The sequence below is a fragment of the Triturus cristatus genome, chromosome 1_1, assembly GCF_964204655.1.
Source record: "Triturus cristatus chromosome 1_1, aTriCri1.1, whole genome shotgun sequence".
NCBI lineage: Eukaryota > Metazoa > Chordata > Amphibia > Caudata > Salamandridae > Triturus > Triturus cristatus.
The window spans coordinates 1,252,367,037-1,252,655,394 of record NC_140579.1 but is presented as its reverse complement, the minus strand read 5'-3'; positions in this window follow the sequence as shown (position 1 = coordinate 1,252,655,394).

Below are 288,358 nucleotides of genomic sequence, written 5' to 3'. Positions count from 1 at the left end.
CATTTTCTGGTGAAAACAACACAATGGATTCATATGGAACGAAATACAAATTACTGGTAAGTACGCTTAGAATTACTTTTCAGGGTCAGTGCTTTGCTAAAAGATGCAGCCCTGGGTTCTCTCCTGATAACAGGTGAGTAAATCGGAATTCGTAGTTCGGTTGATTTTAGAGAAATATTTGTACGTTTCAAAAATAGACACTTAGATATTTCTCTGGTGAAAACCACACAATGGATTCCTATGGAAGGAAAAACAAGTTACTGGTAAGTACGCTTAGAATTACTTTTTAGGGTCAGTGCTGGGCTAAAAGATGCAGCACTGGGTTCTCTCCTGATTACAGGTGAGTAAATCGGAATTCGTAGTTCGGCTGATTTTAGAGGAATATTTGTACGTTTCAAAATTGGACACTTAGAACATTTTCTGCTGAAAACCACACATTGGATTCCTATGGAAGGCAATACAAGTTACTGATAAGAATGCTTAGAATTATTTTTCAGAGTCAGTGCTGGGCTGAAAGATGCAGCCCTGGGTTCTCTCCTGATAACAGGTGAGTAAATCGGAATTCGTAGTTCGGCTGATTTTAGAGGAATATTTGTACATTTCAAAAAGTGGACACTTAGATATTTTCTGGCGAAAACTACACAATGGATTCCTATGGAAGGAAATACAAGTTACTGGTAAGTACGCTTAGAATTACTTTTCAGGGTCAGTGCTGGGCTAAAAGATGCAGCCCTGGGTTCTCTCCTGATAAGAGGTGAGTAAATCGGAATTCGTAGTTCGGCTGATTTTAGAGGAATACTTGTACATTTCAAAAAGTGGCCACTTAGATATTTTCTGGCGAAAACCACACAATGGATTCCTATGGAAGGAAATACAAGTTACTGGTAAGTACGCTTAGAATTACTTTTCAGTGTCATTGCTGGGCTAAAAGATGCAACACTGGGTTCTCACCTGATTACCGGTGAGTAAATCGGAATTCGCAGTTCGGCTGATTTTAGAGGATTATTTGTACGTTTCAAAATTGGACACTTAGAAACTTTTCTGCTGAAAACCACACAGTGGATTCCTATGGAAGGAAATACAAGTTACTTTTAAGTATGCTTAGAATTACTTTTCAGGGTCAGTGCTGAGCTAAAAGATGCAGCACTGGGTTCCCTCCTGATTACAGGTGAGTAAATCGGAATTCGTAGTTTGGCTGATTTTAGAGGCATATTTGTACGTTTCAAAATTGGACACTTAGAAACTTTTCTGCTGAAAACCACACAGTGGATTCCTATGGAAAGAAATACAAGTTACTGGTAAGTATGCTTAGAATTACTTTTCAGGGTCAGTGCTGTGCTAAAAGATGCAGCACTGGGTTCTCTCCTGATTACAGGTGAGTAAATCGGAATTCGTAGTTCGGCTGATTTTAGAGGACTATTTGTATGTTTCAAAATTGGACACTTAGAAACTTTTCTGCTGAAAACCACACAATGGATTCCTATGGAAGAAAATACAAGTTACTGGTAAGTACGCTTAGAATTAATTTTCATGGTCAGTGCTGGGCTAAAAGATGCAGCACCATGTTCTCTCCTGATTACAGGTGAGTAAATCGGAATTCGTAGTTCGGCTGATTTTAGAGGAATATTTCTACGTTTCAAAATTGGACACTTAGAACATTTTCTGGTGAAAACCACACAGTGGATTCCTATGGAAGGAAATACAAGTTACTGGTAAGTACGCTTAGAATTACATTTCAGGGTCAGTGCTGGGCCAAAAGATGCAGCACCGTGTTCTCTCCTGATTACAGGTAAGTAAATCGGAATTCGTAGTTGGGCTGATTTTAGAGGACTATTTGTATGTTTCAAAATTGGACACTTAGAACATTTTCTGGTGAAAACAACACAATGGATTCCTATGGAACGAAATACAAATTACTGGTAAGTACGCTTAGAATTACTTTTCAGGGTCAGTGCTTTGCTAAAAGATGCAGCCCTGGGTTCTCTCCTGATAACAGGTGAGTAAATCGGAATTCGTAGTTCGGTTGATTTTAGAGAAATATTTGTACGTTTCAAAAATGGACACTTAGATATTTCTCTGGTGAAAACCACACAATGGATTCCTATGGAAGGAAATACAAGTTACTGGTAAGTACGCTTAGAATTACTTTTCAGGGTCAGTGCTGGGCTAAAAGATGCAGCACTGGGTTCTCTCCTGATTACAGGTGAGTAAATCGGAATTTGTAGTTCGGCTGATTTTAGAGGAATATTTGTACGTTTCAAAATTGGACACTTAGAACATTTTCTGCTGAAAACCACACATTGGATTCCTATGGAAGGAAATACAAGTTACTGATAAGAATGCTTAGAATTATTTTTCAGAGTCAGTGCTGGGCTGAAAGATGCAGCCCTGGGTTCTCTCCTGATAACAGGTGAGTAAATCGGAATTCGTAGTTCGGCTGATTTTAGAGGAATATTTGTACATTTCAAAAAGTGGACACTTAGATATTTTCTGGCGAAAACTACACAATGGATTCCTATGGAAGGAAATACAAGTTACTGGTAAGTACGCTTAGAATTACTTTTCAGGGTCAGTGCTGGGCTAAAAGATGCAGCCCTGGGTTCTCTCCTGATAAGAGGTGAGTAAATCGGAAATCGTAGTTCGGCTGATTTTAGAGGAATACTTGTACATTTCAAAAAGTGGACACTTAGAAATTTTCTGGCGAAAACCACACAATGGATTCCTATGGAAGGAAATACAAGTTACTGGTAAGTACGCTTAGAATTACTTTTCAGTGTCATTGCTGGGCTAAAAGATGCAACACTGGGTTCTCTCCTGATTACCGGTGAGTAAATCGGAATTCGCAGTTCGGCTGATTTTAGAGGATTATTTGTACGTTTCAAAATTGGACACTTAGAAACTTTCTGCTGAAAACCACACAGTGGATTCCTATGGAAGGAAATACAAGTTACTTTTAATTATGCGTAGAATTACTTTTCAGGGTCAGTGCTGAGCTAAAAGATGCAGCACTGGGTTCCCTCCTGATTACAGGTGAGTAAATCGGAATTCATAGTTCGGCTGATTTTAGAGGAATATTTGTACGTTTCAAAATTGGACACTTAGAAACTTTTCTGCTGAAAACCACACAGTGGATTCCTATGGAAAGAAATACAAGTTACTGGTAAGTACGCTTAGAATTACTTTTCAGGGTCAGTGCTGTGCTAAAAGATGCAGCACTGGGTTCTCTCCTGATTACAGGTGAGTAAATCGGAATTCGTAGTTCGGCTGATTTGAGAGGACTATTTGTACGTTTCAAAATTGGACACTTAGAAACTTTTCTGCTGAAAACCGCTCAATGGATTCCTATGGAAGAAAATACAAGTTACTGGTAAGTACGCTTAGAATTAATTTTCATGGTCAGTGCTAGGCTAAAAGATGCAGCACCGTGTTCTCTCCTGATTACAGGTGAGTAAATCGGAATTCGTAGTTCGGCTGATTTTAGAGGAATATTTCTACGTTTCAAAATTGGACACGTAGAACATTTTCTGGTGAAAACCACACAGTGGATTCCTATGGAAGGAAATACAAGTTACTGGTAAGTACGCTTAGAATTACATTTCAGGGTCAGTGCTGGGCTAAAAGATGCAGCACCGTGTTCTCTCCTGATTACAGGTAAGTAAATAGGAACTCGTAGTTCGGCTGATTTTAGAGGACTATTTGTACGTTTCAAAATTGGACACTTAGAACATTTTCTGGTGAAAACCACACAATGGATTCCTATGGAACGAAATACAAATTACTGGTAAGTACGCTTAGAATTACTTTTCAGGGTCAGTGCTTTGCTAAAAGATGCAGCCCTGGGTTCTCTCCTGATAACAGGTGAGTAAATCGGAATTCGTAGTTCGGTTGATTTTAGAGAAATATTTGTACGTTTCAAAAATGGACACTTAGATATTTCTCTGGTGAAAACCACACAATGGATTCCTATGGAAGGAAATACAAGTTACTGGTAAGTACGCTTAGAATTACTTTTCAGGGTCAGTGCTGGGCTAAAAGATGCAGCACTGGGTTCTCTCCTGATTACAGGTGAGTAAATCGGAATTCGTAGTTCGGCTGATTTCAGAGGAATATTTGTACGTTTCAAAATTGGACACTTAGAACATTTTCTGGTGAAAACCACACAGTGGATTCCTATAAAAGGAAATTCAAGTTACTGGTAAGTACGCTTAGAATTACTTTTCAGGGTCAGTGCTGGGCTAAAAGATGCAACACTGGGTTCTCTCCTGATTACAGGTGAGTAATAGGAATTCGTAGTTCGGCTGATTTTAGAGGAATATTTGTACGTTTCAAAATTGGACACAGAAACTTTTCTGCTGAAAACCACACATTGGATTCCTATGGAAGGAAATACAAGTTACTGATAAGAATGCTTAGAATTATTTTTCAGAGTCAGTGCTGGGCTGAAAGATGCAGCCCTGGGTTCTCTCCTGATAACAGGTGAGTAAATCGGAATTCGTAGTTCGGCTGATTTTAGAGGAATATTTGTACGTTTCAAAATTGGAAACAGAAACTTTTCTGCTGAAAACCACACATTGGATTCCTATGGAAGGAAATACAAGTTACTGATAAGAATGCTTAGAATTATTTTTTAGAGTCAGTGCTGGGCTGAAAGATGCAGCCCTGGGTTCTCTCCTGATAACAGGTGAGTAAATCGGAATTCGTAGTTCGGCTGATTTTAGAGGAATATTTGTACATTTCAAAAAGTGGACACTTAGATATTTTCTGGCGAAAACCACACAATGGATTCCTATGGAAGGAAATACAAGTTACTGGTAAGTACGCTTAGAATTACTTTTCAGTGTCAGTGCTGGGCTAAAAGATGCAACACTGGGTTCTCTCCTTATTACCGGTGAGTAAATCGGAATTCGCAGTTCGGCTGATTTTAGAGGATTATTTGTATGTTTCAAAATTGGACACTTAGAACATTTTCTGGTGAAAACCACACAGTGGATTCCTATGGAAGGAAATACAAGTTACTGGTAAGTACGCTTAGAATTACTTTTCAGGGTCAGTGCTGGGCTAAAAGATGCAACACTGGGTTCTCTCCTGATTACAGGTGAGTAAATCGGAATTCGTAGTTCGGCTGATTTTAGAGGAATATTTGTACGTTTCAAAATTGGACACAGAAATTTTCTGCTGAAAACCACACATTGTATTCCTATGGAAGGAAATACAAGTTATTGATAAGTACGCTTAGAATTATTTTTCAGAGTCAGTGCTGGGCTGAAAGATGCAGCCCTGGGTTCTCTCCTGATAACAGGTGAGTAAATCCGAATTCGTAGTTCAGCTGATTTTAGAGGAATATTTGTACCTTTCAAAATTGGACACTTAGAACATTTTCTGGTGAAAACCACACAATGGATTACTGTGGAAGGAAATACAAGTTACTGGTAAGTATGCTTAGAATTACTTTTCAGGGTCAGTGCTGGGCTAAAAGATGCAGCACTGGGTTCTCTCCTGATAACAGGTGAGTAAATCGGAACTCGTAGTTCGGTTGATTTTAGAGGAATATTTGTACGTTTCAAAAATTGACACAGATATTTTTCTGGTGAAAACCACACAATGGATTCCTATGGAAGGAAATACAAGTTACTGGTAAGTACGCTTAGAATTACTTTTCAGGATTAGTGCTGGGCTAAAAGATGCAGCCCTTGGTTCTCTCCTGATAACAGGTGAGCAAATCGAAATTCGGAGTTCGGCTGATTTTAGAGGAATATTTGTACATTTCAAAAAGTGGACACTTAGATATTTTTCTGGTGAAAACCACAATGGATTCCTATGGAAGGAAATACAAGTTACTGGTAAGTACGCTTAGAATTACATTTCAGGGTCAGTGCTGGGCTAAAAGATGCAACACTGGGTTCTCTCCTGATTATCGGTGAGTAAATCGGAATTCGTAGTTCGGCTGATTTTAGAGGATTATTTGTACGTTTCAAAATTGGACACTTAGAAACTTTTCTGCTGAAAACCACACAGTGGATTCCTAAGGAAGGAAATACAAGTTACTGGTAAGTACGCTTAGAATTACTTTTCAGGGTCAGTGCTGGGCTAAAAGATGCAACACTGGGTTCTCTCCTGATTACAGGTGAGTAATCGGAATTCGTAGTTCGGCTGATTTTAGAGGAATATTTGTACGTTTTAAAAATGGACACTTAGATATTTTTCTCGTGAAAACCACACAATGGATTCCTATGGAAGGAAATACAAGTTACTGGGAAGTACGCTTAGAATTACTTTTCAGGGTCAGTGCTGGGCTAAAAGATGCAGCCCTGGGTTCTCTCCTGATAACAGGTGAGTAAATCGAAATTCGTAGTTCGGCTGATTTTAGAGGAATATTTGTACATTTCAAAAAGTGGACACTTAGATATTTTCTGGCGAAAACCACACAATGGATTCCTATGGAAGGAAATACAAGTTACTGGTAAGTATGCTTAGAATTACTTTTCAGTGTCAGTGCTGGGCTAAAAGATGCAACACTGGGTTCTCTCCTGATTACCGGTGAGTATATCGGAATTCGCTGTTCGGCTGATTTTAGAGGATTATTTGTACGTTTCAAAATTGGACACTTAGAAACTTTTCTGCTGAAAACCACACAGTGGATTCCTATGGAAGGAAATACAAGTTACTGGTAAGTACGCTTAGAATTACTTTTCAGGGTCAGTGCTGGGCTAAAAGTTGCAGCACTGGGTTCTCTCCTGATTACAGGTGAGTAAATCGGAATTCGTAGTTCGGCTGATTTTAGAGAAATATTTGTACGTTTCAAAATTGGACACTTAGAACATTTTCTGGTGAAAACCACACAGTGGATTCCTATGGAAGGAAATACAAGTTACTGGTAAGTACGCTTAGAATGACTTTTCAGGGTCAGTGCTGGGCTAAAAGATGCAACACTGGGTTCTCTCCTGATTACAGGTGAGTAAATCGGAATTCGTAGTTCGGCTGATTTTAGAGGAATATTTGTACGTTTCAAAATTGGACACTTAGAACATTTTCTGGTGAAAACCACACAGTGGATTCCTATGGAAGGAAATACAAGTTACTGGTAAGTACGCTTAGAATGACTTTTCAGGTTCAGTGCTGGGCTAAAAGATGCAACACTGGGTTCTCTCCTGATTACCGGTGAGTAAATCGGAATTCGCTGTTCGGCTGATTTTAGAGGATTATTTGTACGTTTCAAAATTGGACACTTAGAAACTTTTCTGCTGAAAACCACACAGTGGATTCCTATGGAAGGAAATACAAGTTACTGGTAAGTACGCTTAGAATTACTTTTCAGGGTCAGTGCTGGGCTAAAAGTTGCAGCACTGGGTTCTCTCCTGATTACAGGTGAGTAAATCGGAATTCGTAGTTCGGCTGATTTTAGAGGAATATTTGTACGTTTCAAAATTGGACACTTAGAACATTTTCTGGTGAAAACCACACAATGGATTCCTATGGAAAGAAATACAAGTTACTTTTAAGTACGCTAAAAATTACTTTTCAGGGTCAGTACTTTGTTAAAAGATGCAGCCCTGGGTTCTCTCCTGATAACAAGTGAGTAAATCGGAATTCGTAGTTCAGTTGATTTTAGAGGAATATTTGTATGTTTCAAAAATGGACACTTGAATATTTTTCTGGTGAAAACCACACAATGGATTCCTATGGAAGGAAATACAAGTTACTGGTAAGTACGCTTAGAATTACTTTTCAGGGTCAGTGCTGGGCTAAAAGATGCAACACTGGGTTCTCTCCTGATAACCAGTGAGTAAATCGGAATTCGCAGTTCGGCTGATTTTAGAGGATTATTTGTACGTTTCAAAATTGGACACTTAGAAACTTTTCTGCTGAAAACCACACAGTGGATTCCTATGGAAGGAAATACAAGTTACTTTTAAGTATGCTTAGAATTACTTTTCAGGGTCAGTGCTGAGCTAAAAGATGCAGCACTGGGTTCCCTCCTGATTACAGGTGAGTAAATCGGAATTCGTAGTTCGGCTGATTTTAGAGGAATATTTCTACATTTCAAAATTGGACACTTAGAACATTTTCTGGTGAAAACCACACAATGGATTCCTATGGAAGGAAATACAAGTTACTGGTAAGTACGCTTAGAATTACATTTCAGGGTCAGTGCTGGGCTAAAAGATGCAGCACAGTGTTCTCTCCTGATTACAGGTAAGTAAATCGGAATTCGAAGTTCGGCTGATTTTAGAGGACTATTTGTACGTTTCAAAATTAAACACTTAAAACATTTTCTGGTGAAAACCACACAATGGATTCCTATGGAAAGAAATACAAGTTACTGGTATGTACGCTTAGAATTACTTTTCAGGGTTAGTGCTTTGTTAAAAGATGCAGCCCTGGGTTCTCTCCTGATAACAGTTTAGTAAATCAGAATTCGTAGTTTGGTTGATTTTAGAGGAATATTGGTACGTTTCAAAAATGGACACTTAGATATTTTTCTGGTGAAAACGACACAATGGATTCCTTTGCAAGGAAATACAAGTTACTGGTAAGTACGCTTAGAATTACTTTTCAGGGTCAGTGCTGGGCTAAAAGATGCAGCCCTGGGTTCTCTCCTAATAACAGGTGAGTTAATCGGAATTCGTAGTTTGGCTGATTTTAGAGGAATATTTGTACGTTTCAAAGTTGGACACAGAACATTTTCTGGTGAAAACCACACAGTGGATTCCTATGGAAGGAAATACAAGTTACTGGTAAGTACGCTTAGAATTACTTTTCAGGGTCAGTGCTGGGCTAAAAGATGCAGCCCTGGGTTCTCTCCTGATTACAGGTGAGTAAATCGGAATTCGTAGTTCGGCTGATTTTAGAGGAATATTTGTACGTTTCAAAATTGGACACTTAGAAACTTTTCTGATGAAAACCAAAAAGTGGATTCCTATGGAAGGAAATACAAGTCACTGGTAAGTACGCTTAGAATTACTTTTCAGGGTCAGTGCTGGGCTAAAAGATGCAGCACTGGGTTCTCTCCTGATTACAGGTGAGTAAATCGGAATTCGTAGTTCGGCTGATTTAAGAGGAATATTTGTACGTTTCAAAATTGGACACAGAAAATTTTCTGAAGAAAACCACACAGTGGATTCCTATGAAAGGAAATACAAGTTACTGGTAAGTACGCTTAGAATTATTTTTCAGGGTCAGTGCTGGGCTAAAAGATGCAGCACTGGGTTCTCTCCTGATTACAGGTGAGTAAATCGGAATTCGTAGTTCGGCTGATTTTAGAGGAATATTTGTACGTTTCAAAAATGGACACTTAGATATTTCTCTGGTGAAAACCACACAATGGATTCCTATGGAAGGAAATACAAGTTACTGGTAAGTACGCTTAGAATTACTTTTCAGGGTCAGTGCTGGGCTAAAAGATGCAGCACTGGGTTCTCTCCTGATTACAGGTGAGTAAATCGGAATTCGTAGTTCGGCTGATTTCAGAGGAATATTTGTACGTTTCAAAATTGGACACTTAGAACATTTTCTGGTGAAAACCACACAGTGGATTCCTATGGAAGGAAATACAAGTTACTGGTAAGTACGCTTAGAATGACTTTTCAGGTTCAGTGCTGGGCTAAAAGATGCAACACTGGGTTCTCTCCTGATTACCGGTGAGTAAATCGGAATTCGCTGTTCGGCTGATTTTAGAGGATTATTTGTACGTTTCAAAATTGGACACTTAGAAACTTTTCTGCTGAAAACCACACAGTGGATTCCTATGGAAGGAAATACAAGTTACTGGTAAGTACGCTTAGAATTACTTTTCAGGGTCAGTGCTGGGCTAAAAGTTGCAGCACTGGGTTCTCTCCTGATTACAGGTGAGTAAATCGGAATTCGTAGTTCGGCTGATTTTAGAGGAATATTTGTACGTTTCAAAATTCGACACTTAGAACATTTTCTGGTGAAAACCACACAATGGATTCCTATGGAAAGAAATACAAGTTACTTTTAAGTACGTTAAAAATTACTTTTCAGGGTCAGTACTTTGTTAAAAGATGCAGCCCTGGGTTCTCTCCTGATAACAAGTGAGTAAATCGGAATTCGTAGTTCGGTTGATTTTAGAGGAATATTTGTATGTTTCAAAAATGGACACTTGAATATTTTTCTGGTGAAAACCACACAATGGATTCCTATGGAAGGAAATACAAGTTACTGGTAAGTACGCTTAGAATTACTTTTCAGGGTCAGTGCTGGGCTAAAAGATGCAACACTGGGTTCTCTCCTGATAACCAGTGAGTAAATCGGAATTCGCAGTTCGGCTGATTTTAGAGGATTATTTGTACGTTTCAAAATTGGACACTTAGAAACTTTTCTGCTGAAAACCACACAGTGGATTTCTATGGAAGGAAATACAAGTTACTTTTAAGTATGCTTAGAATTACATTTCAGGGTCAGTGCTGAGCTAAAAGATGCAGCACTGGGTTCCCTCCTGATTACAGGTGAGTAAATCGGAATTCGTAGTTCGGCTGATTTTAGAGGAATATTTGTACGTTTCAAAATTGGACACTTAGAAACTTTTCTGCTGAAAACCACACAGTGGATTCTTATGGAAAGAAATACAAGTTACTGGTAAGTACGCTTAGAATTATTTTTCAGGGTCAGTGCTGTGCTAAAAGATGCAGCACTGGGTTCTCTCCTGATTACAGGTAAGTAAATCAGAATTCGTAGTTCGGCTGATTTTAGAGGACTATTTGTACGTTTCAAAATTGGACACTTAGAAACTTTTCTGCTGAAAACCACACAATGGATTCCTATGGAAGAAAATACAAGTTACTGGTAAGTACGCTTAGAATTAATTTTCATGGTCAGTGCTGGGCTAAAAGATGCAGCACCGTGTTCTCTCCTGATTACAGGTGAGTAAATCGGAATTCGTAGTTCGGCTGATTTTAGAGGAATATTTCTACATTTCAAAATTGGACACTTAGAACATTTTCTGGTGAAAACCACACAATGGATTCCTATGGAAGGAAATACAAGTTACTGGTAAGTACGCTTAGAATTACTTTTCAGGGTCAGTGCTGGGCTAAAAGATGCAGCCCTGGGTTCTCTCCTGATAAGAGGTGAGTAAATCGGAATTCGTAGTTCGGCTGATTTTAGAGGAATACTTGTACATTTCAAAAAGTGGCCACTTAGATATTTTCTGGCGAAAACCACACAATGGATTCCTATGGAAGGAAATACAAGTTACTGGTAAGTACGCTTAGAATTACTTTTCAGTGTCATTGCTGGGCTAAAAGATGCAACACTGGGTTCTCACCTGATTACCGGTGAGTAAATCGGAATTCGCAGTTCGGCTGATTTTAGAGGATTATTTGTACGTTTCAAAATTGGACACTTAGAAACTTTTCTGCTGAAAACCACACAGTGGATTCCTATGGAAGGAAATACAAGTTACTTTTAAGTATGCTTAGAATTACTTTTCAGGGTCAGTGCTGAGCTAAAAGATGCAGCACTGGGTTCCCTCCTGATTACAGGTGAGTAAATCGGAATTCGTAGTTTGGCTGATTTTAGAGGAATATTTGTACGTTTCAAAATTGGACACTTAGAAACTTTTCTGCTGAAAACCACACAGTGGATTCCTATGGAAAGAAATACAAGTTACTGGTAAGTATGCTTAGAATTACTTTTCAGGGTCAGTGCTGTGCTAAAAGATGCAGCACTGGGTTCTCTCCTGATTACAGGTGAGTAAATCGGAATTCGTAGTTCGGCTGATTTTAGAGGACTATTTGTATGTTTCAAAATTGGACACTTAGAAACTTTTCTGCTGAAAACCACACAATGGATTCCTATGGAAGAAAATACAAGTTACTGGTAAGTACGCTTAGAATTAATTTTCATGGTCAGTGCTGGGCTAAAAGATGCAGCACCATGTTCTCTCCTGATTACAGGTGAGTAAATCGGAATTCGTAGTTCGGCTAATTTTAGAGGAATATTTCTACGTTTCAAAATTGGACACTTAGAACATTTTCTGGTGAAAACCACACAGTGGATTCCTATGGAAGGAAATACAAGTTACTGGTAAGTACGCTTAGAATTACATTTCAGGGTCAGTGCTGGGCCAAAAGATGCAGCACCGTGTTCTCTCCTGATTACAGGTAAGTAAATCGGAATTCGTAGTTGGGCTGATTTTAGAGGACTATTTGTATGTTTCAAAATTGGACACTTAGAACATTTTCTGGTGAAAACAACACAATGGATTCCTATGGAACGAAATACAAATTACTGGTAAGTACGCTTAGAATTACTTTTCAGGGTCAGTGCTTTGCTAAAAGATGCAGCCCTGGGTTCTCTCCTGATAACAGGTGAGTAAATCGGAATTCGTAGTTCGGTTGATTTTAGAGAAATATTTGTACGTTTCAAAAATGGACACTTAGATATTTCTCTGGTGAAAACCACACAATGGATTCCTATGGAAGGAAATACAAGTTACTGGTAAGTACGCTTAGAATTACTTTTCAGGGTCAGTGCTGGGCTAAAAGATGCAGCACTGGGTTCTCTCCTGATTACAGGTGAGTAAATCGGAATTTGTAGTTCGGCTGATTTTAGAGGAATATTTGTACGTTTCAAAATTGGACACTTAGAACATTTTCTGCTGAAAACCACACATTGGATTCCTATGGAAGGAAATACAAGTTACTGATAAGAATGCTTAGAATTATTTTTCAGAGTCAGTGCTGGGCTGAAAGATGCAGCCCTGGGTTCTCTCCTGATAACAGGTGAGTAAATCGGAATTCGTAGTTCGGCTGATTTTAGAGGAATACTTGTACATTTCAAAAAGTGGAAACTTAGAAATTTTCTGGCGAAAACCACACAATGGATTCCTATGGAAGGAAATACAAGTTACTGGTAAGTACGCTCAGAATTACTTTTCAGTGTCATTGCTGGGCTAAAAGATGCAACACTGGGTTCTCTCCTGATTACCGGTGAGTAAATCGGAATTCGCAGTTCGGCTGATTTTAGAGGATTATTTGTACGTTTCAAAATTGGACACTTAGAAACTTTCTGCTGAAAACCACACAGTGGATTCCTATGGAAGGAAATACAAGTTACTTTTAAGTATGCGTAGAATTACTTTTCAGGGTCAGTGCTGAGCTAAAAGATGCAGCACTGGGTTCCCTCCTGATTACAGGTGAGTAAATCGGAATTCGTAGTTCGGCTGATTTTAGAGGAATATTTGTACGTTTCAAAATTGGACATTTAGAAACTTTTCTGCTGAAAACCACACAGTGGATTCCTATGGAAAGAAATACAAGTTACTGGTAAGTACGCTTAGAATTACTTTTCAGGGTCAGTGCTGTGCTAAAAGATGCAGCACTGGGTTCTCTCCTGATTACAGGTGAGTAAATCGGAATTCGTAGTTCGGCTGATTTGAGAGGACTATTTGTACGTTTCAAAATTGGACACTTAGAAACTTTTCTGCTGAAAACCGCTCAATGGATTCCTATGGAAGAAAATACAAGTTACTGGTAAGTACGCTTAGAATTAATTTTCATGGTCAGTGCTAGGCTAAAAGATGCAGCACCGTGTTCTCTCCTGATTACAGGTGAGTAAATCGGAATTCGTAGTTTGGCTGATTTTAGAGGAATATTTCTACGTTTCAAAATTGGACACGTAGAACATTTTCTGGGGAAAACCACACAGTGGATTCCTATGGAAGGAAATACAAGTTACTGGTAAGTACGCTTAGAATTACATTTCAGGGTCAGTGCTGGGCTAAAAGATGCAGCACCGTGTTCTCTCCTGATTACAGGTAAGTAAATAGGAACTCGTAGTTCGGCTGATTTTAGAGGACTATTTGTACGTTTCAAAATTGGACACTTAGAACATTTTCTGGTGAAAACCACACAATGGATTCCTATGGAACGAAATACAAATTACTGGTAAGTACGCTTAGAATTACTTTTCAGGGTCAGTGCTTTGCTAAAAGATGCAGCCCTGGGTTCTCTCCTGATAACAGGTGAGTAAATCGGAATTCGTAGTTCGGTTGATTTTAGAGAAATATTTGTACGTTTCAAAAATGGACACTTAGATATTTCTCTGGTGAAAACCACACAATGGATTCCTATGGAAGGAAATACAAGTTACTGGTAAGTACGCTTAGAATTACTTTTCAGGGTCAGTGCTGGGCTAAAAGATGCAGCACTGGGTTCTCTCCTGATTACAGGTGAGTAAATCGGAATTCGTAGTTCGGCTGATTTCAGAGGAATATTTGTACGTTTCAAAATTGGACACTTAGAACATTTTCTGGTGAAAACCACACAGTGGATTCCTATAAAAGGAAATTCAAGTTACTGGTAAGTACGCTTAGAATTACTTTTCAGGGTCAGTGCTGGGCTAAAAGATGCAACACTGGGTTCTCTCCTGATTACAGGTGAGTAATAGGAATTCGTAGTTCGGCTGATTTTAGAGGAATATTTGTACGTTTCAAAATTGGACACAGAAACTTTTCTGCTGAAAACCACACATTGGATTCCTATGGAAGGAAATACAAGTTACTGATAAGAATGCTTAGAATTATTTTTCAGAGTCAGTGCTGGGCTGAAAGATGCAGCCCTGGGTTCTCTCCTGATAACAGGTGAGTAAATCGGAATTCGTAGTTCGGCTGATTTTAGAGGAATATTTGTACGTTTCAAAATTGGAAACAGAAACTTTTCTGCTGAAAACCACACATTGGATTCCTATGGAAGGAAATACAAGTTACTGATAAGAATGCTTAGAATTATTTTTTAGAGTCAGTGCTGGGCTGAAAGATGCAGCCCTGGGTTCTCTCCTGATAACAGGTGAGTAAATCGGAATTCGTAGTTCGGCTGATTTTAGAGGAATATTTGTACATTTCAAAAAGTGGACACTTAGATATTTTCTGGCGAAAACCACACAATGGATTCCTATGGAAGGAAATACAAGTTACTGGTAAGTACGCTTAGAATTACTTTTCAGTGTCAGTGCTGGGCTAAAAGATGCAACACTGGGTTCTCTCCTGATTACCGGTGAGTAAATCGGAATTCGCAGTTCGGCTGATTTTAGAGGATTATTTGTATGTTTCAAAATTGGACACTTAGAACATTTTCTGGTGAAAACCACACAGTGGATTCCTATGGAAGGAAATACAAGTTACTGGTAAGTATGCTTAGAATTACTTTTCAGGGTCAGTGCTGGGCTAAAAGATGCAACACTGGGTTCTCTCCTGATTACAGGTGAGTAAATCGGAATTCGTAGTTCGGCTGATTTTAGAGGAATATTTGTACGTTTCAAAATTGGACACAGAAATTTTCTGCTGAAAACCACACATTGTATTCCTATGGAAGGAAATACAAGTTATTGATAAGTACGCTTAGAATTATTTTTCAGAGTCAGTGCTGGGCTGAAAGATGCAGCCCTGGGTTCTCTCCTGATAACAGGTGAGTAAATCGGAATTCGTAGTTCAGCTGATTTTAGAGGAATATTTGTACCTTTCAAAATTGGACACTTAGAACATTTTCTGGTGAAAACCACACAATGGATTACTGTGGAAGGAAATACAAGTTACTGGTAAGTATGCTTAGAATTACTTTTCAGGGTCAGTGCTGGGCTAAAAGATGCAGCACTGGGTTCTCTCCTGATAACAGGTGAGTAAATCGGAACTCGTAGTTCGGTTGATTTTAGAGGAATATTTGTACGTTTCAAAAATTGACACAGATATTTTTCTGGTGAAAACCACACAATGGATTCCTATGGAAGGAAATACAAGTTACTGGTAAGTACGCTTAGAATTACTTTTCAGGATTAGTGCTGGGCTAAAAGATGCAGCCCTGGGTTCTCTCCTGATAACAGGTGAGCAAATCGAAATTCGGAGTTCGGCTGATTTTAGAGGAATATTTGTACATTTCAAAAAGTGGACACTTAGATATTTTTCTGGTGAAAACCACACAATGGATTCCTATGGAAGGAAATACAAGTTACTGGTAAGTACGCTTAGAATTACATTTCAGGGTCAGTGCTGGGCTAAAAGATGCAACACTGGGTTCTCTCCTGATTATCGGTGAGTAAATCGGAATTCGTAGTTCGGCTGATTTTAGAGGATTATTTGTACGTTTCAAAATTGGACACTTAGAAACTTTTCTGCTGAAAACCACACAGTGGATTCCTAAGGAAGGAAATACAAGTTACTGGTAAGTACGCTTAGAATTACTTTTCAGGGTCAGTGCTGGGCTAAAAGATGCAACACTGGGTTCTCTCCTGATTACAGGTGAGTAATCGGAATTCGTAGTTCGGCTGATTTTAGAGGAATATTTGTACGTTTTAAAAATGGACACTTAGATATTTTTCTCGTGAAAACCACACAATGGATTCCTATGGAAGGAAATACAAGTTACTGGGAAGTACGCTTAGAATTACTTTTCAGGGTCAGTGCTGGGCTAAAAGATGCAGCCCTGGGTTCTCTCCTGATAACAGGTGAGTAAATCGAAATTCGTAGTTCGGCTGATTTTAGAGGAATATTTGTACATTTCAAAAAGTGGACACTTAGATATTTTCTGGCGAAAACCACACAATGGATTCCTATGGAAGGAAATACAAGTTACTGGTAAGTATGCTTAGAATTACTTTTCAGTGTCAGTGCTGGGCTAAAAGATGCAACACTGGGTTCTCTCCTGATTACCGGTGAGTAAATCGGAATTCGCTGTTCGGCTGATTTTAGAGGATTATTTGTACGTTTCAAAATTGGACACTTAGAAACTTTTCTGCTGAAAACCACACAGTGGATTCCTATGGAAGGAAATACAAGTTACTGGTAAGTACGCTTAGAATTACTTTTCAGGGTCAGTGCTGGGCTAAAAGTTGCAGCACTGGGTTCTCTCCTGATTACAGGTGAGTAAATCGGAATTCGTAGTTCGGCTGATTTTAGAGGAATATTTGTACGTTTCAAAATTGGACACTTAGAAACTTTTCTGCTGAAAACCACACAGTGGATTCCTATGGAAGGAAATACAAGTTACTGGTAAGTACGCTTAGAATGACTTTTCAGGGTCAGTGCTGGGCTAAAAGATGCAACACTGGGTTCTCTCCTGATTACAGGTGAGTAAATCGGAATTCGTAGTTCGGCTGATTTTAGAGGAATATTTGTACGTTTCAAAATTGGACACTTAGAACATTTTCTGGTGAAAACCACACAGTGGATTCCTATGGAAGGAAATACAAGTTACTGGTAAGTACGCTTAGAATGACTTTTCAGGTTCAGTGCTGGGCTAAAAGATGCAACACTGGGTTGTCTCCTGATTACCGGTGAGTAAATCGGAATTCGCTGTTCGGCTGATTTTAGAGGAATATTTGTACGTTTCAAAATTGGACACTTAGAACATTTTCTGGTGAAAACCACACAGTGGATTCCTATGGAAGGAAATACAAGTTACTGGTAAGTACGCTTAGAATGACTTTTCAGGGTCAGTGCTGGGCTAAAAGATGCAACACTGGGTTCTCTCCTGATTACAGGTGAGTAAATCGTAATTCGTAGTTCGGCTGATTTTAGAGGAATATTTGTACGTTTCAAAATTGGACACTTAGAACATTTTCTGGTGAAAACCACACAGTGGATTCCTATGGAAGGAAATACAAGTTACTGGTAAGTACGCTTAGAATGACTTTTCAGGTTCAGTGCTGGGCTAAAAGATGCAACACTGGGTTCTCTCCTGATTACCGGTGAGTAAATCGGAATTCGCTGTTCGGCTGATTTTAGAGGATTATTTGTACGTTTCAAAATTGGACACTTAGAAACTTTTCTGCTGAAAACCACACAGTGGATTCCTATGGAAGGAAATACAAGTTACTGGTAAGTACGCTTAGAATTACTTTTCAGGGTCAGTGCTGGGCTAAAAGTTGCAGCACTGGGTTCTCTCCTGATTACAGGTGAGTAAATCGGAATTCGTAGTTCGGCTGATTTTAGAGGAATATTTGTACGTTTCAAAATTGGACACTTAGAACATTTTCTGGTGAAAACCACACAATGGATTCCTATGGAAAGAAATACAAGTTACTTTTAAGTACGCTAAAAATTACTTTTCAGGGTCAGTACTTTGTTAAAAGATGCAGCCCTGGGTTCTCTCCTGATAACAAGTGAGTAAATCGGAATTCGTAGTTCGGTTGATTTTAGAGGAATATTTGTATGTTTCAAAAATGGACACTTGAATATTTTTCTGGTGAAAACCACACAATGGATTCCTATGGAAGGAAATACAAGTTACTGGTAAGTACGCTTAGAATTACATTTCAGGGTCAGTGCTGGGCTAAAAGATGCAACACTGGGTTCTCTCCTGATTATCGGTGAGTAAATCGGAATTCGTAGTTCGGCTGATTTTAGAGGATTATTTGTACGTTTCAAAATTGGACACTTAGAAACTTTTCTGCTGAAAACCACACAGTGGATTCCTAAGGAAGGAAATACAAGTTACTGGTAAGTACGCTTAGAATTACTTTTCAGGGTCAGTGCTGGGCTAAAAGATGCAACACTGGGTTCTCTCCTGATTACAGGTGAGTAATCGGAATTCGTAGTTCGGCTGATTTTAGAGGAATATTTGTACGTTTTAAAAATGGACACTTAGATATTTTTCTCGTGAAAACCACACAATGGATTCCTATGGAAGGAAATACAAGTTACTGGGAAGTACGCTTAGAATTACTTTTCAGGGTCAGTGCTGGGCTAAAAGATGCAGCCCTGGGTTCTCTCCTGATAACAGGTGAGTAAATCGAAATTCGTAGTTCGGCTGATTTTAGAGGAATATTTGTACATTTCAAAAAGTTGACACAGATATTTTCTGGCGAAAACCACACAATGGATTCCTATGGAAGGAAATACAAGTTACTGGTAAGTATGCTTAGAATTACTTTTCAGTGTCAGTGCTGGGCTAAAAGATGCAACACTGGGTTCTCTCCTGATTACCGGTGAGTAAATCGGAATTCGCTGTTCGGCTGATTTTAGAGGATTATTTGTACGTTTCAAAATTGGACACTTAGAAACTTTTCTGCTGAAAACCACACAGTGGATTCCTATGGAAGGAAATACAAGTTACTGGTAAGTACGCTTAGAATTACTTTTCAGGGTCAGTGCTGGGCTAAAAGTTGCAGCACTGGGTTCTCTCCTGATTACAGGTGAGTAAATCGGAATTCGTAGTTCGGCTGATTTTAGAGGAATATTTGTACGTTTCAAAATTGGACACTTAGAACATTTTCTGGTGAAAACCACACAGTGGATTCCTATGGAAGGAAATACAAGTTACTGGTAAGTACGCTTAGAATGACTTTTCAGGGTCAGTGCTGGGCTAAAAGATGCAACACTGGGTTCTCTCCTGATTACAGGTGAGTAAATCGGAATTCGTAGTTCGGCTGATTTTAGAGGAATATTTGTACGTTTCAAAATTGGACACTTAGAACATTTTCTGGTGAAAACCACACAGTGGATTCCTATGGAAGGAAATACAAGTTACTGGTAAGTACGCTTAGAATGACTTTTCAGGTTCAGTGCTGGGCTAAAAGATGCAACACTGGGTTCTCTCCTGATTACCGGTGAGTAAATCGGAATTCGCTGTTCGGCTGATTTTAGAGGAATATTTGTACGTTTCAAAATTGGACACTTAGAACATTTTCTGGTGAAAAATACACAGTGGATTCCTATGGAAGGAAATACAAGTTACTGGTAAGTACGCTTAGAATGACTTTTCAGGGTCAGTGCTGGGCTAAAAGATGCAACACTGGGTTCTCTCCTGATTACAGGTGAGTAAATCGGAATTCGTAGTTCGGCTGATTTTAGAGGAATATTTGTACGTTTCAAAATTGGACACTTAGAACATTTTCTGGTGAAAACCACACAGTGGATTCCTATGGAAGGAAATACAAGTTACTGGTAAGTACGCTTAGAATGACTTTTCAGGTTCAGTGCTGGGCTAAAAGATGCAACACTGGGTTCTCTCCTGATTACCGGTGAGTAAATCGGAATTCGCTGTTCGGCTGATTTTAGAGGATTATTTGTACGTTTCAAAATTGGACACTTAGAAACTTTTCTGCTGAAAACCACACAGTGGATTCCTATGGAAGGAAATACAAGTTACTGGTAAGTACGCTTAGAATTACTTTTCAGGGTCAGTGCTGGGCTAAAAGTTGCAGCACTGGGTTCTCTCCTGATTACAGGTGAGTAAATCGGAATTCGTAGTTCGGCTGATTTTAGAGGAATATTTGTACGTTTCAAAATTGGACACTTAGAACATTTTCTGGTGAAAACCACACAATGGATTCCTATGGAAAGAAATACAAGTTACTTTTAAGTACGCTAAAAATTACTTTTCAGGGTCAGTACTTTGTTAAAAGATGCAGCCCTGGGTTCTCTCCTGATAACAAGTGAGTAAATCGGAATTCGTAGTTCGGTTGATTTTAGAGGAATATTTGTATGTTTCAAAAATGGACACGAATATTTTTCTGGTGAAAACCACACAATGGATTCCTATGGAAGGAAATACAAGTTACTGGTAAGTACGCTTAGAATTACTTTTCAGGGTCAGTGCTGGGCTAAAAGATGCAACACTGGGTTCTCTCCTGATAACCAGTGAGTAAATCGGAATTCGCAGTTCGGCTGATTTTAGAGGATTATTTGTACGTTTCAAAATTGGACACTTAGAAACTTTTCTGCTGAAAACCACACAGTGGATTCCTATGGAAGGAAATACAAGTTACTTTTAAATATGCTTAGAATTACTTTTCAGGGTCAGTGCTGAGCTAAAAGATGCAGCACTGGGTTCCCTCCTGATTACAGGTGAGTAAATCGGAATTCGTAGTTCGGCTGATTTTAGAGGAATATTTCTACATTTCAAAATTGGACACTTAGAACATTTTCTGGTGAAAACCACACAATGGATTCCTATGGAAGGAAATACAAGTTACAGGTAAGTACGCTTAGAATTACATTTCAGGGTCAGTGCTGGGCTAAAAGATGCAGCACTGTGTTCTCTCCTGATTACAGGTGAGTAAATCGGAATTCGTAGTTCGGCTGATTTTAGAGGAATATTTCTACATTTCAAAATTGGACACTTAGAACATTTTCTGGTGAAAACCACACAATGGATTCCTATGGAAGGAAATACAAGTTACTGGTAAGTACGCTTAGAATTACATTTCAGGGTCAGTGCTGGGCTAAAAGATGCAGCACAGTGTTCTCTCCTGATTACAGGTAAGTAAATCGGAATTCGAAGTTCGGCTGATTTTAGAGGACTATTTGTACGTTTCAAAATTAAACACTTAAAACATTTTCTGGTGAAAACCACACAATGGATTCCTATGGAAAGAAATACAAGTTACTGGTATGTACGCTTAGAATTACTTTTCAGGGTTAGTGCTTTGTTAAAAGATGCAGCCCTGGGTTCTCTCCTGATAACAGTTTAGTAAATCAGAATTCGTAGTTCGGTTGATTTTAGAGGAATATTGGTACGTTTCAAAAATGGACACTTAGATATTTTTCTGGTGAAAACGACACAATGGATTCCTTTGCAAGGAAATACAAGTTACTGGTAAGTACGCTTAGAATTACTTTTCAGGGTCAGTGCTGGGCTAAAAGATGCAGCCCTGGGTTCTCTCCTAATAACAGGTGAGTAAATCGGAATTCGTAGTTTGGCTGATTTTAGAGGAATATTTGTACGTTTCAAAGTTGGACACAGAACATTTTCTGGTGAAAACCACACAGTGGATTCCTATGGAAGGAAATACAAGTTACTGGTAAGTACGCTTAGAATTACTTTTCAGGGTCAGTGCTGGGCTAAAAGATGCAGCACTGGGTTCTCTCCTGATTACAGGTGAGTAAATCGGAATTCGTAGTTCGGCTGATTTTAGAGGAATATTTGTACGTTTCAAAATTGGACATTTAGAAACTTTTCTGATGAAAACCAAAAAGTGGATTCCTATGGAAGGAAATACAAGTCACTGGTAAGTACGCTTAGAATTACTTTTCAGGGTCAGTGCTGGGCTAAAAGATGCAGCACTGGGTTCTCTCCTGATTACAGGTGAGTAAATCGGAATTCGTAGTTCGGCTGATTTTAGAGGAATATTTGTACGTTTCAAAAATGGACACTTAGATATTTCTCTGGTGAAAACCACACAATGGATTCCTATGGAAGGAAATACAAGTTACTGGTAAGTACGCTTAGAATTACTTTTCAGGGTCAGTGCTGGGCTAAAAGATGCAGCACTGGGTTCTCTCCTGATTACAGGTGAGTAAATCGGAATTCGTAGTTCGGCTGATTTCAGAGGAATATTTGTACGTTTCAAAATTGGACACTTAGAACATTTTCTGGTGAAAACCACACAGTGGATTCCTATGGAAGGAAATACAAGTTACTGGTAAGTACGCTTAGAATGACTTTTCAGGTTCAGTGCTGGGCTAAAAGATGCAACACTGGGTTCTCTCCTGATTACCGGTGAGTAAATCGGAATTCGCTGTTCGGCTGATTTTAGAGGATTATTTGTACGTTTCAAAATTGGACACTTAGAAACTTTTCTGCTGAAAACCACACAGTGGATTCCTATGGAAGGAAATACAAGTTACTGGTAAGTACGCTTAGAATTACTTTTCAGGGTCAGTGCTGGGCTAAAAGTTGCAGCACTGGGTTCTCTCCTGATTACAGGTGAGTAAATCGGAATTCGTAGTTCGGCTGATTTTAGAGGAATATTTGTACGTTTCAAAAATGGACACTTAGATATTTCTCTGGTGAAAACCACACAATGGATTCCTATGGAAGGAAATACAAGTTACTGGTAAGTACGCTTAGAATTACTTTTCAGGGTCAGTGCTGGGCTAAAAGATGCAGCACTGGGTTCTCTCCTGATTACAGGTGAGTAAATCGGAATTCGTAGTTCGGCTGATTTCAGAGGAATATTTGTACGTTTCAAAATTGGACACTTAGAACATTTTCTGGTGAAAACCACACAGTGGATTCCTATGGAAGGAAATACAAGTTACTGGTAAGTACGCTTAGAATGACTTTTCAGGTTCAGTGCTGGGCTAAAAGATGCAACACTGGGTTCTCTCCTGATTACCGGTGAGTAAATCGGAATTCGCTGTTCGGCTGATTTTAGAGGATTATTTGTACGTTTCAAAATTGGACACTTAGAAACTTTTCTGCTGAAAACCACACAGTGGATTCCTATGGAAGGAAATACAAGTTACTGGTAAGTACGCTTAGAATTACTTTTCAGGGTCAGTGCTGGGCTAAAAGTTGCAGCACTGGGTTCTCTCCTGATTACAGGTGAGTAAATCGGAATTCGTAGTTCGGCTGATTTTAGAGGAATATTTGTACGTTTCAAAATTGGACACTTAGAACATTTTCTGGTGAAAACCACACAATGGATTCCTATGGAAAGAAATACAAGTTACTTTTAAGTACGTTAAAAATTACTTTTCAGGGTCAGTACTTTGTTAAAAGATGCAGCCCTGGGTTCTCTCCTGATAACAAGTGAGTAAATCGGAATTCGTAGTTCGGTTGATTTTAGAGGAATATTTGTATGTTTCAAAAATGGACACTTGAATATTTTTCTGGTGAAAACCACACAATGGATTCCTATGGAAGGAAATACAAGTTACTGGTAAGTACGCTTAGAATTACTTTTCAGGGTCAGTGCTGGGCTAAAAGATGCAACACTGGGTTCCCTCCTGATTACAGGTGAGTAAATCGGAATTCGTAGTTCGGCTGATTTTAGAGGAATATTTCTACATTTCAAAATTGGACACTTAGAACATTTTCTGGTGAAAACCACACAATGGATTCCTATGGAAGGAAATACAAGTTACTGGTAAGTACGCTTAGAATTACATTTCAGGGTCAGTGCTGGGCTAAAAGATGCAGCACTGTGTTCTCTCCTGATTACAGGTGAGTAAATCGGAATTCGTAGTTCGGCTGATTTTAGAGGAATATTTCTACATTTCAAAATTGGACACTTAGAACATTTTCTGGTGAAAACCACACAATGGATTCCTATGGAAGGAAATACAAGTTACTGGTAAGTACGCTTAGAATTACATTTCAGGGTCAGTGCTGGGCTAAAAGATGCAGCACAGTGTTCTCTCCTGATTACAGGTAAGTAAATCGGAATTCGAAGTTCGGCTGATTTTAGAGGACTATTTGTACGTTTCAAAATTAAACACTTAAAACATTTTCTGGTGAAAACCACACAATGGATTCCTATGGAAAGAAATACAAGTTACTGGTATGTACGCTTAGAATTACTTTTCAGGGTTAGTGCTTTGTTAAAAGATGCAGCCCTGGGTTCTCTCCTGATAACAGTTTAGTAAATCAGAATTCGTAGTTCGGTTGATTTTAGAGGAATATTGGTACGTTTCAAAAATGGACACTTAGATATTTTTCTGGTGAAAACGACACAATGGATTCCTTTGCAAGGAAATACAAGTTACTGGTAAGTACGCTTAGAATTACTTTTCAGGGTCAGTGCTGGGCTAAAAGATGCAGCCCTGGGTTCTCTCCTAATAACAGGTGAGTAAATCGGAATTCGTAGTTTGGCTGATTTTAGAGGAATATTTGTACGTTTCAAAGTTGGACACAGAACATTTTCTGGTGAAAACCACACAGTGGATTCCTATGGAAGGAAATACAAGTTACTGGTAAGTACGCTTAGAATTACTTTTCAGGGTCAGTGCTGGGCTAAAAGATGCAGCACTGGGTTCTCTCCTGATTACAGGTGAGTAAATCGGAATTCGTAGTTCGGCTGATTTTAGAGGAATATTTGTACGTTTCAAAATTGGACATTTAGAAACTTTTCTGATGAAAACCAAAAAGTGGATTCCTATGGAAGGAAATACAAGTCACTGGTAAGTACGCTTAGAATTACTTTTCAGGGTCAGTGCTGGGCTAAAAGATGCAGCACTGGGTTCTCTCCTGATTACAGGTGAGTAAATCGGAATTCGTAGTTCGGCTGATTTTAGAGGAATATTTGTACGTTTCAAAAATGGACACTTAGATATTTCTCTGGTGAAAACCACACAATGGATTCCTATGGAAGGAAATACAAGTTACTGGTAAGTACTCTTAGAATTACTTTTCAGGGTCAGTGCTGGGCTAAAAGATGCAGCACTGGGTTCTCTCCTGATTACAGGTGAGTAAATCGGAATTCGTAGTTCGGCTGATTTCAGAGGAATATTTGTACGTTTCAAAATTGGACACTTAGAACATTTTCTGGTGAAAACCACACAGTGGATTCCTATGGAAGGAAATACAAGTTACTGGTAAGTACGCTTAGAATGACTTTTCAGGTTCAGTGCTGGGCTAAAAGATGCAACACTGGGTTCTCTCCTGATTACCGGTGAGTAAATCGGAATTCGCTGTTCGGCTGATTTTAGAGGATTATTTGTACGTTTCAAAATTGGACACTTAGAAACTTTTCTGCTGAAAACCACACAGTGGATTCCTATGGAAGGAAATACAAGTTACTGGTAAGTACGCTTAGAATTACTTTTCAGGGTCAGTGCTGGGCTAAAAGTTGCAGCACTGGGTTCTCTCCTGATTACAGGTGAGTAAATCGGAATTCGTAGTTCGGCTGATTTTAGAGGAATATTTGTACGTTTCAAAAATGGACACTTAGATATTTCTCTGGTGAAAACCACACAATGGATTCCTATGGAAGGAAATACAAGTTACTGGTAAGTACGCTTAGAATTACTTTTCAGGGTCAGTGCTGGGCTAAAAGATGCAGCACTGGGTTCTCTCCTGATTACAGGTGAGTAAATCGGAATTCGTAGTTCGGCTGATTTCAGAGGAATATTTGTACGTTTCAAAATTGGACACTTAGAACATTTTCTGGTGAAAACCACACAGTGGATTCCTATGGAAGGAAATACAAGTTACTGGTAAGTACGCTTAGAATGACTTTTCAGGTTCAGTGCTGGGCTAAAAGATGCAACACTGGGTTCTCTCCTGATTACCGGTGAGTAAATCGGAATTCGCAGTTCGGCTGATTTTAGAGGATTATTTGTACGTTTCAAAATTGGACACTTAGAAACTTTTCTGCTGAAAACCACACAGTGGATTCCTATGGAAGGAAATACAAGTTACTGGTAAGTACGCTTAGAATTACTTTTCAGGGTCAGTGCTGGGCTAAAAGTTGCAGCACTGGGTTCTCTCCTGATTACAGGTGAGTAAATCGGAATTCGTAGTTCGGCTGATTTTAGATGAATATTTGTACGTTTCAAAATTGGACACTTAGAACATTTTCTGGTGAAAACCACACAATGGATTCCTATGGAAAGAAATACAAGTTACTTTTAAGTACGTTAAAAATTACTTTTCAGGGTCAGTACTTTGTTAAAAGATGCAGCCCTGGGTTCTCTCCTGATAACAAGTGAGTAAATCGGAATTCGTAGTTCGGTTGATTTTAGAGGAATATTTGTATGTTTCAAAAATGGACACTTGAATATTTTTCTGGTGAAAACCACACAATGGATTCCTATGGAAGGAAATACAAGTTACTGGTAAGTACGCTTAGAATTACTTTTCAGGGTCAGTGCTGGGCTAAAAGATGCAACACTGGGTTCTCTCCTGATAACCAGTGAGTAAATCGGAATTCGCAGTTCGGCTGATTTTAGAGGATTATTTGTACGTTTCAAAATTGGACACTTAGAAACTTTTCTGCTGAAAACCACACAGTGGATTCCTATGGAAGGAAATACAAGTTACTTTTAAGTATGCTTAGAATTACTTTTCAGGGTCAGTGCTGAGCTAAAAGATGCAGCACTGGGTTCCCTCCTGATTACAGGTGAGTAAATCGGAATTCGTAGTTCGGCTGATTTTAGAGGAATATTTGTACGTTTCAAAATTGGACACTTAGAAACTTTTCTGCTGAAAACCACACAGTGGATTCTTATGGAAAGAAATACAAGTTACTGGTAAGTACGCTTAGAATTATTTTTCAGGGTCAGTGCTGTGCTAAAAGATGCAGCACTGGGTTCTCTCCTGATTACAGGTAAGTAAATCAGAATTCGTAGTTCGGCTAATTTTAGAGGACTATTTGTACGTTTCAAAATTGGACACTTACAAACTTTTCTGCTGAAAACCACACAATGGATTCCTATGGAAGAAAATACAAGTTACTGGTAAGTACGCTTAGAATTAATTTTCATGGTCAGTGCTGGGCTAAAAGATGCAGCACCGTGTTCTCTCCTGATTACAGGTGAGTAAATCGGAATTCGTAGTTCGGCTGATTTTAGAGGAATATTTCTACATTTCAAAATTGGACACTTAGAACATTTTCTGGTGAAAACCACACAATGGATTCCTATGGAAGGAAATACAAGTTACTGGTAAGTACGCTTAGAATTACATTTCAGGGTCAGTGCTGGGCTAAAAGATGCAGCACTGTGTTCTCTCCTGATTACAGGTAAGTAAATCGGAATTCGAAGTTCGGCTGATTTTAGAGGACTATTTGTACGTTTCAAAATTAAACACTTAAAACATTTTCTGGTGAAAACCACACAATGGATTCCTATGGAAAGAAATACAAGTTACTGGTATGTACGCTTAGAATTACTTTTCAGGGTTAGTGCTTTGTTAAAAGATGCAGCCCTGGGTTCTCTCCTGATAACAGTTTAGTAAATCAGAATTCGTAGTTCGGTTGATTTTAGAGGAATATTGGTACGTTTCAAAAATGGACACTTAGATATTTTTCTGGTGAAAACGACACAATGGATTCCTTTGCAAGGAAATACAAGTTACTGGTAAGTACGCTTAGAATTACTTTTCAGGGTCAGTGCTGGGCTAAAAGATGCAGCCCTGGGTTCTCTCCTAATAACAGGTGAGTAAATCGGAATTCGTAGTTTGGCTGATTTTAGAGGAATATTTGTACGTTTCAAAGTTGGACACAGAACATTTTCTGGTGAAAACCACACAGTGGATTCCTATGGAAGGAAATACAAGTTACTGGTAAGTACGCTTAGAATTACTTTTCAGGGTCAGTGCTGGGCTAAAAGATGCAGCACTGGGTTCTCTCCTGATTACAGGTGAGTAAATCGGAATTCGTAGTTCGGCTGATTTTAGAGGAATATTTGTACGTTTCAAAATTGGACACTTAGAAACTTTTCTGATGAAAACCAAAAAGTGGATTCCTATGGAAGGAAATACAAGTCACTGGTAAGTACGCTTAGAATTACTTTTCAGGGTCAGTGCTGGGCTAAAAGATGCAGCACTGGGTTCTCTCCTGATTACAGGTGAGTAAATCGGAATTCGTAGTTCGGCTGATTTAAGAGGAATATTTGTACGTTTCAAAATTGGACACAGAAAATTTTCTGAAGAAAACCACACAGTGGATTCCTATGAAAGGAAATACAAGTTACTGGTAAGTACGCTTAGAATTATTTTTCAGGGTCAGTGCTGGGCTAAAAGATGCAGCACTGGGTTCTCTCCTGATTACAGGTGAGTAAATCGGAATTCGTAGTTCGGCTGATTTTAGAGGAATATTTGTACGTTTCAAAAATGGACACTTAGATATTTCTCTGGTGAAAACCACACAATGGATTCCTATGGAAGGAAATACAAGTTACTGGTAAGTACGCTTAGAATTACTTTTCAGGGTCAGTGCTGGGCTAAAAGATGCAGCACTGGGTTCTCTCCTGATTACAGGTGAGTAAATCGGAATTCGTAGTTCGGCTGATTTCAGAGGAATATTTGTACGTTTCAAAATTGGACACTTAGAACATTTTCTGGTGAAAACCACACAGTGGATTCCTATAAAAGGAAATTCAAGTTACTGGTAAGTACGCTTAGAATTACTTTTCAGGGTCAGTGCTGGGCTAAAAGATGCAACACTGGGTTCTCTCCTGATTACAGGTGAGTAATCGGAATTCGTAGTTCGGCTGATTTTAGAGGAATATTTGTACGTTTCAAAATTGGAAACAGAAACTTTTCTGCTGAAAACCACACATTGGATTCCTATGGAAGGAAATACAAGTTACTGATAAGAATGCTTAGAATTATTTTTCAGAGTCAGTGCTGGGCTGAAAGATGCAGCCCTGGGTTCTCTCCTGATAACAGGTGAGTAAATCGGAATTCGTAGTTCGGCTGATTTTAGAGGAATATTTGTACGTTTCAAAATTGGAAACAGAAACTTTTCTGCTGAAAACCACACATTGGATTCCTATGGAAGGAAATACAAGTTACTGATAAGAATGCTTAGAATTATTTTTTAGAGTCAGTGCTGGGCTGAAAGATGCAGCCCTGGGTTCTCTCCTGATAACAGGTGAGTAAATCGGAATTCGTAGTTCGGCTGATTTTAGAGGAATATTTGTACATTTCAAAAAGTGGACACTTAGATATTTTCTGGCGAAAACCACACAATGGATTCCTATGGAAGGAAATACAAGTTACTGGTAAGTACGCTTAGAATTACTTTTCAGTGTCAGTGCTGGGCTAAAAGATGCAACACTGGGTTCTCTCCTGATTACCGGTGAGTAAATCGGAATTCGCAGTTCGGCTGATTTTAGAGGATTATTTGTACGTTTCAAAATTGGACACAGAAATTTTCTGCTGAAAACCACACATTGTATTCCTATGGAAGGAAATACAAGTTATTGATAAGTACGCTTAGAATTATTTTTCAGAGTCAGTGCTGGGCTGAAAGATGCAGCCCTGGGTTCTCTCCTGATAACAGGTGAGTAAATCGGAATTCGTAGTTCAGCTGATTTTAGAGGAATATTTGTACCTTTCAAAATTGGACACTTAGAACATTTTCTGGTGAAAACCACACAATGGATTACTGTGGAAGGAAATACAAGTTACTGGTAAGTATGCTTAGAATTACTTTTCAGGGTCAGTGCTGGGCTAAAAGATGCAGCACTGGGTTCTCTCCTGATAACAGGTGAGTAAATCGGAACTCGTAGTTCGGTTGATTTTAGAGGAATATTTGTACGTTTCAAAAATTGACACAGATATTTTTCTGGTGAAAACCACACAATGGATTCCTATGGAAGGAAATACAAGTTACTGGTAAGTACGCTTAGAATTACTTTTCAGGATTAGTGCTGGGCTAAAAGATGCAGCCCTGGGTTCTCTCCTGATAACAGGTGAGCAAATCGAAATTCGGAGTTCGGCTGATTTTAGAGGAATATTTGTACATTTCAAAAAGTGGACACTTAGATATTTTTCTGGTGAAAACCACACAATGGATTCCTATGGAAGGAAATACAAGTTACTGGTAAGTACGCTTAGAATTACATTTCAGGGTCAGTGCTGGGCTAAAAGATGCAACACTGGGTTCTCTCCTGATTATCGGTGAGTAAATCGGAATTCGTAGTTCGGCTGATTTTAGAGGATTATTTGTACGTTTCAAAATTGGACACTTAGAAACTTTTCTGCTGAAAACCACACAGTGGATTCCTAAGGAAGGAAATACAAGTTACTGGTAAGTACGCTTAGAATTACTTTTCAGGGTCAGTGCTGGGCTAAAAGATGCAACACTGGGTTCTCTCCTGATTACAGGTGAGTAATCGGAATTCGTAGTTCGGCTGATTTTAGAGGAATATTTGTACGTTTTAAAAATGGACACTTAGATATTTTTCTCGTGAAAACCACACAATGGATTCCTATGGAAGGAAATACAAGTTACTGGGAAGTACGCTTAGAATTACTTTTCAGGGTCAGTGCTGGGCTAAAAGATGCAGCCCTGGGTTCTCTCCTGATAACAGGTGAGTAAATCGAAATTCGTAGTTCGGCTGATTTTAGTGGAATATTTGTACATTTCAAAAAGTGGACACTTAGATATTTTCTGGCGAAAACCACACAATGGATTCCTATGGAAGGAAATACAAGTTACTGGTAAGTATGCTTAGAATTACTTTTCAGTGTCAGTGCTGGGCTAAAAGATGCAACACTGGGTTCTCTCCTGATTACAGGTGAGTAAATCAGAATTCGTAGTTCGGCTGATTTTAGAGGATTATTTGTACGTTTCAAAATTGGACACAGAAATTTTCTGCTGAAAACCACACATTGTATTCCTATGGAAGGAAATACAAGTTATTGATAAGTACGCTTAGAATTATTTTTCAGAGTCAGTGCTGGGCTGAAAGATGCAGCCCTGGGTTCTCTCCTGATAACAGGTGAGTAAATCGGAATTCGTAGTTCAGCTGATTTTAGAGGAATATTTGTACCTTTCAAAATTGGACACTTAGAAACTTTTCTGCTGAAAACCACACAGTGGATTCCTAAGGAAGGAAATACAAGTTACTGGTAAGTACGCTTAGAATTACTTTTCAGGGTCAGTGCTGGGCTAAAAGATGCAACACTGGGTTCTCTCCTGATTACAGGTGAGTAATCGGAATTCGTAGTTCGGCTGATTTTAGAGGAATATTTGTACGTTTTAAAAATGGACACTTAGATATTTTTCTCGTGAAAACCACACAATGGATTCCTATGGAAGGAAATACAAGTTACTGGGAAGTACGCTTAGAATTACTTTTCAGGGTCAGTGCTGGGCTAAAAGATGCAGCCCTGGGTTCTCTCCTGATAACAGGTGAGTAAATCGAAATTCGTAGTTCGGCTGATTTTAGTGGAATATTTGTACATTTCAAAAAGTGGACACTTAGATATTTTCTGGCGAAAACCACACAATGGATTCCTATGGAAGGAAATACAAGTTACTGGTAAGTATGCTTAGAATTACTTTTCAGTGTCAGTGCTGGGCTAAAAGATGCAACACTGGGTTCTCTCCTGATTACCGGTGAGTAAATCGGAATTCGCTGTTCGGCTGATTTTAGAGGATTATTTGTACGTTTCAAAATTGGACACTTAGAAACTTTTCTGCTGAAAACCACACAGTGGATTCCTATGGAAGGAAATACAAGTTACTGGTAAGTACGCTTAGAATTACTTTTCAGGGTCAGTGCTGGGCTAAAAGTTGCAGCACTGGGTTCTCTCCTGATTACAGGTGAGTAAATCGGAATTCGTAGTTCGGCTGATTTTAGAGGAATATTTGTACGTTTCAAAATTGGACACTTAGAACATTTTCTGGTGAAAACCACACAGTGGATTCCTATGGAAGGAAATACAAGTTACTGGTAAGTACGCTTAGAATGACTTTTCAGGGTCAGTGCTGGGCTAAAAGATGCAACACTGGGTTCTCTCCTGATTACAGGTGAGTAAATCGGAATTCGTAGTTCGGCTGATTTTAGAGGAATATTTGTACGTTTCAAAATTGGACACTTAGAACATTTTCTGGTGAAAACCACACAGTGGATTCCTATGGAAGGAAATACAAGTTACTGGTAAGTACGCTTAGAATGACTTTTCAGGTTCAGTGCTGGGCTAAAAGATGCAACACTGGGTTCTCTCCTGATTACCGGTGAGTAAATCGGAATTCGCTGTTCGGCTGATTTTAGAGGATTATTTGTACGTTTCAAAATTGGACACTTAGAAACTTTTCTGCTGAAAACCACACAGTGGATTCCTATGGAAGGAAATACAAGTTACTGGTAAGTACGCTTAGAATTACTTTTCAGGGTCAGTGCTGGGCTAAAAGTTGCAGCACTGGGTTCTCTCCTGATTACAGGTGAGTAAATCGGAATTCGTAGTTCGGCTGATTTTAGAGGAATATTTGTACGTTTCAAAATTGGACACTTAGAACATTTTCTGGTGAAAACCACACAATGGATTCCTATGGAAAGAAATACAAGTTACTTTTAAGTACGCTAAAAATTACTTTTCAGGGTCAGTACTTTGTTAAAAGATGCAGCCCTGGGTTCTCTCCTGATAACAAGTGAGTAAATCGGAATTCGTAGTTCGGTTGATTTTAGAGGAATATTTGTATGTTTCAAAAATGGACACTTGAATATTTTTCTGGTGAAAACCACACAATGGATTCCTATGGAAGGAAATACAAGTTACTGGTAAGTACGCTTAGAATTACTTTTCAGGGTCAGTGCTGGGCTAAAAGATGCAACACTGGGTTCTCTCCTGATAACCAGTGAGTAAATCGGAATTCGCAGTTCGGCTGATTTTAGAGGATTATTTGTACGTTTCAAAATTGGACACTTAGAAACTTTTCTGCTGAAAACCACACAGTGGATTCCTATGGAAGGAAATACAAGTTACTTTTAAGTATGCTTAGAATTACTTTTCAGGGTCAGTGCTGAGCTAAAAGATGCAGCACTGGGTTCCCTCCTGATTACAGGTGAGTAAATCGGAATTCGTAGTTCGGCTGATTTTAGAGGAATATTTGTACGTTTCAAAATTGGACACTTAGAAACTTTTCTGCTGAAAACCACACAGTGGATTCTTATGGAAAGAAATACAAGTTACTGGTAAGTACGCTTAGAATTACATTTCAGGGTCAGTGCTGGGCTAAAAGATGCAGCACTGGGTTCTCTCCTGATTACAGGTAAGTAAATCAGAATTCGTAGTTCGGCTGATTTTAGAGGACTATTTGTACGTTTCAAAATTGGACACTTAGAAACTTTTCTGCTGAAAACCACACAATGGATTCCTATGGAAGAAAATACAAGTTACTGGTAAGTACGCTTAGAATTAATTTTCATTTTCAGTGCTGGGCTAAAAGATGCAGCACCGTGTTCTCTCCTGATTACAGGTGAGTAAATCGGAATTCGTAGTTCGGCTGATTTTAGAGGAATATTTCTACATTTCAAAATTGGACACTTAGAACATTTTCTGGTGAAAACCACACAATGGATTCCTATGGAAGGAAATACAAGTTACTGGTAAGTACGCTTAGAATTACATTTCAGGGTCAGTGCTGGGCTAAAAGATGCAGCACTGTGTTCTCTCCTGATTACAGGTAAGTAAATCGGAATTCGAAGTTCGGCTGATTTTAGAGGACTATTTGTACGTTTCAAAATTAAACACTTAAAACATTTTCTGGTGAAAACCACACAATGGATTCCTATGGAAAGAAATACAAGTTACTGGTATGTACGCTTAGAATTACTTTTCAGGGTTAGTGCTTTGTTAAAAGATGCAGCCCTGGGTTCTCTCCTGATAACAGTTGAGTAAATCAGAATTCGTAGTTTGGTTGATTTTAGAGGAATATTGGTACGTTTCAAAAATGGACACTTAGATATTTTTCTGGTGAAAACGACACAATGGATTCCTTTGCAAGGAAATACAAGTTACTGGTAAGTACGCTTAGAATTACTTTTCAGGGTCAGTGCTGGGCTAAAAGATGCAGCCCTGGGTTCTCTCCTAATAACAGGTGAGTAAATCGGAATTCGTAGTTTGGCTGATTTTAGAGGAATATTTGTACGTTTCAAAGTTGGACACAGAACATTTTCTGGTGAAAACCACACAGTGGATTCCTATGGAAGGAAATACAAGTTACTGGTAAGTACGCTTAGAATTACTTTTCAGGGTCAGTGCTGGGCTAAAAGATGCAGCACTGGGTTCTCTCCTGATTACAGGTGAGTAAATCGGAATTCGTAGTTCGGCTGATTTTAGAGGAATATTTGTACGTTTCAAAATTGGACACTTAGAACATTTTCTGGTGAAAACCACACAGTGGATTCTTATGGAAAGAAATACAAGTTACTGGTAAGTACGCTTAGAAATATTTTTCAGGGTCAGTGCTGTGCTAAAAGATGCAGCACTGGGTTCTCTCCTGATTACAGGTAAGTAAATCAGAATTCGTAGTTCGGCTGATTTTAGAGGACTATTTGTACGTTTCAAAATTGGACACTTAGAAACTTTTCTGCTGAAAACCACACAATGGATTCCTATGGAAGAAAATACAAGTTACTGGTAAGTACGCTTAGAATTAATTTTCATGGTCAGTGCTGGGCTAAAAGATGCAGCACCGTGTTCTCTCCTGATTACAGGTGAGTAAATCGGAATTCGTAGTTCGGCTGATTTTAGAGGAATATTTCTACATTTCAAAATTGGACACTTAGAACATTTTCTGGTGAAAACCACACAATGGATTCCTATGGAAGGAAATACAAGTTACTGGTAAGTACGCTTAGAATTACATTTCAGGGTCAGTGCTGGGCTAAAAGATGCAGCACTGTGTTCTCTCCTGATTACAGGTAAGTAAATCGGAATTCGAAGTTCGGCTGATTTTAGAGGACTATTTGTACGTTTCAAAATTAAACACTTAAAACATTTTCTGGTGAAAACCACACAATGGATTCCTATGGAAAGAAATACAAGTTACTGGTATGTACGCTTAGAATTACTTTTCAGGGTTAGTGCTTTGTTAAAAGATGCAGCCCTGGGTTCTCTCCTGATAACAGTTTAGTAAATCAGAATTCGTAGTTCGGTTGATTTTAGAGGAATATTGGTACGTTTCAAAAATGGACACTTAGATATTTTTCTGGTGAAAACGACACAATGGATTCCTTTGCAAGGAAATACAAGTTACTGGTAAGTACGCTTAGAATTACTTTTCAGGGTCAGTGCTGGGCTAAAAGATGCAGCCCTGGGTTCTCTCCTAATAACAGGTGAGTAAATCGGAATTCGTAGTTTGGCTGATTTTAGAGGAATATTTGTACGTTTCAAAGTTGGACACAGAACATTTTCTGGTGAAAACCACACAGTGGATTCCTATGGAAGGAAATACAAGTTACTGGTAAGTACGCTTAGAATTACTTTTCAGGGTCAGTGCTGGGCTAAAAGATGCAGCACTGGGTTCTCTCCTGATTACAGGTGAGTAAATCGGAATTCGTAGTTCGGCTGATTTTAGAGGAATATTTGTACGTTTCAAAATTGGACACTTAGAAACTTTTCTGATGAAAACCAAAAAGTGGATTCCTATGGAAGGAAATACAAGTCACTGGTAAGTACGCTTAGAATTACTTTTCAGGGTCAGTGCTGGGCTAAAAGATGCAGCACTGGGTTCTCTCCTGATTACAGGTGAGTAAATCGGAATTCGTAGTTCGGCTGATTTAAGAGGAATATTTGTACGTTTCAAAATTGGACACAGAAAATTTTCTGAAGAAAACCACACAGTGGATTCCTATGAAAGGAAATACAAGTTACTGGTAAGTACGCTTAGAATTATTTTTCAGGGTCAGTGCTGGGCTAAAAGATGCAGCACTGGGTTCTCTCCTGATTACAGGTGAGTAAATCGGAATTCGTAGTTCGGCTGATTTTAGAGGAATATTTGTACGTTTCAAAAATGGACACTTAGATATTTCTCTGGTGAAAACCACACAATGGATTCCTATGGAAGGAAATACAAGTTACTGGTAAGTACGCTTAGAATTACTTTTCAGGGTCAGTGCTGGGCTAAAAGATGCAGCACTGGGTTCTCTCCTGATTACAGGTGAGTAAATCGGAATTCGTAGTTCGGCTGATTTCAGAGGAATATTTGTACGTTTCAAAATTGGACACTTAGAACATTTTCTGGTGAAAACCACACAGTGGATTCCTATAAAAGGAAATTCAAGTTACTGGTAAGTACGCTTAGAATTACTTTTCAGGGTCAGTGCTGGGCTAAAAGATGCAACACTGGGTTCTCTCCTGATTACAGGTGAGTAATCGGAATTCGTAGTTCGGCTGATTTTAGAGGAATATTTGTACGTTTCAAAATTGGACACAGAAACTTTTCTGCTGAAAACCACACATTGGATTCCTATGGAAGGAAATACAAGTTACTGATAAGAATGCTTAGAATTATTTTTCAGAGTCAGTGCTGGGCTGAAAGATGCAGCCCTGGGTTCTCTCCTGATAACAGGTGAGTAAATCGGAATTCGTAGTTCGGCTGATTTTAGAGGAATATTTGTACGTTTCAAAATTGGAAACAGAAACTTTTCTGCTGAAAACCACACATTGGATTCCTATGGAAGGAAATACAAGTTACTGATAAGAATGCTTAGAATTATTTTTTAGAGTCAGTGCTGGGCTGAAAGATGCAGCCCTGGGTTCTCTCCTGATAACAGGTGAGTAAATCGGAATTCGAAGTTCGGCTGATTTTAGAGGAATATTTGTACATTTCAAAAAGTGGACACTTAGATATTTTCTGGCGAAAACCACACACTGGATTCCTATGGAAGGAAATACAAGTTACTGGTAAGTACGCTTAGAATTACTTTTCAGTGTCAGTGCTGGGCTAAAAGATGCAACACTGGGTTCTCTCCTGATTACCGGTGAGTAAATCGGAATTCGCAGTTCGGCTGATTTTAGAGGATTATTTGTATGTTTCAAAATTGGACACTTAGAACATTTTCTGGTGAAAACCACACAGTGGATTCCTATGGAAGGAAATACAAGTTACTGGTAAGTACGCTTAGAATTACTTTTCAGGGTCAGTGCTGGGCTAAAAGATGCAACACTGGGTTCTCTCCTGATTACAGGTGAGTAAATCAGAATTCGTAGTTCGGCTGATTTTAGAGGAATATTTGCACGTTTCAAAATTGGACACAGAAATTTTCTGCTGAAAACCACACATTGTATTCCTATGGAAGGAAATACAAGTTATTGATAAGTACGCTTAGAATTATTTTTCAGAGTCAGTGCTGGGCTGAAAGATGCAGCCCTGGGTTCTCTCCTGATAACAGGTGAGTAAATCGGAATTCGTAGTTCAGCTGATTTTAGAGGAATATTTGTACATTTCAAAAAGTGGACACTTAGATATTTTTCTGGTGAAAACCACACAATGGATTCCTATGGAAGGAAATACAAGTTACTGGTAAGTACGCTTAGAATTACATTTCAGGGTCAGTGCTGGGCTAAAAGATGCAACACTGGGTTCTCTCCTGATTATCGGTGAGTAAATCGGAATTCGTAGTTCGGCTGATTTTAGAGGATTATTTGTACGTTTCAAAATTGGACACTTAGAAACTTTTCTGCTGAAAACCACACAGTGGATTCCTAAGGAAGGAAATACAAGTTACTGGTAAGTACGCTTAGAATTACTTTTCAGGGTCAGTGCTGGGCTAAAAGATGCAACACTGGGTTCTCTCCTGATTACAGGTGAGTAATCGGAATTCGTAGTTCGGCTGATTTTAGAGGAATATTTGTACGTTTTAAAAATGGACACTTAGATATTTTTCTCGTGAAAACCACACAATGGATTCCTATGGAAGGAAATACAAGTTACTGGGAAGTACGCTTAGAATTACTTTTCAGGGTCAGTGCTGGGCTAAAAGATGCAGCCCTGGGTTCTCTCCTGATAACAGGTGAGTAAATCGAAATTCGTAGTTCGGCTGATTTTAGAGGAATATTTGTACATTTCAAAAAGTGGACACTTAGATATTTTCTGGCGAAAACCACACAATGGATTCCTATGGAAGGAAATACAAGTTACTGGTAAGTATGCTTAGAATTACTTTTCAGGGTCAGTACTTTGTTAAAAGATGCAGCCCTGGGTTCTCTCCTGATAACAAGTGAGTAAATCGGAATTCGTAGTTCGGTTGATTTTAGAGGAATATTTGTATGTTTCAAAAATGTACACTTGAATATTTTTCTGGTGAAAACCACACAATGGATTCCTATGGAAGGAAATACAAGTTACTGGTAAGTACGCTTAGAATTACTTTTCAGGGTCAGTGCTGGGCTAAAAGATGCAACACTGGGTTCTCTCCTGATAACCAGTGAGTAAATCGGAATTCGCAGTTCGGCTGATTTTAGAGGATTATTTGTACGTTTCAAAATTGGACACTTAGAAACTTTTCTGCTGAAAACCACACAGTGGATTCCTATGGAAGGAAATACAAGTTACTTTTAAGTATGCTTAGAATTACTTTTCAGGGTCAGTGCTGAGCTAAAAGATGCAGCACTGGGTTCCCTCCTGATTACAGGTGAGTAAATCGGAATTCGTAGTTCGGCTGATTTTAGAGGAATATTTGTACGTTTCAAAATTGGACACTTAGAAACTTTTCTGCTGAAAACCACACAGTGGATTCTTATGGAAAGAAATACAAGTTACTGGTAAGTACGCTTAGAATTACATTTCAGGGTCAGTGCTGGGCTAAAAGATGCAGCACTGGGTTCTCTCCTGATTACAGGTAAGTAAATCAGAATTCGTAGTTCGGCTGATTTTAGAGGACTATTTGTACGTTTCAAAATTGGACACTTAGAAACTTTTCTGCTGAAAACCACACAATGGATTCCTATGGAAGAAAATACAAGTTACTGGTAAGTACGCTTAGAATTAATTTTCATTTTCAGTGCTGGGCTAAAAGATGCAGCACCTTGTTCTCTCCTGATTACAGGTGAGTAAATCGGAATTCGTAGTTCGGCTGATTTTAGAGGAATATTTCTACATTTCAAAATTGGACACTTAGAACATTTTCTGGTGAAAACCACACAATGGATTCCTATGGAAGGAAATACAAGTTACTGGTAAGTACGCTTAGAATTACATTTCAGGGTCAGTGCTGGGCTAAAAGATGCAGCACTGTGTTCTCTCCTGATTACAGGTAAGTAAATCGGAATTCGAAGTTCGGCTGATTTTAGAGGACTATTTGTACGTTTCAAAATTAAACACTTAAAACATTTTCTGGTGAAAACCACACAATGGATTCCTATGGAAAGAAATACAAGTTACTGGTATGTACGCTTAGAATTACTTTTCAGGGTTAGTGCTTTGTTAAAAGATGCAGCCCTGGGTTCTCTCCTGATAACAGTTGAGTAAATCAGAATTCGTAGTTCGGTTGATTTTAGAGGAATATTGGTATGTTTCAAAAATGGACACTTAGATATTTTTCTGGTGAAAACGACACAATGGATTCCTTTGCAAGGAAATACAAGTTACTGGTAAGTACGCTTAGAATTACTTTTCAGGGTCAGTGCTGGGCTAAAAGATGCAGCCCTGGGTTCTCTCCTAATAACAGGTGAGTAAATCGGAATTCGTAGTTTGGCTGATTTTAGAGGAATATTTGTACGTTTCAAAGTTGGACACAGAACATTTTCTGGTGAAAACCACACAGTGGATTCCTATGGAAGGAAATACAAGTTACTGGTAAGTACGCTTAGAATTACTTTTCAGGGTCAGTGCTGGGCTAAAAGATGCAGCACTGGGTTCTCTCCTGATTACAGGTGAGTAAATCGGAATTCGTAGTTCGGCTGATTTTAGAGGAATATTTGTACGTTTCAAAATTGGACACTTAGAACATTTTCTGGTGAAAACCACACAGTGGATTCTTATGGAAAGAAATACAAGTTACTGGTAAGTACGCTTAGAATTATTTTTCAGGGTCAGTGCTGTGCTAAAAGATGCAGCACTGGGTTCTCTCCTGATTACAGGTAAGTAAATCAGAATTCGTAGTTCGGCTGATTTTAGAGGACTATTTGTACGTTTCAAAATTGGACACTTAGAAACTTTTCTGCTGAAAACCACACAATGGATTCCTATGGAAGAAAATACAAGTTACTGGTAAGTACGCTTAGAATTAATTTTCATGGTCAGTGCTGGGCTAAAAGATGCAGCACCGTGTTCTCTCCTGATTACAGGTGAGTAAATCGGAATTCGTAGTTCGGCTGATTTTAGAGGAATATTTCTACATTTCAAAATTGGACACTTAGAACATTTTCTGGTGAAAACCACACAATGGATTCCTATGGAAGGAAATACAAGTTACTGGTAAGTACGCTTAGAATTACATTTCAGGGTCAGTGCTGGGCTAAAAGATGCAGCACTGTGTTCTCTCCTGATTACAGGTAAGTAAATCGGAATTCGAAGTTCGGCTGATTTTAGAGGACTATTTGTACGTTTCAAAATTAAACACTTAAAACATTTTCTGGTGAAAACCACACAATGGATTCCTATGGAAAGAAATACAAGTTACTGGTATGTACGCTTAGAATTACTTTTCAGGGTTAGTGCTTTGTTAAAAGATGCAGCCCTGGGTTCTCTCCTGATAACAGTTTAGTAAATCAGAATTCGTAGTTCGGTTGATTTTAGAGGAATATTGGTACGTTTCAAAAATGGACACTTAGATATTTTTCTGGTGAAAACGACACAATGGATTCCTTTGCAAGGAAATACAAGTTACTGGTAAGTACGCTTAGAATTACTTTTCAGGGTCAGTGCTGGGCTAAAAGATGCAGCCCTGGGTTCTCTCCTAATAACAGGTGAGTAAATCGGAATTCGTAGTTTGGCTGATTTTAGAGGAATATTTGTACGTTTCAAAGTTGGACACAGAACATTTTCTGGTGAAAACCACACAGTGGATTCCTATGGAAGGAAATACAAGTTACTGGTAAGTACGCTTAGAATTACTTTTCAGGGTCAGTGCTGGGCTAAAAGATGCAGCACTGGGTTCTCTCCTGATTACAGGTGAGTAAATCGGAATTCGTAGTTCGGCTGATTTTAGAGGAATATTTGTACGTTTCAAAATTGGACACTTAGAAACTTTTCTGATGAAAACCAAAAAGTGGATTCCTATGGAAGGAAATACAAGTCACTGGTAAGTACGCTTAGAATTACTTTTCAGGGTCAGTGCTGGGCTAAAAGATGCAGCACTGGGTTCTCTCCTGATTACAGGTGAGTAAATCGGAATTCGTAGTTCGGCTGATTTTAGAGGAATATTTCTACATTTCAAAATTGGACACTTAGAACATTTTCTGGTGAAAACCACACAATGGATTCCTATGGAAGGAAATACAAGTTACTGGTAAGTACGCTTAGAATTACATTTCAGGGTCAGTGCTGGGCTAAAAGATGCAGCACTGTGTTCTCTCCTGATTACAGGTAAGTAAATCGGAATTCGAAGTTCGGCTGATTTTAGAGGACTATTTGTACGTTTCAAAATTAAACACTTAAAACATTTTCTGGTGAAAACCACACAATGGATTCCTATGGAAAGAAATACAAGTTACTGGTATGTACGCTTAGAATTACTTTTCAGGGTTAGTGCTTTGTTAAAAGATGCAGCCCTGGGTTCTCTCCTGATAACAGTTTAGTAAATCAGAATTCGTAGTTCGGTTGATTTTAGAGGAATATTGGTACGTTTCAAAAATGGACACTTAGATATTTTTCTGGTGAAAACGACACAATGGATTCCTTTGCAAGGAAATACAAGTTACTGGTAAGTACGCTTAGAATTACTTTTCAGGGTCAGTGCTGGGCTAAAAGATGCAGCCCTGGGTTCTCTCCTAATAACAGGTGAGTAAATCGGAATTCGTAGTTTGGCTGATTTTAGAGGAATATTTGTACGTTTCAAAGTTGGACACAGAACATTTTCTGGTGAAAACCACACAGTGGATTCCTATGGAAGGAAATACAAGTTACTGGTAAGTACGCTTAGAATTACTTTTCAGGGTCAGTGCTGGGCTAAAAGATGCAGCACTGGGTTCTCTCCTGATTACAGGTGAGTAAATCGGAATTCGTAGTTCGGCTGATTTTAGAGGAATATTTGTACGTTTCAAAATTGGACACTTAGAAACTTTTCTGATGAAAACCAAAAAGTGGATTCCTATGGAAGGAAATACAAGTCACTGGTAAGTACGCTTAGAATTACTTTTCAGGGTCAGTGCTGGGCTAAAAGATGCAGCACTGGGTTCTCTCCTGATTACAGGTGAGTAAATCGGAATTCGTAGTTCGGCTGATTTAAGAGGAATATTTGTACGTTTCAAAATTGGACACAGAAAATTTTCTGAAGAAAACCACACAGTGGATTCCTATGAAAGGAAATACAAGTTACTGGTAAGTACGCTTAGAATTATTTTTCAGGGTCAGTGCTGGGCTAAAAGATGCAGCACTGGGTTCTCTCCTGATTACAGGTGAGTAAATCGGAATTCGTAGTTCGGCTGATTTTAGAGGAATATTTGTACGTTTCAAAAATGGACACTTAGATATTTCTCTGGTGAAAACCACACAATGGATTCCTATGGAAGGAAATACAAGTTACTGGTAAGTACGCTTAGAATTACTTTTCAGGGTCAGTGCTGGGCTAAAAGATGCAGCACTGGGTTCTCTCCTGATTACAGGTGAGTAAATCGGAATTCGTAGTTCGGCTGATTTCAGAGGAATATTTGTACGTTTCAAAATTGGACACTTAGAACATTTTCTGGTGAAAACCACACAGTGGATTCCTATAAAAGGAAATTCAAGTTACTGGTAAGTACGCTTAGAATTACTTTTCAGGGTCAGTGCTGGGCTAAAAGATGCAACACTGGGTTCTCTCCTGATTACAGGTGAGTAATCGGAATTCGTAGTTCGGCTGATTTTAGAGGAATATTTGTACGTTTCAAAATTGGACACAGAAACTTTTCTGCTGAAAACCACACATTGGATTCCTTTGGAAGGAAATACAAGTTACTGATAAGAATGCTTAGAATTATTTTTCAGAGTCAGTGCTGGGCTGAAAGATGCAGCCCTGGGTTCTCTCCTGATAACAGGTGAGTAAATCGGAATTCGTAGTTCGGCTGATTTTAGAGGAATATTTGTACGTTTCAAAATTGGAAACAGAAACTTTTCTGCTGAAAACCACACATTGGATTCCTATGGAAGGAAATACAAGTTACTGATAAGAATGCTTAGAATTATTTTTTAGAGTCAGTGCTGGGCTGAAAGATGCAGCCCTGGGTTCTCTCCTGATAACAGGTGAGTAAATCGGAATTCGTAGTTCGGCTGATTTTAGAGGAATATTTGTACATTTCAAAAAGTGGACACTTAGATATTTTCTGGCGAAAACCACACACTGGATTCCTATGGAAGGAAATACAAGTTACTGGTAAGTACGCTTAGAATTACTTTTCAGTGTCAGTGCTGGGCTAAAAGATGCAACACTGGGTTCTCTCCTGATTACCGGTGAGTAAATCGGAATTCGCAGTTCGGCTGATTTTAGAGGATTATTTGTATGTTTCAAAATTGGACACTTAGAACATTTTCTGGTGAAAACCACACAGTGGATTCCTATGGAAGGAAATACAAGTTACTGGTAAGTACGCTTAGAATTACTTTTCAGGGTCAGTGCTGGGCTAAAAGATGCAACACTGGGTTCTCTCCTGATTACAGGTGAGTAAATCGGAATTCGTAGTTCGGCTGATTTTAGAGGAATATTTGTACGTTTCAAAATTGGACACAGAAATTTTCTGCTGAAAACCACACATTGTATTCCTATGGAAGGAAATACAAGTTATTGATAAGTACGCTTAGAATTATTTTTCAGAGTCAGTGCTGGGCTGAAAGATGCAGCCCTGGGTTCTCTCCTGATAACAGGTGAGTAAATCGGAATTCGTAGTTCAGCTGATTTTAGAGGAATATTTGTACCTTTCAAAATTGGACACTTAGAACATTTTCTGGTGAAAACCACACAATGGATTACTGTGGAAGGAAATACAAGTTACTGGTAAGTATGCTTAGAATTACTTTTCAGGGTCAGTGCTGGGCTAAAAGATGCAGCACTGGGTTCTCTCCTGATAACAGGTGAGTAAATCGGAACTCGTAGTTCGGTTGATTTTAGAGGAATATTTGTACGTTTCAAAAATTGACACAGATATTTTTCTGGTGAAAACCACACAATGGATTCCTATGGAAGGAAATACAAGTTACTGGTAAGTACGCTTAGAATTACTTTTCAGGATTAGTGCTGGGCTAAAAGATGCAGCCCTGGGTTCTCTCCTGATAACAGGTGAGCAAATCGAAATTCGGAGTTCGGCTGATTTTAGAGAAATATTTGTACATTTCAAAAAGTGGACACTTAGATATTTTTCTGGTGAAAACCACACAATGGATTCCTATGGAAGGAAATACAAGTTACTGGTAAGTACGCTTAGAATTACATTTCAGGGTCAGTGCTGGGCTAAAAGATGCAACACTGGGTTCTCTCCTGATTATCGGTGAGTAAATCGGAATTCGTAGTTCGGCTGATTTTAGAGGATTATTTGTACGTTTCAAAATTGGACACTTAGAAACTTTTCTGCTGAAAACCACACAGTGGATTCCTAAGGAGGGAAATACAAGTTACTGGTAAGTACGCTTAGAATTACTTTTCAGGGTCAGTGCTGGGCTAAAAGATGCAACACTGGGTTCTCTCCTGATTACAGGTGAGTAATCGGAATTCGTAGTTCGGCTGATTTTAGAGGAATATTTGTACGTTTTAAAAATGGACACTTAGATATTTTTCTCGTGAAAACCACACAATGGATTCCTATGGAAGGAAATACAAGTTACTGGGAAGTACGCTTAGAATTACTTTTCAGGGTCAGTGCTGGGCTAAAAGATGCAGCCCTGGGTTCTCTCCTGATAACAGGTGAGTAAATCGAAATTCGTAGTTCGGCTGATTTTAGAGGAATATTTGTACATTTCAAAAAGTGGACACTTAGATATTTTCTGGCGAAAACCACACAATGGATTCCTATGGAAGGAAATACAAGTTACTGGTAAGTATGCTTAGAATTACTTTTCAGTGTCAGTGCTGGGCTAAAAGATGCAACACTGGGTTCTCTCCTGATTACCGGTGAGTAAATCGGAATTCGCTGTTCGGCTGATTTTAGAGGATTATTTGTACGTTTCAAAATTGGACACTTAGAAACTTTTCTGCTGAAAACCACACAGTGGATTCCTATGGAAGGAAATACAAGTTACTGGTAAGTACGCTTAGAATTACTTTTCAGGGTCAGTGCTGGGCTAAAAGTTGCAGCACTGGGTTCTCTCCTGATTACAGGTGAGTAAATCGGAATTCGTAGTTCGGCTGATTTTAGAGCAATATTTGTACGTTTCAAAATTGGACACTTAGAACATTTTCTGGTGAAAACCACACAGTGGATTCCTATGGAAGGAAATACAAGTTACTGGTAAGTACGCTTAGAATGACTTTTCAGGGTCAGTGCTGGGCTAAAAGATGCAACACTGGGTTCTCTCCTGATTACAGGTGAGTAAATCGGAATTCGTAGTTCGGCTGATTTTAGAGGAATATTTGTACGTTTCAAAATTGGACACTTAGAACATTTTCTGGTGAAAACCACACAGTGGATTCCTATGGAAGGAAATACAAGTTACTGGTAAGTACGCTTAGAATGACTTTTCAGGTTCAGTGCTGGGCTAAAAGATGCAACACTGGGTTCTCTCCTGATTACCGGTGAGTAAATCGGAATTCGCTGTTCGGCTGATTTTAGAGGATTATTTGTACGTTTCAAAATTGGACACTTAGAAACTTTTCTGCTGAAAACCACACAGTGGATTCCTATGGAAGGAAATACAAGTTACTGGTAAGTACGCTTAGAATTACTTTTCAGGGTCAGTGCTGGGCTAAAAGTTGCAGCACTGGGTTCTCTCCTGATTACAGGTGAGTAAATCGGAATTCGTAGTTCGGCTGATTTTAGAGGAATATTTGTACGTTTCAAAATTGGACACTTAGAACATTTTCTGGTGAAAACCACACAATGGATTCCTATGGAAAGAAATACAAGTTACTTTTAAGTACGCTAAAAATTACTTTTCAGGGTCAGTACTTTGTTAAAAGATGCAGCCCTGGGTTCTCTCCTGATAACAAGTGAGTAAATCGGAATTCGTAGTTCGGTTGATTTTAGAGGAATATTTGTATGTTTCAAAAATGGACACTTGAATATTTTTCTGGTGAAAACCACACAATGGATTCCTATGGAAGGAAATACAAGTTACTGGTAAGTACGCTTAGAATTACTTTTCAGGGTCAGTGCTGGGCTAAAAGATGCAACACTGGGTTCTCTCCTGATAACCAGTGAGTAAATCGGAATTCGCAGTTCGGCTGATTTTAGAGGATTATTTGTACGTTTCAAAATTGGACACTTAGAAACTTTTCTGCTGAAAACCACACAGTGGATTCCTATGGAAGGAAATACAAGTTACTTTTAAGTATGCTTAGAATTACTTTTCAGGGTCAGTGCTGAGCTAAAAGATGCAGCACTGGGTTCCCTCCTGATTACAGGTGAGTAAATCGGAATTCGTAGTTCGGCTGATTTTAGAGGAATATTTGTACGTTTCAAAATTGGACACTTAGAAACTTTTCTGCTGAAAACCACACAGTGGATTCTTATGGAAAGAAATACAAGTTACTGGCAAGTACGCTTAGAATTATTTTTCAGGGTCAGTGCTGTGCTAAAAGATGCAGCACTGGGTTCTCTCCTGATTACAGGTAAGTAAATCAGAATTCGTAGTTCAGCTGATTTTAGAGGACTATTTGTACGTTTCAAAATTGGACACTTAGAAACTTTTCTGCTGAAAACCACACAATGGATTCCTATGGAAGAAAATACAAGTTACTGGTAAGTACGCTTAGAATTAATTTTCATGGTCAGTGCTGGGCTAAAAGATGCAGCACCGTGTTCTCTCCTGATTACAGGTGAGTAAATCGGAATTCGTAGTTCGGCTGATTTTAGAGGAATATTTCTACATTTCAAAATTGGACACTTAGAACATTTTCTGGTGAAAACCACACAATGGATTCCTATGGAAGGAAATACAAGTTACTGGTAAGTACGCTTAGAATTACATTTCAGGGTCAGTGCTGGGCTAAAAGATGCAGCACTGTGTTCTCTCCTGATTACAGGTAAGTAAATCGGAATTCGAAGTTCGGCTGATTTTAGAGGACTATTTGTACGTTTCAAAATTAAACACTTAAAACATTTTCTGGTGAAAACCACACAATGGATTCCTATGGAAAGAAATACAAGTTACTGGTATGTACGCTTAGAATTACTTTTCAGGGTTAGTGCTTTGTTAAAAGATGCAGCCCTGGGTTCTCTCCTGATAACAGTTTAGTAAATCAGAATTCGTAGTTCGGTTGATTTTAGAGGAATATTGGTACGTTTCAAAAATGGACACTTAGATATTTTTCTGGTGAAAACGACACAATGGATTCCTTTGCAAGGAAATACAAGTTACTGGTAAGTACGCTTAGAATTACTTTTCAGGGTCAGTGCTGGGCTAAAAGATGCAGCCCTGGGTTCTCTCCTAATAACAGGTGAGTAAATCGGAATTCGTAGTTTGGCTGATTTTAGAGGAATATTTGTACGTTTCAAAGTTGGACACAGAACATTTTCTGGTGAAAACCACACAGTGGATTCCTATGGAAGGAAATACAAGTTACTGGTAAGTACGCTTAGAATTACTTTTCAGGGTCAGTGCTGGGCTAAAAGATGCAGCACTGGGTTCTCTCCTGATTACAGGTGAGTAAATCGGAATTCGTAGTTCGGCTGATTTTAGAGGAATATTTGTACGTTTCAAAATTGGACACTTAGAAACTTTTCTGATGAAAACCAAAAAGTGGATTCCTATGGAAGGAAATACAAGTCACTGGTAAGTACGCTTAGAATTACTTTTCAGGGTCAGTGCTGGGCTAAAAGATGCAGCACTGGGTTCTCTCCTGATTACAGGTGAGTAAATCGGAATTCGTAGTTCGGCTGATTTAAGAGGAATATTTGTACGTTTCAAAATTGGACACAGAAAATTTTCTGAAGAAAACCACACAGTGGATTCCTATGAAAGGAAATACAAGTTACTGGTAAGTACGCTTAGAATTATTTTTCAGGGTCAGTGCTGGGCTAAAAGATGCAGCACTGGGTTCTCTCCTGATTACAGGTGAGTAAGTCGGAATTCGTAGTTCGGCTGATTTTAGAGGAATATTTGTACGTTTCAAAAATGGACACTTAGATATTTCTCTGGTGAAAACCACACAATGGATTCCTATGGAAGGAAATACAAGTTACTGGTAAGTACGCTTAGAATTACTTTTCAGGGTCAGTGCTGGGCTAAAAGATGCAGCACTGGGTTCTCTCCTGATTACAGGTGAGTAAATCGGAATTCGTAGTTCGGCTGATTTCAGAGGAATATTTGTACGTTTCAAAATTGGACACTTAGAACATTTTCTGGTGAAAACCACACAGTGGATTCCTATAAAAGGAAATTCAAGTTACTGGTAAGTACGCTTAGAATTACTTTTCAGGGTCAGTGCTGGGCTAAAAGATGCAACACTGGGTTCTCTCCTGATTACAGGTGAGTAATCGGAATTCGTAGTTCGGCTGATTTTAGAGGAATATTTGTACGTTTCAAAATTGGAAACAGAAACTTTTCTGCTGAAAACCACACATTGGATTCCTATGGAAGGAAATACAAGTTACTGATAAGAATGCTTAGAATTATTTTTCAGAGTCAGTGCTGGGCTGAAAGATGCAGCCCTGGGTTCTCTCCTGATAACAGGTGAGTAAATCGGAATTCGTAGTTCGGCTGATTTTAGAGGAATATTTGTACGTTTCAAAATTGGAAACAGAAACTTTTCTGCTGAAAACCACACATTGGATTCCTATGGAAGGAAATACAAGTTACTGATAAGAATGCTTAGAATTATTTTTTAGAGTCAGTGCTGGGCTGAAAGATGCAGCCCTGGGTTCTCTCCTGATAACAGGTGAGTAAATCGGAATTCGTAGTTCGGCTGATTTTAGAGGAATATTTGTACATTTCAAAAAGTGGACACTTAGATATTTTCTGGCGAAAACCACACAATGGATTCCTATGGAAGGAAATACAAGTTACTGGTAAGTACGCTTAGAATTACTTTTCAGTGTCAGTGCTGGGCTAAAAGATGCAACACTGGGTTCTCTCCTGATTACCGGTGAGTAAATCGGAATTCGCAGTTCGGCTGATTTTAGAGGATTATTTGTACGTTTCAAAATTGGACACAGAAATTTTCTGCTGAAAACCACACATTGTATTCCTATGGAAGGAAATACAAGTTATTGATAAGTACGCTTAGAATTATTTTTCAGAGTCAGTGCTGGGCTGAAAGATGCAGCCCTGGGTTCTCTCCTGATAACAGGTGAGTAAATCGGAATTCGTAGTTCAGCTGATTTTAGAGGAATATTTGTACCTTTCAAAATTGGACACTTAGAACATTTTCTGGTGAAAACCACACAATGGATTACTGTGGAAGGAAATACAAGTTACTGGTAAGTATGCTTAGAATTACTTTTCAGGGTCAGTGCTGGGCTAAAAGATGCAGCACTGGGTTCTCTCCTGATAACAGGTGAGTAAATCGGAACTCGTAGTTCGGTTGATTTTAGAGGAATATTTGTACGTTTCAAAAATTGACACAGATATTTTTCTGGTGAAAACCACACAATGGATTCCTATGGAAGGAAATACAAGTTACTGGTAAGTACGCTTAGAATTACTTTTCAGGATTAGTGCTGGGCTAAAAGATGCAGCCCTGGGTTCTCTCCTGATAACAGGTGAGCAAATCGAAATTCGGAGTTCGGCTGATTTTAGAGGAATATTTGTACATTTCAAAAAGTGGACACTTAGATATTTTTCTGGTGAAAACCACACAATGGATTCCTATGGAAGGAAATACAAGTTACTGGTAAGTACGCTTAGAATTACATTTCAGGGTCAGTGCTGGGCTAAAAGATGCAACACTGGGTTCTCTCCTGATTATCGGTGAGTAAATCGGAATTCGTAGTTCGGCTGATTTTAGAGGATTATTTGTACGTTTCAAAATTGGACACTTAGAAACTTTTCTGCTGAAAACCACACAGTGGATTCCTAAGGAAGGAAATACAAGTTACTGGTAAGTACGCTTAGAATTACTTTTCAGGGTCAGTGCTGGGCTAAAAGATGCAACACTGGGTTCTCTCCTGATTACAGGTGAGTAATCGGAATTCGTAGTTCGGCTGATTTTAGAGGAATATTTGTACGTTTTAAAAATGGACACTTAGATATTTTTCTCGTGAAAACCACACAATGGATTCCTATGGAAGGAAATACAAGTTACTGGGAAGTACGCTTAGAATTACTTTTCAGGGTCAGTGCTGGGCTAAAAGATGCAGCCCTGGGTTCTCTCCTGATAACAGGTGAGTAAATCGAAATTCGTAGTTCGGCTGATTTTAGTGGAATATTTGTACATTTCAAAAAGTGGACACTTAGATATTTTCTGGCGAAAACCACACAATGGATTCCTATGGAAGGAAATACAAGTTACTGGTAAGTATGCTTAGAATTACTTTTCAGTGTCAGTGCTGGGCTAAAAGATGCAACACTGGGTTCTCTCCTGATTACCGGTGAGTAAATCGGAATTCGCTGTTCGGCTGATTTTAGAGGATTATTTGTACGTTTCAAAATTGGACACTTAGAAACTTTTCTGCTGAAAACCACACAGTGGATTCCTATGGAAGGAAATACAAGTTACTGGTAAGTACGCTTAGAATTACTTTTCAGGGTCAGTGCTGGGCTAAAAGTTGCAGCACTGGGTTCTCTCCTGATTACAGGTGAGTAAATCGGAATTCGTAGTTCGGCTGATTTTAGAGGAATATTTGTACGTTTCAAAATTGGACACTTAGAACATTTTCTGGTGAAAACCACACAGTGGATTCCTATGGAAGGAAATACAAGTTACTGGTAAGTACGCTTAGAATGACTTTTCAGGGTCAGTGCTGGGCTAAAAGATGCAACACTGGGTTCTCTCCTGATTACAGGTGAGTAAATCGGAATTCGTAGTTCGGCTGATTTTAGAGGAATATTTGTACGTTTCAAAATTGGACACTTAGAACATTTTCTGGTGAAAACCACACAGTGGATTCCTATGGAAGGAAATACAAGTTACTGGTAAGTACGCTTAGAATGACTTTTCAGGTTCAGTGCTGGGCTAAAAGATGCAACACTGGGTTCTCTCCTGATTACCGGTGAGTAAATCGGAATTCGCTGTTCGGCTGATTTTAGAGGATTATTTGTACGTTTCAAAATTGGACACTTAGAACATTTTCTGGTGAAAACCACACAATGGATTCCTATGGAAAGAAATACAAGTTACTTTTAAGTACGCTAAAAATTACTTTTCAGGGTCAGTACTTTGTTAAAAGATGCAGCCCTGGGTTCTCTCCTGATAACAAGTGAGTAAATCGGAATTCGTAGTTCGGTTGATTTTAGAGGAATATTTGTATGTTTCAAAAATGGACACTTGAATATTTTTCTGGTGAAAACCACACAATGGATTCCTATGGAAGGAAATACAAGTTACTGGTAAGTACGCTTAGAATTACTTTTCAGGGTCAGTGCTGGGCTAAAAGATGCAACACTGGGTTCTCTCCTGATAACCAGTGAGTAAATCGGAATTCGCAGTTCGGCTGATTTTAGAGGATTATTTGTACGTTTCAAAATTGGACACTTAGAAACTTTTCTGCTGAAAACCACACAGTGGATTCCTATGGAAGGAAATACAAGTTACTTTTAAGTATGCTTAGAATTACTTTTCAGGGTCAGTGCTGAGCTAAAAGATGCAGCACTGGGTTCCCTCCTGATTACAGGTGAGTAAATCGGAATTCGTAGTTCGGCTGATTTTAGAGGAATATTTGTACGTTTCAAAATTGGACACTTAGAAACTTTTCTGCTGAAAACCACACAGTGGATTCTTATGGAAAGAAATACAAGTTACTGGTAAGTACGCTTAGAATTACATTTCAGGGTCAGTGCTGGGCTAAAAGATGCAGCACTGGGTTCTCTCCTGATTACAGGTAAGTAAATCAGAATTCGTAGTTCGGCTGATTTTAGAGGACTATTTGTACGTTTCAAAATTGGACACTTAGAAACTTTTCTGCTGAAAACCACACAATGGATTCCTATGGAAGAAAATACAAGTTACTGGTAAGTACGCTTAGAATTAATTTTCATTTTCAGTGCTGGTCTAAAAGATGCAGCACCGTGTTCTCTCCTGATTACAGGTGAGTAAATCGGAATTCGTAGTTCGGCTGATTTTAGAGGAATATTTCTACATTTCAAAATTGGACACTTAGAACATTTTCTGGTGAAAACCACACAATGGATTCCTATGGAAGGAAATACAAGTTACTGGTAAGTACGCTTAGAATTACATTTCAGGGTCAGTGCTGGGCTAAAAGATGCAGCACTGTGTTCTCTCCTGATTACAGGTAAGTAAATCGGAATTCGAAGTTCGGCTGATTTTAGAGGACTATTTGTACGTTTCAAAATTAAACACTTAAAACATTTTCTGGTGAAAACCACACAATGGATTCCTATGGAAAGAAATACAAGTTACTGGTATGTACGCTTAGAATTACTTTTCAGGGTTAGTGCTTTGTTAAAAGATGCAGCCCTGGGTTCTCTCCTGATAACAGTTGAGTAAATCAGAATTCGTAGTTCGGTTGATTTTAGAGGAATATTGGTACGTTTCAAAAATGGACACTTAGATATTTTTCTGGTGAAAACGACACAATGGATTCCTTTGCAAGGAAATACAAGTTACTGGTAAGTACGCTTAGAATTACTTTTCAGGGTCAGTGCTGGGCTAAAAGATGCAGCCCTGGGTTCTCTCCTAATAACAGGTGAGTAAATCGGAATTCGTAGTTTGGCTGATTTTAGAGGAATATTTGTACGTTTCAAAGTTGGACACAGAACATTTTCTGGTGAAAACCACACAGTGGATTCCTATGGAAGGAAATACAAGTTACTGGTAAGTACGCTTAGAATTACTTTTCAGGGTCAGTGCTGGGCTAAAAGATGCAGCACTGGGTTCTCTCCTGATTACAGGTGAGTAAATCGGAATTCGTAGTTCGGCTGATTTTAGAGGAATATTTGTACGTTTCAAAATTGGACACTTAGAACATTTTCTGGTGAAAACCACACAGTGGATTCTTATGGAAAGAAATACAAGTTACTGGTAAGTACGCTTAGAATTATTTTTCAGGGTCAGTGCTGTGCTAAAAGATGCAGCACTGGGTTCTCTCCTGATTACAGGTAAGTAAATCAGGATTCGTAGTTCGGCTGATTTTAGAGGACTATTTGTACGTTTCAAAATTGGACACTTAGAAACTTTTCTGCTGAAAACCACACAATGGATTCCTATGGAAGAAAATACAAGTTACTGGTAAGTACGCTTAGAATTAATTTTCATGGTCAGTGCTGGGCTAAAAGATGCAGCACCGTGTTCTCTCCTGATTACAGGTGAGTAAATCGGAATTCGTAGTTCGGCTGATTTTAGAGGAATATTTCTACATTTCAAAATTGGACACTTAGAACATTTTCTGGTGAAAACCACACAATGGATTCCTATGGAAGGAAATACAAGTAACTGGTAAGTACGCTTAGAATTACATTTCAGGGTCAGTGCTGGGCTAAAAGATGCAGCACTGTGTTCTCTCCTGATTACAGGTAAGTAAATCGGAATTCGAAGTTCGGCTGATTTTAGAGGACTATTTGTACGTTTCAAAATTAAACACTTAAAACATTTTCTGGTGAAAACCACACAATGGATTCCTATGGAAAGAAATACAAGTTACTGGTATGTACGCTTAGAATTACTTTTCAGGGTTAGTGCTTTGTTAAAAGATGCAGCCCTGGGTTCTCTCCTGATAACAGTTTAGTAAATCAGAATTCGTAGTTCGGTTGATTTTAGAGGAATATTGGTACGTTTCAAAAATGGACACTTAGATATTTTTCTGGTGAAAACGACACAATGGATTCCTTTGCAAGGAAATACAAGTTACTGGTAAGTACGCTTAGAATTACTTTTCAGGGTCAGTGCTGGGCTAAAAGATGCAGCCCTGGGTTCTCTCCTAATAACAGGTGAGTAAATCGGAATTCGTAGTTTGGCTGATTTTAGAGGAATATTTGTACGTTTCAAAGTTGGACACAGAACATTTTCTGGTGAAAACCACACAGTGGATTCCTATGGAAGGAAATACAAGTTACTGGTAAGTACGCTTAGAATTACTTTTCAGGGTCAGTGCTGGGCTAAAAGATGCAGCACTGGGTTCTCTCCTGATTACAGGTGAGTAAATCGGAATTCGTAGTTCGGCTGATTTTAGAGGAATATTTGTACGTTTCAAAATTGGACACTTAGAAACTTTTCTGATGAAAACCAAAAAGTGGATTCCTATGGAAGGAAATACAAGTCACTGGTAAGTACGCTTAGAATTACTTTTCAGGGTCAGTGCTGGGCTAAAAGATGCAGCACTGGGTTCTCTCCTGATTACAGGTGAGTAAATCGGAATTCGTAGTTCGGCTGATTTAAGAGGAATATTTGTACGTTTCAAAATTGGACACAGAAAATTTTCTGAAGAAAACCACACAGTGGATTCCTATGAAAGGAAATACAAGTTACTGGTAAGTACGCTTAGAATTATTTTTCAGGGTCAGTGCTGGGCTAAAAGATGCAGCACTGGGTTCTCTCCTGATTACAGGTGAGTAAATCGGAATTCGTAGTTCGGCTGATTTTAGAGGAATATTTGTACATTTCAAAAATGGACACTTAGATATTTCTCTGGTGAAAACCACACAATGGATTCCTATGGAAGGAAATACAAGTTACTGGTAAGTACGCTTAGAATTACTTTTCAGGGTCAGTGCTGGGCTAAAAGATGCAGCACTGGGTTCTCTCCTGATTACAGGTGAGTAAATCGGAATTCGTAGTTCGGCTGATTTCAGAGGAATATTTGTACGTTTCAAAATTGGACACTTAGAACATTTTCTGGTGAAAACCACACAGTGGATTCCTATAAAAGGAAATTCAAGTTACTGGTAAGTACGCTTAGAATTACTTTTCAGGGTCAGTGCTGGGCTAAAAGATGCAACACTGGGTTCTCTCCTGATTACAGGTGAGTAATCGGAATTCGTAGTTCGGCTGATTTTAGAGGAATATTTGTACGTTTCAAAATTGGACACAGAAACTTTTCTGCTGAAAACCACACATTGGATTCCTATGGAAGGAAATACAAGTTACTGATAAGAATGCTTAGAATTATTTTTCAGAGTCAGTGCTGGGCTGAAAGATGCAGCCCTGGGTTCTCTCCTGATAACAGGTGAGTAAATCGGAATTCGTAGTTCGGCTGATTTTAGAGGAATATTTGTACGTTTCAAAATTGGAAACAGAAACTTTTCTGCTGAAAACCACACATTGGATTCCTATGGAAGGAAATACAAGTTACTGATAAGAATGCTTAGAATTATTTTTTAGAGTCAGTGCTGGGCTGAAAGATGCAGCCCTGGGTTCTCTCCTGATAACAGGTGAGTAAATCGGAATTCGTAGTTCGGCTGATTTTAGAGGAATATTTGTACATTTCAAAAAGTGGACACTTAGATATTTTCTGGCGAAAACCACACACTGGATTCCTATGGAAGGAAATACAAGTTACTGGTAAGTACGCTTAGAATTACTTTTCAGTGTCAGTGCTGGGCTAAAAGATGCAACACTGGGTTCTCTCCTGATTACCGGTGAGTAAATCGGAATTCGCAGTTCGGCTGATTTTAGAGGATTATTTGTATGTTTCAAAATTGGACACTTAGAACATTTTCTGGTGAAAACCACACAGTGGATTCCTATGGAAGGAAATACAAGTTACTGGTAAGTACGCTTAGAATTACTTTTCAGGGTCAGTGCTGGGCTAAAAGATGCAACACTGGGTTCTCTCCTGATTACAGGTGAGTAAATCGGAATTCGTAGTTCGGCTGATTTTAGAGGAATATTTGTACGTTTCAAAATTGGACACAGAAATTTTCTGCTGAAAACCACACATTGTATTCCTATGGAAGGAAATACAAGTTATTGATAAGTACGCTTAGAATTATTTTTCAGAGTCAGTGCTGGGCTGAAAGATGCAGCCCTGGGTTCTCTCCTGATAACAGGTGAGTAAATCGGAATTCGTAGTTCAGCTGATTTTAGAGGAATATTTGTACCTTTCAAAATTGGACACTTAGAACATTTTCTGGTGAAAACCACACAATGGATTACTGTGGAAGGAAATACAAGTTACTGGTAAGTATGCTTAGAATTACTTTTCAGGGTCAGTGCTGGGCTAAAAGATGCAGCACTGGGTTCTCTCCTGATAACAGGTGAGTAAATCGGAACTCGTAGTTCGGTTGATTTTAGAGGAATATTTGTACGTTTCAAAAATTGACACAGATATTTTTCTGGTGAAAACCACACAATGGATTCCTATGGAAGGAAATACAAGTTACTGGTAAGTACGCTTAGAATTACTTTTCAGGATTAGTGCTGGGCTAAAAGATGCAGCCCTGGGTTCTCTCCTGATAACAGGTGAGCAAATCGAAATTCGGAGTTCGGCTGATTTTAGAGAAATATTTGTACATTTCAAAAAGTGGACACTTAGATATTTTTCTGGTGAAAACCACACAATGGATTCCTATGGAAGGAAATACAAGTTACTGGTAAGTACGCTTAGAATTACATTTCAGGGTCAGTGCTGGGCTAAAAGATGCAACACTGGGTTCTCTCCTGATTATCGGTGAGTAAATCGGAATTCGTAGTTCGGCTGATTTTAGAGGATTATTTGTACGTTTCAAAATTGGACACTTAGAAACTTTTCTGCTGAAAACCACACAGTGGATTCCTAAGGAAGGAAATACAAGTTACTGGTAAGTACGCTTAGAATTACTTTTCAGGGTCAGTGCTGGGCTAAAAGATGCAACACTGGGTTCTCTCCTGATTACAGGTGAGTAATCGGAATTCGTAGTTCGGCTGATTTTAGAGGAATATTTGTACGTTTTAAAAATGGACACTTAGATATTTTTCTCGTGAAAACCACACAATGGATTCCTATGGAAGGAAATACAAGTTACTGGGAAGTACGCTTAGAATTACTTTTCAGGGTCAGTGCTGGGCTAAAAGATGCAGCCCTGGGTTCTCTCCTGATAACAGGTGAGTAAATCGAAATTCGTAGTTCGGCTGATTTTAGAGGAATATTTGTACATTTCAAAAAGTGGACACTTAGATATTTTCTGGCGAAAACCACACAATGGATTCCTATGGAAGGAAATACAAGTTACTGGTAAGTATGCTTAGAATTACTTTTCAGGGTCAGTACTTTGTTAAAAGATGCAGCCCTGGGTTCTCTCCTGATAACAAGTGAGTAAATCGGAATTCGTAGTTCGGTTGATTTTAGAGGAATATTTGTATGTTTCAAAAATGGACACTTGAATATTTTTCTGGTGAAAACCACACAATGGATTCCTATGGAAGGAAATACAAGTTACTGGTAAGTACGCTTAGAATTACTTTTCAGGGTCAGTGCTGGGCTAAAAGATGCAACACTGGGTTCTCTCCTGATAACCAGTGAGTAAATCGGAATTCGCAGTTCGGCTGATTTTAGAGGATTATTTGTACGTTTCAAAATTGGACACTTAGAAACTTTTCTGCTGAAAACCACACAGTGGATTCCTATGGAAGGAAATACAAGTTACTTTTAAGTATGCTTAGAATTACTTTTCAGGGTCAGTGCTGAGCTAAAAGATGCAGCACTGGGTTCCCTCCTGATTACAGGTGAGTAAATCGGAATTCGTAGTTCGGCTGATTTTAGAGGAATATTTGTACGTTTCAAAATTGGACACTTAGAAACTTTTCTGCTGAAAACCACACAGTGGATTCTTATGGAAAGAAATACAAGTTACTGGTAAGTACGCTTAGAATTACATTTCAGGGTCAGTGCTGGGCTAAAAGATGCAGCACTGGGTTCTCTCCTGATTACAGGTAAGTAAATCAGAATTCGTAGTTCGGCTGATTTTAGAGGACTATTTGTACGTTTCAAAATTGGACACTTAGAAACTTTTCTGCTGAAAACCACACAATGGATTCCTATGGAAGAAAATACAAGTTACTGGTAAGTACGCTTAGAATTAATTTTCATTTTCAGTGCTGGGCTAAAAGATGCAGCACCGTGTTCTCTCCTGATTACAGGTGAGTAAATCGGAATTCGTAGTTCGGCTGATTTTAGAGGAATATTTCTACATTTCAAAATTGGACACTTAGAACATTTTCTGGTGAAAACCACACAATGGATTCCTATGGAAGGAAATACAAGTTACTGGTAAGTACGCTTAGAATTACATTTCAGGGTCAGTGCTGGGCTAAAAGATGCAGCACTGTGTTCTCTCCTGATTACAGGTAAGTAAATCGGAATTCGAAGTTCGGCTGATTTTAGAGGACTATTTGTACGTTTCAAAATTAAACACTTAAAACATTTTCTGGTGAAAACCACACAATGGATTCCTATGGAAAGAAATACAAGTTACTGGTATGTACGCTTAGAATTACTTTTCAGGGTTAGTGCTTTGTTAAAAGATGCAGCCCTGGGTTCTCTCCTGATAACAGTTTAGTAAATCAGAATTCGTAGTTCGGTTGATTTTAGAGGAATATTGGTACGTTTCAAAAATGGACACTTAGATATTTTTCTGGTGAAAACGACACAATGGATTCCTTTGCAAGGAAATACAAGTTACTGGTAAGTACGCTTAGAATTACTTTTCAGGGTCAGTGCTGGGCTAAAAGATGCAGCCCTGGGTTCTCTCCTAATAACAGGTGAGTAAATCGGAATTCGTAGTTTGGCTGATTTTAGAGGAATATTTGTACGTTTCAAAGTTGGACACAGAACATTTTCTGGTGAAAACCACACAGTGGATTCCTATGGAAGGAAATACAAGTTACTGGTAAGTACGCTTAGAATTACTTTTCAGGGTCAGTGCTGGGCTAAAAGATGCAGCACTGGGTTCTCTCCTGATTACAGGTGAGTAAATCGGAATTCGTAGTTCGGCTGATTTTAGAGGAATATTTGTACGTTTCAAAATTGGACACTTAGAACATTTTCTGGTGAAAACCACACAGTGGATTCTTATGGAAAGAAATACAAGTTACTGGTAAGTACGCTTAGAATTATTTTTCAGGGTCAGTGCTGTGCTAAAAGATGCAGCACTGGGTTCTCTCCTGATTACAGGTAAGTAAATCAGAATTCGTAGTTCGGCTGATTTTAGAGGACTATTTGTACGTTTCAAAATTGGACACTTAGAAACTTTTCTGCTGAAAACCACACAATGGATTCCTATGGAAGAAAATACAAGTTACTGGTAAGTACGCTTAGAATTAATTTTCATGGTCAGTGCTGGGCTAAAAGATGCAGCACCGTGTTCTCTCCTGATTACAGGTGAGTAAATCGGAATTCGTAGTTCGGCTGATTTTAGAGGAATATTTCTACATTTCAAAATTGGACACTTAGAACATTTTCTGGTGAAAACCACACAATGGATTCCTATGGAAGGAAATACAAGTTACTGGTAAGTACGCTTAGAATTACATTTCAGGGTCAGTGCTGGGCTAAAAGATGCAGCACTGTGTTCTCTCCTGATTACAGGTAAGTAAATCGGAATTCGAAGTTCGGCTGATTTTAGAGGACTATTTGTACGTTTCAAAATTAAACACTTAAAACATTTTCTGGTGAAAACCACACAATGGATTCCTATGGAAAGAAATACAAGTTACTGGTATGTACGCTTAGAATTACTTTTCAGGGTTAGTGCTTTGTTAAAAGATGCAGTCCTGGGTTCTCTCCTGATAACAGTTTAGTAAATCAGAATTCGTAGTTCGGTTGATTTTAGAGGAATATTGGTACGTTTCAAAAATGGACACTTAGATATTTTTCTGGTGAAAACGACACAATGGATTCCTTTGCAAGGAAATACAAGTTACTGGTAAGTACGCTTAGAATTACTTTTCAGGGTCAGTGCTGGGCTAAAAGATGCAGCCCTGGGTTCTCTCCTAATAACAGGTGAGTAAATCGGAATTCGTAGTTTGGCTGATTTTAGAGGAATATTTGTACGTTTCAAAGTTGGACACAGAACATTTTCTGGTGAAAACCACACAGTGGATTCCTATGGAAGGAAATACAAGTTACTGGTAAGTACGCTTAGAATTACTTTTCAGGGTCAGTGCTGGGCTAAAAGATGCAGCACTGGGTTCTCTCCTGATTACAGGTGAGTAAATCGGAATTCGTAGTTCGGCTGATTTTAGAGGAATATTTGTACGTTTCAAAATTGGACACTTAGAAACTTTTCTGATGAAAACCAAAAAGTGGATTCCTATGGAAGGAAATACAAGTCACTGGTAAGTACGCTTAGAATTACTTTTCAGGGTCAGTGCTGGGCTAAAAGATGCAGCACTGGGTTCTCTCCTGATTACAGGTGAGTAAATCGGAATTCGTAGTTCGGCTGATTTAAGAGGAATATTTGTACGTTTCAAAATTGGACACAGAAAATTTTCTGAAGAAAACCACACAGTGGATTCCTATGAAAGGAAATACAAGTTACTGGTAAGTACGCTTAGAATTATTTTTCAGGGTCAGTGCTGGGCTAAAAGATGCAGCACTGGGTTCTCTCCTGATTACAGGTGAGTAAATCGGAATTCGTAGTTCGGCTGATTTTAGAGGAATATTTGTACGTTTCAAAAATGGACACTTAGATATTTCTCTGGTGAAAACCACACAATGGATTCCTATGGAAGGAAATACAAGTTACTGGTAAGTACGCTTAGAATTACTTTTCAGGGTCAGTGCTGGGCTAAAAGATGCAGCACTGGGTTCTCTCCTGATTACAGGTGAGTAAATCGGAATTCGTAGTTCAGCTGATTTCAGAGGAATATTTGTACGTTTCAAAATTGGACACTTAGAACATTTTCTGGTGAAAACCACACAGTGGATTCCTATAAAAGGAAATTCAAGTTACTGGTAAGTACGCTTAGAATTACTTTTCAGGGTCAGTGCTGGGCTAAAAGATGCAACACTGGGTTCTCTCCTGATTACAGGTGAGTAATCGGAATTCGTAGTTCGGCTGATTTTAGAGGAATATTTGTACGTTTCAAAATTGGACACAGAAACCTTTCTGCTGAAAACCACACATTGGATTCCTATGGAAGGAAATACAAGTTACTGATAAGAATGCTTAGAATTATTTTTCAGAGTCAGTGCTGGGCTGAAAGATGCAGCCCTGGGTTCTCTCCTGATAACAGGTGAGTAAATCGGAATTCGTAGTTCGGCTGATTTTAGAGGAATATTTGTACGTTTCAAAATTGGAAACAGAAACTTTTCTGCTGAAAACCACACATTGGATTCCTATGGAAGGAAATACAAGTTACTGATAAGAATGCTTAGAATTATTTTTTAGAGTCAGTGCTGGGCTGAAAGATGCAGCCCTGGGTTCTCTCCTGATAACAGGTGAGTAAATCGGAATTCGTAGTTCGGCTGATTTTAGAGGAATATTTGTACATTTCAAAAAGTGGACACTTAGATATTTTCTGGCGAAAACCACACACTGGATTCCTATGGAAGGAAATACAAGTTACTGGTAAGTACGCTTAGAATTACTTTTCAGTGTCAGTGCTGGGCTAAAAGATGCAACACTGGGTTCTCTCCTGATTACCGGTGAGTAAATCGGAATTCGCAGTTCGGCTGATTTTAGAGGATTATTTGTATGTTTCAAAATTGGACACTTAGAACATTTTCTGGTGAAAACCACACAGTGGATTCCTAAGGAAGGAAATACAAGTTACTGGTAAGTACGCTTAGAATTACTTTTCAGGGTCAGTGCTGGGCTAAAAGATGCAACACTGGGTTCTCTCCTGATTACAGGTGAGTAAATCGGAATTCGTAGTTCGGCTGATTTTAGAGGAATATTTGTACGTTTCAAAATTGGACACAGAAATTTTCTGCTGAAAACCACACATTGTATTCCTATGGAAGGAAATACAAGTTATTGATAAGTACGCTTAGAATTATTTTTCAGAGTCAGTGCTGGGCTGAAAGATGCAGCCCTGGGTTCTCTCCTGATAACAGGTGAGTAAATCGGAATTCGTAGTTCAGCTGATTTTAGAGGAATATTTGTACCTTTCAAAATTGGACACTTAGAACATTTTCTGGTGAAAACCACACAATGGATTACTGTGGAAGGAAATACAAGTTACTGGTAAGTATGCTTAGAATTACTTTTCAGGGTCAGTGCTGGGCTAAAAGATGCAGCACTGGGTTCTCTCCTGATAACAGGTGAGTAAATCGGAACTCGTAGTTCGGTTGATTTTAGAGGAATATTTGTACGTTTCAAAAATTGACACAGATATTTTTCTGGTGAAAACCACACAATGGATTCCTATGGAAGGAAATACAAGTTACTGGTAAGTACGCTTAGAATTACTTTTCAGGATTAGTGCTGGGCTAAAAGATGCAGCCCTGGGTTCTCTCCTGATAACAGGTGAGCAAATCGAAATTCGGAGTTCGGCTGATTTTAGAGAAATATTTGTACATTTCAAAAAGTGGACACTTAGATATTTTTCTGGTGAAAACCACACAATGGATTCCTATGGAAGGAAATACAAGTTACTGGTAAGTACGCTTAGAATTACATTTCAGGGTCAGTGCTGGGCTAAAAGATGCAACACTGGGTTCTCTCCTGATTATCGGTGAGTAAATCGGAATTCGTAGTTCGGCTGATTTTAGAGGATTATTTGTACGTTTCAAAATTGGACACTTAGAAACTTTTCTGCTGAAAACCACACAGTGGATTCCTAAGGAAGGAAATACAAGTTACTGGTAAGTACGCTTAGAATTACTTTTCAGGGTCAGTGCTGGGCTAAAAGATGCAACACTGGGTTCTCTCCTGATTACAGGTGAGTAAATCGGAATTCGTAGTTCGGCTGATTTTAGAGGATTATTTGTACGTTTCAAAATTGGACACTTAGAAACTTTTCTGCTGAAAACCACACAGTGGATTCCTAAGGAAGGAAATACAAGTTACTGGTAAGTACGCTTAGAATTACTTTTCAGGGTCAGTGCTGGGCTAAAAGATGCAACACTGGGTTCTCTCCTGATTACAGGTGAGTAATCGGAATTCGTAGTTCGGCTGATTTTAGAGGAATATTTGTACGTTTTAAAAATGGACACTTAGATATTTTTCTCGTGAAAACCACACAATGGATTCCTATGGAAGGAAATACAAGTTACTGGGAAGTACGCTTAGAATTACTTTTCAGGGTCAGTGCTGGGCTAAAAGATGCAGCCCTGGGTTCTCTCCTGATAACAGGTGAGTAAATCGAAATTCGTAGTTCGGCTGATTTTAGAGGAATATTTGTACATTTCAAAAAGTGGACACTTAGATATTTTCTGGCGAAAACCACACAATGGATTCCTATGGAAGGAAATACAAGTTACTGGTAAGTATGCTTAGAATTACTTTTCAGGGTCAGTACTTTGTTAAAAGATGCAGCCCTGGGTTCTCTCCTGATAACAAGTGAGTAAATCGGAATTCGTAGTTCGGTTGATTTTAGAGGAATATTTGTATGTTTCAAAAATGGACACTTGAATATTTTTCTGGTGAAAACCACACAATGGATTCCTATGGAAGGAAATACAAGTTACTGGTAAGTACGCTTAGAATTACTTTTCAGGGTCAGTGCTGGGCTAAAAGATGCAACACTGGGTTCTCTCCTGATAACCAGTGAGTAAATCGGAATTCGCAGTTCGGCTGATTTTAGAGGATTATTTGTACGTTTCAAAATTGGACACTTAGAAACTTTTCTGCTGAAAACCACACAGTGGATTCCTATGGAAGGAAATACAAGTTACTTTTAAGTATGCTTAGAATTACTTTTCAGGGTCAGTGCTGAGCTAAAAGATGCAGCACTGGGTTCCCTCCTGATTACAGGTGAGTAAATCGGAATTCGTAGTTCGGCTGATTTTAGAGGAATATTTGTACGTTTCAAAATTGGACACTTAGAAACTTTTCTGCTGAAAACCACACAGTGGATTCTTATGGAAAGAAATACAAGTTACTGGTAAGTACGCTTAGAATTACATTTCAGGGTCAGTGCTGGGCTAAAAGATGCAGCACTGGGTTCTCTCCTGATTACAGGTAAGTAAATCAGAATTCGTAGTTCGGCTGATTTTAGAGGACTATTTGTACGTTTCAAAATTGGACACTTAGAAACTTTTCTGCTGAAAACCACACAATGGATTCCTATGGAAGAAAATACAAGTTACTGGTAAGTACGCTTAGAATTAATTTTCATTTTCAGTGCTGGGCTAAAAGATGCAGCACCGTGTTCTCTCCTGATTACAGGTGAGTAAATCGGAATTCGTAGTTCGGCTGATTTTAGAGGAATATTTCTACATTTCAAAATTGGACACTTAGAACATTTTCTGGTGAAAACCACACAATGGATTCCTATGGAAGGAAATACAAGTTACTGGTAAGTACGCTTAGAATTACATTTCAGGGTCAGTGCTGGGCTAAAAGATGCAGCACTGTGTTCTCTCCTGATTACAGGTAAGTAAATCGGAATTCGAAGTTCGGCTGATTTTAGAGGACTATTTGTACGTTTCAAAATTAAACACTTAAAACATTTTCTGGTGAAAACCACACAATGGATTCCTATGGAAAGAAATACAAGTTACTGGTATGTACGCTTAGAATTACTTTTCAGGGTTAGTGCTTTGTTAAAAGATGCAGCCCTGGGTTCTCTCCTGATAACAGTTTAGTAAATCAGAATTCGTAGTTCGGTTGATTTTAGAGGAATATTGGTACGTTTCAAAAATGGACACTTAGATATTTTTCTGGTGAAAACGACACAATGGATTCCTTTGCAAGGAAATACAAGTTACTGGTAAGTACGCTTAGAATTACTTTTCAGGGTCAGTGCTGGGCTAAAAGATGCAGCCCTGGGTTCTCTCCTAATAACAGGTGAGTAAATCGGAATTCGTAGTTTGGCTGATTTTAGAGGAATATTTGTACGTTTCAAAGTTGGACACAGAACATTTTCTGGTGAAAACCACACAGTGGATTCCTATGGAAGGAAATACAAGTTACTGGTAAGTACGCTTAGAATTACTTTTCAGGGTCAGTGCTGGGCTAAAAGATGCAGCACTGGGTTCTCTCCTGATTACAGGTGAGTAAATCGGAATTCGTAGTTCGGCTGATTTTAGAGGAATATTTGTACGTTTCAAAATTGGACACTTAGAACATTTTCTGGTGAAAACCACACAGTGGATTCTTATGGAAAGAAATACAAGTTACTGGTAAGTACGCTTAGAATTATTTTTCAGGGTCAGTGCTGTGCTAAAAGATGCAGCACTGGGTTCTCTCCTGATTACAGGTAAGTAAATCAGAATTCGTAGTTCGGCTGATTTTAGAGGACTATTTGTACGTTTCAAAATTGGACACTTAGAAACTTTTCTGCTGAAAACCACACAATGGATTCCTATGGAAGAAAATACAAGTTACTGGTAAGTACGCTTAGAATTAATTTTCATGGTCAGTGCTGGGCTAAAAGATGCAGCACCGTGTTCTCTCCTGATTACAGGTGAGTAAATCGGAATTCGTAGTTCGGCTGATTTTAGAGGAATATTTCTACATTTCAAAATTGGACACTTAGAACATTTTCTGGTGAAAACCACACAATGGATTCCTATGGAAGGAAATACAAGTTACTGGTAAGTACGCTTAGAATTACATTTCAGGGTCAGTGCTGGGCTAAAAGATGCAGCACTGTGTTCTCTCCTGATTACAGGTAAGTAAATCGGAATTCGAAGTTCGGCTGATTTTAGAGGACTATTTGTACGTTTCAAAATTAAACACTTAAAACATTTTCTGGTGAAAACCACACAATGGATTCCTATGGAAAGAAATACAAGTTACTGGTATGTACGCTTAGAATTACTTTTCAGGGTTAGTGCTTTGTTAAAAGATGCAGCCCTGGGTTCTCTCCTGATAACAGTTTAGTAAATCAGAATTCGTAGTTCGGTTGATTTTAGAGGAATATTGGTACGTTTCAAAAATGGACACTTAGATATTTTTCTGGTGAAAACGACACAATGGATTCCTTTGCAAGGAAATACAAGTTACTGGTAAGTACGCTTAGAATTACTTTTCAGGGTCAGTGCTGGGCTAAAAGATGCAGCCCTGGGTTCTCTCCTAATAACAGGTGAGTAAATCGGAATTCGTAGTTTGGCTGATTTTAGAGGAATATTTGTACGTTTCAAAGTTGGACACAGAACATTTTCTGGTGAAAACCACACAGTGGATTCCTATGGAAGGAAATACAAGTTACTGGTAAGTACGCTTAGAATTACTTTTCAGGGTCAGTGCTGGGCTAAAAGATGCAGCACTGGGTTCTCTCCTGATTACAGGTGAGTAAATCGGAATTCGTAGTTCGGCTGATTTTAGAGGAATATTTGTACGTTTCAAAATTGGACACTTAGAAACTTTTCTGATGAAAACCAAAAAGTGGATTCCTATGGAAGGAAATACAAGTCACTGGTAAGTACGCTTAGAATTACTTTTCAGGGTCAGTGCTGGGCTAAAAGATGCAGCACTGGGTTCTCTCCTGATTACAGGTGAGTAAATCGGAATTCGTAGTTCGGCTGATTTAAGAGGAATATTTGTACGTTTCAAAATTGGACACAGAAAATTTTCTGAAGAAAACCACACAGTGGATTCCTATGAAAGGAAATACAAGTTACTGGTAAGTACGCTTAGAATTATTTTTCAGGGTCAGTGCTGGGCTAAAAGATGCAGCACTGGGTTCTCTCCTGATTACAGGTGAGTAAATCGGAATTCGTAGTTCGGCTGATTTTAGAGGAATATTTGTACGTTTCAAAAATGGACACTTAGATATTTCTCTGGTGAAAACCACACAATGGATTCCTATGGAAGGAAATACAAGTTACTGGTAAGTACGCTTAGAATTACTTTTCAGGGTCAGTGCTGGGCTAAAAGATGCAGCACTGGGTTCTCTCCTGATTACAGGTGAGTAAATCGGAATTCGTAGTTCAGCTGATTTCAGAGGAATATTTGTACGTTTCAAAATTGGACACTTAGAACATTTTCTGGTGAAAACCACACAGTGGATTCCTATAAAAGGAAATTCAAGTTACTGGTAAGTACGCTTAGAATTACTTTTCAGGGTCAGTGCTGGGCTAAAAGATGCAACACTGGGTTCTCTCCTGATTACAGGTGAGTAATCGGAATTCGTAGTTCGGCTGATTTTAGAGGAATATTTGTACGTTTCAAAATTGGACACAGAAACCTTTCTGCTGAAAACCACACATTGGATTCCTATGGAAGGAAATACAAGTTACTGATAAGAATGCTTAGAATTATTTTTCAGAGTCAGTGCTGGGCTGAAAGATGCAGCCCTGGGTTCTCTCCTGATAACAGGTGAGTAAATCGGAATTCGTAGTTCGGCTGATTTTAGAGGAATATTTGTACGTTTCAAAATTGGAAACAGAAACTTTTCTGCTGAAAACCACACATTGGATTCCTATGGAAGGAAATACAAGTTACTGATAAGAATGCTTAGAATTATTTTTTAGAGTCAGTGCTGGGCTGAAAGATGCAGCCCTGGGTTCTCTCCTGATAACAGGTGAGTAAATCGGAATTCGTAGTTCGGCTGATTTTAGAGGAATATTTGTACATTTCAAAAAGTGGACACTTAGATATTTTCTGGCGAAAACCACACACTGGATTCCTATGGAAGGAAATACAAGTTACTGGTAAGTACGCTTAGAATTACTTTTCAGTGTCAGTGCTGGGCTAAAAGATGCAACACTGGGTTCTCTCCTGATTACCGGTGAGTAAATCGGAATTCGCAGTTCGGCTGATTTTAGAGGATTATTTGTATGTTTCAAAATTGGACACTTAGAACATTTTCTGGTGAAAACCACACAGTGGATTCCTAAGGAAGGAAATACAAGTTACTGGTAAGTACGCTTAGAATTACTTTTCAGGGTCAGTGCTGGGCTAAAAGATGCAACACTGGGTTCTCTCCTGATTACAGGTGAGTAAATCGGAATTCGTAGTTCGGCTGATTTTAGAGGAATATTTGTACGTTTCAAAATTGGACACAGAAATTTTCTGCTGAAAACCACACATTGTATTCCTATGGAAGGAAATACAAGTTATTGATAAGTACGCTTAGAATTATTTTTCAGAGTCAGTGCTGGGCTGAAAGATGCAGCCCTGGGTTCTCTCCTGATAACAGGTGAGTAAATCGGAATTCGTAGTTCAGCTGATTTTAGAGGAATATTTGTACCTTTCAAAATTGGACACTTAGAACATTTTCTGGTGAAAACCACACAATGGATTACTGTGGAAGGAAATACAAGTTACTGGTAAGTATGCTTAGAATTACTTTTCAGGGTCAGTGCTGGGCTAAAAGATGCAGCACTGGGTTCTCTCCTGATAACAGGTGAGTAAATCGGAACTCGTAGTTCGGTTGATTTTAGAGGAATATTTGTACGTTTCAAAAATTGACACAGATATTTTTCTGGTGAAAACCACACAATGGATTCCTATGGAAGGAAATACAAGTTACTGGTAAGTACGCTTAGAATTACTTTTCAGGATTAGTGCTGGGCTAAAAGATGCAGCCCTGGGTTCTCTCCTGATAACAGGTGAGCAAATCGAAATTCGGAGTTCGGCTGATTTTAGAGAAATATTTGTACATTTCAAAAAGTGGACACTTAGATATTTTTCTGGTGAAAACCACACAATGGATTCCTATGGAAGGAAATACAAGTTACTGGTAAGTATGCTTAGAATTACATTTCAGGGTCAGTGCTGGGCTAAAAGATGCAACACTGGGTTCTCTCCTGATTATCGGTGAGTAAATCGGAATTCGTAGTTCGGCTGATTTTAGAGGATTATTTGTACGTTTCAAAATTGGACACTTAGAAACTTTTCTGCTGAAAACCACACAGTGGATTCCTAAGGAAGGAAATACAAGTTACTGGTAAGTACGCTTAGAATTACTTTTCAGGGTCAGTGCTGGGCTAAAAGATGCAACACTGGGTTCTCTCCTGATTACAGGTGAGTAATCGGAATTCGTAGTTCGGCTGATTTTAGAGGAATATTTGTACGTTTTAAAAATGGACACTTAGATATTTTTCTCGTGAAAACCACACAATGGATTCCTATGGAAGGAAATACAAGTTACTGGGAAGTACGCTTAGAATTACTTTTCAGGGTCAGTGCTGGGCTAAAAGATGCAGCCCTGGGTTCTCTCCTGATAACAGGTGAGTAAATCGAAATTCGTAGTTCGGCTGATTTTAGAGGAATATTTGTACATTTCAAAAAGTGGACACTTAGATATTTTCTGGCGAAAACCACACAATGGATTCCTATGGAAGGAAATACAAGTTACTGGTAAGTATGCTTAGAATTACTTTTCAGGGTCAGTACTTTGTTAAAAGATGCAGCCCTGGGTTCTCTCCTGATAACAAGTGAGTAAATCGGAATTCGTAGTTCGGTTGATTTTAGAGGAATATTTGTATGTTTCAAAAATGGACACTTGAATATTTTTCTGGTGAAAACCACACAATGGATTCCTATGGAAGGAAATACAAGTTACTGGTAAGTACGCTTAGAATTACTTTTCAGGGTCAGTGCTGGGCTAAAAGATGCAACACTGGGTTCTCTCCTGATAACCAGTGAGTAAATCGGAATTCGCAGTTCGGCTGATTTTAGAGGATTATTTGTACGTTTCAAAATTGGACACTTAGAAACTTTTCTGCTGAAAACCACACAGTGGATTCCTATGGAAGGAAATACAAGTTACTTTTAAGTATGCTTAGAATTACTTTTCAGGGTCAGTGCTGAGCTAAAAGATGCAGCACTGGGTTCCCTCCTGATTACAGGTGAGTAAATCGGAATTCGTAGTTCGGCTGATTTTAGAGGAATATTTGTACGTTTCAAAATTGGACACCCAGAAACTTTTCTGCTGAAAACCACACAGTGGATTCTTATGGAAAGAAATACAAGTTACTGGTAAGTACGCTTAGAATTACATTTCAGGGTCAGTGCTGGGCTAAAAGATGCAGCACTGGGTTCTCTCCTGATTACAGGTAAGTAAATCAGAATTCGTAGTTCGGCTGATTTTAGAGGACTATTTGTACGTTTCAAAATTGGACACTTAGAAACTTTTCTGCTGAAAACCACACAATGGATTCCTATGGAAGAAAATACAAGTTACTGGTAAGTACGCTTAGAATTAATTTTCATTTTCAGTGCTGGGCTAAAAGATGCAGCACCGTGTTCTCTCCTGATTACAGGTGAGTAAATCGGAATTCGTAGTTCGGCTGATTTTAGAGGAATATTTCTACATTTCAAAATTGGACACTTAGAACATTTTCTGGTGAAAACCACACAATGGATTCCTATGGAAGGAAATACAAGTTACTGGTAAGTACGCTTAGAATTACATTTCAGGGTCAGTGCTGGGCTAAAAGATGCAGCACTGTGTTCTCTCCTGATTACAGGTAAGTAAATCGGAATTCGAAGTTCGGCTGATTTTAGAGGACTATTTGTACGTTTCAAAATTAAACACTTAAAACATTTTCTGGTGAAAACCACACAATGGATTCCTATGGAAAGAAATACAAGTTACTGGTATGTACGCTTAGAATTACTTTTCAGGGTTAGTGCTTTGTTAAAAGATGCAGCCCTGGGTTCTCTCCTGATAACAGTTTAGTAAATCAGAATTCGTAGTTCGGTTGATTTTAGAGGAATATTGGTACGTTTCAAAAATGGACACTTAGATATTTTTCTGGTGAAAACGACACAATGGATTCCTTTGCAAGGAAATACAAGTTACTGGTAAGTACGCTTAGAATTACTTTTCAGGGTCAGTGCTGGGCTAAAAGATGCAGCCCTGGGTTCTCTCCTAATAACAGGTGAGTAAATCGGAATTCGTAGTTTGGCTGATTTTAGAGGAATATTTGTACGTTTCAAAGTTGGACACAGAACATTTTCTGGTGAAAACCACACAGTGGATTCCTATGGAAGGAAATACAAGTTACTGGTAAGTACGCTTAGAATTACTTTTCAGGGTCAGTGCTGGGCTAAAAGATGCAGCACTGGGTTCTCTCCTGATTACAGGTGAGTAAATCGGAATTCGTAGTTCGGCTGATTTTAGAGGAATATTTGTACGTTTCAAAATTGGACACTTAGAACATTTTCTGGTGAAAACCACACAGTGGATTCTTATGGAAAGAAATACAAGTTACTGGTAAGTACGCTTAGAATTATTTTTCAGGGTCAGTGCTGTGCTAAAAGATGCAGCACTGGGTTCTCTCCTGATTACAGGTAAGTAAATCAGAATTCGTAGTTCGGCTGATTTTAGAGGACTATTTGTACGTTTCAAAATTGGACACTTAGAAACTTTTCTGCTGAAAACCACACAATGGATTCCTATGGAAGAAAATACAAGTTACTGGTAAGTACGCTTAGAATTAATTTTCATGGTCAGTGCTGGGCTAAAAGATGCAGCACCGTGTTCTCTCCTGATTACAGGTGAGTAAATCGGAATTCGTAGTTCGGCTGATTTTAGAGGAATATTTCTACATTTCAAAATTGGACACTTAGAACATTTTCTGGTGAAAACCACACAATGGATTCCTATGGAAGGAAATACAAGTTACTGGTAAGTACGCTTAGAATTACATTTCAGGGTCAGTGCTGGGCTAAAAGATGCAGCACTGTGTTCTCTCCTGATTACAGGTAAGTAAATCGGAATTCGAAGTTCGGCTGATTTTAGAGGACTATTTGTACGTTTCAAAATTAAACACTTAAAACATTTTCTGGTGAAAACCACACAATGGATTCCTATGGAAAGAAATACAAGTTACTGGTATGTACGCTTAGAATTACTTTTCAGGGTTAGTGCTTTGTTAAAAGATGCAGCCCTGGGTTCTCTCCTGATAACAGTTTAGTAAATCAGAATTCGTAGTTCGGTTGATTTTAGAGGAATATTGGTACGTTTCAAAAATGGACACTTAGATATTTTTCTGGTGAAAACGACACAATGGATTCCTTTGCAAGGAAATACAAGTTACTGGTAAGTACGCTTAGAATTACTTTTCAGGGTCAGTGCTGGGCTAAAAGATGCAGCCCTGGGTTCTCTCCTAATAACAGGTGAGTAAATCGGAATTCGTAGTTTGGCTGATTTTAGAGGAATATTTGTACGTTTCAAAGTTGGACACAGAACATTTTCTGGTGAAAACCACACAGTGGATTCCTATGGAAGGAAATACAAGTTACTGGTAAGTACGCTTAGAATTACTTTTCAGGGTCAGTGCTGGGCTAAAAGATGCAGCACTGGGTTCTCTCCTGATTACAGGTGAGTAAATCGGAATTCGTAGTTCGGCTGATTTTAGAGGAATATTTGTACGTTTCAAAATTGGACACTTAGAAACTTTTCTGATGAAAACCAAAAAGTGGATTCCTATGGAAGGAAATACAAGTCACTGGTAAGTACGCTTAGAATTACTTTTCAGGGTCAGTGCTGGGCTAAAAGATGCAGCACTGGGTTCTCTCCTGATTACAGGTGAGTAAATCGGAATTCGTAGTTCGGCTGATTTAAGAGGAATATTTGTACGTTTCAAAATTGGACACAGAAAATTTTCTGAAGAAAACCACACAGTGGATTCCTATGAAAGGAAATACAAGTTACTGGTAAGTACGCTTAGAATTATTTTTCAGGGTCAGTGCTGGGCTAAAAGATGCAGCACTGGGTTCTCTCCTGATTACAGGTGAGTAAATCGGAATTCGTAGTTCGGCTGATTTTAGAGGAATATTTGTACGTTTCAAAAATGGACACTTAGATATTTCTCTGGTGAAAACCACACAATGGATTCCTATGGAAGGAAATACAAGTTACTGGTAAGTACGCTTAGAATTACTTTTCAGGGTCAGTGCTGGGCTAAAAGATGCAGCACTGGGTTCTCTCCTGATTACAGGTGAGTAAATCGGAATTCGTAGTTCAGCTGATTTCAGAGGAATATTTGTACGTTTCAAAATTGGACACTTAGAACATTTTCTGGTGAAAACCACACAGTGGATTCCTATAAAAGGAAATTCAAGTTACTGGTAAGTACGCTTAGAATTACTTTTCAGGGTCAGTGCTGGGCTAAAAGATGCAACACTGGGTTCTCTCCTGATTACAGGTGAGTAATCGGAATTCGTAGTTCGGCTGATTTTAGAGGAATATTTGTACGTTTCAAAATTGGACACAGAAACCTTTCTGCTGAAAACCACACATTGGATTCCTATGGAAGGAAATACAAGTTACTGATAAGAATGCTTAGAATTATTTTTCAGAGTCAGTGCTGGGCTGAAAGATGCAGCCCTGGGTTCTCTCCTGATAACAGGTGAGTAAATCGGAATTCGTAGTTCGGCTGATTTTAGAGGAATATTTGTACGTTTCAAAATTGGAAACAGAAACTTTTCTGCTGAAAACCACACATTGGATTCCTATGGAAGGAAATACAAGTTACTGATAAGAATGCTTAGAATTATTTTTTAGAGTCAGTGCTGGGCTGAAAGATGCAGCCCTGGGTTCTCTCCTGATAACAGGTGAGTAAATCGGAATTCGTAGTTCGGCTGATTTTAGAGGAATATTTGTACATTTCAAAAAGTGGACACTTAGATATTTTCTGGCGAAAACCACACACTGGATTCCTATGGAAGGAAATACAAGTTACTGGTAAGTACGCTTAGAATTACTTTTCAGTGTCAGTGCTGGGCTAAAAGATGCAACACTGGGTTCTCTCCTGATTACCGGTGAGTAAATCGGAATTCGCAGTTCGGCTGATTTTAGAGGATTATTTGTATGTTTCAAAATTGGACACTTAGAACATTTTCTGGTGAAAACCACACAGTGGATTCCTAAGGAAGGAAATACAAGTTACTGGTAAGTACGCTTAGAATTACTTTTCAGGGTCAGTGCTGGGCTAAAAGATGCAACACTGGGTTCTCTCCTGATTACAGGTGAGTAAATCGGAATTCGTAGTTCGGCTGATTTTAGAGGAATATTTGTACGTTTCAAAATTGGACACAGAAATTTTCTGCTGAAAACCACACATTGTATTCCTATGGAAGGAAATACAAGTTATTGATAAGTACGCTTAGAATTATTTTTCAGAGTCAGTGCTGGGCTGAAAGATGCAGCCCTGGGTTCTCTCCTGATAACAGGTGAGTAAATCGGAATTCGTAGTTCAGCTGATTTTAGAGGAATATTTGTACCTTTCAAAATTGGACACTTAGAACATTTTCTGGTGAAAACCACACAATGGATTACTGTGGAAGGAAATACAAGTTACTGGTAAGTATGCTTAGAATTACTTTTCAGGGTCAGTGCTGGGCTAAAAGATGCAGCACTGGGTTCTCTCCTGATAACAGGTGAGTAAATCGGAACTCGTAGTTCGGTTGATTTTAGAGGAATATTTGTACGTTTCAAAAATTGACACAGATATTTTTCTGGTGAAAACCACACAATGGATTCCTATGGAAGGAAATACAAGTTACTGGTAAGTACGCTTAGAATTACTTTTCAGGATTAGTGCTGGGCTAAAAGATGCAGCCCTGGGTTCTCTCCTGATAACAGGTGAGCAAATCGAAATTCGGAGTTCGGCTGATTTTAGAGAAATATTTGTACATTTCAAAAAGTGGACACTTAGATATTTTTCTGGTGAAAACCACACAATGGATTCCTATGGAAGGAAATACAAGTTACTGGTAAGTACGCTTAGAATTACATTTCAGGGTCAGTGCTGGGCTAAAAGATGCAACACTGGGTTCTCTCCTGATTATCGGTGAGTAAATCGGAATTCGTAGTTCGGCTGATTTTAGAGGATTATTTGTACGTTTCAAAATTGGACACTTAGAAACTTTTCTGCTGAAAACCACACAGTGGATTCCTAAGGAAGGAAATACAAGTTACTGGTAAGTACGCTTAGAATTACTTTTCAGGGTCAGTGCTGGGCTAAAAGATGCAACACTGGGTTCTCTCCTGATTACAGGTGAGTAATCGGAATTCGTAGTTCGGCTGATTTTAGAGGAATATTTGTACGTTTTAAAAATGGACACTTAGATATTTTTCTCGTGAAAACCACACAATGGATTCCTATGGAAGGAAATACAAGTTACTGGGAAGTACGCTTAGAATTACTTTTCAGGGTCAGTGCTGGGCTAAAAGATGCAGCCCTGGGTTCTCTCCTGATAACAGGTGAGTAAATCGAAATTCGTAGTTCGGCTGATTTTAGAGGAATATTTGTACATTTCAAAAAGTGGACACTTAGATATTTTCTGGCGAAAACCACACAATGGATTCCTATGGAAGGAAATACAAGTTACTGGTAAGTATGCTTAGAATTACTTTTCAGTGTCAGTGCTGGGCTAAAAGATGCAACACTGGGTTCTCTCCTGATTACCGGTGAGTAAATCGGAATTCGCTGTTCGGCTGATTTTAGAGGATTATTTGTACGTTTCAAAATTGGACACTTAGAAACTTTTCTGCTGAAAACCACACAGTGGATTCCTATGGAAGGAAATACAAGTTACTGGTAAGTACGCTTAGAATTACTTTTCAGGGTCAGTGCTGGGCTAAAAGTTGCAGCACTGGGTTCTCTCCTGATTACAGGTGAGTAAATCGGAATTCGTAGTTCGGCTGATTTTAGAGGAATATTTGTACGTTTCAAAATTGGACACTTAGAACATTTTCTGGTGAAAACCACACAGTGGATTCCTATGGAAGGAAATACAAGTTACTGGTAAGTACGCTTAGAATGACTTTTCAGGGTCAGTGCTGGGCTAAAAGATGCAACACTGGGTTCTCTCCTGATTACAGGTGAGTAAATCGGAATTCGTAGTTCGGCTGATTTTAGAGGAATATTTGTACGTTTCAAAATTGGACACTTAGAACATTTTCTGGTGAAAACCACACAGTGGATTCCTATAGAAGGAAATACAAGTTACTGGTAAGTACGCTTAGAATGACTTTTCAGGTTCAGTGCTGGGCTAAAAGATGCAACACTGGGTTCTCTCCTGATTACCGGTGAGTAAATCGGAATTCGCTGTTCGGCTGATTTTAGAGGATTATTTGTACGTTTCAAAATTGGACACTTAGAAACTTTTCTGCTGAAAACCACACAGTGGATTCCTATGGAAGGAAATACAAGTTACTGGTAAGTACGCTTAGAATTACTTTTCAGGGTCAGTGCTGGGCTAAAAGTTGCAGCACTGGGTTCTCTCCTGATTACAGGTGAGTAAATCGGAATTCGTAGTTCGGCTGATTTTAGAGGAATATTTGTACGTTTCAAAATTGGACACTTAGAACATTTTCTGGTGAAAACCACACAATGGATTCCTATGGAAAGAAATACAAGTTACTTTTAAGTACGCTAAAAATTACTTTTCAGGGTCAGTACTTTGTTAAAAGATGCAGCCCTGGGTTCTCTCCTGATAACAAGTGAGTAAATCGGAATTCGTAGTTCGGTTGATTTTAGAGGAATATTTGTATGTTTCAAAAATGGACACTTGAATATTTTTCTGGTGAAAACCACACAATGGATTCCTATGGAAGGAAATACAAGTTACTGGTAAGTACGCTTAGAATTACTTTTCAGGGTCAGTGCTGGGCTAAAAGATGCAACACTGGGTTCTCTCCTGATAACCAGTGAGTAAATCGGAATTCGCAGTTCGGCTGATTTTAGAGGATTATTTGTATGTTTCAAAATTGGACACTTAGAAACTTTTCTGCTGAAAACCACACAGTGGATTCCTATGGAAGGAAATACAAGTTACTTTTAAGTATGCTTAGAATTACTTTTCAGGGTCAGTGCTGAGCTAAAAGATGCAGCACTGGGTTCCCTCCTGATTACAGGTGAGTAAATCGGAATTCGTAGTTCGGCTGATTTTAGAGGAATATTTGTATGTTTCAAAATTGGACACTTAGAAACTTTTCTGCTGAAAACCACACAGTGGATTCTTATGGAAAGAAATACAAGTTACTGGTAAGTACGCTTAGAATTACATTTCAGGGTCAGTGCTGGGCTAAAAGATGCAGCACTGGGTTCTCTCCTGATTACAGGTAAGTAAATCAGAATTCGTAGTTCGGCTGATTTTAGAGGACTATTTGTACGTTTCAAAATTGGACACTTAGAAACTTTTCTGCTGAAAACCACACAATGGATTCCTATGGAAGAAAATACAAGTTACTGGTAAGTACGCTTAGAATTAATTTTCATGGTCAGTGCTGGGCTAAAAGATGCAGCACCGTGTTCTCTCCTGATTACAGGTGAGTAAATCGGAATTCGTAGTTCGGCTGATTTTAGAGGAATATTTCTACATTTCAAAATTGGACACTTAGAACATTTTCTGGTGAAAACCACACAATGGATTCCTATGGAAGGAAATACAAGTTACTGGTAAGTACGCTTAGAATTACATTTCAGGGTCAGTGCTGGGCTAAAAGATGCAGCACTGTGTTCTCTCCTGATTACAGGTAAGTAAATCGGAATTCGAAGTTCGGCTGATTTTAGAGGACTATTTGTACGTTTCAAAATTAAACACTTAAAACATTTTCTGGTGAAAACCACACAATGGATTCCTATGGAAAGAAATACAAGTTACTGGTATGTACGCTTAGAATTACTTTTCAGGGTTAGTGCTTTGTTAAAAGATGCAGCCCTGGGTTCTCTCCTGATAACAGTTGAGTAAATCAGAATTCGTAGTTCGGTTGATTTTAGAGGAATATTGGTACGTTTCAAAAATGGACACTTAGATATTTTTCTGGTGAAAACGACACAATGGATTCCTTTGCAAGGAAATACAAGTTACTGGTAAGTACGCTTAGAATTACTTTTCAGGGTCAGTGCTGGGCTAAAAGATGCAGCCCTGGGTTCTCTCCTAATAACAGGTGAGTAAATCGGAATTCGTAGTTTGGCTGATTTTAGAGGAATATTTGTACGTTTCAAAGTTGGACACAGAACATTTTCTGGTGAAAACCACACAGTGGATTCCTATGGAAGGAAATACAAGTTACTGGTAAGTACGCTTAGAATTACTTTTCAGGGTCAGTGCTGGGCTAAAAGATGCAGCACTGGGTTCTCTCCTGATTACAGGTGAGTAAATCGGAATTCGTAGTTCGGCTGATTTTAGAGGAATATTTGTACGTTTCAAAATTGGACACTTAGAAACTTTTCTGATAAAAACCAAAAAGTGGATTCCTATGGAAGGAAATACAAGTCACTGGTAAGTACGCTTAGAATTACTTTTCAGGGTCAGTGCTGGGCTAAAAGATGCAGCACTGGGTTCTCTCCTGATTACAGGTGAGTAAATCGGAATTCGTAGTTCGGCTGATTTAAGAGGAATATTTGTACGTTTCAAAATTGGACACAGAAAATTTTCTGAAGAAAACCACACAGTGGATTCCTATGAAAGGAAATACAAGTTACTGGTAAGTACGCTTAGAATTATTTTTCAGGGTCAGTGCTGGGCTAAAAGATGCAGCACTGGGTTCTCTCCTGATTACAGGTGAGTAAATCGGAATTCGTAGTTCGACTGATTTTAGAGGAATATTTGTACGTTTCAAAATTGGACACTTAGAAAATTTTCTGGTGAAAACCACACAATGGATTCCTATGGAAGGAAATACAAGTTACTGGTAAGTACGCTTAGAATTAATTTTCTTGGTCAGTGCTGGGCTAAAAGATGTAGCACCGTGTTCTCTCCTGATTACAGGTGAGTAAATCGGAATTCGTAGTTCGGCTGATTTTAGAGGAATATTTCTACGTTTCAAAATTGGACACGTAGAACATTTTCTGGTGAAAACCACATAGTGGATTCCTATGGAAGGAAATACAAGTTACTGGTAAGTACGCTTAGAATTACATTTCAGGGTCAGTGCTGGGCTAAAAGATGCAGCACCGTGTTCTCTCCTGATTACAGGTAAGTAAATAGGAACTCGTAGTTCGGCTGATTTTAGAGGACTATTTGTACGTTTCAAAATTGGACACTTAGAACATTTTCTGGTGAAAACCACACAATGGATTCCTATGGAACGAAATACAAATTACTGGTAAGTACGCTTAGTATTACTTTTCAGGGTCAGTGCTTTGCTAAAAGATGCAGCCCTGGGTTCTCTCCTGATAACAGGTGAGTAAATCGGAATTCGTAGTTCGGTTGATTTTAGAGAAATATTTGTACGTTTCAAAAATGGACACTTGGATATTTCTCTGGTGAAAACCACACAATGGATTCCTATGGAAGGAAATACAAGTTACTGGTAAGTACGCTTAGAATTACTTTTCAGGGTCAGTGCTGGGCTAAAAGATGCAGCACTGGGTTCTCTCCTGATTACAGGTGAGTAAATCGGAATTCGTAGTTCGGCTGATTTTAGAGGATTATTTGTATGTTTCAAAATTGGACACTTAGAACATTTTCTGGTGAAAACCACACAGTGGATTCCTATGGAAGGAAATACAAGTTACTGGTAAGTATGCTTAGAATTACTTTTCAGGGTCAGTGCTGGGCTAAAAGATGCAACACTGGGTTCTCTCCTGATTACAGGTGAGTAAATCGGAATTCGTAGTTCGGCTGATTTTAGAGGAATATTTGTACGTTTCAAAATTGGACACAGAAATTTTCTGCTGAAAACCACACATTGTATTCCTATGGAAGGAAATACAAGTTATTGATATGTACGCTTAGAATTATTTTTCAGAGTCAGTGCTGGGCTGAAAGTTGCAGCCCTGGGTTCTCTCCTGATAACAGGTGAGTAAATCGGAATTCGTAGTTCAGCTGATTTTAGAGGAATATTTGTACCTTTCAAAATTGGACACTTAGAACATTTTCTGGTGAAAACCACACAATGGATTACTGTGGAAGGAAATACAAGTTACTGGGAAGTATGCTTAGAATTACTTTTCAGGGTCAGTGCTGGGCTAAAAGATGCAGCACTGTGTTCTCTCCTGATAACAGGTGAGTAAATCGGAACTCGTAGTTCGGTTGATTTTAGAGGAATATTTGTACGTTTCAAAAATTTACACAGATATTTTTCTGGTGAAAACCACACAATGGATTCCTATGGAAGGAAATACAAGTTACTGGTAAGTACGCTTAGAATTACATTTCAGGGTCAGTGCTGGGCTAAAAGATGCAACACTGGGTTCTCTCCTGATTATCGGTGAGTAAATCGGAATTCGTAGTTCGGCTGATTTTAGAGGATTATTTGTACGTTTCAAAATTGGACACTTAGAAACTTTTCTGCTGAAAACCACACAGTGGATTCCTAAGGAAGGAAATACAAGTTACTGGTAAGTACGCTTAGAATTACTTTTCAGGGTCAGTGCTGGGCTAAAAGATGCAACACTGGGTTCTCTCCTGATTACAGGTGAGTAATCGGAATTCGTAGTTCGGCTGATTTTAGAGGAATATTTGTACGTTTTAAAAATGGACACTTAGATATTTTTCTCGTGAAAACCACACAATGGATTCCTATGGAAGGAAATACAAGTTACTGGGAAGTACGCTTAGAATTACTTTTCAGGGTCAGTGCTGGGCTAAAAGATGCAGCCCTGGGTTCTCTCCTGATAACAGGTGAGTAAATCGAAATTCGTAGTTCGGCTGATTTTAGAGGAATATTTGTACATTTCAAAAAGTGGACACTTAGATATTTTCTGGCGAAAACCACACAATGGATTCCTATGGAAGGAAATACAAGTTACTGGTAAGTATGCTTAGAATTACTTTTCAGTGTCAGTGCTGGGCTAAAAGATGCAACACTGGGTTCTCTCCTGATTACCGGTGAGTAAATCGGAATTTGCTGTTCGGCTGATTTTAGAGGATTATTTGTACGTTTCAAAATTGGACACTTAGAAACTTTTCTGCTGAAAACCACACAGTGGATTCCTATGGAAGGAAATACAAGTTACTGGTAAGTACGCTTAGAATTACTTTTCAGGGTCAGTGCTGGGCTAAAAGTTGCAGCACTGGGTTCTCTCCTGATTACAGGTGAGTAAATCGGAATTCGTAGTTCGGCTGATTTTAGAGGAATATTTGTACGTTTCAAAATTGGACACTTAGAACATTTTCTGGTGAAAACCACACAGTGGATTCCTATGGAAGGAAATACAAGTTACTGGTAAGTACGCTTAGAATGACTTTTCAGGGTCAGTGCTGGGCTAAAAGATGCAACACTGGGTTCTCTCCTGATTACAGGTGAGTAAATCGGAATTCGTAGTTCGGCTGATTTTAGAGGAATATTTGTACGTTTCAAAATTGGACACTTAGAACATTTTCTGGTGAAAACCACACAGTGGATTCCTATGGAAGGAAATACAAGTTACTGGTAAGTACGCTTAGAATGACTTTTCAGGTTCAGTGCTGGGCTAAAAGATGCAACACTGGGTTCTCTCCTGATTACCGGTGAGTAAATCGGAATTCGCTGTTAGGCTGATTTTAGAGGATTATTTGTACGTTTCAAAATTGGACACTTAGAAACTTTTCTGCTGAAAACCACACAGTGGATTCCTATGGAAGGAAATACAAGTTACTGGTAAGTACGCTTAGAATTACTTTTCAGGGTCAGTGCTGGGCTAAAAGTTGCAGCACTGGGTTCTCTCCTGATTACAGGTGAGTAAATCGGAATTCGTAGTTCGGCTGATTTTAGAGGAATATTTGTACGTTTCAAAATTGGACACTTAGAACATTTTCTGGTGAAAACCACACAGTGGATTCCTATGGAAGGAAATACAAGTTACTGGTAAGTACGCTTAGAATGACTTTTCAGGGTCAGTGCTGGGCTGAAAGATGCAGCACTGGGTTCTCTCCTGATTACAGGTGAGTAAATCGGAATTCGTAGTTTGGCTGATTTTAGAGGAATATTTGTACGTTTCAAAATTGGACACTTAGAACATTTTCTGGTGAAAACCACACAATGGATTCCTATGGAAAGAAATACAAGTTACTTTTAAGTACGCTAAAAATTACTTTTCAGGGTCAGTACTTTGTTAAAAGATGCAGCCCTGGGTTCTCTCCTGATAACAAGTGAGTAAATCGGAATTCGTAGTTCGGTTGATTTTAGAGGAATATTTGTATGTTTCAAAAATGGACACTTGAATATTTTTCTGGTGAAAACCACACAATGGATTCCTATGGAAGGAAATACAAGTTACTGGTAAGTACGCTTAGAATTACTTTTCAGGGTCAGTGCTGGGCTAAAAGATGCAACACTGGGTTCTCTCCTGATAACCAGTGAGTAAATCGGAATTCGCAGTTCGGCTGATTTTAGAGGATTATTTGTACGTTTCAAAATTGGACACTTAGAAACTTTTCTGCTGAAAACCACACAGTGGATTCCTATGGAAGGAAATACAAGTTACTTTTAAGTATGCTTAGAATTACTTTTCAGGGTCAGTGCTGAGCTAAAAGATGCAGCACTGGGTTCCCTCCTGATTACAGGTGAATAAATCGGAATTCGTAGTTCGGCTGATTTTAGAGGAATATTTGTACGTTTCAAAATTGGACACTTAGAAACTTTTCTGCTGAAAACCACACAGTGGATTCTTATGGAAAGAAATACAAGTTACTGGTAAGTACGCTTAGAATTATTTTTCAGGGTCAGTGCTGTGCTAAAAGATGCAGCACTGTGTTCTCTCCTGATTACAGGTAAGTAAATCAGAATTCGTAGTTCGGCTGATTTTAGAGGACTATTTGTACGTTTCAAAATTGGACACTTAGAAACTTTTCTGCTGAAAACCACACAATGGATTCCTATGGAAGAAAATACAAGTTACTGGTAAGTACGCTTAGAATTAATTTTCATGGTCAGTGCTGGGCTAAAAGATGCAGCACCGTGTTCTCTCCTGATTACAGGTGAGTAAATCGGAATTCGTAGTTCGGCTGATTTTAGAGGAATATTTCTACATTTCAAAATTGGACACTTAGAACATTTTCTGGTGAAAACCACACAATGGATTCCTATGGAAGGAAATACAAGTTACTGGTAAGTACGCTTAGAATTACATTTCAGGGTCAGTGCTGGGCTAAAAGATGCAGCACTGTGTTCTCTCCTGATTACAGGTAAGTAAATCGGAATTCGAAGTTCGGCTGATTTTAGAGGACTATTTGTACGTTTCAAAATTAAACACTTAAAACATTTTCTGGTGAAAACCACACAATGGATTCCTATGGAAAGAAATACAAGTTACTGGTATGTACGCTTAGAATTACTTTTCAGGGTCAGTGCTGGGCTAAAAGATGCAGCCCTGGGTTCTCTCCTAATAACAGGTGAGTAAATCGGAATTCGTAGTTTGGCTGATTTTAGAGGAATATTTGTACGTTTCAAAGTTGGACACAGAACATTTTCTGGTGAAAACCACACAGTGGATTCCTATGGAAGGAAATACAAGTTACTGGTAAGTACGCTTAGAATTACTTTTCAGGGTCAGTGCTGGGCTAAAAGATGCAGCACTGGGTTCTCTCCTGATTACAGGTGAGTAAATCGGAATTCGTAGTTCGGCTGATTTTAGAGGAATATTTGTACGTTTCAAAATTGGACACTTAGAAACTTTTCTGATGAAAACCAAAAAGTGGATTCCTATGGAAGGAAATACAAGTCACTGCTAAGTACGCTTAGAATTACTTTTCAGGGTCAGTGCTGGGCTAAAAGATGCAGCACTGGGTTCTCTCCTGATTACAGGTGAGTAAATCGGAATTCGTAGTTCGCTGATTTAAGAGGAATATTTGTACGTTTCAAAATTGGACACAGAAAATTTTCTGAAGAAAACCACACAGTGGATTCCTATGAAAGGAAATACAAGTTACTGGTAAGTACGCTTAGAATTATTTTTCAGGGTCAGTGCTGGGCTAAAAGATGCAGCACTGGGTTCTCTCCTGATTACAGGTGAGTAAATCGGAATTCGTAGTTCGACTGATTTTAGAGGAATATTTGTACGTTTCAAAATTGGACACTTAGAACATTTTCTGGTGAAAACCACACAATGGATTCCTATGGAAGGAAATACAAGTTACTGGTAAGTATGCTTAGAATTAATTTTCATGGTCAGTGCTGGGCTAAAAGATGTAGCACCGTGTTCTCTCCTGATTACAGGTGAGTAAATCGGAATTCGTAGTTCGGCTGATTTTAGAGGAATATTTCTACGTTTCAAAATTGGACACTTAGAACATTTTCTGGTGAAAACCACACAGTGGATTCCTATGGAAGGAAATACAAGTTACTGGTAAGTACGCTTAGAATTACTTTTCAGTATCAGTGCTGGGCTAAAAGATGCAGCACCGTGTTCTCTCCTGATTACAGGTGGGTAAATCGGAATTCGTAGTTCGGCTGATTTGAGAGGAATATTTGTACATTTCAAAATTGGACACTTAGAACATTTTCTGGTAAAAACCACACAATGGATTCCTATGGAAGGAAATACAATTTACTGGTAAGTACGCTTAGAATTACTTTTCAGGGTCAGTGCTGGGCTAAAAGATGCAGCACCGTGTTCTCTCCTGATTACAGGTGAGTAAATCGGAATTCGTAGTTCGGCTGATTTTAGAGGAATATTTGTACGTTTCAAAATTGGACACTTAGAACATTTTCTGGTGAAAACCACACAATGGATTCCTATGGAAAGAAATACAAGTTACTGGTATGTACGCTTAGAATTACTTTTCAGGGTTAGTGCTTTGTTAAAAGATGCAGCCCTGGGTTCTCTCCTGATAACAGTTGAGTAAATCAGAATTCGTAGTTCGGTTGATTTTAGAGGAATATTGGTACGTTTCAAAAATGGACACAGATATTTTTCTGGTGAAAACGACACAATGGATTCCTATGCAAGGAAATACAAGTTACTGGTAAGTATGCATAGAATTACTTTTCAGGGTCAGTGCTGGGCTAAAAGATGCAGCCCTGGGTTCTCTCCTAATAACAGGTGAGTAAATCAGAATTCGTAGTTTGGCTGATTTTAGAGGAATATTTGTACGTTTCAAAGTTGGACACAGAACATTTTCTGGTGAAAACCACACAGTGGATTCCTATTGAAGGAAATACAAGTTACTGGTAAGTACGCTTAGAATTACTTTTCAGGGTCAGTGCTGGGCTAAAAGATGCAGCACTGGGTTCTCTCCTGATTACAGGTGAGTAAATCGGAATTCGTAGTTCGGCTGATTTTAGAGGAATATTTGTACGTTTCAAAATTGGACACTTAGAAACTTTTCTGATGAAAACCAAAAAGTGGATTCCTATGGAAGGAAATACAAGTCACTGGTAAGTACGCTTAGAATTACTTTTCAGGGTCAGTGCTGGGCTAAAAGATGCAGCACTGGGTTCTCTCCTGATTACAGGTGAGTAAATCGGAATTCGTAGTTCGGCTGATTTAAGAGGAATATTTGTACGTTTCAAAATTGGACACAGAACATTTTCTGATGAAAACCACACAGTGGATTCCTATGAAAGGAAATACAAGTTACTGGTAAGTACGCTTAGAATTATTTTTCAGGGTCAGTGCTGGGCTAAAAGATGCAGCACTGGGTTCTCTCCTGATTACAGGTGAGTAAATCGGAATTCGTAGTTCGACTGATTTTAGAGGAATATTTGTACGTTTCAAAATTGGACACTTAGAATATTTTCTGGTGAAAACCACACAATGGATTCCTATGGAAGGAAATACAAGTTACTGGTAAGTACGCTTAGAATTAATTTTCATGGTCAGTGCTGGGCTAAAAGATGTAGCACCGTGTTCTCTCCTGATTACAGGTGAGTAAATCGGAATTCGTAGTTCGGCTGATTTTAGAGGAATATTTCTACGTTTCAAAATTAGACACGTAGAACATTTTCTGGTGAAAACCACACAGTGGATTCCTATGGAAGGAAATACAAGTTACTGGTAAGTACGCTTAGAATTACTTTTCAGTGTCAGTGCTGGGCTACAAGATGCAGCACCTTGTTCTCTCCTGATTACAGGTGAGTAAATCGGAATTCGTAGTTCGGCTGATTTTAGAGGAATATTTGTACATTTCAAAATTGGACACTTAGAACATTTTCTGGTAAAAACCACACAATGGATTCCTATGGAAGGAAATAAAAGTTACTGGTAAGTACGCTTAGAATTACTTTTCAGGGTCAGTGCTGGGCTAAAAGATGCAGCACCGTGTTATCTCCTGATTACAGGTGAGTAAATCAAATTCGTAGTTCGGCTGATTTTAGAGGAATATTTGTACGTTTCAAAATTGGACATTTAGAACATTTTCTGGTGAAAACCACACAATGGATTCATATGGAATGAAATAGAAGTTACTGGTAAGTACGCTTAGAATTACTTTTCAGGGTCAGTGCTGGGCTAAAAGATGCTGCACTGGGTTCTCTCCTGATTACAGGTGAGTACATCGGAATTCGTAGTTCGGCTGATTTTAGAGGAATATTTGTACGTTTCAAAATTGGACACTTAGAACATTATCTAGTGAAAACTACACAGTGGATTCCTATGGAAGGAAATACAAGTTACTGGTAAGTACGCTTAGAATTACTTTTCAGGGTCAGTGCTGGGCTAAAAGATGCAGCACTGGGTTCTCTCCTGATTACAGGTGAGTAAATCGGAATTCGTAGTTCGGCTGATTTCAGAGGAATATTTGTACGTTTCAAAATTGGACACTTAGAACATTTTCTGGTGAAAACCACACAGTGGATTCCTATAAAAGGAAATTCAAGTTACTGGTAAGTACGCTTAGAATTACTTTTCAGGGTCAGTGCTGGGCTAAAAGATGCAACACTGGGTTCTCTCCTGATTACAGGTGAGTAAATCGGAATTCGTAGTTCGGCTGATTTTAGAGGAATATTTGTATGTTTCAAAATTGGACACAGAAATTTTCTGCTGAAAACCACACATTGTATTCCTATGGAAGGAAATACAAGTTATTGATAAGTACGCTTAGAATTAATTTTCATGGTCAGTGCTGGGCTAAAAGATGCAGCCCTGGGTCCTCTCCTGATAACAGGTGAGTAAATCGGAATTCGTAGTTCGGTTGATTTTAGAGGAATATTTGTATGTTTCAAAAATGGACACTTAGATATTTTTCTGGTGAAAACCACACAATGGATTCCTATGGAAGGAAATGCAAGTTACTGGTAAGTACGCTTAGAATTACTTTTCAGGGTCAGTGCTGGGCTAAAAGATGCAACACTGGGTTCTCTCCTGATAACCGGTGAGTAAATCGGAATTCGCAGTTCGGCTGATTTTAGAGGATTATTTGTACGTTTCAAAATTGGACACTTAGAAACTTTTATTCCTATGGAAGGAAATACAAGTTACTTTTAAGTATGCTTAGAATTACTTTTCAGGGTCAGTGCTGAGCTAAAAGATGCAGCACTGGGTTCCCTCCTGATTACAGGTGAGTAAATCGGAATTCGTAGTTCGGCTGATTTTAGAGGAATATTTGTACGTTTCAAAATTGGACACTTAGAAACTTTGCTGCTGAAAACCACACAGTGGATTCCTATGGAAAGAAATACAAGTTACTGGTAAGTATGCTTAGAATTACTTTTCAGGGTCAGTGCTGTGCTAAAAGATGCAGCACTGGGTTCTCTCCTGATTACAGGTGAGTAAATCGGAATTCGTAGTTCGGCTGATTTTAGAGGACTATTTGTATGTTTCAAAATTGGACACTTAGAAACTTTTCTGCTGAAAACCACACAATGGATTCCTATGGAAGAAAATACAAGTTACTGGTAAGTACGCTTCGAATTAATTTTCATGGTCAGTGCTGGGCTAAAAGATGCAGCACCGTGTTCTCTCCTGATTACAGGTGAGTAAATCGGAATTCGTAGTTCGGCTGATTTTAGAGGAATATTTCTACGTTTCAAAATTGGACACTTAGAACATTTTCTGGTGAAAACCACACAGTGGATTCCTATGGAAGGAAATACAAGTTACTGGAAAGTACGCTTAGAATTACATTTCAGGGTCAGTGCTGGGCTAAAAGATGCAGCACTGTGTTCTCTCCTGATTACAGGTAAGTAAATCGGAATTCGTAGTTGGGCTGATTTTAGAGGACTATTTGTACGTTTCAAAATTGGACACTTAGAACATTTTCTGGTGAAAACAACACAATGGATTCCTATGGAACGAAATACAAATTACTGGTAAGTACGCTTAGAATTACTTTTCAGGGTCAGTGCTTTGCTAAAAGATGCAGCCCTGGGTTCTCTCCTGATAACAGGTGAGTAAATCGGAATTCGTAGTTCGGTTGATTTTAGAGAAATATTTGTACGTTTCAAAAATAGACACTTAGATATTTCTCTGGTGAAAACCACACAATGGATTCCTATGGAAGGAAATACAAGTTACTGGTAAGTACGCTTAGAATTACTTTTCAGGGTCAGTGCTGGGCTAAAAGATGCAGCACTGGGTTCTCTCCTGATTACGGGTGAGTAAATCGGAATTCGTAGTTCGGCTGATTTTAGAGGAATATTTGTACGTTTCAAAATTGGACACTTAGAACATTTTCTGCTGAAAACCACACATTGGATTCCTATGGAAGGAAATACAAGTTACTGATAAGAATGCTTAGAATTATTTTTCAGAGTCAGTGCTGGGCTGAAAGATGCAGCCCTGGGTTCTCTCCTGATAACAGGTGAGTAAATCGGAATTCGTAGTTCGGCTGATTTTAGAGGAATATTTGTACATTTCAAAAAGTGGACACTTAGATATTTTCTGGCGAAAACTACACAATGGATTCCTATGGAAGGAAATACAAGTTACTGGTAAGTACGCTTAGAATTACTTTTCAGGGTCAGTGCTGGGCTAAAAGATGCAGCCCTGGGTTCTCTCCTGATAAGAGGTGAGTAAATCGGAATTCGTAGTTCGGCTGATTTTAGAGGAATACTTGTACATTTCAAAAAGTGGACACTTAGATATTTTCTGGCGAAAACCACACAATGGATTCCTATGGAAGGAAATACAAGTTACTGGTAAGTACGCTTAGAATTACTTTTCAGTGTCATTGCTGAGCTAAAAGATGCAGCACTGGGTTCCCTCCTGATTACAGGTGAGTAAATCGGAATTCGTAGTTCTGCTGATTTTAGAGGAATATTTGTACGTTTCAAAATTGGACACTTAGAAACTTTTCTGCTGAAAACCACACAGTGGATTCCTATGGAAAGAAATACAAGTTACTGGTAAGTATGCTTAGAATTACTTTTCAGGGTCAGTGCTGTGCTAAAAGATGCAGCACTGGGTTCTCTCCTGATTACAGGTGAGTAAATCGGAATTCGTAGTTCGGCTGATTTTAGAGGACTATTTGTATGTTTCAAAATTGGACACTTAGAAACTTTTCTGCTGAAAACCACACAATGGATTCCTATGGAAGAAAATACAAGTTACTGGTAAGTACGCTTAGAATTAATTTTCATGGTCAGTGCTGGGCTAAAAGATGCAGCACCGTGTTCTCTCCTGATTACAGGTGAGTAAATCGGAATTCGTAGTTCGGCTGATTTTAGAGGAATATTTCTACGTTTCAAAATTGGACACTTAGAACATTTTCTGGTGAAAACCACACAGTGGATTCCTATGGAAGGAAATACAAGTTACTGGTAAGTACGCTTAGAATTACATTTCAGGGTCAGTGCTGGGCCAAAAGATGCAGCACCGTGTTCTCTCCTGATTACAGGTAAGTAAATCGGAATTCGTAGTTGGGCTGATTTTAGAGGACTATTTGTACGTTTCAAAATTGGACACTTAGAACATTTTCTGGTGAAAACAACACAATGGATTCCTATGGAACGAAATACAACTTATTGGTAAGTACGCTTAGAATTACTTTTCAGGGTCAGTGCTTTGCTAAAAGATGCAGCCCTGGGTTCTCTCCTGATAACAGGTGAGTAAATCGGAATTCGTAGTTCGGTTGATTTTAGAGAAATATTTGTACGTTTCAAAAATGGACACTTAGATATTTCTCTGGTGAAAACCACACAATGGATTCCTATGGAAGGAAATACAAGTTACTGGTAAGTACGCTTAGAATTACTTTTCAGGGTCAGTGCTGGGCTAAAAGATGCAGCACTGGGTTCTCTCCTGATTACAGGTGAGTAAATCGGAATTTGTAGTTCGGCTGATTTTAGAGGAATATTTGTACGTTTCAAAATTGGACACTTAGAACATTTTCTGCTGAAAACCACACATTGGATTCCTATGGAAGGAAATACAAGTTACTGATAAGAATGCTTAGAATTATTTTTCAGAGTCAGTGCTGGGCTGAAAGATGCAGCCCTGGGTTCTCTCCTGATAACAGGTGAGTAAATCGGAATTCGTAGTTCGGCTGATTTTAGAGGAATATTTGTACATTTCAAAAAGTGGACACTTAGATATTTTCTGGCGAAAACTACACAATGGATTCCTATGGAAGGAAATACAAGTTACTGGTAAGTACGCTTAGAATTACTTTTCAGGGTCAGTGCTGGGCTAAAAGATGCAGCCCTGGGTTCTCTCCTGATAAGAGGTGAGTAAATCGGAATTCGTAGTTCGGCTGATTTTAGAGGAATACTTGTACATTTCAAAAAGTGGACACTTAGATATTTTCTGGCGAAAACCACACAATGGATTCCTATGGAAGGAAATACAAGTTACTGGTAAGTACGCTTAGAATTACTTTTCAGTGTCATTGCTGGGCTAAAAGATGCAACACTGGGTTCTCTCCTGATTACCGGTGAGTAAATCGGAATTCGCAGTTCGGCTGATTTTAGAGGATTATTTGTACGTTTCAAAATTGGACACTTAGAAACTTTTCTGCTGAAAACCACACAGTGGATTCCTATGGAAGGAAATACAAGTTACTTTTAAGTATGCTTAGAATTACTTTTCAGGGTCAGTGCTGAGCTAAAAGATGCAGCACTGGGTTCCCTCCTGATTACAGGTGAGTATATCGGAATTCGTAGTTCGGCTGATTTTAGAGGAATATTTGTACGTTTCAAAATTGGACACTTAGAAACTTTTCTGCTGAAAACCACACAGTGGATTCCTATGGAAAGAAATACAAGTTACTGGTAAGTACGCTTAGAATTACTTTTCAGGGTCAGTGCTGTGCTAAAAGATGCAGCACTGGGTTCTCTCCTGATTACAGGTGAGTAAATCGGAATTCGTAGTTCAGCTGATTTGAGAGGACTATTTGTACGTTTCAAAATTGGACACTTAGAAACTTTTCTGCTGAAAACCGCTCAATGGATTCCTATGGAAGAAAATACAAGTTACTGGTAAGTACGCTTAGAATTAATTTTCATGGCCAGTGCTGGGCTAAAAGATGCAGCACCGTGTTCTCTCCTGATTACAGGTGAGTAAATCGGAATTCGTAGTTCGGCTGATTTTAGAGGAATATTTCTACGTTTCAAAATTGGACACGTAGAACATTTTCTGGTGAAAACCACACAGTGGATTCCTATGGAAGGAAATACAAGTTACTGGTAAGTACGCTTAGAATTACATTTCAGGGTCAGTGCTGGGCTAAAAGATGCAGCACCGTGTTCTCTCCTGATTACAGGTGAGTAAATCGGAATTCGTAGTTCGGCTGATTTTAGAAGAATATTTCTACGTTTCAAAATTGGACACTTAGAACATTTTCTGGTGAAAACCACACAATGGATTCCTATGGAACGAAATACAAATTACTGGTAAGTACGCTTAGAATTACTTTTCAGGGTCAGTGCTTTGCTAAAAGATGCAGCCCTGGGTTCTCTCCTGATAACAGGTGAGTAAATCGGAATTCGTAGTTCGGCTGATTTTAGAGGAATACTTGTACATTTCAAAAAGTGGACACTTAGATATTTTCTGGCGAAAACCACACAATGGATTCCTATGGAAGGAAATACAAGTTACTGGTAAGTACGCTTAGAATTACTTTTCAGTGTCATTGCGGGGCTAAAAGATGCAACACTGGGTTCTCTCCTGATTACCGGTGAGTAAATCGGAATTCGCAGTTCGGCTGATTTTAGAGGATTATTTGTACGTTTCAAAATTGGACACTTAGAAACTTTTCTGCTGAAAACCACACAGTGGATTCCTATGGAAGGAAATACAAGTTACTTTTAAGTATGCTTAGAATTACTTTTCAGGGTCAGTGCTGAGCTAAAAGATGCAGCACTGGGTTCCCTCCTGATTACAGGTGAGTATATCGGAATTCGTAGTTCGGCTGATTTTAGAGGAATATTTGTACGTTTCAAAATTGGACACTTAGAAACTTTTCTGCTGAAAACCACACAGTGGATTCCTATGGAAAGAAATACAAGTTACTGGTAAGTACGCTTAGAATTACTTTTCAGGGTCAGTGCTGTGCTAAAAGATGCAGCACTGGGTTCTCTCCTGATTACAGGTGAGTAAATCGGAATTCGTAGTTCGGCTGATTTGAGAGGACTATTTGTACGTTTCAAAATTGGACACTTAGAAACTTTTCTGCTGAAAACCGCTCAATGGATTCCTATGGAAGAAAATACAAGTTACTGGTAAGTACGCTTAGAATTAATTTTCATGGTCAGTGCTGGGCTAAAAGATGCAGCACCGTGTTCTCTCCTGATTACAGGTGAGTAAATTGGAATTCGTAGTTCGGCTGATTTTAGAGGAATATTTCTACGTTTCAAAATTGGACACATAGAACATTTTCTGGTGAAAACCACACAGTGGATTCCTATGGAAGGAAATACAAGTTACTGGTAAGTACGCTTAGAATTACATTTCAGGGTCAGTGCTGGGCTAAAAGATGCAGCACCGTGTTCTCTCCTGATTACAGGTAAGTAAATAGGAACTCGTAGTTTGGCTGATTTTAGAGGACTATTTGTACGTTTCAAAATTGGACACTTAGAACATTTTCTGGTGAAAACCACACAATGGATTCCTGTGGAACGAAATCAAATTACTGGTAAGTACGCTTAGAATTACTTTTCAGGGTCAGTGCTTTGCTAAAAGATGCAGCCCTGGGTTCTCTCCTGATAACAGGTGAGTAAATCGGAATTCGTAGTTCGGTTGATTTTAGAGAAATATTTGTACGTTTCAAAAATGGACACTTAGATATTTCTCTGGTGAAAACCACACAATGGATTCCTATGGAAGGAAATACAAGTTACTGGTAAGTACGCTTAGAATTACTTTTCAGTGTCATTGCTGAGCTAAAAGATGCAGCACTGGGTTCCCTCCTGATTACAGGTGAGTAAATCGGAATTCGTAGTTCGGCTGATTTTAGAGGAATATTTGTACGTTTCAAAATTGGACACTTAGAAACTTTTCTGCTGAAAACCACACAGTGGATTCCTATGGAAAGAAATACAAGTTACTGGTAAGTATGCTTAGAATTACTTTTCAGGGTCAGTGCTGTGCTAAAAGATGCAGCACTGGGTTCTCTCCTGATTACAGGTGAGTAAATCGGAATTCGTAGTTCGGCTGATTTTAGAGGACTATTTGTATGTTTCAAAATTGGACACTTAGAAACTTTTCTGCTGAAAACCACACAATGGATTCCTATGGAAGAAAATACAAGTTACTGGTAAGTACGCTTAGAATTAATTTTCATGGTCAGTGCTGGGCTAAAAGATGCAGCACCGTGTTCTCTCCTGATTACAGGTGAGTAAATCGGAATTCGTAGTTCGGCTGATTTTAGAGGAATATTTCTACGTTTCAAAATTGGACACTTAGAACATTTTCTGGTGAAAACCACACAGTGGATTCCTATGGAAGGAAATACAAGTTACTGGTAAGTACGCTTAGAATTAATTTTCATGGTCAGTGCTGGGCTAAAAGATGTAGCACCGTGTTCTCTCCTGATTACAGGTGAGTAAATCGGAATTCGTAGTTCGGCTGATTTTAGAGGAATATTTCTACGTTTCAAAATTAGACACGTAGAACATTTTCTGGTGAAAACCACACAGTGGATTCCTATGGAAGGAAATACAAGTTACTGGTAAGTACGCTTAGAATTACTTTTCAGTGTCAGTGCTGGGCTACAAGATGCAGCACCTTGTTCTCTCCTGATTACAGGTGAGTAAATCGGAATTCGTAGTTCGGCTGATTTTAGAGGAATATTTGTACATTTCAAAATTGGACACTTAGAACATTTTCTGGTAAAAACCACACAATGGATTCCTATGGAAGGAAATAAAAGTTACTGGTAAGTACGCTTAGAATTACTTTTCAGGGTCAGTGCTGGGCTAAAAGATGCAGCACCGTGTTATCTCCTGATTACAGGTGAGTAAATCAAATTCGTAGTTCGGCTGATTTTAGAGGAATATTTGTACGTTTCAAAATTGGACATTTAGAACATTTTCTGGTGAAAACCACACAATGGATTCATATGAAATGAAATAGAAGTTACTGGTAAGTACGCTTAGAATTACTTTTCAGGGTCAGTGCTGGGCTAAAAGATGCTGCACTGGGTTCTCTCCTGATTACAGGTGAGTACATCGGAATTCGTAGTTCGGCTGATTTTAGAGGAATATTTGTACGTTTCAAAATTGGACACTTAGAACATTATCTAGTGAAAACTACACAGTGGATTCCTATGGAAGGAAATACAAGTTACTGGTAAGTACGCTTAGAATTACTTTTCAGGGTCAGTGCTGGGCTAAAAGATGCAGCACTGGGTTCTCTCCTGATTACAGGTGAGTAAATCGGAATTCGTAGTTTGGCTGATTTCAGAGGAATATTTGTACGTTTCAAAAATGGACACTTAGATATTTTTCTGGTGAAAACCACACAATGGATTCCTATGGAAGGAAATGCAAGTTACTGGTAAGTACGCTTAGAATTACTTTTCAGGGTCAGTGCTGGGCTAAAAGATGCAACACTGGGTTCTCTCCTGATAACCGGTGAGTAAATCGGAATTCGCAGTTCGGCTGATTTTAGAGGATTATTTGTACGTTTCAAAATTGGACACTTAGAAACTTTTATTCCTATGGAAGGAAATACAAGTTACTTTTAAGTATGCTTAGAATTACTTTTCAGGGTCAGTGCTGAGCTAAAAGATGCAGCACTGGGTTCCCTCCTGATTACAGGTGAGTAAATCGGAATTCGTAGTTCGGCTGATTTTAGAGGAATATTTGTACGTTTCAAAATTGGACACTTAGAAACTTTGCTGCTGAAAACCACACAGTGGATTCCTATGGAAAGAAATACAAGTTACTGGTAAGTATGCTTAGAATTACTTTTCAGGGTCAGTGCTGTGCTAAAAGATGCAGCACTGGGTTCTCTCCTGATTACAGGTGAGTAAATCGGAATTCGTAGTTCGGCTGATTTTAGAGGACTATTTGTATGTTTCAAAATTGGACACTTAGAAACTTTTCTGCTGAAAACCACACAATGGATTCCTATGGAAGAAAATACAAGTTACTGGTAAGTACGCTTCGAATTAATTTTCATGGTCAGTGCTGGGCTAAAAGATGCAGCACCGTGTTCTCTCCTGATTACAGGTGAGTAAATCGGAATTCGTAGTTCGGCTGATTTTAGAGGAATATTTCTACGTTTCAAAATTGGACACTTAGAACATTTTCTGGTGAAAACCACACAGTGGATTCCTATGGAAGGAAATACAAGTTACTGGAAAGTACGCTTAGAATTACATTTCAGGGTCAGTGCTGGGCTAAAAGATGCAGCACTGTGTTCTCTCCTGATTACAGGTAAGTAAATCGGAATTCGTAGTTGGGCTGATTTTAGAGGACTATTTGTACGTTTCAAAATTGGACACTTAGAACATTTTCTGGTGAAAACAACACAATGGATTCCTATGGAACGAAATACAAATTACTGGTAAGTACGCTTAGAATTACTTTTCAGGGTCAGTGCTTTGCTAAAAGATGCAGCCCTGGGTTCTCTCCTGATAACAGGTGAGTAAATCGGAATTCGTAGTTCGGTTGATTTTAGAGAAATATTTGTACGTTTCAAAAATAGACACTTAGATATTTCTCTGGTGAAAACCACACAATGGATTCCTATGGAAGGAAATACAAGTTACTGGTAAGTACGCTTAAAATTACTTTTCAGGGTCAGTGCTGGGCTAAAAGATGCAGCACTGGGTTCTCTCCTGATTACGGGTGAGTAAATCGGAATTCGTAGTTCGGCTGATTTTAGAGGAATATTTGTACGTTTCAAAATTGGACACTTAGAACATTTTCTGCTGAAAACCACACATTGGATTCCTATGGAAGGAAATACAAGTTACTGATAAGAATGCTTAGAATTATTTTTCAGAGTCAGTGCTGGGCTGAAAGATGCAGCCCTGGGTTCTCTCCTGATAACAGGTGAGTAAATCGGAATTCGTAGTTCGGCTGATTTTAGAGGAATATTTGTACATTTCAAAAAGTGGACACTTAGATATTTTCTGGCGAAAACTACACAATGGATTCCTATGGAAGGAAATGCAAGTTACTGGTAAGTACGCTTAGAATTACTTTTCAGGGTCAGTGCTGGGCTAAAAGATGCAGCCCTGGGTTCTCTCCTGATAAGAGGTGAGTAAATCGGAATTCGTAGTTCGGCTGATTTTAGAGGAATACTTGTACATTTCAAAAAGTGGACACTTAGATATTTTCTGGCGAAAACCACACAATGGATTCCTATGGAAGGAAATACAAGTTACTGGTAAGTACGCTTAGAATTACTTTTCAGTGTCATTGCTGAGCTAAAAGATGCAGCACTGGGTTCCCTCCTGATTACAGGTGAGTAAATCGGAATTCGTAGTTCGGCTGATTTTAGAGGAATATTTGTACGTTTCAAAATTGGACACTTAGAAACTTTTCTGCTGAAAACCACACAGTGGATTCCTATGGAAAGAAATACAAGTTACTGGTAAGTATGCTTAGAATTACTTTTCAGGGTCAGTGCTGTGCTAAAAGATGCAGCACTGGGTTCTCTCCTGATTACAGGTGAGTAAATCGGAATTCGTAGTTCGGCTGATTTTAGAGGACTATTTGTATGTTTCAAAATTGGACACTTAGAAACTTTTCTGCTGAAAACCACACAATGGATTCCTATGGAAGAAAATACAAGTTACTGGTAAGTACGCTTAGAATTAATTTTCATGGTCAGTGCTGGGCTAAAAGATGCAGCACCGTGTTCTCTCCTGATTACAGGTGAGTAAATCGGAATTCGTAGTTCGGCTGATTTTAGAGGAATATTTCTACGTTTCAAAATTGGACACTTAGAACATTTTCTGGTGAAAACCACACAGTGGATTCCTATGGAAGGAAATACAAGTTACTGGTAAGTACGCTTAGAATTACATTTCAGGGTCAGTGCTGGGCCAAAAGATGCAGCACCGTGTTCTCTCCTGATTACAGGTAAGTAAATCGGAATTCATAGTTGGGCTGATTTTAGAGGACTATTTGTACGTTTCAAAATTGGACACTTAGAACATTTTCTGGTGAAAACAACACAATGGATTCCTATGGAACTAAATACAACTTATTGGTAAGTACGCTTAGAATTACTTTTCAGGGTCAGTGCTTTGCTAAAAGATGCAGCCCTGGGTTCTCTCCTGATAACAGGTGAGTAAATCGGAATTCATAGTTCGGTTGATTTTAGAGAAATATTTGTACGTTTCAAAAATGGACACTTAGATATTTCTCTGGTGAAAACCACACAATGGATTCCTATGGAAGGAAATACAAGTTACTAGTAAGTACGCTTAGAATTACTTTTCAGGGTCAGTGCTGGGCTAAAAGATGCAGCACTGGGTTCTCTCCTGATTACAGGTGAGTAAATCGGAATTTGTAGTTCGGCTGATTTTAGAGGAATATTTGTACGTTTCAAAATTGGACACTTAGAACATTTTCTGCTGAAAACCACACATTGGATTCCTATGGAAGGAAATACAAGTTACTGATAAGAATGCTTAGAATTATTTTTCAGAGTCAGTGCTGGGCTGAAAGATGCAGCCCTGGGTTCTCTCCTGATAACAGGTGAGTAAATCGGAATTCGTAGTTCGGCTGATTTTAGAGGAATATTTGTACATTTCAAAAAGTGGACACTTAGATATTTTCTGGCGAAAACTACACAATGGATTCCTATGGAAGGAAATACAAGTTACTGGTAAGTACGCTTAGAATTACTTTTCAGGGTCAGTGCTGGGCTAAAAGATGCAGCCCTGGGTTCTCTCCTGATAAGAGGTGAGTAAATCGGAATTCGTAGTTCGGCTGATTTTAGAGGAATACTTGTACATTTCAAAAAGTGGACACTTAGATATTTTCTGGCGAAAACCACACAATGGATTCCTATGGAAGGAAATACAAGTTACTGGTAAGTACGCTTAGAATTACTTTTCAGTGTCATTGCTGGGCTAAAAGATGCAACACTGGGTTCTCTCCTGATTACCGGTGAGTAAATCGGAATTCGCAGTTCGGCTGATTTTAGAGGATTATTTGTACGTTTCAAAATTGGACACTTAGAAACTTTTCTGCTGAAAACCACACAGTGGATTCCTATGGAAGGAAATACAAGTTACTTTTAAGTATGCTTAGAATTACTTTTCAGGGTCAGTGCTGAGCTAAAAGATGCAGCACTGGGTTCCCTCCTGATTACAGGTGAGTATATCGGAATTCGTAGTTCGGCTGATTTTAGAGGAATATTTGTACGTTTCAAAATTGGACACTTAGAAACTTTTCTGCTGAAAACCACACAGTGGATTCCTATGGAAAGAAATACAAGTTACTGGTAAGTACGCTTAGAATTACTTTTCAGGGTCAGTGCTGTGCTAAAAGATGCAGCACTGGGTTCTCTCCTGATTACAGGTGAGTAAATCGGAATTCGTAGTTCAGCTGATTTGAGAGGACTATTTGTACGTTTCAAAATTGGACACGTAGAACATTTTCTGGTGAAAACCACACAGTGGATTCCTATGGAAGGAAATACAAGTTACTGGTAAGTACGCTTAGAATTACATTTCAGGGTCAGTGCTGGGCTAAAAGATGCAGCACCGTGTTCTCTCCTGATTACAGGTGAGTAAATCGGAATTCGTAGTTCGGCTGATTTTAGAGGAATATTTCTACTTTTCAAAATTGGACACTTAGAACATTTTCTGGTGAAAACCACACAATGGATTCCTATGGAACGAAATACAAATTACTGGTAAGTACGCTTAGAATTACTTTTCAGGGTCAGTGCTTTGCTAAAAGATGCAGCCCTGGGTTCTCTCCTGATAACAGGTGAGTAAATCGGAATTCGTAGTTCGGTTGATTTTAGAGAAATATTTGTACGTTTCAAAAATGGACACTTAGATATTTCTCTGGTGAAAACCACACAATGGATTCCTATGGAAGGAAATACAAGTTACTGGTAAGTATGCTTAGAATTACTTTTCAGGGTCAGTGCTGGGCTAAAAGATGCAGCACTGGGTTCTCTCCTGATTACAGGTGAGTAAATCGGAATTCGTAGTTCGGCTGATTTCAGAGGAATATTTGTACGTTTCAAAATTGGACACTTAGAACATTTTCTGGTGAAAACCACACAGTGGATTCCTATAAAAGGAAATTCAAGTTACTGGTAAGTACGCTTAGAATTACTTTTCAGGGTCAGTGCTGGGCTAAAAGATGCAACACTGGGTTCTCTCCTGATTACAGGTGAGTAATCGGAATTCATAGTTCGGCTGATTTTAGAGGAATATTTGTACGTTTCAAAATTGGACACAGAAACTTTTCTGCTGAAAACCACACATTGGATTCCTAGGGAAGGAAATACAAGTTACTGATAAGAATGCTTAGAATTATTTTTCAGAGTCAGTGCTGGGCTGAAAGATGCAGCCCTGGGTTCTCTCCTGATAACAGGTGAGTAAATCGGAATTCGTAGTTCGGCTGATTTTAGAGGAATATTTGTACGTTTCAAAATTGGAAACAGAAACTTTTCTGCTGAAGACCACACATTGGATTCCTATGGAAGGAAATACAAGTTACTGATAAGAATGCTTAGAATTATTTTTTAGAGTCAGTGCTGGGCTGAAAGATGCAGCCCTGGGTTCTCTCCTGATAACAGGTGAGTAAATCGGAATTCGTAGTTCGGCTGATTTTAGAGGAATATTTGTACATTTCAAAAAGTGGACACTTAGATATTTTCTGGCGAAAACCACACAATGGATTCCTATGGAAGGAAATACAAGTTACTGGTAAGTACGCTTAGAATTACTTTTCAGTGTCAGTGCTGGGCTAAAAGATGCAACACTGGGTTCTCTCCTGATTACCGGTGAGTAAATCGGAATTCGCAGTTCGGCTGATTTTAGAGGATTATTTGTATGTTTCAAAATTGGACACTTAGAAACTTTTCTGCTGAAAACCACACAGTGGATTCCTATGGAAGGAAATACAAGTTACTGGTAAGTACGCTTAGAATTACTTTTCAGGGTCAGTGCTGGGCTAAAAGATGCAGCACTGGGTTCTCTCCTGATTACAGTTGAGTAAATCGGAATTCGTAGTTCGGCTGATTTTAGAGGAATATTTGTACATTTCAAAATTGGACACTTAGAACATTTTCTGGTGAAAACCACACAGTGGAAGGAAATACAAGTTACTGGTAAGTACGCTTAGAATTACTTTTCAGGGTCAGTGCTGGGCTAAAAGATGCAACACTGGGTTCTCTCCTGATTACAGGTGAGTAAATCGGAATTCGTAGTTCGGCTGATTTTAGAGGAATATTTGTACGTTTCAAAATTGGACACAGAAATTTTCTGCTGAAAACCACACATTGTATTCCTATGGAAGGAAATACAAGTTATTGATAAGTACGCTTAGAATTATTTTTCAGAGTCAGTGCTGGGCTGAAAGATGCAGCCCTGGGTTCTCTCCTGATAACAGGTGAGTAAATCGGAATTCGTAGTTCAGCTGATTTTAGAAGAATATTTGTACCTTTCAAAATTGGACACTTAGAAACTTTTCTGCTGAAAACCACACAATGGATTCCTATGGAAGGAAATACAAGTTACTGGTAAGTATGCTTAGAATTACTTTTCAGGGTCAGTGCTGGGCTAAAAGATGCAGCACTGGGTTCTCTCCTGATTACAGTTGAGTAAATCGGAATTCGTAGTTCGGCTGATTTTAGAGGAATATTTGTACGTTTCAAAATTGGACACTTAGAACATTTTCTGGTGAAAACCACACTATGGATTCCTATGGAAGGAAATACAAGTTACTGGTAAGTACGCTTAGAATTACTTTTCAGGGTCAGTGCTTTGTTAAAAGATGCAGCCCTGGGTCCTCTCCTGATAACAGGTGAGTAAATCGGAATTCGTAGTTCGGTTGATTTTAGAGGAATATTTGTATGTTTCAAAAATGGACACTTAGATATTTTTCTGGTGAAAACCACACAATGGATTCCTATGGAAGGAAATGCAAGTTACTGGTAAGTACGCTTAGAATTACTTTTCAGGGTCAGTGCTGGGCTAAAAGATGCAACATTGGGTTCTCTCCTGATAACCGGTGAGTAAATCGGAATTCGCAGTTCGGCTGATTTTAGAGGATTATTTGTACATTTCAAAAAGTGGACACTTAGATATTTTCTGGCGAAAACTACACAATGGATTCCTATGGAAGGAAATGCAAGTTACTGGTAAGTACGCTTAGAATTACTTTTCAGGGTCAGTGCTGGGCTAAAAGATGCAGCCCTGGGTTCTCTCCTGATAAGAGGTGAGTAAATCGGAATTCGTAGTTCGGCTGATTTTAGAGGAATACTTGTACATTTCAAAAAGTGGACACTTAGATATTTTCTGGCGAAAACCACACAATGGATTCCTATGGAAGGAAATACAAGTTACTGGTAAGTACGCTTAGAATTACTTTTCAGTGTCATTGCTGAGCTAAAAGATGCAGCACTGGGTTCCCTCCTGATTACAGGTGAGTAAATCGGAATTCGTAGTTCGGCTGATTTTAGAGGAATATTTGTACGTTTCAAAATTGGACACTTAGAAACTTTTCTGCTGAAAACCACACAGTGGATTCCTATGGAAAGAAATACAAGTTACTGGTAAGTATGCTTAGAATTACTTTTCAGGGTCAGTGCTGTGCTAAAAGATGCAGCACTGGGTTCTCTCCTGATTACAGGTGAGTAAATCGGAATTCGTAGTTCGGCTGATTTTAGAGGACTATTTGTATGTTTCAAAATTGGACACTTAGAAACTTTTCTGCTGAAAACCACACAATGGATTCCTATGGAAGAAAATACAAGTTACTGGTAAGTACGCTTAGAATTCATTTTCATGGTCAGTGCTGGGCTAAAAGATGCAGCACCGTGTTCTCTCCTGATTACAGGTGAGTAAATCGGAATTCGTAGTTCGGCTGATTTTAGAGGAATATTTCTACGTTTCAAAATTGGACACTTAGAACATTTTCTGGTGAAAACCACACAGTGGATTCCTATGGAAGGAAATACAAGTTACTGGTAAGTACGCTTAGAATTACATTTCAGGGTCAGTGCTGGGCCAAAAGATGCAGCACCGTGTTCTCTCCTGATTACAGGTAAGTAAATCAGAATTCATAGTTGGGCTGATTTTAGAGGACTATTTGTACGTTTCAAAATTGGACACTTAGAACATTTTCTGGTGAAAACAACACAATGGATTCCTATGGAACTAAATACAACTTATTGGTAAGTACGCTTAGAATTACTTTTCAGGGTCAGTGCTTTGCTAAAAGATGCAGCCCTGGGTTCTCTCCTGATAACAGGTGAGTAAATCGGAATTCGTAGTTCGGTTGATTTTAGAGAAATATTTGTACGTTTCAAAAATGGACACTTAGATATTTCTCTGGTGAAAACCACACAATGGATTCCTATGGAAGGAAATACAAGTTACTGGTAAGTACGCTTAGAATTACTTTTCAGGGTCAGTGCTGGGCTAAAAGATGCAGCACTGGGTTCTCTCCTGATTACAGGTGAGTAAATCGGAATTTGTAGTTCGGCTGATTTTAGAGGAATATTTGTACGTTTCAAAATTGGACACTTAGAACATTTTCTGCTGAAAACCACACATTGGATTCCTATGGAAGGAAATACAAGTTACTGATAAGAATGCTTAGAATTATTTTTCAGAGTCAGTGCTGGGCTGAAAGATGCAGCCCTGGGTTCTCTCCTGATAACAGGTGAGTAAATCGGAATTCGTAGTTCGGCTGATTTTAGAGGAATATTTGTACATTTCAAAAAGTGGACACTTAGATATTTTCTGGCGAAAACTACACAATGGATTCCTATGGAAGGAAATACAAGTTACTGGTAAGTACGCTTAGAATTACTTTTCAGGGTCAGTGCTGGGCTAAAAGATGCAGCCCTGGGTTCTCTCCTGATAAGAGGTGAGTAAATCGGAATTCGTAGTTCGGCTGATTTTAGAGGAATACTTGTACATTTCAAAAAGTGGACACTTAGATATTTTCTGGCGAAAACCACACAATGGATTCCTATGGAAGGAAATACAAGTTACTGGTAAGTACGCTTAGAATTACTTTTCAGTGTCATTGCTGGGCTAAAAGATGCAACACTGGGTTCTCTCCTGATTACCGGTGAGTAAATCGGAATTCGCAGTTCGGCTGATTTTAGAGGATTATTTGTACGTTTCAAAATTGGACACTTAGAAACTTTTCTGCTGAAAACCACACAGTGGATTCCTATGGAAGGAAATACAAGTTACTTTTAAGTATGCTTAGAATTACTTTTCAGGGTCAGTGCTGAGCTAAAAGATGCAGCACTGGGTTCCCTCCTGATTACAGGTGAGTATATCGGAATTCGTAGTTCGGCTGATTTTAGAGGAATATTTGTACGTTTCAAAATTGGACACTTAGAAACTTTTCTGCTGAAAACCACACAGTGGATTCCTATGGAAAGAAATACAAGTTACTGGTAAGTACGCTTAGAATTACTTTTCAGGGTCAGTGCTGTGCTAAAAGATGCAGCACTGGGTTCTCTCCTGATTACAGGTGAGTAAATCGGAATTCGTAGTTCAGCTGATTTGAGAGGACTATTTGTACGTTTCAAAATTGGACACTTAGAAACTTTTCTGCTGAAAACCGCTCAATGGATTCCTATGGAAGAAAATACAAGTTACTGGTAAGTACGCTTAGAATTAATTTTCATGGCCAGTGCTGGGCTAAAAGATGCAGCACCGTGTTCTCTCCTGATTACAGGTGAGTAAATCGGAATTCGTAGTTCGGCTGATTTTAGAGGAATATTTCTACGTTTCAAAATTGGACACGTAGAACATTTTCTGGTGAAAACCACACAGTGGATTCCTATGGAAGGAAATACAAGTTACTGGTAAGTACGCTTAGAATTACATTTCAGGGTCAGTGCTGGGCTAAAAGATGCAGCACCGTGTTCTCTCCTGATTACAGGTGAGTAAATCGGAATTCGTAGTTCGGCTGATTTTAGAGGAATATTTCTACTTTTCAAAATTGGACACTTAGAACATTTTCTGGTGAAAACCACACAATGGATTCCTATGGAACGAAATACAAATTACTGGTAAGTACGCTTAGAATTACTTTTCAGGGTCAGTGCTTTGCTAAAAGATGCAGCCCTGGGTTCTCTCCTGATAACAGGTGAGTAAATCGGAATTCGTAGTTCGGTTGATTTTAGAGAAATATTTGTACGTTTCAAAAATGGACACTTAGATATTTCTCTGGTGAAAACCACACAATGGATTCCTATGGAAGGAAATACAAGTTACTGGTAAGTACGCTTAGAATTACTTTTCAGGGTCAGTGCTGGGCTAAAAGATGCAGCACTGGGTTCTCTCCTGATTACAGGTGAGTAAATCGGAATTCGTAGTTCGGCTGATTTCAGAGGAATATTTGTACGTTTCAAAATTGGACACTTAGAACATTTTCTGGTGAAAACCACACAGTGGATTCCTATAAAAGGAAATTCAAGTTACTGGTAAGTACGCTTAGAATTACTTTTCAGGGTCAGTGCTGGGCTAAAAGATGCAACACTGGGTTCTCTCCTGATTACAGGTGAGTAATCGGAATTCATAGTTCGGCTGATTTTAGAGGAATATTTGTACGTTTCAAAATTGGACACAGAAACTTTTCTGCTGAAAACCACACATTGGATTCCTAGGGAAGGAAATACAAGTTACTGATAAGAATGCTTAGAATTATTTTTCAGAGTCAGTGCTGGGCTGAAAGATGCAGCCCTGGGTTCTCTCCTGATAACAGGTGAGTAAATCGGAATTCGTAGTTCGGCTGATTTTAGAGGAATATTTGTACGTTTCAAAATTGGAAACAGAAACTTTTCTGCTGAAGACCACACATTGGATTCCTATGGAAGGAAATACAAGTTACTGATAAGAATGCTTAGAATTATTTTTTAGAGTCAGTGCTGGGCTGAAAGATGCAGCCCTGGGTTCTCTCCTGATAACAGGTGAGTAAATCGGAATTCGTAGTTCGGCTGATTTTAGAGGAATATTTGTACATTTCAAAAAGTGGACACTTAGATATTTTCTGGCGAAAACCACACAATGGATTCCTATGGAAGGAAATACAAGTTACTGGTAAGTACGCTTAGAATTACTTTTCAGTGTCAGTGCTGGGCTAAAAGATGCAACACTGGGTTCTCTCCTGATTACCGGTGAGTAAATCGGAATTCGCAGTTCGGCTGATTTTAGAGGATTATTTGTATGTTTCAAAATTGGACACTTAGAAACTTTTCTGCTGAAAACCACACAGTGGATTCCTATGGAAGGAAATACAAGTTACTGGTAAGTACGCTTAGAATTACTTTTCAGGGTCAGTGCTGGGCTAAAAGATGCAGCACTGGGTTCTCTCCTGATTACAGTTGAGTAAATCGGAATTCGTAGTTCGGCTGATTTTAGAGGAATATTTGTACATTTCAAAATTGGACACTTAGAACATTTTCTGGTGAAAACCACACAGTGGAAGGAAATACAAGTTACTGGTAAGTACGCTTAGAATTACTTTTCAGGGTCAGTGCTGGGCTAAAAGATGCAACACTGGGTTCTCTCCTGATTACAGGTGAGTAAATCGGAATTCGTAGTTCGGCTGATTTTAGAGGAATATTTGTACGTTTCAAAATTGGACACATAAATTTTCTGCTGAAAACCACACATTGTATTCCTATGGAAGGAAATACAAGTTATTGATAAGTACGCTTAGAATTATTTTTCAGAGTCAGTGCTGGGCTGAAAGATGCAGCCCTGGGTTCTCTCCTGATAACAGGTGAGTAAATCGGAATTCGTAGTTCAGCTGATTTTAGAAGAATATTTGTACCTTTCAAAATTGGACACTTAGAAACTTTTCTGCTGAAAACCACACAATGGATTCCTATGGAAGGAAATACAAGTTACTGGTAAGTATGCTTAGAATTACTTTTCAGGGTCAGTGCTGGGCTAAAAGATGCAGCACTGGGTTCTCTCCTGATTACAGTTGAGTAAATCGGAATTCGTAGTTCGGCTGATTTTAGAGGAATATTTGTACGTTTCAAAATTGGACACTTAGAACATTTTCTGGTGAAAACCACACTATGGATTCCTATGGAAGGAAATACAAGTTACTGGTAAGTACGCTTAGAATTACTTTTCAGGGTCAGTGCTTTGTTAAAAGATGCAGCCCTGGGTCCTCTCCTGATAACAGGTGAGTAAATCGGAATTCGTAGTTCGGTTGATTTTAGAGGAATATTTGTATGTTTCAAAAATGGACACTTAGATATTTTTCTGGTGAAAACCACACAATGGATTCCTATGGAAGGAAATGCAAGTTACTGGTAAGTACGCTTAGAATTACTTTTCAGGGTCAGTGCTGGGCTAAAAGATGCAACACTGGGTTCTCTCCTGATAACCGGTGAGTAAATCGGAATTCGCAGTTCGGCTGATTTTAGAGGATTATTTGTACGTTTCAAAATTGGACACTTAGAAACTTTTCTGCTGAAAACCACACAGTGGATTCCTATGGAAGGAAATACAAGTTACTTTTAAGTATGCTTAGAATTACTTTTCAGGGTCAGTGCTGAGCTAAAAGATGCAGCACTGGGTTCCCTCCTGATTACAGGTGAGTAAATCGGAATTCGTAGTTCGGCTGATTTTAGAGGAATATTTGTACGTTTCAAAATTGGACACTTAGAAACTTTGCTGCTGAAAACCACACAGTGGATTCCTATGGAAAGAAATACAAGTTACTGGTAAGTATGCTTAGAATTACTTTTCAGGGTCAGTGCTGTGCTAAAAGATGCAGCACTGGGTTCTCTCCTGATTACAGGTGAGTAAATCGGAATTCGTAGTTCGGCTGATTTTAGAGGACTATTTGTATGTTTCAAAATTGGACACTTAGAAACTTTTCTGCTGAAAACCACACAATGGATTCCTATGGAAGAAAATACAAGTTACTGGTAAGTACGCTTAGAATTAATTTTCATGGTCAGTGCTGGGCTAAAAGATGCAGCACCGTGTTCTCTCCTGATTACAGGTGAGTAAATCGGAATTCGTAGTTCGGCTGATTTTAGAGGAATATTTCTACGTTTCAAAATTGGACACTTAGAACATTTTCTGGTGAAAACCACACAGTGGATTCCTATGGAAGGAAATACAAGTTACTGGTAAGTACGCTTAGAATTACATTTCAGGGTCAGTGCTGGGCTAAAAGATGCAGCACCGTGTTCTCTCCTGATTACAGGTAAGTAAATCGGAATTCGTAGTTGGGCTGATTTTAGAGGACTATTTGTACGTTTCAAAATTGGACACTTAGAACATTTTCTGGTGAAAACAACACAATGGATTCATATGGAACGAAATACAAATTACTGGTAAGTACGCTTAGAATTACTTTTCAGGGTCAGTGCTTTGCTAAAAGATGCAGCCCTGGGTTCTCTCCTGATAACAGGTGAGTAAATCGGAATTCGTAGTTCGGTTGATTTTAGAGAAATATTTGTATGTTTCAAAAATAGACACTTAGATATTTCTCTGGTGAAAACCACACAATGGATTCCTATGGAAGGAAATACAAGTTACTGGTAAGTACGCTTAGAATTACTTTTCAGGGTCAGTGCTGGGCTAAAAGATGCAGCACTGGGTTCTCTCCTGATTACAGGTGAGTAAATCGGAATTCGTAGTTCGGCTGATTTTAGAGGAATATTTGTACGTTTCAAAATTGGACACTTAGATCATTTTCTGCTGAAAACCACACATTGGATTCCTATGGAAGGAAATACAAGTTACTGATAAGAATGCTTAGAATTATTTTTCAGAGTCAGTGCTGGGCTGAAAGATGCAGCCCTGGGTTCTCTCCTGATAACAGGTGAGTAAATCGGAATTCGTAGTTCGGCTGATTTTAGAGGAATATTTGTACATTTCAAAAAGTGGACACTTAGATATTTTCTGGCGAAAACTACACAATGGATTCCTATGGAAGGAAATACAAGTTACTGGTAAGTACGCTTAGAATTACTTTTCAGGGTCAGTGCTGGGCTAAAAGATGCAGCCCTGGGTTCTCTCCTGATAAGAGGTGAGTAAATCGGAATTCGTAGTTCGGCTGATTTTAGAGGAATACTTGTACATTTCAAAAAGTGGACACTTAGATATTTTCTGGCGAAAACCACACAATGGATTCCTATGGAAGGAAATACAAGTTACTGGTAAGTACGCTTAGAATTACTTTTCAGTGTCATTGCTGGGCTAAAAGATGCAACACTGGGTTCTCTCCTGATTACCGGTGAGTAAATCGGAATTCGCAGTTCGGCTGATTTTAGAGGATTATTTGTACGTTTCAAAATTGGACACTTAGATACTTTTCTGCTGAAAACCACACAGTGGATTCCTATGGAAGGAAATACAAGTTACTTTTAAGTATGCTTAGAATTACTTTTCAGGGTCAGTGCTGAGCTAAAAGATGCAGCACTGGGTTCCCTCCTGATTACAGGTGAGTAAATCGGAATTCGTAGTTCGGCTGATTTTAGAGGAATATTTGTACGTTTCAAAATTGGACACTTAGAAACTTTTCTGCTAAAAACCACACAGTGGATTCCTATGGAAAGAAATACAAGTTACTGGTAAGTATGCTTAGAATTACTTTTCAGGGTCAGTGCTGTGCTAAAAGATGCAGCACTGGGTTCTCTCCTGATTACAGGTGAGTAAATCGGAATTCGTAGTTCGGCTGATTTTAGAGGACTATTTGTATGTTTCAAAATTGGACACTTAGAAACTTTTCTGCTGAAAACCACACAATGGATTCCTATGGAAGAAAATACAAGTTACTGGTAAGTACGCTTAGAATTAATTTTCATGGTCAGTGCTGGGCTAAAAGATGCAGCACCGTGTTCTCTCCTGATTACAGGTGAGTAAATCGGAATTCGTTGTTCGGCTGATTTTAGAGGACTATTTGTACGTTTCAAAATTGGACACTTAGAACATTTTCTGGTGAAAACAACACAATGGATTCATATGGAACGAAATACAAATTACTGGTAAGTACACTTAGAATTACTTTTCAGGGTCAGTGCTTTGCTAAAAGATGCAGCCCTGGGTTCTCTCCTGATAACAGGTGAGTAAATCGGAATTCGTAGTTCGGTTGATTTTAGAGAAATATTTGTACGTTTCAAAAATAGACACTTAGATATTTCTCTGGTGAAAACCACACAATGGATTCCTATGGAAGGAAATACAAGTTACTGGTAAGTACGCTTAGAATTACTTTTCAGGGTCAGTGCTGGGCTAAAAGATGCAGCACTGGGTTCTCTCCTGATTACAGGTGAGTAAATCGGAATTCGTAGTTCGGCTGATTTTAGAGGAATATTTGTACGTTTCAAAATTGGACACTTAGAACATTTTCTGCTGAAAACCACACATTGGATTCCTATGGAAGGAAATACAAGTTACTGATAAGAATGCTTAGAATTATTTTTCAGAGTCAGTGCTGGGCTGAAAGATGCAGCCCTGGGTTCTCTCCTGATAACAGGTGAGTAAATCGGAATTCGTAGTTCGGCTGATTTTAGAGGAATATTTGTACATTTCAAAAAGTGGACACTTAGATATTTTCTGGCGAAAACTACACAATGGATTCCTATGGAAGGAAATACAAGTTACTGGTAAGTACGCTTAGAATTACTTTTCAGGGTCAGTGCTGGGCTAAAAGATGCAGCCCTGGGTTCTCTCCTGATAAGAGGTGAGTAAATCGGAATTCGTAGTTCGGCTGATTTTAGAGGAATACTTGTACATTTCAAAAAGTGGACACTTAGATATTTTCTGGCGCAAACCACACAATGGATTCCTATGGAAGGAAATACAAGTTACTGGTAAGTACGCTTAGAATTACTTTTCAGTGTCATTGCTGGGCTAAAAGATGCAACACTGGGTTCTCTCCTGATTACCGGTGAGTAAATCGGAATTCGCAGTTCGGCTGATTTTAGAGGATTATTTGTACGTTTCAAAATTGGACACTTAGAAACTTTTCTGCTGAAAACCACACAGTGGATTCCTATGGAAGGAAATACAAGTTACTTTTAAGTATGCTTAGAATTACTTTTCAGGGTCAGTGCTGAGCTAAAAGATGCAGCACTGGGTTCCCTCCTGATTACAGGTGAGTAAATCGGAATTCGTAGTTTGGCTGATTTTAGAGGAATATTTGTACGTTTCAAAATTGGACACTTAGAAACTTTTCTGCTAAAAACCACACAGTGGATTCCTATGGAAAGAAATACAAGTTACTGGTAAGTATGCTTAGAGTTACTTTTCAGGGTCAGTGCTGTGCTAAAAGATGCAGCATTGGGTTCTCTCCTGATTACAGGTGAGTAAATCGGAATTCGTAGTTCGGCTGATTTTAGAGGAATATTTCTACGTTTCAAAATTGGACACTTAGAACATTTTCTGGTGAAAACCACACAGTGGATTCCTATGGAAGGAAATACAAGTTACTGGTAAGTACGCTTAGAAATAATTTTCATGGTCAGTGCTGGGCTAAAAGATGCAGCACCGTGTTCTCTCCTGATTACAGGTGAGTAAATCGGAATTCGTAGTTCGGCTGATTTTAGAGGAATATTTCTACGTTTCAAAATTGGACACTTAGAACATTTTCTGGTGAAAACCACACAGTGGATTCCTATGGAAGGAAATACAAGTTACTGGTAAGTACGCTTAGAATTACATTTCAGGGTCAGTGCTGGGCCAAAAGATGCAGCACCGTGTTCTCTCCTGATTACAGGTAAGTAAATCGGAATTCGTAGTTGGGCTGATTTTAGAGGACTATTTGTACGTTTCAAAATTGGACACTTAGAACATTTTCTGGTGAAAACAACACAATGGATTCCTATGGAACGAAATACAAATTACTGGTAAGTACGCTTAGAATTACTTTTCAGGGTCAGTGCTTTGCTAAAAGATGCAGCCCTGGGTTCTCTCCTGATAACAGGTGAGTAAATCGGAATTTGTAGTTCGGCTGATTTTAGAGGAATATTTGTACGTTTCAAAATTGGACACTTAGAACATTTTCTGCTGAAAACCACACATTGGATTCCTATGGAAGGAAATACAAGTTACTGATAAGAATGCTTAGAATTATTTTTCAGAGTCAGTGCTGGGCTGAAAGATGCAGCCCTGGGTTCTCTCCTGATAACAGGTGAGTAAATCGGAATTCGTAGTTCGGCTGATTTTAGAGGAATATTTGTACGTTTCAAAATTGGAAACAGAAACTTTTCTGCTGAAAACCACACATTGGATTCCTATGGAAGGAAATACAAGTTACTGATAAGAATGCTTAGAATTATTTTTTAGAGTCAGTGCTGGGCTGAAAGATGCAGCCCTGGGTTCTCTCCTGATAACAGGTGAGTAAATCGGAATTCGTAGTTCGGCTGATTTTAGAGGAATATTTGTACATTTCAAAAAGTGGACACTTAGATATTTTCTGGCGAAAACCACACAATGGATTCCTATGGAAGGAAATACAAGTTACTTTTAAGTATGCTTAGAATTACTTTTCAGGGTCAGTGCTGAGCTAAAAGATGCAGCACTGGGTTCCCTCCTGATTACAGGTGAGTAAATCGGAATTCGTAGTTCGGCTGATTTTAGAGGAATATTTGTACGTTTCAAAATTGGACACTTAGAAACTTTGCTGCTGAAAACCACACAGTGGATTCCTATGGAAAGAAATACAAGTTACTGGTAAGTATGCTTAGAATTACTTTTCAGGGTCAGTGCTGTGCTAAAAGATGCAGCACTGGGTTCTCTCCTGATTACAGGTGAGTAAATCGGAATTCGTAGTTCGGCTGATTTTAGAGGACTATTTGTATGTTTCAAAATTGGACACTTAGAAACTTTTCTGCTGAAAACCACACAATGGATTCCTATGGAAGAAAATACAAGTTACTGGTAAGTACGCTTAGAATTAATTTTCATGGTCAGTGCTGGGCTAAAAGATGCAGCACCGTGTTCTCTCCTGATTACAGGTGAGTAAATCGGAATTCGTAGTTCGGCTGATTTTAGAGGAATATTTCTACGTTTCAAAATTGGACACTTAGAACATTTTCTGGTGAAAACCACACAGTGGATTCCTATGGAAGGAAATACAAGTTACTGGTAAGTACGCTTAGAATTACATTTCAGGGTCAGTGCTGGGCTAAAAGATGCAGCACCGTGTTCTCTCCTGATTACAGGTAAGTAAATCGGAATTCGTAGTTGGGCTGATTTTAGAGGACTATTTGTACGTTTCAAAATTGGACACTTAGAACATTTTCTGGTGAAAACAACACAATGGATTCATATGGAACGAAATACAAATTACTGGTAAGTACGCTTAGAATTACTTTTCAGGGTCAGTGCTTTGCTAAAAGATGCAGCCCTGGGTTCTCTCCTGATAACAGGTGAGTAAATCGGAATTCGTAGTTCGGTTGATTTTAGAGAAATATTTGTATGTTTCAAAAATAGACACTTAGATATTTCTCTGGTGAAAACCACACAATGGATTCCTATGGAAGGAAATACAAGTTACTGGTAAGTACGCTTAGAATTACTTTTCAGGGTCAGTGCTGGGCTAAAAGATGCAGCACTGGGTTCTCTCCTGATTACAGGTGAGTAAATCGGAATTCGTAGTTCGGCTGATTTTAGAGGAATATTTGTACGTTTCAAAATTGGACACTTAGAACATTTTCTGCTGAAAACCACACATTGGATTCCTATGGAAGGAAATACAAGTTACTGATAAGAATGCTTAGAATTATTTTTCAGAGTCAGTGCTGGGCTGAAAGATGCAGCCCTGGGTTCTCTCCTGATAACAGGTGAGTAAATCGGAATTCGTAGTTCGGCTGATTTTAGAGGAATATTTGTACATTTCAAAAAGTGGACACTTAGATATTTTCTGGCGAAAACTACACAATGGATTCCTATGGAAGGAAATACAAGTTACTGGTAAGTACGCTTAGAATTACTTTTCAGGGTCAGTGCTGGGCTAAAAGATGCAGCCCTGGGTTCTCTCCTGATAAGAGGTGAGTAAATCGGAATTCGTAGTTCGGCTGATTTTAGAGGAATACTTGTACATTTCAAAAAGTGGACACTTAGATATTTTCTGGCGAAAACCACACAATGGATTCCTATGGAAGGAAATACAAGTTACTGGTAAGTACGCTTAGAATTACTTTTCAGTGTCATTGCTGGGCTAAAAGATGCAACACTGGGTTCTCTCCTGATTACCGGTGAGTAAATCGGAATTCGCAGTTCGGCTGATTTTAGAGGATTATTTGTACGTTTCAAAATTGGACACTTAGATACTTTTCTGCTGAAAACCACACAGTGGATTCCTATGGAAGGAAATACAAGTTACTTTTAAGTATGCTTAGAATTACTTTTCAGGGTCAGTGCTGAGCTAAAAGATGCAGCACTGGGTTCCCTCCTGATTACAGGTGAGTAAATCGGAATTCGTAGTTCGGCTGATTTTAGAGGAATATTTGTACGTTTCAAAATTGGACACTTAGAAACTTTTCTGCTAAAAACCACACAGTGGATTCCTATGGAAAGAAATACAAGTTACTGGTAAGTATGCTTAGAATTACTTTTCAGGGTCAGTGCTGTGCTAAAAGATGCAGCACTGGGTTCTCTCCTGATTACAGGTGAGTAAATCGGAATTCGTAGTTCGGCTGATTTTAGAGGACTATTTGTATGTTTCAAAATTGGACACTTAGAAACTTTTCTGCTGAAAACCACACAATGGATTCCTATGGAAGAAAATACAAGTTACTGGTAAGTACGCTTAGAATTAATTTTCATGGTCAGTGCTGGGCTAAAAGATGCAGCACCGTGTTCTCTCCTGATTACAGGTGAGTAAATCGGAATTCGTAGTTCGGCTGATTTTAGAGGACTATTTGTACGTTTCAAAATTGGACACTTAGAACATTTTCTGGTGAAAACAACACAATGGATTCATATGGAACGAAATACAAATTACTGGTAAGTACACTTAGAATTACTTTTCAGGGTCAGTGCTTTGCTAAAAGATGCAGCCCTGGGTTCTCTCCTGATAACAGGTGAGTAAATCGGAATTCGTAGTTCGGTTGATTTTAGAGAAATATTTGTACGTTTCAAAAATAGACACTTAGATATTTCTCTGGTGAAAACCACACAATGGATTCCTATGGAAGGAAATACAAGTTACTGGTAAGTACGCTTAGAATTACTTTTCAGGGTCAGTGCTGGGCTAAAAGATGCAGCACTGGGTTCTCTCCTGATTACAGGTGAGTAAATCGGAATTCGTAGTTCGGCTGATTTTAGAGGAATATTTGTACGTTTCAAAATTGGACACTTAGAACATTTTCTGCTGAAAACCACACATTGGATTCCTATGGAAGGAAATACAAGTTACTGATAAGAATGCTTAGAATTATTTTTCAGAGTCAGTGCTGGGCTGAAAGATGCAGCCCTGGGTTCTCTCCTGATAACAGGTGAGTAAATCGGAATTCGTAGTTCGGCTGATTTTAGAGGAATATTTGTACATTTCAAAAAGTGGACACTTAGATATTTTCTGGCGAAAACTACACAATGGATTCCTATGGAAGGAAATACAAGTTACTGGTAAGTACGCTTAGAATTACTTTTCAGGGTCAGTGCTGGGCTAAAAGATGCAGCCCTGGGTTCTCTCCTGATAAGAGGTGAGTAAATCGGAATTCGTAGTTCGGCTGATTTTAGAGGAATACTTGTACATTTCAAAAAGTGGACACTTAGATATTTTCTGGCGAAAACCACACAATGGATTCCTATGGAAGGAAATACAAGTTACTGGTAAGTACGCTTAGAATTACTTTTCAGTGTCATTGCTGGGCTAAAAGATGCAACACTGGGTTCTCTCCTGATTACCGGTGAGTAAATCGGAATTCGCAGTTCGGCTGATTTTAGAGGATTATTTGTACGTTTCAAAATTGGACACTTAGAAACTTTTCTGCTGAAAACCACACAGTGGATTCCTATGGAAGGAAATACAAGTTACTTTTAAGTATGCTTAGAATTACTTTTCAGGGTCAGTGCTGAGCTAAAAGATGCAGCACTGGGTTCCCTCCTGATTACAGGTGAGTAAATCGGAATTCGTAGTTTGGCTGATTTTAGAGGAATATTTGTACGTTTCAAAATTGGACACTTAGAAACTTTTCTGCTAAAAACCACACAGTGGATTCCTATGGAAAGAAATACAAGTTACTGGTAAGTATGCTTAGAGTTACTTTTCAGGGTCAGTGCTGTGCTAAAAGATGCAGCATTGGGTTCTCTCCTGATTACAGGTGAGTAAATCGGAATTCGTAGTTCGGCTGATTTTAGAGGACTATTTGTATGTTTCAAAATTGGACACTTAGAAACTTTTCTGCTGAAAACCACACAATGGATTCCTATGGAAGAAAATACAAGTTACTGGTAAGTACGCTTAGAAATAATTTTCATGGTCAGTGCTGGGCTAAAAGATGCAGCACCGTGTTCTCTCCTGATTACAGGTGAGTAAATCGGAATTCGTAGTTCGGCTGATTTTAGAGGAATATTTCTACGTTTCAAAATTGGACACTTAGAACATTTTCTGGTGAAAACCACACAGTGGATTCCTATGGAAGGAAATACAAGTTACTGGTAAGTACGCTTAGAATTACATTTCAGGGTCAGTGCTGGGCCAAAAGATGCAGCACCGTGTTCTCTCCTGATTACAGGTAAGTAAATCGGAATTCGTAGTTGGGCTGATTTTAGAGGACTATTTGTACGTTTCAAAATTGGACACTTAGAACATTTTCTGGTGAAAACAACACAATGGATTCCTATGGAACGAAATACAAATTACTGGTAAGTACGCTTAGAATTACTTTTCAGGGTCAGTGCTTTGCTAAAAGATGCAGCCCTGGGTTCTCTCCTGATAACAGGTGAGTAAATCGGAATTTGTAGTTCGGCTGATTTTAGAGGAATATTTGTACGTTTCAAAATTGGACACTTAGAACATTTTCTGCTGAAAACCACACATTGGATTCCTATGGAAGGAAATACAAGTTACTGATAAGAATGCTTAGAATTATTTTTCAGAGTCAGTGCTGGGCTGAAAGATGCAGCCCTGGGTTCTCTCCTGATAACAGGTGAGTAAATCGGAATTCGTAGTTCGGCTGATTTTAGAGGAATATTTGTACGTTTCAAAATTGGAAACAGAAACTTTTCTGCTGAAAACCACACATTGGATTCCTATGGAAGGAAATACAAGTTACTGATAAGAATGCTTAGAATTATTTTTTAGAGTCAGTGCTGGGCTGAAAGATGCAGCCCTGGGTTCTCTCCTGATAACAGGTGAGTAAATCGGAATTCGTAGTTCGGCTGATTTTAGAGGAATATTTGTACGTTTCAAAAAGTGGACACTTAGATATTTTCTGGCGAAAACCACACAATGGATTCCTATGGAAGGAAATACAAGTTACTGGTAAGTACGCTTAGAATTACTTTTCAGTGTCAGTGCTGGGCTAAAAGATGCAACACTGGGTTCTCTCCTGATTACCGGTGAGTAAATCGGAATTCGCAGTTCGGCTGATTTTAGAGGATTATTTGTATGTTTCAAAATTGGACACTTAGAAACTTTTCTGCTGAAAACCACACAGTGGATTCCTATGGAAGGAAATACAAGTTACTGGTAAGTACGCTTAGAATTACTTTTCAGGGTCAGTGCTGGGCTAAAAGATGCAGCACTGGGTTCTCTCCTGATTACAGTTGAGTAAATCGGAATTCGTAGTTCGGCTGATTTTAGAGGAATATTTGTACGTTTCAAAATTGGACACTTAGAACATTTTCTGGTGAAAACCACACAGTGGATCCCTATGGAAGGAAATACAAGTTACTGGTAAGTACGCTTAGAATTACTTTTCAGGGTCAGTGCTGGGCTAAAAGATGCAACACTGGGTTCTCTCCTGATTACAGGTGAGTAAATCGGAATTCGTAGTTCGGCTGATTTTAGAGGAATATTTGTACGTTTCAAAATTGGACACAGAAATTTTCTGCTGAAAACCACACATTGTATTCCTATGGAAGGAAATACAAGTTATTGATAAGTACGCTTAGAATTATTTTTCAGAGTCAGTGCTGGGCTGAAAGATGCAGCCCTGGGTTCTCTCCTGATAACAGGTGAGTAAATCGGAATTCGTAGTTCAGCTGATTTTAGAAGAATATTTGTACCTTTCAAAATTGGACACTTAGAAACTTTTCTGCTGAAAACCACACAATGGATTCCTATGGAAGGAAATACAAGTTACTGGTAAGTATGCTTAGAATTACTTTTCAGGGTCAGTGCTGGGCTAAAAGATGCAGCACTGGGTTCTCTCCTGATTACAGTTGAGTAAATCGGAATTCGTAGTTCGGCTGATTTTAGAGGAATATTTTTACGTTTCAAAATTGGACACTTAGAACATTTTCTGGTGAAAACCACACAATGGATTCCTATGGAAGGAAATACAAGTTACTGGTAAGTACGCTTAGAATTACTTTTCAGGGTCAGTGCTTTGTTAAAAGATGCAGCCCTGGGTCCTCTCCTGATAACAGGTGAGTAAATCGGAATTCATAGTTCGGTTGATTTTAGAGGAATATTTGTATGTTTCAAAAATGGACACTTAGATATTTTTCTGGTGAAAACCACACAATGGATTCCTATGGAAGGAAATACAAGTTACTGGTAAGTACGCTTAGAATTACTTTTCAGGGTCAGTGCTGGGCTAAAAGATGCAGCACTGGGTTCTCTCCTGATTACAGGTGAGTAAATCGGAATTCGTAGTTCGGCTGATTTTAGAGGAATATTTGTACGTTTCAAAATTGGACACTTAGAACATTTTCTGCTGAAAACCACACATTGGATTCCTATGGAAGGAAATACAAGTTACTGATAAGAATGCTTAGAATTATTTTTCAGAGTCAGTGCTGGGCTGAAAGATGCAGCCCTGGGTTCTCTCCTGATAACAGGTGAGTAAATCGGAATTCGTAGTTCGGCTGATTTTAGAGGAATATTTGTACATTTCAAAAAGTGGACACTTAGATATTTTCTGGTGAAAACTACACAATGGATTCCTATGGAAGGAAATACAAGTTACTGGTAAGTACGCTTAGAATTACTTTTTAGGGTCAGTGCTGGGCTAAAATGATGCAGCCCTGGGTTCTCTCCTGATAAGAGGTGAGTAAATCGGAATTCATAGTTCAGCTGATTTTAGAGGAATACTTGTACATTTCAAAAAGTGGACACTTAGATATTTTCTGGCGAAAACCACACAATGGATTCCTATGGAAGGAAATACAAGTTACTGGTAAGTACGCTTAGAATTACTTTTCAGTGTCATTGCTGGGCTAAAAGATGCAACACTGGGTTCTCTCCTGATTACCGGTGAGTAAATCGGAATTCGCAGTTCGGCTGATTTTAGAGGATTATTTGTACGTTTCAAAATTGGACACTTAGAAACTTTTCTGCTGAAAACCACACAGTGGATTCCTATGGAAGGAAATACAAGTTACTTTTAAGTATGCTTAGAATTACTTTTCAGGGTCAGTGCTGAGCTAAAAGATGCAGCACTGGGTTCCCTCCTGATTACAGGTGAGTAAATCGGAATTCGTAGTTCGGCTGATTTTAGAGGAATATTTGTACATTTCAAAATTGGACACTTAGAAACTTTTCTGCTAAAAACCACACAGTGGATTCCTATGGAAAGAAATACAAGTTACTGGTAAGTATGCTTAGAATTACTTTTCAGGGTCAGTGCTGTGCTAAAAGATGCAGCACTGGGTTCTCTCCTGATTACAGGTGAGTAAATCGGAATTCGTAGTTCGGCTGATTTTAGAGGACTATTTGTATGTTTCAAAATTGGACACTTAGAAACTTTTCTGCTGAAAACCACACAATGGATTCCTATGGAAGAAAATACAAGTTACTGGTAAGTACGCTTAGAATTAATTTTCATGGTCAGTGCTGGGCTAAAAGATGCAGCACCGTGTTCTCTCCTGATTACAGGTGAGTAAATCGGAATTCGTAGTTCGGCTGATTTTAGAGGAATATTTCTACGTTTCAAAATTGGACACTTAGAACATTTTCTGGTGAAAACCACACAGTGGATTCCTATGGAAGGAAATACAAGTTACTGGTAAGTACGCTTAGAATTACATTTCAGGGTCAGTGCTGGGCCAAAAGATGCAGCACCGTGTTCTCTCCTGATTACAGGTAAGTAAATCGGAATTCGTAGTTGGGCTGATTTTAGAGGACTATTTGTACGTTTCAAAATTGGACACTTAGAACATTTTCTGGTGAAAACAACACAATGGATTCCTATGGAACGAAATACAAATTACTGGTAAGTACGCTTAGAATTACTTTTCAGGGTCAGTGCTTTGCTAAAAGATGCAGCCCTGGGTTCTCTCCTGATAACAGGTGAGTAAATCGGAATTTGTAGTTCGGCTGATTTTAGAGGAATATTTGTACGTTTCAAAATTGGACACTTAGAACATTTTCTGCTGAAAACCACACATTGGATTCCTATGGAAGGAAATACAAGTTACTGATAAGAATGCTTAGAATTATTTTTCAGAGTCAGTGCTGGGCTGAAAGATGCAGCCCTGGGTTCTCTCCTGATAACAGGTGAGTAAATCGGAATTCATAGTTCGGCTGATTTTAGAGGAATATTTGTACGTTTCAAAATTGGAAACAGAAACTTTTCTGCTGAAAACCACACATTGGATTCCTATGGAAGGAAATACAAGTTACTGATAAGAATGCTTAGAATTATTTTTTAGAGTCAGTGCTGGGCTGAAAGATGCAGCCCTGGGTTCTCTCCTGATAACAGGTGAGTAAATCGGAATTCGTAGTTCGGCTGATTTTAGAGGACTATTTGTATGTTTCAAAATTGGACACTTAGAAACTTTTCTGCTGAAAACCACACAATGGATTCCTATGGAAGAAAATACAAGTTACTGGTAAGTACGCTTAGAATTAATTTTCATGGTCAGTGCTGGGCTAAAAGATGCAGCACCGTGTTCTCTCCTGATTACAGGTGAGTAAATCGGAATTCGTAGTTCGGCTGATTTTAGAGGACTATTTGTACGTTTCAAAATTGGACACTTAGAACATTTTCTGGTGAAAACAACACAATGGATTCATATGGAACGAAATACAAATTACTGGTAAGTACACTTAGAATTACTTCTCAGGGTCAGTGCTTTGCTAAAAGATGCAGCCCTGGGTTCTCTCCTGATAACAGGTGAGTAAATCGGAATTCGTAGTTCGGTTGATTTTAGAGAAATATTTGTACGTTTCAAAAATAGACACTTAGATATTTCTCTGGTGAAAACCACACAATGGATTCCTATGGAAGGAAATACAAGTTACTGGTAAGTACGCTTAGAATTACTTTTCAGGGTCAGTGCTGGGCTAAAAGATGCAGCACTGGGTTCTCTCCTGATTACAGGTGAGTAAATCGGAATTCGTAGTTCGGCTGATTTTAGAGGAATATTTGTACGTTTCAAAATTGGACACTTAGAACATTTTCTGCTGAAAACCACACATTGGATTCCTATGGAAGGAAATACAAGTTACTGATAAGAATGCTTAGAATTATTTTTTAGAGTCAGTGCTGGGCTGAAAGATGCAGCCCTGGGTTCTCTCCTGATAACAGGTGAGTAAATCGGAATTCGTAGTTCGGCTGATTTTAGAGGAATATTTGTACATTTCAAAAAGTGGACACTTAGATATTTTCTGGCGAAAACTACACAATGGATTCCTATGGAAGGAAATACAAGTTACTGGTAAGTACGCTTAGAATTACTTTTCAGGGTCAGTGCTGGGCTAAAAGATGCAGCCCTGGGTTCTCTCCTGATAAGAGGTGAGTAAATCGGAATTCGTAGTTCGGCTGATTTTAGAGGAATACTTGTACATTTCAAAAAGTGGACACTTAGATATTTTCTGGCGAAAACCACACAATGGATTCCTATGGAAGGAAATACAAGTTACTGGTAAGTACGCTTAGAATTACTTTTCAGTGTCATTGCTGGGCTAAAAGATGCAACACTGGGTTCTCTCCTGATTACCGGTGAGTAAATCGGAATTCGCAGTTCGGCTGATTTTAGAGGATTATTTGTACGTTTCAAAATTGGACACTTAGAAACTTTTCTGCTGAAAACCACACAGTGGATTCCTATGGAAGGAAATACAAGTTACTTTTAAGTATGCTTAGAATTACTTTTCAGGGTCAGTGCTGAGCTAAAAGATGCAGCACTGGGTTCCCTCCTGATTACAGGTGAGTAAATCGGAATTCGTAGTTCGGCTGATTTTAGAGGAATATTTGTACGTTTCAAAATTGGACACTTAGAAACTTTTCTGCTAAAAACCACACAGTGGATTCCTATGGAAAGAAATACAAGTTACTGGTAAGTATGCTTAGAATTACTTTTCAGGGTCAGTGCTGTGCTAAAAGATGCAGCACTGGGTTCTCTCCTGATTACAGGTGAGTAAATCGGAATTCGTAGTTCGGCTGATTTTAGAGGACTATTTGTATGTTTCAAAATTGGACACTTAGAAACTTTTCTGCTGAAAACCACACAATGGATTCCTATGGAAGAAAATACAAGTTACTGGTAAGTACGCTTAGAAATAATTTTCATGGTCAGTGCTGGGCTAAAAGATGCAGCACCGTGTTCTCTCCTGATTACAGGTGAGTAAATCGGAATTCGTAGTTCGGCTGATTTTAGAGGAATATTTCTACGTTTCAAAATTGGACACTTAGAACATTTTCTGGTGAAAACCACACAGTGGATTCCTATGGAAGGAAATACAAGTTACTGGTAAGTACGCTTAGAATTACATTTCAGGGTCAGTGCTGGGCCAAAAGATGCAGCACCGTGTTCTCTCCTGATTACAGGTAAGTAAATCGGAATTCGTAGTTGGGCTGATTTTAGAGGACTATTTGTACGTTTCAAAATTGGACACTTAGAACATTTTCTGGTGAAAACAACACAATGGATTCCTATGGAACGAAATACAAATTACTGGTAAGTACGCTTAGAATTACTTTTCAGGGTCAGTGCTTTGCTAAAAGATGCAGCCCTGGGTTCTCTCCTGATAACAGGTGAGTAAATTGGAATTTGTAGTTCGGCTGATTTTAGAGGAATATTTGTACGTTTCAAAATTGGACACTTAGAACATTTTCTGCTGAAAACCACACATTGGATTCCTATGGAAGGAAATACAAGTTACTGATAAGAATGCTTAGAATTATTTTTTAGAGTCAGTGCTGGGCTGAAAGATGCAGCCCTGGGTTCTCTCCTGATAACAGGTGAGTAAATCGGAATTCGTAGTTCGGCTGATTTTAGAGGAATATTTGTACATTTCAAAAAGTGGACACTTAGATATTTTCTGGCGAAAACCACACAATGGATTCCTATGGAAGGGAATACAAGTTACTGGTAAGTACGCTTAGAATTACTTTTCAGTGTCAGTGCTGGGCTAAAAGATGCAACACTGGGTTCTCTCCTGATTACCGGTGAGTAAATCGGAATTCGCAGTTCGGCTGATTTTAGAGGATTATTTGTATGTTTCAAAATTGGACACTTAGAAACTTTTCTGCTGAAAACCACACAGTGGATTCCTATGGAAGGAAATACAAGTTACTGGTAAGTACGCTTAGAATTACTTTTCAGGGTCAGTGCTGGGCTAAAAGATGCAGCACTGGGTTCTCTCCTGATTACAGTTGAGTAAATCGGAATTCGTAGTTCGGCTGATTTTAGAGGAATATTTGTACGTTTCAAAATTGGACACTTAGAACATTTTCTGGTGAAAACCACTCAGTGGATTCCTATGGAAGGAAATACAAGTTACTGGTAAGTACGCTTAGAATTACTTTTCAGGGTCAGTGCTGGGCTAAAAGATGCAACACTGGGTTCTCTCCTGATTACAGGTGAGTAAATCGGAATTCGTAGTTCGGCTGATTTTAGAGGAATATTTGTACGTTTCAAAATTGGACACAGAAATTTTCTGCTGAAAACCACACATTGTATTCCTATGGAAGGAAATACAAGTTATTGATAAGTACGCTTAGAATTATTTTTCAGGGTCAGTGCTTTGTTAAAAGATGCAGCCCTGGGTCCTCTCCTGATAACAGGTGAGTAAATCGGAATTCATAGTTCGGTTGATTTTAGAGGAATATTTGTATGTTTCAAAAATGGACACTTAGATATTTTTCTGGTGAAAACCACACAATGGATTCCTATGGAAGGAAATGCAAGTTACTGGTAAGTACGCTTAGAATTACTTTTCAGGGTCAGTGCTGGGCTAAAAGATGCAACACTGGGTTCTCTCCTGATAACCGGTGAGTAAATCGGAATTCGCAGTTCGGCTGATTTTAGAGGATTATTTGTACGTTTCAAAATTGGACACTTAGAAACTTTTCTGCTGAAAACCACACAATGGATTCCTATGGAAGGAAATACAAGTTACTGGTAAGTACGCTTAGAATTACTTTTCAGGGTCAGTGCTTTGTTAAAAGATGCAGCCCTGGGTCCTCTCCTGATAACAGGTGAGTAAATCGGAATTCATAGTTCGGTTGATTTTAGAGGAATATTTGTATGTTTCAAAAATGGACACTTAGATATTTTTCTGGTGAAAACCACACAATGGATTCCTATGGAAGGAAATGCAAGTTACTGGTAAGTACGCTTAGAATTACTTTTCAGGGTCAGTGCTGGGCTAAAAGATGCAACACTGGGTTCTCTCCTGATAACCGGTGAGTAAATCGGAATTCGCAGTTCGGCTGATTTTAGAGGATTATTTGTACGTTTCAAAATTGGACACTTAGAAACTTTTCTGCTGAAAACCACACAGTGGATTCCTATGGAAGGAAATACAAGTTACTTTTAAGTATGCTTAGAATTACTTTTCAGGGTCAGTGCTGAGCTAAAAGATGCAGCACTGGGTTCCCTCCTGATTACAGGTGAGTAAATCGGAATTCGTAGTTCGGCTGATTTTAGAGGAATATTTGTACGTTTCAAAATTGGACACTTAGAAACTTTGCTGCTGAAAACCACACAGTGGATTCCTATGGAAAGAAATACAAGTTACTGGTAAGTATGCTTAGAATTACTTTTCAGGGTCAGTGCTGTGCTAAAAGATGCAGCACTGGGTTCTCTCCTGATTACAGGTGAGTAAATCGGAATTCGTAGTTCGGCTGATTTTAGAGGACTATTTGTATGTTTCAAAATTGGACACTTAGAAACTTTTCTGCTGAAAACCACACAATGGATTCCTATGGAAGAAAATACAAGTTACTGGTAAGTACGCTTAGAATTAATTTTCATGGTCAGTGCTGGGCTAAAAGATGCAGCACCGTGTTCTCTCCTGATTACAGGTGAGTAAATCGGAATTCGTAGTTCGGCTGATTTTAGAGGAATATTTCTACGTTTCAAAATTGGACACTTAGAACATTTTCTGGTGAAAACCACACAGTGGATTCCTATGGAAGGAAATACAAGTTACTGGTAAGTACGCTTAGAATTACATTTCAGGGTCAGTGCTGGGCTAAAAGATGCAGCACCGTGTTCTCTCCTGATTACAGGTAAGTAAATCGGAATTCGTAGTTGGGCTGATTTTAGAGGACTATTTGTACGTTTCAAAATTGGACACTTAGAACATTTTCTGGTGAAAACAACACAATGGATTCATATGGAACGAAATACAAATTACTGGTAAGTACGCTTAGAATTACTTTTCAGGGTCAGTGCTTTGCTAAAAGATGCAGCCCTGGGTTCTCTCCTGATAACAGGTGAGTAAATCGGAATTCGTAGTTCGGTTGATTTTAGAGAAATATTTGTACGTTTCAAAAATAGACACTTAGATATTTCTCTGGTGAAAACCACACAATGGATTCCTATGGAAGGAAATACAAGTTACTGGTAAGTACGCTTAGAATTACTTTTCAGGGTCAGTGCTGGGCTAAAAGATGCAGCACTGGGTTCTCTCCTGATTACAGGTGAGTAAATCGGAATTCGTAGTTCGGCTGATTTTAGAGGAATATTTGTACGTTTCAAAATTGGACACTTAGAACATTTTCTGCTGAAAACCACACATTGGATTCCTATGGAAGGAAATACAAGTTACTGATAAGAATGCTTAGAATTATTTTTCAGAGTCAGTGCTGGGCTGAAAGATGCAGCCCTGGGTTCTCTCCTGATAACAGGTGAGTAAATCGGAATTCGTAGTTCGGCTGATTTTAGAGGAATATTTGTACATTTCAAAAAGTGGACACTTAGATATTTTCTAGCGAAAACTACACAATGGATTCCTATGGAAGGAAATACAAGTTACTGGTAAGTACGCTTAGAATTACTTTTTAGGGTCAGTGCTGGGCTAAAAGATGCAGCCCTGGGTTCTCTCCTGATAAGAGGTGAGTAAATCGGAATTCGTAGTTCGGCTGATTTTAGAGGAATACTTGTACATTTCAAAAAGTGGACACTTAGATATTTTCTGGCGAAAACCACACAATGGATTCCTATGGAAGGAAATACAAGTTACTGGTAAGTACGCTTAGAATTACTTTTCAGTGTCATTGCTGGGCTAAAAGATGCAACACTGGGTTCTCTCCTGATTACCGGTGAGTAAATCGGAATTCGCAGTTCGGCTGATTTTAGAGGATTATTTGTACGTTTCAAAATTGGACACTTAGAAATTTTTCTGGTGAAAACCACACAGTGGATTCCTATGGAAGGAAATACAAGTTACTTTTAAGTATGCTTAGAATTACTTTTCAGGGTCAGTGCTGAGCTAAAAGATGCAGCACTGGGTTCCCTCCTGATTACAGGTGAGTAAATCGGAATTCGTAGTTCGGCTGATTTTAGAGGAATATTTGTACGTTTCAAAATTGGACACTTAGAAACTTTTCTGCTAAAAACCACACAGTGGATTCCTATGGAAAGAAATACAAGTTACTGGTAAGTATGCTTAGAATTACTTTTCAGGGTCAGTGCTGTGCTAAAAGATGCAGCACTGGGTTCTCTCCTGATTACAGGTGAGTAAATCGGAATTCGTAGTTCGGCTGATTTTAGAGGACTATTTGTATGTTTCAAAATTGGACACTTAGAAACTTTTCTGCTGAAAACCACACAATGGATTCCTATGGAAGAAAATACAAGTTACTGGTAAGTACGCTTAGAATTAATTTTCATGGTCAGTGCTGGGCTAAAAGATGCAGCACCGTGTTCTCTCCTGATTACAGGTGAGTAAATCGGAATTCGTAGTTCGGGTGATTTTAGAGGAATATTTCTACGTTTCAAAATTGGACACTTAGAACATTTTCTGGTGAAAACCACACAGTGGATTCCTATGGAAGGAAATACAAGTTACTGGTAAGTACGCTTAGAATTACTTTTCAGGGTCAGTGCTGGGCTAAAAGATGCAACACTGGGTTCTCTCCTGATTACAGGTGAGTAAATCGGAATTCGTAGTTCGGCTGATTTTAGAGGAATATTTGTACGTTTCAAAATTGGACACTTAGAACATTTTCTGGTGAAAACAACACAATGGATTCCTATGGAACGAAATACAAATTACTGGTAAGTACGCTTAGAATTACTTTTCAGGGTCAGTGCTTTGCTAAAAGATGCAGCCCTGGGTTCTCTCCTGATAACAGGTGAGTAAATCGGAATTTGTAGTTCGGCTGATTTTAGAGGAATATTTGTACGTTTCAAAATTGGACACTTAGAACATTTTCTGCTGAAAACCACACATTGGATTCCTATGGAAGGAAATACAAGTTACTGATAAGAATGCTTAGAATTATTTTTCAGAGTCAGTGCTGGGCTGAAAGATGCAGCCCTGGGTTCTCTCCTGATAACAGGTGAGTAAATCGGAATTCGTAGTTCGGCTGATTTTAGAGGAATATTTGTACGTTTCAAAATTGGAAACAGAAACTTTTCTGCTGAAAACCACACATTGGATTCCTATGGAAGGAAATACAAGTTACTGATAAGAATGCTTAGAATTATTTTTTAGAGTCAGTGCTGGGCTGAAAGATGCAGCCCTGGGTTCTCTCCTGATAACAGGTGAGTAAATCGGAATTCGTAGTTCGGCTGATTTTAGAGGAATATTTGTACATTTCAAAAAGTGGACACTTAGATATTTTCTGGCGAAAACCACACAATGGATTCCTATGGAAGGAAATACAAGTTACTGGTAAGTACGCTTAGAATTACTTTTCAGGGTCAGTGCTGGGCTAAAAGATGCAGCACTGGGTTCTCTCCTGATTACAGGTGAGTAAATCGGAATTCGTAGTTCGGCTGATTTTAGAGGAATATTTGTACGTTTCAAAATTGGACACTTAGAACATTTTCTGCTGAAAACCACACATTGGATTCCTATGGAAGGAAATACAAGTTACTGATAAGAATGCTTAGAATTATTTTTCAGAGTCAGTGCTGGGCTGAAAGATGCAGCCCTGGGTTCTCTCCTGATAACAGGTGAGTAAATCGGAATTCGTAGTTCGGCTGATTTTAGAGGAATATTTGTACATTTCAAAAAGTGGACACTTAGATATTTTCTAGCGAAAACTACACAATGGATTCCTATGGAAGGAAATACAAGTTACTGGTAAGTACGCTTAGAATTACTTTTTAGGGTCAGTGCTGGGCTAAAAGATGCAGCCCTGGGTTCTCTCCTGATAAGAGGTGAGTAAATCGGAATTCATAGTTCGGCTGATTTTAGAGGAATACTTGTACATTTCAAAAAGTGGACACTTAGATATTTTCTGGCGAAAACCACACAATGGATTCCTATGGAAGGAAATACAAGTTACTGGTAAGTACGCTTAGAATTACTTTTCAGTGTCATTGCTGGGCTAAAAGATGCAACACTGGGTTCTCTCCTGATTACCGGTGAGTAAATCGGAATTCGCAGTTCGGCTGATTTTAGAGGATTATTTGTACGTTTCAAAATTGGACACTTAGAAACTTTTCTGCTGAAAACCACACAGTGGATTCCTATGGAAGGAAATACAAGTTACTTTTAAGTATGCTTAGAATTACTTTTCAGGGTCAGTGCTGAGCTAAAAGATGCAGCACTGGGTTCCCTCCTGATTACAGGTGAGTAAATCGGAATTCGTAGTTCGGCTGATTTTAGAGGAATATTTGTACGTTTCAAAATTGGACACTTAGAAACTTTTCTGCTAAAAACCACACAGTGGATTCCTATGGAAAGAAATACAAGTTACTGGTAAGTATGCTTAGAATTACTTTTCAGGGTCAGTGCTGTGCTAAAAGATGCAGCACTGGGTTCTCTCCTGATTACAGGTGAGTAAATCGGAATTTGTAGTTCGGCTGATTTTAGAGGACTATTTGTATGTTTCAAAATTGGACACTTAGAAACTTTTCTGCTGAAAACCACACAATGGATTCCTATGGAAGAAAATACAAGTTACTGGTAAGTACGCTTAGAATTAATTTTCATGGTCAGTGCTGGGCTAAAAGATGCAGCACCGTGTTCTCTCCTGATTACAGGTGAGTAAATCGGAATTCGTAGTTCGGGTGATTTTAGAGGAATATTTCTACGTTTCAAAATTGGACACTTAGAACATTTTCTGGTGAAAACCACACAGTGGATTCCTATGGAAGGAAATACAAGTTACTGGTAAGTACGCTTAGAATTACTTTTCAGGGTCAGTGCTGGGCTAAAAGATGCAACACTGGGTTCTCTCCTGATTACAGGTGAGTAAATCGGAATTCGTAGTTCGGCTGATTTTAGAGGAATATTTGTACGTTTCAAAATTGGACACTTAGAACATTTTCTGGTGAAAACAACACAATGGATTCCTATGGAACGAAATACAAATTACTGGTAAGTACGCTTAGAATTACTTTTCAGGGTCAGTGCTTTGCTAAAAGATGCAGCCCTGGGTTCTCTCCTGATAACAGGTGAGTAAATCGGAATTTGTAGTTCGGCTGATTTTAGAGGAATATTTGTACGTTTCAAAATTGGACACTTAGAACATTTTCTGCTGAAAACCACACATTGGATTCCTATGGAAGGAAATACAAGTTACTGATAAGAATGCTTAGAATTATTTTTCAGAGTCAGTGCTGGGCTGAAAGATGCAGCCCTGGGTTCTCTCCTGATAACAGGTGAGTAAATCGGAATTCGTAGTTCGGCTGATTTTAGAGGAATATTTGTACGTTTCAAAATTGGAAACAGAAACTTTTCTGCTGAAAACCACACATTGGATTCCTATGGAAGGAAATACAAGTTACTGATAAGAATGCTTAGAATTATTTTTTAGAGTCAGTGCTGGGCTGAAAGATGCAGCCCTGGGTTCTCTCCTGATAACAGGTGAGTAAATCGGAATTCGTAGTTCGGCTGATTTTAGAGGAATATTTGTACATTTCAAAAAGTGGACACTTAGATATTTTCTGGCGAAAACCACACAATGGATTCCTATGGAAGGAAATACAAGTTACTGGTAAGTACGCTTAGAATTACTTTTCAGTGTCAGTGCTGGGCTAAAAGATGCAACACTAGGTTCTCTCCTGATTACCGGTGAGTAAATCGGAATTCGCAGTTCGGCTGATTTTAGAGGATTATTTGTATGTTTCAAAATTGGACACTTAGAAACTTTTCTGCTGAAAACCACACAGTGGATTCCTATGGAAGGAAATACAAGTTACTGGTAAGTACGCTTAGAATTACTTTTCAGGGTCAGTGCTGGGCTAAAAGATGCAGCACTGGGTTCTCTCCTGATTACAGTTGAGTAAATCGGAGTTCGTAGTTCGGCTGATTTTAGAGGAATATTTGTACGTTTCAAAATTGGACACTTAGAACATTTTCTGGTGAAAACCACACAGTGGATTCCTATGGAAGGAAATACAAGTTACTGGTAAGTACGCTTAGAATTACTTTCCAGGGTCAGTGCTGGGCTAAAAGATGCAACACTGGGTTCTCTCCTGATTACAGGTGAGTAAATCGGAATTCGTAGTTCGGCTGATTTTAGAGGAATATTTGTATGTTTCAAAATTGGACACAGAAATTTTCTGCTGAAAACCACACATTGTATTCCTATGGAAGGAAATACAAGTTATTGATAAGTACGCTTAGAATTATTTTTCAGAGTCAGTGCTGGGCTGAAAGATGCAGCCCTGGGTTCTCTCCTGATAACAGGTGAGTAAATCGGAATTCGTAGTTCAGCTGATTTTAGAAGAATATTTGTACGTTTCAAAATTGGACACTTAGAACATTTTCTGGTGAAAACCACACAATGGATTCCTATGGAAGGAAATACAAGTTACTGGTAAGTACGCTTAGAATTACTTTTCAGGGTCAGTGCTTTGTTAAAAGATGCAGCCCTGGGTCCTCTCCTGATAACAGGTGAGTAAATCGGAATTCATAGTTCGGTTGATTTTAGAGGAATATTTGTATGTTTCAAAAATGGACACTTAGATATTTTTCTGGTGAAAACCACACAATGGATTCCTATGGAAGGAAATGCAAGTTACTGGTAAGTACGCTTAGAATTACTTTTCAGGGTCAGTGCTGGGCTAAAAGATGCAACACTGGGTTCTCTCCTGATAACCGGTGAGTAAATCGGAATTCGCAGTTCGGCTGATTTTAGAGGATTATTTGTACGTTTCAAAATTGGACACTTAGAAACTTTTCTGCTGAAAACCACACAGTGGATTCCTATGGAAGGAAATACAAGTTACTTTTAAGTATGCTTAGAATTACTTTTCAGGGTCAGTGCTGAGCTAAAAGATGCAGCACTGGGTTCCCTCCTGATTACAGGTGAGTAAATCGGAATTCGTAGTTCGGCTGATTTTAGAGGAATATTTGTACGTTTCAAAATTGGACACTTAGAAACTTTGCTGCTGAAAACCACACAGTGGATTCCTATGGAAAGAAATACAAGTTACTGGTAAGTATGCTTAGAATTACTTTTCAGGGTCAGTGCTGTGCTAAAAGATGCAGCACTGGGTTCTCTCCTGATTACAGGTGAGTAAATCGGAATTCGTAGTTCGGCTGATTTTAGAGGACTATTTGTATGTTTCAAAATTGGACACTTAGAAACTTTTCTGCTGAAAACCACACAATGGATTCCTATGGAAGAAAATACAAGTTACTGGTAAGTACGCTTAGAATTAATTTTCATGGTCAGTGCTGGGCTAAAAGATGCAGCACCGTGTTCTCTCCTGATTACAGGTGAGTAAATCGGAATTCGTAGTTCGGCTGATTTTAGAGGAATATTTCTACGTTTCAAAATTGGACACTTAGAACATTTTCTGGTGAAAACCACACAGTGGATTCCTATGGAAGGAAATACAAGTTACTGGTAAGTACGCTTAGAATTACATTTCAGGGTCAGTGCTGGGCTAAAAGATGCAGCACCGTGTTCTCTCCTGATTACAGGTAAGTAAATCGGAATTCGTAGTTGGGCTGATTTTAGAGGACTATTTGTACGTTTCAAAATTGGACACTTAGAACATTTTCTGGTGAAAACAACACAATGGATTCATATGGAACGAAATACAAATTACTGGTAAGTACGCTTAGAATTACTTTTCAGGGTCAGTGCTTTGCTAAAAGATGCAGCCCTGGGTTCTCTCCTGATAACAGGTGAGTAAATCGGAATTCGTAGTTCGGTTGATTTTAGAGAAATATTTGTACGTTTCAAAAATAGACACTTAGATATTTCTCTGGTGAAAACCACACAATGGATTCCTATGGAAGGAAATACAAGTTACTGGTAAGTACGCTTAGAATTACTTTTCAGGGTCAGTGCTGGGCTAAAAGATGCAGCACTGGGTTCTCTCATGATTACAGGTGAGTAAATCGGAATTCGTAGTTCGGCTGATTTTAGAGGAATATTTGTACGTTTCAAAATTGGACACTTAGAACATTTTCTGCTGAAAACCACACATTGGATTCCTATGGAAGGAAATACAAGTTACTGATAAGAATGCTTAGAATTATTTTTCAGAGTCAGTGCTGGGCTGAAAGATGCAGCCCTGGGTTCTCTCCTGATAACAGGTGAGTAAATCGGAATTCGTAGTTCGGCTGATTTTAGAGGAATATTTGTACATTTCAAAAAGTGGACACTTAGATATTTTCTAGCGAAAACTACACAATGGATTCCTATGGAAGGAAATACAAGTTACTGGTAAGTACGCTTAGAATTACTTTTTAGGGTCAGTGCTGGGCTAAAAGATGCAGCCCTGGGTTCTCTCCTGATAAGAGGTGAGTAAATCGGAATTCGTAGTTCGGCTGATTTTAGAGGAATACTTGTACATTTCAAAAAGTGGACACTTAGATATTTTCTGGCGAAAACCACACAATGGATTCCTATGGAAGGAAATACAAGTTACTGGTAAGTACGCTTAGAATTACTTTTCAGTGTCATTGCTGGGCTAAAAGATGCAACACTGGGTTCTCTCCTGATTACCGGTGAGTAAATCGGAATTCGCAGTTCGGCTGATTTTAGAGGATTATTTGTACGTTTCAAAATTGGACACTTAGAAACTTTTCTGCTGAAAACCACACAGTGGATTCCTATGGAAGGAAATACAAGTTACTTTTAAGTATGCTTAGAATTACTTTTCAGGGTCAGTGCTGAGCTAAAAGATGCAGCACTGGGTTCCCTCCTGATTACAGGTGAGTAAATCGGAATTCGTAGTTCGGCTGATTTTAGAGGAATATTTGTACGTTTCAAAATTGGACACTTAGAAACTTTTCTGCTAAAAACCACACAGTGGATTCCTATGGAAAGAAATACAAGTTACTGGTAAGCATGCTTAGAATTACTTTTCAGGGTCAGTGCTGTGCTAAAAGATGCAGCACTGGGTTCTCTCCTGATTACAGGTGAGTAAATCGGAATTCGTAGTTCGGCTGATTTTAGAGGACTATTTGTATGTTTCAAAATTGGACACTTAGAAACTTTTCTGCTGAAAACCACACAATGGATTCCTATGGAAGAAAATACAAGTTACTGGTAAGTACGCTTAGAATTAATTTTCATGGTCAGTGCTGGGCTAAAAGATGCAGCACCGTGTTCTCTCCTGATTACAGGTGAGTAAATCGGAATTCGTAGTTCGGGTGATTTTAGAGGAATATTTCTACGTTTCAAAATTGGACACTTAGAACATTTTCTGGTGAAAACCACACAGTGGATTCCTATGGAAGGAAATACAAGTTACTGGTAAGTACGCTTAGAATTACTTTTCAGGGTCAGTGCTGGGCTAAAAGATGCAACACTGGGTTCTCTCCTGATTACAGGTGAGTAAATCGGAATTCGTAGTTCGGCTGATTTTAGAGGAATATTTGTACGTTTCAAAATTGGACACTTAGAACATTTTCTGGTGAAAACAACACAATGGATTCCTATGGAACGAAATACAAATTACTGGTAAGTACGCTTAGAATTACTTTTCAGGGTCAGTGCTTTGCTAAAAGATGCAGCCCTGGGTTCTCTCCTGATAACAGGTGAGTAAATCGGAATTTGTAGTTCGGCTGATTTTAGAGGAATATTTGTACGTTTCAAAATTGGACACTTAGAACATTTTCTGCTGAAAACCACACATTGGATTCCTATGGAAGGAAATACAAGTTACTGATAAGAATGCTTAGAATTATTTTTCAGAGTCAGTGCTGGGCTGAAAGATGCAGCCCTGGGTTCTCTCCTGATAACAGGTGAGTAAATCGGAATTCGTAGTTCGGCTGATTTTAGAGGAATATTTGTACGTTTCAAAATTGGAAACAGAAACTTTTCTGCTGAAAACCACACATTGGATTCCTATGGAAGGAAATACAAGTTACTGATAAGAATGCTTAGAATTATTTTTTAGAGTCAGTGCTGGGCTGAAAGATGCAGCCCTGGGTTCTCTCCTGATAACAGGTGAGTAAATCGGAATTCGTAGTTCGGCTGATTTTAGAGGAATATTTGTACATTTCAAAAAGTGGACACTTAGATATTTTCTGGCGAAAACCACACAATGGATTCCTATGGAAGGAAATACAAGTTACTGGTAAGTACGCTTAGAATTACTTTTCAGTGTCAGTGCTGGGCTAAAAGATGCAACACTGGGTTCTCTCCTGATTACCGGTGAGTAAATCGGAATTCGCAGTTCGGCTGATTTTAGAGGATTATTTGTATGTTTCAAAATTGGACACTTAGAAACTTTTCTGCTGAAAACCACACAGTGGATTCCTATGGAAGGAAATACAAGTTACTGGTAAGTACGCTTAGAATTACTTTTCAGGGTCAGTGCTGGGCTAAAAGATGCAGCACTGGGTTCTCTCCTGATTACAGTTGAGTAAATCGGAGTTCGTAGTTCGGCTGATTTTAGAGGAATATTTGTACGTTTCAAAATTGGACACTTAGAACATTTTCTGGTGAAAACCACACAGTGGATTCCTATGGAAGGAAATACAAGTTACTGGTAAGTACGCTTAGAATTACTTTTCAGGGTCAGTGCTGGGCTAAAAGATGCAACACTGGGTTCTCTCCTGATTACAGGTGAGTAAATCGGAATTCGTAGTTCGGCTGATTTTAGAGGAATATTTGTATGTTTCAAAATTGGACACAGAAATTTTCTGCTGAAAACCACACATTGTATTCCTATGGAAGGAAATACAAGTTATTGATAAGTACGCTTAGAATTATTTTTCAGAGTCAGTGCTGGGCTGAAAGATGCAGCCCTGGGTTCTCTCCTGATAACAGGTGAGTAAATCGGAATTCGTAGTTCAGCTGATTTTAGAAGAATATTTGTACGTTTCAAAATTGGACACTTAGAACATTTTCTGGTGAAAACCACACAATGGATTCCTATGGAAGGAAATACAAGTTACTGGTAAGTACGCTTAGAATTACTTTTCAGGGTCAGTGCTTTGTTAAAAGATGCAGCCCTGGGTCCTCTCCTGATAACAGGTGAGTAAATCGGAATTCATAGTTCGGTTGATTTTAGAGGAATATTTGTATGTTTCAAAAATGGACACTTAGATATTTTTCTGGTGAAAACCACACAATGGATTCCTATGGAAGGAAATGCAAGTTACTGGTAAGTACGCTTAGAATTACTTTTCAGGGTCAGTGCTGGGCTAAAAGATGCAACACTGGGTTCTCTCCTGATAACCGGTGAGTAAATCGGAATTCGCAGTTCGGCTGATTTTAGAGGATTATTTGTACGTTTCAAAATTGGACACTTAGAAACTTTTCTGCTGAAAACCACACAGTGGATTCCTATGGAAGGAAATACAAGTTACTTTTAAGTATGCTTAGAATTACTTTTCAGGGTCAGTGCTGAGCTAAAAGATGCAGCACTGGGTTCCCTCCTGATTACAGGTGAGTAAATCGGAATTCGTAGTTCGGCTGATTTTAGAGGAATATTTGTACGTTTCAAAATTGGACACTTAGAAACTTTGCTGCTGAAAACCACACAGTGGATTCCTATGGAAAGAAATACAAGTTACTGGTAAGTATGCTTAGAATTACTTTTCAGGGTCAGTGCTGTGCTAAAAGATGCAGCACTGGGTTCTCTCCTGATTACAGGTGAGTAAATTGGAATTCGTAGTTCGGCTGATTTTAGAGGACTATTTGTATGTTTCAAAATTGGACACTTAAAAACTTTTCTGCTGAAAACCACACAATGGATTCCTATGGAAGAAAATACAAGTTACTGGTAAGTACGCTTAGAATTAATTTTCATGGTCAGTGCTGGGCTAAAAGATGCAGCACCGTGTTCTCTCCTGATTACAGGTGAGTAAATCGGAATTCGTAGTTCGGCTGATTTTAGAGGAATATTTCTACGTTTCAAAATTGGACACTTAGAACATTTTCTGGTGAAAACCACACAGTGGATTCCTATGGAAGGAAATACAAGTTACTGGTAAGTACGCTTAAAATTACATTTCAGGGTCAGTGCTGGGCTAAAAGATGCAGCACCGTGTTCTCTCCTGATTACAGGTAAGTAAATCGGAATTCGTAGTTGGGCTGATTTTAGAGGACTATTTGTACGTTTCAAAATTGGACACTTAGAACATTTTCTGGTGAAAACAACACAATGGATTCATATGGAACGAAATACAAATTACTGGTAAGTACGCTTAGAATTACTTTTCAGGGTCAGTGCTTTGCTAAAAGATGCAGCCCTGGGTTCTCTCCTGATAACAGGTGAGTAAATCGGAATTCGTAGTTCGGTTGATTTTAGAGAAATATTTGTACGTTTCAAAAATAGACACTTAGATATTTCTCTGGTGAAAACCACACAATGGATTCCTATGGAAGGAAATACAAGTTACTGGTAAGTACGCTTAGAATTACTTTTCAGGGTCAGTGCTGGGCTAAAAGATGCAGCACTGGGTTCTCTCCTGATTACAGGTGAGTAAATCGGAATTCGTAGTTCGGCTGATTTTAGAGGAATATTTGTACGTTTCAAAATTGGACACTTAGAACATTTTCTGCTGAAAACCACACATTGGATTCCTATGGAAGGAAATACAAGTTACTGATAAGAATGCTTAGAATTATTTTTCAGAGTCAGTGCTGGGCTGAAAGATGCAGCCCTGGGTTCTCTCCTGATAACAGGTGAGTATATCGGAATTCGTAGTTCGGCTGATTTTAGAGGAATATTTGTACATTTCAAAAAGTGGACACTTAGATATTTTCTGGCGAAAACTACACAATGGATTCCTATGGAAGGAAATACAAGTTACTGGTAAGTACGCTTAGAATTACTTTTCAGTGTCAGTGCTGGGCTAAAAGATGCAACACTGGGTTCTCTCCTGATTACCGGTGAGTAAATCGGAATTCGCAGTTCGGCTGATTTTAGAGGATTATTTGTATGTTTCAAAATTGGACACTTAGAAACTTTTCTGCTGAAAACCACACAGTGGATTCCTATGGAAGGAAATACAAGTTACTGGTAAGTACGCTTAGAATTACTTTTCAGGGTCAGTGCTGGGCTAAAAGATGCAGCACTGGGTTCTCTCCTGATTACAGTTGAGTAAATCGGAGTTCGTAGTTCGGCTGATTTTAGAGGAATATTTGTACGTTTCAAAATTGGACACTTAGAACATTTTCTGGTGAAAACCACACAGTGGATTCCTATGGAAGGAAATACAAGTTACTGGTAAGTACGCTTAGAATTACTTTTCAGGGTCAGTGCTGGGCTAAAAGATGCAACACTGGGTTCTCTCCTGATTACAGGTGAGTAAATCGGAATTCGTAGTTCGGCTGATTTTAGAGGAATATTTGTACGTTTCAAAATTGGACACTTAGAACATTTTCTGGTGAAAACCACACAGTGGATTCCTATGGAAGGAAATACAAGTTACTGGTAAGTACGCTTAGAATTACTTTTCAGGGTCAGTGCTGGGCTGAAAGATGCAGCCCTGGGTTCTCTCCTGATAACAGGTGAGTAAATCGGAATTCGTAGTTCAGCTGATTTTAGAAGAATATTTGTACGTTTCAAAATTGGACACTTAGAACATTTTCTGGTGAAAACCACACAATGGATTCCTATGGAAGGAAATACAAGTTACTGGTAAGTATGCTTAGAATTACTTTTCAGGGTCAGTGCTTTGTTAAAAGATGCAGCCCTGGGTCCTCTCCTGATAACAGGTGAGTAAATCGGAATTCATAGTTCGGTTGATTTAAGAGGAATATTTGTATGTTTCAAAAATGGACACTTAGATATTTTTCTGGTGAAAACCACACAATGGATTCCTATGGAAGGAAATGCAAGTTACTGGTAAGTACGCTTAGAATTACTTTTCAGGGTCAGTGCTGGGCTAAAAGATGCAACACTGGGTTCTCTCCTGATAACCGGTGAGTAAATCGGAATTCGCAGTTCGGCTGATTTTAGAGGATTATTTGTACGTTTCAAAATTGGACACTTAGAAACTTTTCTGCTGAAAACCACACAGTGGATTCCTATGGAAGGAAATACAAGTTACTTTTAAGTATGCTTAGAATTACTTTTCAGGGTCAGTGCTGAGCTAAAAGATGCAGCACTGGGTTCCCTCCTGATTACAGGTGAGTAAATCGGAATTCGTAGTTCGGCTGATTTTAGAGGAATATTTGTACGTTTCAAAATTGGACACTTAGAAACTTTGCTGCTGAAAACCACACAGTGGATTCCTATGGAAAGAAATACAAGTTACTGGTAAGTATGCTTAGAATTACTTTTCAGGGTCAGTGCTGTGCTAAAAGATGCAGCACTGGGTTCTCTCCTGATTACAGGTGAGTAAATTGGAATTCGTAGTTAGGCTGATTTTAGAGGACTATTTGTATGTTTCAAAATTGGACACTTAAAAACTTTTCTGCTGAAAACCACACAATGGATTCCTATGGAAGAAAATACAAGTTACTGGTAAGTACGCTTAGAATTAATTTTCATGGTCAGTGCTGGGCTAAAAGATGCAGCACCGTGTTCTCTCCTGATTACAGGTGAGTAAATCGGAATTCGTAGTTCGGCTGATTTTAGAGGAATATTTCTACGTTTCAAAATTGGACACGTAGAACATTTTCTGGTGAAAACCACACAGTGGATTCCTATGGAAGGAAATACAAGTTACTGGTAAGTACGCTTAGAATTACATTTCAGGGTCAGTGCTGGGCTAAAAGATGCAGCACCGTGTTCTCTCCTGATTACAGGTAAGTAAATAGGAACTCGTAGTTCGGCTGATTTTAGAGGACTATTTGTACGTTTCAAAATTGGACACTTAGAACATTTTCTGGTGAAAACCACACAATGGATTCCTATGGAACGAAATACAAATTACTGGTAAGTAAGCTTAGAATTACTTTTCAGGGTCAGTGCTTTGCTAAAAGATGCAGCCCTGGGTTCTCTCCTGATAACAGGTGAGTAAATCGGAATTCGTAGTTCGGTTGATTTTAGAGAAATATTTGTACGTTTCAAAAATGGACACTTAGATATTTCTCTGGTGAAAACCACACAATGGATTCCTATGGAAGGAAATACAAGTTACTGGTAAGTACGCTTAGAATTACTTTTCAGGGTCAGTGCTGGGCTAAAAGATGCAGCACTGGGTTCTCTCCTGATTACAGGTGAGTAAATCGGAATTCGTAGTTCGGCTGATTTCAGAGGAATATTTGTACGTTTCAAAATTGGACACTTAGAACATTTTCTGGTGAAAACCACACAGTGGATTCCTATAAAAGGAAATTCAAGTTACTGGTAAGTACGCTTAGAATTACTTTTCAGGGTCAGTGCTGGGCTAAAAGATGCAACACTGGGTTCTCTCCTGATTACAGGTGAGTAATCGGAATTCGTAGTTCGGCTGATTTTAGAGGAATATTTGTACGTTTCAAAATTGGACACAGAAACTTTTCTGCTGAAAACCACACATTGGATTCCTATGGAAGGAAATACAAGTTACTGATAAGAATGCTTAGAATTATTTTTCAGAGTCAGTGCTGGGCTGAAAGATGCAGCCCTGGGTTCTCTCCTGATAACAGGTGAGTAAATCGGAATTCGCAGTTCGGCTGATTTTAGAGGAATATTTGTACGTTTCAAAATTGGAAACAGAAACTTTTCTGCTGAAAACCACACATTGGATTCCTATGGAAGGAAATACAAGTTACTGATAAGAATGCTTAGAATTATTTTTTAGAGTCAGTGCTGGGCTGAAAGATGCAGCCCTGGGTTCTCTCCTGATAACAGGTGAGTAAATCGGAATTCGTAGTTCGGCTGATTTTAGAGGAATATTTGTACATTTCAAAAAGTGGACACTTAGATATTTTCTGGCGAAAACCACACAATGGATTCCTATGGAAGGAAATACAAGTTACTGGTAAGTACGCTTAGAATTACTTTTCAGTGTCAGTGCTGGGCTAAAAGATGCAACACTGGGTTCTCTCCTGATTACCGGTGAGTAAATCGGAATTCGCAGTTCGGCTGATTTTAGAGGATTATTTGTATGTTTCAAAATTGGACACTTAGAAACTTTTCTGCTGAAAACCACACAGTGGATTCCTATGGAAGGAAATACAAGTTACTGGTAAGTACGCTTAGAATTACTTTTCAGGGTCAGTGCTGGGCTAAAAGATGCCTGCACTGGGTTCTCTCCTGATTACAGTTGAGTAAATCGGAATTCGTAGTTCGGCTGATTTTAGAGGAATATTTGTACGTTTCAAAATTGGACACTTAGAACATTTTCTGGTGAAAACCACACAGTGGATTCCTATGGAAGGAAATACAAGTTACTGGTAAGTACGCTTAGAATTACTTTTCAGGGTCAGTGCTGGGCTAAAAGATGCAACACTGGGTTCACTCCTGATTACAGGTGAGTAAATCGGAATTCGTAGTTCGGCTGATTTTAGAGGAATATTTGTACGTTTCAAAATTGGACACAGAAATTTTCTGCTGAAAACCACACATTGTATTCCTATGGAAGGAAATACAAGTTATTGATAAGTACGCTTAGAATTATTTTTCAGAGTCATTGCTGGGCTGAAAGATGCAGCCCTGGGTTCTCTCCTGATAACAGGTGAGTAAATCGGAATTCGTAGTTCAGCTGATTTTAGAGGAATATTTGTACCTTTCAAAATTGGACACTTAGAAACTTTTCTGCTGAAAACCACACAATGGATTCCTATGGAAGGAAATACAAGTTACTGGTAAGTATGCTTAGAATTACTTTTCAGGGTCAGTGCTGGGCTAAAAGATGCAGCACCGTGTTCGCTCCTGATTACAGGTGAGTAAATCGGAATTCGTAGTTCGGCTGATTTTAGAGGAATATTTCTACGTTTCAAAATTGGACACGTAGAACATTTTCTGGTGAAAACCACACAGTGGATTCCTATGGAAGGAAATACAAGTTACTGGTAAGTACGCTTAGAATTACATTTCAGGGTCAGTGCTGGGCTAAAAGATGCAGCACCGTGTTCTCTCCTGATTACAGGTAAGTAAATAGGAACTCGTAGTTCGGCTGATTTTAGAGGACTATTTGTACGTTTCAAAATTGGACACTTAGAACATTTTCTGGTGAAAACCACACAATGGATTCCTATGGAACGAAATACAAATTACTGGTAAGTACGCTTAGAATTACTTTTCAGTGTCAGTGCTGGGCTAAAAGATGCAACACTGGGTTCTCTCCTGATTACCGGTGAGTAAATCGGAATTCGCAGTTCGGCTGATTTTAGAGGATTATTTGTATGTTTCAAAATTGGACACTTAGAAACTTTTCTGCTGAAAACCACACAGTGGATTCCTATGGAAGGAAATACAAGTTACTGGTAAGTACGCTTAGAATTACTTTTCAGGGTCAGTGCTGGGCTAAAAGATGCAGCACTGGGTTCTCTACCGATTACAGTTGAGTAAATCGGAATTCGTAGTTCGGCTGATTTTAGAGGAATATTTGTACGTTTCAAAATTGGACACTTAGAACATTTTCTGGTGAAAACCACACAGTGGATTCCTATGGAAGGAAATACAAGTTACTGGTAAGTACGCTTAGAATTACTTTTCAGGGTCAGTGCTGGGCTAAAAGATGCAGCACTGGGTTCTCTCCTGATTACAGGTGAGTAAATCGGAATTCGTAGTTCGGCTGATTTTAGAGGAATATTTGTACGTTTCAAAATTGGACACTTAGAACATTTTCTGCTGAAAACCACACATTGGATTCCTATGGAAGGAAATACAAGTTACTGATAAGAATGCTTAGAATTATTTTTCAGAGTCAGTGCTGGGCTGAAAGATGCAGCCCTGGGTTCTCTCCTGATAACAGGTGAGTAAATCGGAATTCGTAGTTCGGCTGATTTTAGAGGAATATTTGTACATTTCAAAAAGTGGACACTTAGATATTTTCTGGCGAAAACTACACAATCGATTCCTATGGAAGGAAATACAAGTTACTGGTAAGTACGCTTAGAATTACTTTTCAGGGTCAGTGCTGGGCTAAAAGATACAGCCTAGGGTTCTCTCCTGATAAGAGGTGAGTAAATCAGAATTCGTAGTTCGGCTGATTTTAGAGGAATACTTGTACATTTCAAAAAGTGGACACTTAGATATTTTCTGGCGAAAACCACACAATGGATTCCTATGGAAGGAAATACAAGTTACTGGTAAGTACGCTTAGAATTACTTTTCAATGTCATTGCTGGGCTAAAAGATGCAACACTGGGTTCTCTCCTGATTACCGGTGAGTAAATCGGAATTCGCAGTTCGGCTGATTTTAGAGGATTATTTGTACGTTTCAAAATTGGACACTTAGAAACTTTTCTGCTGAAAACCACACAGTGGATTCCTATGGAAGGAAATACAAGTTACTTTTAAGTATGCTTAGAATTACTTTTCAGGGTCAGTGCTGAGCTAAAAGATGTAGCACTGGGTTCCCTCCTGATTACAGGTGAGTAAATCGGAATTCGTAGTTCGGCTGATTTTAGAGGAATATTTGTACGTTTCAAAATTGGACACTTAGAAACTTTTCTGCTGAAAACCACACAGTGGATTCCTATGGAAAGAAATACAAGTTACTGGTAAGTATGCTTAGAATTACTTTTCAGGGTCAGTGCTGTGCTAAAAGATGCAGCACTGGGTTCTCTCCTGATTACAGGTGAGTAAATCGGAATTCGTAGTTCGGCTGATTTTAGAGGACTATTTGTATGTTTCAAAATTGGACACTTAGAAACTTTTCTGCTGAAAACCACACAATGGATTCCTATGGAAGAAAATACAAGTTACTGGTAAGTACGCTTAGAATTAATTTTCATGGTCAGTGCTGGGCTAAAAGATGCAGCACCGTGTTCTCTCCTGATTACAGGTGAGTAAATCGGAATTCGTAGTTCAGCTGATTTTAGAGGAATATTTGTACCTTTCAAGATTGGACACTTAGAAACTTTTCTGCTGAAAACCACACAATGGATTCCTATGGAAGGAAATACAAGTTACTGGTAAGTACGCTTAGAATTACTTTTCAGGGTCAGTGCTGGGCTAAAAGATGCAACACTGGGTTCTCTCCTGATTACAGGTGAGTAAATCGGAATTCGTAGTTCGGCTGATTTTAGAGGAATATTTGTATGTTTCAAAATTGGACACAGAAATTTTCTGCTGAAAACCACACATTGTATTCCTATGGAAGGAAATACAAGTTATTGATAAGTACGCTTAGAATTATTTTTCAGAGTCAGTGCTGGGCTGAAAGATGCAGCCCTGGGTTCTCTCCTGATAACAGGTGAGTAAATCGGAATTCGTAGTTCAGCTGATTTTAGAAGAATATTTGTACGTTTCAAAATTGGACACTTAGAACATTTTCTGGTGAAAACCACACAATGGATTCCTATGGAAGGAAATACAAGTTACTGGTAAGTACGCTTAGAATTACTTTTCAGGGTCAGTGCTTTGTTAAAAGATGCAGCCCTGGGTCCTCTCCTGATAACAGGTGAGTAAATCGGAATTCATAGTTCGGTTGATTTTAGAGGAATATTTGTATGTTTCAAAAATGGACACTTAGATATTTTTCTGGTGAAAACCACACAATGGATTCCTATGGAAGGAAATGCAAGTTACTGGTAAGTACGCTTAGAATTACTTTTCAGGGTCAGTGCTGGGCTAAAAGATGCAACACTGGGTTCTCTCCTGATAACCGGTGAGTAAATCGGAATTCGCAGTTCGGCTGATTTTAGAGGATTATTTGTACGTTTCAAAATTGGACACTTAGAAACTTTTCTGCTGAAAACCACACAGTGGATTCCTATGGAAGGAAATACAAGTTACTTTTAAGTATGCTTAGAATTACTTTTCAGGGTCAGTGCTGAGCTAAAAGATGCAGCACTGGGTTCCCTCCTGATTACAGGTGAGTAAATCGGAATTCGTAGTTCGGCTGATTTTAGAGGAATATTTGTACGTTTCAAAATTGGACACTTAGAAACTTTGCTGCTGAAAACCACACAGTGGATTCCTATGGAAAGAAATACAAGTTACTGGTAAGTATGCTTAGAATTACTTTTCAGGGTCAGTGCTGTGCTAAAAGATGCAGCACTGGGTTCTCTCCTGATTACAGGTGAGTAAATTGGAATTCGTAGTTCGGCTGATTTTAGAGGACTATTTGTATGTTTCAAAATTGGACACTTAAAAACTTTTCTGCTGAAAACCACACAATGGATTCCTATGGAAGAAAATACAAGTTACTGGTAAGTACGCTTAGAATTAATTTTCATGGTCAGTGCTGGGCTAAAAGATGCAGCACCGTGTTCTCTCCTGATTACAGGTGAGTAAATCGGAATTCGTAGTTCGGCTGATTTTAGAGGAATATTTCTACGTTTCAAAATTGGACACTTAGAACATTTTCTGGTGAAAACCACACAGTGGATTCCTATGGAAGGAAATACAAGTTACTGGTAAGTACGCTTAAAATTACATTTCAGGGTCAGTGCTGGGCTAAAAGATGCAGCACCGTGTTCTCTCCTGATTACAGGTAAGTAAATCGGAATTCGTAGTTGGGCTGATTTTAGAGGACTATTTGTACGTTTCAAAATTGGACACTTAGAACATTTTCTGGTGAAAACAACACAATGGATTCATATGGAACGAAATACAAATTACTGGTAAGTACGCTTAGAATTACTTTTCAGGGTCAGTGCTTTGCTAAAAGATGCAGCCCTGGGTTCTCTCCTGATAACAGGTGAGTAAATCGGAATTCGTAGTTCGGTTGATTTTAGAGAAATATTTGTACGTTTCAAAAATAGACACTTAGATATTTCTCTGGTGAAAACCACACAATGGATTCCTATGGAAGGAAATACAAGTTACTGGTAAGTACGCTTAGAATTACTTTTCAGGGTCAGTGCTGGGCTAAAAGATGCAGCACTGGGTTCTCTCCTGATTACAGGTGAGTAAATCGGAATTCGTAGTTCGGCTGATTTTAGAGGAATATTTGTACGTTTCAAAATTGGACACTTAGAACATTTTCTGCTGAAAACCACACATTGGATTCCTATGGAAGGAAATACAAGTTACTGATAAGAATGCTTAGAATTATTTTTCAGAGTCAGTGCTGGGCTGAAAGATGCAGCCCTGGGTTCTCTCCTGATAACAGGTGAGTATATCGGAATTCGTAGTTCGGCTGATTTTAGAGGAATATTTGTACATTTCAAAAAGTGGACACTTAGATATTTTCTGGCGAAAACTACACAATGGATTCCTATGGAAGGAAATACAAGTTACTGGTAAGTACGCTTAGAATTACTTTTCAGTGTCAGTGCTGGGCTAAAAGATGCAACACTGGGTTCTCTCCTGATTACCGGTGAGTAAATCGGAATTCGCAGTTCGGCTGATTTTAGAGGATTATTTGTATGTTTCAAAATTGGACACTTAGAAACTTTTCTGCTGAAAACCACACAGTGGATTCCTATGGAAGGAAATACAAGTTACTGGTAAGTACGCTTAGAATTACTTTTCAGGGTCAGTGCTGGGCTAAAAGATGCAGCACTGGGTTCTCTCCTGATTACAGTTGAGTAAATCGGAGTTCGTAGTTCGGCTGATTTTAGAGGAATATTTGTACGTTTCAAAATTGGACACTTAGAACATTTTCTGGTGAAAACCACACAGTGGATTCCTATGGAAGGAAATACAAGTTACTGGTAAGTACGCTTAGAATTACTTTTCAGGGTCAGTGCTGGGCTAAAAGATGCAACACTGGGTTCTCTCCTGATTACAGGTGAGTAAATCGGAATTCGTAGTTCGGCTGATTTTAGAGGAATATTTGTACGTTTCAAAATTGGACACTTAGAACATTTTCTGGTGAAAACCACACAGTGGATTCCTATGGAAGGAAATACAAGTTACTGGTAAGTACGCTTAGAATTACTTTTCAGGGTCAGTGCTGGGCTGAAAGATGCAGCCCTGGGTTCTCTCCTGATAACAGGTGAGTAAATCGGAATTCGTAGTTCAGCTGATTTTAGAAGAATATTTGTACGTTTCAAAATTGGACACTTAGAACATTTTCTGGTGAAAACCACACAATGGATTCCTATGGAAGGAAATACAAGTTACTGGTAAGTATGCTTAGAATTACTTTTCAGGGTCAGTGCTTTGTTAAAAGATGCAGCCCTGGGTCCTCTCCTGATAACAGGTGAGTAAATCGGAATTCATAGTTCGGTTGATTTAAGAGGAATATTTGTATGTTTCAAAAATGGACACTTAGATATTTTTCTGGTGAAAACCACACAATGGATTCCTATGGAAGGAAATGCAAGTTACTGGTAAGTACGCTTAGAATTACTTTTCAGGGTCAGTGCTGGGCTAAAAGATGCAACACTGGGTTCTCTCCTGATAACCGGTGAGTAAATCGGAATTCGCAGTTCGGCTGATTTTAGAGGATTATTTGTACGTTTCAAAATTGGACACTTAGAAACTTTTCTGCTGAAAACCACACAGTGGATTCCTATGGAAGGAAATACAAGTTACTTTTAAGTATGCTTAGAATTACTTTTCAGGGTCAGTGCTGAGCTAAAAGATGCAGCACTGGGTTCCCTCCTGATTACAGGTGAGTAAATCGGAATTCGTAGTTCGGCTGATTTTAGAGGAATATTTGTACGTTTCAAAATTGGACACTTAGAAACTTTGCTGCTGAAAACCACACAGTGGATTCCTATGGAAAGAAATACAAGTTACTGGTAAGTATGCTTAGAATTACTTTTCAGGGTCAGTGCTGTGCTAAAAGATGCAGCACTGGGTTCTCTCCTGATTACAGGTGAGTAAATTGGAATTCGTAGTTAGGCTGATTTTAGAGGACTATTTGTATGTTTCAAAATTGGACACTTAAAAACTTTTCTGCTGAAAACCACACAATGGATTCCTATGGAAGAAAATACAAGTTACTGGTAAGTACGCTTAGAATTAATTTTCATGGTCAGTGCTGGGCTAAAAGATGCAGCACCGTGTTCTCTCCTGATTACAGGTGAGTAAATCGGAATTCGTAGTTCGGCTGATTTTAGAGGAATATTTCTACGTTTCAAAATTGGACACGTAGAACATTTTCTGGTGAAAACCACACAGTGGATTCCTATGGAAGGAAATACAAGTTACTGGTAAGTACGCTTAGAATTACATTTCAGGGTCAGTGCTGGGCTAAAAGATGCAGCACCGTGTTCTCTCCTGATTACAGGTAAGTAAATAGGAACTCGTAGTTCGGCTGATTTTAGAGGACTATTTGTACGTTTCAAAATTGGACACTTAGAACATTTTCTGGTGAAAACCACACAATGGATTCCTATGGAACGAAATACAAATTACTGGTAAGTAAGCTTAGAATTACTTTTCAGGGTCAGTGCTTTGCTAAAAGATGCAGCCCTGGGTTCTCTCCTGATAACAGGTGAGTAAATCGGAATTCGTAGTTCGGTTGATTTTAGAGAAATATTTGTACGTTTCAAAAATGGACACTTAGATATTTCTCTGGTGAAAACCACACAATGGATTCCTATGGAAGGAAATACAAGTTACTGGTAAGTACGCTTAGAATTACTTTTCAGGGTCAGTGCTGGGCTAAAAGATGCAGCACTGGGTTCTCTCCTGATTACAGGTGAGTAAATCGGAATTCGTAGTTCGGCTGATTTCAGAGGAATATTTGTACGTTTCAAAATTGGACACTTAGAACATTTTCTGGTGAAAACCACACAGTGGATTCCTATAAAAGGAAATTCAAGTTACTGGTAAGTACGCTTAGAATTACTTTTCAGGGTCAGTGCTGGGCTAAAAGATGCAACACTGGGTTCTCTCCTGATTACAGGTGAGTAATCGGAATTCGTAGTTCGGCTGATTTTAGAGGAATATTTGTACGTTTCAAAATTGGACACAGAAACTTTTCTGCTGAAAACCACACATTGGATTCCTATGGAAGGAAATACAAGTTACTGATAAGAATGCTTAGAATTATTTTTCAGAGTCAGTGCTGGGCTGAAAGATGCAGCCCTGGGTTCTCTCCTGATAACAGGTGAGTAAATCGGAATTCGCAGTTCGGCTGATTTTAGAGGAATATTTGTACGTTTCAAAATTGGAAACAGAAACTTTTCTGCTGAAAACCACACATTGGATTCCTATGGAAGGAAATACAAGTTACTGATAAGAATGCTTAGAATTATTTTTTAGAGTCAGTGCTGGGCTGAAAGATGCAGCCCTGGGTTCTCTCCTGATAACAGGTGAGTAAATCGGAATTCGTAGTTCGGCTGATTTTAGAGGAATATTTGTACATTTCAAAAAGTGGACACTTAGATATTTTCTGGCGAAAACCACACAATGGATTCCTATGGAAGGAAATACAAGTTACTGGTAAGTACGCTTAGAATTACTTTTCAGTGTCAGTGCTGGGCTAAAAGATGCAACACTGGGTTCTCTCCTGATTACCGGTGAGTAAATCGGAATTCGCAGTTCGGCTGATTTTAGAGGATTATTTGTATGTTTCAAAATTGGACACTTAGAAACTTTTCTGCTGAAAACCACACAGTGGATTCCTATGGAAGGAAATACAAGTTACTGGTAAGTACGCTTAGAATTACTTTTCAGGGTCAGTGCTGGGCTAAAAGATGCCTGCACTGGGTTCTCTCCTGATTACAGTTGAGTAAATCGGAATTCGTAGTTCGGCTGATTTTAGAGGAATATTTGTACGTTTCAAAATTGGACACTTAGAACATTTTCTGGTGAAAACCACACAGTGGATTCCTATGGAAGGAAATACAAGTTACTGGTAAGTACGCTTAGAATTACTTTTCAGGGTCAGTGCTGGGCTAAAAGATGCAACACTGGGTTCACTCCTGATTACAGGTGAGTAAATCGGAATTCGTAGTTCGGCTGATTTTAGAGGAATATTTGTACGTTTCAAAATTGGACACAGAAATTTTCTGCTGAAAACCACACATTGTATTCCTATGGAAGGAAATACAAGTTATTGATAAGTACGCTTAGAATTATTTTTCAGAGTCATTGCTGGGCTGAAAGATGCAGCCCTGGGTTCTCTCCTGATAACAGGTGAGTAAATCGGAATTCGTAGTTCAGCTGATTTTAGAGGAATATTTGTACCTTTCAAAATTGGACACTTAGAAACTTTTCTGCTGAAAACCACACAATGGATTCCTATGGAAGGAAATACAAGTTACTGGTAAGTATGCTTAGAATTACTTTTCAGGGTCAGTGCTGGGCTAAAAGATGCAGCACCGTGTTCGCTCCTGATTACAGGTGAGTAAATCGGAATTCGTAGTTCGGCTGATTTTAGAGGAATATTTCTACGTTTCAAAATTGGACACGTAGAACATTTTCTGGTGAAAACCACACAGTGGATTCCTATGGAAGGAAATACAAGTTACTGGTAAGTACGCTTAGAATTACATTTCAGGGTCAGTGCTGGGCTAAAAGATGCAGCACCGTGTTCTCTCCTGATTACAGGTAAGTAAATAGGAACTCGTAGTTCGGCTGATTTTAGAGGACTATTTGTACGTTTCAAAATTGGACACTTAGAACATTTTCTGGTGAAAACCACACAATGGATTCCTATGGAACGAAATACAAATTACTGGTAAGTACGCTTAGAATTACTTTTCAGTGTCAGTGCTGGGCTAAAAGATGCAACACTGGGTTCTCTCCTGATTACCGGTGAGTAAATCGGAATTCGCAGTTCGGCTGATTTTAGAGGATTATTTGTATGTTTCAAAATTGGACACTTAGAAACTTTTCTGCTGAAAACCACACAGTGGATTCCTATGGAAGGAAATACAAGTTACTGGTAAGTACGCTTAGAATCACTTTTCAGGGTCAGTGCTGGGCTAAAAGATGCAGCACTGGGTTCTCTACCGATTACAGTTGAGTAAATCGGAATTCGTAGTTCGGCTGATTTTAGAGGAATATTTGTACGTTTCAAAATTGGACACTTAGAACATTTTCTGGTGAAAACCACACAGTGGATTCCTATGGAAGGAAATACAAGTTACTGGTAAGTACGCTTAGAATTACTTTTCAGGGTCAGTGCTGGGCTAAAAGATGCAGCACTGGGTTCTCTCCTGATTACAGGTGAGTAAATCGGAATTCGTAGTTCGGCTGATTTTAGAGGAATATTTGTACGTTTCAAAATTGGACACTTAGAACATTTTCTGCTGAAAACCACACATTGGATTCCTATGGAAGGAAATACAAGTTACTGATAAGAATGCTTAGAATTATTTTTCAGAGTCAGTGCTGGGCTGAAAGATGCAGCCCTGGGTTCTCTCCTGATAACAGGTGAGTAAATCGGAATTCGTAGTTCGGCTGATTTTAGAGGAATATTTGTACATTTCAAAAAGTGGACACTTAGATATTTTCTGGCGAAAACTACACAATCGATTCCTATGGAAGGAAATACAAGTTACTGGTAAGTACGCTTAGAATTACTTTTCAGGGTCAGTGCTGGGCTAAAAGATACAGCCCTGGGTTCTCTCCTGATAAGAGGTGAGTAAATCAGAATTCGTAGTTCGGCTGATTTTAGAGGAATACTTGTACATTTCAAAAAGTGGACACTTAGATATTTTCTGGCGAAAACCACACAATGGATTCCTATGGAAGGAAATACAAGTTACTGGTAAGTACGCTTAGAATTACTTTTCAATGTCATTGCTGGGCTAAAAGATGCAACACTGGGTTCTCTCCTGATTACCGGTGAGTAAATCGGAATTCGCAGTTCGGCTGATTTTAGAGGATTATTTGTACGTTTCAAAATTGGACACTTAGAAACTTTTCTGCTGAAAACCACACAGTGGATTCCTATGGAAGGAAATACAAGTTACTTTTAAGTATGCTTAGAATTACTTTTCAGGGTCAGTGCTGAGCTAAAAGATGTAGCACTGGGTTCCCTCCTGATTACAGGTGAGTAAATCGGAATTCGTAGTTCGGCTGATTTTAGAGGAATATTTGTACGTTTCAAAATTGGACACTTAGAAACTTTTCTGCTGAAAACCACACAGTGGATTCCTATGGAAAGAAATACAAGTTACTGGTAAGTATGCTTAGAATTACTTTTCAGGGTCAGTGCTGTGCTAAAAGATGCAGCACTGGGTTCTCTCCTGATTACAGGTGAGTAAATCGGAATTCGTAGTTCGGCTGATTTTAGAGGACTATTTGTATGTTTCAAAATTGGACACTTAGAAACTTTTCTGCTGAAAACCACACAATGGATTCCTATGGAAGAAAATACAAGTTACTGGTAAGTACGCTTAGAATTAATTTTCATGGTCAGTGCTGGGCTAAAAGATGCAGCACCGTGTTCTCTCCTGATTACAGGTGAGTAAATCGGAATTCGTAGTTCAGCTGATTTTAGAGGAATATTTGTACCTTTCAAGATTGGACACTTAGAAACTTTTCTGCTGAAAACCACACAATGGATTCCTATGGAAGGAAATACAAGTTACTGGTAAGTACGCTTAGAATTACTTTTCAGGGTCAGTGCTGGGCTAAAAGATGCAACACTGGGTTCTCTCCTGATTACAGGTGAGTAATCGGAATTCGTAGTTCGGCTGATTTTAGAGGAATATTTGTACGTTTCAAAATTGGACACAGAAACTTTTCTGCTGAAAACCACACATTGGATTCCTATGGAAGGAAATACAAGTTACTGATAAGAATGCTTAGAATTATTTTTCAGAGTCAGTGCTGGGCTGAAAGATGCAGCCCTGGGTTCTCTCCTGATAACAGGTGAGTAAATCGGAATTCGTAGTTTGGCTGATTTTAGAGGAATATTTGTACGTTTCAAAATTGGAAACAGAAACTTTTCTGCTGAAAACCACACATTGGATTCCTATGGAAGGAAATACAAGTTACTGATAAGAATGCTTAGAATAATTTTTTAGAGTCAGTGCTGGGCTGAAAGATGCAGCCCTGGGTTCTCTCCTGATAACAGGTGAGTAAATCGGAATTCGTAGTTCGGCTGATTTTAGAGGAATATTTGTACATTTCAAAAAGTGGACACTTAGATATTTCCTGGCGAAAACCACACAATGGATTCCTATGGAAGGAAATACAAGTTACTGGTAAGTACGCTTAGAATTACTTTTCAGTGTCAGTGCTGGGCTAAAAGATGCAACACTGGGTTCTCTCCTGATTACCGGTGAGTAAATCAGAATTCGCAGTTTGGCTGATTTTAGAGGATTATTTGTACGTTTCAAAATTGGACACTTAGAAACTTTTCTGCTGAAAACCACACAGTGGATTCCTATGGAAGGAAATACAAGTTACTGGTAAGTACGCTTAGAATTACTTTTCAGGGTCAGTGCTGGGCTAAAAGATGCAGCACTGGGTTCTCTCCTGATTACAGGTGAGTAAATCGGAATTCGTAGTTCGGCTGATTTTAGAGGAATATTTCTACGTTTCAAAATTGGACACTTAGAACATTTTCTGGTGAAAACCACACAGTGGATTCCTATGGAAGGAAATACAAGTTACTGGTAAGTACGCTTAGAATTACATTTCAGGGTCAGTGCTGGGCTAAAAGATGCAGCACCGTGTTCTCTCCTGATTACAGGTAAGTAAATCGGAATTCGTAGTTCGGCTGATTTTAGAGGACTATTTCTACGTTTCAAAATTGGACACTTAGAAACTTTTCTGCTGAAAACCACACAGTGGATTCCTATGGAAGGAAATACAAGTTACTGGTAAGTACGCTTAGAATTACTTTTCAGGGTCAGTGCTGGGCTAAAAGATGCAGCACTGGGTTCTCTCCTGATAACAGGTGAGTAAATCGGAATTCGTAGTTCGTTTGATTTTAGAGGAATATTTGTACGTTTCAAAAATGGACACTTAGATATTTTTCTGGTGAAAACCACACAATGGATTCCTAAGAAGGAAATACAAGTTACTGGTAAGTACGCTTAGAATTACTTTTCAGGGTCAGTGCTGGGCTTAAAGATGCAGCCCTGGGTTCTCTCCTGATAACAGGTGAGTAAATCGGAATTCGTAGTTCGGCTGATTTTAGAGGAATATTTGTATATTTCAAAAAGTGGACACTTAGATATTTTCTGGCGAAAACCACACAATGGATTCCTATGGAAGGAAATACAAGTTACTGGTAAGTACGCTTAGAATTACTTTTCAGTGTCAGTGCTGGGCTAAAAGATGCAACACTGGGTTCTCTCCTGATTACCGGTGAGTAAATCGGAATTCGCAGTTCGGCTGATTTTAGAGGATTATTTGTACGTTTCAAAATTGGACACTTAGAAACTTTTCTGCTGAAAACCACACAGTGGATTCCTATGGAAGGAAATACAAGTTACTGGTAAGTACGCTTAGAATTACTTTTCAGGGTCAGTGCTGGGCTAAAAGATGCAGCACTGGGTTCTCTCCTGATTACAGTTGAGTAAATCAGAATTCGTAGTTCGGCTGATTTTAGAGGAATATTTGTACGTTTCAAAATTGGACACTTAGAACCTTTTCTGGTGAAAACCACACAGTGGATTCCTATGGAAGGAAATTCAAGTTACTGGTAAGTACGCTTAGAATTACTTTTCAGGGTCAGTGCTTGGCTAAAAGATGCAACACTGGGTTCTCTCCTGATTACAGGTGAGTAATCGGAATTCGTAGTTCGGCTGATTTTAGAGGAATATTTGTACGTTTCAAAATTGGACACAGAAACTTTTCTGCTGAAAACCACACATTGGATTCCTATGGAAGGAAATACAAATTACTGATAAGTATGCTTAGAATTATTTTTCAGAGTGAGTGCTGGGCTGAAAGATGTAGCCCTGGGTTCTCTCCTGATAACAGGTGAGTAAATCGGAATTCGTAGTTTGGTTGATTTTAGAGGAATATTTGTAAGTTTCAAAAATGGACACTTAGATATTTTTCTGGTGAAAACCACACAATGGATTCCTATGGAAGGAAATACAAGTTACTGGTAAGTACGCTTAGAATTACTTTTCAGGGTCAGTGCTGGGCTAAAAGATGCAGCCCTGGGTTCTCTCCTGATAACAGGTGAGTAAATCGGAATTCGTAGTTCGGCTGATTTTAGAGGAATATTTGTATATTTCAAAAAGTGGACACTTAGATATTTTCTGGCAAAAACCACACAATGGATTCCTATGGAAGGAAATACAAGTTACTGGTAAGTACGCTTAGAATTACTTTTCAGTGTCAGTGCTGGGCTAAAAGATGCAACACTGGGTTCTCTCCTGATTACCGGTGAGTAAATCGGAATTCGCAGTTTGGCTGATTTTAGAGTATTATTTGTACGTTTCAAAATTGGACACTTAGAAACTTTTCTGCTGAAAACCACACAGTGGATTCCTATGGAAGGAAATACAAGTTACTGGTAAGTACGCTTAGAATTACTTTTCAGGGTCAGTGCTGGGCTAAAAGATGCAGCACTGGGTTCTCTCCTGATTACAGTTGAGTAAATCGAAATTCGTAGTTCGGCTGATTTTAGAGGAATATTTGTACGTTTCAAAATTGGACACTTAGAACATTTTCTGGTGAAAACCACACAGTAGATTCCTATGGAAGGAAATATAAGTTACTGGTAAGTATGCTTAGAATTACTTTTCAGGGTCAGTGCTGGGCTAAAAGATGCAACACTGGGTTCTCTCCTGATTACAGGTGAGTAAATCGGAATTCGTAGTTCGGCTGATTTTAGAGGAATATTTGTACGTTTCAAAATTGGACACAGAAATTTTCTGCTGAAAACCACACATTGTATTCCTATGGAAGGAAATACAAGTTATTGATAAGTACGCTTAGAATTATTTTTCAGAGACAGTGCTGGGCTAAAAGATGCAGCCCTGGGTTCTCTCCTGATAACAGGTGAGTAAATCGGAATTCGTAGTTCAGCTGATTTTAGAGGAATATTTGTACCTTTCAAAATTGGACACTTAGAAACTTTTCTGCTTAAAACCACACAATGGATTCCTATGGAAGGAAATACAAGTTACTAGTAAGTATGCTTAGAATTACTTTTCAGGGTCAGTGCTGGGCTAAAAGATGCAGCACTGGGTTCTCTCCTGATTACAGTTGAGTAAATCGGAATTCGTAGTTCGGCTGATTTTAGAGGAATATTTGTACGTTTCAAAATTGGACACTTAGAACATTTTCTGGTGAAAACCACACAATGGATTCCTATGGAAGGAAATACAAGTTACTGGTAAGTACGCTTAGAATTACTTTTCAGGGTCAGTGCTTTGTTAAAAGATGCAGCCCTGGGTTCTCTCCTGATAACAGGTGAGTAAATCGGAATTCGTAGTTCGGTTGATTTTAGAGGAATATTTGTATGTTTCAAAAATGGACACTTAGATATTTTTCTGGTGAAAACCACACAATGGATTCCTATGGAAGGAAATGCAAGTTACTGGTAAGTACGCTTAGAATTACTTTTCAGGGTCAGTGCTGGGCTAAAAGATGCAACACTGGGTTCTCTCCTGATAACTGGTGAGTAAATCGGAATTCGCAGTTCGGCTGATTTTAGAGGATTATTTGTACGTTTCAAAATTGGACACTTGGAAACTTTTCTGCTGAAAACCACACAGTGGATTCCTATGGAAGGAAATACAAGTTACTTTTAAGTATGCTCAGAATTACTTTTCAGGGTCAGTGCTGAGCTAAAAGATGCAGCACTGGGTTCCCTCCTGATTACAGGTGAGTAAATCGGAATTCGTAGTTCGGCTGATTTTAGAGGAATATTTGTACGTTTCAAAATTGGACACTTAGAAACTTTTCTGCTGAAAACCACACAATGGATTCCTATGGAAGAAAATACAAGTTACTGGTAAGTACGCTTAGAATTAATTTTCATGGTCAGTGCTGGGCTAAAAGATGCAGCACTGTGTTCTCTCCTGATTACAGGTGAGTAAATCGGAATTCGTAGTTCGGCTGATTTTAGAGGAATATTTCTACGTTTCAAAATTGGACACTTAGAACATTTTCTGGTGAAAACCACACAGTGGATTCCTATGGAAGGAAATACAAGTTACTGGTAAGTACGCTTAGAATTACATTTCAGGGTCAGTGCTGGGCTAAAAGATGCAGCACCGTGTTCTCTCCTGATTACAGGTAAGTAAATCGGAATTCGTAGTTGGGCTGATTTTAGAGGACTATTTGTACGTTTCAAAATTGGACACTTAGAACATTTTCTGGTGAAAACCACACAATGGATTCCTATGGAACGAAATACAAATTACTGGTAAGTACACTTAGAATTACTTTTCAGGGTCAGTGCTTTGCTAAAAGATGCAGCCCTGGGTTCTCTCCTGAAAACAGGTGAGTAAATCGGAATTCGTAGTTCGGTTGATTTTAGAGAAATATTTGTACGTTTCAAAAATGGACACTTAGATATTTCTCTGGTGAAAACCACACAATGGATTCCTATGGAAGGAAATACAAGTTACTGGTAAGTGCGCTTAGAATTACTTTTCAGGGTCAGTGCTGGGCTAAAAGATGCAGCACTGGGTTCTCTCCTGATTACAGGTGAGTAAATCGGAATTCGTAGTTCGGCTGACTTTAGAGGAATATTTGTACGTTTCAAAATTGGACACTTAGAACATTTTCTGCTGAAAACCACACATTGGATTCCTATGGAAGGAAATACAAGTTACTGATAAGAATGCTTAGAATTATTTTTCAGAGTCAGTGCTGGGCTGAAAGATGCAGCCCTGGGTTCTCTCCTGATAACAGGTGAGTAAACCGGAATTCGTAGTTCGGCTGATTTTACAGGAATATTTGTACATTTCAAAAAGTGGACACTTAGATATTTTCTGGCGAAAACTACACAATGGATTCCTATGGAAGGAAATACAAGTTACTGGTAAGTACGCTTAGAATTACTTTTCAGGGTCAGTGCTGGGCTAAAAGATGCAGCCCTGGGTTCTCTCCTGATAAGAGGTGAGTAAATCGGAATTCGTAGTTCGGCTGATTTTAGAGGAATACTTGTACATTTCAAAAAGTGGACACTTAGATATTTTCTGGCGAAAACCACACAATGGATTCCTATGGAAGGAAATACAAGTTACTGGTAAGTACGCTTAGATTTACTTTTCAGTGTCAGTGCTGGGCTAAAAGATGCAGCACCGTGTTCTCTCCTGATTACAGGTGAGTAAATCGGAATTCGTAGTTCGGCTGATTTTAGAGGAATATTTCTACGTTTCAAAATTGGACACGTAGAACATTTTCTGGTGAAAACCACACAGTGGATTCCTATGGAAGGAAATACAAGTTACTGGTAAGTACGCTTAGAATTACATTTCAGGGTCAGTGCTGGGCTAAAAGATGCAGCACCGTGTTCTCTCCTGATTACAGGTAAGTAAATAGGAACTCGTAGTTCGGCTGATTTTAGAGGACTATTTGTACGTTTCAAAATTGGACACTTAGAACATTTTCTGGTGAAAACCACACAATGGATTCCTATGGAACGAAATACAAATTACTGGTAAGTACGCTTAGAATTACTTTTCAGGGTCAGTGCTTTGCTAAAAGATGCAGCCCTGGGTTCTCTCCTGATAACAGGTGAGTAAATCAGAATTCGTAGTTCGGTTGATTTTAGAGAAATATTTGTACGTTTCAAAAATGGACACTTAGATATTTCTCTGGTGAAAACCACACAATGGATTCCTATGGAAGGAAATACAAGTTACTGGTAAGTACGCTTAGAATTACTTTTCAGGGTCAGTGCTGGGCTAAAAGATGCAGCACTGGGTTCTCTCCTGATTACAGGTGAGTAAATCGGAATTCGTAGTTTGGCTGATTTCAGAGGAATATTTGTACGTTTCAAAATTGGACACTTAGAACATTTTCTGGTGAAAACCACACAGTGGATTCCTATGGAAGGAAATTCAAGTTACTGGTAAGTACGCTTAGAATTACTTTTCAGGGTCAGTGCTGGGCTAAAAGATGTAACACTGGGTTCTCTCCTGATTACAGGTGAGTAATCGGAATTCGTAGTTCGGCTGATTTTAGAGGAATATTTGTACGTTTCAAAATTGGACACAGAAACTTTTCTGCTGAAAACCACACATTGGATTCCTATGGAAGGAAATACAAGTTACTGATAAGAATGCTTAGAATTATTTTTCAGAGTCAGTGCTGGGCTGAAAGATGCAGCCCTGGGTTCTCTCCTGATAACAGGTGAGTAAATCGGAATTCGTAGTTCGGCTGATTTTAGAGGAATATTTGTACGTTTCAAAATTGGAAACAGAAACTTTTCTGCTGAAAACCACACATTGGATTCCTATGGAAGGAAATACAAGTTACTGATAAGAATGCTTAGAATTACTTTTCAGGGTCAGTGCTGGGCTAAAAGATGCAGCCCTGGGTTCTCTCCTGATAAGAGGTGAGTAAATCGGAATTCGTAGTTCGGCTGATTTTAGAGGAATACTTGTACATTTCAAAAAGTGGACACTTAGATATTTTCTGGCGAAAACCACACAATGGATTCCTATGGAAGGAAATACAAGTTACTGGTAAGTACGCTTAGAATTACTTTTCAGGGTCAGTGCTGGGCTAAAAGATGCAACACTGGGTTCTCTCCTGATAACCGGTGAGTAAATCGGAATTCGCAGTTTGGCTGATTTTAGAGGATTATTTGTACGTTTCAAAATTGGACACTTAGAAACTTTTCTGCTGAAAACCACACAGTGGATTCCTATGGAAGGAAATACAAGTTACTTTTAAGTATGCTTAGAATTACTTTTCAGGGTCAGTGCTGAGCTAAAAGGTGCAGCAATGGGTTCTCTCCTGATTACAGGTGAGTAAATCGGAATTCGTAGTTCGGCTGATTTTAGAGAACTATTTGTACGTTTCAAAATTGGACACTTAGAACATTTTCTGGTGAAAACCACACAATGGATTCATAAGGAACGAAATACAAGTTACTGGTAAGTACGCTTAGAATTACTTTTCAGGGTCAGTGCTGGGCTAAAAGATGCTGCACTGGGTTCTCTCCTGATTACAGGTGAGTAAATCGGAATTCGTAGTTCGGCTGATTTTAGAGGACTATTTGTACGTTTCAAAATTGGACACTTAGAAACTTTTCTGCTGAAAACCACACAATGGATTCCTATGGAAGAAAATACAAGTTACTGGTATGTACGCTTAGAATTAATTTTCATGGTCAGTGCTGGGCTAAAAGATGCAGCACCGTGTTCTCTCCTGATTACAGGTGAGTAAATCGGAATTCGTAGTTCGGCTGATTTTAGAGGAATATTTCTACGTTTCAAAATTGGACACTTAGATATTTCTCTGGTGAAAACCACACAATGGATTCCTATGGCAGGAAATACAAGTTACTGGTAAGAACGCTTAGAATTACTTTTCAGGGTCAGTGCTGGGCTAAAAGATGCAGCACTGGGTTCTCTCCTGATTACAGGTGAGTAAATCGGAATTCGTAGTTCGGCTGATTTCAGAGGAATATTTGTACATTTCAAAATTGGACACTTAGAACATTTTCTGGTGAAAACCACACAGTGGATTCCTATGGAAGGAAATACAAATTACTGGTAAGTACGCTTAGAATTACTTTTCAGGGTCAGTGCTTTGCTAAAAGATGCAGCCCTGGGTTCTCTCCTGATAACAGGTGAGTAAATCGGAATTCGTAGTTCGGTTGATTTTAGAGAAATATTTGTACGTTTCAAAAATGGACACTTAGATATTTCTCTGGTGAAAACCACACAATGGATTCCTATGGCAGGAAATATAAGTTACTGGTAAGTACGCTTAGAATTACTTTTCAGGGTCAGTGCTGGGCTAAAAGATGCAGCACTGGGTTCTCTCCTGATTACAGGTGAGTAAATCGGAATTCGTAGTTCGGCTGATTTCAGAGGAATATTTGTACATTTCAAAATTGGACACTTAGAACATTTTCTGGTGAAAACCACATAGTGGATTCCTATGGAAGGAAATTCAAGTTACTGGTAAGTACGCTTAGAATTACTTTTCAGGGTCAGTGCTGGGTTAAAAGATGCAACACTGGGTTCTCTACTGATTACAGGTGAGTAATCGGAATTCGTAGTTCGGCTGATTTTAGAGAAATATTTGTACGTTTCAAAATTGGACACAGAAACTTTTCTGCTGAAAACCACACATTGGATTCCTATGGAAGGAAATACAAGTTACTGATAGGAATGCTTAGAATTATTTTTCAGAGTCAGTGCTGGGCTGAAAGATGCAGCCCTGGGTTCTCTCCTGATAACAGGTGAGTAAATCGGAATTCGTAGTTCGGCTGATTTTAGAGGAATATTTGTACGTTTCAAAATTGGAAACAGAAACTTTTCTGCTGAAAACCACACATTGGATTCCTATGGAAGGAAATACAAGTTACTGATAAGAATGCTTAGAATTATTTTTTAGAGTCAGTGCTGGGCTGAAAGATGCAGCCCTGGGTTCTCTCCTGATAACAGGTGAGTAAATCTAAATTCGTAGTTCGGCTGATTTTAGAGGAATATTTGTACATTTCAAAAAGTGGACACTTAGATATTTTCTGGCGAAAACCACACAATGGATTCCTATGGAAGGAAATACAAATTACTGGTAAGTACGCTTAGAATTACTTTTCAGGGTCAGTGCTGGGCTAAAAGATGCAGCCCTGGGTTCTCTCCTGATAAGAGGTGAGTAAATCGGAATTCGTAGTTCGGCTGATTTTAGAGGAATACTTGTACATTTCAAAAAGTGGACACTTAGATATTTTCTGGCGAAAACCACACAATGGATTCCTATGGAAGGAAATACAAGTTACTGGTAAGTACGCTTAGAATTACTTTTCAGGGTCAGTGCTGTGCTAAAAGATGCAGCACTGGGTTCTCTCCTGATTACAGGTGAGTAAATCATAATTCGTAGTTCGGCTGATTTTAGAGGACTATTTGTACGTTTCAAAATTGGACACTTAGAAACTTTTCTGCTGAAAACCACTCAATGGATTCCTATGGAAGAAAATACAAGTTACTGGTAAGTACGCTTAGAATTAATTTTCATGGTCAGTGCTGGGCTAAAAGATGCAGCACCGTGTTCTCTCCTGATAACAGGTAAGTAAATCGGAATTCGTAGTTGGGCTGATTTTAGAGAAATATTTGTACGTTTCAAAAATGGACACTTAGATATTTCTCTGGTGAAAACCACACAATGGATTCCTATGGAAGGAAATACAAGTTACTGGTAAGTACGCTTAGAATTACTTTTCAGGGTCAGTGCTGGGCTAAAAGATGCAGCACTGGGTTCTCTCCTGATTACAGGTGAGTAAATCGGAATTCGTAGTTCGGCTGATTTCAGAGGAATATTTGTACGTTTCAAAATTGGACACAGAAACTTTTCTGCTGAAAACCACACATTGGATTCCTATGGAAAGAAATACAAGTTACTGATAAGAATGCTTAGAATTATTTTTCAGAGTCAGTGCTGGGCTGAAAGATGCAGCCCTGGGTTCTCTCCTGATAACAGGTGAGTAAATCAGAATTCGTAGTTCGGCTGATTTTAGAGGACTATTTGTACATTTCAATATTGGACACTTAGAACATTTTCTGGTGAAAACCACACAATGGATTCCTATGGAACGAAATACAAATTACTGGTAAGTACGCTTAGAATTACTTTTCAGGGTCAGTGCTTTGCTAAAAGATGCAGCCCTGGGTTCTCTCCTGATAACAGGTGAGTAAATCGGAATTCGTAGTTCGGTTGATTTTAGAGAAATATTTGTACGTTTCAAAAATGGACACTTAGATATTTCTCTGGTGAAAACCACACAATGGATTCCTATGGCAGGAAATACAAGTTACTGGTAAGTACGCTTAGAATTACTTTTCAGGGTCAGTGCTGGGCTAAAAGATGCAGCACTGGGTTCTCTCCTGATTACAGGTGAGTAAATCGGAATTCGTAGTTCGGCTGATTTCAGAGGAATATTTGTACATTTCAAAATTGGACACTTAGAACATTTTCTGGTGAAAACCACACAATGGATTCCTATGGAAGGAAATTCAAGTTACTGGTAAGTACGCTTAGAATTACTTTTCAGGGTCAGTGCTGGGCTAAAAGATGCAACACTGGGTTCTCTACTGATTACAGGTGAGTAATCGGAATTCGTAGTTCGGCTGATTTTAGAGAAATATTTGTACGTTTCAAAATTGGACACAGAAACTTTTCTGCTGAAAACCACACATTGGATTCCAATGGAAGGAAATACAAGTTACTGATAGGAATGCTTAGAATTATTTTTCAGAGTCAGTGCTGGGCTGAAAGATGCAGCCCTGGGTTCTCTCCTGATAACAGGTGAGTAAATCGGAATTCGTAGTTCGGCTGATTTTAGAGGAATATTTGTACGTTTCAAAATTGGAAACAGAAACTTTTCTGCTGAAAACCACACATTGGATTCCTATGGAAGGAAATACAAGTTACTGATAAGAATGCTTAGAATTATTTTTTAGAGTCAGTGCTGGGCTGAAAGATGCAGCCCTGGGTTCTCTCCTGATAACAGGTGAGTAAATCTAAATTCGTAGTTCGGCTGATTTTAGAGGAATATTTGTACATTTCAAAAAGTGGACACTTAGATATTTTCTGGTGAAAACCACACAATGGATTCCTATGGAAGGAAATACAAGTTACTGGTAAGTACGCTTAGAATTACTTTTCAGGGTCAGTGCTGGGCTAAAAGATGCAGCCCTGGGTTCTCTCCTGATAAGAGGTGAGTAAATCGGAATTCGTAGTTCGGCTGATTTTAGAGGAATACTTGTACATTTCAAAAAGTGGACACTTAGATATTTTCTGGCGAAAACCACACAATGGATTCCTATGGCAGGAAATACAAGTTACTGGTAAGTACGCTTAGAATTACTTTTCAGGGTCAGTGCTGGGCTAAAAGATGCAGCACTGGGTTCTCTCCTGATTACAGGTGAGTAAATCGGAATTCGTAGTTCGGCTGATTTCAGAGGAATATTTGTACATTTCAAAATTGGACACTTAGAACATTTTCTGGTGAAAACCACACAATGGATTCCTATGGAAGGAAATTCAAGTTACTGGTAAGTACGCTTAGAATTACTTTTCAGGGTCAGTGCTGGGCTAAAAGATGCAACACTGGGTTCTCTACTGATTACAGGTGAGTAATCGGAATTCGTAGTTCGGCTGATTTTAGAGAAATATTTGTACGTTTCAAAATTGGACACAGAAACTTTTCTGCTGAAAACCACACATTGGATTCCAATGGAAGGAAATACAAGTTACTGATAGGAATGCTTAGAATTATTTTTCAGAGTCAGTGCTGGGCTGAAAGATGCAGCCCTGGGTTCTCTCCTGATAACAGGTGAGTAAATCGGAATTCGTAGTTCGGCTGATTTTAGAGGAATATTTGTACGTTTCAAAATTGGAAACAGAAACTTTTCTGCTGAAAACCACACATTGGATTCCTATGGAAGGAAATACAAGTTACTGATAAGAATGCTTAGAATTATTTTTTAGAGTCAGTGCTGGGCTGAAAGATGCAGCCCTGGGTTCTCTCCTGATAACAGGTGAGTAAATCTAAATTCGTAGTTCGGCTGATTTTAGAGGAATATTTGTACATTTCAAAAAGTGGACACTTAGATATTTTCTGGTGAAAACCACACAATGGATTCCTATGGAAGGAAATACAAGTTACTGGTAAGTACGCTTAGAATTACTTTTCAGGGTCAGTGCTGGGCTAAAAGATGCAGCCCTGGGTTCTCTCCTGATAAGAGGTGAGTAAATCGGAATTCGTAGTTCGGCTGATTTTAGAGGAATACTTGTACATTTCAAAAAGTGGACACTTAGATATTTTCTGGCGAAAACCACACAATGGATTCCTATGGAAGGAAATACAAGTTACTGGTAAGTACGCTTAGAATTACTTTTCAGGGTCAGTGCTGTGCTAAAAGATGCAGCACTGGGTTCTCTCCTGATTACAGGTGAGTAAATCATAATTCGTAGTTCGGCTGATTTTAGAGGACTATTTGTACGTTTCAAAATTGGACACTTAGAAACTTTTCTGCTGAAAACCACTCAATGGATTCCTGTGGAAGAAAATACAAGTTACTGGTAAGTACGCTTAGAATTAATTTTCATGGTCAGTGCTGGGCTAAAAGATGCAGCACCGTGTTCTCTCCTGATAACAGGTGAGTAAATCGGAATTCGTAGTTCGGTTGATTTTAGAGGAATATTTGTATGTTTCAAAAATGGACACTTAGATATTTTTCTGGTGAAAACCACACAATGGATTCCTATGGAAGGAAATGCAAGTTACTGGTAAGTACGCTTAGAATTACTTTTCAGGTTCAGTGCTGGGCTAAAAGATGCAACACTGGGTTCTCTCCTGATAACCGGTGAGTAAATCGGAATTCGCAGTTCGGCTGATTTTAGAGGATTATTTGTACGTTTCAAAATTGGACACTTAGAAACTTTTCTGCTGAAAACCACACTGTGGATTCCTATGGAAGGAAATACAAGTTACTTTTAAGTATGCTTAGAATTACTTTTCAGGGTCAGTGCTGAGCTAAAAGATGCAGCACTGGGTTCCCTCCTGATTACAGGTGAGTAAATCGGAATTCGTAGTTCGGCTGATTTTAGAGGAATATTTGTACGTTTCAAAATTGGTTACTTAGAAACTTTTCTGCTGAAAACCACACAGTGGATTCCTATGGAAAGAAATACAAGTTACTGGTAAGTACGCTTAGAATTACATTTCAGGGTCAGTGCTGTGCTAAAAGATGCAGCACTGGGTTCTCTCCTGATTACAGGTGAGTAAATCGGAATTCGTAGTTCGGCTGATTTTAGAGGACTATTTGTACGTTTCAAAATTGGACACTTAGAAACTTTTCTGCTGAAAACCACACAATGGATTTCTATGGAAGAAAATACAAGTTACTGGTAAGTACGCTTAGAATTAATTTTCATGGTCAGTGCTGGGCTAAAAGATGCATTATTTTAATAAACAAAGGTCCTTGGCATAAGAGGAAATGATACGAATGTTTCAACATAGACTACAATGAGCACTATGGAGGTTCTTCCAATGTCCAGCCGGACAGAGGAATATTTATTCAGGCAAGATAACAGGATGGGCAAAATACAAAGCACAACAAGGATGGCGAACGGCACAGTCCTGTACCGAGCGTTAGAAAAGAAGGTGTAGGGAGTATAGACACAAGAAGGAAAAAGCAGGCAAAAAAGGGAGAGAGAGAGCAAAAGGCGGCTTACATTTACATACTAATACTGTGTAAGCTCAAACCAACAAACAACGCACTCATTTTGTCACAGTGGTTAATTAGTGGTGTTTGTTACAAAGGTCGACGTTTCGATCCCTAGCTCTCAATACTATGGGATCATCATCAGGACTAGAAATTGAACTGTTGCCTGATAGATAGTGTCAAGGAGCCTGGAGAACAGCTCACAGAGGAACTAGTAAGGCTCGGTGGGAGCCGGGGACAACTCGATGGGTGCCTGGGGTACGTTGGAATTCCGCGATGCTGGAAAGAAGGATCTCCGTGTTCGTGTTAAAGGACCGTCGGCGACTGATGAACCAAGCGATCAGAAAGACTGGAGCTTAGGGATACAGCCAGGGCGCAGGGGGCCAGAACCAAGTGTTCAAGGGCCTGCGGTGGACAGTCTAGGCAGCGGAAGGGGCTGCCGGGTAGTGCGGGACCGGAGCTCTCAAGGAGTAGCTGGCGGCCGGAGGGAGCAAGAGTCTGCTTCTCTGTTGGGCGTGATAGCCGTGATTGGCTATCACGCCCAACAGAGAAGCAGACTCTTGCTCCCTCCGGCCGCCAGCTACTCCTTGAGAGCTCCGGTCCCGCACTACCCGGCAGCCCCTTCCGCTGCCTAGACTGTCCACCGCAGGCCCTTGAACACTTGGTTCTGGCCCCCTGCGCCCTGGCTGTATCCCTAAGCTCCAGTCTTTCTGATCGCTTGGTTCATCAGTCGCCGACGGTCCTTTAACACGAACACGGAGATCCTTCTTTCCAGCATCGCGGAATTCCAACGTACCCCAGGCACCCATCGAGTTGTCCCCGGCTCCCACCGAGCCTTACTAGTTCCTCTGTGAGCTGTTCTCCAGGCTCCTTGACACTATCTATCAGGCAACAGTTCAATTTCTAGTCCTGATGATGATCCCATAGTATTGAGAGCTAGGGATCGAAACGTCGACCTTTGTAACAAACACCACTAATTAACCACTGTGACAAAATGAGTGCGTTGTTTGTTGGTTTGAGCTTACACAGTATTAGTATGTAAATGTAAGCCGCCTTTTGCTCTCTCTCTCCCTTTTTTGCCTGCTTTTTCCTTCTTGTGTCTATACTCCCTACACCTTCTTTTCTAACGCTCGGTACAGGACTGTGCCGTTCGCCATCCTTGTTGTGCTTTGTATTTTGCCCATCCTGTTATCTTGCCTGAATAAATATTCCTCTGTCCGGCTGGACATTGGAAGAACCTCCATAGTGCTCATTGTAGTCTATGTTGAAACATTCGTATCATTTCCTCTTATGCCAAGGACCTTTGTTTATTAAAATAAGTTATTACCCGAGGTCCCTAGGCTACCAAAACGGGTTCCCTTGTTCTTTTCTCTGGGCTAAAAGATGCAGCACCGTGTTCTCTCCTGATTACAGGTGAGTAAATCGGAATTCGTAGTTCGGCTGATTTTAGAGGAATATTTCTACGTTTCAAAATTAGACACTTAGAACATTTTCTGGTGAAAACCACACAGTGGATTCCTATGGAAGGAAATACAAGTTACTGGTAAGTACGCTTAGAATTACATTTCAGGGTCAGTGCTGGGCTAAAAGATGCAACACTGGGTTCTCTACTGATTACAGGTGAGTAATCGGAATTCGTAGTTCGGCTGATTTTAGAGAAATATTTGTACGTTTCAAAATTGGACACAGAAACTTTTCTGCTGAAAACCACACATTGGATTCCTATGGAAGGAAATACAAGTTACTGATAGGAATGCTTAGAATTATTTTTCAGAGTCAGTGCTGGGCTGAAAGATGCAGCCCTGGGTTCTCTCCTGATAACAGGTGAGTAAATCGGAATTCGTAGTTCGGCTGATTTTAGAGGAATATTTGTACGTTTCAAAATTAGAAACAGAAACTTTTCTGCTGAAAACCACACATTGGATTCCTATGGAAGGAAATACAAGTTACTGATAAGAATGCTTAGAATTATTTTTTAGAGTCAGTGCTGGGCTGAAAGATGCAGCCCTGGGTTCTCTCCTGATAACAGGTGAGTAAATCTAAATTCGTAGTACGGATGATTTTAGAGGAATATTTGTACATTTCAAAAAGTGGACACTTAGATATTTTCTGGCGAAAACCACACAATGGATTCCTATGGAAGGAAATACAAGTTACTGGTAAGTACGCTTAGAATTACTTTTCAGTGTCAGTGCTGGGCTAAAAGATGCAGCCCTGGGTTCTCTCCTGATAAGAGGTGAGTAAATCGGAATTCGTAGTTCGGCTGATTTTAGAGGAATACTTGTACATTTCAAAAAGTGGACACTTAGATATTTTCTGCGAAAACCACACAATGGATTCCTATGGAAGGAAATACAAGTTACTGGTAAGTACGCTTAGAATTACTTTTCAGTGTCATTGCTGGGCTAAAAGATGCAACACTGGGTTCTCTCCTGATTACCGGTGAGTAAATCGGAATTCGCAGTTCGGCTGATCTTAGAGGATTATTTGTACGTTTCAAAATTGGACACTTAGAAACTTTTCTGCTGAAAACCACACAGTGGATTCCTATGGAAGGAAATACAAGTTACTTTTAAGTATGCTTAGAATTACTTTTCAGGGTCAGTGCTGAGCTAAAAGATGCAGCACTGGGTTCCCTCCTGATTACAGGTGAGTAAATCGGAATTCGTAGTTCGGCTGATTTTAGAGGAATATTTGTACGTTTCAAAATTGGACACTTAGAAACTTTTCTGCTAAAAACCACACAGTGGATTCCTATGGAAAGAAATACAAGTTACTGGTAAGTATGCTTAGAATTACTTTTCAGGGTCAGTGCTGTGCTAAAAGATGCAGCACTGGGTTCTCTCCTGATTACAGGTGAGTAAATCGGAATTCAAAGTTCGGCTGATTTTAGAGGACTATTTGTATGTTTCAAAATTGGACACTTAGAAACTTTTCTGCTGAAAACCACACAATGGATTCCTATGGAAGAAAATACAAGTTACTGGTAAGTACGCTTAGAAATAATTTTCATGGTCAGTGCTGGGCTAAAAGATGCAGCACCGTGTTCTCTCCTGATTACAGGTGAGTAAATCGGAATTCGTAGTTCGGCTGATTTTAGAGGAATATTTCTACGTTTCAAAATTGGACACTTAGAACATTTTCTGGTGAAAACCACACAGTGGATTCCTATGGAAGGAAATACAAGTTACTGGTAAGTACGCTTAGAATTACATTTCAGGGTCAGTGCTGGGCCAAAAGATGCAGCACCGTGTTCTCTCCTGATTACAGGTAAGTAAATCGGAATTCGTAGTTGGGCTGATTTTAGAGGACTATTTGTACGTTTCAAAATTGGACACTTAGAACATTTTCTGGTGAAAACAACACAATGGATTCCTATGGAACGAAATACAAATTACTGGTAAGTACGCTTAGAATTACTTTTCAGGGTCAGTGCTTTGCTAAAAGATGCAGCCCTGGGTTCTCTCCTGATAACAGGTGAGTAAATTGGAATTTGTAGTTCGGCTGATTTTAGAGGAATATTTGTACGTTTCAAAATTGGACACTTAGAACATTTTCTGCTGAAAACCACACATTGGATTCCTATGGAAGGAAATACAAGTTACTGATAAGAATGCTTAGAATTATTTTTCAGAGTCAGTGCTGGGCTGAAAGATGCAGCCCTGGGTTCTCTCCTGATAACAGGTGAGTAAATCGGAATTCGTAGTTCGGCTGATTTTAGAGGAATATTTGTACGTTTCAAAATTGGAAACAGAAACTTTTCTGCTGAAAACCACACATTGGATTCCTATGGAAGGAAATACAAGTTACTGATAAGAATGCTTAGAATTATTTTTTAGAGTCAGTGCTGGGCTGAAAGATGCAGCCCTGGGTTCTCTCCTGATAACAGGTGAGTAAATCGGAATTCGTAGTTCGGCTGATTTTAGAGGAATATTTGTACATTTCAAAAAGTGGACACTTAGATATTTTCTGGCGAAAACCACACAATGGATTCCTATGGAAGGAAATACAAGTTACTGGTAAGTACGCTTAGAATTACTTTTCAGTGTCAGTGCTGGGCTAAAAGATGCAACACTGGGTTCTCTCCTGATTACCGGTGAGTAAATCGGAATTCGCAGTTCGGCTGATTTTAGAGGATTATTTGTATGTTTCAAAATTGGACACTTAGAAACTTTTCTGCTGAAAACCACACAGTGGATTCCTATGGAAGGAAATACAAGTTACTGGTAAGTACGCTTAGAATTACTTTTCAGGGTCAGTGCTGGGCTAAAAGATGCAGCACTGGGTTCTCTCCTGATTACAGTTGAGTAAATCGGAATTCGTAGTTCGGCTGATTTTAGAGGAATATTTGTACGTTTCAAAATTGGACACTTAGAACATTTTCTGGTGAAAACCACTCAGTGGATTCCTATGGAAGGAAATACAAGTTACTGGTAAGTACGCTTAGAATTACTTTTCAGGGTCAGTGCTGGGCTAAAAGATGCAACACTGGGTTCTCTCCTGATTACAGGTGAGTAAATCGGAATTCGTAGTTCGGCTGATTTTAGAGGAATATTTGTACGTTTCAAAATTGGACACAGAAATGTTCTGCTGAAAACCACACATTGTATTCCTATGGAAGGAAATACAAGTTATTGATAAGTACGCTTAGAATTATTTTTCAGAGTCAGTGCTGGGCTGAAAGATGCAGCCCTGGGTTCTCTCCTGATAACAGGTGAGTAAATCGGAATTCGTAGTTCAGCTGATTTTAGAAGAATATTTGTACCTTTCAAAATTGGACACTTAGAAACTTTTCTGCTGAAAACCACACAATGGATTCCTATGGAAGGAAATACAAGTTACTGGTAAGTATGCTTAGAATTACTTTTCAGGGTCAGTGCTGGGCTAAAAGATGCAGCACTGGGTTCTCTCCTGATTACAGTTGAGTAAATCGGAATTCGTAGTTCGGCTGATTTTAGAGGAATATTTTTACGTTTCAAAATTGGACACTTAGAACATTTTCTGGTGAAAACCACACAATGGATTCCTATGGAAGGAAATACAAGTTACTGGTAAGTACGCTTAGAATTACTTTTCAGGGTCAGTGCTTTGTTAAAAGATGCAGCCCTGGGTCCTCTCCTGATAACAGGTGAGTAAATCGGAATTCATAGTTCGGTTGATTTTAGAGGAATATTTGTATGTTTCAAAAATGGACACTTAGATATTTTTCTGGTGAAAACCACACAATGGATTCCTATGGAAGGAAATGCAAGTTACTGGTAAGTACGCTTAGAATTACTTTTCAGGGTCAGTGCTGGGCTAAAAGATGCAACACTGGGTTCTCTCCTGATAACCGGTGAGTAAATCGGAATTCGCAGTTCGGCTGATTTTAGAGGATTATTTGTACGTTTCAAAATTGGACACTTAGAAACTTTTCTGCTGAAAACCACACAGTGGATTCCTATGGAAGGAAATACAAGTTACTTTTAAGTATGCTTAGAATTACTTTTCAGGGTCAGTGCTGAGCTAAAAGATGCAGCACTGGGTTCCCTCCTGATTACAGGTGAGTAAATCGGAATTCGTAGTTCGGCTGATTTTAGAGGAATATTTGTACGTTTCAAAATTGGACACTTAGAAACTTTGCTGCTGAAAACCACACAGTGGATTCCTATGGAAAGAAATACAAGTTACTGGTAAGTATGCTTAGAATTACTTTTCAGGGTCAGTGCTGTGCTAAAAGATGCAGCACTGGGTTCTCTCCTGATTACAGGTGAGTAAATCGGAATTCGTAGTTCGGCTGATTTTAGAGGACTATTTGTATGTTTCAAAATTGGACACTTAGAAACTTTTCTGCTGAAAACCACACAATGGATTCCTATGGAAGAAAATACAAGTTACTGGTAAGTACGCTTAGAATTAATTTTCATGGTCAGTGCTGGGCTAAAAGATGCAGCACCGTGTTCTCTCCTGATTACAGGTGAGTAAATCGGAATTCGTAGTTCGGCTGATTTTAGAGGAATATTTCTACGTTTCAAAATTGGACACTTAGAACATTTTCTGGTGAAAACCACACAGTGGATTCCTATGGAAGGAAATACAAGTTACTGGTAAGTACGCTTAGAATTACATTTCAGGGTCAGTGCTGGGCTAAAAGATGCAGCACCGTGTTCTCTCCTGATTACAGGTAAGTAAATCGGAATTCGTAGTTGGGCTGATTTTAGAGGACTATTTGTACGTTTCAAAATTGGACACTTAGAACATTTTCTGGTGAAAACAACACAATGGATTCCTATGGAACGAAATACAAATTACTGGTAAGTACGCTTAGAATTACTTTTCAGGGTCAGTGCTTTGCTAAAAGATGCAGCCCTGGGTTCTCTCCTGATAACAGGTGAGTAAATTGGAATTTGTAGTTCGGCTGATTTTAGAGGAATATTTGTACGTTTCAAAATTGGACACTTAGAACATTTTCTGCTGAAAACCACACATTGGATTCCTATGGAAGGAAATACAAGTTACTGATAAGAATGCTTAGAATTATTTTTCAGAGTCAGTGCTGGGCTGAAAGATGCAGCCCTGGGTTCTCTCCTGATAACAGGTGAGTAAATCGTAATTCGTAGTTCGGCTGATTTTAGAGGAATATTTGTACGTTTCAAAATTGGAAACAGAAACTTTTCTGCTGAAAACCACACATTGGATTCCTATTGAAGGAAATACAAGTTACTGATAAGAATGCTTAGAATTATTTTTTAGAGTCAGTGCTGGGCTGAAAGATGCAGCCCTGGGTTCTCTCCTGATAACAGGTGAGTAAATCGGAATTCGTAGTTCGGCTGATTTTAGAGGAATATTTGTACATTTCAAAAAGTGGACACTTAGATATTTTCTGGCGAAAACCACACAATGGATTCCTATGGAAGGAAATACAAGTTACTGGTAAGTACGCTTAGAATTACTTTTCAGTGTCAGTGCTGGGCTAAAAGATGCAACACTGGGTTCTCTCCTGATTACCGGTGAGTAAATCGGAATTCGCAGTTCGGCTGATTTTAGAGGATTATTTGTATGTTTCAAAATTGGACACTTAGAAACTTTTCTGCTGAAAACCACACAGTGGATTCCTATGGAAGGAAATACAAGTTACTGGTAAGTACGCTTAGAATTACTTTTCAGGGTCAGTGCTGGGCTAAAAGATGCAGCACTGGGTTCTCTCCTGATTACAGTTGAGTAAATCGGAATTCGTAGTTCGGCTGATTTTAGAGGAATATTTGTACGTTTCAAAATTGGACACTTAGAACATTTTCTGGTGAAAACCACTCAGTGGATTCCTATGGAAGGAAATACAAGTTACTGGTAAGTACGCTTAGAATTACTTTTCAGGGTCAGTGCTGGGCTAAAAGATGCAACACTGGGTTCTCTCCTGATTACAGATGAGTAAATCGGAATTCGTAGTTCGGCTGATTTTAGAGGAATATTTGTACGTTTCAAAATTGGACACAGAAATTTTCTGCTGAAAACCACACATTGTATTCCTATGGAAGGAAATACAAGTTATTGATAAGTACGCTTAGAATTATTTTTCAGAGTCAGTGCTGGGCTGAAAGATGCAGCCCTGGGTTCTCTCCTGATAACAGGTGAGTAAATCGGAATTCGTAGTTCAGCTGATTTTAGAAGAATATTTGTACCTTTCAAAATTGGACACTTAGAAACTTTTCTGCTGAAAACCACACAATGGATTCCTATGGAAGGAAATACAAGTTACTGGTAAGTATGCTTAGAATTACTTTTCAGGGTCAGTGCTGGGCTAAAAGATGCAGCACTGGGTTCTCTCCTGATTACAGTTGAGTAAATCGGAATTCGTAGTTCGGCTGATTTTAGAGGAATATTTTTACGTTTCAAAATTGGACACTTAGAACATTTTCTGGTGAAAACCACACAATGGATTCCTATGGAAGGAAATACAAGTTACTGGTAAGTACGCTTAGAATTACTTTTCAGGGTCAGTGCTTTGTTAAAAGATGCAGCCCTGGGTCCTCTCCTGATAACAGGTGAGTAAATCGGAATTCATAGTTCGGTTGATTTTAGAGGAATATTTGTATGTTTCAAAAATGGACACTTAGATATTTTTCTGGTGAAAACCACACAATGGATTCCTATGGAAGGAAATGCAAGTTACTGGTAAGTTCGCTTAGAATTACTTTTCAGGGTCAGTGCTGGGCTAAAAGATGCAACACTGGGTTCTCTCCTGATAACCGGTGAGTAAATCGGAATTCGCAGTTCGGCTGATTTTAGAGGATTATTTGTACGTTTCAAAATTGGACACTTAGAAACTTTTCTGCTGAAAACCACACAGTGGATTCCTATGGAAGGAAATACAAGTTACTTTTAAGTATGCTTAGAATTACTTTTCAGGGTCAGTGCTGAGCTAAAAGATGCAGCACTGGGTTCCCTCCTGATTACAGGTGAGTAAATCGGAATTCGTAGTTCGGCTGATTTTAGAGGAATATTTGTACGTTTCAAAATTGGACACTTAGAAACTTTGCTGCTGAAAACCACACAGTGGATTCCTATGGAAAGAAATACAAGTTACTGGTAAGTATGCTTAGAATTACTTTTCAGGGTCAGTGCTGTGCTAAAAGATGCAGCACTGGGTTCTCTCCTGATTACAGGTGAGTAAATCGGAATTCGTAGTTCGGCTGATTTTAGAGGACTATTTGTATGTTTCAAAATTGGACACTTAGAAACTTTTCTGCTGAAAACCACACAATGGATTCCTATGGAAGAAAATACAAGTTACTGGTAAGTACGCTTAGAATTAATTTTCATGGTCAGTGCTGGGCTAAAAGATGCAGCACCGTGTTCTCTCCTGATTACAGGTGAGTAAATCGGAATTCGTAGTTCGGCTGATTTTAGAGGAATATTTCTACGTTTCAAAATTGGACACTTAGAACATTTTCTGGTGAAAACCACACAGTGGATTCCTATGGAAGGAAATACAAGTTACTGGTAAGTACGCTTAGAATTACATTTCAGGGTCAGTGCTGGGCTAAAAGATGCAGCACCGTGTTCTCTCCTGATTACAGGTAAGTAAATCGGAATTCGTAGTTGGGCTGATTTTAGAGGACTATTTGTACGTTTCAAAATTGGACACTTAGAACATTTTCTGGTGAAAACAACACAATGGATTCATATGGAACTAAATACAAATTACTGGTAAGTACGCTTAGAATTACTTTTCAGGGTCAGTGCTTTGCTAAAAGATGCAGCCCTGGGTTCTCTCCTGATAACAGGTGAGTAAATCGGAATTCGTAGTTCGGTTGATTTTAGAGAAATATTTGTACGTTTCAAAAATAGACACTTAGATATTTCTCTGGTGAAAACCACACAATGGATTCCTATGGAAGGAAATACAAGTTACTGGTAAGTACGCTTAGAATTACTTTTCAGGGTCAGTGCTGGGCTAAAAGATGCAGCACTGGGTTCTCTCCTGATTACAGGTGAGTAAATCGGAATTCGTAGTTCGGCTGATTTTAGAGGAATATTTGTACGTTTCAAAATTGGACACTTAGAACATTTTCTGCTGAAAACCACACATTGGATTCCTATGGAAGGAAATACAAGTTACTGATAAGAATGCTTAGAATTATTTTTCAGAGTCAGTGCTGGGCTGAAAGATGCAGCCCTGGGTTCTCTCCTGATAACAGGTGAGTAAATCGGAATTCGTAGTTCGGCTGATTTTAGAGGAATATTTGTACATTTCAAAAAGTGGACACTTAGATATTTTCTGGCGAAAACTACACAATGGATTCCTATGGAAGGAAATACAAGTTACTGGTAAGTACGCTTAGAATTACTTTTTAGGGTCAGTGCTGGGCTAAAAGATGCAGCCCTGGGTTCTCTCCTGATAAGAGGTGAGTAAATCGGAATTCGTAGTTCGGCTGATTTTAGAGGAATACTTGTACATTTCAAAAAGTGGACACTTAGATATTTTCTGGCGAAAACCACACAATGGATTCCTATGGAAGGAAATACAAGTTACTGGTAAGTACGCTTAGAATTACTTTTCAGTGTCATTGCTGGGCTAAAAGATGCAACACTGGGTTCTCTCCTGATTACCGGTGAGTAAATCGGAATTCGCAGTTCGGCTGATTTTAGAGGATTATTTGTACGTTTCAAAATTGGACACTTAGAAACTTTTCTGCTGAAAACCACACAGTGGATTCCTATGGAAGGAAATACAAGTTACTTTTAAGTATGCTTAGAATTACTTTTCAGGGTCAGTGCTGAGCTAAAAGATGCAGCACTGGGTTCCCTCCTGATTACAGGTGAGTAAATCGGAATTCGTAGTTCGGCTGATTTTAGAGGAATATTTGTACGTTTCAAAATTGGACACTTAGAAACTTTTCTGCTAAAAACCACACAGTGGATTCCTATGGAAAGAAATACAAGTTACTGGTAAGTATGCTTAGAATTACTTTTCAGGGTCAGTGCTGTGCTAAAAGATGCAGCACTGGGTTCTCTCCTGATTACAGGTGAGTAAATCGGAATTCGTAGTTCGGCTGATTTTAGAGGACTATTTGTATGTTTCAAAATTGGACACTTAGAAACTTTTCTGCTGAAAACCACACAATGGATTCCTATGGAAGAAAATACAAGTTACTGGTAAGTACGCTTAGAATTAATTTTCATGGTCAGTGCTGGGCTAAAAGATGCAGCACCGTGTTCTCTCCTGATTACAGGTGAGTAAATCGGAATTCGTAGTTCGGCTGATTTTAGAGGAATATTTCTACGTTTCAAAATTGGACACTTAGAACATTTTCTGGTGAAAACCACACAGTGGATTCCTATGGAAGGAAATACAAGTTACTGGTAAGTACGCTTAGAATTACTTTTCAGGGTCAGTGCTGGGCTAAAAGATGCAACACTGGGTTCTCTCCTGATTACAGGTGAGTAAATCGGAATTCGTAGTTCGGCTGATTTTAGAGGAATATTTGTACGTTTCAAAATTGGACACTTAGAACATTTTCTGGTGAAAACAACACAATGGATTCCTATGGAACGAAATACAAATTACTGGTAAGTACGCTTAGAATTACTTTTCAGGGTCAGTGCTTTGCTAAAAGATGCAGCCCTGGGTTCTCTCCTGATAACAGGTGAGTAAATCGGAATTTGTAGTTCGGCTGATTTTAGAGGAATATTTGTACGTTTCAAAATTGGACACTTAGAACATTTTCTGCTGAAAACCACACATTGGATTCCTATGGAAGGAAATACAAGTTACTGATAAGAATGCTTAGAATTATTTTTCAGAGTCAGTGCTGGGCTGAAAGATGCAGCCCTGGGTTCTCTCCTGATAACAGGTGAGTAAATCGGAATTCGTAGTTCGGCTGATTTTAGAGGAATATTTGTACGTTTCAAAATTGGAAACAGAAACTTTTCTGCTGAAAACCACACATTGGATTCCTATGGAAGGAAATACAAGTTACTGATAAGAATGCTTAGAATTATTTTTTAGAGTCAGTGCTGGGCTGAAAGATGCAGCCCTGGGTTCTCTCCTGATAACAGGTGAGTAAATCGGAATTCGTAGTTCGGCTGATTTTAGAGGAATATTTGTACATTTCAAAAAGTGGACACTTAGATATTTTCTGGCGAAAACCACACAATGGATTCCTATGGAAGGAAATACAAGTTACTGGTAAGTACGCTTAGAATTACTTTTCAGTGTCAGTGCTGGGCTAAAAGATGCAACACTGGGTTCTCTCCTGATTACCGGTGAGTAAATCGGAATTCGCAGTTCGGCTGATTTTAGAGGATTATTTGTATGTTTCAAAATTGGACACTTAGAAACTTTTCTGCTGAAAACCACACAGTGGATTCCTATGGAAGGAAATACAAGTTACTGGTAAGTACGCTTAGAATTACTTTTCAGGGTCAGTGCTGGGCTAAAAGATGCAGCACTGGGTTCTCTCCTGATTACAGTTGAGTAAATCGGAGTTCGTAGTTCGGCTGATTTTAGAGGAATATTTGTACGTTTCAAAATTGGACACTTAGAACATTTTCTGGTGAAAACCACACAGTGGATTCCTATGGAAGGAAATACAAGTTACTGGTAAGTACGCTTAGAATTACTTTTCAGGGTCAGTGCTGGGCTAAAAGATGCAACACTGGGTTCTCTCCTGATTACAGGTGAGTAAATCGGAATTCATAGTTCGGTTGATTTTAGAGGAATATTTGTATGTTTCAAAATTGGACACTTAGAACATTTTCTGGTGAAAACAACACAATGGATTCCTATGGAACGAAATACAAATTACTGGTAAGTACGCTTAGAATTACTTTTCAGGGTCAGTGCTTTGCTAAAAGATGCAGCCCTGGGTTCTCTCCTGATAACAGGTGAGTAAATTGGAATTTGTAGTTCGGCTGATTTTAGAGGAATATTTGTACGTTTCAAAATTGGACACTTAGAACATTTTCTGCTGAAAACCACACATTGGATTCCTATGGAAGGAAATACAAGTTACTGATAAGAATGCTTAGAATTATTTTTCAGAGTCAGTGCTGGGCTGAAAGATGCAGCCCTGGGTTCTCTCCTGATAACAGGTGAGTAAATCGGAATTCGTAGTTCGGCTGATTAGAGGAATATTTGTACGTTTCAAAATTGGAAACAGAAACTTTTCTGCTGAAAACCACACATTGGATTCCTATGGAAGGAAATACAAGTTACTGATAAGAATGCTTAGAATTATTTTTTAGAGTCAGTGCTGGGCTGAAAGATGCAGCCCTGGGTTCTCTCCTGATAACAGGTGAGTAAATCGGAATTCGTAGTTCGGCTGATTTTAGAGGAATATTTGTACATTTCAAAAAGTGGACACTTAGATATTTTCTGGCGAAAACCACACAATGGATTCCTATGGAAGGAAATACAAGTTACTGGTAAGTACGCTTAGAATTACTTTTCAGTGTCAGTGCTGGGCTAAAAGATGCAACACTGGGTTCTCTCCTGATTACCGGTGAGTAAATCGGAATTCGCAGTTCGGCTGATTTTAGAGGATTATTTGTATGTTTCAAAATTGGACACTTAGAAACTTTTCTGCTGAAAACCACACAGTGGATTCCTATGGAAGGAAATACAAGTTACTGGTAAGTACGCTTAGAATTACTTTTCAGGGTCAGTGCTGGGCTAAAAGATGCAGCACTGGGTTCTCTCCTGATTACAGTTGAGTAAATCGGAATTCGTAGTTCGGCTGATTTTAGAGGAATATTTGTACGTTTCAAAATTGGACACTTAGAACATTTTCTGGTGAAAACCACTCAGTGGATTCCTATGGAAGGAAATACAAGTTACTGGTAAGTACGCTTAGAATTACTTTTCAGGGTCAGTGCTGGGCTAAAAGATGCAACACTGGGTTCTCTCCTGATTACAGGTGAGTAAATCGGAATTCGTAGTTCGGCTGATTTTAGAGGAATATTTGTACGTTTCAAAATTGGACACAGAAATTTTCTGCTGAAAACCACACATTGTATTCCTATGGAAGGAAATACAAGTTATTGATAAGTACGCTTAGAATTATTTTTCAGAGTCAGTGCTGGGCTGAAAGATGCAGCCCTGGGTTCTCTCCTGATAACAGGTGAGTAAATCGGAATTCGTAGTTCAGCTGATTTTAGAAGAATATTTGTACCTTTCAAAATTGGACACTTAGAAACTTTTCTGCTGAAAACCACACAATGGATTCCTATGGAAGGAAATACAAGTTACTGGTAAGTATGCTTAGAATTACTTTTCAGGGTCAGTGCTGGGCTAAAAGATGCAGCACTGGGTTCTCTCCTGATTACAGTTGAGTAAATCGGAATTCGTAGTTCGGCTGATTTTAGAGGAATATTTTTACGTTTCAAAATTGGACACTTAGAACATTTTCTGGTGAAAACCACACAATGGATTCCTATGGAAGGAAATACAAGTTACTGGTAAGTACGCTTAGAATTACTTTTCAGGGTCAGTGCTTTGTTAAAAGATGCAGCCCTGGGTCCTCTCCTGATAACAGGTGAGTAAATCGGAATTCATAGTTCGGTTGATTTTAGAGGAATATTTGTATGTTTCAAAAATGGACACTTAGATATTTTTCTGGTGAAAACCACACAATGGATTCCTATGGAAGGAAATGCAAGTTACTGGTAAGTACGCTTAGAATTACTTTTCAGGGTCAGTGCTGGGCTAAAAGATGCAACACTGGGTTCTCTCCTGATAACCGGTGAGTAAATCGGAATTCGCAGTTCGGCTGATTTTAGAGGATTATTTGTACGTTTCAAAATTGGACACTTAGAAACTTTTCTGCTGAAAACCACACAGTGGATTCCTATGGAAGGAAATACAAGTTACTTTTAAGTATGCTTAGAATTACTTTTCAGGGTCAGTGCTGAGCTAAAAGATGCAGCACTGGGTTCCCTCCTGATTACAGGTGAGTAAATCGGAATTCGTAGTTCGGCTGATTTTAGAGGAATATTTGTACGTTTCAAAATTGGACACTTAGAAACTTTGCTGCTGAAAACCACACAGTGGATTCCTATGGAAAGAAATACAAGTTACTGGTAAGTATGCTTAGAATTACTTTTCAGGGTCAGTGCTGTGCTAAAAGATGCAGCACTTGGTTCTCTCCTGATTACAGGTGAGTAAATTGGAATTCGTAGTTCGGCTGATTTTAGAGGACTATTTGTATGTTTCAAAATTGGACACTTAAAAACTTTTCTGCTGAAAACCACACAATGGATTCCTATGGAAGAAAATACAAGTTACTGGTAAGTACGCTTAGAATTAATATTCATGGTCAGTGCTGGGCTAAAAGATGCAGCACCGTGTTCTCTCCTGATTACAGGTGAGTAAATCGGAATTCGTAGTTCGGCTGATTTTAGAGGAATATTTCTACGTTTCAAAATTGGACACTTAGAACATTTTCTGGTGAAAACCACACAGTGGATTCCTATGGAAGGAAATACAAGTTACTGGTAAGTACGCTTAGAATTACATTTCAGGGTCAGTGCTGGGCTAAAAGATGCAGCACCGTGTTCTCTCCTGATTACAGGTAAGTAAATCGGAATTCGTAGTTGGGCTGATTTTAGAGGACTATTTGTACGTTTCAAAATTGGACACTTAGAACATTTTCTGGTGAAAACAACACAATGGATTCATATGGAACGAAATACAAATTACTGGTAAGTACGCTTAGAATTACTTTTCAGGGTCAGTGCTTTGCTAAAAGATGCAGCCCTGGGTTCTCTCCTGATAACAGGTGAGTAAATTGGAATTTGTAGTTCGGCTGATTTTAGAGGAATATTTGTACGTTTCAAAATTGGACACTTAGAACATTTTCTGCTGAAAACCACACATTGGATTCCTATGGAAGGAAATACAAGTTACTGATAAGAATGCTTAGAATTATTTTTCAGAGTCAGTGCTGGGCTGAAAGATGCAGCCCTGGGTTCTCTCCTGATAACAGGTGAGTAAATCGGAATTCGTAGTTCGGCTGATTTTAGAGGAATATTTGTACGTTTCAAAATTGGAAACAGAAACTTTTCTGCTGAAAACCACACATTGGATTCCTATGGAAGGAAATACAAGTTACTGATAAGAATGCTTAGAATTATTTTTTAGAGTCAGTGCTGGGCTGAAAGATGCAGCCCTGGGTTCTCTCCTGATAACAGGTGAGTAAATCGGAATTCGTAGTTCGGCTGATTTTAGAGGAATATTTGTACATTTCAAAAAGTGGACACTTAGATATTTTCTGGCGAAAACCACACAATGGATTCCTATGGAAGGAAATACAAGTTACTGGTAAGTACGCTTAGAATTACTTTTCAGTGTCAGTGCTGGGCTAAAAGATGCAACACTGGGTTCTCTCCTGATTACCGGTGAGTAAATCGGAATTCGCAGTTCGGCTGATTTTAGAGGATTATTTGTATGTTTCAAAATTGGACACTTAGAAACTTTTCTGCTGAAAACCACACAGTGGATTCCTATGGAAGGAAATACAAGTTACTGGTAAGTACGCTTAGAATTACTTTTCAGGGTCAGTGCTGGGCTAAAAGATGCAGCACTGGGTTCTCTCCTGATTACAGTTGAGTAAATCGGAATTCGTAGTTCGGCTGATTTTAGAGGAATATTTGTACGTTTCAAAATTGGACACTTAGAACATTTTCTGGTGAAAACCACTCAGTGGATTCCTATGGAAGGAAATACAAGTTACTGGTAAGTACGCTTAGAATTACTTTTCAGGGTCAGTGCTGGGCTAAAAGATGCAACACTGGGTTCTCTCCTGATTACAGGTGAGTAAATCGGAATTCGTAGTTCGGCTGATTTTAGAGGAATATTTGTACGTTTCAAAATTGGACACAGAAATTTTCTGCTGAAAACCACACATTGTATTCCTATGGAAGGAAATACAAGTTATTGATAAGTACGCTTAGAATTATTTTTCAGAGTCAGTGCTGGGCTGAAAGATGCAGCCCTGGGTTCTCTCCTGATAACAGGTGAGTAAATCGGAATTCGTAGTTCAGCTGATTTTAGAAGAATATTTGTACCTTTCAAAATTGGACACTTAGAAACTTTTCTGCTGAAAACCACACAATGGATTCCTATGGAAGGAAATACAAGTTACTGGTAAGTATGCTTAGAATTACTTTTCAGGGTCAGTGCTGGGCTAAAAGATGCAGCACTGGGTTCTCTCCTGATTACAGTTGAGTAAATCGGAATTCGTAGTTCGGCTGATTTTAGAGGAATATTTTTACGTTTCAAAATTGGACACTTAGAACATTTTCTGGTGAAAACCACACAATGGATTCCTATGGAAGGAAATACAAGTTACTGGTAAGTACGCTTAGAATTACTTTTCAGGGTCAGTGCTTTGTTAAAAGATGCAGCCCTGGGTCCTCTCCTGATAACAGGTGAGTAAATCGGAATTCATAGTTCGGTTGATTTTAGAGGAATATTTGAATGTTTCAAAAATGGACACTTTGATATTTTTCGGGTGAAAACCACACAATGGATTCCTATGGAAGGAAATGCAAGTTACTGGTAAGTACGCTTAGAATTACTTTTCAGGGTCAGTGCTGGGCTAAAAGATGCAACACTGGGTTCTCTCCTGATAACCGGTGAGTAAATCGGAATTCGCAGTTCGGCTGATTTTAGAGGATTATTTGTACGTTTCAAAATTGGACACTTAGAAACTTTTCTGCTGAAAACCACACAGTGGATTCCTATGGAAGGAAATACAAGTTACTTTTAAGTATGCTTAGAATTACTTTTCAGGGTCAGTGCTGAGCTAAAAGATGCAGCACTGGGTTCCCTCCTGATTACAGGTGAGTAAATCGGAATTCGTAGTTCGGCTGATTTTAGAGGAATATTTGTACGTTTCAAAATTGGACACTTAGAAACTTTGCTGCTGAAAACCACACAGTGGATTCCTATGGAAAGAAATACAAGTTACTGGTAAGTATGCTTAGAATTACTTTTCAGGGTCAGTGCTGTGCTAAAAGATGCAGCACTGGGTTCTCTCCTGATTACAGGTGAGTAAATTGGAATTCGTAGTTCGGCTGATTTTAGAGGACTATTTGTATGTTTCAAAATTGGACACTTAAAAACTTTTCTGCTGAAAACCACACAATGGATTCCTATGGAAGAAAATACAAGTTACTGGTAAGTACGCTTAGAATTAATTTTCATGGTCAGTGCTGGGCTAAAAGATGCAGCACCGTGTTCTCTCCTGATTACAGGTGAGTAAATCGGAATTCGTAGTTCGGCTGATTTTAGAGGAATATTTCTACGTTTCAAAATTGGACACTTAGAACATTTTCTGGTGAAAACCACACAGTGGATTCCTATGGAAGGAAATACAAGTTACTGGTAAGTACGCTTAGAATTACATTTCAGGGTCAGTGCTGGGCTAAAAGATGCAGCACCGTGTTCTCTCCTGATTACAGGTAAGTAAATCGGAATTCGTAGTTGGGCTGATTTTAGAGGACTATTTGTACGTTTCAAAATTGGACACTTAGAACATTTTCTGGTGAAAACAACACAATGGATTCATATGGAACGAAATACAAATTACTGGTAAGTACGCTTAGAATTACTTTTCAGGGTCAGTGCTTTGCTAAAAGATGCAGCCCTGGGTTCTCTCTTGATAACAGGTGAGTAAATCGGAATTCGTAGTTCGGTTGATTTTAGAGAAATATTTGTACGTTTCAAAAATAGACACTTAGATATTTCTCTGGTGAAAACCACACAATGGATTCCTATGGAAGGAAATGCAAGTTACTGGTAAGTACGCTTAGAATTACTTTTCAGGGTCAGTGCTGGGCTAAAAGATGCAGCACTGGGTTCTCTCCTGATTACAGGTGAGTAAATCGGAATTCGTAGTTCGGCTGATTTTAGAGGAATATTTGTACGTTTCAAAATTGGACACTTAGAACATTTTCTGCTGAAAACCACACATTGGATTCCTATGGAAGGAAATACAAGTTACTGATAAGAATGCTTAGAATTATTTTTCAGAGTCAGTGCTGGGCTGAAAGATGCAGCCCTGGGTTCTCTCCTGATAACAGGTGAGTAAATCGGAATTCGTAGTTCGGCTGATTTTAGAGGAATATTTGTACATTTCAAAAAGTGGACACTTAGATATTTTCTGGCGAAAACTACACAATGGATTCCTATGGAAGGAAATACAAGTTACTGGTAAGTACGCTTAGAATTACTTTTTAGGGTCAGTGCTGGGCTAAAAGATGCAGCCCTGGGTTCTCTCCTGATAAGAGGTGAGTAAATCGGAATTCGTAGTTCGGCTGATTTTAGAGGAATACTTGTACATTTCAAAAAGTGGACACTTAGATATTTTCTGGCGAAAACCACACAATGGATTCCTATGGAAGGAAATACAAGTTACTGGTAAGTACGCTTAGAATTACTTTTCAGTGTCATTGCTGGGCTAAAAGATGCAACACTGGGTTCTCTCCTGATTACCGGTGAGTAAATCGGAATTCGCAGTTCGGCTGATTTTAGAGGATTATTTGTACGTTTCAAAATTGGACACTTAGAAACTTTTCTGCTGAAAACCACACAGTGGATTCCTATGGAAGGAAATACAAGTTACTTTTAAGTATGCTTAGAATTACTTTTCAGGGTCAGTGCTGAGCTAAAAGATGCAGCACTGGGTTCCCTCCTGATTACAGGTGAGTAAATCGGAATTCGTAGTTCGGCTGATTTTAGAGGAATATTTGTACGTTTCAAAATTGGACACTTAGAAACTTTTCTGCTAAAAACCACACAGTGGATTCCTATGGAAAGAAATACAAGTTACTGGTAAGTATGCTTAGAATTACTTTTCAGGGTCAGTGCTGTGCTAAAAGATGCAGCACTGGGTTCTCTCCTGATTACAGGTGAGTAAATCGGAATTCGTAGTTCGGCTGATTTTAGAGGAATACTTGTACATTTCAAAAAGTGGACACTTAGATATTTTCTGGCGAAAACCACACAATGGATTCCTATGGAAGGAAATACAAGTTACTGGTAAGTACGCTTAGAATTACTTTTCAGTGTCATTGCTGGGCTAAAAGATGCAACACTGGGTTCTCTCCTGATTACCGGTGAGTAAATCGGAATTCGCAGTTCGGCTGATTTTAGAGGATTATTTGTACGTTTCAAAATTGGACACTTAGAAACTTTTCTGCTGAAAACCACACAGTGGATTCCTATGGAAGGAAATACAAGTTACTTTTAAGTATGCTTAGAATTACTTTTCAGGGTCAGTGCTGAGCTAAAAGATGCAGCACTGGGTTCCCTCCTGATTACAGGTGAGTAAATCGGAATTCGTAGTTCGGCTGATTTTAGAGGAATATTTGTACGTTTCAAAATTGGACACTTAGAAACTTTTCTGCTAAAAACCACACAGTGGATTCCTATGGAAAGAAATACAAGTTACTGGTAAGTATGCTTAGAATTACTTTTCAGGGTCAGTGCTGTGCTAAAAGATGCAGCACTGGGTTCTCTCCTGATTACAGGTGAGTAAATCGGAATTCGTAGTTCGGCTGATTTTAGAGGACTATTTGTATGTTTCAAAATTGGACACTTAGAAACTTTTCTGCTGAAAACCACACAATGGATTCCTATGGAAGAAAATACAAGTTACTGGTAAGTACGCTTAGAATTAATTTTCATGGTCAGTGCTGGGCTAAAAGATGCAGCACCGTGTTCTCTCCTGATTACAGGTGAGTAAATCGGAATTCGTAGTTCGGCTGATTTTAGAGGAATATTTCTACGTTTCAAAATTGGACACTTAGAACATTTTCTGGTGAAAACCACACAGTGGATTCCTATGGAAGGAAATACAAGTTACTGGTAAGTACGCTTAGAATTACTTTTCAGGGTCAGTGCTGGGCTAAAAGATGCAACACTGGGTTCTCTCCTGATTACAGGTGAGTAAATCGGAATTCGTAGTTCGGCTGATTTTAGAGGAATATTTGTACGTTTCAAAATTGGACACTTAGAACATTTTCTGGTGAAAACAACACAATGGATTCCTATGGAACGAAATACAAATTACTGGTAAGTACGCTTAGAATTACTTTTCAGGGTCAGTGCTTTGCTAAAAGATGCAGCCCTGGGTTCTCTCCTGATAACAGGTGAGTAAATCGGAATTTGTAGTTCGGCTGATTTTAGAGGAATATTTGTACGTTTCAAAATTGGACACTTAGAACATTTTCTGCTGAAAACCACACATTGGATTCCTATGGAAGGAAATACAAGTTACTGATAAGAATGCTTAGAATTATTTTTCAGAGTCAGTGCTGGGCTGAAAGATGCAGCCCTGGGTTCTCTCCTGATAACAGGTGAGTAAATCGGAATTCGTAGTTCGGCTGATTTTAGAGGAATATTTGTACGTTTCAAAATTGGAAACAGAAACTTTTCTGCTGAAAACCACACATTGCATTCCTATGGAAGAAAATACAAGTTACTGATAAGAATGCTTAGAATTATTTTTTAGAGTCAGTGCTGGGCTGAAAGATGCAGCCCTGGGTTCTCTCCTGATAACAGGTGAGTATATCGGAATTCGTAGTTCGGCTGATTTTAGAGGAATATTTGTACATTTCAAAAAGTGGACACTTAGATATTTTCTGGCGAAAACCACACAATGGATTCCTATGGAAGGAAATACAAGTTACTGGTAAGTACGCTTAGAATTACTTTTCAGTGTCAGTGCTGGGCTAAAAGATGCAACACTGGGTTCTCTCCTGATTACCGGTGAGTAAATCGGAATTCGCAGTTCGGCTGATTTTAGAGGATTATTTGTATGTTTCAAAATTGGACACTTAGAAACTTTTCTGCTGAAAACCACACAGTGGATTCCTATGGAAGGAAATACAAGTTACTGGTAAGTACGCTTAGAATTACTTTTCAGGGTCAGTGCTGGGCTAAAAGATGCAGCACTGGGTTCTCTCCTGATTACAGTTGAGTAAATCGGAGTTCGTAGTTCGGCTGATTTTAGAGGAATATTTGTACGTTTCAAAATTGGACACTTAGAACATTTTCTGGTGAAAACCACACAGTGGATTCCTATGGAAGGAAATACAAGTTACTGGTAAGTACGCTTAGAATTACTTTTCAGGGTCAGTGCTGGGCTAAAAGATGCAACACTGGGTTCTCTCCTGATTACAGGTGAGTAAATCGGAATTCATAGTTCGGTTGATTTTAGAGGAATATTTGTATGTTTCAAAATTGGACACTTAGAACATTTTCTGGTGAAAACAACACAATGGATTCCTATGGAACGAAATACAAATTACTGGTAAGTACGCTTAGAATTACTTTTCAGGGTCAGTGCTTTGCTAAAAGATGCAGCCCTGGGTTCTCTCCTGATAACAGGTGAGTAAATTGGAATTTGTAGTTCGGCTGATTTTAGAGGAATATTTGTACGTTTCAAAATTGGACACTTAGAACATTTTCTGCTGAAAACCACACATTGGATTCCTATGGAAGGAAATACAAGTTACTGATAAGAATGCTTAGAATTATTTTTCAGAGTCAGTGCTGGGCTGAAAGATGCAGCCCTGGGTTCTCTCCTGATAACAGGTGAGTAAATCGGAATTCGTAGTTCGGCTGATTTTAGAGGAATATTTGTACGTTTCAAAATTGGAAACAGAAACTTTTCTGCTGAAAACCACACATTGGATTCCTATGGAAGGAAATACAAGTTACTGATAAGAATGCTTAGAATTATTTTTTAGAGTCAGTGCTGGGCTGAAAGATGCAGCCCTGGGTTCTCTCCTGATAACAGGTGAGTAAATCGGAATTCGTAGTTCGGCTGATTTTAGAGGAATATTTGTACATTTCAAAAAGTGGACACTTAGATATTTTCTGGCGAAAACCACACAATGGATTCCTATGGAAGGAAATACAAGTTACTGGTAAGTACGCTTAGAATTACTTTTCAGTGTCAGTGCTGGGCTAAAAGATGCAACACTGGGTTCTCTCCTGATTACCGGTGAGTAAATCGGAATTCGCAGTTCGGCTGATTTTAGAGGATTATTTGTATGTTTCAAAATTGGACACTTAGAAACTTTTCTGCTGAAAACCACACAGTGGATTCCTATGGAAGGAAATACAAGTTACTGGTAAGTACGCTTAGAATTACTTTTCAGGGTCAGTGCTGGGCTAAAAGATGCAGCACTGGGTTCTCTCCTGATTACAGTTGAGTAAATCGGAATTCGTAGTTCGGCTGATTTTAGAGGAATATTTGAACGTTTCAAAATTGGACACTTAGAACATTTTCTGGTGAAAACCACTCAGTGGATTCCTATGGAAGGAAATACAAGTTACTGGTAAGTACGCTTAGAATTACTTTTCAGGGTCAGTGCTGGGCTAAAAGATGCAACACTGGGTTCTCTCCTGATTACAGGTGAGTAAATCGGAATTCGTAGTTCGGCTGATTTTAGAGGAATATTTGTACGTTTCAAAATTGGACACAGAAATTTTCTGCTGAAAACCACACATTGTATTCCTATGGAAGGAAATACAAGTTATTGATAAGTACGCTTAGAATTATTTTTCAGAGTCAGTGCTGGGCTGAAAGATGCAGCCCTGGGTTCTCTCCTGATAACAGGTGAGTAAATCGGAATTCGTAGTTCAGCTGATTTTAGAAGAATATTTGTACCTTTCAAAATTGGACACTTAGAAACTTTTCTGCTGAAAACCACACAATGGATTCCTATGGAAGGAAATACAAGTTACTGGTAAGTATGCTTAGAATTACTTTTCAGGGTCAGTGCTGGGCTAAAAGATGCAGCACTGGGTTCTCTCCTGATTACAGTTGAGTAAATCGGAATTCGTAGTTCGGCTGATTTTAGAGGAATATTTTTACGTTTCAAAATTGGACACTTAGAACATTTTCTGGTGAAAACCACACAATGGATTCCTATGGAAGGAAATACAAGTTACTGGTAAGTACGCTTAGAATTACTTTTCAGGGTCAGTGCTTTGTTAAAAGATGCAGCCCTGGGTCCTCTCCTGATAACAGGTGAGTAAATCGGAATTCATAGTTCGGTTGATTTTAGAGGAATATTTGTATGTTTCAAAAATGGACACTTAGATATTTTTCTGGTGAAAACCACACAATGGATTCCTATGGAAGGAAATGCAAGTTACTGGTAAGTACGCTTAGAATTACTTTTCAGGGTCAGTGCTGGGCTAAAAGATGCAACACTGGGTTCTCTCCTGATAACCGGTGAGTAAATCGGAATTCGCAGTTCGGCTGATTTTAGAGGATTATTTGTACGTTTCAAAATTGGACACTTAGAAACTTTTCTGCTGAAAACCACACAGTGGATTCCTATGGAAGGAAATACAAGTTACTTTTAAGTATGCTTAGAATTACTTTTCAGGGTCAGTGCTGAGCTAAGAGATGCAGCACTGGGTTCCCTCCTGATTACAGGTGAGTAAATCGGAATTCGTAGTTCGGCTGATTTTAGAGGAATATTTGTACGTTTCAAAATTGGACACTTAGAAACTTTGCTGCTGAAAACCACACAGTGGATTCCTATGGAAAGAAATACAAGTTACTGGTAAGTATGCTTAGAATTACTTTTCAGGGTCAGTGCTGTGCTAAAAGATGCAGCACTGGGTTCTCTCCTGATTACAGGTGAGTAAATTGGAATTCGTAGTTCGGCTGATTTTAGAGGACTATTTGTATGTTTCAAAATTGGACACTTAAAAACTTTTCTGCTGAAAACCACACAATGGATTCCTATGGAAGAAAATACAAGTTACTGGTAAGTACGCTTAGAATTAATTTTCATGGTCAGTGCTGGGCTAAAAGATGCAGCACCGTGTTCTCTCCTGATTACAGGTGAGTAAATCGGAATTCGTAGTTCGGCTGATTTTAGAGGAATATTTCTACGTTTCAAAATTGGACACTTAGAACATTTTCTGGTGAAAACCACACAGTGGATTCCTATGGAAGGAAATACAAGTTACTGGTAAGTACGCTTAGAATTACATTTCAGGGTCAGTGCTGGGCTAAAAGAGGCAGCACCGTGTTCTCTCCTGATTACAGGTAAGTAAATCGGAATTCGTAGTTGGGCTGATTTTAGAGGACTATTTGTACGTTTCAAAATTGGACACTTAGAACATTTTCTGGTGAAAACAACACAATGGATTCATATGGAACGAAATACAAATTACTGGTAAGTACGCTTAGAATTACTTTTCAGGGTCAGTGCTTTGCTAAAAGATGCAGCCCTGGGTTCTCTCCTGATAACAGGTGAGTAAATCGGAATTCGTAGTTCGGTTGATTTTAGAGAAATATTTGTACGTTTCAAAAATAGACACTTAGATATTTCTCTGGTGAAAACCACACAATGGATTCCTATGGAAGGAAATACAAGTTACTGGTAAGTACGCTTAGAATTACTTTTCAGGGTCAGTGCTGGGCTAAAAGATGCAGCACTGGGTTCTCTCCTGATTACAGGTGAGTAAATCGGAATTCGTAGTTCGGCTGATTTTAGAGGAATATTTGTACGTTTCAAAATTGGACACTTAGAACATTTTCTGCTGAAAACCACACATTGGATTCCTATGGAAGGAAATACAAGTTACTGATAAGAATGCTTAGAATTATTTTTCAGAGTCAGTGCTGGGCTGAAAGATGCAGCCCTGGGTTCTCTCCTGATAACAGGTGAGTATATCGGAATTCGTAGTTCGGCTGATTTTAGAGGAATATTTGTACATTTCAAAAAGTGGACACTTAGATATTTTCTGGCGAAAACTACACAATGGATTCCTATGGAAGGAAATACAAGTTACTGGTAAGTACGCTTAGAATTACTTTTCAGTGTCAGTGCTGGGCTAAAAGATGCAACACTGGGTTCTCTCCTGATTACCGGTGAGTAAATCGGAATTCGCAGTTCGGCTGATTTTAGAGGATTATTTGTATGTTTCAAAATTGGACACTTAGAAACTTTTCTGCTGAAAACCACACAGTGGATTCCTATGGAAGGAAATACAAGTTACTGGTAAGTATGCTTAGAATTACTTTTCAGGGTCAGTGCTGGGCTAAAAGATGCAGCACTGGGTTCTCTCCTGATTACAGTTGAGTAAATCGGAGTTCGTAGTTCGGCTGATTTTAGAGGAATATTTGTACGTTTCAAAATTGAACACTTAGAACATTTTCTGGTGAAAACCACACAGTGGATTCCTATGGAAGGAAATACAAGTTACTGGTAAGTACGCTTAGAATTACTTTTCAGGGTCAGTGCTGGGCTAAAAGATGCAACACTGGGTTCTCTCCTGATTACAGGTGAGTAAATCGGAATTCGTAGTTCGGCTGATTTTAGAGGAATATTTGTATGTTTCAAAATTGGACACAGAAATTTTCTGCTGAAAACCACACATTGTATTCCTATGGAAGGAAATACAAGTTATTGATAAGTACGCTTAGAATTATTTTTCAGAGTCAGTGCTGGGCTGAAAGATGCAGCCCTGGGTTCTCTCCTGATAACAGGTGAGTAAATCGGAATTCGTAGTTCAGCTGATTTTAGAAGAATATTTGTACGTTTCAAAATTGGACACTTAGAACATTTTCTGGTGAAAACCACACAATGGATTCCTATGGAAGGAAATACAAGTTACTGGTAAGTACGCTTAGAATTACTTTTCAGGGTCAGTGCTTTGTTAAAAGATGCAGCCCTGGGTCCTCTCCTGATAACAGGTGAGTAAATCGGAATTCATAGTTCGGTTGATTTTAGAGGAATATTTGTATGTTTCAAAAATGGACACTTAGATATTTTTCTGGTGAAAACCACACAATGGATTCCTATGGAAGGAAATGCAAGTTACTGGTAAGTACGCTTAGAATTACTTTTCAGGGTCAGTGCTGGGCTAAAAGATGCAACACTGGGTTCTCTCCTGATAACCGGTGAGTAAATCGGAATTCGCAGTTCGGCTGATTTTAGAGGATTATTTGTACGTTTCAAAATTGGACACTTAGAAACTTTTCTGCTGAAAACCACACAGTGGATTCCTATGGAAGGAAATACAAGTTACTTTTAAGTATGCTTAGAATTACTTTTCAGGGTCAGTGCTGAGCTAAAAGATGCAGCACTGGGTTCCCTCCTGATTACAGGTGAGTAAATCGGAATTCGTAGTTCGGCTGATTTTAGAGGAATATTTGTACGTTTCAAAATTGGACACTTAGAAACTTTGCTGCTGAAAACCACACAGTGGATTCCTATGGAAAGAAATACAAGTTACTGGTAAGTATGCTTAGAATTACTTTTCAGGGTCAGTGCTGTGCTAAAAGATGCAGCACTGGGTTCTCTCCTGATTACAGGTGAGTAAATTGGAATTCGTAGTTCGGCTGATTTTAGAGGACTATTTGTATGTTTCAAAATTGGACACTTAAAAACTTTTCTGCTGAAAACCACACAATGGATTCCTATGGAAGAAAATACAAGTTACTGGTAAGTACGCTTAGAATTAATTTTCATGGTCAGTGCTGGGCTAAAAGATGCAGCACCGTGTTCTCTCCTGATTACAGGTGAGTAAATCGGAATTCGTAGTTCGGCTGATTTTAGAGGAATATTTCTACGTTTCAAAATTGGACACGTAGAACATTTTCTGGTGAAAACCACACAGTGGATTCCTATGGAAGGAAATACAAGTTACTGGTAAGTACGCTTAGAATTACATTTCAGGGTCAGTGCTGGGCTAAAAGATGCAGCACCGTGTTCTCTCCTGATTACAGGTAAGTAAATAGGAACTCGTAGTTCGGCTGATTTTAGAGGACTATTTGTACGTTTCAAAATTGGACACTTAGAACATTTTCTGGTGAAAACCACACAATGGATTCCTATGGAACGAAATACAAATTACTGGTAAGTAAGCTTAGAATTACTTTTCAGGGTCAGTGCTTTGCTAAAAGATGCAGCCCTGGGTTCTCTCCTGATAACAGGTGAGTAAATCGGAATTCGTAGTTCGGTTGATTTTAGAGAAATATTTGTACGTTTCAAAAATGGACACTTAGATATTTCTCTGGTGAAAACCACACAATGGATTCCTATGGAAGGAAATACAAGTTACTGGTAAGTACGCTTAGAATTACTTTTCAGGGTCAGTGCTGGGCTAAAAGATGCAGCACTGGGTTCTCTCCTGATTACAGGTGAGTAAATCGGAATTCGTAGTTCGGCTGATTTCAGAGGAATATTTGTACGTTTCAAAATTGGACACTTAGAACATTTTCTGGTGAAAACCACACAGTGGATTCCTATAAAAGGAAATTCAAGTTACTGGTAAGTACGCTTAGAATTACTTTTCAGGGTCAGTGCTGGGCTAAAAGATGCAACACTGGGTTCTCTCCTGATTACAGGTGAGTAATCGGAATTCGTAGTTCGGCTGATTTTAGAGGAATATTTGTACGTTTCAAAATTGGACACAGAAACTTTTCTGCTGAAAACCACACATTGGATTCCTATGGAAGGAAATACAAGTTACTGATAAGAATGCTTAGAATTATTTTTCAGAGTCAGTGCTGGGCTGAAAGATGCAGCCCTGGGTTCTCTCCTGATAACAGGTGAGTAAATCGGAATTCGCAGTTCGGCTGATTTTAGAGGAATATTTGTACGTTTCAAAATTGGAAACAGAAACTTTTCTGCTGAAAACCACACATTGGATTCCTATGGAAGGAAATACAAGTTACTGATAAGAATGCTTAGAATTATTTTTTAGAGTCAGTGCTGGGCTGAAAGATGCAGCCCTGGGTTCTCTCCTGATAACAGGTGAGTAAATCGGAATTCGTAGTTCGGCTGATTTTAGAGGAATATTTGTACATTTCAAAAAGTGGACACTTAGATATTTTCTGGCGAAAACCACACAATGGATTCCTATGGAAGGAAATACAAGTTACTGGTAAGTACGCTTAGAATTACTTTTCAGTGTCAGTGCTGGGCTAAAAGATGCAACACTGGGTTCTCTCCTGATTACCGGTGAGTAAATCGGAATTCGCAGTTCGGCTGATTTTAGAGGATTATTTGTATGTTTCAAAATTGGACACTTAGAAACTTTTCTGCTGAAAACCACACAGTGGATTCCTATGGAAGGAAATACAAGTTACTGGTAAGTACGCTTAGAATTACTTTTCAGGGTCAGTGCTGGGCTAAAAGATGCAGCACTGGGTTCTCTCCTGATTACAGTTGAGTAAATCGGAATTCGTAGTTCGGCTGATTTTAGAGGAATATTTGTACGTTTCAAAATTGGACACTTAGAACATTTTCTGGTGAAAACCACACAGTGGATTCCTATGGAAGGAAATACAAGTTACTGGTAAGTACGCTTAGAATTACTTTTCAGGGTCAGTGCTGGGCTAAAAGATGCAACACTGGGTTCTCTCCTGATTACAGGTGAGTAAATCGGAATTCGTAGTTCGGCTGATTTTAGAGGAATATTTGTACGTTTCAAAATTGGACACAGAAATTTTCTGCTGAAAACCACACATTGTATTCCTATGGAAGGAAATACAAGTTATTGATAAGTACGCTTAGAATTATTTTTCAGAGTCAGTGCTGGGCTGAAAGATGCAGCCCTGGGTTCTCTCCTGATAACAGGTGAGTAAATCGGAATTCGTAGTTCAGCTGATTTTAGAGGAATATTTGTACCTTTCAAAATTGGACACTTAGAAACTTTTCTGCTGAAAACCACACAATGGATTCCTATGGAAGGAAATACAAGTTACTGGTAAGTATGCTTAGAATTACTTTTCAGGGTCAGTGCTGGGCTAAAAGATGCAGCACCGTGTTCTCTCCTGATTACAGGTGAGTAAATCGGAATTCGTAGTTCGGCTGATTTTAGAGGAATATTTCTACGTTTCAAAATTGGACACGTAGAACATTTTCTGGTGAAAACCACACAGTGGATTCCTATGGAAGGAAATACAAGTTACTGGTAAGTACGCTTAGAATTACATTTCAGGGTCAGTGCTGGGCTAAAAGATGCAGCACCGTGTTCTCTCCTGATTACAGGTAAGTAAATAGGAACTCGTAGTTCGGCTGATTTTAGAGGACTATTTGTACGTTTCAAAATTGGACACTTAGAACATTTTCTGGTGAAAACCACACAATGGATTCCTATGGAACGAAATACAAATTACTGGTAAGTACGCTTAGAATTACTTTTCAGTGTCAGTGCTGGGCTAAAAGATGCAACACTGGGTTCTCTCCTGATTACCGGTGAGTAAATCGGAATTCGCAGTTCGGCTGATTTTAGAGGATTATTTGTATGTTTCAAAATTGGACACTTAGAAACTTTTCTGCTGAAAACCACACAGTGGATTCCTATGGAAGGAAATACAAGTTACTGGTAAGTACGCTTAGAATTACTTTTCAGGGTCAGTGCTGGGCTAAAAGATGCAGCACTGGGTTCTCTACCGATTACAGTTGAGTAAATCGGAATTCGTAGTTCGGCTGATTTTAGAGGAATATTTGTACGTTTCAAAATTGGACACTTAGAACATTTTCTGGTGAAAACCACACAGTGGATTCCTATGGAAGGAAATACAAGTTACTGGTAAGTACGCTTAGAATTACTTTTCAGGGTCAGTGCTGGGCTAAAAGATGCAACACTGGGTTCTCTCCTGATTACAGGTGAGTAAATCGGAATTCGTAGTACGGCTGATTTTAGAGGAATATTTGTACGTTTCAAAATTGGACACAGAAACTTTTCTGCTGAAAACCACACATTGGATTCCTATGGAAGGAAATACAAGTTACTGATAAGAATGCTTAGAATTATTTTTCAGAGTCAGTGCTGGGCTGAAAGATGCAGCCCTGGGTTCTCTCCTGATAACAGGTGAGTAAATCGGAATTCGTAGTTCGGCTGATTTTAGAGGAATATTTGTACGTTTCAAAATTGGAAACAGAAACTTTTCTGCTGAAAACCACACATTGGATTCCTATGGAAGGAAATACAAGTTACTGATAAGAATGCTTAGAATTATTTTTTAGAGTCAGTGCTGGGCTGAAAGATGCAGCCCTGGGTTCTCTCCTGATAACAGGTGAGTAAATCGGAATTCGTAGTTCGGCTGATTTTAGAGGAATATTTGTACATTTCAAAAAGTGGACACTTAGATATTTTCTGGCGAAAACCACACAATGGATTCCTATGGAAGGAAATACAAGTTACTGGTAAGTACGCTTAGAATTACTTTTCAGTGTCAGTGCTGGGCTAAAAGATGCAACACTGGGTTCTCTCCTGATTACCGGTGAGTAAATCGGAATTCGCAGTTCGGCTGATTTTAGAGGATTATTTGTATGTTTCAAAATTGGACACTTAGAAACTTTTCTGCTGAAAACCACACAGTGGATTCCTATTGAAGGAAATACAAGTTACTGGTAAGTACGCTTAGAATTACTTTTCAGGGTCAGTGCTGGGCTAAAAGATGCAGCACTGGGTTCTCTCCTGATTACAGTTGAGTAAATCGGAATTCGTAGTTCGGCTGATTTTAGAGGAATATTTGTACGTTTCAAAATTGGACACTTAGAACATTTTCTGGTGAAAACCACACAGTGGATTCCTATGGAAGGAAATACAAGTTACTGGTAGGTATGCTTAGAATTACTTTTCAGGGTCAGTGCTGGGCTAAAAGATGCAGCACTGGGTTCTCTCCTGATTACAGTTGAGTAAATCGGAATTCGTAGTTCGGCTGATTTTAGAGGAATGTTTGTACATTTCAAAATTGGACACTTAGAACATTTTCTGGTGAAAACCACACAATGGATTCCTATGGAAGGAAATACAAGTTACTGGTAAGTACGCTTAGAATTACTTTTCAGGGTCAGTGCTTTGTTAAAAGATGCAGCCCTGGGTCCTCTCCTGATAACAGGTGAGTAAATCAGAATTCGTAGTTCGGTTGATTTTAGAGGATTATTTGTACGTTTCAAAATTGGACACTTAGAAACTTTTCTGCTGAAAACCACACAGTGGATTCCTATGGAAGGAAATACAAGTTACTTTTAAGTATGCTTAGAATTACTTTTCAGGGTCAGTGCTGAGCTAAAAGATGCAGCACTGGGTTCCCTCCTGATTACAGGTGAGTAAATCGGAATTCGTAGTTCGGCTGATTTTAGAGGAATATTTGTACGTTTCAAAATTGGACACTTAGAAACTTTGCTGCTGAAAACCACACAGTGGATTCCTATGGAAAGAAATACAAGTTACTGGTAAGTACGCTTAGAATTACATTTCAGGGTCAGTGCTGGGCTAAAAGATGCAGCACCGTGTTCTCTCCTGATTACAGGTAAGTAAATCGGAATTCGTAGTTGGGCTGATTTTAGAGGACTATTTGTACGTTTCAAAATTGGACACTTAGAACATTTTCTGGTGAAAACAACACAATGGATTCCTATGGAACGAAATACAAATTACTAGTAAGTACGCTTAGAATTACTTTTCAGGGTCAGTGCTTTGCTAAAAGATGCAGCCCTGGGTTCTCTCCTGATAACAGGTGAGTAAATCGGAATTCGTAGTTCGGTTGATTTTAGAGAAATATTTGTACGTTTCAAAAATAGACACTTAGATATTTCTCTGGTGAAAACCACACAATGGATTCCTATGGAAGGAAATACAAGTTACTGGTAAGTACGCTTAGAATTACTTTTCAGGGTCAGTGCTGGGCTAAAAGATGCAGCACTGGGTTCTCTCCTGATTACAGGTGAGTAAATCGGAATTCGTAGTTCCGCTGATTTTAGAGGAATATTTGTACGTTTCAAAATTGGACACTTAGAACATTTTCTGCTGAAAACCACACATTGGATTCCTATGGAAGGAAATACAAGTTACTGATAAGAATGCTTAGAATTATTTTTCAGAGTCAGTGCTGGGCTGAAAGATGCAGCCCTGGGTTCTCTCCTGATAACAGGTGAGTAAATCGGAATTCGTAGTTCGGCTGATTTTAGAGGAATATTTGTACATTTCAAAAAGTGGACACTTAGATATTTTCTGGCGAAAACTACACAATCGATTCCTATGGAAGGAAATACAAGTTACTGGTAAGTACGCTTAGAATTACTTTTCAGGGTCAGTGCTGGGCTAAAAGATACAGCCCTGGGTTCTCTCCTGATAAGAGGTGAGTAAATCAGAATTCGTAGTTCGGCTGATTTTAGAGGAATACTTGTACATTTCAAAAAGTGGACACTTAGATATTTTCTGGCGAAAACCACACAATGGATTCCTATGGAAGGAAATACAAGTTACTGGTAAGTACGCTTAGAATTACTTTTCAGTGTCATTGCTGGGCTAAAAGATGCAACACTGGGTTCTCTCCTGATTACCGGTGAGTAAATCGGAATTCGCAGTTCGGCTGATTTTAGAGGATTATTTGTACGTTTCAAAATTGGACACTTAGAAACTTTTCTGCTGAAAACCACACAGTGGATTCCTATGGAAGGAAATACAAGTTACTTTTAAGTATGCTTAGAATTACTTTTCAGGGTCAGTGCTGAGCTAAAAGATGTAGCACTGGGTTCCCTCCTGATTACAGGTGAGTAAATCGGAATTCGTAGTTCGGCTGATTTTAGAGGAATATTTGTACGTTTCAAAATTGGACACTTAGAAACTTTTCTGCTGAAAACCACACAGTGGATTCCTATGGAAAGAAATACAAGTTACTGGTAAGTATGCTTAGAATTACTTTTCAGGGTCAGTGCTGTGCTAAAAGATGCAGCACTGGGTTCTCTCCTGATTACAGGTGAGTAAATCGGAATTCGTAGTTCGGCTGATTTTAGAGGACTATTTGTATGTTTCAAAATTGGACACTTAGAAACTTTTCTGCTGAAAACCACACAATGGATTCCTATGGAAGAAAATACAAGTTACTGGTAAGTACGCTTAGAATTAATTTTCATGGTCAGTGCTGGGCTAAAAGATGCAGCACCGTGTTCTCTCCTGATTACAGGTGAGTAAATCGGAATTCGTAGTTCGGCTGATTTTAGAGGAATATTTCTACGTTTCAAAATTGGACACTTAGAACATTTTCTGGTGAAAACCACACAGTGGATTCCTATGGAAGGAAATACAAGTTACTGGTAAGTACGCTTAGAATTACATTTCAGGGTCAGTGCTGGGCCAAAAGATGCAGCACCGTGTTCTCTCCTGATTACAGGTAAGTAAATCGGAATTCGTAGTTGGGCTGATTTTAGAGGACTATATGTACGTTTCAAAATTGGACACTTAGAACATTTTCTGGTGAAAACAACACAATGGATTCCTATGGAACGAAATACAAATTACTGGTAAGTACGCTTAGAATTACTTTTCAGGGTCAGTGCTTTGCTAAAAGATGCAGCCCTGGGTTCTCTCCTGATAACAGGTGAGTAAATCGGAATTCGTAATTCGGTTGATTTTAGAGAAATATTTGTACGTTTCAAAAATGGACACTTAGATATTTCTCTGGTGAAAACCACACAATGGATTCCTATGGAAGGAAATACAAGTTACTGGTAAGTACGCTTAGAATTACTTTTCAGGGTCAGTGCTGGGCTAAAAGATGCAGCCCTGGGTTCTCTCCTGATTACAGGTGAGTAAATCGGAATTTGTAGTTCGGCTGATTTTAGAGGAATATTTGTACGTTTCAAAATTGGACACTTAGAACATTTTCTGCTGAAAACCACACATTGGATTCCTATGGAAGGAAATACAAGTTACTGATAAGAATGCTTAGAATTATTTTTCAGAGTCAGTGCTGGGCTGAAAGATGCAGCCCTGGGTTCTCTCCTGATAACAGGTGAGTAAATCGGAATTCGTAGTTCGGCTGATTTTAGAGGAATATTTGTACATTTCAAAAAGTGGACACTTAGATATGTTCTGGCGAAAACTACACAATGGATTCCTATGGAAGGAAATACAAGTTACTGGTAAGTACGCTTAGAATTACTTTTCAGGGTCAGTGCTGTGCTAAAAGATGCAGCCCTGGGTTCTCTCCTGATAAGAGGTGAGTAAATCGGAATTCGTAGTTCGGCTGATTTTAGAGGAATACTTGTACATTTCAAAAAGTGGACACTTAGATATTTTCTGGCGAAAACCACACAATGGATTCCTATGGAAGGAAATACAAGTTACTGGTAAGTACGCTTAGAATTACTTTTCAGTGTCATTGCTGGGCTAATAAGATGCAACACTGGGTTCTCTCCTGATTACCGGTGAGTAAATCGGAATTCGCAGTTCGGCTGATTTTAGAGGATTATTTGTACGTTTCAAAATTGGACACTTAGAAACTTTTCTGCTGAAAACCACACAGTGGATTCCTATGGAAGGAAATACAAGTTACTTTTAAGTATGCTTAGAATTACTTTTCAGGGTCAGTGCTGAGCTAAAAGATGCAGCACTGGGTTCCCTCCTGATTACAGGTGAGTAAATCGGAATTCGTAGTTCGGCTGATTTTAGAGGAATATTTGTACGTTTCAAAATTGGACACTTAGAAACTTTTCTGCTGAAAACCACACAGTGGATTCCTATGGAAAGAAATACAAGTTACTGGTAAGTATGCTTAGAATTACTTTTCAGGGTCAGTGCTGTGCTAAAAGATGCAGCACTGGGTTCTCTCCTGATTACAGGTGAGTAAATCGGAATTCGTAGTTCGGCTGATTTGAGAGGACTATTTGTACGTTTCAAAATTGGACACTTAGAAACTTTTCTGCTGAAAACCGCTCAATGGATTCCTATGGAAGAAAATACAAGTTACTGGTAAGTACGCTTAGAATTAATTTTCATGGTCAGTGCTGGGCTAAAAGATGCAGCACCGTGTTCTCTCCTGATTACAGGTGAGTAAATCGGAATTCGTAGTTCGGCTGATTTTAGAGGAATATTTCTACGTTTCAAAATTGGACACGTAGAACATTTTCTGGTGAAAACCACACAGTGGATTCCTATGGAAGGAAATACAAGTTACTGGTAAGTACGCTTAGAATTACATTTCAGGGTCAGTGCTGGGCTAAAAGATGCAGCACTGTGTTCTCTCCTGATTACAGGTAAGTAAACAGGAACTCGTAGTTCGGCTGATTTTAGAGGACTATTTGTACGTTTCAAAATTGGACACTTAGAACATTTTCTGGTGAAAACCACAGAATGGATGCCTATGGAACGAAATACAAATTACTGGTAAGTACGCTTAGAATTACTTTTCAGGGTCAGTGCTTTGCTAAAAGATGCAGCCCTGGGTTCTCTCCTGATAACAGGTGAGTAAATCGGAATTAGTAGTTCGGTTGATTTTAGAGAAATATTTGTACGTTTCAAAAATGGACACTTAGATATTTCTCTGGTGAAAACCACACAATGGATTCCTATGGAAGGAAATACAAGTTACTGGTAAGTACGCTTAGAATTACTTTTCAGGGTCAGTGCTGGGCTAAAAGATGCAGCACTGGGTTCTCTCCTGATTACAGGTGAGTAAATCGGAATTCGTAGTTCGGCTGATTTTAGAGGAATATTTGTACCTTTCAAGATTGGACACTTAGAAACTTTTCTGCTGAAAACCACACAATGGATTCCTATGGAAGGAAATACAAGTTACTGGTAAGTACGCTTAGAATTACTTTTCAGGGTCAGTGCTGGGCTAAAAGATGCAACACTGGGTTCTCTCCTGATTACAGGTGAGTAATCGGAATTCGTAGTTCGGCTGATTTTAGAGGAATATTTGTACGTTTCAAAATTGGACACAGAAACTTTTCTGCTGAAAACCACACATTGGATTCCTATGGAAGGAAATACAAGTTACTGATAAGAATGCTTAGAATTATTTTTCAGAGTCAGTGCTGGGCTGAAAGATGCAGCCCTGGGTTCTCTCCTGATAACAGGTGAGTAAATCGGAATTCGTAGTTTGGCTGATTTTAGAGGAATATTTGTACGTTTCAAAATTGGAAACAGAAACTTTTCTGCTGAAAACCACACATTGGATTCCTATGGAAGGAAATACAAGTTACTGATAAGAGTGCTTAGAATTATTTTTTAGAGTCAGTGCTGGGCTGAAAGATGCAGCCCTGGGTTCTCTCCTGATAACAGGTGAGTAAATCGGAATTCGTAGTTCGGCTGATTTTAGAGGAATATTTGTACATTTCAAAAAGTGGACACTTAGATATTTCCTGGCGAAAACCACACAATGGATTCCTATGGAAGGAAATACAAGTTACTGGTAAGTACGCTTAGAATTACTTTTCAGTGTCAGTGCTGGGCTAAAAGATGCAACACTGGGTTCTCTCCTGATTACCGGTGAGTAAATCGGAATTCGCAGTTCGGCTGATTTTAGAGGATTATTTGTACGTTTCAAAATTGGACACTTAGAAACTTTTCTGCTGAAAACCACACAGTGGATTCCTATGGAAGGAAATACAAGTTACTGGTAAGTACGCTTAGAATTACTTTTCAGGGTCAGTGCTGGGCTAAAAGATGCAGCACTGGGTTCTCTCCTGATTACAGGTGAGTAAATCGGAATTCGTAGTTCGGCTGATTTTAGAGGAATATTTCTACGTTTCAAAATTGGACACTTAGAACATTTTCTGGTGAAAACCACACAGTGGATTCCTATGGAAGGAAATACAAGTTACTGGTAAGTACGCTTAGAATTACATTTCAGGGTCAGTGCTGGGCTAAAAGATGCAGCACCGTGTTCTCTCCTGATTACAGGTAAGTAAATCGGAATTCGTAGTTCGGCTGATTTTAGAGGACTATTTCTACGTTTCAAAATTGGACACTTAGAACATTTTCTGGTGAAAACCACACAATGGATTCCTATGGAAGGAAATACAAGTTACTGGTAAGTACGCTTAGAATTACTTTTCAGGGTCAGTGCTGGGCTAAAAGATGCTGCACTGTGTTCTCTGCTGATTACAGGTAAGTCGGAATTCGTAGTTTGGCTGATTTTAGAGGAATATTTGTACGTTTCAAAATTGGACACTTAGAAACTTTTCTGCTGAAAACCACACAGTGGATTCCTATGGAAGGAAATACAAGTTACTGGTAAGTACGCTTAGAATTACTTTTCAGGGTCAGTGCTGGGCTAAAAGATGCAGCACTGGGTTCTCTCCTGATAACAGGTGAGTAAATCGGAATTCGTAGTTCGTTTGATTTTAGAGGAATATTTGTACGTTTCAAAAATGGACACTTAGATATTTTTCTGGTGAAAACCACACAATGGATTCCTATGGAAGGAAATCCAAGTTACTGGTAAGTACGCTTAGAATTACTTTTCAGGGTCAGTGCTGGGCTTAAAGATGCAGCCCTGGGTTCTCTCCTGATAACAGGTGAGTAAATCGGAATTCGTAGTTCGGCTGATTTTAGAGGAATATTTGTATATTTCAAAAAGTGGACACTTAGATATTTTCTGGCGAAAACCACACAATGGATTCCTATGGAAGGAAATACAAGTTACTGGTAAGTACGCTTAGAATTACTTTTCAGTGTCAGTGCTGGGCTAAAAGATGCAACACTGGGTTCTCTCCTGATTACCGGTGAGTAAATCGGAATTCGCAGTTCGGCTGATTTTAGAGGATTATTTGTACGTTTCAAAATTGGACACTTAGAAACTTTTCTGCTGAAAACCACACAGTGGATTCCTATGGAAGGAAATACAAGTTACTGGTAAGTACGCTTAGAATTACTTTTCAGGGTCAGTGCTGGGCTAAAAGATGCAGCACTGGGTTCTCTCCTGATTACAGTTGAGTAAATCAGAATTCGTAGTTCGGCTGATTTTAGAGGAATATTTGTACGTTTCAAAATTGGACACTTAGAACCTTTTCTGGTGAAAACCACACAGTGGATTCCTATGGAAGGAAATTCAAGTTACTGGTAAGTACGCTTAGAATTACTTTTCAGGGTCAGTGCTTGGCTAAAAGATGCAACACTGGGTTCTCTCCTGATTACAGGTGAGTAATCGGAATTCGTAGTTCGGCTGATTTTAGAGGAATATTTGTACGTTTCAAAATTGGACACAGAAACTTTTCTGCTGAAAACCACACATTGGATTCCTATGGAAGGAAATACAAATTACTGATAAGTATGCTTAGAATTATTTTTCAGAGTGAGTGCTGGGCTGAAAGATGCAGCCCTGGGTTCTCTCCTGATAACAGGTGAGTAAATCGGAATTCGTAGTTTGGTTGATTTTAGAGGAATATTTGTAAGTTTCAAAAATGGACACTTAGATATTTTTCTGGTGAAAACCACACAATGGATTCCTATGGAAGGAAATACAAGTTACTGGTAAGTACGCTTAGAATTACTTTTCAGGGTCAGTGCTGGGCTAAAAGATGCAGCCCTGGGTTCTCTCCTGATAACAGGTGAGTAAATCGGAATTCGTAGTTCGGCTGATTTTAGAGGAATATTTGTATATTTCAAAAAGTGGACACTTAGATATTTTCTGGCAAAAACCACACAATGGATTCCTATGGAAGGAAATACAAGTTACTGGTAAGTACGCTTAGAATTACTTTTCAGTGTCAGTGCTGGGCTAAAAGATGCAACACTGGGTTCTCTCCTGATTACCGGTGAGTAAATCGGAATTCGCAGTTTGGCTGATTTTAGAGGATTATTTGTACGTTTCAAAATTGGACACTTAGAAACTTTTCTGCTGAAAACCACACAGTGGATTCCTATGGAAGGAAATACAAGTTACTGGTAAGTACGCTTAGAATTACTTTTCAGGGTCAGTGCTGGGCTAAAAGATGCAGCACTGGGTTCTCTCCTGATTACAGTTGAGTAAATCGGAATTCGTAGTTCGGCTGATTTTAGAGGAATATTTGTACGTTTCAAAATTGGACACTTAGAACATTTTCTGGTGAAAACCACACAGTAGATTCCTATGGAAGGAAATACAAGTTACTGGTAAGTATGCTTAGAATTACTTTTCAGGGTCAGTGCTGGGCTAAAAGATGCAACACTGGGTTCTCTCCTGATTACAGGTGAGTAAATCGGAATTCGTAGTTCGGCTGATTTTAGAGGAATATTTGTACGTTTCAAAATTGGACACAGAAATTTTCTGCTGAAAACCACACATTGTATTCCTATGGAAGGAAATACAAGTTATTGATAAGTACGCTTAGAATTATTTTTCAGAGACAGTGCTGGGCTAAAAGATGCAGCCCTGGGTTCTCTCCTGATAACAGGTGAGTAAATCGGAATTCGTAGTTCAGCTGATTTTAGAGGAATATTTGTACCTTTAAAAATTGGACACTTAGAAACTTTTCTGCTTAAAACCACACAATGGATTCCTATGGAAGGAAATACAAGTTACTGGTAAGTATGCTTAGAATTACTTTTCAGGGTCAGTGCTGGGCTAAAAGATGCAGCACTGGGTTCTCTCCTGATTACAGTTGAGTAAATCGGAATTCGTAGTTCGGCTGATTTTAGAGGAATATTTGTACGTTTCAAAATTGGACACTTAGAACATTTTCTGGTGAAAACCACACAATGGATTCCTATGGAAGGAAATACAAGTTACTGGTAAGTACGCTTAGAATTACTTTTCAGGGTCAGTGCTTTGTTAAAAGATGCAGCCCTGGGTTCTCTCCTGATAACAGGTGAGTAAATCGGAATTCGTAGTTCGGTTGATTTTAGAGGAATATTTGTATGTTTCAAAAATGGACACTTAGATATTTTTCTGGTGAAAACCACACAATGGATTCCTATGGAAGGAAATGCAAGTTACTGGTAAGTACGCTTAGAATTACTTTTCAGGGTCAGTGCTGGGCTAAAAGATGCAACACTGGGTTCTCTCCTGATAACCGGTGAGTAAATCGGAATTCGCAGTTCGGCTGATTTTAGAGGATTATTTGTACGTTTCAAAATTGGACACTTAGAAACTTTTCTGCTGAAAACCACACAGTGGATTCCTATGGAAGGAAATACAAGTTACTTTTAAGTATGCTTAGAATTACTTTTCAGGGTCAGTGCTGAGCTAAAAGATGCAGCACTGGGTTCCCTCCTGATTACAGGTGAGTAAATCGGAATTCGTAGTTCGGCTGATTTTAGAGGAATATTTGTACGTTTCAAAATTGGACACTTAGAAACTTTGCTGCTGAAAACCACAAAGTGGATTCCTATGGAAAGAAATACAAGTTACTGGTAAGTATGCTTAGAATTACTTTTCAGGGTCAGTGCTGTGCTAAAAGATGCAGCACTGGGTTCTCTCCTGATTACAGGTGAGTAAATCGGAATTCGTAGTTCGGCTGATTTTAGAGGACTATTTGTACGTTTCAAAATTGGACACTTAGAAACTTTTCTGCTGAAAACCACACAATGGATTCCTATGGAAGAAAATACAAGTTACTGGTAAGTACGCTTAGAATTAATTTTCATGGTCAGTGCTGGGCTAAAAGATGCAGCACTGTGTTCTCTCCTGATTACAGGTGAGTAAATCGGAATTCGTAGTTCGGCTGATTTTAGAGGAATATTTCTACGTTTCAAAATTGGACACTTAGAACATTTTCTGGTGAAAACCACACAGTGGATTCCTATGGAAGGAAATACAAGTTACTGGTAAGTACGCTTAGAATTACATTTCAGGGTCAGTGCTGGGCTAAAAGATGCAGCACCGTGTTCTCTCCTGATTACAGGTAAGTAAATCGGAATTCGTAGTTGGGCTGATTTTAGAGGACTATTTGTACGTTTCACAATTGGACACTTAGAACATTTTCTGGTGAAAACCACACAGTGGATTCCTATGGAAGGAAATTCAAGTTACTGGTAAGTACGTTTAGAATTACTTTTCAGGGTCAGTGCTGGGCTAAAAGATGCAACACTGGGTTCTCTCCTGATTACAGGTGAGTAATCGGAATTCGTAGTTCGGCTGATTTTAGAGGAATATTTGTACGTTTCAAAATTGGACACAGAAACTTTTCTGCTGAAAACCACACATTGGATTCCTATGGAAGGAAATACAAATTACTGATAAGTATGCTTAGAATTATTTTTCAGAGTGAGTGCTGGGCTGAAAGATGCAGCCCTGGGTTCTCTCCTGATAACAGGTGAGTAAATCGGAATTCGTAGTTTGGTTGATTTTAGAGGAATATTTGTAAGTTTCAAAAATGGACACTTAGATATTTTCTGGTGAAAACCACACAATGGATTCCTATGGAAGGAAATACAAGTTACTGGTAAGTACGCTTAGAATTACTTTTCAGGGTCAGTGCTGGGCTAAAAGATGCAGCCCTGGGTTCTCTCCTGATAACAGGTGAGTAAATCGGAATTCGTAGTTCGGCTGATTTTAGAGGAATATTTGTATATTTCAAAAAGTGGACACTTAGATATTTTCTGGCAAAAACCACACAATGGATTCCTATGGAAGGAAATACAAGTTACTGGTAAGTACGCTTAGAATTACTTTTCAGTGTCAGTGCTGGGCTAAAAGATGCAACACTGGGTTCTCTCCTGATTACCGGTGAGTAAATCGGAATTCGCAGTTTGGCTGATTTTAGAGTATTATTTGTACGTTTCAAAATTGGACACTTAGAAACTTTTCTGCTGAAAACCACACAGTGGATTCCTATGGAAGGAAATACAAGTTACTTTTAAGTATGCTTAGAATTACTTTTCAGGGTCAGTGCTGAGCTAAAAGATGCAACACTGGGTTCTCTCCTGATTACAGGTGAGTAAATAGGAATTCGTAGTTCGGCTGATTTTAGAGGAATATTTGTACGTTTCAAAATTGGACACAGAAATTTTCTGCTGAAAACCACACATTGTATTCCTATGGAAGGAAATACAAGTTATTGATAAGTACGCTTAGAATTATTTTTCAGAGACAGTGCTGGGCTAAAAGATGCAGCCCTGGGTTCTCTCCTGATAACAGGTGAGTAAATCGGAATTCGTAGTTCAGCTGATTTTAGAGGAATATTTGTACCTTTCAAAATTGGACACTTAGAAACTTTTCTGCTTAAAACCACACAATGGATTCCTATGGAAGGAAATACAAGTTACTAGTAAGTATGCTTAGAATTACTTTTCAGGGTCAGTGCTGGGCTAAAAGATGCAGCACTGGGTTCTCTCCTGATTACAGTTGAGTAAATCGGAATTCGTAGTTCGGCTGATTTTAGAGGAATATTTGTACGTTTCAAAATTGGACACTTAGAACATTTTCTGGTGAAAACCACACAATGGATTCCTATGGAAGGAAATACAAGTTACTGGTAAGTACGCATAGAATTACTTTTCAGGGTCAGTGCTTTGTTAAAAGATGCAGCCCTGGGTTCTCTCCTGATAACAGGTGAGTAAATCGGAATTCGTAGTTCGGTTGATTTTAGAGGAATATTTGTATGTTTCAAAAATGGACACTTGGATATTTTTCTGGTGAAAACCACACAATGGATTCCTATGGAAGGAAATGCAAGTTACTGGTAAGTACGCTTAGAATTACTTTTCAGGGTCAGTGCTGGGCTAAAAGATGCAACACTGGGTTCTCTCCTGATAACCGGTGAGTAAATCGGAATTCGCAGTTCGGCTGATTTTAGAGGATTATTTGTACGTTTCAAAATTGGACACTTGGAAACTTTTCTGCTGAAAACCACACAGTGGATTCCTATGGAAGGAAATACAAGTTACTTTTAAGTATGCTCAGAATTACTTTTCAGGGTCAGTGCTGAGCTAAAAGATGCAGCACTGGGTTCCCTCCTGATTACAGGTGAGTAAATCGGAATTCGTAGTTCGGCTGATTTTAGAGGAATATTTGTACGTTTCAAAATTGGACACTTAGAAACTTTTCTGCTGAAAACCACACAATGGATTCCTATGGAAGAAAATACAAGTTACTGGTAAGTACGCTTAGAATTAATTTTCATGGTCAGTGCTGGGCTAAAAGATGCAGCACTGTGTTCTCTCCTGATTACAGGTGAGTAAATCGGAATTCGTAGTTCGGCTGATTTTAGAGGAATATTTCTACGTTTCAAAATTGGACACTTAGAACATTTTCTGGTGAAAACCACACAGTGGATTCCTATGGAAGGAAATACAAGTTACTGGTAAGTACGCTTAGAATTACATTTCAGGGTCAGTGCTGGGCTAAAAGATGCAGCACCGTGTTCTCTCCTGATTACAGGTAAGTAAATCGGAATTCGTAGTTGGGCTGATTTTAGAGGACTATTTGTACGTTTCAAAATTGGACACTTAGAACATTTTCTGGTGAAAACCACACAATGGATTCCTATGGAACGAAATACAAATTACTGGTAAGTACACTTAGAATTACTTTTCAGGGTCAGTGCTTTGCTAAAAGATGCAGCCCTGGGTTCTCTCCTGAAAACAGGTGAGTAAATCGGAATTCGTAGTTCGGTTGATTTTAGAGAAATATTTGTACGTTTCAAAAATGGACACTTAGATATTTCTCTGGTGAAAACCACACAATGGATTCCTATGGAAGGAAATACAAGTTACTGGTAAGTGCGCTTAGAATTACTTTTCAGGGTCAGTGCTGGGCTAAAAGATGCAGCACTGGGTTCTCTCCTGATTACAGGTGAGTAAATCGGATTTCGTAGTTCGGCTGACTTTAGAGGAATATTTGTACGTTTCAAAATTGGACACTTAGAACATTTCCTGCTGAAAACCACACATTGGATTCCTATGGAAGGAAATACAAGTTACTGATAAGAATGCTTAGAATTATTTTTCAGAGTCAGTGCTGGGCTGAAAGATGCAGCCCTGGGTTCTCTCCTGATAACAGGTGAGTAAACCGGAATTCGTAGTTCGGCTGATTTTAGAGGAATATTTGTACATTTCAAAAAGTGGACACTTAGATATTTTCTGGCGAAAACTACACAATGGATTCCTATGGAAGGAAATACAAGTTACTGGTAAGTACGCTTAGAATTACTTTTCAGGGTCAGTGCTGGGCTAAAAGATGCAGCCCTGGGTTCTCTCCTGATAAGAGGTGAGTAAATCAGAATTCGTAGTTCGGCTGATTTTAGAGGAATACTTGTACATTTCAAAAAGTGGACACTTAGATATTTTCTGGCGAAAACCACACAATGGATTCCTATGGAAGGAAATACAAGTTACTGGTAAGTACGCTTAGATTTACTTTTCAGTGTCAGTGCTGGGCTAAAAGATGCAGCACCGTGTTCTCTCCTGATTACAGGTGAGTAAATCGGAATTCGTAGTTCGGCTGATTTTAGAGGAATATTTCTACGTTTCAAAATTGGACACGTAGAACATTTTCTGGTGAAAACCACACAGTGGATTCCTATGGAAGGAAATACAAGTTACTGGTAAGTACGCTTAGAATTACATTTCAGGGTCAGTGCTGGGCTAAAAGATGCAGCACCGTGTTCTCTCCTGATTACAGGTAAGTAAATAGGAACTCGTAGTTCGGCTGATTTTAGAGGACTATTTGTACGTTTCAAAATTGGACACTTAGAACATTTTCTGGTGAAAACCACACAATGGATTCCTATGGAACGAAATACAAATTACTGGTAAGTACGCTTAGAATTACTTTTCAGGGTCAGTGCTTTGCTAAAAGATGCAGCCCTGGGTTCTCTCCTGATAACAGGTGAGTAAATCAGAATTCGTAGTTCGGTTGATTTTAGAGAAATATTTGTACGTTTCAAAAATGGACACTTAGATATTTCTCTGGTGAAAACCACACAATGGATTCCTATGGAAGGAAATACAAGTTACTGGTAAGTACGCTTAGAATTACTTTTCAGGGTCAGTGCTGGGCTAAAAGATGCAGCACTGGGTTCTCTCCTGATTACAGGTGAGTAAATCGGAATTCGTAGTTTGGCTGATTTCAGAGGAATATTTGTACGTTTCAAAATTGGACACTTAGAACATTTTCTGGTGAAAACCACACAGTGGATTCCTATGGAAGGAAATTCAAGTTACTGGTAAGTACGCTTAGAATTACTTTTCAGGGTCAGTGCTGGGCTAAAAGATGCAACACTGGGTTCTCTCCTGATTACAGGTGAGTAATCGGAATTCGTAGTTCGGCTGATTTTAGAGGAATATTTGTACGTTTCAAAATTGGACACAGAAACTTTTCTGCTGAAAACCACACATTGGATTCCTATGGAAGGAAATACAAGTTACTGATAAGAATGCTTAGAATTATTTTTCAGAGTCAGTGCTGGGCTGAAAGATGCAGCCCTGGGTTCTCTCCTGATAACAGGTGAGTAAATCGGAATTCGTAGTAAGGCTGATTTTAGAGGAATATTTGTACGTTTCAAAATTGGAAACAGAAACTTTTCTGCTGAAAACCACACATTGGATTCCTATGGAAGGAAATACAAGTTACTGATAAGAATGCTTAGAATTACTTTTCAGGGTCAGTGCTGGGCTAAAAGATGCAGCCCTGGGTTCTCTCCTGATAAGAGGTGAGTAAATCGGAATTCGTAGTTCGGCTGATTTTAGAGGAATACTTGTACATTTCAAAAAGTGGACACTTAGATATTTTCTGGCGAAAACCACACAATGGATTCCTATGGAAGGAAATACAAGTTACTGGTAAGTACGCTTAGAATTACTTTTCAGGGTCAGTGCTGGGCTAAAAGATGCAACACTGGGTTCTCTCCTGATAACCGGTGAGTAAATCGGAATTCGCAGTTTGGCTGATTTTAGAGGATTATTTGTACGTTTCAAAATTGGACACTTAGAAACTTTTCTGCTGAAAACCACACAGTGGATTCCTATGGAAGGAAATACAAGTTACTTTTAAGTATGCTTAGAATTACTTTTCAGGGTCAGTGCTGAGCTAAAAGATGCAGCAATGGGTTCTCTCCTGATTACAGGTGAGTAAATCGGAATTCGTAGTTCGGCTGATTTTAGAGGACTATTTGTACGTTTCAAAATTGGACACTTAGAACATTTTCTGGTGAAAACCACACAATGGATTCATAAGGAACGAAATACAAGTTACTGGTAAGTACGCTTAGAATTACTTTTCAGGGTCAGTGCTGGGCTAAAAGATGCTGCACTGGGTTCTCTCCTGATTACAGGTGAGTAAATCGGAATTCGTAGTTCGGCTGATTTTAGAGGACTATTTGTACGTTTCAAAATTGGACACTTAGAAACTTTTCTGCTGAAAACCACACAATGGATTCCTATGGAAGAAAATACAAGTTACTGGTAAGTACGCTTAGAATTAATTTTCATGGTCAGTGCTGGGCTAAAAGATGCAGCACCGTGTTCTCTCCTGATTACAGGTGAGTAAATCGGAATTCGTAGTTCGGCTGATTTTAGAGGAATATTTCTACGTTTCAAAATTGGACACTTAGATATTTCTCTGGTGAAAACCACACAATGGATTCCTATGGCAGGAAATACAAGTTACTGGTAAGAACGCTTAGAATTACTTTTCAGGGTCAGTGCTGGGCTAAAAGATGCAGCACTGGGTTCTCTCCTGATTACAGGTGAGTAAATCGGAATTCGTAGTTCGGCTGATTTCAGAGGAATATTTGTACATTTCAAAATTGGACACTTAGAACATTTTCTGGTGAAAACCACACAGTGGATTCCTATGGAAGGAAATACAAATTACTAGTAAGTACGCTTAGAATTACTTTTCAGGGTCAGTGCTTTGCTAAAAGATGCAGCCCTGGGTTCTCTCCTGATAACAGGTGAGTAAATCGGAATTCGTAGTTCGGTTGATTTTAGAGAAATATTTGTACGTTTCAAAAATGGACACTTAGATATTTCTCTGGTGAAAACCACACAATGGATTCCTATGGCAGGAAATATAAGTTACTGGTAAGTACGCTTAGAATTACTTTTCAGGGTCAGTGCTGGGCTAAAAGATGCAGCACTGGGTTCTCTCCTGATTACAGGTGAGTAAATCGGAATTCGTAGTTCGGCTGATTTCAGAGGAATATTTGTACATTTCAAAATTGGACACTTAGAACATTTTCTGGTGAAAACCACATAGTGGATTCCTATGGAAGGAAATTCAAGTTACTGGTAAGTACGCTTAGAATTACTTTTCAGGGTCAGTGCTGGGTTAAAAGATGCAACACTGGGTTCTCTACTGATTACAGGTGAGTAATCGGAATTCGTAGTTCGGCTGATTTTAGAGAAATATTTGTACGTTTCAAAATTGGACACAGAAACTTTTCTGCTGAAAACCACACATTGGATTCCTATGGAAGGAAATACAAGTTACTGATAGGAATGCTTAGAATTATTTTTCAGAGTCAGTGCTGGGCTGAAAGATGCAGCCCTGGGTTCTCTCCTGATAACAGGTGAGTAAATCGGAATTCGTAGTTCGGTTGATTTTAGAGAAATATTTGTACGTTTCAAAAATGGACACTTAGATATTTCTCTGGTGAAAACCACACAATGGATTCCTATGGCAGGAAATACAAGTTACTGGTAAGTACGCTTAGAATTACTTTTCAGGGTCAGTGCTGGGCTAAAAGATGCAGCACTGGATTCTCTCCTGATTACAGGTGAGTAAATCGGAATTCGTAGTTCGGCTGATTTCAGAGGAATATTTGTACATTTCAAAATTGGACACTTAGAACATTTTCTGGTGAAAACCACACAGTGGATTCCTATGGAAGGAAATTCAAGTTACTGGTAAGTACGCTTAGAATTACTTTTCAGGGTCAGTGCTGGGCTAAAAGATGCAACACTGGGTTCTCTACTGATTACAGGTGAGTAATCGGAATTCGTAGTTCGGCTGATTTTAGAGAAATATTTGTACGTTTCAAAATTGGACACAGAAACTTTTCTGCTGAAAACCACACATTGGATTCCTATGGAAGGAAATACAAGTTACTGATAGGAATGCTTAGAATTATTTTTCAGAGTCAGTGCTGGGCTGAAAGATGCAGCCCTGGGTTCTCTCCTGATAACAGGTGAGTAAATCGGAATTCGTAGTTCGGCTGATTTTAGAGGAATATTTGTACGTTTCAAAATTGGAAACAGAAACTCTTCTGCTGAAAACCACACATTGGATTCCTATGGAAGGAAATACAAGTTACTGATAAGAATGCTTAGAATTATTTTTTAGAGTCAGTGCTGGGCTGAAAGATGCAGCCCTGGGTTCTCTCCTGATAACAGGTGAGTAAATCTAAATTCGTAGTTCGGCTGATTTTAGAGGAATATTTGTACATTTCAAAAAGTGGACACTTAGATATTTTCTGGCGAAAACCACACAATGGATTCCTATGGAAGGAAATACAAGTTACTGGTAAGTACGCTTAGAATTACTTTTCAGGGTCAGTGCTGGGCTAAAAGATGCAGCCCTGGGTTCTCTCCTGATAAGAGGTGAGTAAATCGGAATTCGTAGTTCGGCTGATTTTAGAGGAATACTTGTACATTTCAAAAAGTGGACACTTAGATATTTTCTGGTGAAAACCACACAATGGATTCCTATGGAAGGAAATACAAGTTACTGGTAAGTACGCTTAGAATTACTTTTCAGGGTCAGTGCTGTGCTAAAAGATGCAGCACTGGGTTCTCTCCTGATTACAGGTGAGTAAATCATAATTCGTAGTTCGGCTGATTTTAGAGGACTATTTGTACGTTTCAAAATTGGACACTTAGAAACTTTTCTGCTGAAAACCACTCAATGGATTCCTATGGAAGAAAATACAAGTTACTGGTAAGTACGCTTAGAATTAATTTTCATGGTCAGTGCTGGGCTAAAAGATGCAGCACCGTGTTCTCTCCTGATAACAGGTAAGTAAATCGGAATTCGTAGTTGGGCTGATTTTAGAGAAATATTTGTACGTTTCAAAAATGGACACTTAGATATTTCTCTGGTGAAAACCACACAATGGATTCCTATGGAAGGAAATACAAGTTACTGGTAAGTACGCTTAGAATTACTTTTCAGGGTCAGTGCTGGGCTAAAAGATGCAGCACTGGGTTCTCTCCTGATTACAGGTGAGTAAATCGGAATTCGTAGTTCGGCTGATTTCAGAGGAATATTTGTACGTTTCAAAATTGGACACAGAAACTTTTCTGCTGAAAACCACACATTGGATTCCTATGGAAAGAAATACAAGTTACTGATAAGAATGCTTAGAATTATTTTTCAGAGTCAGTGCTGGGCTGAAAGATGCATGACCTGGGTTCTCTCCTGATAACAGGTGAGTAAATCGGAATTCGTAGTTCGGCTGATTTTAGAGGACTATTTGTACGTTTCAAAATTGGACACTTAGAACATTTTCTGGTGAAAACCACACAATGGATTCCTATGGAACGAAATACAAATTACTGGTAAGTACGCTTAGAATTACTTTTCAGGGTCAGTGCTTTGCTAAAAGATGCAGCCCTGGGTTCTCTCCTGATAACAGGTGAGTAAATCGGAATTCGTAGTTCGGTTGATTTTAGAGAAATATTTGTACGTTTCAAAAATGGACACTTAGATATTTCTCTGGTGAAAACCACACAATGGATTCCTATGGCAGGAAATACAAGTTACTGGTAAGTACGCTTAGAATTACTTTTCAGGGTCAGTGCTGGGCTAAAAGATGCAGCACTGGGTTCTCTCCTGATTACAGGTGAGTAAATCGGAATTCGTAGTTCGGCTGATTTCAGAGGAATATTTGTACATTTCAAAATTGGACACTTAGAACATTTTCTGGTGAAAACCACACAATGGATTCCTATGGAAGGAAATTCAAGTTACTGGTAAGTACGCTTAGAATTACTTTTCAGGGTCAGTGCTGGGCTAAAAGATGCAACACTGGGTTCTCTACTGATTACAGGTGAGTAATCGGAATTCGTAGTTCGGCTGATTTTAGAGAAATATTTGTACGTTTCAAAATTGGACACAGAAACTTTTCTGCTGAAAACCACACATTGGATTCCAATGGAAGGAAATACAAGTTACTGATAGGAATGCTTAGAATTATTTTTCAGAGTCAGTGCTGGGCTGAAAGATGCAGCCCTGGGTTCTCTCCTGATAACAGGTGAGTAAATCGGAATTCGTAGTTCGGCTGATTTTAGAGGAATATTTGTACGTTTCAAAATTGGAAACAGAAACTTTTCTGCTGAAAACCACACATTGGATTCCTATGGAAGGAAATACAAGTTACTGATAAGAATGCTTAGAATTATTTTTTAGAGTCAGTGCTGGGCTGAAAGATGCAGCCCTGGGTTCTCTCCTGATAACAGGTGAGTAAATCTAAATTCGTAGTTCGGCTGATTTTAGAGGAATATTTGTACATTTCAAAAAGTGGACACTTAGATATTTTCTGGTGAAAACCACACAATGGATTCCTATGGAAGGAAATACAAGTTACTGGTAAGTACGCTTAGAATTACTTTTCAGGGTCAGTGCTGGGCTAAAAGATGCAGCCCTGGGTTCTCTCCTGATAAGAGGTGAGTAAATCGGAATTCGTAGTTCGGCTGATTTTAGAGGAATACTTGTACATTTCAAAAAGTGGACACTTAGATATTTTCTGGCGAAAACCACACAATGGATTCCTATGGAAGGAAATACAAGTTACTGGTAAGTACGCTTAGAATTACTTTTCAGGGTCAGTGCTGTGCTAAAAGATGCAGCACTGGGTTCTCTCCTGATTACAGGTGAGTAAATCATAATTCGTAGTTCGGCTGATTTTAGAGGACTATTTGTACGTTTCAAAATTGGACACTTAGAAACTTTTCTGCTGAAAACCACTCAATGGATTCCTATGGAAGAAAATACAAGTTACTGGTAAGTACGCTTAGAATTAATTTTCATGGTCAGTGCTGGGCTAAAAGATGCAGCACCGTGTTCTCTCCTGATAACAGGTGAGTAAATCGGAATTCGTAGTTCGGTTGATTTTAGAGGAATATTTGTATGTTTCAAAAATGGACACTTAGATATTTTTCTGGTGAAAACCACACAATGGATTCCTATGGAAGGAAATGCAAGTTACTGGTAAGTACGCTTAGAATTACTTTTCAGGGTCAGTGCTGGGCTAAAAGATGCAACACTGGGTTCTCTCCTGATAACCGGTGAGTAAATCGGAATTCGCAGTTCGGCTGATTTTAGAGGATTATTTGTGCGTTTCAAAATTGGACACTTAGAAACTTTTCTGCTGAAAACTACACTGTGGATTCCTATGGAAGGAAATACAAGTTACTTTTAAGTATGCTTAGAATTACTTTTCAGGGTCAGTGCTGAGCTAAAAGATGCAGCACTGGGTTCCCTCCTGATTACAGGTGAGTAAATCGGAATTCGTAGTTCGGCTGATTTTAGAGGAATATTTGTACGTTTCAAAATTGGTTACTTAGAAACTTTTCTGCTGAAAACCACACAGTGGATTCCTATGGAAAGAAATACAAGTTACTGGTAAGTATGCTTAGAATTACTTTTCAGGGTCAGTGCTGTGCTAAAAGATGCAGCACTGGGTTCTCTCCTGATTACAGGTGAGTAAATCGGAATTCGTAGTTCGGCTGATTTTAGAGGACTATTTGTACGTTTCAAAATTGGACACTTAGAAACTTTTCTGCTGAAAACCACACAATGGATTTCTATGGAAGAAAATACAAGTTACTGGTAAGTACGCTCAGAATTAATTTTCATGGTCAGTGCTGGGCTAAAAGATGCAGCACCGTGTTCTCTCCTGATTACAGGTGAGTAAATCGGAATTCGTAGTTCGGCTGATTTTAGAGGAATATTTCTACGTTTCAAAATTAGACACTTAGAACATTTTCTGGTGAAAACCACACAGTGGATTCCTATGGAAGGAAATACAAGTTACTGGTAAGTACGCTTAGAATTACATTTCAGGGTCAGTGCTGGGCTAAAAGATGCAACACTGGGTTCTCTACCGATTACAGGTGAGTAATCGGAATTCGTAGTTCGGCTGATTTTAGAGAAATATTTGTACGTTTCAAAATTGGACACAGAAACTTTTCTGCTGAAAACCACACATTGGATTCCTATGGAAGGAAATACAAGTTACTGATAGGAATGCTTAGAATTATTTTTCAGAGTCAGTGCTGGGCTGAAAGATGCAGCCCTGGGTTCTCTCCTGATAACAGGTGAGTAAATCGGAATTCGTAGTTCGGCTGATTTTAGAGGAATATTTGTACGTTTCAAAATTGGAAACAGAAACTTTTCTGCTGAAAACCACACATTGGATTCCTATGGAAGGAAATACAAGTTACTGATAAGAATGCTTAGAATTATTTTTTAGAGTCAGTGCTGGGCTGAAAGATGCAGCCCTGGGTTCTCTCCTGATAACAGGTGAGTAAATCTAAATTCGTAGTTCGGATGATTTTAGAGGAATATTTGTACATTTCAAAAAGTGGACACTTAGATATTTTCTGGCGAAAACCACACAATGGATTCCTATGGAAGGAAATACAAGTTACTGGTAAGTACGCTTAGAATTACTTTTCAGTGTCAGTGCTGGGCTAAAAGATGCAGCCCTGGGTTCTCTCCTGATAAGAGGTGAGTAAATCGGAATTCGTAGTTCGGCTGATTTTAGAGGAATACTTGTACATTTCAAAAAGTGGACACTTAGATATTTTCTGCGAAAACCACACAATGGATTCCTATGGAAGGAAATACAAGTTACTGGTAAGTACGCTTAGAATTACTTTTCAGTGTCATTGCTGGGCTAAAAGATGCAACACTGGGTTCTCTCCTGATTACCGGTGAGTAAATCGGAATTCGCAGTTCGGCTGATTTTAGAGGATTATTTGTACGTTTCAAAATTGGACACTTAGAAACTTTTCTGCTGAAAACCACACAGTGGATTCCTATGGAAGGAAATACAAGTTACTTTTAAGTATGCTTAGAATTACTTTTCAGGGTCAGTGCTGAGCTAAAAGATGCAGCACTGGGTTCCCTCCTGATTACAGGTGAGTAAATCGGAATTCGTAGTTCGGCTGATTTTAGAGGAATATTTGTACGTTTCAAAATTGGACACTTAGAAACTTTTCTGCTGAAAACCACACAGTGGATTCCTATGGAAAGAAATACAAGTTACTGGTAAGTACGCTTAGAATTACTTTTCAGGGTCAGTGCTGTGCTAAAAGATGCAGCACTGGGTTCTCTCCTGATTACAGGTGAGTAAATCGGAATTCGTAGTTCGGCTGATTTTAGAGGACTATTTGTACGTTTCAAAATTGGACACTTAGAAACTTTTCTGCTGAAAACCACTCAATGGATTCCTATGGAAGAAAATACAAGTTACTGGTAAGTACGCTTAGAATTAATTTTCATGGTCAGTGCTGGGCTAAAAGATGCAGCACCGTGTTCTCTCCTGATAACAGGTGAGTAAATCGGAATTCGTAGTTCGGTTGATTTTAGAGGAATATTTGTATGTTTCAAAAATGGACACTTAGATATTTTTCTGGTGAAAACCACACAATGGATTCCTATGGAAGGAAATGCAAGTTACTGGTAAGTACGCTTAGAATTACTTTTCAGGGTCAGTGCTGGGCTAAAAGATGCAACACTGGGTTCTCTCCTGATAACCGGTGAGTAAATCGGAATTCGCAGTCCGGCTGATTTTAGAGGATTATTTGTACGTTTCAAAATTGGACACTTAGAAACTTTTCTGCTGAAAACCACACAGTGGATTCCTATGGAAGGAAATACAAGTTACTTTTAAGTATGCTTAGAATTACTTTTCAGGGTCAGTGCTGAGCTAAAAGTTGCAGCACTGGGTTTCCTCCTGATTACAGGTGAGTAAATCGGAATTCGTAGTTCGGCTGATTTTAGAGGAATATTTGTACGTTTCAAAATTGGTTACTTAGAAACTTTTCTGCTGAAAACCACACAGTGGATTCCTATGGAAAGAAATACAAGTTACTGGTAAGTATGCTTAGAATTACTTTTCAGGGTCAGTGCTGTGCTAAAAGATGCAGCACTGGGTTCTCTCCTGATTACAGGTGAGTAAATCGGAATTCGTAGTTCGGCTGATTTTAGAGGACTATTTGTACGTTTCAAAATTGGACACTTAGAAACTTTTCTGCTGAAAACCACACAATGGATTCCTATGGAAGAAAATACAAGTTACTGGTAAGTACGCTTAGAATTAATTTTCATGGTCAGTGCTGGGCTAAAAGATGCAGCACCGTGTTCTCTCCTGATTACAGGTGAGTAAATCGGAATTCGTGGTTCGGCTGATTTTAGAGGAATATTTCTACGTTTCAAAATTGGACACTTAGAACATTTTCTGGTGAAAACCACACAGTGGATTCCTATGGAAGGAAATACAAGTTACTGGTAAGTACGCTTAGAATTACATTTCAGGGTCAGTGCTGGGCTGAAAGATGCAGCACCGTGTTCTCTCCTGATTACAGGTAAGTAAATCGGAATTCGTAGTTGGGCTGATTTTAGAGGACTATTTGTACGTTTCAAAATTGGACACTTAGAACATTTTCTGGTGAAAACCACACAATGGATTCCTATGGAACGAAATACAAATTACTGGTAAGTACGCTTAGAATTACTTTTCAGGGTCAGTGCTTTGCTAAAAGATGCAGCCCTGGGTTCTCTCCTGATAACAGGTGAGTAAATCGGAATTTGTAGTTCGGTTGATTTTAGAGAAATATTTGTACGTTTCAAAAAAGGACACTTAGATATTTCTCTGGTGAAAACCACACAATGGATTCCTATGGAAGGAAATACAAGTTACTGGTAAGTATGCTTAGAATTACTTTTCAGGGTCAGTGCTGGGCTAAAAGATGCAGCACTGGGTTCTCTCCTGATTACAGGTGAGTAAATCGGAATTCGTAGTTCGGCTGATTTTAGAGGAATATTTGTACGTTTCAAAATTGGACACTTAGAACATTTTCTGGTGAAAACCACACAGTGGATTCCTATGGAAGGAAATTCAAGTTACTGGTAAGTACGCTTAGAATTACTTTTCAGGGTCAGTGCTGGGCTAAAAGATGCAACACTGGGTTCTCTCCTGATTACAGGTGAGTAAATCGGAATTCGTAGTTCGGCTGATTTTAGAGGAATATTTGTACGTTTCAAAATTGGAAACAGAAACTTTTCTGCTGAAATCCACACATTGGATTCCTATGGAAGGAAATACAAGTTACTGATAAGAATGCTTAGAATTAGTTTTTTAGAGTCAGTGCTGGGCTGAAAGATGCAGCCCTGGGTTCTCTCCTGATAACAGGTGAGTAAATCGGAATTCGTAGTTCGGCTGATTTTAGAGGAATATTTGTACATTTCAAAAAGTGGACACTTAGATATTTTCTGGCGAAAACCACACAATGGATTCCTATGGAAGGAAATACAAGTTACTGGTAAGTACGCTTAGAATGACTTTTCAGGGTCAGTGCTGGGCTAAAAGATGCAGCCCTGGGTTCTCTCCTGATAAGAGGTGAGTAAATCGGAATTCGTAGTTCGGCTGATTTTAGAGGAATACTTGTACATTTCAAAAAGTGGACACTTAGATATTTTCTGGCGAAAACCACACAATGGATTCCTATGGAAGGAAATACAAGTTACTGGTAAGTACGCTTAGAATTACTTTTCAGTGTCATTGCTGGGCTAAAAGATGCAACACTGGGTTCTCTCCTGATTACCAGTGAGTAAATCGGAATTCGCAGTTCGGCTGATTTTAAAAGATTATTTGTACGTTTCAAAATTGGACACTTAGAAACTTTTCTGCTGAAAACCACACAGTGGATTCCTATGGAAGGAAATACAAGTTACTTTTAAGTATGCTTAGAATTACTTTTCAGGGTCAGTGCTGAGCTAAAAGATGCAGCACTGGGTTCCCTCCTGATTACAGGTGAGTAAATCGGAATTCGTAGTTCGGCTGATTTTAGAGGAATATTTGTACGTTTCAAAATTGGACGCTTAGAAACTTTTCTGCTGAAAACCACACAGTGGATTCCTATGGAAAGAAATACAAGTTACTGGTAAGTACGCTTAGAATTACTTTTCAGGGTCAGTGCTGTGCTAAAAGATGCAGCACTGGGTTCTCTCCTGATTACAGGTGAGTAAATCGGAATTCGTAGTTCGGCTGATTTTAGAGGACTATTTGTACGTTTCAAAATTGGACACTTAGAAACTTTTCTGCTGAAAACCACTCAATGGATTCCTATGGAAAAAAATACAAGTTACTGGTAAGTACGCTTAGAATTAATTTTCATGGTCAGTGCTGGGCTAAAAGATGCAGCACCGTGTTCTCTCCTGATAACAGGTGAGTAAATCAGAATTCGTAGTTCGGTTGATTTTAGAGGAATATTTGTATGTTTCAAAAATGGACACTTAGATATTTTTCTGGTGAAAACCACACAATGGATTCCTATGGAAGGAAATGCAAGTTACTGGTAAGTACGCTTAGAATTACTTTTCAGGGTCAGTGCTGGGCTAAAAGATGCAACACTGGGTTCTCTCCTGATAACCGGTGAGTAAATCGGAATTCGCAGTTCGGCTGATTTTAGAGGATTATTTGTACGTTTAAAAATTGGACACTTAGAAACTTTTCTGCTGAAAACCACACAGTGGATTCCTATGGAAGGAAATACAAGTTACTTTTAAGTATGCTTAGAATTACTTTTCAGGGTCAGTGCTGAGCTAAAAGATGCAGCACTGGGTTCCCTCCTGATTACAGGTGAGTAAATCGGAATTCGTAGTTCGGCTGATTTTAGAGGAATATTTGTACGTTTCAAAATTGGTTACTTAGAAACTTTTCTGCTGAAAACCACACAGTGGATTCCTATGGAAAGAAATACAAGTTACTGGTAAGTATGCTTAGAATTACTTTTCAGGGTCAGTGCTGTGCTAAAAGATGCAGCACTGGGTTCTCTCCTGATTACAGGTGAGTAAATCGGAATTCGTAGTTCGGCTGATTTTAGAGGACTATTTGTACGTTTCAAAATTGGACACTTAGAAACTTTTCTGCTGAAAACCACACAATGGATTCCTATGGAAGAAAATACAAGTTACTGGTAAGTACGCTTAGAATTAATTTTCATGGTCAGTGCTGGGCTAAAAGATGCAGCACCGTGTTCTCCCCTGATTACAGGTGAGTAAATCGGAATTCGTAGTTCGGCTGATTTTAGATGAATATTTCTACGTTTCAAAATTGGACACTTAGAACATTTTCTGGTGAAAACCACACAGTGGATTCCTATGGAAGGAAATACAAGTTACTGGTAAGTACGCTTAGAATTACATTTCAGGGTCAGTGCTGGGCTGAAAGATGCAGCACCGTGTTCTCTCCTGATTACAGGTAAGTAAATCGGAATTCGTAGTTGGGCTGATTTTAGAGGACTATTTGTACGTTTCAAAATTGGACACTTAGAACATTTTCTGGTGAAAACCACACAATGGATTCCTATGGAACGAAATACAAATTACTGGTAAGTACGCTTAGAATTACTTTTCAGGGTCAGTGCTTGGCTAAAAGATGCAGCCCTGCGTTCTCTCCTGATAACAGGTGAGTAAATCGGAATTTGTAGTTCGGTTGATTTTAGAGAAATATTTGTACGTTTCAAAAATGGACACTTAGATATTTCTCTGGTGAAAACCACACAATGGATTCCTATGGAAGGAAATACAAGTTACTGGTAAGTATGCTTAGAATTACTTTTCAGGGTCAGTGCTGGGCTAAAAGATGCAGCACTGGGTTCTCTCCTGATTACAGGTGAGTAAATCGGAATTCGTAGTTCGGCTGATTTTAAAGGAATATTTGTACGTTTCAAAATTGGACACTTAGAAACTTTTCTGCTGAAAACCACACAGTGGATTTCTATGGAAAGAAATACAAGTTACTGGTAAGTACGCTTAGAATTACTTTACAGGGTCAGTGCTGTGCTAAAAGATGCAGCACTGGGTTCTCTCCTGATTACAGGTGAGTAAATCGGAATTCGTAGTTCGGCTGATTTTAGAGGAATATTTGTACGTTTCAAAATTGGACACTTAGAAACTTTTCTGCTGAAAACCACACAGTGGATTCCTATGGAAAGAAATACAAGTTACTGGTAAGTACGCTTAGAATTACTTTTCAGGGTCAGTGCTGAGCTAAAAGATGCAGCAATGGGTTCCCTCCTGATTACAGGTGAGTAAATCGGAATTCGTAGTTCGGCTGATTTTAGAGGACTATTTGTACGTTTCAAAATTGGACACTTAGAAACTTTTCTGCTGAAAACCACACAATGGATTCCTATGGAAGAAAATACAAGTTACTGGTAAGTACGCTTAGAATTAATTTTCATGGTCAGTGCTGGGCTAAAAGATGCAGCACCGTGTTCTCTCCTGATTACAGGTGAGTAAATCGGAATTCGTAGTTCGGCTGATTTTAGAGGAATATTTCTTCGTTTCAAAATTGGACACTTAGAACATTTTCTGGTGAAAACCACACAGTGGATTCCTATGGAAGAAAATACAAGTTACTGGTAAGTACGCTTAGAATTAATTTTCATGGTCAGTGCTGGGCTAAAAGATGCAGCACCGTGTTCTCTCCTGATTACAGGTGAGTAAATCGGAATTCGTAGTTCGGCTGATTTTAGAGGAATATTTGTACGTTTCAAAATTGGACGCTTAGAAACTTTTCTGCTGAAAACCACACAGTGGATTCCTATGGAAAGAAATACAAGTTACTGGTAAGTACGCTTAGAATTACTTTTCAGGGTCAGTGCTGTGCTAAAAGATGCAGCACTGGGTTCTCTCCTGATTACAGGTGAGTAAATCGGAATTCGTAGTTCGGCTGATTTTAGAGGACTATTTGTACGTTTCAAAATTGGACACTTAGAAACTTTTCTGCTGAAAACCACTCAATGGATTCCTATGGAAAAAAATACAAGTTACTGGTAAGTACGCTTAGAATTAATTTTCATGGTCAGTGCTGGGCTAAAAGATGCAGCACCGTGTTCTCTCCTGATAACAGGTGAGTAAATCAGAATTCGTAGTTCGGTTGATTTTAGAGGAATATTTGTATGTTTCAAAAATGGACACTTAGATATTTTTCTGGTGAAAACCACACAATGGATTCCTATGGAAGGAAATGCAAGTTACTGGTAAGTACGCTTAGAATTACTTTTCAGGGTCAGTGCTGGGCTAAAAGATGCAACACTGGGTTCTCTCCTGATAACCGGTGAGTAAATCGGAATTCGCAGTTCGGCTGATTTTAGAGGATTATTTGTACGTTTAAAAATTGGACACTTAGAAACTTTTCTGCTGAAAACCACACAGTGGATTCCTATGGAAGGAAATACAAGTTACTTTTAAGTATGCTTAGAATTACTTTTCAGGGTCAGTGCTGAGCTAAAAGATGCAGCACTGGGTTCCCTCCTGATTACAGGTGAGTAAATCGGAATTCGTAGTTCGGCTGATTTTAGAGGAATATTTGTACGTTTCAAAATTGGTTACTTAGAAACTTTTCTGCTGAAAACCACACAGTGGATTCCTATGGAAAGAAATACAAGTTACTGGTAAGTATGCTTAGAATTACTTTTCAGGGTCAGTGCTGTGCTAAAAGATGCAGCACTGGGTTCTCTCCTGATTACAGGTGAGTAAATCGGAATTCGTAGTTCGGCTGATTTTAGAGGACTATTTGTACGTTTCAAAATTGGACACTTAGAAACTTTTCTGCTGAAAACCACACAATGGATTCCTATGGAAGAAAATACAAGTTACTGGTAAGTACGCTTAGAATTAATTTTCATGGTCAGTGCTGGGCTAAAAGATGCAGCACCGTGTTCTCCCCTGATTACAGGTGAGTAAATCGGAATTCGTAGTTCGGCTGATTTTAGATGAATATTTCTACGTTTCAAAATTGGACACTTAGAACATTTTCTGGTGAAAACCACACAGTGGATTCCTATGGAAGGAAATACAAGTTACTGGTAAGTACGCTTAGAATTACATTTCAGGGTCAGTGCTGGGCTGAAAGATGCAGCACCGTGTTCTCTCCTGATTACAGGTAAGTAAATCGGAATTCGTAGTTGGGCTGATTTTAGAGGACTATTTGTACGTTTCAAAATTGGACACTTAGAACATTTTCTGGTGAAAACCACACAATGGATTCCTATGGAACGAAATACAAATTACTGGTAAGTACGCTTAGAATTACTTTTCAGGGTCAGTGCTTGGCTAAAAGATGCAGCCCTGCGTTCTCTCCTGATAACAGGTGAGTAAATCGGAATTTGTAGTTCGGTTGATTTTAGAGAAATATTTGTACGTTTCAAAAATGGACACTTAGATATTTCTCTGGTGAAAACCACACAATGGATTCCTATGGAAGGAAATACAAGTTACTGGTAAGTAGGCTTAGAATTACTTTTCAGGGTCAGTGCTGGGCTAAAAGATGCAGCACTGGGTTCTCTCCTGATTACAGGTGAGTAAATCGGAATTCGTAGTTCGGCTGATTTTAAAGGAATATTTGTACGTTTCAAAATTGGACACTTAGAAACTTTTCTGCTGAAAACCACACAGTGGATTTCTATGGAAAGAAATACAAGTTACTGGTAAGTACGCTTAGAATTACTTTACAGGGTCAGTGCTGTGCTAAAAGATGCAGCACTGGGTTCTCTCCTGATTACAGGTGAGTAAATCGGAATTCGTAGTTCGGCTGATTTTAGAGGAATATTTGTACGTTTCAAAATTGGACACTTAGAAACTTTTCTGCTGAAAACCACACAGTGGATTCCTATGGAAAGAAATACAAGTTACTGGTAAGTACGCTTAGAATTACTTTTCAGGGTCAGTGCTGAGCTAAAAGATGCAGCAATGGGTTCCCTCCTGATTACAGGTGAGTAAATCGGAATTCGTAGTTCGGCTGATTTTAGAGGACTATTTGTACGTTTCAAAATTGGACACTTAGAAACTTTTCTGCTGAAAACCACACAATGGATTCCTATGGAAGAAAATACAAGTTACTGGTAAGTACGCTTAGAATTAATTTTCATGGTCAGTGCTGGGCTAAAAGATGCAGCACCGTGTTCTCTCCTGATTACAGGTGAGTAAATCGGAATTCGTAGTTCGGCTGATTTTAGAGGAATATTTCTTCGTTTCAAAATTGGACACTTAGAACATTTTCTGGTGAAAACCACACAGTGGATTCCTATGGAAGGAAATACAAGTTACTGGTAAGTACGCTTAGAATTACATTTCAGGGTCAGTGCTGGGCTGAAAGATGCAGCACCGTGTTCTCTCCTGATTACAGGTAAGTAAATCGGAATTCGTAGTTGGGCTGATTTTAGAGGACTATTTGTACGTTTCAAAATTGGACACTTAGAACATTTTCTGGTGAAAACCACACAATGGATTCCTATGGAACGAAATACAAATTACTGGTAAGTACGCTTAGAATTACTTTTCAGGGTCAGTGCTTTGCTAAAAGATGCAGCCCTGGGTTCTCTCCTGATAACAGGTGAGTAAATCGGAATTCGTATTTCGGTTGATTTTAGAGAAATATTTGTACGTTTAAAAAATGGACACTTAGATATTTCTCTGGTGAAAACCACACAATGGATTCCTATGGAAGGAAATACAAGTTACTGGTAAGTACGCTTAGAATTACTTTTCAGGGTCAGTGCTGGGCTAAAAGATGCAGCACTGGGTTCTCTCCTGATTACAGGTGAGTAAATCGGAATTCGTAGTTTGGCTGATTTCAGAGGAATATTTGTACGTTTCAAAATTGGACACTTAGAACATTTTCTGGTGAAAACCACACAGTGGATTCCTATGGAAGGAAATTCAAGTTACTGGTAAGTACGCTTAGAATTACTTTTCAAGGTCAGTGCTGGGCTAAAAGATGCAACACTGGGTTCTCTCCTGATTACAGGTGAGTAATCGGAATTCGTAGTTCGGCTGATTTTAGAGGAATATTTGTACGTTTCAAAATTGGACACAGAAACTTTTCTGCTGAAAACCACACATTGGATTCCTATGGAAGGAAATACAAGTTACTGATAAGAATGCTTAGAATTATTTTTCAGAGTCAGTGCTGGGCTGAAAGATGCAGCCCTGGGTTCTCTCCTGATAACAGGTGAGTAAATCGGAATTCGTAGTTCGGCTGATTTTAGAGGACTATTTGTACGTTTCAAAATTGGACACTTAGAACATTTTCTGGTGAAAACCACACAATGGATTCCTATGGAAGGAAATACAAGTTACTGGTAAGTACGCTTAGAATTACTTTTCAGGGTCAGTGCTGGGCTAAAAGATGCAGCACTGGGTTCTCTCCTGATTACAGGTGAGTAAATCGGAATTCGTAGTTCGGCTGATTTCAGAGGAATATTTGTACATTTCAAAATTGGACACTTAGAACATTTTCTGGTGAAAACCACACAGTGGATTCCTATGGAAGGAAATTCAAGTTACTGGTAAGTACGCTTAGAATTACTTTTCAGGGTCAGTGCTGGGCTAAAAGATGCAACACTGGGTTCTCTACTGATTACAGGTGAGTCATCGGAATTCGTAGTTCGGCTGATTTTAGAGAAATATTTGTACGTTTCAAAATTGGACACAGAAACTTTTCTGCTGAAAACCACACATTGGAATCCTATGGAAGGAAATACAAGTTACTGATAGGAATTCTTAGAATTATTTTTCAGAGTCAGTGCTGCGCTGAAAGATGCAGCCCTGGGTTCTCTCCTGATAACAGGTGAGTAAATCGGAATTCGTAGTTCGGCTTATTTTCGAGGAATATTTGTACGTTTCAAAATTGGAAACAGAAACTTTTCTGCTGAAAACCACACATTGGATTCCTATGGAAGGAAATACAAGTTACTGATAAGAATGCTTAGAATTATTTTTTAGAGTCAGTGCTGGGCTGAAAGATGCAGCCCTGGGTTCTCTCCTGATAACAGGTGAGTAAATCAAAATTTGTAGTTCGGCTGATTTTAGAGGAATATTTGTACATTTCAAAAAGTGGACACTTAGATATTTTCTGGCGAAAACCACACAATGGATTCCTATGGAAGGAAATACAAGTTACTGGTAAGTACGCTTAGAATTACTTTTCAGGGTCAGTGCTGGGCTAAAAGATGCAGCCCTGGGTTCTCTCCTGATAAGAGGTGAGTAAATCGGAATTCGTAGTTCGGCTGATTTTAGAGGAATACTTGTACATTTCAAAAAGTGGACACTTAGATATTTTCTGGCGAAAACCACACAATGGATTCCTATGGAAGGAAATACAAGTTACTGGTAAGTACGCTTAGAATTACTTTTCAGTGTCATTGCTGGGCTAAAAGATGCAACACTGGGTTCTCTCCTGATTACCGGTGAGTAAATCGGAATTCGCAGTTCGGCTGATTTTAGAGGATTATTTGTACGTTTCAAAATTGGACACTTAGAAACTTTTCTGCTGAAAACCACACAGTGGATTCCTATGGAAGGAAATACAAGTTACTTTTAAGTATGCATAGAATTACTTTTCAGGGTCAGTGCTGTGCTAAAAGATGCAGCACTGGGTTCTCTCCTGATTACAGGTGAGTAAATCGGAATTCGTAGTTTGGCTGATTTTAGAGGACTATTTGTACGTTTCAAAATTGGACACTTAGAAACTTTTCTGCTGAAAACCACTCAATGGATTCCTATGGAAGAAAATACAAGTTACTGGTAAGTACGCTTAGAATTAATTTTCATGGTCAGTGCTGGGCTAAAAGATGCAGCACCGTGTTCTCTCCTGATAACAGGTGAGTAAATCGGAATTCGTAGTTCGGTTGATTTTAGAGGAATATTTGTACGTTTCAAAATTGGACACTTAGAAACTTTTCTGCTGAAAACCACACAGTGGATTCCTATGGAAGGAAATACAAGTTACTTTTAAGTATGCATAGAATTACTTTTCAGGGTCAGTGCTGTGCTAAAAGATGCAGCACTGGGTTCTCTCCTGATTAAAGGTGAGTAAATCGGAATTCGTAGTTTGGCTGATTTTAGAGGACTATTTGTACGTTTCAAAATTGGACACTTAGAAACTTTTCTGCTGAAAACCACTCAATGGATTCCTATGGAAGAAAATACAAGTTACTGGTAAGTACGCTTAGAATTAATTTTCATGGTCAGTGCTGGGCTAAAAGATGCAGCACCGTGTTCTCTCCTGATAACAGGTGAGTAAATCGGAATTCGTAGTTCGGTTGATTTTAGAGGAATATTTGTATGTTTCAAAAATGGACACTTAAATATTTTTCTGGTGAAAACCACACAATGGATTCCTATGGAAGGAAATGCAAGTTACTGGTAAGTACGCTTAGAATTACTTTTCAGGGTCAGTGCTGGGCTAAAAGATGCAACACTGGGTTCTCTCCTGATAATCGGTGAGTAAATCGGAATTCGCAGTTCGGCTGATTTTAGAGGACTATTTGTACGTTTCAAAATTGGACACTTAGAAACTTTTCTGCTGAAAACCACTCAATGGATTCCTATGGAAAAAAATACAAGTTACTGGTAAGTACGCTTAGAATTAATTTTCATGGTCAGTGCTGGGCTAAAAGATGCAGCACCGTGTTCTCTCCTGATAACAGGTGAGTAAATCGGAATTCGTAGTTCGGTTGATTTTAGAGGAATATTTGTATGTTTCAAAAATGGACACTTAGATATTTTTCTGGTGAAAACCACACAATGGATTCCTATGGAAGGAAATGCAAGTTACTGGTAAGTACGCTTAGAATTACTTTTCAGGGTCAGTGCTGGGCTAAAAGATGCAACACTGGGTTCTCTCCTGATAACCGGTGAGTAAATCGGAATTCGCAGTTCGGCTGATTTTAGAGGATTATTTGTACGTTTCAAAATTGGACACTTAGAAACTTTTCTGCTGAAAACCACACAGTGGATTCCTATGGAAGGAAATACAAGTTACTTTTAAGTATGCTTAGAATTACTTTTCAGGGTCAGTGCTGAGCTAAAAGATGCAGCACTGGGTTCCCTCCTGATTACAGGTGAGTAAATCGGAATTCGTAGTTCGGCCGATTTTAGAGGAATATTTGTACGTTTCAAAATTGGTTACTTAGAAACTTTTCTGCTGAAAACCACACAGTGGATTCCTATGGAAAGAAATACAAGTTACTGGTAAGTATGCTTAGAATTACTTTTCAGGGTCAGTGCTGTGCTAAAAGATGCAGCACTGGGTTCTCTCCTGATTACAGGTGAGTAAATCGGAATTCGTAGTTCGGCTGATTTTAGAGGACTATTTGTACGTTTCAAAATTGGACACTTAGAAACTTTTCTGCTGAAAACCACACAATGGATTCCTATGGAAGAAAATACAAGTTACTGGTAGGTACGCTTAGAATTAATTTTCATGGTCAGTGCTGGGCTAAAAGATGCAGCACCGTGTTCTCCCCTGATTACAGGTGAGTAAATCGGAATTCGTAGTTCGGCTGATTTTAGATGAATATTTCTACGTTTCAAAATTTGACACTTAGAACATTTTCTGGTGAAAACCACACAGTGGATTCCTATGGAAGGAAATACAAGTTACTGGTAAGTACGCTTAGAATTACATTTCAGGGTCAGTGCTGGGCTGAAAGATGCAGCACCGTGTTCTCTCCTGATTACAGGTAAGTAAATCGGAATTCGTAGTTGGGCTGATTTTAGAGGACTATTTGTACGTTTCAAAATTGGACACTTAGAACATTTTCTGGTGAAAACCACACAATGGATTCCTATGGAACGAAATACAAATTACTGGTAAGTACGCTTAGAATTACTTTTCAGGGTCAGTGCTTGGCTAAAAGATGCAGCCCTGCGTTCTCTCCTGATAACAGGTGAGTAAATCGGAATTTGTAGTTCGGTTGATTTTAGAGAAATATTTGTACGTTTCAAAAATGGACACTTAGATATTTCTCTGGTGAAAACCACACAATGGATTCCTATGGAAGGAAATACAAGTTACTGGTAAGTATGCTTAGAATTACTTTTCAGGGTCAGTGCTGGGCTAAAAGATGCAGCACTGGGTTCTCTCCTGATTACAGGTGAGTAAATCGGAATTCGTAGTTCGGCTGATTTTAAAGGAATATTTGTACGTTTCAAAATTGGACACTTAGAAACTTTTCTGCTGAAAACCACACAGTGGATTCCTATGGAAAGAAATACAAGTTACTGGTAAGTACGCTTAGAATTACTTTACAGGGTCAGTGCTGTGCTAAAAGATGCAGCACTGGGTTCTCTCCTGATTACAGGTGAGTAAATCGGAATTCGTAGTTCGGCTGATTTTAGAGGAATATTTGTACGTTTCAAAATTGGACACTTAGAAACTTTTCTGCTGAAAACCACACAGTGGATTCCTATGGAAAGAAATACAAGTTACTGGTAAGTACGCTTAGAATTACTTTTCAGGGTCAGTGCTGTGCTAAAAGATGCAGCACTGGGTTCTCTCCTGATTACAGGTGAGTAAATCGGAATTCGTAGTTCGGCTGATTTTAGAGGACTATTTGTACGTTTCAAAATTGGACACTTAGAAACTTTTCTGCTGAAAACCACTCAATGGATTCCTATGGAAGAAAATACAAGTTACTGGTAAGTACGCTTAGAATTAATTTTCATGGTCAGTGCTGGGCTAAAAGATGCAGCACCGTGTTCTCTCCTGATAACAGGTGAGTAAATCGGAATTCGTAGTTCGGTTGATTTTAGAGGAATATTTGTATGTTTCAAAAATGGACACTTAGATATTTTTCTGGTGAAAACCACACAATGGATTCCTATGGAAGGAAATGCAAGTTACTGGTAAGTACGCTTAGAATTACTTTTCAGGGTCAGTGCTGGGCTAAAAGATGCAACACTGGGTTCTCTCCTGATAACCGGTGAGTAAATCGGAATTCGCAGTTCGGCTGACTTTAGAGGATTATTTGTACGTTTCAAAATTGGACACTTAGAAACTTTTCTGCTGAAAACCACACAGTGGATTCCTATGGAAGGAAATACAAGTTACTTTTAAGTATGCTTAGAATTACTTTTCAGGGTCAGTGCTGAGCTAAAAGATGCAGCACTGGGTTCCCTCCTGATTACAGGTGAGTAAATCGGAATTCGTAGTTCGGCTGATTTTAGAGGAATATTTGTACGTTTCAAAATTGGTTACTTAGAAACTTTTCTGCTGAAAACCACACAGTGGATTCCTATGGAAAGAAATACAAGTTACTGGTAAGTATGCTTAGAATTACTTTTCAGGGTCAGTGCTGTGCTAAAAGATGCAGCACTGGGTTCTCTCCTGATTACAGGTGAGTAAATCGGAATTCGTAGTTCGGCTGATTTTAGAGGACTATTTGTACGTTTCAAAATTGGACACTTAGAAACTTTTCTGCTGAAAACCACACAATGGATTCCTATGGAAGAAAATACAAGTTACTGGTAAGTACGCTTAGAATTAATTTTCATGGTCAGTGCTGGGCTAAAAGATGCAGCACCGTGTTCTCCCCTGATTACAGGTGAGTAAATCGGAATTCGTAGTTCGGCTGATTTTAGATGAATATTTCTACGTTTCAAAATTGGACACTTAGAACATTTTCTGGTGAAAACCACACAGTGGATTCCTATGGAAGGAAATACAAGTTACTGGTAAGTACGCTTAGAATTACATTTCAGGGTCAGTGCTGGGCTGAAAGATGCAGCACCGTGTTCTCTCCTGATTACAGGTAAGTAAATCGGAATTCGTAGTTGGGCTGATTTTAGAGGACTATTTGTACGTTTCAAAAGTGGACACTTAGAACATTTTCTGGTGAAAACCACACAATGGATTCCTATGGAACGAAATACAAATTACTGGTAAGTACGCTTAGAATTACTTTTCAGGGTCAGTGCTTGGCTAAAAGATGCAGCCCTGCGTTCTCTCCTGATAACAGGTGAGTAAATCGGAATTTGTAGTTCGGTTGATTTTAGAGAAATATTTGTACGTTTTAAAAATGGACACTTAGATATTTCTCTGGTGAAAACCACACAATGGATTCCTATGGAAGGAAATACAAGTTACTGGTAAGTATGCTTAGAATTACTTTTCAGGGTCAGTGCTGGGCTAAAAGATGCAGCACTGGGTTCTCTCCTGATTACAGGTGAGTAAATCGGAATTCGTAGTTCGGCTGATTTTAGAGGAATATTTGTACGTTTCAAAATTGGACACTTAGAAACTTTTCTGCTGAAAACCACACAGTGGATTCCTATGGAAAGAAATACAAGTTACTGGTAAGTACGCTTAGAATTACTTTTCAGGGTCAGTGCTGTGCTAAAAGATGCAGCACTGGGTTCTCTCCTGATTACAGGTGAGTAAATCGGAATTCGTAGTTCGGCTGATTTTAGAGGACTATTTGTACGTTTCAAAATTGGACACTTAGAAACTTTTCTGCTGAAAACCACTCAATGGATTCCTATGGAAGAAAATACAAGTTACTGGTAAGTACGCTTAGAATTAATTTTCATGGTCAGTGCTGGGCTAAAAGATGCAGCACCGTGTTCTCTCCTGATAACAGGTGAGTAAATCGGAATTCGTAGTTCGGTTGATTTTAGAGGAATATTTGTATGTTTCAAAAATGGACACTTAGATATTTTTCTGGTGAAAACCACACAATGGATTCCTATGGAAGAAAATGCAAGTTACTGGTAAGTACGCTTAGAATTACTTTTCAGGGTCAGTGCTGGGCTAAAAGATGCAACACTGGGTTCTCTCCTGATAACCGGTGAGTAAATCGGAATTCGCAGTTCGGCTGATTTTAGAGGATTATCTGTACGTTTCAAAATTGGACACTTAGAAACTTTTCTGCTGAAAACCACACAGTGGATTCCTATGGAAGGAAATACAAGTTACTTTTAAGTATGCTTAGAATTACTTTTCAGGGTCAGTGCTGAGCTAAAAGATGCAGCAATGGGTTCCCTCCTGATTACAGGTGAGTAAATCGGAATTCGTAGTTCGGCTGATTTTAGAGGACTATTTGTACGTTTCAAAATTGGACACTTAGAAACTTTTCTGCTGAAAACCACACAATGGATTCCTATGGAAGAAAATACAAGTTACTGGTAAGTACGCTTAGAATTAATTTTCATGGTCAGTGCTGGGCTAAAAGATGCAGCACCGTGTTCTCTCCTGATTACAGGTGAGTAAATCGGAATTCGTAGTTCGGCTGATTTTAGAGGAATATTTCTTCGTTTCAAAATTGGACACTTAGAACATTTTCTGGTGAAAACCACACAGTGGATTCCTATGGAAGGAAATACAAGTTACTGGTAAGTACGCTTAGAATTACATTTCAGGGTCAGTGCTGGGCTGAAAGATGCAGCACTGGGTTCTCTCCTGATTACAGGTGAGTAAATCGGAATTCGTAGTTCGGCTGATTTCAGAGGAATATTTGTACATTTCAAAATTGGACACTTAGAACATTTTCTGGTGAAAACCACACAGTGGATTCCTATGGAAGGAAATTCAAGTTACTGGTAAGTACGCTTAGAATTACTTTTCAGGGTCAGTGCTGGGCTAAAAGATGCAACACTGGGTTCTCTACTGATTACAGGTGAGTCATCGGAATTCGTAGTTCGGCTGATTTTAGAGAAATATTTGTACGTTTCAAAATTGGACACAGAAACTTTTCTGCTGAAAACCACACATTGGATTCCTATGGAAGGAAATACAAGTTACTGATAGGAATGCTTAGAATTATTTTTCAGAGTCAGTGCTGGGCTGAAAGATGCAGCCCTGGGTTCTCTCCTGATAACAGGTGAGTAAATCGGAATTCGTAGTTCGGCTTATTTTCGAGGAATATTTGTACGTTTCAAAATTGGAAACAGAAACTTTTCTGCTGAAAACCACACATTGGATTCCTATGGAAGGAAATACAAGTTACTGATAAGAATGCTTAGAATTATTTTTTAGAGTCAGTGCTGGGCTGAAAGATGCAGCCCTGGGTTCTCTCCTGATAACAGGTGAGTAAATCAAAATTTGTAGTTCGGCTGATTTTAGAGGAATATTTGTACATTTCAAAAAGTGGACACTTAGATATTTTCTGGCGAAAACCACACAATGGATTCCTATGGAAGGAAATACAAGTTACTGGTAAGTACACTTAGAATTACTTTTCAGGGTCAGTGCTGGGCTAAAAGATGCAGCCCTGGGTTCTCTCCTGATAAGAGGTTAGTAAATCGGAATTCGTAGTTCGGCTGATTTTAGAGGAATACTTGTACATTTCAAAAAGTGGACACTTAGATATTTTCTGGCGAAAACCACACAATGGATTCCTATGGAAGGAAATACAAGTTACTGGTAAGTACGCTTAGAATTACTTTTCAGTGTCATTGCTGGGCTAAAAGATGCAACACTGGGTTCTCTCCTGATTACCGGTGAGTAAATCGGAATTCGCAGTTCGGCTGATTTTAGAGGATTATTTGTACGTTTCAAAATTGGACACTTAGAAACTTTTCTGCTGAAAACCACACAGTGGATTCCTATGGAAGGAAATACAAGTTACTTTTAAGTATGCATAGAATTACTTTTCAGGGTCAGTGCTGTGCTAAAAGATGCAGCACTGGGTTCTCTCCTGATTACAGGTGAGTAAATCGGAATTCGTAGTTTGGCTGATTTTAGAGGACTATTTGTACGTTTCAAAATTGGACACTTAGAAACTTTTCTGCTGAAAACCACTCAATGGATTCCTATGGAAGAAAATACAAGTTACTGGTAAGCACGCTTAGAATTAATTTTCATGGTCAGTGCTGGGCTAAAAGATGCAGCACCGTGTTCTCTCCTGATAACAGGTGAGTAAATCGGAATTCGTAGTTCGGTTGATTTTAGAGGAATATTTGTACGTTTCAAAATTGGACACTTAGAAACTTTTCTGCTGAAAACCACACAGTGGATTCCTATGGAAGGAAATACAAGTTACTTTTAAGTATGCATAGAATTACTTTTCAGGGTCAGTGCTGTGCTAAAAGATGCAGCACTGGGTTCTCTCCTGATTACAGGTGAGTAAATCGGAATTCGTAGTTTGGCTGATTTTAGAGGACTATTTGTACGTTTCAAAATTGGACACTTAGAAACTTTTCTGCTGAAAACCACTCAATGGATTCCTATGGAAGAAAATACAAGTTACTGGTAAGTACGCTTAGAATTAATTTTTATGGTCAGTGCTGGGCTAAAAGATGCAGCACCGTGTTCTCTCCTGATAACAGGTGAGTAAATCGGAATTCGTAGTTCGGTTGATTTTAGAGGAATATTTGTATGTTTCAAAAATGGACACTTAAAAATTTTTCTGGTGAAAACCACACAATGGATTCCTATGGAAGGAAATGCAAGTTACTGGTAAGTACGCTTAGAATTACTTTTCAGGGTCAGTGCTGGGCTAAAAGATGCAACACTGGGTTCTCTCCTGATAATCGGTGAGTAAATCGGAATTCGCAGTTCGGCTGATTTTAGAGGACTATTTGTACGTTTCAAAATTGGACACTTAGAAACTTTTCTGCTGAAAACCACTCAATGGATTCCTATGGAAAAAAATACAAGTTACTGGTAAGTACGCTTAGAATTAATTTTTATGGTCAGTGCTGGGCTAAAAGATGCAGCACCGTGTTCTCTCCTGATAACAGGTGAGTAAATCGGAATTCGTAGTTCGGTTGATTTTAGAGGAATATTTGTATGTTTCAAAAATGGACACTTAGATATTTTTCTGGTGAAAACCACACAATGGATTCCTATGGAAGGAAATGCAAGTTACTGGTAAGTACGCTTAGAATTACTTTTCAGGGTCAGTGCTGGGCTAAAAGATGCAACACTGGGTTCTCTCCTGATAACCGGTGAGTAAATCGGAATTCGCAGTTCGGCTGATTTTAGAGGATTATTTGTACGTTTCAAAATTGGACACTTAGAAACTTTTCTGCTGAAAACCACACAGTGGATTCCTATGGAAGGAAATACAAGTTACTTTTAAGTATGCTTAGAATTACTTTTCAGGGTCAGTGCTGAGCTAAAAGATGCAGCACTGGGTTCCCTCCTGATTACAGGTGAGTAAATCGGAATTCGTAGTTCGGCCGATTTTAGAGGAATATTTGTACGTTTCAAAATTGGTTACTTAGAAACTTTTCTGCTGAAAACCACACAGTGGATTCCTATGGAAAGATATACAAGTTACTGGTAAGTATGCTTAGAATTACTTTTCAGGGTCAGTGCTGTGCTAAAAGATGCAGCACTGGGTTCTCTCCTGATTACAGGTGAGTAAATCGGAATTCGTAGTTCGGCTGATTTTAGAGGACTATTTGTACGTTTCAAAATTGGACACTTAGAAACTTTTCTGCTGAAAACCACACATTGGATTCCTATGGAAGGAAATACAAGTTACTGATAAGAATGCTTAGAATTATTTTTTAGAGTCAGTGCTGGGCTGAAAGATGCAGCCCTGGGTTCTCTCCTGATAACAGGTGAGTAAATCAAAATTTGTAGTTCGGCTGATTTTAGAGGAATATTTGTACATTTCAAAAAGTGGACACTTAGATATTTTCTGGCGAAAACCACACAATGGATTCCTATGGAAGGAAATACAAGTTACTGGTAAGTACACTTAGAATTACTTTTCAGGGTCAGTGCTGGGCTAAAAGATGCAGCCCTGGGTTCTCTCCTGATAAGAGGTTAGTAAATCGGAATTCGTAGTTCGGCTGATTTTAGAGGAATACTTGTACATTTCAAAAAGTGGACACTTAGATATTTTCTGGCGAAAACCACACAATGGATTCCTATGGAAGGAAATACAAGTTACTGGTAAGTACGCTTAGAATTACTTTTCAGTGTCATTGCTGGGCTAAAAGATGCAACACTGGGTTCTCTCCTGATTACCGGTGAGTAAATCGGAATTCGCAGTTCGGCTGATTTTAGAGGATTATTTGTACGTTTCAAAATTGGACACTTAGAAACTTTTCTGCTGAAAACCACACAGTGGATTCCTATGGAAGGAAATACAAGTTACTTTTAAGTATGCATAGAATTACTTTTCAGGGTCAGTGCTGTGCTAAAAGATGCAGCACTGGGTTCTCTCCTGATTACAGGTGAGTAAATCGGAATTCGTAGTTTGGCTGATTTTAGAGGACTATTTGTACGTTTCAAAATTGGACACTTAGAAACTTTTCTGCTGAAAACCACTCAATGGATTCCTATGGAAGAAAATACAAGTTACTGGTAAGTACGCTTAGAATTAATTTTCATGGTCAGTGCTGGGCTAAAAGATGCAGCACCGTGTTCTCTCCTGATAACAGGTGAGTAAATCGGAATTCGTAGTTCGGTTGATTTTAGAGGAATATTTGTATGTTTCAAAAATGGACACTTAGATATTTTTCTGGTGAAAACCACACAATGGATTCCTATGGAAGGAAATGCAAGTTACTGGTAAGTACGCTTAGAATTACTTTTCAGGGTCAGTGCTGGGCTAAAAGATGCAACACTGGGTTCTCTCCTGATAACCGGTGAGTAAATCGGAATTCGCAGTTCGGCTGATTTTAGAGGATTATTTGTACGTTTCAAAATTGGACACTTAGAAACTTTTCTGCTGAAAACCACACAGTGGATTCCTATGGAAGGAAATACAAGTTACTTTTAAGTATGCTTAGAATTACTTTTCAGGGTCAGTGCTGAGCTAAAAGATGCAGCACTGGGTTCCCTCCTGATTACAGGTGAGTAAATCGGAATTCGTAGTTCGGCCGATTTTAGAGGAATATTTGTACGTTTCAAAATTGGTTACTTAGAAACTTTTCTGCTGAAAACCACACAGTGGATTCCTATGGAAAGATATACAAGTTACTGGTAAGTATGCTTAGAATTACTTTTCAGGGTCAGTGCTGTGCTAAAAGATGCAGCACTGGGTTCTCTCCTGATTACAGGTGAGTAAATCGGAATTCGTAGTTCGGCTGATTTTAGAGGACTATTTGTACGTTTCAAAATTGGACACTTAGAAACTTTTCTGCTGAAAACCACACATTGGATTCCTATGGAAGGAAATACAAGTTACTGATAAGAATGCTTAGAATTATTTTTTAGAGTCAGTGCTGGGCTGAAAGATGCAGCCCTGGGTTCTCTCCTGATAACAGGTGAGTAAATCAAAATTTGTAGTTCGGCTGATTTTAGAGGAATATTTGTACATTTCAAAAAGTGGACACTTAGATATTTTCTGGCGAAAACCACACAATGGATTCCTATGGAAGGAAATACAAGTTACTGGTAAGTACACTTAGAATTACTTTTCAGGGTCAGTGCTGGGCTAAAAGATGCAGCCCTGGGTTCTCTCCTGATAAGAGGTTAGTAAATCGGAATTCGTAGTTCGGCTGATTTTAGAGGAATACTTGTACATTTCAAAAAGTGGACACTTAGATATTTTCTGGCGAAAACCACACAATGGATTCCTATGGAAGGAAATACAAGTTACTGGTAAGTACGCTTAGAATTACTTTTCAGTGTCATTGCTGGGCTAAAAGATGCAACACTGGGTTCTCTCCTGATTACCGGTGAGTAAATCGGAATTCGCAGTTCGGCTGATTTTAGAGGATTATTTGTACGTTTCAAAATTGGACACTTAGAAACTTTTCTGCTGAAAACCACACAGTGGATTCCTATGGAAGGAAATACAAGTTACTTTTAAGTATGCATAGAATTACTTTTCAGGGTCAGTGCTGTGCTAAAAGATGCAGCACTGGGTTCTCTCCTGATTACAGGTGAGTAAATCGGAATTCGTAGTTTGGCTGATTTTAGAGGACTATTTGTACGTTTCAAAATTGGACACTTAGAAACTTTTCTGCTGAAAACCACTCAATGGATTCCTATGGAAGAAAATACAAGTTACTGGTAAGTACGCTTAGAATTAATTTTCATGGTCAGTGCTGGGCTAAAAGATGCAGCACCGTGTTCTCTCCTGATAACAGGTGAGTAAATCGGAATTCGTAGTTCGGTTGATTTTAGAGGAATATTTGTACGTTTCAAAATTGGACACTTAGAAACTTTTCTGCTGAAAACCACACAGTGGATTCCTATGGAAGGAAATACAAGTTACTTTTAAGTATGCATAGAATTACTTTTCAGGGTCAGTGCTGTGCTAAAAGATGCAGCACTGGGTTCTCTCCTGATTACAGGTGAGTAAATCGGAATTCGTAGTTTGGCTGATTTTAGAGGACTATTTGTACGTTTCAAAATTGGACACTTAGAAACTTTTCTGCTGAAAACCACTCAATGGATTCCTATGGAAGAAAATACAAGTTACTGGTAAGTACGCTTAGAATTAATTTTTATGGTCAGTGCTGGGCTAAAAGATGCAGCACCGTGTTCTCTCCTGATAACAGGTGAGTAAATCGGAATTCGTAGTTCGGTTGATTTTAGAGGAATATTTGTATGTTTCAAAAATGGACACTTAAAAATTTTTCTGGTGAAAACCACACAATGGATTCCTATGGAAGGAAATGCAAGTTACTGGTAAGTACGCTTAGAATTACTTTTCAGGGTCAGTGCTGGGCTAAAAGATGCAACACTGGGTTCTCTCCTGATAATCGGTGAGTAAATCGGAATTCGCAGTTCGGCTGATTTTAGAGGACTATTTGTACGTTTCAAAATTGGACACTTAGAAACTTTTCTGCTGAAAACCACTCAATGGATTCCTATGGAAAAAAATACAAGTTACTGGTAAGTACGCTTAGAATTAATTTTCATGGTCAGTGCTGGGCTAAAAGATGCAGCACCGTGTTCTCTCCTGATAACAGGTGAGTAAATCGGAATTCGTAGTTCGGTTGATTTTAGAGGAATATTTGTATGTTTCAAAAATGGACACTTAGATATTTTTCTGGTGAAAACCACACAATGGATTCCTATGGAAGGAAATGCAAGTTACTGGTAAGTACGCTTAGAATTACTTTTCAGGGTCAGTGCTGGGCTAAAAGATGCAACACTGGGTTCTCTCCTGATAACCGGTGAGTAAATCGGAATTCGCAGTTCGGCTGATTTTAGAGGATTATTTGTACGTTTCAAAATTGGACACTTAGAAACTTTTCTGCTGAAAACCACACAGTGGATTCCTATGGAAGGAAATACAAGTTACTTTTAAGTATGCTTAGAATTACTTTTCAGGGTCAGTGCTGAGCTAAAAGATGCAGCACTGGGTTCCCTCCTGATTACAGGTGAGTAAATCGGAATTCGTAGTTCGGCCGATTTTAGAGGAATATTTGTACGTTTCAAAATTGGTTACTTAGAAACTTTTCTGCTGAAAACCACACAGTGGATTCCTATGGAAAGATATACAAGTTACTGGTAAGTATGCTTAGAATTACTTTTCAGGGTCAGTGCTGTGCTAAAAGATGCAGCACTGGGTTCTCTCCTGATTACAGGTGAGTAAATCGGAATTCGTAGTTCGGCTGATTTTAGAGGACTATTTGTACGTTTCAAAATTGGACACTTAGAAACTTTTCTGCTGAAAACCACACAATGGATTCCTATGGAAGAAAATACAAGTTACTGGTAAGTACGCTTAGAATTAATTTTCATGGTCAGTGCTGGGCTAAAAGATGCAGCACCGTGTTCTCCCCTGATTACAGGTGAGTAAATCGGAATTCGTAGTTCGGCTTATTTTCGAGGAATATTTGTACGTTTCAAAATTGGAAACAGAAACTTTTCTGCTGAAAACCACACATTGGATTCCTATGGAAGGAAATACAAGTTACTGATAAGAATGCTTAGAATTATTTTTTAGAGTCAGTGCTGGGCTGAAAGATGCAGCCCTGGGTTCTCTCCTGATAACAGGTGAGTAAATCAAAATTTGTAGTTCGGCTGATTTTAGAGGAATATTTGTACATTTCAAAAAGTGGACACTTAGATATTTTCTGGCGAAAACCACACAATGGATTCCTATGGAAGGAAATACAAGTTACTGGTAAGTACGCTTAGAATTACTTTTCAGGGTCAGTGCTGGGCTAAAAGATGCAGCCCTGGGTTCTCTCCTGATAAGAGGTGAGTAAATCGGAATTCGTAGTTCGGCTGATTTTAGAGGAATACTTGTACATTTCAAAAAGTGGACACTTAGATATTTTCTGGCGAAAACCACACAATGGATTCCTATGGAAGGAAATACAAGTTACTGGTAAGTACGCTTAGAATTACTTTTCAGTGTCATTGCTGGGCTAAAAGATGCAACACTGGGTTCTCTCCTGATTACCGGTGAGTAAATCGGAATTCGCAGTTCGGCTGATTTTAGAGGATTATTTGTACGTTTCAAAATTGGACACTTAGAAACTTTTCTGCTGAAAACCACTCAATGGATTCCTATGGAAAAAAATACAAGTTACTGGTAAGTACGCTTAGAATTAATTTTCATGGTCAGTGCTGGGCTAAAAGATGCAGCACCGTGTTCTCTCCTGATAACAGGTGAGTAAATCGGAATTCGTAGTTCGGTTGATTTTAGAGGAATATTTGTATGTTTCAAAAATGGACACTTAGATATTTTTCTGGTGAAAACCACACAATGGATTCCTATGGAAGGAAATGCAAGTTACTGGTAAGTACGCTTAGAATTACTTTTCAGGGTCAGTGCTGGGCTAAAAGATGCAACACTGGGTTCTCTCCTGATAACCGGTGAGTAAATCGGAATTCGCAGTTCGGCTGATTTTAGAGGATTATTTGTACGTTTCAAAATTGGACACTTAGAAACTTTTCTGCTGAAAACCACACAGTGGATTCCTATGGAAGGAAATACAAGTTACTTTTAAGTATGCTTAGAATTACTTTTCAGGGTCAGTGCTGAGCTAAAAGATGCAGCACTGGGTTCCCTCCTGATTACAGGTGAGTAAATCGGAATTCGTAGTTCGGCCGATTTTAGAGGAATATTTGTACGTTTCAAAATTGGTTACTTAGAAACTTTTCTGCTGAAAACCACACAGTGGATTCCTATGGAAAGATATACAAGTTACTGGTAAGTATGCTTAGAATTACTTTTCAGGGTCAGTGCTGTGCTAAAAGATGCAGCACTGGGTTCTCTCCTGATTACAGGTGAGTAAATCGGAATTCGTAGTTCGGCTGATTTTAGAGGACTATTTGTACGTTTCAAAATTGGACACTTAGAAACTTTTCTGCTGAAAACCACACATTGGATTCCTATGGAAGGAAATACAAGTTACTGATAAGAATGCTTAGAATTATTTTTTAGAGTCAGTGCTGGGCTGAAAGATGCAGCCCTGGGTTCTCTCCTGATAACAGGTGAGTAAATCAAAATTTGTAGTTCGGCTGATTTTAGAGGAATATTTGTACATTTCAAAAAGTGGACACTTAGATATTTTCTGGCGAAAACCACACAATGGATTCCTATGGAAGGAAATACAAGTTACTGGTAAGTACACTTAGAATTACTTTTCAGGGTCAGTGCTGGGCTAAAAGATGCAGCCCTGGGTTCTCTCCTGATAAGAGGTTAGTAAATCGGAATTCGTAGTTCGGCTGATTTTAGAGGAATACTTGTACATTTCAAAAAGTGGACACTTAGATATTTTCTGGCGAAAACCACACAATGGATTCCTATGGAAGGAAATACAAGTTACTGGTAAGTACGCTTAGAATTACTTTTCAGTGTCATTGCTGGGCTAAAAGATGCAACACTGGGTTCTCTCCTGATTACCGGTGAGTAAATCGGAATTCGCAGTTCGGCTGATTTTAGAGGATTATTTGTACGTTTCAAAATTGGACACTTAGAAACTTTTCTGCTGAAAACCACACAGTGGATTCCTATGGAAGGAAATACAAGTTACTTTTAAGTATGCATAGAATTACTTTTCAGGGTCAGTGCTGTGCTAAAAGATGCAGCACTGGGTTCTCTCCTGATTACAGGTGAGTAAATCGGAATTCGTAGTTTGGCTGATTTTAGAGGACTATTTGTACGTTTCAAAATTGGACACTTAGAAACTTTTCTGCTGAAAACCACTCAATGGATTCCTATGGAAGAAAATACAAGTTACTGGTAAGTACGCTTAGAATTAATTTTCATGGTCAGTGCTGGGCTAAAAGATGCAGCACCGTGTTCTCTCCTGATAACAGGTGAGTAAATCGGAATTCGTAGTTCGGTTGATTTTAGAGGAATATTTGTACGTTTCAAAATTGGACACTTAGAAACTTTTCTGCTGAAAACCACACAGTGGATTCCTATGGAAGGAAATACAAGTTACTTTTAAGTATGCATAGAATTACTTTTCAGGGTCAGTGCTGTGCTAAAAGATGCAGCACTGGGTTCTCTCCTGATTACAGGTGAGTAAATCGGAATTCGTAGTTTGGCTGATTTTAGAGGACTATTTGTACGTTTCAAAATTGGACACTTAGAAACTTTTCTGCTGAAAACCACTCAATGGATTCCTATGGAAGAAAATACAAGTTACTGGTAAGTACGCTTAGAATTAATTTTTATGGTCAGTGCTGGGCTAAAAGATGCAGCACCGTGTTCTCTCCTGATAACAGGTGAGTAAATCGGAATTCGTAGTTCGGTTGATTTTAGAGGAATATTTGTATGTTTCAAAAATGGACACTTAAAAATTTTTCTGGTGAAAACCACACAATGGATTCCTATGGAAGGAAATGCAAGTTACTGGTAAGTACGCTTAGAATTACTTTTCAGGGTCAGTGCTGGGCTAAAAGATGCAACACTGGGTTCTCTCCTGATAATCGGTGAGTAAATCGGAATTCGCAGTTCGGCTGATTTTAGAGGACTATTTGTACGTTTCAAAATTGGACACTTAGAAACTTTTCTGCTGAAAACCACTCAATGGATTCCTATGGAAAAAAATACAAGTTACTGGTAAGTACGCTTAGAATTAATTTTCATGGTCAGTGCTGGGCTAAAAGATGCAGCACCGTGTTCTCTCCTGATAACAGGTGAGTAAATCGGAATTCGTAGTTCGGTTGATTTTAGAGGAATATTTGTATGTTTCAAAAATGGACACTTAGATATTTTTCTGGTGAAAACCACACAATGGATTCCTATGGAAGGAAATGCAAGTTACTGGTAAGTACGCTTAGAATTACTTTTCAGGGTCAGTGCTGGGCTAAAAGATGCAACACTGGGTTCTCTCCTGATAACCGGTGAGTAAATCGGAATTCGCAGTTCGGCTGATTTTAGAGGATTATTTGTACGTTTCAAAATTGGACACTTAGAAACTTTTCTGCTGAAAACCACACAGTGGATTCCTATGGAAGGAAATACAAGTTACTTTTAAGTATGCTTAGAATTACTTTTCAGGGTCAGTGCTGAGCTAAAAGATGCAGCACTGGGTTCCCTCCTGATTACAGGTGAGTAAATCGGAATTCGTAGTTCGGCCGATTTTAGAGGAATATTTGTACGTTTCAAAATTGGTTACTTAGAAACTTTTCTGCTGAAAACCACACAGTGGATTCCTATGGAAAGATATACAAGTTACTGGTAAGTATGCTTAGAATTACTTTTCAGGGTCAGTGCTGTGCTAAAAGATGCAGCACTGGGTTCTCTCCTGATTACAGGTGAGTAAATCGGAATTCGTAGTTCGGCTGATTTTAGAGGACTATTTGTACGTTTCAAAATTGGACACTTAGAAACTTTTCTGCTGAAAACCACACAATGGATTCCTATGGAAGAAAATACAAGTTACTGGTAAGTACGCTTAGAATTAATTTTCATGGTCAGTGCTGGGCTAAAAGATGCAGCACCGTGTTCTCCCCTGATTACAGGTGAGTAAATCGGAATTCGTAGTTCGGCTGATTTTAGATGAATATTTCTACGTTTCAAAATTGGACACTTAGAACATTTTCTGGTGAAAACCACACAGTGGATTCCTATGGAAGGAAATACAAGTTACTGGTAAGTACGCTTAGAATTACATTTCAGGGTCAGTGCTGGGCTGAAAGATGCAGCACCGTGTTCTCTCCTGATTACAGGTAAGTAAATCAGAATTCGTAGTTGGGCTGATTTTAGAGGACTATTTGTACGTTTCAAAATTGGACACTTAGAAAATTTTCTGGTGAAAACCACACAATGGATTCCTATGGAACGAAATACAAATTACTGGTAAGTACGCTTAGAATTACTTTTCAGGGTCAGTGCTTGGCTAAAAGATGCAGCCCTGCGTTCTCTCCTGATAACAGGTGAGTAAATCGGAATTTGTAGTTCGGTTGATTTTAGAGAAATATTTGTACGTTTCAAAAATGGACACTTAGATATTTCTCTGGTGAAAACCACACAATGGATTCCTATGGAAGGAAATACAAGTTACTGGTAAGTATGCTTAGAATTACTTTTCAGGGTCAGTGCTGGGCTAAAAGATGCAGCACTGGGTTCTCTCCTGATTACAGGTGAGTAAATCGGAATTCGTAGTTCTGCTGATTTTAAAGGAATATTTGTACGTTTCAAAATTGGACACTTAGAAACTTTTCTGCTGAAAACCACACAGTGGATTCCTATGGAAAGAAATACAAGTTACTGGTAAGTACGCTTAGAATTACTTTACAGGGTCAGTGCTGTGCTAAAAGATGCAGCACTGGGTTCTCTCCTGATTACAGGTGAGTAAATCGGAATTCGTAGTTCGGCTGATTTTAGAGGAATATTTGTACGTTTCAAAATTGGACACTTAGAAACTTTTCTGCTGAAAACCACACAGTGGATTCCTATGGAAAGAAATACAAGTTACTGGTAAGTACGCTTAGAATTACTTTTCAGGGTCAGTGCTGTGCTAAAAGATGCAGCACTGGGTTCTCTCCTGATTACAGGTGAGTAAATCGGAATTCGTAGTTCGGCTGATTTTAGAGGATTATTTGTACGTTTCAAAATTGGACACTTAGAAACTTTTCTGCTGAAAACCACACAGTGGATTCCTATGGAAGGAAATACAAGTTACTTTTAAGTATGCTTAGAATTACTTTTCAGGGTCAGTGCTGAGCTAAAAGATGCAGCACTGGGTTCCCTCCTGATTACAGGTGAGTAAATCGGAATTCGTAGTTCGGCCGATTTTAGAGGAATATTTGTACGTTTCAAAATTGGTTACTTAGAAACTTTTCTGCTGAAAACCACACAGTGGATTCCTATGGAAAGATATACAAGTTACTGGTAAGTATGCTTAGAATTACTTTTCAGGGTCAGTGCTGTGCTAAAAGATGCAGCACTGGGTTCTCTCCTGATTACAGGTGAGTAAATCGGAATTCGTAGTTCGGCTGATTTTAGAGGACTATTTGTACGTTTCAAAATTGGACACTTAGAAACTTTTCTGCTGAAAACCACACAATGGATTCCTATGGAAGAAAATACAAGTTACTGGTAAGTACGCTTAGAATTAATTTTCATGGTCAGTGCTGGGCTAAAAGATGCAGCACCGTGTTCTCCCCTGATTACAGGTGAGTAAATCGGAATTCGTAGTTCGGCTTATTTTCGAGGAATATTTGTACGTTTCAAAATTGGAAACAGAAACTTTTCTGCTGAAAACCACACATTGGATTCCTATGGAAGGAAATACAAGTTACTGATAAGAATGCTTAGAATTATTTTTTAGAGTCAGTGCTGGGCTGAAAGATGCAGCCCTGGGTTCTCTCCTGATAACAGGTGAGTAAATCAAAATTTGTAGTTCGGCTGATTTTAGAGGAATATTTGTACATTTCAAAAAGTGGACACTTAGATATTTTCTGGCGAAAACCACACAATGGATTCCTATGGAAGGAAATACAAGTTACTGGTAAGTACGCTTAGAATTACTTTTCAGGGTCAGTGCTGGGCTAAAAGATGCAGCCCTGGGTTCTCTCCTGATAAGAGGTGAGTAAATCGGAATTCGTAGTTCGGCTGATTTTAGAGGAATACTTGTACATTTCAAAAAGTGGACACTTAGATATTTTCTGGCGAAAACCACACAATGGATTCCTATGGAAGGAAATACAAGTTACTGGTAAGTACGCTTAGAATTACTTTTCAGTGTCATTGCTGGGCTAAAAGATGCAACACTGGGTTCTCTCCTGATTACCGGTGAGTAAATCGGAATTCGCAGTTCGGCTGATTTTAGAGGATTATTTGTACGTTTCAAAATTGGACACTTAGAAACTTTTCTGCTGAAAACCACTCAATGGATTCCTATGGAAAAAAATACAAGTTACTGGTAAGTACGCTTAGAATTAATTTTCATGGTCAGTGCTGGGCTAAAAGATGCAGCACCGTGTTCTCTCCTGATAACAGGTGAGTAAATCGGAATTCGTAGTTCGGTTGATTTTAGAGGAATATTTGTATGTTTCAAAAATGGACACTTAGATATTTTTCTGGTGAAAACCACACAATGGATTCCTATGGAAGGAAATGCAAGTTACTGGTAAGTACGCTTAGAATTACTTTTCAGGGTCAGTGCTGGGCTAAAAGATGCAACACTGGGTTCTCTCCTGATAACCGGTGAGTAAATCGGAATTCGCAGTTCGGCTGATTTTAGAGGATTATTTGTACGTTTCAAAATTGGACACTTAGAAACTTTTCTGCTGAAAACCACACAGTGGATTCCTATGGAAGGAAATACAAGTTACTTTTAAGTATGCTTAGAATTACTTTTCAGGGTCAGTGCTGAGCTAAAAGATGCAGCACTGGGTTCCCTCCTGATTACAGGTGAGTAAATCGGAATTCGTAGTTCGGCCGATTTTAGAGGAATATTTGTACGTTTCAAAATTGGTTACTTAGAAACTTTTCTGCTGAAAACCACACAGTGGATTCCTATGGAAAGATATACAAGTTACTGGTAAGTATGCTTAGAATTACTTTTCAGGGTCAGTGCTGTGCTAAAAGATGCAGCACTGGGTTCTCTCCTGATTACAGGTGAGTAAATCGGAATTCGTAGTTCGGCTGATTTTAGAGGACTATTTGTACGTTTCAAAATTGGACACTTAGAAACTTTTCTGCTGAAAACCACACATTGGATTCCTATGGAAGGAAATACAAGTTACTGATAAGAATGCTTAGAATTATTTTTTAGAGTCAGTGCTGGGCTGAAAGATGCAGCCCTGGGTTCTCTCCTGATAACAGGTGAGTAAATCAAAATTTGTAGTTCGGCTGATTTTAGAGGAATATTTGTACATTTCAAAAAGTGGACACTTAGATATTTTCTGGCGAAAACCACACAATGGATTCCTATGGAAGGAAATACAAGTTACTGGTAAGTACACTTAGAATTACTTTTCAGGGTCAGTGCTGGGCTAAAAGATGCAGCCCTGGGTTCTCTCCTGATAAGAGGTTAGTAAATCGGAATTCGTAGTTCGGCTGATTTTAGAGGAATACTTGTACATTTCAAAAAGTGGACACTTAGATATTTTCTGGCGAAAACCACACAATGGATTCCTATGGAAGGAAATACAAGTTACTGGTAAGTACGCTTAGAATTACTTTTCAGTGTCATTGCTGGGCTAAAAGATGCAACACTGGGTTCTCTCCTGATTACCGGTGAGTAAATCGGAATTCGCAGTTCGGCTGATTTTAGAGGATTATTTGTACGTTTCAAAATTGGACACTTAGAAACTTTTCTGCTGAAAACCACACAGTGGATTCCTATGGAAGGAAATACAAGTTACTTTTAAGTATGCATAGAATTACTTTTCAGGGTCAGTGCTGTGCTAAAAGATGCAGCACTGGGTTCTCTCCTGATTACAGGTGAGTAAATCGGAATTCGTAGTTTGGCTGATTTTAGAGGACTATTTGTACGTTTCAAAATTGGACACTTAGAAACTTTTCTGCTGAAAACCACTCAATGGATTCCTATGGAAGAAAATACAAGTTACTGGTAAGTACGCTTAGAATTAATTTTCATGGTCAGTGCTGGGCTAAAAGATGCAGCACCGTGTTCTCTCCTGATAACAGGTGAGTAAATCGGAATTCGTAGTTCGGTTGATTTTAGAGGAATATTTGTACGTTTCAAAATTGGACACTTAGAAACTTTTCTGCTGAAAACCACACAGTGGATTCCTATGGAAGGAAATACAAGTTACTTTTAAGTATGCATAGAATTACTTTTCAGGGTCAGTGCTGTGCTAAAAGATGCAGCACTGGGTTCTCTCCTGATTACAGGTGAGTAAATCGGAATTCGTAGTTTGGCTGATTTTAGAGGACTATTTGTACGTTTCAAAATTGGACACTTAGAAACTTTTCTGCTGAAAACCACTCAATGGATTCCTATGGAAGAAAATACAAGTTACTGGTAAGTACGCTTAGAATTAATTTTTATGGTCAGTGCTGGGCTAAAAGATGCAGCACCGTGTTCTCTCCTGATAACAGGTGAGTAAATCGGAATTCGTAGTTCGGTTGATTTTAGAGGAATATTTGTATGTTTCAAAAATGGACACTTAAAAATTTTTCTGGTGAAAACCACACAATGGATTCCTATGGAAGGAAATGCAAGTTACTGGTAAGTACGCTTAGAATTACTTTTCAGGGTCAGTGCTGGGCTAAAAGATGCAACACTGGGTTCTCTCCTGATAATCGGTGAGTAAATCGGAATTCGCAGTTCGGCTGATTTTAGAGGACTATTTGTACGTTTCAAAATTGGACACTTAGAAACTTTTCTGCTGAAAACCACTCAATGGATTCCTATGGAAAAAAATACAAGTTACTGGTAAGTACGCTTAGAATTAATTTTCATGGTCAGTGCTGGGCTAAAAGATGCAGCACCGTGTTCTCTCCTGATAACAGGTGAGTAAATCGGAATTCGTAGTTCGGTTGATTTTAGAGGAATATTTGTATGTTTCAAAAATGGACACTTAGATATTTTTCTGGTGAAAACCACACAATGGATTCCTATGGAAGGAAATGCAAGTTACTGGTAAGTACGCTTAGAATTACTTTTCAGGGTCAGTGCTGGGCTAAAAGATGCAACACTGGGTTCTCTCCTGATAACCGGTGAGTAAATCGGAATTCGCAGTTCGGCTGATTTTAGAGGATTATTTGTACGTTTCAAAATTGGACACTTAGAAACTTTTCTGCTGAAAACCACACAGTGGATTCCTATGGAAGGAAATACAAGTTACTTTTAAGTATGCTTAGAATTACTTTTCAGGGTCAGTGCTGAGCTAAAAGATGCAGCACTGGGTTCCCTCCTGATTACAGGTGAGTAAATCGGAATTCGTAGTTCGGCCGATTTTAGAGGAATATTTGTACGTTTCAAAATTGGTTACTTAGAAACTTTTCTGCTGAAAACCACACAGTGGATTCCTATGGAAAGATATACAAGTTACTGGTAAGTATGCTTAGAATTACTTTTCAGGGTCAGTGCTGTGCTAAAAGATGCAGCACTGGGTTCTCTCCTGATTACAGGTGAGTAAATCGGAATTCGTAGTTCGGCTGATTTTAGAGGACTATTTGTACGTTTCAAAATTGGACACTTAGAAACTTTTCTGCTGAAAACCACACAATGGATTCCTATGGAAGAAAATACAAGTTACTGGTAAGTACGCTTAGAATTAATTTTCATGGTCAGTGCTGGGCTGAAAGATGCAGCACCGTGTTCTCTCCTGATTACAGGTAAGTAAATCAGAATTCGTAGTTGGGCTGATTTTAGAGGACTATTTGTACGTTTCAAAATTGGACACTTAGAAAATTTTCTGGTGAAAACCACACAATGGATTCCTATGGAACGAAATACAAATTACTGGTAAGTACGCTTAGAATTACTTTTCAGGGTCAGTGCTTGGCTAAAAGATGCAGCCCTGCGTTCTCTCCTGATAACAGGTGAGTAAATCGGAATTTGTAGTTCGGTTGATTTTAGAGAAATATTTGTACGTTTCAAAAATGGACACTTAGATATTTCTCTGGTGAAAACCACACAATGGATTCCTATGGAAGGAAATACAAGTTACTGGTAAGTATGCTTAGAATTACTTTTCAGGGTCAGTGCTGGGCTAAAAGATGCAGCACTGGGTTCTCTCCTGATTACAGGTGAGTAAATCGGAATTCGTAGTTCTGCTGATTTTAAAGGAATATTTGTACGTTTCAAAATTGGACACTTAGAAACTTTTCTGCTGAAAACCACACAGTGGATTCCTATGGAAAGAAATACAAGTTACTGGTAAGTACGCTTAGAATTACTTTACAGGGTCAGTGCTGTGCTAAAAGATGCAGCACTGGGTTCTCTCCTGATTACAGGTGAGTAAATCGGAATTCGTAGTTCGGCTGATTTTAGAGGAATATTTGTACGTTTCAAAATTGGACACTTAGAAACTTTTCTGCTGAAAACCACACAGTGGATTCCTATGGAAAGAAATACAAGTTACTGGTAAGTACGCTTAGAATTACTTTTCAGGGTCAGTGCTGTGCTAAAAGATGCAGCACTGGGTTCTCTCCTGATTACAGGTGAGTAAATCGGAATTCGTAGTTCGGCTGATTTTAGAGGACTATTTGTACGTTTCAAAATTGGACACTTAGAAACTTTTCTGCTGAAAACCACTCAATGGATTCCTATGGAAGAAAATACAAGTTACTGGTAAGTACGCTTAGAATTAATTTTCATGGTCAGTGCTGGGCTAAAAGATGCAGCACCGTGTTCTCTCCTGATAACAGGTGAGTAAATCGGAATTCGTAGTTCGGTTGATTTTAGAGGAATATTTGTATGTTTCAAAAATGGACACTTCGATATTTTTCTGGTGAAAACCACACAATGGATTCCTATGGAAGAAAATGCAAGTTACTGGTAAGTACGCTTAGAATTACTTTTCAGGGTCAGTGCTGGGCTAAAAGATGCAACACTGGGTTCTCTCCTGATAACCGGTGAGTAAATCGGAATTCGCAGTTCGGCTGATTTTAGAGGATTATTTGTACGTTTCAAAATTGGACACTTAGAAACTTTTCTGCTGAAAACCACACAGTGGATTCCTATGGAAGGAAATACAAGTTACTTTTAAGTATGCTTAGAATTACTTTTCAGGGTCAGTGCTGAGCTAAAAGATGCAGCAATGGGTTCCCTCCTGATTACAGGTGAGTAAATCGGAATTCGTAGTTCGGCTGATTTTAGAGGACTATTTGTACGTTTCAAAATTGGACACTTAGAAACTTTTCTGCTGAAAACCACACAATGGATTCCTATGGAAGAAAATACAAGTTACTGGTAAGTACGCTTAGAATTAATTTTCATGGTCAGTGCTGGGCTAAAAGATGCAGCACCGTGTTCTCTCCTGATTACAGGTGAGTAAATCGGAATTCGTAGTTCGGCTGATTTTAGCGGAATATTTCTTCGTTTCAAAATTGGACACTTAGAACATTTTCTGGTGAAAACCACACAGTGGATTCCTATGGAAGGAAATACAAGTTACTGGTAAGTACGCTTAGAATTACATTTCAGGGTCAGTGCTGGGCTGAAAGATGCAGCACCGTGTTCTCTCCTGATTACAGGTAAATAAATCGGAATTCGTAGTTGGGCTGATTTTAGAGGACTATTTGTACGTTTCAAAATTGGACACTTAGAACATTTTCTGGTGAAAACCACACAATGGATTCCTATGGAACGAAATACAAATTACTGGTAAGTACGCTTAGAATTACTTTTCAGGGTCAGTGCTTTGCTAAAAGATGCAGCCCTGGGTTCTCTCCTGATAACAGGTGAGTAAATCGGAATTCGTAGTTCGGTTGATTTTAGAGAAATATTTGTACGTTTCAAAAATGGACACTTAGATATTTCTCTGGTGAAAACCACACAATGGATTCCTATGGAAGGAAATACAAGTTACTGGTAAGTACGCTTAGAATTACTTTTCAGGGTCAGTGCTGGGCTAAAAGATGCAGCACTGGGTTCTCTCCTGATTACAGGTGAGTAAATCGGAATTCGTAGTTCGGCTGATTTCAGAGGAATATTTGTACGTTTCAAAATTGGACACTTAGATATTTTCTGGCGAAAACCACACAATGGATTCCTATGGAAGGAAATACAAGTTACTGGTAAGTACGCTTAGAATTACTTTTCAGTGTCATTGCTGGGCTAAAAGATGCAACACTGGGTTCTCTCCTGATTACCGGTGAGTAAATCGGAATTCGCAGTTCGGCTGATTTTAGAGGATTATTTGTACGTTTCAAAATTGGACACTTAGAAACTTTTCTGCTGAAAACCACACAGTGGATTCCTATGGAAGGAAATACAAGTTACTTTTAAGTATGCATAGAATTACTTTTCAGGGTCAGTGCTGTGCTAAAAGATGCAGCACTGGGTTCTCTCCTGATTACAGGTGAGTAAATCGGAATTCGTAGTTTGGCTGATTTTAGAGGACTATTTGTACGTTTCAAAATTGGACACTTAGAAACTTTTCTGCTGAAAACCACTCAATGGATTCCTATGGAAGAAAATACAAGTTACTGGTAAGCACGCTTAGAATTAATTTTCATGGTCAGTGCTGGGCTAAAAGATGCAGCACCGTGTTCTCTCCTGATAACAGGTGAGTAAATCGGAATTCGTAGTTCGGTTGATTTTAGAGGAATATTTGTACGTTTCAAAATTGGACACTTAGAAACTTTTCTGCTGAAAACCACACAGTGGATTCCTATGGAAGGAAATACAAGTTACTTTTAAGTATGCATAGAATTACTTTTCAGGGTCAGTGCTGTGCTAAAAGATGCAGCACTGGGTTCTCTCCTGATTACAGGTGAGTAAATCGGAATTCGTAGTTTGGCTGATTTTAGAGGACTATTTGTACGTTTCAAAATTGGACACTTAGAAACTTTTCTGCTGAAAACCACTCAATGGATTCCTATGGAAGAAAATACAAGTTACTGGTAAGTACGCTTAGAATTAATTTTTATGGTCAGTGCTGGGCTAAAAGATGCAGCACCGTGTTCTCTCCTGATAACAGGTGAGTAAATCGGAATTCGTAGTTCGGTTGATTTTAGAGGAATATTTGTATGTTTCAAAAATGGACACTTAAAAATTTTTCTGGTGAAAACCACACAATGGATTCCTATGGAAGGAAATGCAAGTTACTGGTAAGTACGCTTAGAATTACTTTTCAGGGTCAGTGCTGGGCTAAAAGATGCAACACTGGGTTCTCTCCTGATAATCGGTGAGTAAATCGGAATTCGCAGTTCGGCTGATTTTAGAGGACTATTTGTACGTTTCAAAATTGGACACTTAGAAACTTTTCTGCTGAAAACCACTCAATGGATTCCTATGGAAAAAAATACAAGTTACTGGTAAGTACGCTTAGAATTAATTTTCATGGTCAGTGCTGGGCTAAAAGATGCAGCACCGTGTTCTCTCCTGATAACAGGTGAGTAAATCGGAATTCGTAGTTCGGTTGATTTTAGAGGAATATTTGTATGTTTCAAAAATGGACACTTAGATATTTTTCTGGTGAAAACCACACAATGGATTCCTATGGAAGGAAATGCAAGTTACTGGTAAGTACGCTTAGAATTACTTTTCAGGGTCAGTGCTGGGCTAAAAGATGCAACACTGGGTTCTCTCCTGATAACCGGTGAGTAAATCGGAATTCGCAGTTCGGCTGATTTTAGAGGATTATTTGTACGTTTCAAAATTGGACACTTAGAAACTTTTCTGCTGAAAACCACACAGTGGATTCCTATGGAAGGAAATACAAGTTACTTTTAAGTATGCTTAGAATTACTTTTCAGGGTCAGTGCTGAGCTAAAAGATGCAGCACTGGGTTCCCTCCTGATTACAGGTGAGTAAATCGGAATTCGTAGTTCGGCCGATTTTAGAGGAATATTTGTACGTTTCAAAATTGGTTACTTAGAAACTTTTCTGCTGAAAACCACACAGTGGATTCCTATGGAAAGATATACAAGTTACTGGTAAGTATGCTTAGAATTACTTTTCAGGGTCAGTGCTGTGCTAAAAGATGCAGCACTGGGTTCTCTCCTGATTACAGGTGAGTAAATCGGAATTCGTAGTTCGGCTGATTTTAGAGGACTATTTGTACGTTTCAAAATTGGACACTTAGAAACTTTTCTGCTGAAAACCACACATTGGATTCCTATGGAAGGAAATACAAGTTACTGATAAGAATGCTTAGAATTATTTTTTAGAGTCAGTGCTGGGCTGAAAGATGCAGCCCTGGGTTCTCTCCTGATAACAGGTGAGTAAATCAAAATTTGTAGTTCGGCTGATTTTAGAGGAATATTTGTACATTTCAAAAAGTGGACACTTAGATATTTTCTGGCGAAAACCACACAATGGATTCCTATGGAAGGAAATACAAGTTACTGGTAAGTACACTTAGAATTACTTTTCAGGGTCAGTGCTGGGCTAAAAGATGCAGCCCTGGGTTCTCTCCTGATAAGAGGTTAGTAAATCGGAATTCGTAGTTCGGCTGATTTTAGAGGAATACTTGTACATTTCAAAAAGTGGACACTTAGATATTTTCTGGCGAAAACCACACAATGGATTCCTATGGAAGGAAATACAAGTTACTGGTAAGTACGCTTAGAATTACTTTTCAGTGTCATTGCTGGGCTAAAAGATGCAACACTGGGTTCTCTCCTGATTACCGGTGAGTAAATCGGAATTCGCAGTTCGGCTGATTTTAGAGGATTATTTGTACGTTTCAAAATTGGACACTTAGAAACTTTTCTGCTGAAAACCACACAGTGGATTCCTATGGAAGGAAATACAAGTTACTTTTAAGTATGCATAGAATTACTTTTCAGGGTCAGTGCTGTGCTAAAAGATGCAGCACTGGGTTCTCTCCTGATTACAGGTGAGTAAATCGGAATTCGTAGTTTGGCTGATTTTAGAGGACTATTTGTACGTTTCAAAATTGGACACTTAGAAACTTTTCTGCTGAAAACCACTCAATGGATTCCTATGGAAGAAAATACAAGTTACTGGTAAGTACGCTTAGAATTAATTTTCATGGTCAGTGCTGGGCTAAAAGATGCAGCACCGTGTTCTCTCCTGATAACAGGTGAGTAAATCGGAATTCGTAGTTCGGTTGATTTTAGAGGAATATTTGTACGTTTCAAAATTGGACACTTAGAAACTTTTCTGCTGAAAACCACACAGTGGATTCCTATGGAAGGAAATACAAGTTACTTTTAAGTATGCATAGAATTACTTTTCAGGGTCAGTGCTGTGCTAAAAGATGCAGCACTGGGTTCTCTCCTGATTACAGGTGAGTAAATCGGAATTCGTAGTTTGGCTGATTTTAGAGGACTATTTGTACGTTTCAAAATTGGACACTTAGAAACTTTTCTGCTGAAAACCACTCAATGGATTCCTATGGAAGAAAATACAAGTTACTGGTAAGTACGCTTAGAATTAATTTTTATGGTCAGTGCTGGGCTAAAAGATGCAGCACCGTGTTCTCTCCTGATAACAGGTGAGTAAATCGGAATTCGTAGTTCGGTTGATTTTAGAGGAATATTTGTATGTTTCAAAAATGGACACTTAAAAATTTTTCTGGTGAAAACCACACAATGGATTCCTATGGAAGGAAATGCAAGTTACTGGTAAGTACGCTTAGAATTACTTTTCAGGGTCAGTGCTGGGCTAAAAGATGCAACACTGGGTTCTCTCCTGATAATCGGTGAGTAAATCGGAATTCGCAGTTCGGCTGATTTTAGAGGACTATTTGTACGTTTCAAAATTGGACACTTAGAAACTTTTCTGCTGAAAACCACTCAATGGATTCCTATGGAAAAAAATACAAGTTACTGGTAAGTACGCTTAGAATTAATTTTCATGGTCAGTGCTGGGCTAAAAGATGCAGCACCGTGTTCTCTCCTGATAACAGGTGAGTAAATCGGAATTCGTAGTTCGGTTGATTTTAGAGGAATATTTGTATGTTTCAAAAATGGACACTTAGATATTTTTCTGGTGAAAACCACACAATGGATTCCTATGGAAGGAAATGCAAGTTACTGGTAAGTACGCTTAGAATTACTTTTCAGGGTCAGTGCTGGGCTAAAAGATGCAACACTGGGTTCTCTCCTGATAACCGGTGAGTAAATCGGAATTCGCAGTTCGGCTGATTTTAGAGGATTATTTGTACGTTTCAAAATTGGACACTTAGAAACTTTTCTGCTGAAAACCACACAGTGGATTCCTATGGAAGGAAATACAAGTTACTTTTAAGTATGCTTAGAATTACTTTTCAGGGTCAGTGCTGAGCTAAAAGATGCAGCACTGGGTTCCCTCCTGATTACAGGTGAGTAAATCGGAATTCGTAGTTCGGCCGATTTTAGAGGAATATTTGTACGTTTCAAAATTGGTTACTTAGAAACTTTTCTGCTGAAAACCACACAGTGGATTCCTATGGAAAGATATACAAGTTACTGGTAAGTATGCTTAGAATTACTTTTCAGGGTCAGTGCTGTGCTAAAAGATGCAGCACTGGGTTCTCTCCTGATTACAGGTGAGTAAATCGGAATTCGTAGTTCGGCTGATTTTAGAGGACTATTTGTACGTTTCAAAATTGGACACTTAGAAACTTTTCTGCTGAAAACCACACAATGGATTCCTATGGAAGAAAATACAAGTTACTGGTAAGTACGCTTAGAATTAATTTTCATGGTCAGTGCTGGGCTAAAAGATGCAGCACCGTGTTCTCCCCTGATTACAGGTGAGTAAATCGGAATTCGTAGTTCGGCTTATTTTCGAGGAATATTTGTACGTTTCAAAATTGGAAACAGAAACTTTTCTGCTGAAAACCACACATTGGATTCCTATGGAAGGAAATACAAGTTACTGATAAGAATGCTTAGAATTATTTTTTAGAGTCAGTGCTGGGCTGAAAGATGCAGCCCTGGGTTCTCTCCTGATAACAGGTGAGTAAATCAAAATTTGTAGTTCGGCTGATTTTAGAGGAATATTTGTACATTTCAAAAAGTGGACACTTAGATATTTTCTGGCGAAAACCACACAATGGATTCCTATGGAAGGAAATACAAGTTACTGGTAAGTACGCTTAGAATTACTTTTCAGGGTCAGTGCTGGGCTAAAAGATGCAGCCCTGGGTTCTCTCCTGATAAGAGGTGAGTAAATCGGAATTCGTAGTTCGGCTGATTTTAGAGGAATACTTGTACATTTCAAAAAGTGGACACTTAGATATTTTCTGGCGAAAACCACACAATGGATTCCTATGGAAGGAAATACAAGTTACTGGTAAGTACGCTTAGAATTACTTTTCAGTGTCATTGCTGGGCTAAAAGATGCAACACTGGGTTCTCTCCTGATTACCGGTGAGTAAATCGGAATTCGCAGTTCGGCTGATTTTAGAGGATTATTTGTACGTTTCAAAATTGGACACTTAGAAACTTTTCTGCTGAAAACCACTCAATGGATTCCTATGGAAAAAAATACAAGTTACTGGTAAGTACGCTTAGAATTAATTTTCATGGTCAGTGCTGGGCTAAAAGATGCAGCACCGTGTTCTCTCCTGATAACAGGTGAGTAAATCGGAATTCGTAGTTCGGTTGATTTTAGAGGAATATTTGTATGTTTCAAAAATGGACACTTAGATATTTTTCTGGTGAAAACCACACAATGGATTCCTATGGAAGGAAATGCAAGTTACTGGTAAGTACGCTTAGAATTACTTTTCAGGGTCAGTGCTGGGCTAAAAGATGCAACACTGGGTTCTCTCCTGATAACCGGTGAGTAAATCGGAATTCGCAGTTCGGCTGATTTTAGAGGATTATTTGTACGTTTCAAAATTGGACACTTAGAAACTTTTCTGCTGAAAACCACACAGTGGATTCCTATGGAAGGAAATACAAGTTACTTTTAAGTATGCTTAGAATTACTTTTCAGGGTCAGTGCTGAGCTAAAAGATGCAGCACTGGGTTCCCTCCTGATTACAGGTGAGTAAATCGGAATTCGTAGTTCGGCCGATTTTAGAGGAATATTTGTACGTTTCAAAATTGGTTACTTAGAAACTTTTCTGCTGAAAACCACACAGTGGATTCCTATGGAAAGATATACAAGTTACTGGTAAGTATGCTTAGAATTACTTTTCAGGGTCAGTGCTGTGCTAAAAGATGCAGCACTGGGTTCTCTCCTGATTACAGGTGAGTAAATCGGAATTCGTAGTTCGGCTGATTTTAGAGGACTATTTGTACGTTTCAAAATTGGACACTTAGAAACTTTTCTGCTGAAAACCACACATTGGATTCCTATGGAAGGAAATACAAGTTACTGATAAGAATGCTTAGAATTATTTTTTAGAGTCAGTGCTGGGCTGAAAGATGCAGCCCTGGGTTCTCTCCTGATAACAGGTGAGTAAATCAAAATTTGTAGTTCGGCTGATTTTAGAGGAATATTTGTACATTTCAAAAAGTGGACACTTAGATATTTTCTGGCGAAAACCACACAATGGATTCCTATGGAAGGAAATACAAGTTACTGGTAAGTACACTTAGAATTACTTTTCAGGGTCAGTGCTGGGCTAAAAGATGCAGCCCTGGGTTCTCTCCTGATAAGAGGTTAGTAAATCGGAATTCGTAGTTCGGCTGATTTTAGAGGAATACTTGTACATTTCAAAAAGTGGACACTTAGATATTTTCTGGCGAAAACCACACAATGGATTCCTATGGAAGGAAATACAAGTTACTGGTAAGTACGCTTAGAATTACTTTTCAGTGTCATTGCTGGGCTAAAAGATGCAACACTGGGTTCTCTCCTGATTACCGGTGAGTAAATCGGAATTCGCAGTTCGGCTGATTTTAGAGGATTATTTGTACGTTTCAAAATTGGACACTTAGAAACTTTTCTGCTGAAAACCACACAGTGGATTCCTATGGAAGGAAATACAAGTTACTTTTAAGTATGCATAGAATTACTTTTCAGGGTCAGTGCTGTGCTAAAAGATGCAGCACTGGGTTCTCTCCTGATTACAGGTGAGTAAATCGGAATTCGTAGTTTGGCTGATTTTAGAGGACTATTTGTACGTTTCAAAATTGGACACTTAGAAACTTTTCTGCTGAAAACCACTCAATGGATTCCTATGGAAGAAAATACAAGTTACTGGTAAGTACGCTTAGAATTAATTTTCATGGTCAGTGCTGGGCTAAAAGATGCAGCACCGTGTTCTCTCCTGATAACAGGTGAGTAAATCGGAATTCGTAGTTCGGTTGATTTTAGAGGAATATTTGTACGTTTCAAAATTGGACACTTAGAAACTTTTCTGCTGAAAACCACACAGTGGATTCCTATGGAAGGAAATACAAGTTACTTTTAAGTATGCATAGAATTACTTTTCAGGGTCAGTGCTGTGCTAAAAGATGCAGCACTGGGTTCTCTCCTGATTACAGGTGAGTAAATCGGAATTCGTAGTTTGGCTGATTTTAGAGGACTATTTGTACGTTTCAAAATTGGACACTTAGAAACTTTTCTGCTGAAAACCACTCAATGGATTCCTATGGAAGAAAATACAAGTTACTGGTAAGTACGCTTAGAATTAATTTTTATGGTCAGTGCTGGGCTAAAAGATGCAGCACCGTGTTCTCTCCTGATAACAGGTGAGTAAATCGGAATTCGTAGTTCGGTTGATTTTAGAGGAATATTTGTATGTTTCAAAAATGGACACTTAAAAATTTTTCTGGTGAAAACCACACAATGGATTCCTATGGAAGGAAATGCAAGTTACTGGTAAGTACGCTTAGAATTACTTTTCAGGGTCAGTGCTGGGCTAAAAGATGCAACACTGGGTTCTCTCCTGATAATCGGTGAGTAAATCGGAATTCGCAGTTCGGCTGATTTTAGAGGACTATTTGTACGTTTCAAAATTGGACACTTAGAAACTTTTCTGCTGAAAACCACTCAATGGATTCCTATGGAAAAAAATACAAGTTACTGGTAAGTACGCTTAGAATTAATTTTCATGGTCAGTGCTGGGCTAAAAGATGCAGCACCGTGTTCTCTCCTGATAACAGGTGAGTAAATCGGAATTCGTAGTTCGGTTGATTTTAGAGGAATATTTGTATGTTTCAAAAATGGACACTTAGATATTTTTCTGGTGAAAACCACACAATGGATTCCTATGGAAGGAAATGCAAGTTACTGGTAAGTACGCTTAGAATTACTTTTCAGGGTCAGTGCTGGGCTAAAAGATGCAACACTGGGTTCTCTCCTGATAACCGGTGAGTAAATCGGAATTCGCAGTTCGGCTGATTTTAGAGGATTATTTGTACGTTTCAAAATTGGACACTTAGAAACTTTTCTGCTGAAAACCACACAGTGGATTCCTATGGAAGGAAATACAAGTTACTTTTAAGTATGCTTAGAATTACTTTTCAGGGTCAGTGCTGAGCTAAAAGATGCAGCACTGGGTTCCCTCCTGATTACAGGTGAGTAAATCGGAATTCGTAGTTCGGCCGATTTTAGAGGAATATTTGTACGTTTCAAAATTGGTTACTTAGAAACTTTTCTGCTGAAAACCACACAGTGGATTCCTATGGAAAGATATACAAGTTACTGGTAAGTATGCTTAGAATTACTTTTCAGGGTCAGTGCTGTGCTAAAAGATGCAGCACTGGGTTCTCTCCTGATTACAGGTGAGTAAATCGGAATTCGTAGTTCGGCTGATTTTAGAGGACTATTTGTACGTTTCAAAATTGGACACTTAGAAACTTTTCTGCTGAAAACCACACAATGGATTCCTATGGAAGAAAATACAAGTTACTGGTAAGTACGCTTAGAATTAATTTTCATGGTCAGTGCTGGGCTAAAAGATGCAGCACCGTGTTCTCCCCTGATTACAGGTGAGTAAATCGGAATTCGTAGTTCGGCTGATTTTAGATGAATATTTCTACGTTTCAAAATTGGACACTTAGAACATTTTCTGGTGAAAACCACACAGTGGATTCCTATGGAAGGAAATACAAGTTACTGGTAAGTACGCTTAGAATTACATTTCAGGGTCAGTGCTGGGCTGAAAGATGCAGCACCGTGTTCTCTCCTGATTACAGGTAAGTAAATCAGAATTCGTAGTTGGGCTGATTTTAGAGGACTATTTGTACGTTTCAAAATTGGACACTTAGAAAATTTTCTGGTGAAAACCACACAATGGATTCCTATGGAACGAAATACAAATTACTGGTAAGTACGCTTAGAATTACTTTTCAGGGTCAGTGCTTGGCTAAAAGATGCAGCCCTGCGTTCTCTCCTGATAACAGGTGAGTAAATCGGAATTTGTAGTTCGGTTGATTTTAGAGAAATATTTGTACGTTTCAAAAATGGACACTTAGATATTTCTCTGGTGAAAACCACACAATGGATTCCTATGGAAGGAAATACAAGTTACTGGTAAGTATGCTTAGAATTACTTTTCAGGGTCAGTGCTGGGCTAAAAGATGCAGCACTGGGTTCTCTCCTGATTACAGGTGAGTAAATCGGAATTCGTAGTTCTGCTGATTTTAAAGGAATATTTGTACGTTTCAAAATTGGACACTTAGAAACTTTTCTGCTGAAAACCACACAGTGGATTCCTATGGAAAGAAATACAAGTTACTGGTAAGTACGCTTAGAATTACTTTACAGGGTCAGTGCTGTGCTAAAAGATGCAGCACTGGGTTCTCTCCTGATTACAGGTGAGTAAATCGGAATTCGTAGTTCGGCTGATTTTAGAGGAATATTTGTACGTTTCAAAATTGGACACTTAGAAACTTTTCTGCTGAAAACCACACAGTGGATTCCTATGGAAAGAAATACAAGTTACTGGTAAGTACGCTTAGAATTACTTTTCAGGGTCAGTGCTGTGCTAAAAGATGCAGCACTGGGTTCTCTCCTGATTACAGGTGAGTAAATCGGAATTCGTAGTTCGGCTGATTTTAGAGGACTATTTGTACGTTTCAAAATTGGACACTTAGAAACTTTTCTGCTGAAAACCACTCAATGGATTCCTATGGAAGAAAATACAAGTTACTGGTAAGTACGCTTAGAATTAATTTTCATGGTCAGTGCTGGGCTAAAAGATGCAGCACCGTGTTCTCTCCTGATAACAGGTGAGTAAATCGGAATTCGTAGTTCGGTTGATTTTAGAGGAATATTTGTATGTTTCAAAAATGGACACTTCGATATTTTTCTGGTGAAAACCACACAATGGATTCCTATGGAAGAAAATGCAAGTTACTGGTAAGTACGCTTAGAATTACTTTTCAGGGTCAGTGCTGGGCTAAAAGATGCAACACTGGGTTCTCTCCTGATAACCGGTGAGTAAATCGGAATTCGCAGTTCGGCTGATTTTAGAGGATTATTTGTACGTTTCAAAATTGGACACTTAGAAACTTTTCTGCTGAAAACCACACAGTGGATTCCTATGGAAGGAAATACAAGTTACTTTTAAGTATGCTTAGAATTACTTTTCAGGGTCAGTGCTGAGCTAAAAGATGCAGCAATGGGTTCCCTCCTGATTACAGGTGAGTAAATCGGAATTCGTAGTTCGGCTGATTTTAGAGGACTATTTGTACGTTTCAAAATTGGACACTTAGAAACTTTTCTGCTGAAAACCACACAATGGATTCCTATGGAAGAAAATACAAGTTACTGGTAAGTACGCTTAGAATTAATTTTCATGGTCAGTGCTGGGCTAAAAGATGCAGCACCGTGTTCTCTCCTGATTACAGGTGAGTAAATCGGAATTCGTAGTTCGGCTGATTTTAGCGGAATATTTCTTCGTTTCAAAATTGGACACTTAGAACATTTTCTGGTGAAAACCACACAGTGGATTCCTATGGAAGGAAATACAAGTTACTGGTAAGTACGCTTAGAATTACATTTCAGGGTCAGTGCTGGGCTGAAAGATGCAGCACCGTGTTCTCTCCTGATTACAGGTAAATAAATCGGAATTCGTAGTTGGGCTGATTTTAGAGGACTATTTGTACGTTTCAAAATTGGACACTTAGAACATTTTCTGGTGAAAACCACACAATGGATTCCTATGGAACGAAATACAAATTACTGGTAAGTACGCTTAGAATTACTTTTCAGGGTCAGTGCTTTGCTAAAAGATGCAGCCCTGGGTTCTCTCCTGATAACAGGTGAGTAAATCGGAATTCGTAGTTCGGTTGATTTTAGAGAAATATTTGTACGTTTCAAAAATGGACACTTAGATATTTCTCTGGTGAAAACCACACAATGGATTCCTATGGAAGGAAATACAAGTTACTGGTAAGTACGCTTAGAATTACTTTTCAGGGTCAGTGCTGGGCTAAAAGATGCAGCACTGGGTTCTCTCCTGATTACAGGTGAGTAAATCGGAATTCGTAGTTCGGCTGATTTCAGAGGAATATTTGTACGTTTCAAAATTGGACACTTAGAACATTTTCTGGTGAAAACCACACAGTGGATTCCTATGGAAGGAAATTCAAGTTACTGGTAAGTACGCTTAGAATTACTTTTCAGGGTCAGTGCTGGGCTAAAAGATGCAACACTGGGTTCTCTCCTGATTACAGGTGAGTAATCGGAATTCGTAGTTCGGCTGATTTTAGAGGAATATTTGTACGTTTCAAAATTGGACACAGAAACTTTTCTGCTGAAAACCACACATTGGATTCCTATGGAAGGAAATACAAGTTACTGATAAGAATGCTGAGAATTATTTTTCAGAGTCAGTGCTGGGCTGAAAGATGCAGCCCTGGGTTCTCTCCTGATAACAGGTGAGTAAATCGGAATTCGTAGTTCGGCTGATTTTAGAGGACTATTTGTACGTTTCAAAATTGGACACTTAGAACATTTTCTGGTGAAAACCACACAATGGATTCCTATGGAACGAAATACAAATTACTGGTAAGTACGCTTAGAATTACTTTTCAGGGTCAGTGCTTTGCTAAAAGATGCAGCCCTGGGTTCTCTCCTGATAACAGGTGAGTAAATCGGAATTCGTAGTTCGGTTGATTTTAGAGAAATATTTGTATGTTTCAAAAATGAACACTTAGATATTTCTCTGGTGAAAACCACACAATGGATTCCTATGGAAGGAAATACAAGTTACTGGTAAGTACGCTTAGAATTAATTTTCATGGTCAGTGCTGGGCTAAAAGATGCAGCACCGTGTTCTCTCCTGATAACAGGTGAGTAAATCGGAATTCGTAGTTCGGTTGATTTTAGAGGAATATTTGTATGTTTCAAAAATGGACACTTAAATATTTTTCTGGTGAAAACCACACAATGGATTCCTATGGAAGGAAATGCAAGTTACTGGTAAGTACGCTTAGAATTACTTTTCAGGGTCAGTGCTGGGCTAAAAGATGCAACACTGGGTTCTCTCCTGATAATCGGTGAGTAAATCGGAATTCGCAGTTCGGCTGATTTTAGAGGATTATTTGTACATTTCAAAATTGGACACTTAGAAACTTTTCTGCTGAAAACCACACAGTGGATTCCTATGGAAGGAAATACAAGTTACTTTTAAGTACGCTTAGAATTTTTTTTCAGGGTCAGTGCTGGGCTAAAAGATGCAGCACTGGGTTCTCTCCTGATTACAGGTGAGTAAATCGGAATTCGTAGTTCGGCTGATTTCAGAGGAATATTTGTACATTTCAAAATTGGACACTTAGAACATTTTCTGGTGAAAACCACACAGTGGATTCCTATGGAAGGAAATTCAAGTTACTGGTAAGTACGCTTAGAATTACTTTTCAGGGTCAGTGCTGGGCTAAAAGATGCAACACTGGGTTCTCTACTGATTACAGGTGAGTCATCGGAATTCGTAGTTCGGCTGATTTTAGAGAAATATTTGTATGTTTCAAAATTGGACACAGAAACTTTTCTGCTGAAAACCACACATTGGATTCCTATGGAAGGAAATACAAGTTACTGATAGGAATGCTTAGAATTATTTTTCAGAGTCAGTGCTGGGCTGAAAGATGCAGCCCTGGGTTCTCTCCTGATAACAGGTGAGTAAATCGGAATTCGTAGTTCGGCTTATTTTCGAGGAATATTTGTACGTTTCAAAATTGGAAACAGAAACTTTTCTGCTGAAAACCACACATTGGATTCCTATGGAAGGAAATACAAGTTACTGATAAGAATGCTTAGAATTATTTTTTAGAGTCAGTGCTGGGCTGAAAGATGCAGCCCTGGGTTCTCTCCTGATAACAGGTGAGTAAATCAAAATTTGTAGTTCGGCTGATTTTAGAGGAATATTTGTACATTTCAAAAAGTGGACACTTAGATATTTTCTGGCGAAAACCACACAATGGATTCCTATGGAAGGAAATACAAGTTACTGGTAAGTACGCTTAGAATTACTTTTCAGGGTCAGTGCTGGGCTAAAAGATGCAGCCCTGGGTTCTCTCCTGATAAGAGGTGAGTAAATCGGAATTCGTAGTTCGGCTGATTTTAGAGGAATACTTGTACATTTCAAAAAGTGGACACTTAGATATTTTCTGGCGAAAACCACACAATGGATTCCTATGGAAGGAAATACAAGTTACTGGTAAGTACGCTTAGAATTACTTTTCAGTGTCATTGCTGGGCTAAAAGATGCAACACTGGGTTCTCTCCTGATTACCGGTGAGTAAATCGGAATTCGCAGTTCGGCTGATTTTAGAGGATTATTTGTACGTTTCAAAATTGGACACTTAGAAACTTTTCTGCTGAAAACCACACAGTGGATTCCTATGGAAGGAAATACAAGTTACTGGTAAGTACGCTTAGAATTAATTTTCATGGTCAGTGCTGGGCTAAAAGATGCAGCACCGTGTTCTCTCCTGATAACAGGTGAGTAAATCGGAATTCGTAGTTCGGTTGATTTTAGAGGAATATTTGTATGTTTCAAAAATGGACACTTAAATATTTTTCTGGTGAAAACCACACAATGGATTCCTATGGAAGGAAATGCAAGTTACTGGTAAGTACGCTTAGAATTACTTTTCAGGGTCAGTGCTGGGCTAAAAGATGCAACACTGGGTTCTCTCCTGATAATCGGTGAGTAAATCGGAATTCGCAGTTCGGCTGATTTTAGAGGATTATTTGTACATTTCAAAATTGGACACTTAGAAACTTTTCTGCTGAAAACCACACAGTGGATTCCTATGGAAGGAAATACAAGTTACTTTTAAGTATGCTTAGAATTACTTTTCAGGGTCAGTGCTGAGCTAAAAGATGCAGCACTGGGTTCCCTCCTGATTACAGGTGAGTAAATCGGAATTCGTAGTTCGGCTGATTTTAGAGGAATATTTGTACGTTTCAAAATTGGTTACTTAGAAACTTTTCTGCTGAAAACCACACAGTGGATTCCTATGGAAAGAAATACAAGTTACTGGTAAGTATGCTTAGAATTACTTTTCAGGGTCAGTGCTGTGCTAAAAGATGCAGCACTGGGATCTCTCCTGATTACAGGTGAGTAAATCGGAATTCGTAGTTCGGCTGATTTTAGAGGACTATTTGTACGTTTCAAAATTGGACACTTAGAAACTTTTCTGCTGAAAACCACACAATGGATTCCTATGGAAGAAAATACAAGTTACTGGTAAGTACGCTTAGAATGAATTTTCATGGTCAGTGCTGGGCTAAAAGATGCAGCACCGTGTTCTCTCCTGATTACAGGTGAGTAAATCGGAATTCGTAGTTCGGCTGATTTTAGAGGAATATTTCTTCGTTTCAAAATTGGACACTTAGAACATTTTCTGGTGAAAACCACACAGTGGATTCCTATGGAAGGAAATACAAGTTACTGGTAAGTACGCTTAGAATTACATTTCAGGGTCAGTGCTGGGCTGAAAGATGCAGCACCGTGTTCTCTCCTGATTACAGGTAAGTAAATCGGAATTCGTAGTTGGGCTGATTTTAGAGGACTATTTGTACGTTTCAAAATTGGACACTTAGAACATTTTCTGATGAAAACCACACAATGGATTCCTATGGAACGAAATACAAATTACTGGTAAGTACGCTTAGAATTACTTTTCAGGGTCAGTGCTTTGCTAAAAGATGCAGCCCTGGGTTCTCTCCTGATAACAGGTGAGTAAATCGGAATTCGTAGTTCGGTTGATTTTAGAGAAATATTTGTACGTTTCAAAAATGGACACTTAGATATTTCTCTGGTGAAAACCACACAATGGATTCCTATGGAAGGAAATACAAGTTACTGGTAAGTACGCTTAGAATTACTTTTCAGGGTCAGTGCTGGGCTAAAAGATGCAGCACTGGGTTCTCTCCTGATTACAGGTGAGTAAATCGGAATTCGTAGTTCGGCTGATTTCAGAGGAATATTTGTACGTTTCAAAATTGGACACTTAGAACATTTTCTGGTGAAAACCACACAGTGGATTCCTATGGAAGGAAATTCAAGTTACTGGTAAGTACGCTTAGAATTACTTTTCAGGGTCAGTGCTGGGCTAAAAGATGCAACACTGGGTTCTCTCCTGATTACAGGTGAGTAATCGGAATTCGTAGTTCGGCTGATTTTAGAGGAATATTTGTACGTTTCAAAATTGGACACAGAAACTTTTCTGCTGAAAACCACACATTGGATTCCTATGGAAGGAAATACAAGTTACTGATAAGAATGCTTAGAATTATTTTTCAGAGTCAGTGCTGGGCTGAAAGATGCAGCCCTGGGTTCTCTCCTGATAACAGGTGAGTAAATCGGAATTCGTAGTTCGGCTGATTTTAGAGGACTATTTGTACGTTTCAAAATTGGACACTTAGAACATTTTCTGGTGAAAACCACACAATGGATTCCTATGGAACGAAATACAAATTACTGGTAAGTACGCTTAGAATTACTTTTCAGGGTCAGTGCTTTGCTAAAAGATGCAGCCCTGGGTTCTCTCCTGATAACAGGTGAGTAAATCGGAATTCGTAGTTCGGTTGATTTTAGAGAAATATTTGTATGTTTCAAAAATGAACACTTAGATATTTCTCTGGTGAAAACCACACAATGGATTCCTATGGAAGGAAATACAAGTTACTGGTAAGTACGCTTAGAATTTTTTTTCAGGGTCAGTGCTGGGCTAAAAGATGCAGCACTGGGTTCTCTCCTGATTACAGGTGAGTAAATCGGAATTCGTAGTTCGGCTGATTTCAGAGGAATATTTGTACATTTCAAAATTGGACACTTAGAACATTTTCTGGTGAAAACCACACAGTGGATTCCTATGGAAGGAAATTCAAGTTACTGGTAAGTACGCTTAGAATTACTTTTCAGGGTCAGTGCTGGGCTAAAAGATGCAACACTGGGTTCTCTACTGATTACAGGTGAGTCATCGGAATTTGTAGTTCGGCTGATTTTAGAGAAATATTTGTACGTTTCAAAATTGGACACAGAAACTTTTCTGCTGAAAACCACACATTGGATTCCTATGGAAGGAAATACAAGTTACTGATAGGAATGCTTAGAGTTATTTTTCAGAGTCAGTGCTGGGCTGAAAGATGCAGCCCTGGGTTCTCTCCTGATAACAGGTGAGTAAATCGGAATTCGTAGTTCGGCTTATTTTCGAGGAATATTTGAACGTTTCAAAATTGGAAACAGAAACTTTTCTGCTGAAAACCACACATTGGATTCCTATGGAAGGAAATACAAGTTACTGATAAGAATGCTTAGAATTATTTTTTAGAGTCAGTGCTGGGCTGAAAGATGCAGCCCTGGGTTCTCTCCTGATAACAGGTGAGTAAATCAAAATTTGTAGATCGGCTGATTTTAGAGGAATATTTGTACATTTCAAAAAGTGGACACTTAGATATTTTCTGGCGAAAACCACACAATGGATTCCTATGGAAGGAAATACAAGTTACTGGTAAGTACGCTTAGAATTACTTTTCAGGGTCAGTGCTGGGCTAAAAGATGCAGCCCTGGGTTCTCTCCTGATAAGAGGTGAGTAAATCGGAATTCGTAGTTCGGCTGATTTTAGAGGAATACTTGTACATTTCAAAAAGTGGACACTTAGATATTTTCTGGCGAAAACCACACAATGGATTCCTATGGAAGGAAATACAAGTTACTGGTAAGTACGCTTAGAATTACTTTTCAGTGTCATTGCTGGGCTAAAAGATGCAACACTGGGTTCTCTCCTGATTACCGGTGAGTAAATCGGAATTCGCAGTTCGGCTGATTTTAGAGGATTATTTGTACGTTTCAAAATTGGACACTTAGAAACTTTTCTGCTGAAAACCACACAGTGGATTCCTATGGAAGGAAATACAAGTTACTGGTAAGTACGCTTAGAATTAATTTTCATGGTCAGTGCTGGGCTAAAAGATGCAGCACCGTGTTCTCTCCTGATAACAGGTGAGTAAATCGGAATTCGTAGTTCGGTTGATTTTAGAGGAATATTTGTATGTTTCAAAAATGGACACTTAAATATTTTTCTGGTGAAAACCACACAATGGATTCCTATGGAAGGAAATGCAAGTTACTGGTAAGTACGCTTAGAATTACTTTTCAGGGTCAGTGCTGGGCTAAAAGATGCAACACTGGGTTCTCTCCTGATAATCGGTGAGTAAATCGGAATTCGCAGTTCGGCTGATTTTAGAGGATTATTTGTACATTTCAAAATTGGACACTTAGAAACTTTTCTGCTGAAAACCACACAGTGGATTCCTATGGAAGGAAATACAAGTTACTTTTAAGTATGCTTAGAATTACTTTTCAGGGTCAGTGCTGAGCTAAAAGATGCAGCACTGGGTTCCCTCCTGATTACAGGTGAGTAAATCGGAATTCGTAGTTCGGCTGATTTTAGAGGAATATTTGTACGTTTCAAAATTGGTTACTTCGAAACTTTTCTGCTGAAAACCACACAGTGGATTCCTATGGAAAGAAATACAAGTTACTGGTAAGTATGCTTAGAATTACTTTTCAGGGTCAGTGCTGTGCTAAAAGATGCAGCACTGGGATCTCTCCTGATTACAGGTGAGTAAATCGGAATTCGTAGTTCGGCTGATTTTAGAGGACTATTTGTATGTTTCAAAATTGGACACTTAGAAACTTTTCTGCTGAAAACCACACAATGGATTCCTATGGAAGAAAATACAAGTTACTGGTAAGTACGCTTAGAATTAATTTTCATGGTCAGTGCTGGGCTAAAAGATGCAGCACCGTGTTCTCTCCTGATTACAGGTGAGTAAATCGGAATTCGTAGTTGGGCTGATTTTAGAGGACTATTTGTACGTTTCAAAATTGGACACTTAGAACATTTTCTTTGAAAACCACACAATGGATTCCTATGGAACGAAATACAAATTACTGGTAAGTACGCTTAGAATTACTTTTCAGGGTCAGTGCTTTGCTAAAAGATGCAGCCCTGGGTTCTCTCCTGATAACAGGTGAGTAAATCGGAATTCGTAGTTCGGCTGATTTTAGAGGAATATTTCTACGTTTCAAAATTGGACACTTAGAACATTTTCTGGTGAAAACCACACAGTGGATTCCTATGGAAGGAAATACAAGTTACTGGTAAGTACGCTTAGAATTACATTTCAGGGTCAGTGCTGGGCTGAAAAATGCAGCACCGTGTTCTCTCCTGATTACAGGTAAGTAAATCGGAATTCGTAGTTGGGCTGATTTTAGAGGACTATTTGTACGTTTCAAAATTGGACACTTAGAACATTTTCTTTGAAAACCACACAATGGATTCCTATGGAAGGAAATACAAGTTACTTTTAAGTATGCTTAGAATTACTTTTCAGGGTCAGTGCTGAGCTAAAAGATGCAGCACTGGGTTCCCTCCTGATTACAGGTGAGTAAATCGGAATTCGTAGTTCGGCTGATTTTAGAGGAATATTTGTACGTTTCAAAATTGGTTACTTCGAAACTTTTCTGCTGAAAACCACACAGTGGATTCCTATGGAAAGAAATACAAGTTACTGGTAAGTATGCTTAGAATTACTTTTCAGGGTCAGTGCTGTGCTAAAAGATGCAGCACTGGGATCTCTCCTGATTACAGGTGAGTAAATCGGAATTCGTAGTTCGGCTGATTTTAGAGGACTATTTGTATGTTTCAAAATTGGACACTTAGAAACTTTTCTGCTGAAAACCACACAATGGATTCCTATGGAAGAAAATACAAGTTACTGGTAAGTACGCTTAGAATTAATTTTCATGGTCAGTGCTGGGCTAAAAGATGCAGCACCGTGTTCTCTCCTGATTACAGGTGAGTAAATCGGAATTCGTAGTTCGGCTGATTTTAGAGGAATATTTCTACGTTTCAAAATTGGACACTTAGAACATTTTCTGGTGAAAACCACACAGTGGATTCCTATGGAAGGAAATACAAGTTACTGGTAAGTACGCTTAGAATTACATTTCAGGGTCAGTGCTGGGCTGAAAAATGCAGCACCGTGTTCTCTCCTGATTACAGGTAAGTAAATCGGAATTCGTAGTTGGGCTGATTTTAGAGGACTATTTGTACGTTTCAAAATTGGACACTTAGAACATTTTCTTTGAAAACCACACAATGGATTCCTATGGAACGAAATACAAATTACTGGTAAGTACGCTTAGAATTACTTTTCAGGGTCAGTGCTTTGCTAAAAGATGCAGCCCTGGGTTCTCTCCTGATAACAGGTGAGTAAATCGGAATTTGTAGTTCGGTTGATTTTAGAGAAATATTTGTACGTTTCAAAAATGGACACTTAGATATTTCTCTGGTGAAAACCACACAATGGATTCCTATGGAAGGAAATACAAGTTACTGGTAAGTATGCTTAGAATTACTTTTCAGGGTCAGTGCTGGGCTAAAAGATGCAGCACTGGGTTCTCTCCTGATTACAGGTGAGTAAATCGGAATTCGTAGTTCGGCTGATTTTAGAGGAATATTTTCACGTTTCAAAGTTGGACACATAGAACATTTTCTGGTGAAAACCACACAGTGGATTCCTATGGAAGGAAATTCAAGTTACTGGTAAGTACGCTTAGAAATACTTTTCAGGGTCAGTGCTGGGCTAAAAGATGCAACACTGGGTTCTCTCCTGATTACAGGTGAGTAATCGGAATTTGTAGTTCGGCTGATTTTAGAGGAATATTTGTACGTTTCAAAATTGGACACAGAAACTTTTCTGCTGAAAACCACACATTGGATTCCTATGGAAGGAAATACAAGTTACTGATAAGAATGCTTAGAATTATTTTTCAGAGTCAGTGCTGGGCTGAAAGATGCAGCCCTGGGTTCTCTCCTGATAAAGGTGAGTAAATCAGAATTCGTAGTTCGGCTGATTTTAGAGGAATATTTGTACATTTCAAAAAGTGGACACTTAGATATTTTCTGGCGAAAACTACACAATGGATTCCTATGGAAGGAAATACAAGTTACTGGTAAGTACGCTTAGAATTACTTTTCAGGGTCAGTGCTGGGCTAAAAGATGCAGCACTGGGTTCTCTCCTGATTACAGGTGAGTAAATCGGAATTCGTAGTTCGGCTGATTTTAGAGGAATATTTGTACGTTTCAAAATTGGACACTTAGAAGATTTTCTGGTGAAAACCACACAGTGGATTCCTATGGAAGGAAATTCAAGTTACTGGTAAGTACGCTTAGAATTACTTTTCAGGGTCAGTGCTGGGCTAAAAGATGCAACACTGGGTTCTCTCCTGATTACAGGTGAGTAATCGGAATTCGTAGTTCGGCTGATTTTAGAGGAATATTTGTGCGTTTCAAAATTGGAAACAGAAACTTTTCTGCTGAAAACCACACATTGGATTCCTATGGAAGGAAATACAAGTTACTGATAAGAATGCTTAGAATTATTTTTTAGAGTCAGTGCTGGGCTGAAAGATGCAGCCCTGGGTTCTCTCCTGATAACAGGTGAGTAAATCGGAATTCGTAGTTCGGCTGATTTTAAAGGAATATTTGTACATTTCAAAAATTGGACACTTAGATATTTTCTGGCGAAAACCACACAATGGATTCCTATGGAAGGAAATACAAGTTACTGGTAAGTACGCTTAGAATTACTTTTCAGGGTCAGTGCTGGGCTAAAAGATGCAGCCCTGGGTTCTCTCCTGATAAGAGGTGAGTAAATCGGAATTCGTAGTTCGGCTGATTTTAGAGGAATACTTGTACATTTCAAAAAGTGGACACTTAGATATTTTCTGGCGAAAACCACACAATGGATTCCTATGGAAGGAAATACAAGTTACTGGTAAGTACGCTTAGAATTACTTTTCAGTGTCATTGCTGGGCTAAAAGATGCAACACTGGGTTCCCTCCTGATTACAGGTGAGTAAATATGAATTCGTAGTTCGGCTGATTTTAGAGGAATATTTGTACGTTTCAAAATTGGACACTTAGAAACTTTTCTGCTGAAAACCACACAGTGGATTCCTATGGAAAGAAATACAAGTTACTGGTAAGTACGCTTAGAATTACTTTTCAGGGTCAGTGCTGTGCTAAAAGATGCAGCACTGGGTTCTCTCCTGATTACAGGTGAGTAAATCGGAATTCGTAGTTCGGCTGATTTTAGAGGACTATTTGTACGTTTCAAAATTGGACACTTAGAAACTTTTCTGCTGAAAACCACTCAATGGATTCCTATGGAAGAAAATACAAGTTACTGGTAAGTACGCTTAGAATTAATTTTCATGGTCAGTGCTGGGCTAAAAGATGCAGCACCGTGTTCTCTCCTGATTACAGGTGAGTAAATCGGAATTCGTAGTTCGGCTGATTTTAGAGGAATATTTCTACGTTTCAAAATTGGACCCGTAGAACATTTTCTGGTGAAAACCACACAGTGGATTCCTATGGAAGGAAATACAAGTTACTGGTAAGTACGCTTAGAATTACATTTCAGGGTCAGTGCTGGGCTAAAAGATGCAGCACCGTGTTCTCTCCTGATTACAGGTAAGTAAATAGGAACTCGTAGTTCGGCTGATTTTAGAGGACTATTTGTACGTTTCAAAATTGGACACTTAGAACATTTTCTGGTGAAAACCACACAATGGATTCCTATGGAACGAAATACAAATTACTGGTAAGTACGCTTAGAATTACTTTTCAGGGTCAGTGCTTTGCTAAAAGATGCAGCCCTGGGTTCTCTCCTGATAACAGGTGAGTAAATCGGAATTCGTAGTTTGGTTGATTTTAGAGAAATATTTGTACGTTTCAAAAAAGGACACTTAGATATTTCTCTGGTGAAAACCACACAATGGATTCCTATGGAAGGAAATACAAGTTACTGGTAAGTACGCTTAGAATTACTTTTCAGGGTCAGTGCTGGGCTAAAAGATGCAGCACTGGGTTCTCTCCTGATTACAGGTGAGTAAATTGGAATTCGTAGTTCGGCTGATTTCAGAGGAATATTTGTATGTTTCAAAATTGGACACTTAGAGAACATTTTCTGGTGAAAACCACACAGTGGATCCCTATGGAAGGAAATTCAAGTTACTGGTAAGTACGCTTAGAATTACTTTTCAGGGTCAGTGCTGGGCTAAAAGATGCAACACTGGGTTCTCTCCTGATTACAGGTGAGTAATCGGAATTCGTAGTTCGGCTGATTTTAGAGGAATATTTGTACGTTTCAAAATTGGACACAGAAACTTTTCTGCTGAAAACCACACATTGGATTCCTAAGGAAGGAAATACAAGTTACTGATAAGAATGCTTAGAATTATTTTTCAGAGTCAGTGCTGGGCTGAAAGATGCAGCCCTGGGTTCTCTCCTGATAACAGGTGAGTAAATCAGAATTCATAGTTAGGCTGATTTTAGAGGAATATTTGTACATTTCAAAAAGTGGACACTTAGATATTTTCTGGCGAAAACTACACAATGGATTCCCATGGAAGGAAATACAAGTTACTGGTAAGTACGCTTAGAATTACTTTTCAGGGTTAGTGCTGGGCTAAAAGATGCAGCACTGGGTTCTCTCCTGATTACAGGTGAGTAAATCGGAATTCGTAGTTCGGCTGATTTTAGAGGATTATTTGTACGTTTCAAAATTGGACACTTAGAACATTTTCTGGTGAAAACCACACAGTGGATTCCTATGGAAGGAAATTCAAGTTACTGGTAAGTACGCTTAGAATTACTTTTCAGGGTCAGTGCTGGGCTAAAAGATGCAACACTGGGTTCTCTCCTGATTACAGGTGAGTAATCGGAATTCGTAGTTCGGCTGATTTTAGAGGAATATTTGTACGTTTCAAAATTGGAAACAGAAACTTTTCTGCTGAAAACCACACATTCGATTCCTATGGAAGGAAATACAAGTTACTGATAAGAATGCTTAGAATTATTTTTCAGAGTCAGTGCTGGGCTGAAAGATGCAGCCCTGGGTTCTCTCCTGATAACAGGTGAGTAAATCGGAATTCGTAGTTCGGCTGATTTTAGAGGACTATTTGTACGTTTCAAAATTGGACACTTAGAAACTTTTCTGCTGAAAACCACTCAATGGATTCCTATGGAAGAAAATACAAGTTACTGGTAAGTACGCTTAGAATTAATTTTCATGGTCAGTGCTGGGCTAAAAGATGCGGCACTGGGTTCTCTCCTGATTACCGGTGAGTAAATCGGAATTCGCAGTTCGGCTGATTTTAGAGGATTATTTGTACGTTTCAAAATTGGACACTTAGAAACTTTTCTGCTGAAAACCACACAGTGGATTCCTATGGAAGGAAATACAAGTTACTGGTAAGTACGCTTAGAATTAATTTTCATGGTCAGTGCTGGGCTAAAAGATGCAGCACCGTGTTCTCTCCTGATAACAGGTGAGTAAATCGGAATTCGTAGTTCGGTTGATTTTAGAGGAATATTTGTATGTTTCAAAAATGGACACTTAAATATTTTTCTGGTGAAAACCACACAATGGATTCCTATGGAAGGAAATGCAAGTTACTGGTAAGTACGCTTAGAATTACTTTTCAGGGTCAGTGCTGGGCTAAAAGATGCAACACTGGGATCTCTCCTGATTACAGGTGAGTAAATCGGAATTCGTAGTTCGGCTGATTTTAGAGGACTATTTGTACGTTTCAAAATTGGACACTTAGAAACTTTTCTGCTGAAAACCACACAATGGATTCCTATGGAAGAAAATACACGTTACTGGTAAGTACGCTTAGAATTAATTTTCATGGTCAGTGCTGGGCTAAAAGATGCAGCACCGTGTTCTCTCCTGATTACAGGTGAGTAAATCGGAATTTGTAGTTCGGCTGATTTTAGAGGAATATTTCTACGTTTCAAAATTGGACACTTAGAACATTTTCTGGTGAAAACCACACAGTGGATTCCTATGGAAGGAAATACAAGTTACTGGTAAGTACGCTTAGAATTACATTTCAGGGTCAGTGCTGGGCTGAAAAATGCAGCACCGTGTTCTCTCCTGATTACAGGTAAGTAAATCGGAATTCGTAGTTGGGCTGATTTTAGAGGACTATTTGTACGTTTCAAAATTGGACACTTAGAACATTTTCTTTGAAAACCACACAATGGATTCCTATGGAACGAAATACAAATTACTGGTAAGTACGCTTAGAATTACTTTTCAGGGTCAGTGCTTTGCTAAAAGATGCAGCCCTGGGTTCTCTCCTGATAACAGGTGAGTAAATCGGAATTTGTAGTTCGGTTGATTTTAGAGAAATATTTGTACGTTTCAAAAATGGACACTTAGATATTTCTCTGGTGAAAACCACACAATGGATTCCTATGGAAGGAAATACAAGTTACTGGTAAGTATGCTTAGAATTACTTTTCAGGGTCAGTGCTGGGCTAAAAGATGCAGCACTGGGTTCTCTCCTGATTACAGGTGAGTAAATCGGAATTCGTAGTTCGGCTGATTTTAGAGGAATATTTGCACGTTTCAAAGTTGGACACATAGAACATTTTCTGGTGAAAACCACACAGTGGATTCCTATGGAAGGAAATTCAAGTTACTGGTAAGTACGCTTAGAAATACTTTTCAGGGTCAGTGCTGGGCTAAAAGATGCAACACTGGGTTCTCTCCTGATTACAGGTGAGTAATCGGAATTTGTAGTTCGGCTGATTTTAGAGGAATATTTGTACGTTTCAAAATTGGACACAGAAACTTTTCTGCTGAAAACCACACATTGGATTCCTATGGAAGGAAATACAAGTTACTGATAAGAATGCTTAGAATTATTTTTCAGAGTCAGTGCTGGGCTGAAAGATGCAGCCCTGGGTTCTCTCCTGATAAAGGTGAGTAAATCAGAATTCGTAGTTCGGCTGATTTTAGAGGAATATTTGTACATTTCAAAAAGTGGACACTTAGATATTTTCTGGCGAAAACTACACAATGGATTCCTATGGAAGGAAATACAAGTTACTGGTAAGTACGCTTAGAATTACTTTTCAGGGTCAGTGCTGGGCTAAAAGATGCAGCACTGGGTTCTCTCCTGATTACAGGTGAGTAAATCGGAATTCGTAGTTCGGCTGATTTTAGAGGAATATTTGTACGTTTCAAAATTGGACACTTAGAAGATTTTCTGGTGAAAACCACACAGTGGATTCCTATGGAAGGAAATTCAAGTTACTGGTAAGTACGCTTAGAATTACTTTTCAGGGTCAGTGCTGGGCTAAAGGATGCAACACTGGGTTCTCTCCTGATTACAGGTGAGTAATCGGAATTCGTAGTTCGGCTGATTTTAGAGGAATATTTGTGCGTTTCAAAATTGGAAACAGAAACTTTTCTGCTGAAAACCACACATTGGATTCCTATGGAAGGAAATACAAGTTACTGATAAGAATGCTTAGAATTATTTTTTAGAGTCAGTGCTGGGCTGAAAGATGCAGCCCTGGGTTCTCTCCTGATAACAGGTGAGTAAATCGGAATTCGTAGTTCGGCTGATTTTAAAGGAATATTTGTACATTTCAAAAATTGGACACTTAGATATTTTCTGGCGAAAACCACACAATGGATTCCTATGGAAGGAAATACAAGTTACTGGTAAGTACGCTTAGAATTACTTTTCAGGGTCAGTGCTGGGCTAAAAGATGCAGCCCTGGGTTCTCTCCTGATAAGAGGTGAGTAAATCGGAATTCGTAGTTCGGCTGATTTTAGAGGAATACTTGTACATTTCAAAAAGTGGACACTTAGATATTTTCTGGCGAAAACCACACAATGGATTCCTATGGAAGGAAATACAAGTTACTGGTAAGTACGCTTAGAATTACTTTTCAGTGTCATTGCTGGGCTAAAAGATGCAACACTGGGTTCCCTCCTGATTACAGGTGAGTAAATCGGAATTCGTAGTTCGGCTGATTTTAGAGGAATATTTGTACGTTTCAAAATTGGACACTTAGAAACTTTTCTGCTGAAAACCACACAGTGGATTCCTATGGAAAGAAATACAAGTTACTGGTAAGTACGCTTAGAATTACTTTTCAGGGTCAGTGCTGTGCTAAAAGATGCAGCACTGGGTTCTCTCCTGATTACAGGTGAGTAAATCGGAATTCGTAGTTCGGCTGATTTTAGAGGACTATTTGTACGTTTCAAAATTGGACACTTAGAAACTTTTCTGCTGAAAACCACTCAATGGATTCCTATGGAAGAAAATACAAGTTACTGGTAAGTACGCTTAGAATTAATTTTCATGGTCAGTGCTGGGCTAAAAGATGCAGCACCGTGTTCTCTCCTGATTACAGGTGAGTAAATCGGAATTCGTAGTTCGGCTGATTTTAGAGGAATATTTCTACGTTTCAAAATTGGACCCGTAGAACATTTTCTGGTGAAAACCACACAGTGGATTCCTATGGAAGGAAATACAAGTTACTGGTAAGTACGCTTAGAATTACATTTCAGGGTCAGTCCTGGGCTAAAAGATGCAGCACCGTGTTCTCTCCTGATTACAGGTAAGTAAATAGGAACTCGTAGTTCGGCTGATTTTAGAGGACTATTTGTACGTTTCAAAATTGGACACTTAGAACATTTTCTGGTGAAAACCACACAATGGATTCCTATGGAACGAAATACAAATTACTGGTAAGTACGCTTAGAATTACTTTTCAGGGTCAGTGCTTTGCTAAAAGATGCAGCCCTGGGTTCTCTCCTGATAACAGGTGAGTAAATCGGAATTCGTAGTTCGGTTGATTTTAGAGAAATATTTGTACGTTTCAAAAATGGACACTTAGATATTTCTCTGGTGAAAACCACACAATGGATTCCTATGGAAGGAAATACAAGTTACTGGTAAGTACGCTTAGAATTACTTTTCAGGGTCAGTGCTGGGCTAAAAGATGCAGCACTGGGTTCTCTCCTGATTACAGGTGAGTAAATCGGAATTCGTAGTTCGGCTGATTTCAGAGGAATATTTGTATGTTTCAAAATTGGACACTTAGAGAACATTTTCTGGTGAAAACCACACAGTGGATCCCTATGGAAGGAAATTCAAGTTACTGGTAAGTACGCTTAGAATTACTTTTCAGGGTCAGTGCTGGGCTAAAAGATGCAACACTGGGTTCTCTCCTGATTACAGGTGAGTAATCGGAATTCGTAGTTCGGCTGATTTTAGAGGAATATTTGTACGTTTCAAAATTGGACACAGAAACTTTTCTGCTGAAAACCACACATTGGATTCCTATGGAAGGAAATACAAGTTACTGATAAGAATGCTTAGAATTATTTTTCAGAGTCAGTGCTGGGCTGAAAGATGCAGCCCTGGGTTCTCTCCTGATAACAGGTGAGTAAATCAGAATTCATAGTTAGGCTGATTTTAGAGGAATATTTGTACATTTCAAAAAGTGGACACTTAGATATTTTCTGGCGAAAACTACACAATGGATTCCCATGGAAGGAAATACAAGTTACTGGTAAGTACGCTTAGAATTACTTTTCAGGGTTAGTGCTGGGCTAAAAGATGCAGCACTGGGTTCTCTCCTGATTACAGGTGAGTAAATCGGAATTCGTAGTTCGGCTGATTTTAGAGGATTATTTGTACGTTTCAAAATTGGACACTTAGAACATTTTCTGGTGAAAACCACACAGTGGATTCCTATGGAAGGAAATTCAAGTTACTGGTAAGTACGCTTAGAATTACTTTTCAGGGTCAGTGCTGGGCTAAAAGATGCAACACTGGGTTCTCTCCTGATTACAGGTGAGTAATCGGAATTCGTAGTTCGGCTGATTTTAGAGGAATATTTGTACGTTTCAAAATTGGAAACAGAAACTTTTCTGCTGAAAACCACACATTCGATTCCTATGGAAGGAAATACAAGTTACTGATAAGAATGCTTAGAATTATTTTTCAGAGTCAGTGCTGGGCTGAAAGATGCAGCCCTGGGTTCTCTCCTGATAACAGGTGAGTAAATCGGAATTCGTAGTTCGGCTGATTTTAGAGGAATATTTGTACATTTCAAAAAGTGGACACTTAGATATTTTCTGCTGAAAACCACACACTGGATTCCTATGGAAGGAAATACAAGGTACTGGTAAGCACGCTTAGAATTACTTTTCAGGGTCAGTGCTGGGCTAAAAGAAGCAGCACTGGGTTCTCTCCTGATTACAGGTGAGTAAATCGGAATTCGTAGTTCGGCTGATTTTAGAGGAATATTTGTATGTTTCAAAATTGGACACTTAGAACATTTTCTGGTGAAAACCACACAGTGGATTCCTATGGAAGGAAATACAAGTTACTGGTAAGTACGCTTAGAATTACTTTTCAGGGTCAGTGCTGGGCTAAAAGATGCAACACTGGGTTCTCTCCTGATTACAGGTAAGTAAATCGGAATTCGTATTTCGGCTGATTTTAGAGGAATATTTGTACTTTTCAAAATTGGACACAGAAACTTTTCTGCTGAAAACCACACATTGGATTCCTATGGAAGGAAATACAAGTTATTGATAAGTACGCTTAGAATTATTTTTCAGAGTCAGTGCTGGGCTGAAAGATGCAGCCCTGGGTTCTCTCCTGATAACAGGTGAGTAAATTGGAATTCGTAGTTCAGCTGATTTTAGAGGAATATTTGTACCTTTCAAAATTGGACACTTAGAAACTTTTCTGCTGAAAACCACACAATGGATTCCTATGGAAGGAAATACAAGTTACTGGTAAGTATGCTTAGAATTACTTTTCAGGGTCAGTGGTGGGCTAAAAGATGCAGTACTGGGTTCTCTCCTGATTACAGGTGAGTAAATCGGAATTCGTAGTTCGGCTGATTTTAGAGGAATATTTGTACGTTTCAAAATTGGACACTTAGAACATTTTCTGGTGAAAACCACACAATGGATTCCTATGGAAAGAAATACAAGTTACTGGTAAGAACGCTTAGAATTACTTTTCAGGGTCAGTGCTTTGTTAAAAGATGCAGCCCTGGGTTCTCTCCTGATAACAGGTGAGTAAATCGGAATTCGTAGTTCGGCTGATTTTAGAGGAATATTTGTACGTTTCAAAATTGGACACAGAAACTTTTCTGCTGAAAACCACACAGTCGATTCCTATGGAAGGAAATACAAGTTACTGGTAAGTACGCTTAGAATTACTTTTCAGGGTCAGTGCTGGGCTAAAAGATGCAACACTGGGTTCTCTCCTGATTACAGGTGAGTAAATCGGAATTTGTAGTTCGGCTGATTTTAGAGGAATATTTGTACGTTTCAAAATTGGACACAGAAACTTTTCTGCTGAAAACCACACATTGGAATCCTATGGAAGGAAATACAAGTTATTGATAAGTACGCTTAGAATTATTTTTCAGAGTCACTGCTGGGCTGAAAGATGCAGCCCTGGGTTCTCTCCTGATAACAGGTGAGTAAATCGGAATTCGTAGTTCAGCTGATTTTAGAGGAATATTTGTACCTTTCAAAATTGGACACTTAGAAACTTTTCTGCTGAAAACCACACAATGGATTCCTATGGAAGGAAATACAAGTTACTGATAAGAATGCTTAGAATTACTTTTCAGGGTCAGTGCTGAGCTAAAAGATGCAGCACTGGGTTCCCTCCTGATTACAGGTGAGTAAATCGGAATTCGTAGTTCGGCTGATTTTAGAGGAATATTTGTACGTTTCAAAATTGGACACTTAAAAACTTTTCTGCTGAAAACCACACAGTGGATTCCTATGGAAAGAAATACAAGTTACTGGTAAGTACGCTTAGAATTAATTTTCATGGTCAGTGCTGGGCTAAAAGATGCAGCACCGTGTTCTCTCCTGATTACAGGTGAGTAAATCGGAATTCGTAGTTCGGCTGATTTTAGAGGAATATTTCTACATTTCAAAATTGGACACTTAGAACATTTTCTGGTGAAAACCACACAGTGGATTCCTATGGAAGGAAATACAAGTTACTGGTAAGTACTCTTAGAATTACATTTCAGGGTTGGTGCTTTGCTAAAAGATGCAGTATCGTGTTCTCTCCTGATTACAGGTAAGTAAATCGGAATTCGTAGTTCGGCTGATTTTAGAGGACTATTTGTACGTTTCAAAATTGGACACTTAGAACATTTTCTGGTGAAAATCACACAATGGATTCCTATGGAAGGAAATACAATTTACTGGTAAATACGCTTAGAATTACTTTTCAGGGTCAGTGCTGGGCTAAAAGATGCTGCACTGGGTTCTCTGCTGATTACAGGTAAGTCGGAATTCGTAGTTCGGCTGATTTTAGAGGAATATTTGTACGTTTCAAAATTGGACACTTAGAAACTTTTCTGCTGAAAACCACACAGTGGATTCCCATGGAAGGAAATTCAAGTTACTGGTAAGTACGCTTAGAATTACTTTTCAGGGTCAGTGCTGGGCTAAAAGATGCAGCCCTGGGTTCTCTCCTGATAACAGGTGAGTAAATCGGAATTCGTAGTTCGGCTGATTTTAGAGGAATATTTGTACATTTCAAAAAGTGGACACTTAGATATTTTCTGGCAAAAACCACACAATGGATTCCTATGGAAGGAAATACAAAATACTGGTAAGTACGCTTAGAATTACTTTTCAGTGTCAGTGCTGGGCTAAAAGATGCAACACTGGGTTCTCTCCTGATTACCGGTGAGTAAATCGGAATTCGCAGTTTGGCTGATTTTAGAGGATTATTTGTACGTTTCAAAATTGGACACTTAGAACATTTTCTGGTGAAAACCACACAGTGGATTCCTATGGAAGGAAATACAAGTTACTGGTAAGTACGCTTAGAATTACTTTTCAGGGTCAGTGCTGGGCTAAAAGATGCAACACTGGGTTCTCTCCTGATTACAGGTGAGTAAATCGGAATTCGTAGTTCGGCTGATTTTAGAGGAATATTTGTACGTTTCAAAATTGGACACAGAAACTTTTCTGCTGAAAACCACACATTGGATTCCTATGGAAGGAAATACAAGTTATTGATAAGTAGGCTTAGAATTATTTTTCAGAGTCAGTGCTGGGCTGAAAGATGCAGCCCTGGGTTCTCTCCTGATAACATGTGAGTAAATCGGAATTCGTATTTCGGCTGATTTTAGAGGAATATTTGTACGTTTCAAAATTGGACACTTAGAACATTTTCTGGTGAAAACCACACAATGGATTCCTATGGAAGGAAATACAAGTTACTGGTAAGTACGCTTAGAATTACTTTTCAGGGTCAGTGCTTTGTTAAAAGATGCAGCCCTGGGTTCTCTCCTGATAACAGGTGAGTAAATCGGAATTCTTAGTTTGGTTGATTTTAGGGGAATATTTGTATGTTTCAAATATGGACACTTAGATATTTTTCTGGTGAAAACCACACAATGGATTCCTATGGAAGGAAATACAAGTTACTGGTAAGTACGCTTAGAATTACTTTTCAGGGTCAGTGCTGGGCTAAAAGATGCAACACTTGGTTCTCTCCTGATAACCGGTGAGTAAATCGGAATTCGCAGTTCGGCTGATTTTAGAGGATTATTTGTACGTTTCAAAATTGGACACTTAGAAACTTTTCTGCTGAAAACCACACAGTGGATTCCTATGGAAGGAAATACAAGTTACTTTTAAGTATGCTTAGAATTACTTTTCAGGGTCAGTGCTGAGCTAAAAGATGCAGCACTGGGTTCCCTCCTGATTACAGGTGAGTAAATCGGAATTCGTAGTTCGGCTGATTTTAGAGGAATATTTGCACGTTTCAAAATTGGACACTTAGAAACTTTTCTGCTGAAAACCACACAGTGGATTCCTATGGAAAGAAATACAAGTTACTGGTAAGTACGCTTAGAATTACTTTTCAGGGTCAGTGCTGTGCTAAAAGATGCAGCACTGGGTTCTCTCCTGATTACCGGTGAGTAAATCGGAATTCGCAGTTCGGCTGATTTTAGAGGATTATTTGTACGTTTCAAAATTGGACACTTACAAACTTTTCTGCTGAAAACCACACAATGGATTCCTATGGAAGGAAATACAAGTTACTGGTAAGTATGCTTAGAATTACTTTTCAGGGTCAGTGCTGGGCTAAAAGATGCAGCACTGGGTTCTCTCCTGATTACAGGAGAGTAAATCGGAATTCGTAGTTCGGCTGATTTTAGAGGAATATTTGTACGTTTCAAAATTGGACACTTAGAACATTTTCTGGTGAAAACCACACAATGGATTCCTATGGAAAGAAATACAAGTTACTGGTAAGTATGCTTAGAATTACTTTTCAGGGTCAGTGCTTTGTTAAAAGATGCAGCCCTGGGTTCTCTCCTGATAACAGGTGAGTAAATCGGAATTGATAGTTTGGTTGATTTTAGAGGAATATTTGTATGTTTCAAAAATGGACACTTAGATATTTTTCTGCTGAAAACCACACAATGGATTCCTATGGAAGGAAATACAAGTTACTTTTAAGTATGCTTAGAATTACTTTTCAGGGTCAGTGCTGAGCTAAAAGATGCAGCACTGGGTTCCCTCCTGATTACAGGTGAGTAAATCGGAATTCGTAGTTCGGCTGATTTTAGAGGAATATTTGTACGTTTCAAAATTGGACACTTAGAAACTTTTCTGCTGAAAACCACACAGTGGATTCCTATGGAAAGAAATACAAGTTACTGGTAAGTACGCTTAGAATTACTTTTCAGGGTCAGTGCTGTGCTAAAAGATGCAGCACTGGGTTCTCTCCTGATTACAGGTGAGTAAATCGGAATTCGTAGTTCGGCTGATTTTAGAGGATTATTTGTACGTTTCAAAGTTGGACACATAGAACATTTTCTGGTGAAAACCACACAGTGGATTCCTATGGAAGGAAATTCAAGTTACTGGTAAGTACGCTTAGAAATACTTTTCAGGGTCAGTGCTGGGCTAAAAGATGCAACACT